Genomic DNA, 241,972 nt, shown 5'->3' on the forward strand with positions numbered 1-241,972 from the left:
TCTGAATTCCTCATTCAGTGCTTTCGACTCTCTCTTGGCACCTGGAAAAACGATGAACGGCTTTAGTTTGGTACCGTCTCCCTTGCAGTCAAACACACTGAAACCTTCGTTTTTTCATGGCCAGTTGTTTTCAATCGAATTGTGCTTTCGCCAATGTTGTCGACCGTGGTATTGGATACCATATCTTGCCATACTGCTGTCTCATCCATTGCAATGATATCCCTGTCTTGGTAAGCGATTTTTACGTTGCCGGCGAATCTGCAAAACATACGCTATGAGTTTGTCTATCACTTTCTCGGGTCCTTTTGTGATTCAGTGGTTTTGCGTCTGATTGCCAAACCATGTCTTGACATGAACCGCTGTAACCAACCGGAACTGGCAAGAAACGATGGTGGCATTTCCTTCTCTTTGCATTTCTCGTTATCGAAAAATTTTGCTTTGCTTGCGATCATTTTCTGGAAACACGAAGGCCATTGGAACGGCGCTCATGTACCCACTGTAATAATGCTTCTTCTAGGTCTTCATCGAATGGCTTTCGTCCGCCTCCTTCAAGCCGCTTTCTCTTGCTGCTAGTATCTTCCAATTTGCTTTTCTTTTGTCGCCATTCTCTTACTCTCTTGCGGTCGACACCAAACTTTGCTGCGGCTTTTCGGTTACTGTTACACTCTTCGGCAAATTGAACAGCCTTAAGTTTAAATTCGTTAGAATAAGAAGAGTTCTTCAATCCTGCGTGCGATGTAGATGCTAGAGTTATACTTTCGTCCATGATGTCAAAGGTAAGCATGCTGTAATGCGAGAAGGCCGGAAAAGACCTCCCATGAGAAGATCACATTGTATCACGTGCTACCAAACACGTGTGTGACATTCATCTGCTGTTTACAACATGGCGCGTTCAAGCTATACCTTTACTTGGCAAATGGTTTACGAAATAGAATTTGCGTCTGTGATAAGAGGACACCATGTTTATAAAGCTGAATGGTCACCACAGCTTGGAGAACGGCTAGTGTGTCGGAAAGACGATCGAAAGGAGGCTAAAGAGCACGATGAATATGCGATTGGAACATTTATTCAAGACAGTGGCAAGCTGGTTGGACATGCGCCCATTGAACTTTCCTTCCTCGTGTTTACATTTTTACGAGCTCATGAGGATAATGCGGTGGAGGTAAAAGTAACTGGAAAAAAAACTTGAAAACGGCCTAGTTGTTCCAGGAACTTTTAAAGCAGTAACACGAAGCCGGCGACTGGGAGCAAAGTTTAACGAGGAACTTGATAAAGTAAAGCTCCTATGTGCCCACATGGATATTGAAATCAAGCAAATGAGAAGCAAACCTCTGAAGAACATTGATTTTGAGTTCTAACGAATGTCCGTTACCGATGTAAAAAATTAAAAATACTGTGTATCGAACTGAGTACCGAAGTTCATCTTTTATCGGGGGAAGGGTGGGGGGCGCTTATTGGAAGGGGGGCGCTTATTTCAAAATTTGAGCCCTAGGGGGGCGCTAATTCGAAGCGGGGCGCTTATTGGAAGCTGGGCGCTTATTCGAGCATTTACGGTAAAAGGTATTTAAAAGACAAATAAAAATCAAAAAATTTTTCGTTAGACAAACTATCGTGTATGCCAAAATTAAGAATTTAAAACTATGAAATTGTGTCATTTGAGAAGTAATTTTCAAATGACACATCTTCTGCTTGTCAACTCACTAAAATAAAATACAAAGAAATATGGACAAATTTAATAATTTTATGTTGAAGAAATTCTCGTGCTTGTTATTGATCTACGAGGCACGTTCACCTGTACCTAAACGGCAGAACATTAAAGTTCTTTCAAATTCTTTTATTTTCATTTCTATTTTTTACTTCCAAACATTGTTTTAAATTAATGAATATTATGCGTTTCTTTCTTAGTATATCAGCAATTGCTGCTTTGTGGTTGCTTATTCTCTCCAGAAAAATTCTATCAACAATTATTAACAATAAAAATTACGTTTGTATGTTTAAAAATTCTCTTATACATTACATCGTATACCGATCTTATGTAATCACTTTATTACATAGAAAATTTTTTATATTTTAAGAAAAAATGGACTAATTATAAGAAAACTTTTCTTAAGAAACATTAAGATCTTTTTTCTTAATATAAGAACTGCTTTTCCTATGTATGTTTCTTATTTTGAGGCATTTTTCTTAATTAAAGTCAAAAATTTTTAAATTTTTTTCAAAATAAGATGTGTTAGTTATAATATTTGGATTGGGGCACTGAAAAATATTCATAAATGTGACATTGCATGCCTAATTATATTTATATGCTGTAATGACGTAGGTAATTCCTTATTTAATATGCATGTGTAATGTATATAAGAACCTGTACTTATGTAAGTTTGGGCATTAAATACAAGACTTATTACATGGTGGTAGCGATTAGGAAGAGTAGGTTCTTATCGAATGGCAGAAGGATTTTCTAGGCCAACACGACTCTCGTTTGAAGGCAACTTTGCTGAGAATTGGCGTCGCTTCAAACAGAACTATGAAATATACATTGTTGCTGCAGGACATAGTCGGAAATCAAAGAAAGAAAAGTCATGCATCCTCTTAAATCTAGCTGGTGAAGATGCGGTTGAAAAATGTAATTCTTTTACCTACAACGAAGAGGAAGACAAAGACGATCCAGAAATTCTAGTAAAGAAATTTGAAGAAATTTGTATGCCGCTTAAGAATTTATCATTCGAAAGACATTTATTTCATACAAGGAAGCAAAGTCCGTCAGAGTCGATTAGTTCCTTTGTTACAGATTTGAAAAACATTGCTCGAAAGTGCGAGTTTGGTGACCTCGAGAGCGAACTTATTAAAGATCGTATTGTGTGTGGGATTAACAGTGATGCAGTAAGAAAGATTCTCCTTCGCGAAACAAGTTTAACTTTAGACAAGGCTCTAAACATATGCAGTGCAAACGAATTGTCGGAACAACAAGTAAAAGATCTTACTAATTATCAAGATGTCGATGAACTGAAGGCTAGGAAAAATTTAAAAACCTCAAAAGGAAGTTACACAAACTTAAGTTAAACAAAAGAAGATAAACATCGAGGACAAAGATTCGTATTAAAGAACATTTGCAGAAACTGTGGAGGAAAACATCTTCCAAAGCAATGCCCAGCTTTTGGAAAAATTTGTCACAAATGTCATAAGAAAAACCACTTTGCTCGGGTGTGTCTAACGTCTACCCAAAAGTCACAAAGAACAGTTCATGAAGTTAGTGATGAAGAAGTGTTTATTGGTGCTGTTAATGCAATCACACCTACGCAAGAACGCACAAGCTCGAAAGTCGACAATCGAATGAATATTGAAGCTGTAGAAAAAAGCAATGGCGAGTGGTATTCTGAACTCAAATTTGGCAGACATTTGGTGAACGTGAAGGTGGACACAGGCGCGAAATGTAATGTGCTTTCTAAAAAATTGTTCGACAAAGTCGCAGAAGCTGAGCAACAAGTTACCAAAACAAATACAAAGCTAATGTCGTATAATGGAGATTCAGTTCAAACCTTGGGACAAGCAGTGATGACGTGTTCTTACAAAGACAAACGATACAATCTTCTTTTCTATATAGTGACACACGATGTAAAGCCTATTCTTGTTTTACCTGATTTCGCGTTTGGGTATGGTGAAAAGAATTCTAGATGTCAAACCTATTTTCACTAGCGACGATATTCTCAATGAATATGCAGATCTCTTCGATGGCAAACTAGGATGTTTACCCATTAAACATCATATCAGTGTCAATCCAAATGTAAAACCTACAATTCATCCTCCTCGACGCGTTCCAGTAGCTATGAGAACGAAAATTAAAGAATAGTTAGAACGAATGCAACAGATGGGTGTCATTGATCCTGTAGAAAAACCAACGGAATGGGTTTCGTCAATGGTAACAGTGAAAAAACCAAACAAGTTACGAATATGTATTGATCTTAGACATCTTAATGAAGCCATTCAGCGAGAACATTACCCTCTCTTAACAATAGAAGAAGTCGTATCAAGACTACCTGGAGCTAAAATTTTCTCCGTATTCGATGCAGCCTCTGGATTTTGGCAGATACCTCTAGATGAAGATTCCAGTTATCTCACAACATTCAATACGCCTTTTGGCAGATACAAATTCAATCGTCTCCCATTTGGTATATCCTCAGCACCTGAAGTGTTCCAAAAAGCCATGCACCAGCTCTTTGACAGAATAGACGGTTGTGAAATTATAATGGATGATATCTTAGTATGGGGAACAACAGAGAAAGAGCATGATGAAAGAATTATCAATGTGCTGAATAGAACTCGTGAAATCAATCTCAAATAAAAGAAAGAAAAAACAAAAGTTAAAGTAACAAATGTAGATTACATGGGACACAAAATAACGTCAGATGGTCTTCAATCCGATCCTGAAAAGATTAAAGCAATATTAAACATGCCAACTCCTAAGGATAAGAACGATCTTCAAAGATTTCTTGTAATGGTTCAATATTTGGCCAAGTTTATTCCTTATCTTTCAGAAATGGCAAGTCCCCTCAGAGATATGTTAAAGAAGGAAAATGATTGGTGCTGGTTAGATCAACATCAAATAGTGTGACAGAATCAAGAAATCCTGTGGAGAGCATCCTGTATTGTATTTCTACGATGCATCAAAAGATGCGACATTGTCCGTAGATGTAAGTATGTCAGGTTTAGGAGCAGTTTATCTTCAAAATGGCAAACCAGTTGCTTATGCATCGAGAGCTTTAACTGAATGCCAAAAGAAATATGCCCAAATTGAAAAAGAGTTACTTGCAATTGTATTTGGATGTGAAAATTTTCATGATTACATCTATGGCAGAGATGTCAATGTTGAAACAGATCATAAGCCCTTAGAGCAGATTTTCAAGAAGCCCCTTCATCAATCTCCATTGAGACTCCAGAAAATGTTGCTAAAACTTCAAAAGTACAGTTTAAAAGTCTCGTTTAAGAAAGGAGCAGAACTTTATCTCGCGGATCAATTAAATCGAGCGTATATCCAAGAAGAATCAGATGATCACTTAGAAGATTTTGAGATAAATGTTGTCTTGCCAGTAAGTGAAGAGAAAAATGAACCAAATGAAGGAAGAGACAAGGAAAGATAAAGTAATGAAAATGCTACGACAGTACGTAGAAAATGGATGGCCAGATCTACGCAGTAAAGTCGATTTGGATGTTTTGAATTACTGGGACTTTAAAGAGACTCTTTCAGTACAAGATGACCTACTGTTTAAAGGAGATCGAGTAATAATTCCTGAGTCATTAAGAACTGATATGTTGAAAGCTATACATCAAGGACATTTTGGATCTGAATCATTCAAACGTAGGGCTCAAGAGTGTTTATATTGGCCAAAGATGAGCTTAGAAATAGAAGCGGAAGTTAGAAAGTGTGAAATCTGCAATGCCCATAAGAGTCATCAACAAAAGGAGCCTCTACAATCACATATTGTACCACATCGACCGTGGAGTAAAGTTGGAGCAGACCTGTTTGAATTGAATGGTAGAAGCAATCTTCTTATGGTAGATTACTACAGTGGATTCTTTGAAATTGATTACTTGTTAAATACAACATCAAAGACAGTTATCACAAAGATGAAATCTCAAATTGTGAGATACGGAATTTTTGAAGATCTTATAACAGATAATGGTCCACAATTCAGGAGTAAAGAATTTCGTGCATTCTCGTTACAGTATGGATTTAAACATACAACAAGTTCACCTGGATATCCAAAAAGTAATGGCATGTCAGAACGTGCTGTACAGACAGCAAAAGCAATCATAAAGAAAGCAAAATATGATAACACCGATCCTTATTTAGGACTCCTTACTTATAGAAATACACCTAGAGATGAAATTGTTGGCAGTCCAGCTCAACGACTAATGGACGAAGAACTAGGACATTACTAACAATATCAGAGAAGTTACTTGAATTTCAACCATTAAACCCTGTTAATGTTCAAGAAAAATTGGAAATGTATCACAAGAAACAAAGAGAGTTTTATGATCGCAATGCAAAAACACTTCCACCATTAAAAGAAGGAGTTAAGGTACGTATAAAAACAGAAAAAGGCTTCCAAAAGAAAGGAATCGTGGAAAAATCGTTACTTGAACCAAGATCTTATTTGGTTACGTCTGATGGTACCCACTATAGAAGGAATAGAAATCATTTATTAAAGTTTAACGAAGAATTGAGAAGTCAAAATACAGATAAGTCTTATAGTGAGAACAATAGATCTTATAAAAATTGTAATGAAAGTACTAACAACAGTAATATAAGAACTCGGTATGGACGCCTAATCAAAAAACCTAATAGATATTCTTATTAGATAAAAATAAGTTAAAAAAAACATTTATAGTGTGAAATTATTTAAAAAGACCGAAGAAAAAGAGATGTGCCTAATTATATTTATATGCTGTAATGACGTAGGTAATTCCTTATTTAATATGCATGTGTAATGTATATAAGAACCTGTACTTATGTAAGTTTGCGCATTAAATACAAGACTTATTACAATAAAGGAAAGAAAAACAGACTTAAATTTTGACTTAAATGGCTTTGATACAACAGGTCCAGCTTATGAAAAAAAATATATTACTACTTAAAATTTAAAGTTAACTTATCAAGTTCCGTTTTCATGTTTCTTCTACAAGCCATCTTTTGATGTTTTATCTTATATTTCCAGTATATTGCATTCCTTATTATATCTTTCACAGCTCTGAAATGAAATAATATAAAAGAATGATGGAAAATGATAGTAAATATATTATTCACGGGCTTGTCAAGTAAATTCAAAGCCCCATGTTTATTTTATCAAGGAGAAATTCTTTCTTTTGTTTGATTTAAGTTTTACTTAGGTTTTGCTATCGAGCAACTTTTGCTGTTTATGCGCAGTATCAAAACAACCAACGCTATAAGACGGTTTTTTGTTTTACGTAGCTAAAAACGTATGTGCTCATGGTTTGTATTTGAAGAGTAAACACACATAACTTTTTCAAATTTTATTTCGTTTTTGGGTTCAGTTACTGTGTAATAATAGATTTCTAAAGAAATTAATAATGATAATTTTTCAAGCGCGTGGATGGAAAGCTGCAGGTTGACTATGCTACTGCGTGTAATGTGACATAGGTGTCACTCTTTATCATGCATAACTCTAATAATAGGATAACAATTTGCTAAGTCACGTTTTTCCCACACAGTGCTTGTTCAAAATCGACGTCCTTAATATCAACAATCTCACGGCCGTAGCTAGAACGTCAAATATGGGGGTGGGGTGTTTATTCCGTTTTGCTCGACAGACTTCTTTTGAATGTGATTTGGCTTTCTAAAGAAACTAATCAGGCCCTACTGAATGTACAGCCTCCCAGAAAGCCCTCTAGCTACGTATGATACTAAAAACTCTTACCACCAGTGGCGTAGCCAGCCCGCAAGTTAGCTTATGCTATGTAAACTTTACATCATCATTATTTATTTTTTTAGAAGACTATTATTTTTACTGTGAGTAAACACAAAAAATTAGCATCGCAGGACCAAATTTTTGGCTCGATACGCCACTGATTGCCAATTAATATGTGTTTCTCACACAACACTTGTTTAACGCATAATAGATCTCATAAACTTGCATGGCATGTATGCATTTCATTACTGATGAGGCTCTTATCCTTAATTGACAGCTAATACTTTGACCAACTCAAAAATTATTACATTTTACCCTTCCGTTTTCTCTGCCATTTAATCAAGATAAGATAAATAGCATGTTCAAAGTTCCTTAAGCATCTTGAGGAGCAGTCTAGAAACTCTATATAAAGCTTGGCAAACTGAATTGCCTCGTTTTTGAATTGCCTCTTTTTGTAAAAGGATACAGAATTGAGAAATCCTGTAATTTGTGTTTATTGTGGGTATAACGCTATTTAATGGCTACCATGTATCATATGGTGATTTGAAACAGTTATTGTCTAGTTATTTCTGCTTTTGAATTTTTTACAATTGATTTCTTAATCTTAAGCTAACAGTTCAATTTTCTTTTTCAAAATACTTAGATGAAAAAATTTGTAATTACCAGATACCAAAATTGTTGAGGATGATTTCAGTGAAGAATGCCTCACAATGTTAAATGAGTAGAGTCCATTAACGTTGTTTTATTGATTTAGTCGTGGAAAATCTAAAAATTCAAACTTTTGGAGTGGTAGTTGATTGACTAATGACATCATATAGTTAAGTGATATTTATCTTAAGCTAATAGAAGATAGCTCGATAAGAATTGGATCAGAGAACTTTCTCGCTGAATTTTAGAATAGCTCAGTTTTAATAAAGGCTAAAATCACGCAGACGCGTTTGCTGATCGTTCGTTTGATTGCTCGTTTGTTTATTTTTCTCAATGCTTCTTATCAAGAAATGTTTTCTATGTCCCCTTAAACTTACAGTTATCGATCACAGTGTTATGTGGAATTGCTCTACCAGATCGCTTATCTGGTTTATTTAGAGTCACATTTTTACTTATATGTTTGCCAAAAACGATTAGAACTTCTCTAGCTATCGAAAATTCCCTTTAGTCATCTAGACCAATGTGTGTATGTTCAACATAAAAAATTTCTGCTTTGCAAGCTGCCACTGCCTCTTTCATTATTGAAATTTGTTCATGACACCTAATCTATATTTATTAGTTTATTTGTAGCTTTGTTATGTCAAGTCTTTCCAAAATAAGGACTGCGTAACGCTGTGTCATTGGCCCACATTATGCCACTTATTCTCGAGTAATTGAAAGTTTATTCTTTTTTTGCTATAAGTAGACCTGTATCGCCATACAAATTCAATTAATCAAAGATTAATGGAATATTAAATTTAAATATTTTATTAAAAATATATTTTATAAAAGCGAGCATTGTTTACCCTTGCATGTATGAAATATGTAAGTTGTTTATTTGACTATTAGCGTTTTTTAAATATAGCGTCTTTCCAAATTGCCCTCATGGGTAACGCTGCGTGGATAGCATTTATTGGACCGCTTGTTTTAAAATATTTAATAATTTATTTCTTCTGCTTGTATAAATAGACCTAAACTGCAAGATAAATTCCATTATTAAATCTTGTCGACTGAGAAGAATTTTGGAGTACTAATTATCTTTTGCTGATGAAAACTATGAGACCTTCTTCAAAAGCTGTAATTTTTGTCTTGCTGATTTGCGCATTTTATTCCTGCTTGGCCAAACCAAAGTGGTTCTTGCTGAATGATGCTGTTATGAATGAAGCAATGGAAAGAAAAATTGATAAGATGCAAAAGGTTGCTGAAGAAGAGTCAAAAACGAAAAAGTGCATTGAGTGTCCATTTTCAAATGCCATTTTTTGCAAGGACGAAAAGTACTGTAAACAGTAATACATCCTATTTACAGACTGAACTTTTCCCTAGAGTAAATGAATGCCCTTAATGACAAAAAAATGTTTGCTAAATAACTTATTAGTTATTATGTATTCACCATAAACTAGAAATAAAAGAAATATTGACATGTTATACTTCTGTGTGTTTTAAAGACGTTTTCTGGTTGACATATCGAATAAAAGACTTTCGTCTTTGATGGTAAAACAAAAAAATTTCTCCAGTGTCTGTCACTTGCATCTGCTTTATAATGTTAAGCTATTACTGTTAAGCAAGAGCTTGGGTCGTATAAATCAGGCAATCAGCCAAAAGCAACACAGCAAATCTACATACATGCATACAGTTTTGTTCTGTTGAGTTATGAAGAAAATTTACAATACACTGTAGATATGCACTTGGGTCTATTGCTTTAAAGTCAATATTTTGAGTAATTTTTACATGTCTGAGGCAACCTGCTAAAATTGATTGTATGAAAGATATAAAGTCGAACTCAATAATTTTTGACTCGTTTTATCCAGCAACAGATATTTATATTTTGCATTAAGTTGTAAAAAACACTGCAGTTTCTGAAGATAAATTGTCCTCTCTTAAATTGTCCATGTCATCGACATATAGGATAATATTGCCAAAGAAAACTAGCACGAACAGCTGATTTCTCTGCGGGAAAAGTAAACGTTAGTTTCAGAAACAGAAGTTTCCTCAGCAGGTAATCTAAGTCTTAGAAAAAAATTCTTATTTCGGTATGACTTTAGGCTGAAAACTAATTTAGAATAATAAACACTACTTGTTCTAATGTTCTAACAATATGTCATGCTAAATTTCTCAATTAGGTTTACCTTTCTTCTCCTTTATACTGACCGACATATGCAAATTTATTTTTCGATAGTATAAAACTTCAGTGAAGAGTCAGGCAATACACATGACCATTACCAAACTGTTGTATGTTTTTACTCAGAAGAAAATTAACAGAAAATATATTATTCAGAAAAAGGATAAGGATAGCTGTACACAAAAGTGTAAGTCGCAAATATGTGAGCCACAATTGCCTTGTAATACTGTTTATCAAGATACAATATCTTCCTCTGAGTATAATAGGCTACATGTCAAAAAGATGGCCATTTGTTTTTCTGAACTCAAAAAATATTGATAGGACTATAAAGATAGCTGAAAGATCTGCCTATCTCATTTTAATATAGGCATGGTTGTTATAGGGATAAGTAAAGAGTTGAAACGACGGTTAATTTTACATTAAAAACCGTTTTGTTAATCTGTTTGCTGAATTTCTCTCAAAATAAAATTTCTCTTTTGTTATTTCCTTAAAGTATTATATGTAGATGTCTAAAAGGGGTAGATCGAAGTGCTAATGAAGCTGCAATGCAAAAACGTTAACTATAACCTCATATTTTAAGGCCACTCATGATTGTACTGGTAATACCAATAAAATCACAGGTAATATCTCTTCCAACGTGCCAACCTACAGCAACGTCACTTCCACAATAGAACCAATTAAACAGTCCTGATGATGATCGTTAAACTGCTGTTGATATCTTCTCTTAATATCTCTTCTGAGCGAGCACCATTGTAACTGGTTCATGATCCTTTTATGGGAGAACAAGAACACAGCAGTCTTATTGATGCAGTAAATACAAAACTACTGCATTGATAAAGTAACATTAAAATATTTAAAAAGGGAATCAAACAATAGATACGAGAAAACGAAAAGAATTTATCGTACACCAGATTGTCAAGAACTTTAGAGATTCCTTCCAGTTCTTAACAAATACCATGTAGCACTTGCAGACAGGATAAATGCTTATGACCTACTTGACCACAGAATTAGTTTCTTAGCAACCTTAAACAGTGAAAGTTTATCACAAAACTGTAAAACTTTATCGAGGCATATCCGGATGATTTTTCGGTTGGGGAGGAGTTGTATTTGGAAATTTGGAAAATTTCAGATTTCTTTGACAGCTGCATTCTTTGCTCACAAAGAACAAGGAATAAAGTAAGGCTCTTGGGGACAATGATTTCTGTACGAGTTGGACTCTTGAATGCTTTTCCTAATGTGGAAGTGTTCTTCGCATTTACATTTACCAACTTTTACGAACTTAAAAAGGACGTTAGCCGTAAGTAATCATCATCAAATTAATAAAGGATAGCGAAGGTATTTTTGTACTATTTGGCCGGCCTTCTTTCCAAGTAGTTAGTAACTTTTAGAATGAAAAATCCTGACCTAACTATTACAAAGCATTCATGTCATTGAAATACAATTAAGCCTGTGAAGTCAGCTTTAGACAACTAGACTGCAAAACGGAACAATTTTCAATCTCTATGTTAGGTAATATTTGCTATTTAAACTTGCATTTTTAATGGATTCCTAGTAAGTTATAGCTATTAAAAGGACAGATTACTTCACAGAGAAATACGATCATATCGTACTTTTTTGGTTGTAGAACAGGCAACTAAATATCATTGTTTCAATTTCTGCATGGTTTGGAAACGCATAAAAAATATTGTTTTGTTTAGGCTTCAGCAGTTTTGACTGGATAACTGGGCAGCTACTTTGATGAACAACTCCGAATAGTCATTTAAGGGTTTATGGGTATTGTTAAGCCAAGGTTTTCAAGCTATACATTAATTTACTTCGATTTGTTTGTTGCAGTTATCATGTTTCTTAGCTTTATGCTTGGCATATTATTTGCATATTTTCAATCAATCAGCAAACATATGTTTGAAGATATGAAGACATTCATTTCGTCGAGCTAATCTATCAAATATTTTGGGGAGTTCTGGATGATACGATCTTTGCAACGACTGCCTTATGAAATATCAAACTGCCGGCTCCAAAAGATATAAGATAAATTTTAATGAGCCTGTAAAATGTGAACTTGCTTCAAACATCTATTGTATGAATGAAGTTTTATATTTCTGCTAACAATAATGTTTGTTTTTTTGCAATATATCATTTCAAATTAAAATTCCCTATATCAATTTGTAAAACAACAGCATATACATTACAAAACGTTTTCTTCAGTTATTTGCATCCAAATTATACTTTGTTGAAGACAAAATATTACCTAAAGTCATTAACTTAACGTATGTTTTTAATTAGTGCATAACGCTTAAAAGGTCTGCCATTTTACAAACGGACATAATTACATTTAGTGATAACAAAGGCAAAGTTAATTAAAAGTAAATGTTTGTGATAAACATTTAAAACAAAGGCACGCCATTTTTTATTTTCAGTCTTAAAGGAAATTTGCGGAAGATGATTTCTTTGTCAGGAGGAAAAACTTACATATAAATTCAAAGTTGTATCACTAAACTATACAACTACAACGGTAAAGTGTTATTATTGCCGTCCTATATTATATATATATATTTTTTAGCTACAATGCTTCATATAATTAGCCTGTTGTCTGCCAGCTGTTGATACTTTGCTTTATAGACATAAATGATAGTTTTACCCTAACATATGCATAAATTGGATATGTTTCTTTCTCGTCCATCAAGTTTAAAAAATATCACGTTACTTCAGTGTACTAAGCAAAGAAATTAAACAGAATATAAAATTTATAAATACTGCGGTGCCCTTCTACTCAAGCATGCATAATTCTTCAGCTTGAACAGAACAAACAATTGAATAACTTTTACTCAAAGAAAAACTTAGGACAACACAAAGTGACAAAGAAAAAATGGCCAGCGGTAAAAAAGAGCCATGTCTAAAATTTGTAAAAATTTTGTCACACCAACATTCAAATGCTTCAAAATATTGAATGTGTTATTAAAATCTGATATTTTAGCCAACAAAGGTTTCAATTTTGCTAGCAACCCAAAATGCTTTAAAAATCTCAAAAAGAGCATCATACATATTGGAAACATTTTCCTGAGTATAGTGTTACTAAACAATGCTTCGTTGAACACAAAATATTACGTAAAAGTCATAAAGTTTGCCTATGCTTCCAAATATGGTAATGACTCTTATAACGTTTGTCTTTTCTCTAACGGATAGAAATTAAGTTAAATTTTAACAACAACAAAGTTAAGTAATAGTAAATATTTGTGATATAAATTTAAAAGAAATCCAAGCCATGTTTCAATTTTGTTTTTATAAAAATGTACGATAAACGACTTCTTTGGCTGGAAGAAGAACATAAATATACAAATTTAACGTTCTATCAGTGAATCATGTTTATAAGCAATTTGCGCTTACATTACAATTCACTAATATGGCATATTATAATTATTTTTAAACTATCTGTCACGCTCATTGGCTACATTACTTTGTATAGTTAGCCCAGCTGTGTCGGCTGTTCACGCATATTTTGACTTTTTTAACCTAAATGAAAGCTTCAAACAAACGTATAGGCATAAGATATATAACACATTTTTCTTCTCATTCTTAAAGCTCAAATATATAAAGATATATATCAACTACACACGTCAAATTTCATATATACTTAAATGGAAGCAGATAAATATATATTTTTAAGGGAAAACATTAAGAGTCTTCCAAAATGGTGTCTTTTTACCAAAGCATTCCTTATTTCTTTGAACTCAAACAAAACAAAAATTGCATAACACTCATTCAAATAGAATATATTAAAAGACATTAATTAAAAAGCAGAAAAACGTTGAGCTATAAAGTGTCTCGTTTCTAAAATTTGCCGAAAATAATTGGTTGCACTAACTGTCAAATCGCTTCTTGGTAAGCACAATATCATATTTTAAAAACACAAGCCTCATAAAAAAGATCAGACAAATTGTTGATTTTAAAATAAGAAGTCATGTGAAAAATGTATATAAACATGTATAATCTTTTAAAATATTCTTTAATCGTCAATTACAATTTACGCATTATTGTCGACAGAGCAAAACGATGATAGTAAAAATAGAGCTACAGTATTTTAATAAGGCAATGGCGAAACTGAAAAGGATTTGAGGTTAACAATCATAATAGAGATCACATTTCCTTTAAATTTCATGTGAAATAATAAATATGAATTTTACAAATCATACAAGAACGCATAATGAATTTATTCAAGTATATATAGTTTTAACAATAATTTAAAACGTTTCGGTAAGAATAACACATAACTGTTCTACACCGAATATTTTCTCAGCTGTCTTTAGTTCATTAGCGCTTCTATTTGCTCAAGTCCTTCAAAAGAAAAACTACTCTTACTAAGTGGTGACGCTAAGTTCTTAGCACACCCTACGTCATTTTGTTTTAAAGTATCGATTATTTCTTACTGTTGATAGTATAAATAGACCCGAGCTGCACCATAAACGGAATTGTCAACGCTCGTCATATAAGTAGATAAATTGGCGTCTGGAAACACGAAGAACACGTTTCTCTTCTTTTGGTTGAAAATATGAAAGTTATTTCAAAAAGTGTCACACTTTTGCTTTTGTTTTCTGTATTTTCGTCTTGCTGTGGCAAACCAAAGTGGTTGTGGATGGATGATGAATTTGTGGAAGAAAAAAACATGTCCGAAATGGAAAAGAAAGAGCAAGACACTAAAGATCTTCTTCAGGCAAGAGGATGTATCTATTCAGACTCTCGTGCATGCATGTACTGAAACTTACTCAAGTAAAACTATGACCAAAACAATTCTTAAATGATCTAAATTCTGTATGAAAACTCATTAAAATAAAATAACAAGATCGAATTAATGAAGGTTTCTTAATATGGTAATGACTCTTATAACTTTTGTTTTTTTTTCTAACGGATAGAAATTAAGTTAAATTTTAACAACAACAAAGTTAAGTAAAAGTAAAAATTTGTGATACAAATTTAATAGAAAGCCATGTTTCAATTTTGTTTTAATAAAAATGTACGATAAACGACTTCTTAGGCTGGAAGAAGAACATACCGATGCAAATTTAACGTTTTGTCACTGAACCATTTTATAAGCAACTTGCGTTTACATTGAACTGCACTAATATAGCATATTATAATTATTGTTAAACTATCTGTCACGCTCATTGGCTACATTACTTTGTATAGTTAGCCCAGCTGTGTCGGCTGTTCACGCTTATAGTTTGACTTTTTTAACTTAAATGAAAGCTTTAAACAAACGTATAGGCATAAGATATGTATCACATTTTTCTTCTCATTCTTAAAGTTCAAAAATATAAAGATATACATCAACTACACACTTCAAGCTTCATATATACTTATTGCAATCAGATAAATATAATTTTTTAAGGGAAAACATTAAGAGTCTTTCAAGATGGTGTCTTTTTACCAAAGCATTCCTTATTTCTTTGAACTCAAACAAAACAAAAATTGCATAACACCCACCTAAATAGAATATATTAAAAGACATTAATGAAAAAGCAGAAAAACGCTGAGCTATAAAGTATCTCGTTTCTAAAATTCGCCGAAAATAATTGGTTGCACTAACTGTCAAATCATTTCTTGGTAAGCACAATATCATATTTTAAAAACACAAGCCTCATAAACAAGATCAGACAAAGTGTGATTTTAAAATAAAAACTTATGTGAAAAATGTATAGGAACATGTATAATCTTTTGCAATACATTGATGCCGTTCAGCATAAACAACTTGTTTATATGTTTTGTGGTGGAAATGGTGGGGCTGTGAAATGGAATGCATGAAAATATTTTCTCAAACCATCCCAGACTCTCTTCTGATTCTCTAATTCTTTTCTGTGTGTTTTCATCTTGCTGGGTAAAACCAAATTGGTCGAGGGTTGATGATGAATTTGTAGAAGAAGAAAACAGAAGCAATGAGAACTAGTAGCTACTGCGGATTGGTTGTATTTATGAAGTGGATAAGTAACCACACAAGCGCAATTCGATTGCCAAGTTTTAAAAGTTAAAAGCAAGTAAAGTCGGTGGATTCTTTTCATTTCGTAGGAAGTTTATTTTCAATAATACTTTTGACTATTCTGACTTTACCCTATTTTTGGTTGTAAGTTGGCATTTTTCGAAAATATGAGTTGTATGAATTGCAAAACTCTATGCATGAAGCTATTTTCGACGCAATAACGAATGTAAACAAACTTTAACTTACTACAACTATATGACAAATATAACTTGTATACATATGTGTCATTTTATTTAACTTGAAGGCTACTCTCTGCCAAAATTTGCTGCCAGCAATCAAACTAGTCCAAGTCTTTCCACGCGCGGCTAAAAAAGTTCATTTACGACAATAAACACAATAAATGTTTGCTAACAAGACATACATGTGTTTCCTGCGTGGGTCACACGATTGTTCACGAGCCCTGATCTATATACTTCTGAACAACAACAAAGTACGAAGAACAAAGGCATCTCGTTGTAAGATCCGTACTATAACGGAAATTGAGGATAGGGTGGTTATTTAATTGTGCTCGACTGATTTCATATGAAAGTGAAGATAAACATCCCAAATTAACGTTCTAGCATCTTTTTTCTCATTTTATGAACTACCAAACCCGCCATTCATACACTATTGAGTAGAGTTTTCAAAAAATTAAGGGAATGTTTGAAAAGAAAAGCCAATTTTTGAAGTTATCAGTTCGACTAAAACATGTTGTCTCAAACAACAATAATTGGTAAACCAGAGCGCTTTACAATTGAATGGCAAGAAAAATTCAGCAAAACTTTGAGCTCATAGTATTCTTGTGGATTCTTTAAACTGGATTAAATATAGCAAGTGCCAAGCGTCACTTTCAGCAAAATGATGCGCTTTGATTAACTCATAAACGTTTTTGGCGACAAACATTTCCCCGTAGCTAATTGATAGGCGTTCCAAACATTTGCAGTAACAGTGTAAGCAAACTCGTGAAGAAAAATGAAAAAAAACAAAGAACCATGTTCTTGACTTGACATTCAGCCATGTTTGTGGTATGATACAAAAGAATATTTTATCAGCGCTATTGTCGGCACCAGCCGGCGTGTGCGATCAAAACTTTTTGATAAATCGCAAGAGAATGGTTGCAAGTCAAGAATACGAATGTGAGACGAAGGAAAACACTAGGAAAGTGTTTTAAATTATTCAGACAACACAATTTATGACGATGTATTTTTTATTGACGAAAACTAAAGAAGCGAAAGCCATCCCCTATACAAAAAAGCAAGGATGAAAAGGAAAGGAAATCTTGTTTCAAATTAAGTTATGCCGCATAATAAAATTAAATTTATTCGCGTCTCTTTTTCCGAGTCTTTAATGAAAAATCTCGGGCCTCTGTTATTTTCACAGATCGAGAACGTTCTCGTAAAGACCTCACGCTCGGTTATTAAGAGCTTATAATACATTTATCAAAAAGTCAAAATTACGTATTTAAGATACTCTTGTACATATTATCAGAACAGATTTTAAGATAACTTTCACTCATATTTCTACTAGTTACGATTAAATTCCTCATTTTAATCCGTATATTATGATCGAAGTTTTGTTATTCAATTCTCAACAAATCAAATTGAATTATTCATTTTATTTACAACATTGTCGTCTTACAAGAATTACCTGTGTGCATATTACCTTTAGAAATTGGAACGCATTTAAACAATGATTTAAGAGAGTTACGATAATTCGTAAGCCTAAGTGCGTATAAGATTGGATTGAGAGCAAAATTCAACAAGGCAACTGGTTCATAATGCTCTGCAAAGTGTCTAGCATAGCTGCTCTGTATTTTCCCTAATCTCTCGATGAATTCCACTTGTTTGGCGACAAAATATGGAAAGGCAGTTACAAATAAAACTATATTCAGAATGACGATTGTCTTTGCAATTTCAATGTGTTTACTGTTCTGTTGTTGTCCATTCATATTTGCATTTCGTCGACTTAGCATTACTTCCTTTATGATAAAACACTTCATGATAATTTGGAGGAAAACAGCAAATTCTAAGACGGCATATTCGGTTATATAGATATGCATCACCTGATCGAACGAAATATCGAAAATTTCATGTGAAATTTCTCCTAAAGCAAGGCAACCAGCCACAAACCATATTGTAACGCACAATATGGTAATTTTCTTAGTAGATAATATCTGTCGACTGTGCATAGGATGTTTGGCAGTGGTGTATGTCTGCCATGTAAGTGATGTCAAAAGAAAAAATGATCCTGCCGCTCCAAGCATCCACAAGTAAAAACAGGAAAACATTATTTCATTTGGCACTGTGATTTTAAAGGCAAATCCCAAACCAAGAATTAAGAACTTTGAAAGAGAAGCAATAAAATCGGCTATGGCTAAATTAAAAATGGTTATCCATGGTCCACGTCTTATAATAAGCAGAGGATCCAAAACAATAACAACGATAAGAAGACTGTTGCTAAGAACGCCAATCACGGACACTGCCATTGATGTGTATGTTGCCGCCTGACATCCTTTATCACATAACATCCCCTATGATAAAATGTTCAATTATCTAAGCAAAACTTATATATTAATAACAACATTTTAAAGGAAAATGCTCGTCTTTGAATATAGATTTATGAACTAGAAGTTACTATCACAAGGGGAATTTCTGCCCAGTCCCCCTTGTCGGCAAAATATTGCACGGTACATTCGCACCCCTTAGAACACCTCTTCGTATACAGCAATCAAGGTGCTTTCATACGTACGTTATGATTAGGTGATTTTAATGATAGAAAAATAATTTTAACTTTTTACATTGAGTTTGCTAGATATATTTCGCCATGTTTAGAGCTTTCTTTCTATTTTAAGGCCAGCTCACACGTTCCGATTTGTCGGATCCGATTGTTTTGGTTCCGTCTTCGATTGCTTGGTCAGACAGTCCAAAAATTTTGATGATTTTTATATTCATTTAGATACTTATAGTCGTTTATAACAGCCGTTTGTGTCATCCAGTACATTTATTGACATATTTTTCGTATTTTCGTTCTTGTTTCTAAGTCTTATGTAGATCTATGTAATTTGACTGGTCGACTTCCTTTGAGTATGTCGAATGAAAGAGAGCAAGTTTTATTTCCATACGATTTTTTAGATTGACGGATTCAACAGTCGGAGACTAACTTTATATATGTTCACACAAGCCGTTTTAGGACGCAACAAAATCGGATCGTGTGAATGGGTCTTAATCAACGTGCCACACGCAATGCACTGCTGACTTTATATGGAGAAAGTGCAAACAAAGCACGCGTTATGAAAGCCAAGGCCAAAGCCACGAAAGCAAAATATCTTCCGTGCTTTAAATCTTATTTCATTTCATATTTCAAAATAATTTTAAAGGTAAATTCATCAAAATTTTAAATTAAAAAAATTTTTTGATAAGATGTTCATATCTCCAACATATTGTCTATTGAGTATGATACTTTGTTCACTCAACCGATAAATCAATGGCATGTTCACATACGTAGAAACAGACAACATTATACAACTGTAGTTTTGCTTCCACTAGTTCTTTTAGAACATTTCTGAATTCACAATACTTTTTGCTGGATATCTGTAAGCGACAAAGTTTAGTCTAGTAAGCGACAAAGTTTAGTTTATTTTCGTTATGCACCTTGAAATACTGCCATTGCATCAAAAATTAGTGCATTATTATCAGCAATGTTTGCAAAATTTACAATTGGAATGTTGGCTGCTTCCTCTAACATGTGCAACATTTTGGCTTTCGTTGTCTTCACAAGTCCCCCTGTCAGAAAAGCGATGGAAAATGGATAGTCACTTAGACTGTAAGATAATAACTCTTTTATATTAATCTCTGAAGATTTCGAAATTACCCAGAAATCGAGCAAAAAGATTCCTATTTGTCTTAACAATGCTTTGTCTGCTCTTGCCGTTTTGTTATCGTCACTTTGTGAGACGAAAATGTTCTCAATTTGTTCTTCTTAATACTTCTAAATATATCAGGGTTGTCGGTGAAAAGATGATCGTGACTAAAACACCACACGAGTACATACGAGTATATACGAGTGACATACGAGTACATACGAGTACACACGACTGACATACGAGTACATACGACTGACATACGATTACATACGAGTACATAAGTGTGACATACGATTATATCCTGGTCACAAATGAGAAATAGCACAATTTCTTCAATAATACATTGTATTTGCATTCACATTTGCTTGTATTTGTCTGGACTCTGGGGCAACTATTTGATGAATTTAAATGCTAAAAAGGTATTTTATATGCATACTACATTCATTTGTATGTTTCAGTTAAATTTGGTGTCTGTTGTGTGTATTAAACGGTTTAAATGTATCAACAACAATAGTCTTGTGGATCGTGACTAAAACACCACAGGAGTACATACAAGTACATACGAGTACATACGAGTGACATACGACTATATAGGGTTAGGGTTAGGGTCAGGGTTAGGGTTAGGGTCAGGGTTAGGGTTAGGGTTAGGGTTAGGGTTAGGGTTAGGGTTAGTGTTAGGTTTAGGGTTATATATATATATATATTTGAAAATTGGTAACCCAGGCATATTATGATAATATTAAGGATTCTCTGGATTTTTATTTTGAAATTTTTATTAAGCTTTCAACTTGGTGCTTCGAGCCTTCGACAGAATGTAAGAATATATTATTTGCAAAGATTTTGTAGGCGTTTGGAGCGTCTGATTGGTTGGTTAGATTTTGAGTTGATATTATTGGATGGTATAAGATGCGTTGTCATAGTTTCGGGTGTATGGATTGCGTTAATGAAATTCGAGTGTTTTATTTTAGTCGTTGTGTTATAAGTTTGTTGTTTTGCTTTTGTCTTTAGTTGTGAATAGATGGTGGGGATGTCAATATGTCTGTTTATTGTGTTGTTGTCTTTGCTGTACCATGCCTCTTTGAATTCTCGTGCGTGTTTTGTCTGTGCGCGTCCAAGAAGTTGTGTTTTTGTCCAGTCAATTGTGTGTGTCTTGTTTCAATTTTTTTGGATGTTTGTCCTATGTACTGTTTGGGGCAGTCTTTACATGGTATCATGAGGATCGCGTTTGTTGTGTCAAATGTCGTTGTTCGGTCTTTATGTTTAGTGAAGTATGATTTGAGTCTGTATATTGGTTTATGTGCGATGTTTATTTTGAATGGTCGGAGTAGTCTTGATGTCATTTCTGATGTTCCGTTTATATATGTTAATGTCACTATTTTTACTAGTTCGTCTGTATCTTTGTTAGGTTTCTCAGTTTGTGGTTTGTTGTGTATTTTCTTTAATACTTTGTTGATAAAGTTTCGTAGGTAATTGTTGTTTATGAATGTAGACTATAAGTAGTTGCGTTCATTCTTCTTGGCTTCTTCTGTATTGCAGTGTGTTTTAATCCTGTTAAAGAGAGTTCGTATGCAACTAATTTTGTGTTTTTTTTTGTGATTGCTATTAAAGTTGAGTATTTGGTCTGTGTGTGTATTTTTGCGGAATACTTGTGTGTTTAATGTGCCGTCATGTGATTTGGTAAGTAAAATATCAAGGAAGGTAAGTTGTTTGTTATGTTCTTTGTCCATGGTGAAGGTTGTGTTCTGTTTGGTGTTGTTTATTGTGTGCAGAATGTGTTATGTTTTGTCTTTTTTGACGATAGCAAAGATGTCGTCAACAAATCTTCTCCATTGTCTGATGTGTGTGTTGTTGGTGACTGACTGCTTTTCAAGGTGTTGCATAACAGCTTCTGCAAGGAAGGTGGATAAAGGAGAACCCATTGGTGTTCCTGAGATTTGTCGGTAATATAAATTTTGGAAGGAGATATCAGTGGAGAGGCAGAGCTCGAGCAGGTCGATGATATCGTCTTGGTCTAGTTCGGTTGTGATTTTCCACGAGTTGATGTTAGTAAGTAGTTCGTTTGTGACTTCTTTGGCTATGTTTAGTAGTATGGTTTTGAAAAGTGACACTACATTATAAGATATCATGATTTCGTTTGTCTTTAGTTTAACATTTTTAATATTGGTGAGGAAAGTGGTGGCATTTTTGACAGTATGATGTGATGATTTGACTAGTGGGTGCAGAATATTAGAAAGATATTTGATAGTCATACGTAGGTGATCTTGGAAGAGATACATTTGTTCGTAGCGGGTTGTTTTCTTTGTGAATTTTGGTAGTCCATAGAATTTGGCGGTGGAGGAGTCGTTGGGTCGAATTCTTTTGTTGACGGTTTCGTTAAGTTTCTTTTGGTCTTTTAGTTGTTTTAATTTCTTGTTGATGCGGTTGGTAGTGGTTTTGTTGGGGTCAGTTTGTAGAGGTTCATACGTGTTGGTGTCTTGTAAGAGGGTGTTCGCTTTGTTGATGTAGTCGGATTTGTCCATAATTACAGTTTGCGTCCTTTGTCGGCTGGTAGTATGACTATGTCTACGTCGTTTCGTAAGTTTCTGATAGCTTTTTGTTCTTCGTTTGTTAAGTGTGACTGGCCTTTTGAGGCAGAGGTTTGTCGTTACTTTGTGGCGAATGTCTTCTTTGGTTTCACCACTTAAGTTGGTGAATTTCAGTGTGGATTCTAGATCGGCAACGAAGTCTAGTTTGTTACAGCATCAAAGACGCCGTCTTGTTACAACATCAAAGAAGTCTTTGCTTAAAATTTTAGTCTGCTGTACGGTGAGTGGTTTGCTTGATATGTTCTTGACCCATGAATGTGTTGGTGTTAATTTCCTTAATGATCTCGATTTTTGTAGTTTTCGTTGGAGTTCGTTGTGTCGTTTTGTTCGATACGCGTTTGTTGTTTCTTTGATGGTTTCGTCAATGGATTTGGCATCCGTTTGTTTAATGTGATTCGTAACAGTTTCTCGATGTTGGTTTAGTTTTCGTATGTAGATTCGTAAGCGGTTGTGAGCGTCAGATATGAGGATGTTCAGCATACGTCGGCCGTTTGATTGTGCTATTTGTTGGGCATAATTCGTTTTTATTGGTGGTTGGTAGTTGATACTGTTCGGTATTTGATACTGTTCGGTAGGATTCATATAGTTTTTATTGGTGGTTGGTAGTTGTTACTGTTCGGTAGGATTCATATAGTTGATACTGTTCGGTAGTTGATACTGTTAGGTAGTTGATACTGTTCGGTAGGATTGCATACGAACTCTCTTTAACAGGATTAAAAGACACTGCAATACGGAAGAAGCCAAGAAGAATGGACGCAACTACTTATACTCTACATTCATAAACAACAATTACCCACGAAACTTTATCGACAAAGTTTTAAACAAAATACACAACAAACCACAAACTGAAAAACATAACGAAGATACAGACGAACCAGTAAAAATAGTGACATTACCATATATAAACGGAACGTCAGAAATGACATCAAGACTACTCCGACCATTCAAAATGAACATCGCACATAAACCAACACACAAACTCAAATCATACTTCACTAAACATAAAGACCGAACAACGACATTTGACACAACCAACACGATCTACATGATACCATGTAAAGATCGCCCCAAACAGTACATAGCAGAAACATCCAAGAAAATTGAAACAAGAGTCACTGAGCACAAGAATGCCATCAAACGATGAAACCCAAAATCACTACCAGCAGAACATACCTACGATACCAACCACACATATGACTGGACAAAAACACAACTTCTTGGACGCACACAGACAAAACACGCACGAGAATTCAAAGAGGCATGGTACAGTAAAGACAACAACACAACAAACAGACAGATTGACATCCCCACCATCTATTCACAACTAAAGACAAGACCAAAACAACAAATTAATAACACAACGACTAAACTAAAACACTCGAATTTCATTAACGCAATCCATACACACGAAACCATGACAATGCATCTTACACCATCCAATAATATCAACTCAACTACTAACCAACCAATTAGACGCTCCAAACGCCTACAAAATCTTTGTAAATAATATATTCTTACATTCTGACGAAGGCTCGAAGCACCGAGTTAAAAGCTTAATAAAAACTTCAAAAAAAAAATCCAGAGAATCCTTAATATTATCATTCATAATATGCCTGGATTACCAATTTTCAAATATATATATATATATATATATATATATAACCCTAGCCCTAACCCTAACCCTGACCCTAACCCTAACCCTATATAGTCCTATGTCAGTCGTATGTACTCGTATGTCAGTCGTATGTACTTGTATGTACTCGTATGTACTCGTGTGGTGTTTTAGTCACGATCTACTCTTGCGCTGGAGTTGCCATAAAGGTAACTCTCGATACACCCAGTTGGTCAAATCGTACAATAATAGGCAGCAAGTTTGGATTAGCACTTACTGTCAGAATTAAGATATTAGATCAAGTTATGGGTATTTTTATTGAGTAAAGTAATCCGCCAGTATCGTTGAAATTATAATATTCGACTGTTATCATAAATGAAAGAAATATGATGTTAATATAACGAATTATTATTAGCTTAGAGGGCATAAAATTTTCAAGCCCTAGAAAATGTAAAGATCCAGTTTATAAATTACAAGACATGCATGGTAAGATAATATACGTAACTTACACTTTCCAACGATCGTAAAGTTGCTTTTCTCCAGTAACTAAGTGTCATAGATACACAGTCTCGTACAATGTGCGTACATATATTCACAGACATAACAAATATTCACCATTCAAGATTTCTTTGGACACAACTAATGTATATTTGAATTAAACTATATGTTTTATTTCCACAAATATAATATTAAAATACCTATAACTTGATCGAATATCTTAATTTTGACAGTGAGCGCTGATTCAACAAGAATCAACCTTGCAGTTGCTGCCTATTATTTTAGGAACTGACCAACTATGTACATCATATAGTATAACTTACATGTTCTTACTATTGGAAATGTAAGTATTTCATTTTCAAATGCTTTGGGTAATTTTTACAATAGACAAAGCTCTTCAATCTAATCATATCTTGTTAGTGTCAAATTAACAACATCTCTGGTTGTGTCCAAATATTTATTGAATGGTTAATTGAGCTTGCTTGATAACTGTAAGGGTTGGTAAGTATAAAAATATAGGGTTGATGACTATAAAACTAAAGGTTTAGGTTGTATGAGAATAAAACTATACCGTGAAACCTGTTAAGCGGTCACCTTTGGGGATTTCCCGTGTGACCGCTTAATACCAGAGCCCTCTATTAGTAAGAGTTGGGACCTCTATTGTTATCCGTTTAGCTTACGTTGATTGGGCAATATTGATCACCTGATCCATTTCCGCCATTTTGGTTCCTAGTTTTGAAATTTCAGCTAGTGTTTATATAGCAATTGCTGCTAGTAATACAGTATTTTGAGATAATATTGCGTTTTTTTATGGATAAGTGTGTAATAACTGATTGTTGAAGACTACTAAATGTCATTACATATCGCAAGAATCGAGGATTACGAAAAAAATTAAAGAAATGCCTTTTCGTCGAACTTACGAAATTTGATTGCGTATGGTGATTGTTGTGCTGAACTGCTTATGATATAAGGTTCAATTAACTGACTCAAGTAGAGAAACATTTTTGGGCCAAATAACATTGAAAAGTTCGTGCTGATGCAGTTTCAATAGTTTTCTTACTCCAAAGCTTGTTTTTTAATCGAAGATGATTTCTCATTATGTTCTGAAATTGATCAATCTACAAACCTCTCAATTCTCAGCCACTTCCATACTAAAACAACTACACCAAATCACAGAAACTCTTATGATTTTCCATGTTGTATTTTGTATTTTTAGTTCATCATTTAAAAATGAAGTAATTATAATTAGGATATTCAATGAAACAGCTGAGTACAATATATTTTTGGTATTGAATTGTACAAATGTACCCTACTACTGTAGCTCAAAGTAGAACATTACTTCTCTTCTAGACTTGTTGATGATATTTTAATTGTAGGTTTTGGTTTATAAGATCACAGAGGCATATCTCCATAATTTCAGCTATTTGGGCTTTTTAATGTATATTACAACTGTTGCTGCCTTTCTCATATATATTAAAATATTGCCGGCTTTCTGATATATATGGTGCTGCTAGCTTTTTGATATATATATTTCACTGGCAATAAAGGGCATAGAATTTGAACAAACGGGGCTGAGCTCCCTCCAACACACCCCTGTTTGATCATTAAACACATATAGAAGTTTTGTCATTCCTCAACCAATAAATTTAACTCTTTGCTAAATTAAAGATTGGATCAGACTCATATGCTGTATAAAAGACTACAAACAGTAGCATTTATAGCAAACAGACTGTTCTTCAACAACAGAAATGTTTCATATTATTGAAATAATATATTCATTTTAAAGAAATGCTTCACCAAAATCTTCAGCAGAATCCCTAACAAACTTTATTAGAAATAAACTTTAATACTTTATAAAGTGATAAAGGCGAAATAACTTCATATACAGGAATAAAACGTTTAAGGTCAAATGCATCTTGGTCAAATCATTGCATATTTCAATAACTAAAAAGTAAAAAAGTCTGTCATTTTCTGCTGAGCAAGAAAATTTTGTGATTTTTCAGAATAAAAAATATCATGCTTGGATTAAATTGGGGGGGCATAAATCACTCACTACCATTAAATTGTTACAAATCTTGAACACAAATCTCTCCGGACCAAATCTGCATGATTACTATGATTCAAAGTTTCGAACAAAGTCTTGTCCAAGTATTTGATAACACTGATTGCCAGGATAAAATTGCCGCTTGCCACCAAGCTTAAAGATCTTGAAAACTTGTTACAGAGTCGGAACATAAGCCGAGAAAACACGTTCACGTGCGAAAAATAATTCTTACAATGGGTCACGATCAATTTGAAGCACGAACTAGTAAACCGCAAACGAAACTCAAACCAATGAAATTAAATCAGGTCTGCCGCAAATCGTTAAAGAAACGCAAAGAGCTTGCTATTATTCCTAATATATTTGATACTACCATGGAATAAGCTTAAATTGCTTTCTTCTTTTGCATATAAACCCAATTTCCAATAGTATTATTATAGTTTCACTTTGCAAGTAGGAACCAAAATGGCGGCTCCGCGCTCGCCCCAGACCGTTTGTCCCAACTCTTATACTATAGAGGGCTCTGCTTAATACAGGTTAACCGTATAATACAGGTCTTTAGCACTGATCTGATAATAGACTGGATATAGCTTCTACAGGTAGCAAAAGTGAAGTCTAATTATATATGCAAAATTCACTTCCGTTTAACACGGCGAGATACAAATTACTATAGAAATGTATGGCGGATAACGTTTACAAACATGGATTTTCGAATATTTAAGACCTTTCGCGACTCCTTACTAACCTCAAGTATTAGTCATGGATAAAACAGGTTAGGCAAATCGATTTGACATCAAAATGATTCCGATAGCTGTAAAATATCGACGTTAGTGGTGATTTAAAAGTTGTACATGCGAGAATGTATTTTGTCCCATCGTTGCCAATGCAAGATAGTTCACTGCTCGCTTTCCAATTTCTGAGGCAGTTATGATCTAGTATACGTTTCAGTTCTTTAGAAATGAGGTTAGTTACTTTTTTTATCATTCTTTCTTTATGTTGAGAGATTGTTGACATTTTACTTTTGCTGTAACTTCATTTTTTCATGAGCAAAGTACTACCGATGCTTAAACAAGACAAGTCTATTTAATTTCTTTCGCACTTTATCTTTGGTTTCCATTTCTGTGGTTGTTTTTCCCAAATGGTATAGATCGTCCAGTTAACGATAAAGAAAGAATGATAAAAAAAGTAACTCACCTTATTTCTAAAGAACTGAAACGTATACTAGATCATAACTGCCTCAGAAATTGGAAAGCGAGCAGTGAACTATCTTGCATTGGCAACGATGCTACAAAATACATTCTCGCATGTACAACTTTTAAATCATCACTAACGTCGATATTTTACAGCTATCTGAATCATTTTGATGTCAAATCGATTCGCCTAACCTGTTTTATCCATGACTAATACTTGAGGTTAGTAAGGAGTCGCGAAAGGTCTTAAATATTCGAAAATCCATGTTTGTAAACGTTATCCGCCATACATTTCTATAGTAATTTGTATCTCGCCGTGGTAACCGGAAGTGAATTTTGCATATATAATTAGGCTTCACTTTTGCTACCATTGAGCTCTATAATAACTGGAGGGGAAACGTGAACAAAATTAGTATAAATTATTAGCGCGCGGCTGCGTGGTCAAAAACATGGCGAATTTTGGTGGTCAAAGTCAGCGGAGAGACGCGGGCTCATGAAATAAAATTTTTGTCGCCCACCCTGATTTGACCACCACGGTTGCGAGTTTAGAAAATATCAAAACTATTTATTTTCCTAACATAAACACTTTTTTAAAACTTTATTTATTAAACTGCCAACTTTTGTGGTTTGCGGATGCTGAAATAGCGACAGAAAAGGGAACATTTCTTGACTCCGGTAAGTAGCACAGTATTAGTTTTACTATTTTGTTTTTAACACGATACTTGAAGAGTGTTTCTACTACTAAGTTTTAATTTAAAGTTATTTTGGTCCAGTCTTGTTTGTTCTTCACTTAATCGCTCGCCAGACGTGGCGAAGCTGTCAATTTTTATCGAGTTTTGCATCCATCTTGTATCATGATCAAGGCATCAAGCTAAACTCTCCTGATTTGAATTGAGTTTACCTCCCAAAAATGGGGCAGAATTTGTTCATGTTTTTTTTTGAAAAGATGAAGGGAAAGTTTACAACAGAGTTGTGTTGAAATTGAATGCAGTGACATGCAAAATTAATGAGAACTATGGTATATGTTGTATAATAAAAATAACTATTAAACTGTTTGCCTGCTCAATTTGACTGACTGTATAGTGTAGACAATTATAATGGATTGGAAAGTTGTATTTATGCAAACAGTTTTAAAGTACTACTTAGCGTTTCTGTAAATGAAGTATTTATTGTTATAGTAAACAGGTTACTACTTTAATCTCATTAAATCCATACTTGTTATGATTCCAGGTGATCCACAAATTCACATCGGATGCATTGGTTACAATGAAGTTGAATGTAGAAGAAGCAAAAATAGATGGCAAAGAAATTCTTTGTGTCTTTTGAAGAATTAGTAGAAATCAATAAAAAGAATTCTTTAAACAAATTGTAAACAAATTTAAATTTGCTCATGGTCAAGCAACCTAGTCAAAGAAGCAAAGTCTGCCTTCAACATGTGACCTTTCCACTTATTTAGTTTCTTTGTACAAAGTACTATTTTTGAGAAACTTGATTTGTAAGTCTTTCATTAATATTTTTTTACCAAGAGATAAAAGGAACTAATTCAAAGGCTTGATGTAAAATACAAAGATTTAACAAGTTGTTTATCATTTAATTCCCAAATGTCAGTTTGTACATATAAATAATTAGTATTGGTAGCTGTAAGTTGTTTAAGCAAAACAGAAGAGTAGTGGTGTTCGAAGGGGTTAGCATTTTTGAAAAATTATATCTTGTTCATGACATATATTACACAATTCTAAAAAACTGTAAGTAATGCACAATAATATCTATAGAACTTGATAAATTTCTTCATCTACACTGTCAAATAACTATTTTGCCTTAATGCAGCAATAGACAGAGTGTTTTTGTCAGAGAAACCAATGCACTTTAGTTTCCAAGTTTGTAATTTCAATGGAAAATTAATGTAGTTCTGTTTAGTAATAGATCCAAGATTCTGCCAAGCTGTTTACAAAATACAAATTACCAAGCAACAGTGTCATGGTGTTTTGAATTTTTTTCTTTTTTGTAGCTCTTCTAGTTCAACATACTTTATGAGTTTTCAATAGATTTATCAGGCAATGACAATACACTTATGATACTTATCCATGGTAAGCTTTCAGCTGACTTATGTCGTAGGACTGAAGCAAACATTTTCTCGCTTCCTTAGGAGCATTTTTACACAGATTTATCCATTTGAAGCAAGAAAAATAGGTGCACCAAACTGTTTACAAACAGTCAAACACACAAAAGCATGAAATAATGTATAAGTTTTACGAGATTGACAGGTCTAGTAAAGAATGCTGTTTGATTTTCACTTTTAAAAGTCTAAAATGTCATAAAATAACTTAAATGTTACATCCAAAATATGCGTTTCTCTACCGTCGATCTTCTCTATTTTGATGTGTGTCTGTACTGTGTTTTTCACGCAATGCTGAAGCATTATTTTCACATGATATGCTGTCGGTATCGTAATTGTTTTTTTTTCTCACTTGTTTTCGTTCATACAAACAGTATTAGAAATCAGGAGGGAGTGAATATTGAAAAAAATTTTTAAAGTGGAAGTTTTGACCACCAAAATACGCCATTACCGCCATGTTTTTGACCACGGGGTCCAGGCCCCTTTGCCCCTCCAGGTTTTATAGAGCTCAATGTTTGCTACCTGTGGAAGCTATATCCACTCTATTATCAGATCAGTGGTCTTTAGTGTGTTTAGGTAAATCACCGGACGGACTACGTGTAATTATTTAATACAACTAAAGTTGAACCAATCAGTATTGTTCCTCAACATACATACCAAATAACCCAAAACAACACTATCTAAAGCATTTTTTTTATTAGCATAAACTAGAAAATAAAAGATAGCATACATAATAGTAACACGGCTCAAACTGCTGAAAATTAATCAATAGCAAGCGTGTCAACTGAGAAGGTGGTTATAACTTATAAATTCCGTGCGTTTATCCTTTCTTGGAGATACGTTTTCTTGTCAATGGCTTAAAGAACGTAAGAAAAATTCAAATTTCTAAGTTCACACAAAGAGAAAATATTGTCGACACTTTCGAGTGATTACGGAAGATATATACAATATGAAGACATGTATAAAATATATTTGACATGTTCCAGAATAAATATTTAAGTACATATTTTATTATGTGGTGTATTTATACTACCTGACCGCTTACTACAGTTTTAAAACAATGAAAAATTAGGTTTGGGACATTCAAAAAGGTGACAGCGTCCGCTTAAAAGAGGTGACCGATTAATAAAATCACTTTTATAGTATTTATACAATGAAATTTTTGGGATTTGCCATATGACCGCTTAACACAGGATGACCTGCTTAATACTGTGCCGCTTAATGCAGGTCTTATAAAAATATATTTTAGTATGAACAGTTGATTCCAAGAGCATATTCAAATGTGCCTATACGGAAATAAATGAATACTCAAGAATTCAGCACAAGTGAACTTTTTTTCTACTTTTAAAAACGCGAATCTACTTCACTTTACCCTGCACGTTTAACCTGCAACTTGCGACGTTATATAGACACGTTTCTGGGTGATATTTCAAAAATATTTAGGTTTTACTTTCTTATAATTTGTCACTTGAAACAATTTAAACAAAAGCACACAATGTTGATGCAAAATGTTTTCGTGTTAATTTTGGTAAAACCGCCACTTGAAAAGAAATAAAATTTTAAGAAGATCCGTGTTTTATCCCCACATCCGTGTTTTATCCTCTCATCCGTGTTTTATACCCTCATCCGTACCTGTGCCATCCGTATCCGCGTTTTATCCCAACCCAAACGTTAGGACGCGGTGCACACTTAAGTGGCCTTTGTGTATAATTTCTATTCTGTGAGGAATGTCAAATTTGAAAGTGTATGTACAAATAAATTGGCTATAGAAAGCAAATAAATTCAAACAAAAAAATTTTCAGCATCTCTAACATGCTAAATATTCAATTTTTAGGTCTTACATTGTTAAATACGTATGTTGATACATTGTCGTCACAACAGATTATCATGCATAGAAAGTGCGAAAATAAAGAGTGCTTTGAAATATTAGATTAGTTTGTAAACTTACCTTTGTTTTATTTATCACTTGCATGAGGAATTAAATAATAAATAATCGGTCAATTTGAAGACCTGAAATATCATAAAGCCAGTTAAACTTATCAAAAATACCGAGTTTGAATTATCAGGGCAGGTTGCAAGGCCAAATAATGCTGAACACTTTAAACGTCTCTCAAAATGGAAGAATCTGCGACTTGAACCGGGCGATCAATGAAATATAAAATTGATTCTATAGATTAAAAAAATTTATCATCGTAAAGAATATATAACTACCTTTTGACAAGTTTGAAAAATTTACTATTCAATCGATAACCACGCTACGTGTAACCGTTCCTAGTTCTTTAATGGATGTTTGCTGGCTGCCAAAGCGTTAAATTTTTCCCAAGGAACAGCAGCAGCAGACGTAATTTTGAAGTTCCAGCATTCAACGATGTCTCAAAAGCGTGCTAAGTCATATCAGCTATAGTGGAAACATTGCTCAATAATTGTAGCTTCTTAAAAATTCATCTTATGAATATATTTATACAAGGTGGATCAGAATAAACTGAGCAGGTAAGAGAACGTGATTAAAGTCATCGAAGTGCAAGACAGCCAAGGCTTGCAAAATTTCAGGTGGAAATAGACATCCAATGAGTTATATGACTGAAAAACTGTTGCAAATAATAATCATTCTTGGAATAAAAATTTTTATCTACCGAGACTTTTGAAATAACTCGTACGCCCGCCATCGCTTACCTTTTCCAATTGCACGTATTTGAATCTTCGGTATTCCATTTTATATAAATAGTATAAATCAAGCATAAACATGAACTTAAATTAGTGCAATTATGAATAATTAATAAAGGTTTTAAGTAGATTACATTCAAGCATGTGCGTTTTTTAGAACATGACATACTTTGAAGAAACATTTTGCATGCAGTGGATATCTTCTTGTATTTATAATAAACTGTTAAAAAGAGTAATTTATCTCATTAATGACATATTGTTTATTATTCCAATAAGATTTCTCACGCAAACCACACAACCTTCAATACTTTTGAGAGATTTATAGCAACACGACTTTTTTAACATTCGATCGATCCATAACCGCAGTTTTGAAAGGTTTTAATAAATGTCTTTATGGCATGCATCACAGTTTGCATGCGATTTACTTGTAGTGCTTTAAAGTGTAGAAGTAGCAAAATATAGTTAGTTCTATACTTTTTAACATGGAATACAATAGTTGCAACATCCCAGATGTAAAACACTATTTGTCAAAACTCAAAGGAGCACAAGACCTCTCATTGTGAACAATCAATCGAATTAAATGATCGTTTTGTGAATGGACGTCATAGTATTGCTAGAACTATTATATTTTTAACATCTTTCACTAGCTGATTAACTTATATACTTCTACAGAATGACAAACACAGTTCGCCATGGATTAATTAATCGTTGTTGTTAGGACAAAGTGAAACGTCAATTTTTTATCTACATAAAAAGACAAAGATGACAAAGATGATATAAGATGACATAAGAGGACAAAGATCTCCAATTATCACAAAGTGAAACGTCAAATTTTTTTATCATTTTAGCAATAAAATATTGCGTTGAAGCTTCTACGCAATACTTCTAGTTTTTATGCGAGGAATAAATTGAGTTATATGTTGCTAAATGTACATCGTCCAGGTCTGTGATGTTTTTAGCTGTAATGTGTAGGTGTCAACTGTGTATTGTCATTGTGAATTAGTGTGAATTATTGTCATTGTGATTTAGTTTAATAAATTGAGTCAGGTCACGTACCACAACAATTGATATTTTTGTGGAAGCATATACTTCTAATTTTTATAGGGGAGTTCCTTTCTTTCTACATGTATTCTCTACTTTTAAATACTTAACAAGTAGATATCGTGCAGCTTTGTCACACAAGTTTATAAATGTTGAATGAAGAATCAATTGGCAATTATTGCAGTTTACCGAAAAAGTCGTCACCATTGGACATCTTGCATTTTATCTACACATCTGCTGCGTTTTTTCTAGAAACAGATATATAGTTCCGACTATTGAGATTATATCTCGAATTTCGAAAACATCTAAAAAACAATTTAAGACTATTGCGATAATTCTCAAGCCTAAGTGCGTATACGATTGGATTGAGAGCAAAATTCAACAAAGCAACTGGTTCATAGTGCTCTGCAAAATGTCGAGCATAGCTGCTCTGTATTTTCCCTAATCTCTCGATGAATTCCACTTGTTTGGCGACAAAATATGGAAAGGCTGTTACAAATAAAACTATATTCAGAATGACGATTGTCTTTGCAATTTCGAGGTGTTTACTGTTCTGTTGTTGCCCATTCATATTTGCATTTCGTCGACTTAGCATTACTTCCTTTATGATAAAACACTTCATGATAATTTGGAGGAAAACAGCAAATTCTAAAACGGCATATTCCGTTATATAGATATGCATCACCTGCTCGAATGAAATATCAAAAATTTCATGTGAAATTTCTCCTAAAGCAAGGCAACTGGCCACAAACCACATTGTTATGCATAGGATGATAACTTTCTTCGTAGATAACATCTGTCGACTACGTATAGGATATTTGGCAGTGGCAAGGGTTTGCCATGTAAGTGATGTCAAGTGAAAAAATGAGCCTGCCGCTCCAAGCATCCACATGTATAAACAAGCAGACTTGATTTCATTTGACACTTCGATACCAAACTCCGCTGCAAATCCAAGTGTCAAGAACTTTGAAAGAGAAGCAATAAAATCGGCTGAGGCTAAGCTAAGAACAGTTATCCATGGTCCTCGTCTTATAATATGAAGAGGATCCACCAGAATAACAATGATAAGAAGACTGTTGTTTACGACACCCATCATTGACATTGCCATTGATGCGATTGTTTCCTCCTGACCATATGACTAAAAGCATTTTAAAGGAATGATTATGCAGCGCTTGCCAAATAGATTGACTACATCATTTGCACTAATGGTTCAAACAACCATTGTCTAACTTTAATATCCGCTTAGGCGAACAAAATCGAGAGAAATTGTTTAAACAATTTGACTGCAGACTGCCCATGAAATTGACGAGTATTGCAGTATCAGCATTAACAATCATATATTATTTCTAAAACTGAAAGCAGTCTTTGAAGTTTAAGACCAATATCAGAAACTTACCTCTGTTTTGTTTACTGTGACGTTCATTTCTGCCACGTTCTGGCTAACTTGACCAAACGAAATTAATTGCTAGCAAATAATGTAATGAGTAATGTAAGAAAAGATCCAAAGAAATAACTTGACCATCATAATGTTATGTCTTATCGTCTTACCCACAAGATTTTAGCGATCGAGTTGTCAAAACATCTCTGGCCTTATAGCGTATGTTTTATTACCCCATAAAGCAGCATAACAATGCATAAAGAACATTATTAAAATTCCTGAATATATTTAAGATAAATTTTTAAGTGACTACCTAGTAACAAAAAAAAATATTATAATAAACTTGTATGTATCTAAGGATTATGTACGTGTTAGCGTGTTTCAAACTTTTCGCGTGCGTGGCCAACCTTAAAATTGTTTCATGTACCTTTATTAGTTTTTAGCTTTTAGCTATAATCAGTGAACACAACAATTATTTAGTTTTTAATTCTGACATTGCTTTGTTCACACTAGGGCAATAGATTACGGATTCGTTACGAAACTGGGCAATGATTTTATATTGGATTCGTGTTGCCATTTATAATATGTAACTTGCATGGATCGCTCGTGCCTTACACAATGATAAAATTTGAAAATAACTAATGATTTCCTACGTAATATTGAAAAGTCACGCCTAAAGGAAATGACTCAAGATTCCAATCAGCACAATCTATAAATAATAGGTTAAAATACATACGGAAGGTTTGACGCAAACCTTGGCTTTGTGCTTCTTCAAACATACGTATCTATTATACATGTATATATGACATATAAAAACGATAGTATGGGTGCTTCCCTCAATAAATTCCAAATTTTGTGGATCACAACGCACCCATCAAGTTTGAAGTTATATATGAGCCTGTTTTCTGAAATGAATTGTAATCCAACTTTGTTTCCAAAAAAACAAAAAAAAATGTAAAACTTGAAGTTTGACGAAAGTTGGAATGGAAACTTATTACAGGAAAACAAAAAGCTCTGAAATAATTTTGTATGTAAATAGCAATAATTTAGAAACGTCTTCTCTATTATAGAAACACAGCATGCCAATGACATATTTTTGTTTGATAATTAAAACTCTAATGCAAACAGACAGATCAGACCATCGCTTAGTGGCTATTTTGTTCCTATGAGAACAAAAACGTAGTGAGTCCGGATATTGTAGAACAAAGATAGTGATAAGAACACTTTAGAAAACAAAGATTTTTAGGGAAGATGCATTTTTGAAAATCCTTACTCTAATTGATCGTTTCAAATGAACATAAAAAATTCATCAAATTTACAGACATCTGGCAACAGCTCACGGATTTTTTAAATAAACATTTGTAGGTACACATGAAACTCGAATCGTCTGTCGAAAGAGACGGACTGGCATATAAAGTCGCTGCAAAGTTTCCTGGTGACCCCATCACCTATATGCTCATTTCTGCCCTTTTCGAACAAAGAATAAAGAAAACACTGGTAACACTCGAAATAAACAGAGAAAACACGATAATGCTGAAATGACCAAATTCAAAATGCAATTTGCATCCCTATTTTGCAAACTTCCGATTTCAATATAGAGGCAGCTTTAAACTGTCAACGACATTTAAAGTTATTTACATTTTGCTTGCCAATGGTAGTGTTTGCTACTTTCAGCACAGTACAATATTTTACGCCAAACTATTTCATACAACGGCGAAAGCTAGGAAATAGGACTAACCTATAGTGCTTGGAAGATGATGCAGCAGCTCTCAAATAATGGAATGTTCAGAATCATATTTCTCGTTTTGTTAATCATGAAGTTTATTTGGGATTTTCACTGTAACTTGGCAGCACTGTAACTAAAACACTTCTATTCAAAAGCAGACATGTACTTTCAACCTCCAACCTCCTCTTCAGATAGTCACTTGCTGGTTGTAAAAAAAAACGCCCCCCTTTCACTAATTTAAGTATAGGTGCTTGTTGCAATTCAAATAGAAACTAGATGCGGGGAGCCACACCCCTATAATTCAGGGCCATAAAATCTTGCTATAACCTACTGCGGTGACTACATCGTTTCCTGATTGGTAAACGGATTGTGATCTTTTCTCGAATGTATATTGTCAATAATGACTGCCAGTGTGTATAACTAGAATGCGATATAAGTGTAAAACGATGCTTGCGCACTACCTCTTTGATATAAACTAAAGTTACTGTGTAACTTAATTTGAAACCAGAGGTGGATTAACCAGTAGACTGAGTAGACTTAAGAATACAGGCCCAGGCTTTTGAGAGGTCCATTGTATCTGGACATAATTAGGATTTGAACGTTTTTGATATTCCAGCCGTGCCAGCTAAATGTGCTTGACTAAGATTATTCAAGCTTTTGAAAACCTTACATGCAATTGAATGCAGAGGAAAAATGGCTTTCGTACTATCTACTGATCAAATACAAAATACTCAGAACTCATGAAGTATTGGCTTTTCCTATTTCCCTGATCATGTCAGTAATTTTCGAAATTTGTTTTAACTTTAAGATGAACTATTTTTCATTTCTTATCCTATGGGGTTACAAGCAGAGCAAATGCAAAAGCAAAGAAAAACTGAATTTAATGAGAGGAATAGACAGGCCCTGTAATTATTAATCCGCCACCAATGATTTAGAACCCAATCCTCTAGATGTCTAACAACCATGTCAAGGTGAGGAAAATCAGGGGCGGATCAAGGGTTTTTCAAAAATTTATTACATCATATAAGGCGTAAAATATGACGTCATCGATGACATCCTACCTTTTTATTATATGAAGCGAATTATAAACTTTTTGTAATTAAAAAATGGCAATAGCTAAGATGAATTCCCTTTCAAAAGATGATGACAGACTGTTTCGCCCAGTCTCAGGGCTCATCAGTATGCCTAGGATAATGTCCCAAATTTTAAAACATCATCCGACATGGACAGCCCTTAAAGGAGCAAAAGTCAGCAATCTGGTTATGGCGCCAGAAAATAACCTTCACACCTTTTGCACGAGCAACAGGAGTTTGGTTGGACGACGGGTGAACTATATGGAATATTTCGTGGATGTGAAGTTGTCGAAGTTTTCACACCCTTCCAGTAATTCCTAACCCTTTACTTTCCTAACTGATTCACCCCCACTAATTATCTACTTTATCCTATCCTGACTGTCCACTTTTAATACAACGTGTTGCAAAAATAGTAAATTCTTTTCAATTCACTATTAAAGTGAAGCTATTATTGCACTATTAGAAATAAATGAATCCCCGAGAATTCAGCGTAAGTAAACATTTTTTTCTACGAACATCTACTTTTAAAAGGTCGAATCTACTTCACTTTACCCTGCACATTTAACTTGCAACTTAAGACATTATATAGACACGTTTCTGGGTGATGTTTTAAAAATATTTAGGTTTTACTTTCTTATAATTTGGCACATGGAACAATTTAAACAAAAGCACACAATGTTGATGCAAAATGTTTTCGTGTTAATTTTGGTAAAGCCGCCACTTGAAAAGAAATAAAATTTTAAGAAGATCCGTGTTTTATCCCGTCATCCATGTTTTATCCCCTCCTCCGTATCCGTATCCGCGTTTTATACCAACCCGAACGTGAGGACGCGGTGCACGCTTAAGTGGCCCTTCTGTATAATTTTTATTCTGTGAGGAATGTCAAATTTGAAAGAGTATGTACATATAAATTGGCTATAGACAGCAAATAAATTCAAACAAAAGATTTTTCAGCAGCTCTAACATGCTAAATATTCAATTTTAAAGTCTTACATTGTCAAATACGTATGTTGATGCATTGTCGTCACAACAGATTATCATGCATAGAAAGTGCGGAAACAAAAGGTGTTTTGAAATATAAAAAATATTAGATTTGTTTGTAAACTTACCTTTGTTTGATTCATCACTTGCATGAGGAATTAAATAATAAATAATCGGTCTATTTGAATACCTGAAATATCATAAAGCCAGTTAAACTTATCCAGAATCCGGAGTTTGAATTATCAGGACATGTTGCAAGGCCAAATAATGCTGAACACTTCAAACGTCTCTCAAAATGGAAGATTCTGCGACTTGAACCGGGCGATCAATGAAATATAAAATTGATTCTATAGATTAAAAAAATTTATCATCGTAAAGAATATATAACTACCTTTTTGACAAGTTTGAAAAATTTACTATTCAATCGATAACCACGCTACGTGTAACCGTTCCTAGTTCTTTAATGGATGTTTGCTGTCTGCCAAAGCGTTAAATTTTTCCCAAGGAACAGCAGCAGCAGACGTAATTTGGAATTTTCAGCATTCACAAGGCCCCTCATTGTGGAACAATCAATCGAATTAAATGATCGTTCTGTGAATGGACATCATAGCATTTCTAGAACTACTATATTTTTCACATCTTTCATTAGTTGATTAACTAATATACTTATGCAGAGTGACAAACACAGTTCGCCATGCATCAATTAATCGTTGTTGTTACGACAAAGTGAAAAGTCAATTTTTTTATCTACATAAGATGACAAAGATGACAAAAGATGACATAAGAGGACAAAGAGCTCCAATGTGGTAATTGACGTTTCATTTTGACAGAACTACCCTATAGTTCTGTCAAACGAAACGTCATTTTTTCTTATCACTTTAGCAATAAAATATTGCGTGGAAGCTTTTATTTCTAGATTTTATGCGAGGAATAAGTTGAGTTACATGTTTGTAATTGTAGATCGTCCAGGTTCGTGATGTTTTTAGCTGTAATGATTGGGTGTCTATTGTGTATTGTCATTGTAAATTAGTGTAAAGTGTAATGTTTTTAGTTGATTGTGTTGTTGATTTAGTTGAATAAATTGAGTCCAGTTACGTGCCACAACAATTTATATCTTTGTGGAAGCATCTTTGAGGAATTTCTTTTTATCTACATGTATTCTCTACTGTTAAATACTTAACAAGTAGATATCGTGCAGCTTTGTCACACTAGTTTATAAATGTTGAATGAAGAATCAATGGCCAATTATTGCAGTTTACCAAAAAAGTCGCTACCATGGGCCATCTTGCATTGTATTTACACATCTGCTGCGTTTTTTCTAGAAACAGATGTATAGTTCCGAGAATTGAGATTAGATTTCGAATTTCGAAAACATCTAAAAAAGGATTTAAGACTATCGTGATAATGCTCAAGCCTAAGTGCGTATAAGATTGGATTGAGAGCAAAATTCAACAAAGCAACTGGTTCATAGTGCTCTGCAAAATGTCGAGCATAGCTGCTCTGTATTTTCCCTAATCTCTCGATGAATTCCACTTGTTTGGCGACAAAATATGGAAAGGCAGTTACAAATAAAACTATATTCAGAATGACGATTGTCTTTGCAATTTCGAGGTGTTTACTGTTCTGTTGTTTCCCATTAATATTTGCATTTCGTCGACTTAGCATTACTTCCTTGATGATAAAACACTTCATGATAATTTGGAGGAAAACAGCAAATTCTAAAACGGCATATTCCTTTATATAGATATGCATCGCCCGCTCGAACGAAATATCGAAAATTTCATGTGAAATTTCTCCTAAAGCAATGCAACTGGCCACAAACCACATTGTTATGCATAGGATGATAACTTTCTTCGTAGATAACATCTGTCGACTACGTATAGAATATTTACCAGTGGCAAGGGTTTGCCATGTAAGTGATGTCAAGTGAAAAAATGAGCCTGCCGCTCCAAGCATCCACATGTATGAACAAGCAAACTTGATTTCACTTGACACTTCCATACCAAACTCCACTGCTAATCCAAGTGTCAAGAACTTTGAAAGAGAAGCAATAAAATCGGCTGAGGCTAAGCTAAGAATAGTTATCCATGGTCCTCGTCTTATAATATGAAGAGGATCCACCAGAATAACAATGATAAGAAGACTGTTGCTTACCACACCCATCATTGACATTGCCATTGATGCGATTGTTTCCTCATGACCATATGACCATATGACTAAATGCATTTTAAAGGAATGATTATGCAGCGCTTGCCAAATAGATTGACTACATCATTTACACTAATGGCTCAAATAACCATAGTCCAACTTTAACTTACGCTTAGGAGAACAAAATCGAGAGAAATTGTTTAAGGAATTTGACTGCAGACTGCCCATAAAATTGACGAGTTTCGCGGTATCAGCATTAAAAATCATATATATCTAAAACTGAAACAGTCGTTGAAATTTAAGACGAATGACAAAAACTTACATTTGTTTTGTTTACTGTGACGTTCATTACTGCCACGTTCTGGCTAACTTGACCAAACGAAGACTTGCCGGTGGAATTAATTGCTAGCAAAAAATGTAATGAGTAATGTAAGAAAAGATCCAAAGAAATAACTTGACCATCATAATGTTATGTCTTATCGTCTTACCCATAAGATCTTAGCGATCGAGCTGTCAAAACATCTCTGGCGTTATAGCGTATGTTTTGTTACCACATAAAGCAACTATACATAAAATAACATTGTTAAAATTCCTGATAAGATTTAAGATAAATTTTACGTGACTACTTGTATGTATCTAACGATTATGTACGTATTAGCGTGTTTCAAACTTTTTCGCGTGCGTTGGCAACCTTAAAATTTTTTCACGTACCTTTATTAGTTTCTAGCCTTTTAGATATAATCAGTGAACACAACAATTATTTAGTTTTTAATTCTGACGTTGTTTTGTTTACACTAGAGCAATAGATTACGGATTTGTTACGAAGCTGGGCAATGATTTTATATTGGATTCGTGTTTCCATTTATAAAATGTAAATTGCATGGATCGCACGTGCCTAACACAGTGCTAAAATTTGAAGATAACTATTATTTTCTACGTCATATTAAACCATCACGCTTAAAGAAAATGACTTAAGATTCAAGTCAGCACAATCTATAAAGAATACGCTAAAATACACAGAGAAGGTTTGATCCAAACCTTGGCTTTGTGCTTGTTCAGACATACGTGGCTATTATATATGTATATATAACATATAAAAAACGATAGTATGGGTGCTTCCCTCAAAATCTTCCAAATTTTGTGGATCACAGCGCACCCATCATGTTTGAAGTTGTATATGAGTCAGTTTTCTGAAATGAGTTATAATCCAACTTTGCTTCCAAAAAAAACCAAAAAAAAACAAGGTAAATTTTGAACTTTGACGAAAGTTGGAATGGAAACTTATTACAAGAAAACAAAAGACTCTGAAATAATTTTGTATGTAAATAGCAATAGTTTAGAAACGTCTTCTCTATTATAGTAGCACAGCTTGCCAATGACATATTTTTGTTTGATTACTAAAACTCTAATGCAAAGAAACAGATCAGACCATCGCTTAAATGCTGTTTTGTTCCTTTGAGAACAAAAACGTAGCGACTTCGGATATTATAGAAACAAAGAATCTGCTAAGAACACTTTAGAAAACAAAGATTTGTAGGGAAGATGCATTTTTAAAAATGCCTACTCTAATTGATCGTTTCAAATAAACATAAAAATTCATCAAATTTGGGCATGACTTTTGACAGCTCACGGATTTTTTAAATTAACATTTGCATGTACACTCGTGTCACAGCATGCACATTTAATTTTCACGCTAGGAAGGGAATTCTTTCAATGATCGCTCACGATTAAATTGTTTCTAAAAAATTTACGAAGATATCCTGTTCTCAAAATCTTGTGTTCGAAAAATGAAAAAAAGGTCGAATAGAGATTATTGCTTGACATGGATAAGAAGTAAATTTTCATCAAATGTGATGAAACAGCGTAGTTCTTTAATGCAATATAATTTTAGCGCAGCTTATAACATGTAATGAGAAAGGCGTTTCTCTCATTTAGAAAGTGGTATTGTTTATTCACTGTTATTGTAAATCTAAATTATATTCACGCTAAGAATATGACTTGGAAGATTTAAGTGCAGAATTAAGAATCTTATTTTGGTATTAATTTTGTCCGTATGATGTGAAAACGACAAAACTAAATGAAAATTTTTAAAATGTCTGAATTAGTATATTTAAAACCCGTATATAATTAATACTTTTTATATTATGGCATTTCACATAATACAACCATTGACCCGAAATATTTTTACGTGTTGATTTTCAAAAAACTCACAGTGAAATGAAGAGTTTGAAACTACATTGTATACACGTCTGAGGAGTTTTTACCTCGCGCTCTTTTATATTTTTTCTTACACAATACCAATATGCATAGACTATTGAATATCCTTTTACCAGAAAAATGACAAAAAGGTGGAAATCGTCCTAGAACTGCTCTACATTAATTGCCAGCACATTATACCACAGCATATTTTGCGGATGAACGAAGATAAGCTTTTTACAGAATTTAATCCTTGCATTTGTGAATTAATTATTATAAAGCATTATAATTATCCAATTCAATTTACATGGAATCAAAAATTTCCGAGAGTTCTTTCCGTGATGGAGTCGATGGAGTACTTTGCTGCATTTAAACAAAACTACAATGTTGTAAGTCACCAATACTGTTAATCTTTAAACTGCGAATAAACAAAAGCATCGCCACTAACACTCGAATCGTCTGTTGAAATAGGCGGACTGGCATAGAAAGTCGCCGCAAAGTTTCCTGGTACCGCCATCACATGTATGCTCATTTCCGCATTCCTTTTCGAACAAAGAATAAAGAAAACACTGGTAACACTTGAAATAAAACAGAGAAAACATGATAATGCTGAAATGACCAAATTCAAAAGCAATTTGCATCCCTATTTTGCAAACTTCCAATTTCAATTTAGAGGCAGCTTTAAAGCTGTCAACGACATTTAAAACTATTTACAGTTTGCTTGCCAATGGAACTGTTTGCTACTTTCAGCACAGTACAATATTTTACGCCAAAGCATTTCATACAACGGTGAAAGCTAGTGAATAGGACTAACCTATAGTGCTTGGAAGATGATGCAGCAGCTCTCAAATAATGGAATGTTCAAAATCATATTTCTCGCTTTGTTAATCATCAAGTTTATTTGCGTTTTTCACTGTAACTTGGCAGCCGTAAAAAATTTCTACTCAAAAGCAGACATATACTTTTACCCTCTTCAGATAGCACTTTCTGATTGCTAAAACCGCCCCCTTTTTACAAATTTAAGTATAGGTGCTTGTTGCAATTCAAATAGAAACTAGGAGCGGGGAGCCACACCCCTTTCTCCATAAACAAGTGCAATAATTCAGAGTCCTGCTTATAGTTTAAAATCTTGTTATACCCTACTGCGGTGACTATATCGTTTCCCGATTGATAAACGGATTGTGATCTTTTCTCGAATGTATCTTGTCAATAATGACCGCCAGTGTGTATAAGTAAAATGCGATATAAGCGTGAAACGTATGCTTGCGCACCACCTCTTTGATATAAACAAAAGTTACTGTGTAACTTAATTCGAAACCAGAGGTGGATTAACCAGTAGACTAAGTAGACTTAAGCATACAGGCCCGGGCTTTTGAGAGGTCCATTGTATCTGGACATAATTAGGATTTGAACGTTTTTGATATTCCAGCCGTGCTAGCTAAATGTGCTTGACTTAGACTATTCACGCTGTTGAAAACCTTACATGCAATTGAATGCAGAGGAAAAATGGCTTTCGTACTATCTACTGTTCAAATGCGCAATACTCAGAACTCATGAAGTATTGGCTTTTCCTATTTCCCTGACCATGTCGATGTTTTTCGAAATTTCGTTTTAACTTTAAAATGAACTATTTTTCATTTCTTACCCTATGGGGTTACAAACAGAGCAAATGCAAAAGCAAAGGGAAACTGAACTTAATGAGAGGAATAGACAGGGCCCTGTAATTAGTAATCCGCCCACAATGATTTAGAACCCAATCCTCAAGATGTCTAACTACCATGTCAAGGTGAGGCCAGAAAATAGCCTTCACACCTTTTCCACGAGCAACAGTAGTTTGGTTGGACGATGGGTGAACTATATGGAATATTTCGTGGATGTGAAGTTGTTGATGTTTTCACACCATTCCAGTAATTTCTAACCCTTTACTTCCCTTCCTGATTCACCCCCACCAATTATCTATTTTATTTTATTCTGACTATCCAAGTTTAATAGAACGTGTTGCAAAAATAGTAAATTCTTTTCAATACACTATTAAAGTGAAGTTATTATTGCACTATTAGATTTTAAAACGCAAACCTTAAAGTATGATTTAAATTAATTTTAATCTAGTGTTCTCAACAGAAAATTTATCAATCACGCGTTGCACTGCAAGAATTTCCTGATGGATTTTTATTAAAGCAAGACCATTTAATCTTTCTTCAATCATAGTACTCCGCTTATAATCCTTAAGAATTCGCAGCGCTGAAATAGACCGTTCACATTCCCATGAAGTTATGGGAAGGGTTGCTAATATTTCAAGTATGACCTTTATGTTTTGAAAACCATCAAAATTTATAGCTTTTAATGCTGTAGCTACATTTCTTGTATAAGGACCTTTACGATGTTCCCAGAAGGATTGCCATAATAACAACTCTGCATTCAAATATAACAGATTGGGTAAATCATCAATGTAAAATTTGGAAACAATCTTGAATTTCTGCTTCCAGTTAACCCCATTTTTTATAAGAGAAAACATTTTTCTTGAAACAATACTCAGTACCTGACAGATATTTCCACTTTCCGTGTCAAATCTTGCATATAAAGAAGAGAGAGGATAGTCAATTAATGGAATCGTATAGATTCGTTTGTAATACTCCTAGACAGAACGATAAGGAGGATTGGGCCTTGTAGTTTGCTTTCCAATTGTCCTTCGCTTACATTCTTCTACCCCAACCTTTGCCGCTAACGTTAATGCAATGTCATGCAATGCATGTATTTTTCCTCAACATACATACCAAATAACCCAAAACAACACTATAAAACATCACGTTTCTGGGTGATGTTTTAAAAATATTTAGGTTTTACTTTCTTATAATTTGCAAATGAAACAATTTAAATAAAAGCACACAATGTTGATGCAAAACGTTTTCGTGTTAATTTTGGTAAAACTACCAATTGAAAGAAATAAAATTTTAAGAATATCCGTGTTTTATCCCCTCCTCCGTATCCTTATCCGTGCCATCCGTATCCGCGTTTTATCCCAACCCGAACGTGAGGACGCGGTGCACATTTGAGTGGTCCTTCTGTATAATTTTTATTCTGTGAGGAATGTAAAATTTGAAAGAGTATGTACATATGAATTGGCTATAGACAACAAATCTATTCAAACAAAAAATTTTCAGCAGCTCTAACATGCTAAATATTCAATTTTAAGGTCTTACATTGTCAAATACGTGTTTTGTTGGACTTGATGCCATGTCGTCACAGCAGATTATCATGCATAGAAAGTGCGGAAACAAAGAGTGTGTTGAAATATAGAAAAATATTAGATTAGTTTGTAAACTTACCTTTGATGTATCACTTGCATGAGGATTTAAATAATAAATAATCGGTCTATTTGAAGACCTTAAAAAGTCCGATTATTCACAAGACCCCACATTGTGAAACAATCAATCGAATTAAATGATCGTTTTGTGAATTGATATCATAGTATTGCTAGAACTACTATATTTTTCACATCTTTCACTAGCTGATTAACTAAAATACCTCTGCAGAATAACAAACACAGTTCGCCATGCGTTAATTAATCGTTGTTGTTACGACAAAGTGAAACGTCAATTTTTTATCTACATAAAAAGACAAAGATGAGAAAGATGACATAAGAGTACAAAGAGCTCCAACTATCACAAAGTGAAACGTCCAATTTTTTTTATCATTTTAGCAAAAAAATATTGCGTTGCAGCTCTTATTTCTAGTTGTTATGCGAGGAATAAATTGAGTTATATGTTTCTAAATGTAGATCGTCCAGTTTGGTGATGTTTTTAACTGTAATGTGTGGGTGTCAATTGTGCATTGTAATTGTGTATTAGTGTAAAGTGTAATGATTTTAGTTGATTGTGTTGTTGATTTAGTTGAATAAATCGAGTCCGGTCACGTACCACAACAATTGATATCTTTGTGGAAGCATATACATGTAATTTTTATGGGGGAATTCCTTTCTATCTAAATGTATTCTCTACTTTTAAATACTTAACAAGTAGATATCGTGCAGCTTTGTGACACAAGTTTATAAATGTTGAATGAAGAATCAATGGGCAATTATTGCAGTTTATCGAATATGTCGTCACCATGGGCCATCTTGCATTTTATCTACACATCTGCTGCGTTTCTTCTAGAAACAGATGTATAGTTCAGAAAATTGAGATTAGATCTCGAATTTCGAAAATATCTAAAAAACGATTTAAGACTATTGCGATAATTCTTAAGCCTAAGTGCGTATACGATTGGATTGAGAGCAAAATTCAACAAAGCAACTGGTTCATAGTGCAATGCAAAGTGTCGAGCATAGCTGCTCTGTATTTTCCCTAATCTCTCGATGAATTCCACTTGTTTGGCGACAAAATATGGAAAGGCAGTTACAAATAAAACTATATTCAGAATGACGATTGTCTTTGCAATTTCGAGGTGTTTACTGTTCTGTTGTTTCCCATTCATATTTGCATTTCGTCGACTTAGCATTACTTCCTTGATGATAAAACACTTCATGATAATTTGGAGGAAAACAGCAAATTCTAAAACGGCATATTCGGTTATATAGATATGCATCACCTGCTCGAACGAAATATCGAAAATTTCATGTGAAATTTCTCCTGAAGCAATGCAACTGGCCACAAACCACATTGTTATGCATAGGATGATAACTTTTCTCGTAGATAACATCTGTCGACTACGTATAGGATATTTAGCAGTGGCAAGGGTTTGCCATGTAAGTGATGTCAAGTGAAAAAATGAGCCTGCCGCTCCAAGCATCCACATGTATAAACAAGCAACTATGATTTCATTTGACACTTCGATACCAAACTCCGCTGTTAATCCAAGTGTCAAGAACTTTGAAAGAGAAGCAATAAAATCGGCTGAGGCTAAGCTAAGAATAGTTATCCATGGTCCTCGTCTTATAATATGAAGAGGATCCACCAGAATAACAATGATAAGAAGACTGTTGTTTACGACACCCATCATTGACATTGCCATTGATGCGATTGTTTCCTCATGACCATATGACTAAAAGCATTTTAAAGGAATGATTATGCAGCGCTTGCCAAATAGATTGACTACATCATTTACACTAATGGCTCAAATAACCATAGTCCAACTTTAACTTACGCTTAGGAGAACAAAATCGAGAGAAATTGTTTAAACAATTTGACTGCAGACTGCCCATAAAATTGACGAGTATCGCGGTATCAGCATTAACAATCATGTATTATTTCTACAACTGAAAGCAGTCATTAAAATTTAAGACCAATTTCAGAAACTTACCTCTGTTTTGTTTACTGTAACGTTCATTTCTGCCACAATCTGGCTAACTTGACCAAACGAAAACTTGCCGGTGGAATTAATTGCTAGCAAAAAATGTAATGAGTAATGTAAGAAAAGATCCAAAGAAATAACTTGACCATCATAATGTTATGTCTTATCGTCTTACCCACAAGATTTTAGTGATCGAGCTGTCAAAACATCTCTGGCGTTATAGCGTATGTTTTGTTACCACAAAAAGCAGAATAACTATACATAAAAGAACATTACTAAAATTACTGATAAGATTTAAGATAATTTTTTACGTGACTACTTTTTTGTATCTAACGATTATGTACGTATTAGCGTGTTTCAAACTTGTCAAATCAATGGAATTGTCTAGAGCGTTGACGTGCGTGGCAAACCTTAAAATTTTTTCATGTACCATTATTAGTTTCTAGCTTTTTACCTATACAATATAACAATTATTTAGTTTTTCATTCTGACGTTGTTTTATTCACACTAGGGCAATAGATTACGGATTCGTTACGAAACTGGGCAATGTTTTTATATTGGATTCGTGTTGCCATTTATAACATGTAAATACCCTAGAAACTTCATAAACAAAACTATAAACAAAATACAAAGCAAAACACAAACTGACAAAAGCAACAAGAAACCGAACGAAGCAGTAAAAATCATCACATTACCATACATAAACGGAACATCAGAAATGAGTGCCAGATGTCTTCGATTATTTAATATTAACCTCGCCCACAAACCTACACAAAAACTCAAATCATGTTTTACCAAACATAAAGACAAAACAACAATTCATGATACAACTGACGCGATCTACATGATACCATGTAAAGACTGTTCAAAGCAATACATAGAACAAACATCAAAGGAAATCGAAACAAGACTCACGGAACACAAAAACGCCATAAAACGACGAGATCCGAATTCACTACCGGCAAAACTTACCCACGGAGATAACCACACATTCCACTAAAGTAGTAGTACGCGCACAGACTAAACACGCACGCGAATTTAAAGAAGCTTGGTACAGTAAAGACAACGACACAATAAACAGACATATCGACATACCCATCATATACTCACAACTAAAAAATAAGGACAAAAAAACTACAAACAACAACAAAACTACAACATTACACTCTAATAATATAAACACTGATCATGTTTAACAATACACCAAAACTCATGGCAACGCATTCCACCCCATCCGATCACATCAATCCACCCGCTAATCCAATTAGACGCTCTAAGCGTCTACAAGCTAAAAACACGTGTAAATAATAATTTCCTCATTCTGATGAAGGCTCGAAGCAACGAGTCGAAATTACAATAAAATAATTTTCAAACAATGCAGAGAAACTTTCATTTTTTATGTAATATGTAAATTGCATGGATCGCACATGCCTAACACAGTGCTAAAGTTTGAAGATAACTAATTATTTTCTACGTCATATTTTAACGTATTATTTATACATTGTGCTGATTTGAATCTTGAGTCATTTCCTTTAAGCGTGACTGTTCAATATTACGGTGGCTAACAAGGGATACCACACAAAATAATAAGAATTATACACAAACAAAATAAAAGTATTTTTATTTTGTTTGTGTATAATTCTTATTGTACACAAAATACATTATACACATACAAAATAAAAATATACACAGAATATAAAAACACACACGCAAAATATGATCGCGGGCGCTTACAGTGTTGGATTGCTGACTACTATCAGTTTAATATAAAACAAATTGCGAAGAAGCAAGATATCTTGAGATTGCAAAATATGAATCAAATCAAGACGAGAAGTAAACGAGTCGAAAGCTCAATAAAATAATTTTTAAAACAATCTAGAGAAACTTTCATTTTTTTATGTAATATGTAAATTGCATGGATCGCACATGCCTAACACAATGCTAAAATTTGAAGATAACTAATCATTTCATACGTCATATTTTAACGTATTATTTATAGATTGTGCTGATTTGAGTCTTGAGTCATTTCCTTTAAGCGTGACTGTTTAATATGACGTAGAAAATAATAGTTATCTTCAAATTTTAGCACTGTGTTAGGCATGTGCGATCCATGCAATTTACATATTATAAATGGAAACACGAATCCAATATAAAATCATTGCCCAGCTTCGTAACAAATCCGTAATCTATTGCCCTAGTGTAAAACAACGTCAGAATTAAAAATAGTGTCATAAATGGTAACAAATTTCACCGGTTGAGAAAGATGTCTTTGTATTTTCTTAAAACAGGACTTTAAGAGGAAAAGGATGAGGTTAAGCATGATATCAAGAATTATTCAGAGCGAGGTCAATGTAACAATGTTATCTGCCGAAGCGAAGCTGAGGCAAAAAACATTGACCTCGGTCAATAATTGCTTATTATTTCTCTCATTAATTTTTCGTTTCAGTATCGCAAGGGCTTGCTTTAGATTCCTTTCCAAATGTCATTTAAAATATTTCGCAGTTAAAACTGTTAAATGCAACAAGTACTAGTCGACCACATGTTAAAATCACAATCACACATATCTGATACAACCTTATAATAAACTCAAGGTTAAATAGTTGGAATGTTATTAAACAAAAAGAATGATAGCATAATCATATAACCAACAACTACAAACAATAACGACCTTGAAATAAAGACTATGAAATAATTTTGTATGTAAATAGCAATAATTTAGAAACGTCTTCTCTGTTATAGTAGCACAAAATGCCAATGACATATTTTTGTTTGATTATTAAAACTCTAATGCAAACAGACAGTCAGACCATCGCTTAATTACTGTTTTGTTCCTATGAGGACAAAAACGTAGCGAGTCCGGATATTGTAGAAACAAAGAATCTTCTAAGAACGCTTTAGAAAACAAAGATTTTGTTTTCTAAAGAGTCGATGGAGTACTTTGCTGCATTTAAACAAAACTACAATGTTGTAAGTCACCAATACTGTTAATCTTTAAACTGCGAATAAACAAAAGCATCACCAATATGCACATTTCCGCATGCCTTTTCGAACAAAGAATAAAGAAAACACTGGTAACACTTGAAATAAAACAGAGAACCCATGATAATGCTGAAATGACCAAATTCAAAAACAATTTGCATCCCTATTTTCCAAACTTCCAATTTCAATTTTTAGGCAGCCTTAAAGCTATCAGAGACATTTAAAATTGTTTACAGTTTGCTTGCCAATGGTAGTGTTTGCTACTTTCAGCACAGTACAATATTTTACGCCAAAGCATTTCATACAACGGTGAAAGCTGGTGAATAGGACAAACCTATAGTGCTTGGAAGATGATGCAGCAGCTCTCAAACAATAGAATGTTCAAAATCATATTTCTCGTTTTGTTAATCATCAAGTTTATTTGGGTTTTTCACTGTAACTTGGCAGCCGTAAAACATTTCTACTCAAAAGCAGACATATATTTTCAACCCTCACCACCCAATTCAGATAGTCACTTGCTGGGTTCTAAAACCACCCCTTTTTACAAATTTAAGTATAGGTGCTTGTTGCAATTCAAATAGAAACTAGGAGCGGGGGGCCACACCCCTTTCTCCATAAACAAGGGCTATAATTCAGAGTCCTGCTTATAGTTTAAAATCTTGTTATACCCTACGGCGGTGACTATATCGTTTCCCGATTGATAAACGGATTGTGATCTTTTCTCGAATGTATCTTGTCAATAATGACCGCCAGTGTGTATAAGTAAAATGCGATATAAGCGTAAAACGTATGCTTGCGCACCACCACTTTGGTATAAATTAAAGTTACTGTGTAACTTAATTCGAAACCAGAGATGGATTAACCAGTAGACTAAGTAGACTTAAGCATAAAGGCCCGGGCTTTTGAGAGGTCCATTGTATCTGGACAAAATTAGGATTTGAACGTTTTTGATATTCCAGCCGTGCTAGCTAAATGTGCTTGATTTAGACTATTCACGCTGTTGAAAACCTTACATGCAATTGAATGCAGAGGAAAAATGGCTTTCGTACTATCTACTGATCAAATACGCAATACTCAGAACTCATGAAGTAACCCTAACCCTAACCCTAACCCTAACCCTAACCCTAACCTATAGACAGCAAATAAATTCAAACAAAAATTTTTCAGCAGCTCTAACATGCTAAATATTCAATTTTAAGGTCTTACATTGTTAAATACGTGTTTTGATGCCATGTCGTCACAACAGATTATCATGCATAGAAAGTGCGGAAACAAAGAGTGTGTTGAAATATAAAAAATATTTGATTAATTTGTAAACTTACCTTTGTTTGATTTATCACTTGCATGAGGAATTAAATAATAAATAATCGGTCTATTTGAAGACCTGAAAAAGACCGATTATTCATAAGACCCCTCATTGTGAAACAATCAATCGAATTAAATGATCGTTTTGTGAATTGATATCATAGTATTGCTAGAACTATTATATTTTTCACTTCTTTCACTAGCTGATTAACTAAAATACCTCTGCAGAATAACAAACACTGTTCGCCATGCCTTAATTAATCGTTGTTGTTACGATAAAGTGAAACGTCAATTTTTTATCTACATAAGATGACAAAGATGACATAAGATGACATAAGAGTACAAAGAGCTCCAACTACCACAAAGTGAAACGTCAAATTTTTTTATCATTTTAGCCATAAAATATTGCGTTGAAGCTTCTATTTCTAGTTTTTATGCGAGGAATAAATTGAGTTACATATTTCTAAATGTATATCGTCCAGGTTGGTGATAATGTTAGCTGTAATGTGTGGGTGTCAATTGTGTATTGTAATTGTGTATTAGTGTAAAGTGTAATGATTTAGTTGATTGTGTTGTTGATTTAGTTGAATGAATTGAGTCCGGTCCACGTACCACAACAATTTATATCTTTGTGGATATGTAATTTTTATAAGGGAATTCCTTTCTATCTACATGTATTCTCTACTTTAAATACTTAACAAGTTGATATCGTGCAGCTTTGTCACACAAGTTTATAAATGTTGAATGAAGAATCAATGGGCAATTATTGCAGTTTACCGAATATGTCGTCACCATGGGCCATCTTGCATTTTATCTACACATCTGCTGCGTTTCTTCTAGAAACAGATGCATAGTTCAGAAAATTGAGATTAGATCTCGAATTTCGAAAATATCTCAAAAACGATTTAAGACTATTGCGATAATTCTTAAGTCTAAGTGCGTATACGATTGGATTGAGAGCAAAATTCAACAAAGCAACTGGTTCATAGTGCACTGCAAAGTGTCGAGCATAGCTGCTCTGTATTTTCCCTAATCTCTTCATGAATTCCACTTGTTTGGCGACAAAATATGGAAAGGCAGTTACAAATAAAACTATATTCAGAATGACGATTGTCTTTGCAATTTCGAGCTCTTTACTGTTCTGTTGTTGCCCATTCATATTTGCATTTGGTCGACTTAGCATTACTTCCTTGATGATAAAACACTTCATGATAATCTGGAGGAAAACAGCAAATTCTAAAACGGCATATTCCGTTGTATAGATATGCATCACCTGCTCGAACGAAATATCGAAAATTTCATGTGAAATTTCTCCTAAAGCAATGCAACTGGCCACAAACCACATTGTTATGCATAGGATGATAACTTTCCTCGTAGATAACATTTGTCGACTACGTATAGGATATTTGGCAGTGGCAAGGGTTTGCCATGTAAGTGATGTCAAGTGAAAAAATGAGCCTGCCGCTCCAAGCATCCACACGTATAAACAAGCAGACTTGATTTCATTTGACACTTCGATACCAAACTCCGCTGTTAATCCAAGTGTCAAGAACTTTGAAAGAGAAGCAATAAAATTGGCTGAGGCTAAGCTAAGAATAGTTATCCATGGTCCTCGTCTTATAATACGAAGAGGATCCACCAGAATAACAATGATAAGAAGACTGTTGTTTACGACACCCATCATTGACATGGCCATTGATGCGATTGTTTCCTCATGACCATATGACTAAATGCATTTTAAAAGAATGATTATGCAGCGCTTGCCAAATAGATTGACTACATCATTTACACTAATGGCTCAAATAACCATAGTCGAACTTTAATGTCCGCTTAGGAGAACAAAATCGAGAGAAATTGTTTAAAGAATTTGACTGCAGACTGCCCATAAAATTGACGAGTATTGCGGTATCAGCATTAACAATCATATATTATTTCTACAACTGAAAGCAGTCATTAAAATTTAAGACCAATTTCAGAAACTTACCTCTGTTTTGTTTACTGTGACGTTCATTTCTGCCACAATCTGGCTAACTTGACCAAACGAAAACTTGCCGGTGGAATTAATTGCTAGCAAAAAATGTAATGAATAATGTAAGAAAAGATCGAAAGAAATAACTTGACCATCATAATGTTATGTCTTATCGTCTTACCCACAAGATTTTAGCGATCGAGCTGTCAAAACATCTCTGGCGTTATAGCATATGTTTCGTTACCACAAAAAGCAGAATAACTATATATAAAAGAACATTACTAAAATTCCTGAATAGATTTAAGATAAATTTTTACGTGACTACTTGTATGTATCTAACGATTATGTACGTATTAGCGTGTTTCAAACTTGTCAAATCAATGGAATTGTCTAGAGCGTTGACGTGCGTGGCAAACCTTAAAATTTTTTCATGTACCATTATTAGTTTCTAGCTTTTTACCTATACAATATAACAATTATTTAGTTTTTCATTCTGACGTTGTTTTATTCACACTAGGGCAATAGATTACGGATTCGTTACGAAACTGGGCAATGTTTTTATATTGGATTCGTGTTGCCATTTATAACATGTAAACAGGGGCGGATCCAGCTTCGTATATGAACTTAGGCACAATGTCGCACCGTTAGCGCGACTTTTCTAGGGGGGGGTCCAGGAACATGTCCCCCCCGGTAAAATTTTAAAATTGTATTGCGAAAAACGCTATTTCCTGCGTTTTGCAGTTGGTCTTCTAAAATATTTATTTCTGGAATGAGCTAACATTCTTGCTCATAAATTATCGATTTTTGACCGTTTCGCTCAATATCAGAGCTCATCAGCATGCCTAGGAAACTCGCAAAAAAATGCTTTGAGGGCTTCCGACATGGACGGCCTGGTTCATTACAAACTTAGCCTAAAAAAATTCTTTACGCTTCATCAATATGGAATTTCATTTTATAATGGTCTAGTCATACCTATATGCTGATTATTATGCAAACGATTTTATGTCAATTTATCAAATGAAGTTGTCAACAAAAAAAGCAAAAAATGTTTGTAGATGTCGATCGTCCAGGTAAGTAAAGTCCTGAGAACGATTGTTTGTGTTTATATTGACTGAGGTTAGCGGCAGTCATCTTTACAGTCAAGAGTTTAAAAAAGGCATGAAAAACTTTCACTCCTTACTAGAAAGCTAGTTCAATTCTTCTTTGTCTTTTGCAAAAGATCTATAATTTTTCTATATCTAGATTAATGTCCTGATGAATATACAATAAAGCAAGACCATTTAACCTGTCAGCAGCCATAGTACTTCTTGTATAGTTCTTTAGTCTTCGCAAAGCAGAGAACGACCTCTCACACTCACAAGAAGTGACTGGAATAGTACCTAAGATCTTTAACAATACTTTTATGTTCTCAAAACCTGGAAAATTTACCGACTTTAAAGTAGAAGAGACATTTTCAGGAAGACAAGTTGTAGAAGACGATTCCCAGTATTTCTGCCAGAGATCAAGTTCACCATCTAAAGCCTTTGGATTTGGAAGATCATCCAAGAACAAAGAAGAAAATGAATAAAATTTTTCCTTCCAAGAAACGCCACAAGAAAGACACAAAAGTAACTTGGATGGAATTAAAACAAGCCATAATATATGCTAGTTGCTGATGAATCAAACCGTTTTTCTAACTCAGAACACAAGTGATCAGCTAAAGGAATGGTTATTGTTTTCTTAAAGTAATCAGATACAGATTCAGACGGAACATTACTTCTAATTGCCTGACGACCACAAGTTCTAGGTTTTTTCTCTTCAACACCCACCTTTTCTGCCATCGTCAATGCAATACTGTACCAGTTAGCATGATAAACATCGACTTCATTTCTTACAGTTCTCGACAATTTTTTTAATGCCTCAATCAAGTTCAAACCGTCAGCAATATCATTACTAGAAGACTGAAGTAACTGAGTAACTGGAAGAGTAAGATCAAAAATACATCTAGTTATTACGAGTGCTGCAATAAAATCAAAAGATGTCAAAAGATGTAACAGAGGGGAAGCTTTACTAGAGGTCTCACGATTACACTTGCCTTCGACGTTAAAACTCATTTCTTCCAAGGAAAAAACAATAGCAACATACAGTTCTTCAAAAGTATCTAAGCTAGTAATACGCTCGACCCATCTTGTCTTACAAGCACTTTTCAATCTCTTTTTTGCAGAATCTGGACAGCGTTCTCCAATGCATTTCTCCAAAATTAGTTGTCTGCATTGGGAAGAGTTGAAAAGTTAGCAACTTCCTTCACATGTTCCAAAACATTTCTTACATACTGAACAGCACAAGTCCCACAAATACTAAGATTTAATCTGTGACTGAAACAATGTGTGTAAATGGCTTTCTCATTCAAATTCTTAATCCTTGCAGCAAGACCATTAATGCATCCAGCAACAGCACCTGCGCCATCATACCCTGCCCACGACAGTCCTGAATGTTCAAATTCAACTCTTCGTTTAAACATTTCAAAATCACAGATGCAAGGTCCTTCCCAGACATACCCTCACTACAATGAATGAAACGAAAAAATTCTTCTCTTATGTTGAACTCCTCGTCAACAAAACGCAAAACCAAAGACATCTGTTCTTTATTAGAAATATCACATGTTTCGTCTGCAATCAATGCATAAAACTTGCTCTTTTTTACTTCAACTAGAAGCTGTTCAGTGATGAATTGACCACAACACCTAATTAACTCATTCTGAGTAGTTTTAGAGATGTAGGAGGCATTTTATCATGATGCTTAAGATGGGATTCCAAAATGGTGTCCCCTGCACGAACACGGAAGTTTAATAATTCAATAAAATTACCAACATGCTTTTCAGAATATTCACCAACTTCAGGATGATACTGAGAATCATCCCGATGACCTCTAAGTGGTAATTGAAGGCGACCTGCAAGAATGATGGTATCAACTACTGGAACTAATTTTTTCCTATTCTCTGAAATCTTTTTCTTTAAGTTACTGTCAATCATGACATTTATTGGCTGGCTTTTACCGGAACTCTGATCCAAGATATCCTTAAGAAGAGCCGAAGTGTGAACATGAAGACCTGATGATGTACTTATATGCCTTTTTATTGCACTTTTAGCATCAGGCCAATGTGTTAATGGGAAACCTATCACCAAACAAAACACATGGTAAGCAAAAAGCACCATTAAGACTTGGAGAATACGAAAGCCAAAGATAATCCTTCAGCCAATCATGTCGAAAGGACCTACTGCGACCATTTGCATCAACAGTTTTAGGAAATTCATAGCATTCATCAGGTACGAATACATTCTTCACAAGTTTTTCAATTTCATGAATTTCCATACCTCTCACCTTTTCTCTATAAAAACCAACATCATATGGATTTCTAGGCAAATCAGCATTTGCAGTTTTATTATCTGGTAATTGCAAGGTAGAAGATGAAATAAAAGAAGCATCACAAGAACCCAAAGCGCTACTGTGAGATATACCATATGGATGAGCCTTAGTTTTCATGGTTGTCTCAGTAGGACCAGAAGGTGTAAACCTCAACTTTGTTTGTATACTGGTCTTTTTAGCTTGTGACGAGTGACTACTTCCCTTTCTTTTAGTTCCCTTCCCTCCAAGTATCAAAGGCACATAGTGATTGTGTTTGAATGCAGTTGCTTGAGGAGCTGAACCTTCAAAGCAAAACAAAACTAGCAAATAATTACTAGTGGAAGCACAAGCTCTAGATCGAATTCGAGGTTCAATTCTTTGGTTAAATAATAAATTCCACCTATAAGCACTAGAGTATATGTCAAGATAATAAGAAAAAATGCTACAGGATGTAACTGAAGAGAGTGCCAACAAACAAACAAACCCAGTCCATGCCATATCTTTTGCATTTAACACAGCTACTGCACTGACAAAATCAGCAATAGAACCACCACTTCCAGCACTATCAAAAGCTTCAAAAGAGACTGACATGGCCACCATGCTTGAGATGGAATCAAAGTGTTTGTTATGCTGAGTTTCAAAAAGATTTGAAAAACATGGATGTTTTGCATAATAATCAGCATATAAAAATAATTCTATAGAGGTCATGAGCCTCAAAATAGTCACCACAGAGTTGTCACCAACAAGCAGAATTGACAATGAACTATAGAGGCAGTTGCCATTTGTAGCAGATCTGAAATAATGTTATGTAAATTTCAAATATTATGCTTCAGTTCATTTTTGTATATCTTATCTTAAGTATACTATTAAACACATCAAGAAATAAATCAATAGAAACGTTTTAAATATGATCGAAATTCGAAAATTTGTTTTGTTTTGAATCACATAAATAAACCACAAATGACAAATCCATCGGGCATCACATCAAGTCAATTTATATTTGCTTATATATTCTTGTGTAAGCATGCATGCATAACATGTCATAAGTTTTCTAACCTTAAGGCAACCAAATTTGTGTTCTTTGTCTTGGCACTCTGCGGTATGTAAAATTCGGCATTGATATTTCGGAAAATATCAACACCGAGACGATCCAACAAATTATCGTTGGTAACAATGCTGTTGACTTTCAGGCAATCCAACATCTCTCCGTAGAGTTGAGCCATAAAAGTCTCATCTTTCCTCGTAAAAGCATCTTCGACTCGATCAGTGAAAGATGCCATGCTTCTCATTAAATCGTTGGTTTTGAAGCTCAAAGATAAAACCTCAGCTATCAACAATCTCAATCTGTGCTGAATTTCGCACAACACCGCTGGAATATTTCAGCAAAAACGGCGGCTCGTTAGTCAGCACAACGGCAATAAACCAATCAAGAGACAGATTTTAGTCTCCAAATTCAGCACAATTTAAGGCGTGCTGACTCTGTGCGGGTTAGCTATGGGTATTTCTCCCGCAAGTGAAATATAATTTATTTTAGCCACTTGATCCCTTAATCCCAATCTTAATCCAGGTCTTGGAAACAATAACATTGCTCAGTGAATGCACGTTGTTGCACAATTTTCTCATAATACTATCCTTAACCCTGACAATATGCTTATTTTTCTAATGCTTTCGTTGTGAGGACAGAAAAAATTTAATTAATTTTCGGATAAAGAATTCATGATCATTATTCACACAACGAAACAAACTACACCATACCGAGACGAGACTCGAACCTGCAAAAGACGAATAGAAAAATGCTCTTAGTCCTTTCGACAAAACGGACTTCGTTCCCCACGCGGCAAATTGTTTTTATTTTCAACTAGGGGCATTTAAAATTTGATTAATTTTTTCCGCTGCTGTGAAGAATTTAACTACGTCGCGTGCTGAATGTGACGTAGTTTCAATCCGCCCCTGCATGTAAATACCCTAGAAACTTCATAAACAAAACTATAAACAAAATACAAAGCAAAACACAAACTGACAAAAGCAACAAGAAACCGAACGAAGCAGTAAAAATCATCACATTACCATACATAAACGGAACATCAGAAATGAGTGCCAGATGTCTTCGATTATTTAATATTAACCTCGCCCACAAACCTACACAAAAACTCAAATCATGTTTTACCAAACATAAAGACAAAACAGCAATTCATGATACAACTGACGCGATCTACATGATACCATGTAAAGACTATTCAAAGCAATACATAGAACAAACATCAAAGGAAATCGAAACAAGACTCACGGAACACAAAAACGCCATAAAACGACGAGATCCGAATTCACTACACGCAAAACTTACCCACGGAGATAACCACACATTCCACTAAAGTAGTAGTACGCGCACAGACTAAACACGCACGCGAATTTAAAGAAGCTTGGTACAGTAAAGACAACGACACAATAAACAGACATATCGACATACCCATCATATACTCACAACTAGAAAATAAGGACAAAAAAACTACAAACAACAACAAAACTACAACATTACACTCTAATAATATAAACACTGATCATATTAACAATACACCAAAACTCATGGCAACGCATTCCACCCCATCCGATCACATCAATCCACCCACTAATCCAATTAGACAATCTAAGCGTCTACAAGCTAAAAACAACTGTAAATAATAATTTCCTCATTCTGATGAAGGCTCGAAGCAACGAGTCGAAATTACAATAAAATAATTTTTAAAACATTGCAGAGAAACTTTCATTTTTTATGTAATATGTAAATCGCATGGATCGCACATGCCTAACACAGTGCTAAAGTTTGAAGATAACTAATTATTTTCTACGTCATATTTTAACTTATTATTTATAGATTGTGCTGATTTGAATCTTGAGTCATTTCCTTTAAGCGTGACTGTTCAATATTACGGTGGCTCACAAGGGAAACCACACAAAATAATAAGAACTATACACAAACAAAATAAAAATACACACACAAAATACATTATACACATACAAAATAAAAATACACACACAAAATACATTATACACATACAAAATAAAAGTATACACAGAAAATAAAAACACACACACAAAATATGATCGCGGGCGCTTGCAGTAACGGATAGCTGACTACTATCAGTTTAATATAAAACAAATTCCGAAGAAGCAAGACATCTTGAGATTGCAAAATATGAATCAAAACAAGACGAGAAGTAAACGAGTCGAAAGCTCCATAAAATAATTTTTAAAACAATGCAGAGAAACTTTCATTTTTTATGTAATATGTAAATTGCATGGATCGCACATGCCCAACACAATGCTAAAATTTGAAGATAACTAATTATTTCCTACGTCATATTTTAACGTATTATTTATAGATTGAGTTGATTTGAATCTTGCGTCATTTCCTTTAAGCGTGACTGTTCAATATTACGGTGGCTCACACGGGACACCAAAAAAAATAATAAGAATTGTACACAAACAAAATAAAAATACACACACAAAATACATTATACAAATACAAAATAAAAATATACACAAAAAATAAAAACACACACACAAAATATGATCGCGGGCGCTTGCAGTTACGGATAGCTGACTACTATCAGTTTAATATAAAACAAATTCCGAAGAAGCAAGACATCTTGAGATTCAATCTCATCCGATCCGATCGTACTATCTGATGATTCGACACAAAGGAACTACACTAATAATTATGTCTACAAAAATTTATAGACCCTTTAAGGATTTCCATTTTATTTATCGTGAGATATACGAGAAAAATCGTAAGACCGTGAGATTTACATCAAAATCGTGAGTCTCACGATAAAATCGTGAGACTTGGCATGTCTGAGATTGCAAAATATGAATCAAAACAAGACGAGAAGTAAACGAGTCGAAAGCTCAATAAAATAATTTTTAAAACAATGCAGAGAAACTTTTTACTTGTTACGATGTAAATTTCTTATAACTCTCTCGTGATGAACGAGAACCTCCTCATACAATAGCTATAATTCCCTCATCATGAACGAAAGCATCCATGAGCTGTAAATGGGTTTGAATTTCAAAACAGTTTTAATCAACTTATTGCGGATGTTGAGAGGCTAATCCAAATCTTTAAATAGCGAGTTTGGTTTAATTAAACTCAAAATTTGCAGTTAGTGAGAAGTTTCGTAGCAACAGTGAGCCGTTCCATGCTTTTCGCAACAAAGTCGGGCTCTCAAACTTCAGCCCGACCATACAATATATCTTATAGAAAAAATATTCCTAATCGATATGGCTAATGACATCTGAGCATGCTAAAACTCGCAGATTTGGAGCAACTAGTCACGCCATTGATCTCAAATACATGGAACGCTATCTGTAGCAAATAATTGATACCAAATCTTTGACATAAGACACGCGAGACTTTAACCCAGACACGCGTGTGTTGTGTTTCGAGATTCTCTCGCGGAGTAATAATTGATTGACTTGGAAACAACCCGCGTGTCTGGGGTAAAATCACGGCCTCAAAAAATTATTTGGGTTTTGTATTAAAGGTAGCGTTCCATGTATTTTAGTTCAATGTTGCTATACAATTTTGGCGGAATCAGATATCTAGTAGCATTGGTTCTAGGCACTGACCTGGTTCTAGGTCATTATCCGCCACTGTTTGTTACCGGTCATCCTTTTTAATTTTACTAGTTGATATCTTTTTAAATGGAAGAACTGACACTCTTGCGAAAGAGCAGGTAAAGATAAGAGAAGATAAGCAGGTAAAAATACTGTTTACGTGGTACAGAGTCACCTTTCGTTGCAAGGCTAGCTCTTACCCTACTGTTCCTTTGTCTGTGCACGATTAAAGACTGGAGTTTCAAGTTTGAATAAGTACAATTCTGCTTTGGTTTCTACGATTTTCGATGTATATTTAGTTTAATTCAAATTTCGATATTAGCATCAGAAAATCGTTTTTGCCAGAATCTTTCAGTTTAAAGTTTCAAGGGCTTGAAATGCTTCTTTGAATAAGTACAATTCTGCTTTGGTTTCTACGATTTTCGATCTTTATTTAGTTTAATTCAAATTTCGATATTAGCATTAGAAAATCGTTTTTGTCAGAATCTTTCAGTTTAAAGTTTCAAACTTCATGGCTGCCAGCCAAAAGAACTGATCACGAAAAAAATTCTCGCAAGTGGATGTATCAGCAAAAAGCGCAAAAAAATTGATAAGTCGTCTTTCCCGCATGTTGCTTTAAATACAGCTGATTATAGATTGTTTATATTTTTTATCACTTCGCCTTGTACATGCGCGCTGCGGCACACAGTTCTTTGAGAATAGTGAAATGTTTTCCTTATGCAACATGCTGACATCTTGTATCTCATCACTTGAGTGCGTGTTTTAGTGAAATTGTGAGCTGATATCGATCTGATGTGTCGCACAAAGACGTGATTTCTTTCTTTGCCTGCAGACCTGTAGACGATAAGACTTACTTTTGAAAATTTGACTCTCTCAGGTTAACGCTCGCCAGCTACCCCACTGTCGGAGACCGTCTTCATCCATGTGTAGGGAATTCCTGGCGCTCTCCTCCCCTCACCATATAAGAGCACGTCGCCATACAAATGTATAAACAAGTGTATAAACTTTAATGAAGAAACAAATGTAATTTACTAACAATCTACATGAACGTCTGATTTTTGATGATCGCTAAAATCACAATTACAAGTTCATACATTCAAAATTGAAACAAAAGTTCATATCACATAACAAACTGAGATTAGGGTTCGAGTTAATAACTTCTTTAGATAGTAAGATTGATTTTAAGTATATTTGCACTTTAATTGTTATAGGTCGAAAATTTTTTTAAATGGGCTTTTCGCGCTAGGAATTAACGAAGTGAAACAGCGCTGGAAGTGACGTGTTAGAACACGCTTGCTTCGTAAAGTATAAACATCTTACAATAATATAGAATTTGAGTGGTAGAGTCCAAACAGTTCTACTTTTTTAAGGTTCATTGTTTACTATAATCCTGCATAATGAAAACTATGTCGTCCATGTATGTGTTCTCTAATGTACGTCATCTAATGTGCGTCACTTCCGGCGCTGAGTCATCGACCTCGAGGCCCAATTAGCCCACGAAAATAAGACTTTCGTCCTACAAAATATAATGCAAAAGTTCTGAAAATCTAAGCTATTAACACACAAAATTTCTTATCAGCATGAAATTTCTAAATAAAAAAATAATTCTTAAGAAATTTTGGTTTACTGGGGTGAAGTGTTGACTAAGTAATGGAGGGGGGTGGGGTGGAGAGACAACGATTGTTGTTTGTAAACTTGTATTAGAATAATAGAAAAAATATTTAGGTCAAACATGTAAGTAGTGAACTCCTCCTTTATTAGTGCCAAAGGCAATTAGGCCATACTTGATCATTGGATGCCATGATACAGCATTAACATTTGCACCAGAAAAAAATTCTTGATTCAGAAATACTTTTGACATCAAATTGAAGTTTCAATGTCATCACTCTGGACAGATTTTTTTTAGAACCAAGCTTGAAAATATGCCCTACTACTTTTGCAGCAACATCCTCACTCAATGAAATCCCATGGGATACACCAACAATAAGATGAGAATGCAAAGGCGAGAAGCATATTGTCATTACACTTTGTTTAACACCTTTAGAGTACAAGCATTCGCCTAGTTTCATTTGCTCCAGCGAAAACACACATATATAACAGGATTCTGCATCATTCGCTGAAGGAAAGACAGCTGCACACAGGAAACGACCATCTGAAGATATATCAACTCCTAAATTATTCAAAAATTTGCAGTTTGATGTGATAATGTTATTGCTGGTCTTTTGCAAACTGGGAATTGTAAAGTGTGTAAAATCCCAATATTGTAGACGATGCAACTCGGGTCGGTTTAAGATTGAAATTGACAGTTGATCTTCTGGTGACCTATCTTCAACATGTTCTACACACGTCTCCATGTTGTGTGTATTGACATGTATCACAGATGTACGACAAGTTAAAGATTGTGCTTGATTCTGGTGGCATATGGCCTCATAAGTTTCTTTACAAAATTCCTCATGCTCAGCTTGGAGTATTCCTGTTATTATGAAATTGCCATGTGGACCAAATTTCGCAAGTCTAACCCTTTCATAAAAAGACGTTACGTTGCTTTTAGCAAACGGTTTTGACTCGTTGCATGACCAAAATAGCAGTTGATTTCCTGCTGCGATTAACAACACTCTCTCGGATGGATGAAATGCCAACGAGGTCACATTAGAATCGCAGGAGGTTTTACTCACAAGCTTACAGTCTTTGTTTAAATCCCACACTTTTACAACACCGTTAAGGCAACCAGTTGCAATCAAACATGAGTCAGAAGGATGAAAAGCTGCAGACCACACTGTACGCGGATGTCCGCTTAACACGTGTAGGCAAAGATTTGAATTAACATCACTTACGCGCACTGTATGATCTGCGTGGCTTGATGCTAATTTCTCTCCATCAGCACTGAAAACGAGAAAATATGTGCTTCCTACTGAACTTGAAAACTTGTAGGAGAAGGCTCGCCGAGCGTGAGCGATTTGTCGTACACCATATTGTTGAATTGTGTTGTAGGCTGTTTTTGAAAGACGACTGTATTGTCGCCTTGACAAGCACCAGGTAACATTTGAGGAATATAAGTCCATCATTTCACGCTAACAAATACGTCGACAGCAGTTTTAGAATTTTTGTAAAATAAACATTTGTGCAATAGATTGTAAATGAAGAGTTGGAAGACTTAGTTTTTGTAGGTGTACATTTAGAATGCAGGCTACCTTCAATGAACTTCACATACAGATTATAGGCTGTTATACTAACATTTAATATCAACGAAATAACTTTTTTCCCAACAAAAATAAATGAAGAAGTAAGCAAAATAAAGAAAAATTATATTGTGTGAGTCGCGATTTAGTGAATTTTTGCAACTTATGTGTTAGGCAAATATAAAAATACGACCCCGGCAGGATTCGAACCTGCAATCTTCTGATCCGAAGTCAGACGCCTTATCCATTAGGCCACGAGGCCGGTTGAATATATGTGTCTAGTAAACGTATTTTAACTAATTACATAAATGTTTACATTGACTAATGCATATTCAAATGCAAATGATTGACAGAATTATTACGAATTTATTAACTTACTTATATAATAATGGCTCCGTCGATTTCGACATATGAGGGTTCCACGAAGTGGAACATCCTGGTTACTTAAATTATAGTGAAGGCAGCTGACCAGACTACAATCACTCGTACCTTTCACGCAACTACAACGCTGATATCAGCGTGACACATTTGTGACAAGGCTGCAACATTGCAGATGCAGATACAACTTACTTATATAGGTATTAAAGCATTCGACAAATTTTTTTATAGTATAAAATTTTGAAGTATTTAACATGGAAAAACAGTTTGGTGGTTTGAAATTGCTTAAGATTTTCAAAAACGTAATTTTCGTTAGTTTTTGCCTGTATTTGAACTTTCTTTAATCCATCATGGTCAATTTTATTCTTGTCATATATTGAATGGACTTCTCAATGGGGAGTTTAAATTTACTCGTTAACGCTCCAAATATAACTCAGTTCAGTGGCGTTTGTCTTATATCAAGTGCGCATGTGCAAGACTAATATTTTATTCAATATGGCGGACGCAATCGAAGGTGATGGGTAGGGCATTAAAATATGTCTCGTTTGGCAGATTATTTTGCCGTTATTGGCATTCCTAAAACAAGTTCGCCAGGTATATGTGATTTTTATTATTTATCTGGTCGGGTTGAGTGTGAAACATCTTAAATTATCTTGTTCAAGAATCTTTATTGATTCAAGTAAATTGTCGTATAATTTCACAAATTGGAAAAACAACGTATTTGTGTTTTATGGAAAAAAAATTGTTTTTATTATTTTGTCGAAATAGATAGTCTGGCTGGAAAAGTGCTTCAACGATTTCCATCCCAAGACAGAAAAGATGATGCCTTTCCGAAGCAATCGAAATGGTAATGCCGTAAAATATATTACTTAAAAAATTGTTTTAAAATTTGTTTGCATGTATTATTACTTTCTTGTTACTTTATGTAATGTAATTAAACTTTGCCAAAAGTTTTCTCTGCGTCATGTCAATGTGTTTCCTATTCATCATAACCTTCATTTGATGATAATATTACGTACTATAATTCTTCGCATCACTGGTTTTCCAGCGGCCAAAAACCGCTCACAAGTTGGAAATTTTAAAAATTGCGCGGGATTGATTATACAAACTTTATGATGTACGTTTCGTAAGAATGATAAAATTTTTATTCCAAATTTTCGTTATACTGTGGCAAGGTGATTTTCTCAAATGTTTAACGTAGATAAACTTAAAACTTTCATATGATTGGTTCATTTTTTGTATTTCTCTGTTTATGTATTTGTGGTATTGCCATTGCTAAACATTGGCAATGCCACCTTAACAGTCCAGTTATACATGACAGTCATTTGAACTTTATGGCCTTTTATAAATTACATATAATGTCATTACAGTGGTCAGAAAAGTTGCTTCATTATGTGCTAAAGGGCTGAGCGTGAAATAGCAATGATGAAAATCATAAACAGTCTGTTAGTACATAACTAAAACTCAAAGTCAAAGTCCTGACTAGAATTTTTAACTTATGCTTTAATTTTGATTGTACTTAAAAACCATGACCACCGACAATTTGAAGAAGTATAATATAAAACAAATTCCGAAGAATCAAGACAAGACGAGAAGTAAACTGTAAATTTTCGACTTTATTTCAAAGTCATCCTCAGACAGAATGTAATATTTCTGTAAAATCTGTCTGGATTCATATTTTGCAATCTCAAGATGTCTTGCTTCTTCGGAATTTGTTTTATATAATACTTCTTTGATTGTACTTGAATACTTATTTTTGTATCCACATGTACTAATCGTAATCCACATGTACTAATAGAACATTTTTGAAGTTGAAAATCAATAATCTTTGCAATTTTACTCAGTGGCATAGGTAGACAGCCAACTTTTTCCTTCTGCTATCCCAATATATTTGTGTTTACTGACTGTGACAACCATAGATTTCTAAAGAAATGTATAATGATAATCCTTCAATCTGCTGGCTGGCTCTGCTAATGGCTGTACGCGCAACCAAAGAATGTTGAAATAAATATGTTTGTGTTTCATACATATTTGTTAATATAAAAACAATAAAACACATGTGGTAATTGGTCTATTTTTTTACTTGCATTAGCCTGTGCTGACCAATCTGAGCTCAGCAAATCAAATCAATGAACCAATCAAAGAGAGTTTGTATATCAATCATGAATACATGTTAGAGGAAATATAAAAACTTTTGTTCTTAATTTGTCTGTTTTGCATTATTGTTATTTGCTTGAAGAAATAACATTTGTGAAAACTATCAAGTTCATTTGTGAAAACTCTTGTGCTATATGCTCCCGTGCAAACCACCAACCTTTGGTCTCAGGCTTGCACAGTTTTCTTTTAGTTGCTGACAAATAATTTTTACTCTTCAGTTTTATTCAATACAGTTATTCATCTTTTCTCGTAGTTTTGCCAGCCTGCTGGATGGGAGATGTCATATTACAAAAAGGAATCAACATTTTTTGTATCCGTTCTAACTGATGTGGTCGGCAATAGAAGCTATGTAGCATGCCTTTCGTTTCATGAACCATTCACTCTTGTAAAAAACAAAGAAGATCTCAACTCTGGTATAGAAACTGTTGACATCACCATTGAGTCAAGTGATGGTACCCAAAGTTCTTCCAAGGATGTTGAAATGGAAGTATACTATCCCAAGTGTCTTTGTTTGATATCAAAGCTCTCATACTTCAACATTTTGAAGGTAATCATGTTAAAGTTGGTAATCATACTCCGTATAGAAGACTCTTGTTTAACTCAATATTTGAGAAAGAAACAAGAAATTTTTTATTTGAAAAGTTATATTTCGACTTTGTTACAAATTCACCATCAGACTATATTTATAAGCTAACTGGCTCTACTTATATGTGCATTACATCATTTCAATGGAAGTGGATGGGTGGGATTGGTTGATTGTGGCGTGAAATCAAATAGTGACAGTTCTTTGCTGGCTTTAAGCCCAATATTAAGTTCTGGATGGTGTGATTTAATAAAGAGTGCTTCCATTTAGTAAAAGTTAGTGTTTGAGTAAAATATTTTTTAGCTGTTAAGTACAAGCTCGTAATGTTTGAATTACATTTGTCCAAAAGAGTTTTGTGATGAAGTGTGTTCTTATTTTGAGATATTATGTCCTGTGCTTTTGGCATTGCAAGAATTGTTGTGTAATAGCTTGTTTCATGTTTTGTGGTTTCATTAAAGATAAATTGCTTCAGGTTTTTGGGAAGGGATATGGTCTGATTTATTGTAGATGGCTCATTTACAACCTGTTTACACTACACTTGATTGATTTTAACCCTGGATTAATTTTCCCCCAGATGCAAAAAAAATGGACTTTACATTGTACCATTAGCTTTGTGGCAAGTTCAGCAATTTTTCTTGTTGCTATGTAAGCAGTTTGTTGCTAAGTAAAACCAGTTGAATACCAGATTAACCTGTTGAAGTGGGTATAGTGTAAACATGTCAATAATATTTATGTCAATGAAGATGATTTTCGTTTCTAGAGTTGCCTTGCTGCAATTTATACATCATGGAAAAATGAAAATGGAATGCTACTTGAGAAAATAGTTTCCTCGATTCTTGGCTTCATACGTGCTCCTTCAGTAGGTTCTGATTCAATAACATTCTCCATTGGTCTTGGAGATAAGACAACACTAAGTCCACCAATATGGGATGAAGTACCGTCACTGGAAAGTCTGTGGCTAACTTATTTCGTTTACTTGGTAAGCAAAGTTGAAATGTCTAGAGTTCATTTTGAGACAAATTTAGGAAACAATATTTTTACAGTAGTTTGCCTTGTTATTACAGAGGTTTACATGTTTGTGATAGAGGATTGCCCTGTTGTTACAGAGGTTTACACATTTGTTACAAAGGTTTACATAGTTGTTACAAAAGTTTGCCTTGTTGTTACAAAGATTTCCATGTTTGTTATAGATGTTTGCCCTGTTGTTACAGAGGTTTATACATTTATTACAAAGGTTTACACAGTTGTTACAAGAGTTTGCCCTGTTGTTACAGAGACTTACATGTTTGTTATAGAGGTTTGCCCAGTTGTTACAGAGGTTTACACATTTGTTACAAAGGTTTATGCAGTTGTTACAAAAGTTTGCCCTGTTGTTACAGAGACTTACATGTTTGTTATAGAGGTTTGCCCAGTTGTTACAGAGGTTTATGCAGTTGTTACAAAAGTTTGCCCTGCTGTTACAGAGATTTACATGTTTGTTACAAAGGTTTACACATTTATTACAAAGGCTTACACAGTTGTTACATAGGTTTACACATTTCTTACAAAGGTTTACACAGTTGTTACATAGGTTTACACATTTCTTTTAAAGGTTTACACAGTTGTTACATAGGTTTACACATTTCTTATAAAGGTTTACACAGTTGTTACATAGGTTTACACATTTCTTACAAAGGCTTACACAGTTGTTACATAGGCTTACACATTTCTTATAAAGGTTTACACAGTTGTTACATAGGTTTACACATTTCTTATAAAGGTTTACACATTTCTTATAAAGGTTTACACAGTTGTTACATAGGTTTACACATTTCTTACAAAGGTTTACACAGTTGTTACATAGGTTTACACATTTCTTATAAGGGTTTACACAGTTGTTACATAGGTTTACACATTTCTTATAAAGGTTTACACAGTTGTTACATAGGTTTACACATTTCTTACAAAGGTTTACACAGTTGTTACATAGGTTTACACATTTCTTACAAAGGTTTACACAGTTGTTACAAAAGTTTTCCCTATTGTTACAGAGATTTACAAAGGTTTACTCATTTTTTCAAAGGTCTACACGGTGGTTACGAAAGTTTGCCCTGTTGTCGAGAGGTTTACACGTTTGTTACAAAGGTTTACACGTTTCTTACAAAGGTCTACACGGTTGTTACAAAAGTTTACACGGTCATTTTACTGTTGTTACAGATTTTTTCATAAATCATTGTTAAAGATTTTTAACGCGAAGATTAGCCTTGATTAATGCGTTTGAGTGGTTTTCGTAAAGATTAGCTTTAAGAAGGCTACCAACGGTTCCCAACGCGGCCAGGCGTTTATGTAAAAATCCACTCGACATCAGCACAATATGCGGACGCGAATTGTAACCAGTCCCCTTGTGTTTGAGTAGTTTACGTTTGTGTGCAAACTAGAGCGTTAAACATGTTTGTCACGTTAGTTGTGGCCGCTGAAAGTGACGTTTCCCTGCTCATAAAGATACGTTCCTTAAGTTTCAGATCTTTCAGATACGTTTCCCGCGCTAACAGCCTTTTATTCAAATGTCTTTCATACAATTATTACTGTGCTAGAAATCACGTGATACAGTCTGTATATCGCTGGAAAATCTGTAGAATGCTGTATTTGACGAGTTTGAAAGTAAAACATTTAATAATGTTCCGACATGATAGAAACATATTCCTTTATCTGTAAGAGCACGAAGTTTTTTCTCCTGATACACTTTGATTTGATTTCCTGGTTGTGTGTGCCACATATGGTGTATTGCATCATATGTGCCACATAACTCGTTGCGTGCATTCCCGCTAGCGGGATGCAACTTTTACCAAATCCACTGCGTGACACATTTGGTGTATTACATCCTTCGTCATCTAGTTTGTTTAGTCCATAACTCGTTGCGTGCATTCCCGCTAGCGGGATGCAACTTTTACCAATTCCACTGCGTGCCACAAACGATGTTGCATCATCATTGAATAAACATTACGCACTACAACGAACGTTAAGTGTGTCCGTTTTCATTTCCTGTGTTTTTCAAAATAAGTTCTAAAATTATATTCTTTATTTTCGATAGGAATGCACAATGTACTGTCTTTGTTTTGCGCGTTGGTCACGGAGAACAAAGTACTAATGTATTCCAGCAGTTATTCCTTACTAACGAGTGCATCACTGGGTCTCTTGGCTTTATTGTATCCTTTGAAATTTAGGTAATGTATGTATACGAAATTTAGACATTGCATGTGTAGTCAAACCTAGCTGCTTAGCGAGAATTTTTGGGTGAACGGACTTGCGTCCGCTTAATTAAGGAGTTCGCCTGATAGAGGTTTCGTTATTGAGAATTAGCTGTTTGAGACTAAATTTGGGACTTTACGAAAAATAGTACAAGGCCGCCTAATAAAGGTTTGAGTCCGTTCCTTACTTGTGTATTTGTGGTGAATGTATAGTGTATGCACTTGTTGTATTTTGTATCGACCTAATTATAAATCGTTAGAAAACATGAAAGTAATTGTGAGCTATCTGAGACAACAGCTTGAATTCAACTGGTGTATAACTCAGGATTGTATCGCTTCGTGTATTTTATCTTTCTGCGTGTTTTTGAAAAACAATTCTTTTGGTTGTATTTCCATGTTGAACAGTGCTTGAAGAAATCTCAGACGTCATGAAAAGGGCGTAAAATTACGAGGACTGTCCTCATATGGGCACATTACGCAATTTTTTCCTCCATTTTTTACGGCGTCTTTGACGATACTTTGTGTTAGCTTAATTTCTTTAATATACTGTCTGTGCTTGCGTAAATAACAAACATGCGACCATTTTTTTTTCATTTCAGTTACGTGTACATACCAATATTACCATCTCGACTGCTGGATTTTATCAGTGCCCCAACACCTTTTGTCATAGGTGTTCATACGAGCTATAAATTGAACATTCCCGAAGTGGTGAGTATATTCTTGAAAGTTGTGTAATTATCTTTAGGCAATATGTATTATTTAGGAAATGAAAGATGCTAACTGTGTTTGCTCAGGCTTATGCAAACCTAGGAGACCTTTAGGAGAACTCGAGACCAGATCAGTGCCAGCCTAAGACTGAAGGTCGAGGGTTGCACCTGTTCGAGGTTTCTCACAAACGTCTCTGAGGTTTGCATAAGCCAGTGAAAACACGAAAAACATCTTTTATTTCTTTTATAGAATAACAATATTGCGAAAAGATAATCATTTAAATTTTTCCTGTAAAATGAATTCATAATTGATTTCCAATAGGTTGCATTTCCTTACTCGAGCTCAAATCGATTTTTTACAGGCTATTGAAAAAAAGCTTTAGACCAATCACTGCACGTGTTTTATTATGTTAATTTATAAAACACAAGATTGTATTCACTGGAGTGTGAGGAGATATACATCCCTCCAACAAACCTTGGCTAGACGAGTATTCGTAGTTGGAAAGCAAATTTCATTATAAAATATTAATGTACCAGACGACTAAGCTAAAGTAATTGTGATTAAAAATTATGTCCCAATCATGATATAAGGGTAACAAAATTCACAGAAAATGTCTGACGTGGCTTGTCAACGCACACCAAGTAGAGCATTAGAGCACTCTCTAGCCATATGTTGTAGACAATACTGCGTAGGCTGTTATGTAGGCTAAGCAGCCCCATCCCTCCATCATAAAAATCATCTGGATCCATACCTGTTGTAGCAGTTTCAATTAAAGTATCATCAAGAAGACTGGGTACTAAACTGATTATCGTATAGCAACGCCATAAATTACTTTGTTTTGCATTAACACGTTTAGAGCGATGTTATTTTTGTCGATCTTGATGGTGGTCATGTCAGTATTCCAGAATCTGTCAATCTATCAACCATACCCGAACCTTATTTATCAAGAACAAGACATGCTCTTACTCTGGTGAGTTTTTTATTTTTCATAGCGTAATATATTTTTAATTCGAAAGGAAGGATTCTTTAAAACAACATCGGTATGTTCTGGTGTGATCGAGGCTTGTAATTGGTGCGGAAATCCTAAATCTACAAACCGAATAATTAGCAGCATTTACCTTATGAACAAGATCGGTTTTGATTTGTCAACTACCTACAAACAACTCCTGATCTTTATGATTATGGCGTCTTACGTTTCTACAAATTATAGTTTCTATAATTATTGACGCCATTTAAAGCCGGTTTTGAAAAAAGTCGAATGATAGTAAGATTTGCCACAGTTTTTTAAAAACGATATGCTAAAGCTTTTGAACAAAAATGATGCGGAAAACATAAAAAAAGCGACGAAGCTGCCTTTAAACATATATACAACACATTTAAAGGAGAAGAACTTGAATAAACCGTCTGAAAAGGACAAATTAGAGAAGGTTTTGAAAATGTTTTACATCGATATGTTTCAATAGTACGTATTTCAGTTGGTTAAAGTGAGAAATAAAACAATTATCGAATTCGGCTTTCGCTTGATATCGAGAATTGTTCAGACCTCGGTCAATGTTATTCGCTTCGGAAGATAACATTGACCTCTGTCTGAAAAATTCTTGATATCATGGTCAACCTCATGCAATAATTGTTTCGTCATCATTGTCTGATTCACCCAATCGGAAAACCTCCTTATACGTATGTATTGGGTTTACTTGTTATGAAAACATGGAACGCAATGGACCTTTTAAATGTCGGTTTCCAAAAATCACTTATTCACCAACGTTGGATTATTGAAAGCAGCGCTATTTGACAGGATTGAATAGTTTCCACATCTTTCCGTATAATTCCATTTTATTGTATTGAATTTTTTTCTTCAAGGTTCTCAATCCATATCTTGTCGTATCTGATCTAACATTTCCACCTCACGTCAACCCATCACCTTTAAATCTTCAGGTAATCGTCGATTATGATGTAAAATACGGTGATTTAGCTAACACGACGTTTCTTCTAAAACGTTGTCAAATTTTCGCGAGGGATCTGGGTCTAGGACGCCACCACGTTGTAAAGTATTTACGATTTGGTAAACCTTTTGTAGGACTTCGTCAAATGATAGTATGAAACAAGTTTCATCCATTTCGGCATTTTTCCTGCTGAATCGTGTTTTCCTATAATTTTTAACTAATTCCTTGATATCAAAAATATACTGCAGTATACCATTTCAATAAAATTATAAATAAAAGCAAAATCATCGACATGCTGCTTTGTGACTAAAATTGTTTTGACACCGAGGAAACCCCCGAAATTAGAGCAGACTCCGCGTTGTTTATTTGTTTGTTTTTTTCGCTTTAGGAAACAGAATATTCGCAGTTTTTTCTTAAATGAATAAATGTAGGCCTATGTAATCTTTTAACATGCAAATATCAAAGCTATTTCCTTATTTTTGTCCAAAAATTAAGTTTGTTTCAGCCGTCGTCGATACGACGTCAAATTGTATGTTTTCACGTCTTCGTCGTCAACACAACTGCCGTCGTAGATTGAACCGGAAGTAAAAGGCGCATGCCACGCCATTTTCACGGCGTCTTAGACGAAACGTCGTGTTTGCTAAATCACTCTAATATATCACTTTAACGTTTGTATATGACGTTCTGGCGGTTCTGCACTACGACTTAAATATACATACGGTTTTGTTCACTTTTCCTAAAAAACATCACAAAACTTGAAAAAAGGGTGACTTTTACCCTGCAGACTTCATAATATGTTTATCGAAACATCGGGGACTCCATGATCAAAATAAAATGATTTACATGTTTTACATTATCAACTCTGGTCTCTGGAACGAAACTGAGACGAAAATCACCCCATCGCATCGTTTTGTTTTTTTTTACCAAGGGCTGAGTTATTTGAGCATGCGTAGTCTGATTGTTGTCAACTAGACATGATTTTTATGTTTTATATTTCGCGTGTTTTTTTAGATTAGAATCCCGGTAATTTCATCCATGGAGATGAGATTTTCCTTGTAAACGCAATAAATTATACATCTCACTTAACGGCCCTCAGTTCAGCCAATGTTTGAAAATGAATCATGTATTCAGCCCATCGAAATAAAATACATGGAACGCTACCTGTAATACAAAACCCTAATAATTTTTTGAAGCCGTGATTTTACCCCAGACACGCGAGATTTCACCCCAGACACGCGTGTGTAGTCAATGAATTATTACTCCGCGAGAGAATCTCGAAGCACTACACACGCGTGTCTGGGGTAAAATCTCGCGTGTCTGATGTAAGATTTGGCTTCAATTATTTGCTTCAGGTAGCGTTCCATGTATTTTAGTTCAATGATCCAGCCCCTAAGTTTAGCGACGTCGTATGCGTTCCCGCTATTTAAGTTATTTAGTTATTTGGATATTGGCGCACGTTTCGTCGGCGTTGGCCGATTCAGACCACGTTCACACTGTGCCGTTAGATGTTCGTTCTTTTTTGCTGTTTTGTCGACACTACGCCGGCTTTCAGTTTGTTTCAGTTGTATTTATTTGAAGTCTACCTGTTTTTGCTGACCTTATATATCCCTGTGACAGCTGTGTTCAAATATTTTATCGCGTCATTATTGGCAGAGAAAAAATTTCGCTGAACCGTAATAAAATTCTTACGTCAATGCGTTCACACGCAACGGAAACGGCAAAATTTTTTGTATCGTTTTCAAACTGTTACCAATAGCCGTACCGCTTTCAAATTAGTACAGTGCTTTCATACTATTTCAATCGGTATCGTTTGTAAATCCTACCCCCAAACTGTAAGAGATTTGCATCGTTTTCAAACTCTACGGGTATCGTGTGAACGGGGTCTTAGACGATATTTAGAACAAGTGTGAGGTAGGCGTGGACTGGCACGAGTTTTGTCGTCAGCGTTGGAAACAAGCTCTTATACACGAACTGTACGTTTCTTAAAAATTTATTTTTTCAGGATAAAGAAGTTCGTGCGATATTCATGCGCTTGTTTGCTCAATTATTTTCTGGATACAGATCATGTTTAAAAGTAATAAGAATTCATCCTAAACCAGTCATCACATTTCATAAGGTAAATGAAAACGAAAATTCGCAACCCTTCTATCAATCATTTAAAATAGACGACAAATTTCTTTATGTCAAACATCCAATGTTCGGAAAACAGCTAAGGAAACCTTTCCTTCATATTTCTGTGCCAAGTCGTAAATAACGTTTCCTTAATTTCACGAGAGCGCAATGGTTATAAGACATTTAAAATAGACGACAAATTTGTTTATAGCAAACATGTTTCGGCATACTTTATGATTTCCGAACATTGGATTCACTTCGCACTGCAGATGGGATAAAGTACGCCGAAACATGTTTGCTTTAAAGAAATTTGTCGTCTATTTTAAATGTCTTATAACCATTGTGCTCTCACGAAATTATGGAAACTTCTATCAATACAATTAAGGGAGGGGGGATTGTGTTCCTAAAGCTTTATTTTTCTTCGTCTAAAGGCACCATTATTTGTTATAACCACATTGACAGTGTATTTAAAAAGACAATGCGGTGATCACGTGTTTATCCACGTGTTTAGTGTGTTTAGTGCCAGTATACTTTTCCTTTACTCGTTGTTTTCTGTGTTTGCTCCAATAATTTTCTGTAATTGCCTTATAAAGTAAATAATCAAGTTTATCGTGAGAAACCTGATTAAAACAAGAGACGGCAGCCATGTTTTTTTGCTACTCGCTATATGTGAAAAATTATGTAGCGAGTATCGTAGCCAATCAAATTAACGCATTTACAACTGAATACTTGTATGATTCTGCTATAATCATTACTAATGTGATCTCTATAATTGTAGGCATCTTTTACTGAGAAGCGGGGTGTTTTGGGCGATGATTTTTTTAATAAGGTTTGTTTCCATGTTTCCATGTCTCTAATATATTAAAGTTTCTAATTGCTGCACATGCTTTTTTTATCAATTTTCTGTTCATACATGTACATATCCACTTAATATACATTTGGGATGTATCAGAGAAGTGTATCCATAGATCTACAACTGCACATACACTTCTTAAAATCATTCTTTCACCCAAATATAGTTGGGGTGTATCAAAGAAGTGTATCCATGTATGTGCAGCTGAGTACATCCATGTACATTTCTTGTTAGAATCATTACATTCACCCATATATAGTTGGGGTGTATCAGAGAAGTGTATCATGTATGTGCAACTGAGTAAACACATGTACATTTCTACATAGAATCATTGCTTTTATTTGTATACAGTTGCGGTGTATCAAAGAAATAAAATACAATACAACTTTATTTATACACGGGAAAAAATAATGTTAAAACTCTACTTTTGTACATCTGTATTTGTTCTTTGTGTCATTCTTTTCTTTGAATGCACACAGTTCTTTTGTTGTTGCAAAATATTAGTCTATACTCTGACAAGTTGCTTGTTTTTTTTCCCTATAGGTTTTAGATAGTATAAGTTTTAACCAATTTATTACGGAACGTGGTCCTCCACATAGAACATGTGATCTATTTGATGACGTAAGTTTAATTTTATGGAGAAGTTTTGATTATATACGAATTACATGAATTATTTGTTTAGAATGAAATGTCGGAAATGATTGTACGAAGCTATTTTTTATGTTTTATTGATCAAAATATTTGCAATATTTCCTTATCGAAAGATCAAGGACTTTCAATTCTGTGAATCGCTACGATTTTTGTTATTTAACATCACGACCAAAATTTCATTTCATTAAGTAATCATGAACAAACAAATAAACAAATTGAAAAATTACGAAAACGAAAATTTCAAATTACAGATTTTCAAGTGGAAACAACTCAAACTAATGTCTTCAAGCTAAATAAAATACACTCGCCATTTCAAAATATTGCAACTAATTTTTTTGTCGATATTTAAAGCTCGTGGCCAACATCGACGAGGTATTGACGAACGAAATGAATCTTGATGCAGAGATCTGCGGAAATATTAAACAAATCGCCAAGAAACTTTACGATAATGTATGTCCACGTCTGTACGCTTTTCGTAATTTGATCAAGAAACACATACCTTGTTTATTTTTATCTTTGTTGATAGTTTTAACATGTCTTTTTAACTCCGGACTTTTGTTCGGTATTTGCAGGAATCAAGTAATTGCGCCGAAGATGATATTCACAATTTCCTTGCGCCACTCAAAGAAAATCAGCCCACCGTTTTCCCGTTACTCGACTCGTCTATCATCAATAAACAACTTGCTGATTACGATGCCAGCGCAGGGGATCCGACAGCGAATCGTGTTCAGTCATTTGGCAAGGTCCCGTATGGATCAGGAGAATTTAGTTTTCAAACAAAGCACTATATTAACGTTCGCAAGCTGGACGTTCTTCGTGACTGCGTCGCTTACATATTTGAGAATAAGATTTCGGAAGCCAGAAAGGTTTGAAATTGTTTGGGCCCGTAGCTTTCTTCTTTTCCGTAGAATTTTTTTCTCACACATTGACGAAACTCGCGATTGTGTTGCTCTTTGAAAAACAGATGAATTCATCGTCGGTTAGATCGATTTTTTGTACTGGGGCCTGTTGCACGAAGCCTGGATAGCGTTATCCACTGGACAGCAAATTTTTCTGAACTTTCATAAAATCTCTTAAAACAAAAAAATGTACAATTTGAACTGTGCAATCGCTGAATTAAAATATTGTTTCGAAGATTACAAAATTTCTTTGTCGTGAGAAAAACATAAACGCCCTTTTTACAAGTTTCAAAATTTTCGCTATTCAGTGGATAGCGCTATCCAGCCGTCCCCTGACCTCTTAAGTTATTTTGTTCCAAGTTTAAAGCGAATGCTTTGAACTCAGAAGCATCTTAACATGTGTAGGTGTTGAATGTCGAAGTTAGTGCAGTTCAATCTTGAGGACTTTTTGTGTTTGTATTGACTTGACTTCCGTTTTAGAGTTTTGATACGTCATTGAGCAATTCTCTAGGGGCAGTTTACATGAGCCCATTAACCGGGATTCAGCGAGGGGTGAAATAATTTTGAGTCATTGAAAGGAGTAAAAACTTTAAGCGCAAAACTTACAACCTTTTCTAAAGCGTCATAAATCATTTTAGTTGTAATTTTCAAATCAGGCTAAATTACTTGTTTTCATTTTAAAGGTTTTGTGAATTTGCAAAGTCAGAGCTTAGAGGAATTGCTCAAATAAGTTTTTTGTTGTGAAGTATTTAATCTTTTCCATTTGCCAAAATGACTTAACGCTCCGCTGACTCCCGGCTACACGGGCTTATGTAATCAGCCCGTTAGCAATGCAATGGTCGACACCTACTAACATTCTGACAAATATATTGCTCTGAAGAGCAGTTTTTCTTCCACGTTTTCATGTCTTCACATCAGTAGCTGGTACATTGGCATAATCAAGCTTTCCAGACCATTACTGCTTGTGTTTTTTCAGGCATTACCCTCCGTTCAAAGGGCGTTGAAGTCACGTGGAGCACAACTGGCGTTATGTCAAGAGCTTGCTGCACGTTCTGAACAACATAGAGCTGTTCTTGAACATGATCAGTTTGTTTTGGTTATCACATTAATGAACTGTGCATTACAGGTATGTTTTAAATGCTTGAGAAATTTTCAAGGTATGTTATAAATGCTTGATAAATTTTGAATTACAGATACTTTTACTTATGTGTACTTACTGGGATAGATTTACTTGGGCTGCGAAGAGAGAGAGAGGGGGGGGGGGTGTATCCGAAATTTAACAAAAAATATTCTTGATTTTCCACGGCGACAATTTCTACTTTCTCGTCTTTAAAAGCAGGCATTGAACAATCATCGTAAATTCAAGCAACATTTGTATCTTGTTAAAACCATCTACTGCTTTTATACAGGATGATGCGAGTTTGAGCGATGGTGCTGTTGCATCAGCCTTACTTCCTTTGACGTCAGAGTTTTGCAGGGTAAGTATGTACACAGAATGATATTTTAAGTCATTACGTATTTAAGATTATTACGTATCTGTATGGGAGTTGTCGATGGATGATCGCGGACAACCATCCTTTGTTCATGTTAGGACACCTTTGCACTTTAGGTACACTACATAATGTTAAAAGGCATGTAAAAGGAAAAAATTAAATTTTGGTGATTTAAATTATGTTTTCATTGAACCCTAAAACTTTGTTCATGTTAGGGACACCTTTGTACTTTAGGTACACTACATGATGTCAAAGGGCATGTAAAAGGAAAAAATTAAATTTGGTGATTTTAACCCTAAAGCAGTTTAGTCTTACGTATCTCTGTCCATTCTGAAAATGTGGAGGTTTGCTAATGTCGAGGTTTGCTAATGTCGAGGTTTGCTAATGTCGACGTTTTCTAATGTCGACGTTTGCTAATGTCGACGTTTGCTAATGTCGAGGTTTGTTAATGTCGAGGTTTGCTAATGTCGAGGTTTGCTAATGTCGAGGTTTGCTAATGTCGAGGTTTGCTAATGTCGAGGTTTGCTAATGTCGAGGTTTGCTAATGTCAAGGTTTGCTAATGTCGAGGTTTGCTAATGTCGAGGTTTGCTAATGTCGAGGTTTGTTAATGTCGAGTTTTGCTAATGTCGAGGTTTGCTAGTATCCGATTTTCAAAACCACCTGTGTCATAATGAAAAATGTACAAACCAGAATAACCTGTTATGTTACTTTAACCGTATGGAGTCCGTTGTTTTGAAATGTTAAGGCTGTAGAATTGTACATGGTATTTTATCCAACAGTTGCCAAGAAACTAAAGGAATTTTTAAATTTGCAACGATCATTATGACGTCAATATGACGTCACAGGTGGTGTAAATCGGATATTACCAAAATTTCAGTATTTCGATGATAAAAAAGATATGAATGCACAGTTTTAGAAGTATACTGTCCTTTTTAGAGTAGTCTTTAATAACAATTTAAATCAAATAGCAAGATTTTCGTTTCACTGTCCCCTTAAAGTGGTGAATTCGACATCTGCGTGTAACAAATTTGCATTTTTTTATTGAAATATCTCTGAATAAAAATTACATATTTGTTTATGGCAATCGCTTTCGTTAAACTGTAACTAAACAAATATCTAAACCAGTTTCATGGCTAGAAATCACGGACAACATAACGACAGATTAGCTAAATTATGCGCACAAGTCATTAGTTTTTAGAAAACAAGATGGCTGAAGTACTAAACCGTTCAACTGTGAAATTACAAAACTGATGCGCACAACTAGAGACGAAATGATTTGCAAGGTGCACAAGTCCAAAAATAACATACAATAGCAGATGTTTTTCGCTGTAAGTTCGTTACCCTTGAAGAGTTGCCATCATGTGACGCGAGCTCACCCAAGTGGAGACATTTCCTCACAATACAAACCTGTATTAAAGTCCACGAAGCTCCTTACTTCTTACGTTTAGCTAAATATGGCTTTGTCCGAACTGTTTGCTAGCAAGTTGCACACGTCTAATCTTGTAGTACGATGTTTAAACTGTCGTTCTGTATAGGTTGTAAAAACTGTAGTTCTGTATAGGTTGTAAAAACTGCCGTTCTTTATAGGTTGTAAAAACTGTCGTTCTGTATAGGTTGTAAAAACTGTCGTTCTGTATAGGTTGTAAAAACTGTCGTTCTGTATAGGTTGTAAAAACTGTCTTTCTGTATAGGTTGTAAAAACTGTCGTTCTGTATAGGTTGTAAAAACTGTCTTTCTGTATAGGTTGTAAAAACTGTCGTTCTGTATAGGTTGTAAAAACTGCCGTTCTTTATAGGTTGTAAAAACTGTCGTTCTGTATAGGTTGTAAAAACTGTCGTTCTGTATAGGTTGTAAAAACTGCCGTTCTATATAGGTTGTAAAAACTGTCGTTCGTTATAGGTTGTAAAAACTGTCTTTCTGTATAGGTTGTAAAAACTGTCGTTCTGTATAGGTTGTAAAAACTGTCGTTCATTATAGGTTGTAAAAACTGCCGTTCTGTATAGGTTGTAAAAACTGTCGTTCTGTATAGGTTGTAAAAACTGTCGTTCTGTATAGGTTGTAAAAACTGCCGTTCTGTATAGGTTGTAAAAACTGTCGTTCTGTATAGGTTGTAAAAACTGCCGTTCTTTATAGGTTGTAAAAACTGTCGTTCTGTATAGGTTGTAAAAACTGCCGTTCTTTATAGGTTGTAAAAACTGTCGTTCTGTATAGGTTGTAAAAACTGTCGTTCTGTTTAGGCTGTAAAAACTGTCATTCTGTATAGGTTGTAAAAACTGTCGTTCTGTATATGTTGTAAAAACTGTCGTTCTGTATAGGTTGTAAAAACTGTCGTTCTGTATAGGTTGTAAAAACTGCCGTTCTGTATAGGTTGTAAAAACTGTCGTTCTGTATAGGTTGTAAAACTGTCGTTCTGTTTAGGCTGTAAAAACTGCCGTTCTGTATAGGTTGTAAAAACTGTCGTTCTGTATAGGTTGTAAAAACTGTCGTTCGTTATAGGTTGTAAAAACTGTCTTTCTGTATAGGTTGTAAAAACTGTCGTTCGTTATAGGTTGTAAAAACTGTCTTTCTGTATAGGTTGTAAAAACTGTCGTTCTGTATAGGTTGTAAAAACTGTCGTTCATTATAGGTTGTAAAAACTGCCGTTCTGTATAGGTTGTAAAACTGTCGTTCTGTATAGGTTGTAAAAACTGTCGTTCTGTATAGGTTGTAAAAACTGTCGTTCGTTATAGGTTGTAAAAACTGTCTTTCTGTATAGGTTGTAAAAACTGCCGTTCTGTATAGGTTGTAAAAACTGTCGTTCTGTATAGGTTGTAAAAACTGCCGTTCTATATAGGTTGTAAAAACTGTCGTTCGTTATAGGTTGTAAAAACTGTCTTTCTGTATAGGTTGTAAAAACTGTCGTTCTGTATAGGTTGTAAAAACTGTCGTTCATTATAGGTTGTAAAAACTGCCGTTCTGTATAGGTTGTAAAAACTGTCGTTCTGTATAGGTTGTAAAAACTGTCGTTCTGTATAGGTTGTAAAACTGCCGTTCTGTATAGGTTGTAAAAACTGTCGTTCTGTATAGGTTGTAAAAACTGCCGTTCTTTATAGGTTGTAAAAACTGTCGTTCTGTATAGGTTGTAAAAACTGCCGTTCTTTATAGGTTGTAAAAACTGTCGTTCTGTATAGGTTGTAAAAACTGTCGTTCTGTTTAGGCTGTAAAAACTGTCATTCTGTATAGGTTGTAAAAACTGTCGTTCTGTATATGTTGTAAAAACTGTCGTTCTGTATAGGTTGTAAAAACTGTCGTTCTGTATAGGTTGTAAAAACTGCCGTTCTGTATAGGTTGTAAAAACTGTCGTTCTGTATAGGTTGTAAAAACTGTCGTTCTGTTTAGGCTGTAAAAACTGCCGTTCTGTATAGGTTGTAAAAACTGTCGTTCTGTATAGGTTGTAAAAACTGTCGTTCGTTATAGGTTGTAAAACTGTCGTTCTGTATAGGTTGTAAAAACTGTCGTTCGTTATAGGTTGTAAAAACTGTCTTTCTGTATAGGTTGTAAAAACTGTCGTTCTGTATAGGTTGTAAAACTGTCGTTCATTATAGGTTGTAAAAACTGCCGTTCTGTATAGGTTGTAAAAACTGTCGTTCTGTATAGGTTGTAAAAACTGTCGTTCTGTATAGGTTGTAAAAACTGTCGTTCGTTATAGGTTGTAAAAACTGTCTTTCTGTATAGGTTGTAAAAACTGTCGTTCGTTATAGGTTGTAAAAACTGTCTTTCTGTATAGGTTGTAAAAACTGTCGTTCTGTATAGGTTGTAAAACTGTCGTTCATTATAGGTTGTAAAAACTGTCGTTCTGTATAGGTTGTAAAAACTGCCGTTCTGTATAGGTTGTAAAAACTGTCGTTCTGTATAGGTTGTAAAACTGCCGTTCTGTATAGGTTGTAAAAACTGCCGTTCTGTATAGGTTGTAAAAACTGTCGTTCATTATAGGTTGTAAAAACTGTCGTTCTGTATAGGTTGTAAAAACTGTCGTTCTGTATAGGTTGTAAAACTGTCATTCTGTATAAGTTGTAAAACTGTCGTTCTGTATAGGTTGTAAAAACTGTCGTTCTGTATAGGTTGTAAAAACTGCCGTTCTTTATAGGTTGTAAAAACTGTCGTTCTGTATAGGTTGTAAAAACTGTCATTCTGTATAAGTTGTAAAAACTGTCGTTCTGTATAGGTTGTAAAAACTGTCGTTCTTTATAGGTTGTAAAAACTGTTGTTCTTTATAGGTTGTAAAAACTGTCGTTCTGTATAGGTTGTAAAAACTGCCGTTCTTTATAGGTTGTAAAAACTGTTGTTCTTTATAGGTTGTAAAAACTGTCGTTCTGTATAGGTTGTAAAAACTGCCGTTCTGTATAGGTTGTAAAAACTGTCGTTCTTTATAGGTTGTAAAACACCAGTGTTTTGCCTCGTGCGGCGATATTGCTTTAAACACTGAGATACTCACGGAAGTTTAAATCAAACGCTTTATCCATTGCAAGCCATCGCTCCAAACATTTTGCCCAAATACAACTCTTGAAATTGTTCTATCGCGTTCGCCATTTTACAAATATTTGAAAAGCAAGCCACCAACAAATAACTGCTAGGAAAACAGTTTACATACTAAACAACGAACGTCCAGGTGCGAGGATGACATTTAGCGCCAGTCATCGCCTACTCTGACAGTCTATGATTTCTACCCACGTAATAAATACGCATAAAAACGGTCTGAATGGTTTGTCAGAAAACACATCAGTTCAATTACTGTTATTCTGTTTCAGAACCTAAAACCAGGAGTGATGCAATTTGCATACACTTGCGTTCAAGAACATCCCATTTGGCAAAATCCGCAGTTTTGGGAAGAAACGTTCTTTAGCGATGTTCAAACGGATATAAAGCATTTATACGATGGAACAAGCACTAAAAAGAGGCTATCCACCGATAAACGTAAGCAAATTACTAATTCTCGTCCATGAATTACCACGTTATTAAGTTCTGTTAAGAAATAATATGTTTTTCGTGTTTGCTCAGGTTAACTCTCGTGCAGATCAATTGAATAACAATTTATTTTCAAATTTTCTTTGATCGATTTAATTGATTGAGCTCGTATCTGTTTGCAAAGACTAATGCAAACTCAGCCATAGACCAGTCAGATGCAAACTCAGCCATAGACCAATCAGATGCAAACTCAGCCATAGACCAATCAGATGCAAACTCAGCCATAGACCAATCAGATGCAAACTCAGCCATAGACCAATCAGATGCAAACTCAGCCATAGACCAATCAGATGCAAACTCAGCCATAGACCAATCAGATGCAAACCCAGCCATAGACATTTCAGTGCACGGGTTTTGTTGTGTTTTTTTTAATCAATTATAACACCCATTAGTGCACTAACTGACATCGAGTTATTGTTTTAAGCTTGTAACAAACATATAATTTCTTAGTCCCTCTACACAAAGAGTTCAAGGTATATTGAACGTACTTCGTCTGTCCTTTGTTATAATAGTTTTTCGAATGCAAGCAGTATTGGCGACAGTTTGTCTTACCACATATTTTTCACTCTTCGTTGACATTTTTGTTGTGGCTTATGGGATTTACGTAGAAAACTGTTCCAATATGTGAAGATTCATTTCATGAAAAGTTTAATCGCTAAGTTTTGAATAAAACTCTTAGGTAACAATGTTCTATAAGTGTTTTCGTGTCCCCATTTCAACCCACTCTTTTCCCTGTCAATGGCAAGTTCAGGCATTTCCACACTGGCATTATAGACCTTATAAGGGAAAAAAAGTTGAACATTTTTTGTTGCAGTGTTAGCCCATAGTTCTGGCATTTTTGAACGCCTATCCACTCCACGAAACTCACGGAACAGCCTCACGCAAGCATCGCCTCCGTCATTAGTACCAAAACAAGACCTCATTGTTATCACGAAATCTGGTATCTACCCGCAGGATGTATCTGATTCTGATTTGATAGTGAATGATGAAGCGTTAGATATTGCTGCTAAGCAGGTGAGGCTTACTTTTCACTCGAATGTGTCTTTACATGAAGATTATTTGTCTTCTTATCTTAATGGCGAGAGAAACCATTTTGTCGAGGCCTTACTTAAATAGGCTAAATGCATTTGGATGAAACGTGCTGCGTGAGTTAGCAATGAAGAATTGTGCGTGTCTTGTTGAACATGTTTGTTCCTGATGCTTTGCCTTAAGACACAAGTTCGGTTGTCATGATTCATTCTTTTTTTCTTTTGCAATTTTCGTATCGGTTTCTTTTAGCAAATACAGAGTTCTTTCCTTTTTCTTTTTTAAACCACACTTTTTTATCCTCTTGTTATCAAAATGATACCTATATGTTTTGTTACATGTTTGTAAATGTAGATCGTCCAGGTTGGTATAGTCCTGAGAAGGACAGTTTTTGTAGTTGTTGACTGACGTTTCGACAACCTTAGCAGTAGTCATCTTCAGAGTCATGAAGATGACTACCGCTGAATGACTACCGATGACTCTGAAAATGACTACCGCTAAGGTTGTCGAAACGTCAGTCAACAACATCAATACCAACAGTCCTTCTCGGGACTATACCAACCCTGACGATCTACATCCACAAACATGTAACGATACTCCCGGGTTCAAACCATTTTATTACGATTTGTCTCCAGTTTTCAAATCAAGTTTTAATGTTTTCTTGGTTTCATTCAGCTTGGCATGTGGGAAACATTTTCAAAAGATTCACAAAAGACATACGTAACAAACGAGGAAAGCATCGTGTTCAGCCAAGCCATCCACTTCGTCAATCGTATGGTGTATCTCATGATACCCCTCAGTGTCTCTCAAATGGTTAAACCAAAGAAGAGACGTCAAAACGATGTCATTCTAGAAAATACTGGTGAGCGTCTTTCTACTTTAAATTGATATTAATATATTATTGTTTAAAGTATATTCCTCGGGTCCAGGACTTTGGATGTTTTGTCTTCTTTTGTACTTATTACAATCAGATAGAATCAATCAAAATCCACTAGTCGATCTAGAGCACTTTAAAGGCGCTTTTATTATTTTTACGCTGTTATCGAATATCTTTGATTATAATTTGGTATTTTTAGGGGTGAAAGAGAACGTAGATGGATCCATTGCAAACACTAGTATTGGATCAGATGGTCGTGCTAATCCCGGTAAAATTGTTCCTCGAAGTACAAATGGATCTGTCAGTGATGTCAATGATACCACCACGGGTAAGAATAAACAATTTCCGTGTTTTGATGGCCGGACCCAAACATACGGGAACTAAGCGATATTAAAGAAAAGCGCGAAACACGTCCTAAAACGAGTGTTTGCACTGTTTTTCTTGACTCGAGCAACATTCCAAAATGTTTGGATTATGACATCCAAACACTTGAAAGCGTTAAATTATTTTTACATAAAATAACTTTAGTGTAGTGTGTTGTTAACTTTAAGCGGAAATACGAAAATTAAACTATATCTAGCGAGCAAAGCTGTAAAGGTTAGTAAAACGTAGAATTACAGCGAGGCTTTTGAATTTAAAAGCTTAGAAAAAACACCAATGCTGATTTAAGTTTACATTTCAAATGCCAGAAATGAACTCCAAGTCAATTTAGGCAAAAAATCGGCTTTGCTTTCAGGCATGTTCAAAATTCTCACGACAACAATTCAATTTCCATGTTTGGATGGCCTAATGCAAACACGATCATCGACCAATCAGAGCACGCGTTTTGCACATTTTAATTGATAAATTTCTTCATTCATTCTTAGGGAAAATAATTACCGAAAAAAATTCCCATGTCTAAAGAGTTCAACACAACACAATTACGGTTTTACCACATTGTTTTCCGAAAATCTGAAAGGACCTAAATTCTAAAAACAAGAAATTTGTACGTGGTCAACCCAAAGAATGGATAATGTAAACAAAGTTTGCCATGGGATATGTTTTATGTTTTAGGGGTGGGTAGTGTGTATGGGGACGTCCATGCTGGTGACCACTGGGAAGATGATGAAACGGACACAATTATTGATGAAGTGACGAGATTTGTTATTCGCTTTGTGGATAGAGTTGGAACAGTTGCAGGAATTTCAACCGACCATTTGAAGTCTCTTTACAGCTTGGTGCCAAGTAGGGATATTTTTTTGTGTGTGTTTTGAACACATTTACAATAGAAATTTGTTATCTTACGAAGTACTGCATCTTTTTGATTTTCCACTTGGGTATTCCTAAAAAATTTTACGATCCCAAGATCAATTCGGGAAGCATGTGAAACCTTGATTGAAATTTATGTTTAAGGCTGTCCAGTAAGCAGCCAAAGTCTTTCTTTCGAAGTGAAACCTTGAATGAAATTTATGTTTGAGGCTGTCCAGTAAGCAGCCAAAGTCTTTCTTTCTAAGTGAAACCTTGATTGAAATTTATGTTTGAGGCTGTCCAGTAAGCAGCCAAAGTCTTTCTTTCGAAGTGAAACCTTGATTGAAATTTATGTTTAAGGCTGTCCAGTAAGCAGCCAAGGTCTTTCTTTCGAAGTGAAACCTTGATTAAAATTTATGTTTGAGGCTGTCCAGTAAGCAGCCAAGGTCTTTCTTTCGAAGTGAAACCTTGATTAAAATTTATGTTTGAGGCTGTCCAGTAAGCAGCCAAAGTCTTTCTTTCGAAGTGAAAGCTTGATTGAAATTTATGTTTGAGGCTGTCCAGTAAGCAGCCAAAGTCTTTCTTTCGAAGTGAAACCTTGATTGAAATTTATGTTTGAGGCTGCCCAGTAAGCAGCCAAAGTCCTTCTTTCGAAGTGAAACCTTGATCGACTGATTCAAAGTCTGCTATGGGGCTGAAATCGAAAAAAAATGACATTGTATTGAATTTTTATGCCCATATTATAGTTTCTATAATGTCTACTACAATTTTTCCGTTAATATTTTTGAATTACGTTAAAAGTGTAAGACGGGTTATAAACGACAGGACTGCTATCTTGTGATGCCGTAGATTTTATTATTGTATTTCAGGTGTGGTGACTATGCACACAGAATCACTGGAACCAGTTTACAGAGAATATAAACAACTTGCTCCTATTCGAAAGGTACAACTACGATACAGAAATGTATTTATACGTAATTTTCAAAACATTCTTGAGGACTGTGAAAGAGCAATAATCTTAGAGTATTTACGTAACAAAACCCATCTATATCGTTTCTCGTTGAAAATTGTCGGCAAGTTATATCCATATTGTAAAATCACATTTGCAAAATCAATGCACAAAATTTCGTTGCATCGATGGCAAACTTGTCTGGTTTTGTTTGATGTAGATAAGGATGTATAAATATCATAGAAAATGTAATTTCTCATCCTTTGCTATATCAATAGGCTAAAATAATCCGACCCGCCATGTTGCCTCTTGAAGAAATGCAAATGGATGGACTTCGCTGTTATTTAATTCCGGATGGTCGGGAGACTGGCACTGGTGTGCATTATGGCGGTCCTGTTATGTTCCCTGCGGAAGGCGCTGTATTTGTTACTAATTATCGGATTATATTTAAAGGAACTCCTCTTGATGAATTTGGTGAGTTTAAACGTTATCAAAACTAATTTCGGTTAGTGGATGTTGTGCATACGTAGATTGTATTGGTGTTTTGTTTTTGTTTTATTGGTGGAGGCTCGCAGTTTTTACAATATAATTTTATCTATGTCAAGACTTCATGTTATCATACCTTTTTTCATACTTGGTATTTGTTGTTTGTTTTTTAAAGTTTGTTCTTTCGAGTTTGGTGTGCTAAGATATTTTACCAGTGGTTGCTATAGGACTATGAGTATATGACATGAGCAAATAACTATTTTTGTCCAAAGTATTCTTTCTTTGTTTCTAAATAAATACCGACAGTTCCAATTGGCTTGTGTCATTTAAGCCAAGATACCAAGATCTGAAGAACGGGCATTGTTTTTTACTTTAGAAGGAGCCCAGTTCGCCGAGGAAAATTGTGCCGGTCGAGTGTAAACGGAAAACACTGTTTTTCGAGATTTCAGTCAATAAGTTTTTTTTGTTATATACCCATGAGAAAACAGAGAACAACGTACATAAACGAAATACTTACTTTCGCAAAGGAATGTTTAAATAAAATAGTAAAAAAAATTCCCGCTCTTTTTTAATCGAGATAAGACACTAACCAATGTCGGGCAAAGGTCGCGCTTTTACGATATGACAAACGTGACTTTTCATCATCTAACAGTAGATAATGTATTATCTATCTTAGGTACGCTTGAGTTACTTGTATGAAAACAATGGGAAAAATGAACTTTGAAAATGCGTATTTAACAATGTAATTTAAATTTCAGCTTCAGAAATGATCGTGACGAGAAGTTTTCCAATTGGATCCTTAGTGAGAGATAAGAAACTCCCAGCTCAGTATTTGCGACATCTTAGATCTTGGTTGCAAGAATGTGTTCAATTGCGATCTGCGACGTTTCAGGTTTTTGACTCCATGCATTGATAACGTAGAGCTGATTGAATTCTCCCAGGCGTTAATAGGATTCTGACTGTCGTCAGTAAAGTTTTCAAAACCTAAAAATTTGCGGGTAGAGACGGGTACCACCCGTGAGGAAGGCTTCTTTAAATATAGTTTTTGAGGATGTTTCAAATTTCAATACTCCCAGTAAGCACATGCATGTACCCATGCTGCACGAATCACATGGCTAACGAGAAAAACTTGATTTTACTTTGAGGAATGTGTTTAAGGGAATCCTACCCGGGGAGGAAGGTTGAACTTTTTTACAACTCTGTCAAAGCCATTTACACTCTCCAGTCAGTTGACAAAGTCTCCCATAGAAGTGGTCGGTATTATTCACTAGCTGCTTTGCATATGATGAATTATCCCCGTGTTCTAGAAGCTCACACTCTCTGACTGCTATATAAAAGTGGTTTTCAACGACAAGGTCATGTCTCCATCAATTGGGAGATTTTTTGCTTAACTATTGCAAATCAAGCCATCAGATTAATCAGATTACCGTTTTAGCTTATTAAAACAAGTTATGTGGTAGTAGTAAATCTGTTAAATTGTTCACCACGATGATTTCGTGCCACATTTGGTAGTAGTAAATCTGTTAAATTGTTCACCACAATAATTTCATGCCATATTTGGTAGTAGTAAATCTGTTAAATTGTTCACCACAATGATTTCATGCCACATTTGGTAGTAGTAAATCTGTTCAATTGTTCACCATAATGATTTCATGCCACATTTGGTAGTAGTAAATCTGTTGAATTGTTCACCACAATGATTTCATGCCACATTTGGTAGTAGTAAATCTGTTAAATTGTTCACCACAATGATTTCATGCCACATTTGGTAGTAGTAAATCTGTTAAATTGTTCACCACGATGATTTCATGCCACATTTGGTAGTAGTAAATCTGTTAAATTGTTCACCACGATGATTTTATGCCACATTTGGTAGTAGTAAATCTGTTAAATTGTTCACCACAATGATTTCATGCCACATTTGGTAGAAGTAAATCTGTTAAATTGTTCACCACAATGATTTCATAGCACATTTGGTAGAAGTAAATCTGTTAAATTGTTCACCACAATGATTTCATGCCACATTTGGTAGTAGTAAATCTGTTAAATTGTTCACCACAATGATTTCATGCCACATTTGGTAGTAGTATATCTGTTAAATTGTTTACCACAATGATTTCATGCCAAATTTGGTAGTAGTAAATCTGTTGAATTGTTCACCACAATGATTTCATGCCACATTTTTTAAAGGTAAATCTGTTAAATTTTTCACCACAATGATTTCATGCCACATTTGGTAGTAGTAAATCTGTTGAATTGTTCACCACGATGATTTCATGCCACATTTGGTAGTAGTAAATCTGTTGAATTGTTCACCACAATGATTTCATAACACATTTGGTAGAAGTAAATCTGTTAAATTGTTCACCACAATGATTTCATGCCACATTTGGTAGTAGTAAATCTGTTAAATTGTTTACCACAATGATTTCATGCCACATTTGGTAGATGTAAATCTGTTAAATTTTTCACCACAATGATTTCATGCCACATTTGGTAGTAGTAAATCTGTTGAATTGTTCACCACAATGATTTCATGCCACATTTGGTAGTAGTAAATCTGTTGAATTGTTCACCACGATGATTTCATGCCACATTTGGTAGTAGTAAATCTGTTGAATTGTTCACCACAATGATTTCATAACACACATTTGGTAGAAGTAAATCTGTTAAATTGTTCACCACAATGATTTCATGCCACATTTGGTAGTAGTATATCTGTTAAATTGTTTACCACAATGATTTCATGCCACATTTGGTAGTAGTAAATCTGTTAAATTGTTCACCACAATGATTTCATGCCACATTTGGTAGTAGTAAATCTGTTGAATTGTTCACCACAATGATTTCATGCCACATTTGGTAGTAGTAAATCTGTTAAATTTTTCACCACAATGATTTCATGCCACATTTGGTAGTAGTAAATCTGTTAAATTGTTCACCACGATGATTTCATGCCACATTTGGTAGTAGTAAATCTGTTAAATTGTTCACCACAATGATTTCATGCCACATTTGGTAGTAGTAAATCTGTTAAATTGTTCACCACAATGATTTCATGCCACATTTGGTAGTAGTAAATCTGTTAAATTGTTCACCACGATGATTTCATGCCACATTTGGTAGTAGTAAATCTGTTAAATTGTTCACCACAATGATTTCATGCCACATTTGGTAGTAGTAAATCTGTTAAATTGTTCACCACAATGATTTCATGCCACATTTGGTAGTAGTAAATCTGTTGAATTGTTCACCACGATGATTTCATGCCACATTTGGTAGTAGTAAATCTGTTAAATTGTTCACCACAATGATTTCATGCCACATTTGGTAGTAGTAAATCTGTTAAATTGTTACCACAATGATTTCATGCCACATTTGGTAGTAGTAAATCTGTTAAATTGTTCACCACAATGATTTCATGCCACATTTGGTAGTAGTAAATCTGTTAAATTGTTCACCACAATGATTTCATGCCACATTTGGTAGTAGTAAATCTGTTAAATTGTTCATCACGATGATTTCATGCCACATTTGGTAGTAGTAAATCTGTTAAATTGTTCACCACAATGATTTCATGCCACATTTGGTAGTAGTAAATCAGTTAAATTGTTCACCACGATCATTTAATGCCACATTCATTATTTTATCGCCCTCTTTCGGTAAAAATGATTTATTTGTTGTAGATGTTAAAGCTTTGTTTTGATGAGGAGGTCGGTGCCGAGAAAATTGAACTGTTTCGTAAAACGTTGACGCGATTACGATATCCTTCATCGGTCTTAGACACATTCTCGTTTAAAGAAGCGGACAAGAAACCACCTGCAAAAGTTGTTCGCCTGCAAATCCCACCCGCAGAAAGTCAACCGCGCAATACTGGCGCTAGAATACCTCGGGCTGTTAGTGATATTCGAAAGGAAGCAAAGCAAGCGAGAGGATCGATGAAACGAGGCCAAACTCGAAATGGCATATCATCCCCTAGATTACCTAGGAATAATTTTTCATCTGATGGTTCTGTAGAAAGTATGAGCGGCGAACAGGTGAGTGGTTAGTAAGTGTTGATAGTAAATATACCTGGGTGAAGGTGACAATAGACGACTCGTTGTTTGAACGAATAATTTCCGTGGTTTGTTCTATTTTTTACTTCGAGCCGATAACAAATCTTGTTCATATAAGTAGACAATGACCCACTATTGAAGAAAAGGGAAGAAAAATATCTTCATAAAGCCGAACGGTGTTTTTTTACATGCATTTATAAAATAAAATCAAACGCGCGCGTTGATTGGTTGGTAGCTGAGCTTGCATTGGCCTTCGCAATCTAATCTGAGGTCAACCAGTTAAATAAATCAAAGAGAATTCGCAAATCAATCATGAATGAGGATTCGCAAAGAGAATTCGCAAATTAATCATGTTGAAGGAAATATTAAAGCGTTGTTTTAAATTTATTTTCCTGTTTGTACATGCTGAATGCAAAATGCGGAGTTTGTCAAGTTTTTCAAACTTATGAGCACATTACTTACCATTAGTTACCATTACTTACCATTACCTACCATTAGTTACCATTAGTTACCATTAGTTACCATTACTTACAATTACTTACCATTACCTACCATTACTTACCATTACCTACCATTAGTTACCATTACTAATCATTACTTACAATTACTTACAATTACTTACCATTACCTACCATTAGTTACTATTACCTACCATTAGTTACCATTAGTTACCATTACTTACCATTACTTACCACCATTACCATTCCATTATTCCATTCCATTACCATTATTACCATTCCATTACCATTCCTTCCATTCCATTCTTACACCATTACCATTATTCCATTCCATTACATTCCATTCCATTCCATTCCCTATTACCACCATACTAACCATTACCACCTACCATTACCTACCATTACCTGCCATTACTAAGCTCTTTAACCATTACCTACCATTACTAACCATTACCTACCATAAACTATCATTACTTGCCATTACCTACAATTACCTACTATTACTTACCATACGTAACCATTACCTACCATACCTACCATTACCTACCATTACCTGCCATTACTAAGCCCTTAATAACCATTACCTACCATTACCTACCATTAGTTACTTTATGGTTAGCTTTTCTGCAATGTTATTGGTTATATATATTCTGTTAGGTTGATGGATCTTTTGTGGTACGAAATGCGCCGGTTATTGAAAACTTGAATTTAACCCCGTATTGTGAGGAGTATAAAAGACTTGGCTTTGGCTCTGTACTTGACGAACGTATAGGGAGTAAAAGTGGATCTTGGAGGCTTTCTATGGTCAATCTTTCGTACGCAGCCTGCCGAAGGTAAAGTTATGAGAAAAATGGTGGAGATAATTTTCAATTACAGAATTGTTATGTTCAAAATTTCTGAATAAGACTTAGGAGCATTTAACCCTTTCATTATTGCCATAAGTGTTTTAAAACTCATATTTACTCGTATAATACATTTATTTTGCGAAAGGGTAAGCTTTACAAGTCTTTGAAAAATAAACATGTTTTGACAAAATAGTCATCATATTGTGGATTTTTCTTTCAGTTACCCGGCTGTTTTAGTGGTGCCACAACACGTGACCGATGACTCTTTGTTGCGAGTGTCTAAAAACCATCGCCATATGCGTTTTCCTGTTGCGACGTGGAGACATAAAGTCAATAAATTCGCCGTTTTATTGCGATCTTCTGCCATTGAACGAAGCTCTGTGGCATCCATCATTCGCTCTGGTGTAGCTGCAAGTGGTGGAAGCACTGACGCAATACGTTCATCCAACGTGGAGCAAGATAAATATTTATCTGCCGTTGGTTAGTTGTTTATATTTATCGTTTCAACGCTCGTCCCCTACCCTCACATGTAAGTGCCCCAGCGCAACGCCCCTCTCCCACAAACACACAGATCTATCGCCACGCTTGGTATCACAACAATATATATTACTTTACTATATATTACTTAAGTATGCATATATATTACTTAAGTATACGTACGTTGTGGATTCTCGTTTTTTTTAAAAATCACATTTTGAAATAAAGTATCCTCAAACAATAAACGAGAACTGATGAAAATGAATTGTATAATTGTTTTTCTAACACTGAGTGATTTAGATATAGCTTGATTTTCTACGCTATTAATTTATGGATACTGTTGATTTTTGTAAGATATGTATCACAATATAAGTATGTAGGGACTATTTGCCATTCTTTAAGTTTTATTAACATTAGCAAATGTATCTGCATTTATCATTTTTTTCTTATGGATCCTAAAGTTTTGCTTTAAGCATTATTATGTGATTATGCAACCGTGATTTTCTATGCTTTTAATTTTAAGTGTCTTCAAATTCTGTATCGTGGAATAAAGCGGAGGCGAAACATCGTTCACTGGCAGCCAACGTCAGCATGTCTAAAGCAACGATGAATCTACGATCAAATGACAAGGCATCTAAACGTGTTTCTGTTGTGGATTCCGTTGACAAAGCAATAACTGAGCAAGGATGGGAGCCTGCTGCACTATACGTTTTTGGAGACAAAAGCAATTTAAAGGTGAGATTTTTTCCTGAAGCTTTGGTGAAAATAGGACTTGACATTTTCTTGCCGCTCGCCCTACGGGCTCGTCTTTACAACAATACTTCGGTCCGTTATTTCTCCGTAAAGACCTCGAGCTCGGTTATTAAGGGCTTAATATAAAGCATACGTATAGTCGTTCACTAACCAAAAAATAATTTATTGAAACGAGCTTTTGCAAATATATAATAATGATAAATTATTTTTGATTATTGAACGATTGCTTTATATTTATAGCAAATTGCTTGTAAAATAAAATTCTTTTTCAGATTAATTAATTGAATATCTTACCTTACCGTTTATCTTTCACAGAATTTAAAGAAAGATTCGTATACCAATATTGATTTTGTTCCTATTGAGGTATGTCATTTTGACTATCGTACAATATGTAGTGTGTAACCTCTTCACCTTAAAACAGCCTGGGAGTGAGGAAACAATGAAACGTTCGCCATGTTGGTTGAAATTTGCGTTGTAAATAAAGAAAATACACTGTCAAAGTCATTCAACATGGAGACCATTACGTAATGTGATAACACCAAGAAAATAGTTGCAACTATACTAAGATTTTACAATAGCAGCTTCAAAATGGACAATGAAATAAAAATGTCATGTTTTTTATTGCTGTGTGTCCACAATTCTTTCGTTCAAAACAACTTAATTAAAAGCAATCAAGCAAATTTTCAAATGCACATCTTCAATGTACGATCTATTGATCTGTTTAATCAGAGGTCTTTTATTCCTGTCGTACTAGATACCGGATGTACGTGATCTCAAAACCAGCTTACGTAAGTTGTTCAAAGTTTGCTGTCCCAGCAATCCCCCTAAAGATTCCACTCAAGGTGATCCATTTTTCAAGTCGTTGCAAGATACTGATTGGTTGAAGCAGGTATCAGCTGGTTTACGCTGTTTTATATAATATATGTATATTGATGGTTTCAATTGTATTATGATAATCTAACTCATATTTAACAACAGGTTCTCTACTGTGACGTTTCTCAACATGCTGTAGTGTGATTTTTCTAAATTCTAAACTGTTGTTGCTAGACAATTCATTATTTCCGATTCTTGTGTCGTCAAAAAAGGATGGAATCGTATTCCAATGTCAAATTTCTTATGTATATTCGGCTGTGTATAGTTTCAGCATGGTAATTCACAGTCTACTCTTATACTATACTCATTTTTGGATATTTGATTTGGATATTACGGGGTGGTGGGGTGGGGTGTGTATCTAATTTTGATTAGGAATTGGTAGCTGCTTGTTGCCGAAAGTCAGGCTATTTTCGTTAAATTGTTCAAACTCTGTTCCATTGAACGCTACAATCGCAATTTCTTTTCCTTAATTGTTTGGTATACTTAGTATTTTGTTGGGAAATTTCCACCCCTCCTGTATTCCATCTGGCCAAAGCTAGAAGTTTTGCATCCTTAGTTGTTATGTATACTTTGTATTTTGTAAGGAAATCGGCACCCCTCCTGCATTCCATCTGGCCAAGGCTAGAAGGGATGCACAACTCTCGTAACATCTCGATCCTAAATTCGTTCTTGTTCTACTGTGAACCATTGGATTGTTTAAGAAATATATTAAATCTCAACTAGCTACGATCCTAAGTCATCAGTCAATAGAAAGGAACATTAGTTTGCGTTTTTCCCATAAAGATAAAACAGCAACCTATGAATAACTCTATCCAACGAAGTATATTTTTATGCCACGAGAACGTTCTTGAAAGATATGCAGAAGAAAGTATTGTAACATAGACTTTTTCGGGAGTTTTTGGTGTATCTCATGCCTATTTTTATTTGTAGTTATCGCTTGTACTTCGGATATCCGGTGCTGTCGTAGATCTTTTGGACATTCAGGGATCATCTGTTCTTGTCTCGTTTGAAGATGGATGGGACATTACTACACAAGTAAGCTTCATTTAAGCACGTAGCTTATGTTATTTATTAACAAAAGTTACTTGTTACGTATGCTCCTATAAAACATTGAGGTCTTGCAAAACACTTTTATATTGGGTCATACTTCATGTAAGATCTCCTTTTAGTAGCGTGGAGTTTGATCTTTGGTTATACATTGAGTTCTATTAGACCTGGTGGGGAAGGGTGCCTGGACCCGGTTGTCAAAAACATGGCGGTAATGGCGGATTTGGTAGTCGAAACTTCCACTTTAAAAATTGTTTTCAATATTCACTCCCTCCTGATTTCTAATACTGTTTATATGAACGACAACAAGTGAAAAAATACTATTACCATACCGTCAGCATATCATGTGAAAATAATGCTTCAGCATGGCGGGAAAAACACAGTAAACACACGCATCTAAATAAAGAAAATCGACGGCAGAGAAACGCATATTTTGGCTGTAGCATTTAAGTTATTTTATGATATTTTAACCTTTTAAAAGTGAAAATCAAACGGCATTCTTTAGTGGACCTGTAAGTCTCGTCAAACTTATACATTATTTCATGCTTCTGTGTGTTTGACTGTAAACAGTTTGGTGCAACTATTTTTCTTGCTGAAATGGATAAATCTGTGTTAAAATGCTCCTAAGGAAGCGAGAAAATGTTTGCTTCAGTCCTTCGACATAAGTCAACTGAAAATTTACCATGGATAAGTATAAGTGTTATTGTCATTGCCTGATAAATCTGCTGAAAACTCATAAAGAAAGTATGTTGAACTAGAAGAGCTGCAAAAAGAAAAAAATTCAAAACACCAAGATGATATTGTTGGTTGGAAATTTGTATTTTGTTAACTGCTTGGCAGAACCTTGGGTCTATTACTGAACAGAACTACAATAATTTTCCATTGAAATAACAAACTTGGAAACTAGTTTGGAAACTAGGAAAGTGCATTGGCTTCTCTGACAAAAACACTCTGTCTATTGCTGCATGAAGGCAAAATAGTTAATTGACAGTGTAGGTGAAGAAATTTAGCAAGTTCTATAGATATTATTGTGCCTTACTTAGAGTCTTTCGGAATTGTGTAATGTATGTCAAGAAGAAGATACAATTTTTCAAAAATGATAACCTTTTCGAGCACTACTACTTTTCTGTTCTGCTTGAACAACTTATAGCTATCAATACTAATTATTTATATGTACAAATTTACAATTGGGAATTAAATGATAAACAACTTGATAAATCTTTGTATTTTACATCAAGCCTTTGAATTTGTTCCTTTTATCTCTTGGTAAAAAATATTAAAAAGACATACAAATCAATTTTCTCGAAATTAGTATTTTGTACCAAGAAACTAAACGTAATTGAAAAGGTCACATGTTGAAGACAGACTTTGCTTCTTTGACTAGGTTGCTTGACCATGAGCAATTTCAATTTGTTTACAATTTGTCTAAAGAATTCTTTTTATTGATTTCTACTAATTCATAATAAGACACAGATAAGTTCTTTGCCATCTATTTTTTCTTCTTCTACATTTAACTTCATTGTAACCAATGCATCCGATGTGAATTTGTGGATCACCTTGAATCATACCAAGTATGGATTTGGTGAAATGAGACAATATTATGTTTAATTTTCATGCATATTAATGATATAATCACAAGCTACTGTTGAACAAAAATTTCAAGGTAGGAGCAAATTTTAGAACATTGTTAAACACACTCCTTCTATCTTGGTTTTGAAGTAGTAACCTGTTTACTATAACAATAAATACTTCACTTACAGAAACATTAAATAGTACTTTAAAACTGTTTGCATAAATCCAACTTTCCAAACCCATTATAATTACACTATACAGTCAGTCTACACTATACAGTCAGTCAAATTGAGCAGACAAGCAGTTTAATAGTTTTTTTTATTATACAACATATACCATAGTTCTCATTAATTTTGCATGGCACTGCATTCAATTTTAACACAACTCCGTTGTAAACTTTCCCTTCATCTTTTAAAAAAAATATGAACAAATTCTGCCCCATTTTTGGGAGGTAAACTCAATTCAAATAAGTAGAGTTTAGCTTGATCATGATACAAGATGGATGCAAAACTCGATAAAAATTGGCTGCTTCGCCTCGTCTGGCGAGCGATAAAGTGAAGAACAAACAAGACTGGACCAAAATAACTTTAAATTAAAACTTAGTAGTTGAAACACTCTTCAAGTATCGTGTTACAAAGAAAATAGTAAAACTACTACTGTGCTACTTACCGGAGTCATGAAATGTTTCCTTTTCTGTCGCTATTTCATCATCCGCAAACCACGGAAGTTTGCAGATTGTTTAATAAATAAAATTTTAAAAAAGTATTTATGTTAGGAAAAGAGTTTTGATATTTTCTTTACTCCCAATCGTGGTGGTAAAATCAGGGTAGGCGACAAAATTTTTATTTCATGAGCCCGCGTCTTCCCACTGACTTTGACCACCAAAATCCGCCATGATTTTGACCGCGTGTTGTGCGCTAATAATTTATAGTAATTTTGTTGACGTGCTCCCTCCAGGTCTTATAGAATTCAATGTGGTTATACATAAGTGGTAAAAATTCACACATCAGATTATTATAGTGTAATCTTTCTTGGTGTGTTTGTTATCTGTATTATTTTACGATAGTCTATGGCGATAATAGTGCAAGCCCTCAATACCCAAGGGCAAGATCTTACGTTTTGTCATATCCAGTTCCTTTGAAATCGAATGTGTTTTTTTCAGTCCATTTTAATATGCATATATAAATATTCTCCACTGCCCTCCCAATGATCGAACTGGCAATGTCTCTGCTTCACGTCATTGAGTTCTATAATAACTGGAGCGCCTATCTCTAACACGGCTTTAATTAGCGGCTGACGCCAAAAAATGGAGGATTTGTTCCATTACCGCTGATATTTACCGAAATTGACTGCTTTTCTGAAAATGTCACAATTTCTCTCCTTAAGAAAGAGTGAGGAAAAGACATGACAATTCATCAGCATCAAAACACACATAACCTTGTTATCTTTATTTGGTACTTGACCTTTACTTTCAAAGCATTCAAGGCATCTTTATTAAATCCATTACATCCATCCATAGAATTAGTCCAAGTTCAAATAACTGTTGTACAGGAAGTCGGTAAATCATTTACCTTTTTTCGTATTCAGCCTTAGCATTTTGCAGTTAGACTCTGTCTGGTCAATAGCATTTTCCAATTGTCTTAATATAGTGATCTATGAAATAGTGGTACTGCAGCATATTCCAGAAACATTTCGCTATCCGATCATCTCTTCATGTTGTGAGCAAATTGACAGGAACAAACTCTTCTCTACTTTATGGGTTCTCTTTAGGGTGATCGTTTCTTCATAGTATCTGCCCACTGGGTAAAAAGAGCAGAATCTTTTTTCGCGTCAGGGAAACTATTTTGCAAACAGATTTACGGTTTCACACATTAACAAATAAGTGGAAAAGTATGTTGATGTTTAAAAACATAAATAGGAAAACATCAGTCGGATTTTATCGCTCAGGCTTCAAGTTCAATTGCATTTCAATTTTTGATGAACAAACCAAAGAAATATCTCACCTGTGAAAGCGACATGTTCCTTTTTTGTGGACACTACCATATCCAACGATTGTATGATTGAAGTGCTGGCATTTTAAAATAAATGCCAAAAAAGATATCGTGTTTGTTTTTGAATAATGCTGTATAATTAGCTATAGACATCAGGGGGAGGTCGAGAATATAATTTTTCTGCAAAGCGATCATTTCAGCGGAAATAGGTCCATTGACCGCCATTTTTTGCGTCAGGTCCCAGTCCACTTAGCCGCTCCAGTTATTATAGAACTCAATGCTTCACGTACGAACAACTACAGTTAATACTTTATGTTGTTTTTTTGTAGGTGACGTCATTTGCTCAAGTAATGTTAGATCCATACTACCGAACGATTAATGGTTTTAAAATTTTAGTTGAAAAAGAATGGTTGTCCTTTGGACATCGTTTCTCACATCGCTGTAATCATACACATTCAACTCAATCAAGTGGATTCACGCCTGTTTTCTTGCAATTTCTTGATGGCGTCCATCAGGTTATCATTGTTTCTTAAAGTTGTCTTAAAAAATTGGAGTTAAGATGGTCTGGTGTCCGTCGTCTGAGTATTATGCGAAATGTTTTTTTTTTTTTATATATTACACAAGAAAAAAACGTTTGACAAAAGCTTGTGTTAAGCATATTGTTGGGTTTTTTTTGAAAACTTTATTCGATCAAAAATTTTAGTCATGAAGTTAAGGTGCTTTTCTCGCTATAAATTCCACATTTACCATTAACTCTTAAAAGCAACTCTTTCGTGGTCATTATCTTCAAAGTTTTCTTGCATTGTACGACTCAATAAACATCTCAATGATGCATAGTTAAGGTTCAAAAATAACTTCTCTAGATAGTTAAATTCATTTTAAGAACATGTGCACAATATTTTTCAATGGTCTTTTCGGGCCCAGAAATAAGTTACTCATCGCCATCAGTGACGCACTTAGGAGAACACGCTCGTTTCATAAAGTAAAACACCGTATATTATTAAAGAATTTTGGTGGGAAATGTTTAGAAATCAATTGTCTCCCATCTTTTTATTTGCTATAGTTCAAAATTAATGATAAAGTGACTTAGCTATTTGTTCATATTGTTTGTGTTCTCAGTTATTTATTTTATTTGAAAGTTTGGAAAAATTACTCATTTCTACATATTTTTTATGTTCTCAGATATTACGTCAGTATCCACTATCCTTCGAATTCAACGAGTATTATTTACATTTTCTCGCCTATCATCATGTCTCCATGCGTTTTCGTACGTTTTTACTGGATTCAGAGCACGAACGTGTGCAGATGGGTTGGCTATCAGATGCTGAAAAGAAAGATGCAAAGACTTCTAAATCTCACATAAAAAGTCTTTGGGATTACATCGACATGCTACACAAAAAATCATCATTATTTTATAATTTCAAGTTTTCGAAAGAACATTCTGAAAAGGTGAGTTGTTGATTTGCAGCCATATTTTAGCAAATCTTTGCAGCAACAGTTCGCATGCAATACAATGAAATTACCTGCATGCTTTTCGGTCATGTAGTTGTGTAATCACTGTCAAATTGATTAAAACAAGATCAAAGAAAACAGGCATTTAACTCAGTTTATTTTTCAATGGACGCTTTGTATATCTTTTATCTAACACGTTTATTGGTTAAACTTGTAAACTTCATTTAGTAAATCCTAGAATATCCTTGATTTGTTGTGTGGTACTTAAAGTGACATTATTGGACTGTAAAACCCATTGAACTAAATAGAACTGGAATGTTACTTCCCGCCAAAATTTTAAAGCCACCAATTCAACTAGTCCCAATCCTTCCACGCACGGCCTATAAAGTCCATTTACAGTGATAAGCTAGCGGGATTTCACCCACAGACACGCGTGTCTGAGAGTAAAATTTGGTAGTGTCAATGGTTAAACCTGAATATTTTTCTTCTCTAGACAAATACGAAGAGAAATACTTATGTCTGTGTATAATTATATTGTGCTATGTTTTTAATGAGATAGAACAAAATTTAAATAAAATTTGTTTGGGTAAATAGGAAAGGTTTGATTATAAATTGGAACGAAAATATATTTTTGTTGCTAGAATTTCGCTCACAAACACAATAATTAAAATTTATTGAGCATCTAAAATACATTTACTAAGTCACAACGACTCGTTTCCTTTATTTTCTGTAGAAGATTTTCTTCTCTTAAACCAGATTTATACATTATCTCTAAATTCCCAGGTGCTTCGTCCTCATTGCAACGTTTCCAATCTAAAATTATGGAGTTATTTTGTTTCGGAGAATGTCTCCACTGGTCCAGAGTTTGATCAAGAAGTTATAAATGAGACAGAAACTGCTGCCGAGGAAGGACAACAGAAGTTAGAAGACAAGTACGATGCCAACAGGTATGAATAAGTTATTGCGTTAAGAAGTAAGCGTTCCATTTAAAACGTAGCAAAGTACCTCTACGATTTGCGTGTTTCCATTAAAAATTAGTGAAGTACTACTATACTTAGCGTGTTTCCATTTGAAAATTATTGAGTACTTTAATAGTTAGGATGTTTCCATTTAAACATTATTTAGTACTTCCATTGTTTGCATGTTTCTATTAAAAAATAAGTTCAATGCCATTCGTACCTTGCATGCTTAATTTTTTGTTGCAAACTTTACTATATGTTTAAAAAAGTGACTTATAATATTCAAACGTGCGTAAATTATTGAATAAAATAGCTAACGCTTCACATTGTTTACTAGACGCTGTCGAAGTGGTATGTTTGGTGGATCGGTTCATTACGACAATAGTAGCTGTGCATATCATTTGTACGAATATAATCGCATCGAAGAAGAGGCTGACAAACACGCAACTCGTTGGAAAAATATATGGCAGCGTTTGGAACAGCCTAAAATAACGAAAACGGTATTTATAGCAAATATACTTTCATTGTGACGTGTTGTTTTACTTTTACTTTGTAGACATTAAGTAAAGGTCATCCACTGGATCTTTTGTAAATGGCTTGTGAATATCATATTTTAGGTCTCATTTAGGCAGCATAACTACTTTTTGCTTACTGGAGTGTGTGTATGGTGTGAATACCATTACAGATTGTAGTGTATGCATTGTATGTATGAATACCGTAGCAGATTGTGGTGTGTGCATTGTATGTATGAATACCATCACAAACTGGAGTGTATGCATTGTATGAATACCAGACTGAAGTTTGTGCATTGTATAAATACCATTACAGACTGAAGTGTGTGCATGGTATGAATACCATTACAGACTGAAGTGTGTGCATGGTATGAATACCATTACAGACTGAAGTGTGTGCATGGTATGAATACCATTACAGAGTGAAGTGTGTGCATGGTATGAATAACATTACAGACTGAAGTGTGTGCATGGTATGAATACCATTACAGACTGGAGTGTATGCATTGTATGAATACCAGACTGAAGTGTGTGCATGGTATAAATACCATTACAGACTGAAGTGCGTGTGTGGTATGAATACCATTACAGACTGGAGTATGTGCATTGTATGAATACCATCACAGACTGAAGTGTGTGCATGGTATGAACACCATTACAGACTGAAGCGTGTGCATGGTATGAATACCATTACATACTGGAGTGTATGCATTGTATGAATACCAGACTGAAGTGTGTGCATGGTATAAATACCATTACAGACTGAAGTGTGTGCATGGTATGAATACCATTACAGACTGGAGTATGTGCATGGTATGAATACCATCACAGACTGTGGTGTTTGCCTGGTACGAATGAACACCATAACTGACTGGCATTTTTTCTTTACAGTTTTTAACATACAATGAAGAACTTTCCAGAGTCCGTAGTGGTGTACTACACAAACGAGATACAATGGACATAATACTTGAGGTAGTATTTATGATTCTTTTCTTTATGATTAATTTTATATTGATTGTAGATAATTTATAACTTCAATGACCATTTTATGATTACCTGATCTTAAATTAATATTCTCGTTCAAGCAATATACTCGTTCTATTTTGTGATTTTTGGTAAAATAATTTCTATATACAAAAGGATTTTTGTATCAGTTTGGTAACTTTTAAAAATGAACTTTTTTAACATTTAGTTTTGCTGTGCTGGTAGCACTAAACCATGAAATTGTATTCATGTTGTCTTGGAATATGTTGTATTCTTTAAGAACTAGAAAACACTTTCTGAGTTTCTAGAGAGTTTTAGAAACACGTGATTGGTAGAAACAATAAATTACATGGTAAAGAGTAACACGAAGTGCGTGTGTTTGCCAAAAATTTCGAGTTTCTTTAAAAATTTCACGAGTGTTTCTATATAAATCTATAGGATTAGGCAAATATTTTTTTGTATTTTCTTTATGAAATAACGTTTTAAGAAGAATATAAAGACAATGAATTCTTGAATTTTAATAACATGTTTATATTTTGCCTTAAAACTTTCCGCAATAACCACGCAAGTTTTTCAATAATTTTGAGAAACTGAAGCTCTCGTGCAATAAAGGGTTTTATAGACACGGTATTTTCAAGCATTGCACTAATCAGCACCCGTGTTTTTAAAAGGTTTTTTTTCACACAATATGAGATTGGTATCATGCCGCCATTTTGAAAGATTCTCGAACACAGTTTGTACAAAATTTTAATGTCTCTGAATTCTGATTTTTTGATAAAATCTTGAAAAGTAGTCAGTTAACGCATTAGTTTAATCTTCATTTAATTTCTTTTTACTGAAATGGAGGTAAAATTGACATCTTAATGTTGGAACTTTTGTAAGTGACCTACCTTGTGGCGGCTCACTTCACATGACAACACACCTTTGTACTGTTTTCAGTAAATAATTTGTTTTGTTAAGTGACCTACCTTGTGGTGGCTCACTTCACATGACAACACACCTTTTACTGGTTTCAGTAAATAATTTGTTTTGTTAAGTGACCTATCATGTGGCGGCTCACTTCACATGACAACACACCATTTGTACTGGTTTCAGTAAATAATTTGTTTTGTTTAAATTTTCATAATACGTTGATTCCTTTGTTACGTTTGTTAGGCTTTCCATGCCTGTTTGATCTTAGCTTTAAAAATGTCAACATTGTTGTGTTTTGCGAAGAATAGACAGCAATTGCTTAAATTTGTAGTTCAAAATTATTTCTACAACTTTTGCTGCGTATTTATACCTTTGAAGTAGAGAGTATTTTGTTACTTTTATAAGATGACCTTGTAGAAACTGATTTCACTTAGTTTCTTTTAAAGCTACATACTATGTGACAGATGTTACTTTTATATTTCAGGGGAAACTTCAAATCGAAGACTACAGTAACCAAGGTTTTTCACGACCTCATTCATTTGAACCTCACAGTTTCTTTACGCCAACCAACTGCGATTTCTGTCTACAAGTGATATGGAATATTGGAAAAGGAGGTATGGTTTGCTTGTGTATCTATCTATCTATGATGGCCATACAGTTGACTTTCCGTTGCATCTATAAACACGCTTCTTTATCTTGTCTACTGTGCAAAGTTTCTATGGAAATTTTGCTAATAAAATTTTACAACTAGCCAAGCTTTATAGCAGAATGCACGCGCGTTCATGTTAGTTAAATATACCCCTAGTATAAATTTAATTCTGAAATCAAAGTAAAACAATCGCAGCCAGACAATATTTTTTGCTAGATTTATGATAATTGTTATGTCATACAACTGATAATTTATTTCATGATGATTGTGACGCCGCTTTTGTCCATCATGAATTTCAATGAGTGTGTACCGTTGATAATTTAATAATTTAAGAAATTTATTCAAGCAAGTCTATCCAAAATGAATTAAAATGACTTGGCTCGGTCCTGGCATCTTGATACCCAAAAACTGTTCACCACGCGTTGTAGTTACGATATATTTTGTGGAGAGATTTTGTCTCCTACCACCAAAAATTCTTTTGTATTTTAATATGTGTTTTTTATAGGATTCAGATGCACAGAATGTGGATACAACTGTCACGAGAAATGCTTATCACGTGTTCCTAAAACGTGTCCTAATTACAAGAATCTAAAAGACCAGAATGATAGAATGCCATCAACTAGTAACAAAAGCTTACACGAGGTACAATATAGTACACTAGTGAACTTCCATTGATGTTTGTTAACTGCAAACATTTTTCTTCACTTTTAAATTTATAATTATATAATATGTAAACAAAGAAGATATTGTTAAGTTTCACTTTATATTACTCATTTATACCGGATTAAGCTTTAGTTACACTAGACAAACTGATTTATCATGAATTAGTCATTTGAATAATCTTTATCATTCCATAGTCTCCAAGTATAAACAAATCTTCGAAATTTTTGTGTGGGTATCTATGGAAACGAGGTGCTTTATTCAAACAATGGAAGCAACGGTATTTTGTATTGGATACGGAAAGACATCAGGTATTGTTCTTTATTGGCAATTTTAGCGAACGATATTTTGATGGAATGTGATAATGAAAGATGGAAAACGGTGTAAAATAAAGCTTCAGATTGTCAATGTCTACTGGTTTCTGTTAAAAATTACTATAGAAAGGTTAACTTTGTTGTTTCTTACCATAGCTTTGTGCCTATTTGATTTAGTCCAAATCATACTTTGCGATACCTTATTTTTGTGATTTCACGTTAAATTTTCATTGTTCTATTTGTGACATCACGTTAAAAGCAAGAGTAACAAAAAGTGCATTTTAAAAATCGTTACATTACTGACAGAGCATGGAATTGTTAAAAGAACTTCTGAGAACGGGAGGTCCATGATTTAAAGCTTCCGACTTTTTTGATGGTGAAAATCGCAAAGTTTAAGCTGTGCAAATTATTCGATGCACTTATTTCTAGTTCATTGCAATTTGCTGTCCTTAGCTTTAACATTTTACGATGTCTATGTTTTCACAAATTAATTGGTTTTGTAGCTTCGTTACTATGATGAAGTAAGCGATGTTCATTGTCAAGGTGTTGTCAACTTATCTGAAATTATTTCATGTGAAATGTCACAGTTGAATTGTAAGTTTTATTTCAATATTTTGCTCTATAGTCTTATTTCTTCCATGGTTTTGATGAGCTTTTAAAACAATGCTCTATTGACTTTGGTTGCATAACTGAGAAAAACGACTTTTCTGTTAACTTTGGATTTTTGCGGAGGGTGTTGTGTGTTCCAAATTAAAACTTCTCCTGGGATATTACCTTAAGAGCAAATGTCTTTGTGCACCAGCTTGAATGAATTGCAAATTTTTAAGCTTTTTTGGTATCTGTGGAAAGGATATTTATTTCTGTATATAAAAATTAATAATATATTTAAGTATGGAACAAGTTGCAATTACGTATTTAATTGTACGATAAAACTGTAAACATGATTACATGATTGTAAAAGTGCTGTTATTGTATTGTCGTGTTTTTTTTTATAAAAATTGCGAATTTCATTGATATTTTTAGCAAACGAGAAGCAAGTTTTTTTCGACGTAAGTAAATATATTTGTGTATCTTTCATCGCTGTGTTGCTTGTTTGAAGCTTTAAAGTGCTCTAAATCATCACGAATTTTGATTGGTTTAAATTATTGTGTGAAAAACCATTTGGTTAATCGTGCTTGCTATTTTCTGTAAACTATGTAAGGGTGGCTAGTATTAAATAATGGGAATAAGCTCTTTTATGAACTTTTAAATTTTCCCCGAAGCTTAAAGATGATCCTTTCTTTACCACTTTTAGTTGATTTAGATTGACATTGAAAAAGCAATTAAATATTTTACGCTGATAACATTGAACCCTGTTTTTAAAACTTTGAAATAAAACCGATATAAACTATCATGCATGTAAAATACTTTTTCTTCTTAAAGACTATTTTCACTGCCTTATATGCTTCTATAGCTTCGTACAGAGAAACGATTGTATAATTTGTATGCTGCGACGGAGGAAGAAGCCAAGAAATGGATATCTAAATTACAAAGCTTGGATACGTAGAGCTTCCACGATCCAATCAGGAATTTCATTATAATCAAAAGAAATGTTGTGCATATGTGAAATATTTTAACATTTTAGAACGCATATTTAGGGTAATTTATGTATGTATTTTAATTTTTTTAAATAATAGTATCATTTTGAGACACGCACAGGTTTCAAATAAACATGACTGAAATAACCAATACGAATTTTCGTTGTATTTCCACATGTTATAAAAATAGTGTGACACCAGATATAATCAGTGAAGCTATTTATTTTTCATCAATTACGTATTTTAACAATAAGAGTCTCACTACTATCAAACGGTAGGCTAACGAGTTTAACTTATCTGCTCAGTCTGAACCGTACCCCGAGTCTAGTGTACGTGATTCCAACAATGATTCACAATAGGTTTTCCAAACAGATTAAAGGTACAGAAGTCAAAAGGCTTAGTTGATGTCTCCAAGACTTGTAGGGTGTTCTTTTGTCAACGTACACCGCCGTATAAGTTATCTTCAATTTGCTGTGCCTCGTAAATTGTCCTCAATAAGTTGTACCCTGTAAGTTGTTCTCATGCAATATAGTTAAATTACTTACATATATATATATATAATAATGCCACAATAAAAACCAGAATAAAAACTTCTGTGCAGTTCTATAAAATATGCTCACTCATGCAAGAAAGCTTCTAGATTTCCTTCTAATAATGACTATAGATTTCTATTGAATTACCTGGATGAGGAAAATGGCTTGTGTGCAGCTGGTCGAAATATAATGGAGGACGTGAAGACTCTCGTTTACATTGTGTTAGTAGAACATATTAGCGAATCTTAATAATATGAAAAGTCGCTGGAGGAGGTTGCGTTCTGACCTTTTAGCAAAGTTTTAGGAAAATTGTATCAGCCGGCATTTCAATATTATGCTAAAAATATATCAGCATTTACACTCTTTCTGTGCAATTTATTTATAAATAACATTTAATTATAAGTACTAGATAAATGATCAAAGTATTAAAGCGTGCATATGCACTACGATAAAAACATCGCAAAGTTATAATTCAAATATACACCTAATGTTTTGCTCAATCAATGTTCACTATATTATTTTAAAATGTTATGATTAACAACAATAAAAATCATATGGTGTAATACCCTTGTTTTACATAACAATATACACCTACGAAGGTTCAAATTCCTTTGCATAAAAACATTTATTATACACGGAATTGAAGGATGCGTATGATGTTTTTATGAGATGAGTTTAAGAAATTTGAAGTCGCTATCAGTTCAAGGTATGTTAACAAAAAATAAATAAAGTTGTAATTACTATACGTCATAGATGATCGGTTATTTTATCTGTACTATTAATGATTTCGTACTTTGAATATATTCAAGGCTTGCTTTAATTCTCAAGCGTTAAAATTTTTACAAAACCAATCGTACTCAATAAACATTTAAAAACTATTTGTCGTGCGTTCCTTTAAAGCAGTGAGTTATGATTAAAGGGAAACATGATTGGACGATTTTAAGTTTTGAATGCAGACAGGGAGTCGGACGATTCGACGATTTAAAAATCAATAAAAATTATTCTTAACATGAATTTATAGATATAACAAAATAAGGCCAAATTAAGCGTTGTATTTATTTGTCTTCTGATATAAATTTGAATCCACCACTGAATGACTAGTATATAGCGTAGACACACTATAGATTAATTTTGACTGAATTTTATGTATTTCAAAAATATAATATTTTGTTTGAGCTTTTACACTGAGCCTTTTCAATGTCTTATTTGCATACGACGACATGTGAATTATATATAATTTAGATAAACTACTTCATGGTATGTGAGCGCGTACGATTTAAAACTCAACGTAGACAATTCCGTTCTTACGAAGGAACTTAATTGCTTTGTATTTTCCGTTGTTCCTTTTCTTTTGGACCGAAATGTAATGTATTTCCCGAGATATTCACGAAGTTGATTGTCGGAATTGGAATTTTATTTATTTCAGCAATAAAAATTCTTGAAGAAGTCTATACCCGTATACTAAAAGCTCACTCACATTCATATATATTGAGAGCGACATAAAAATCACACTCTATCTAATCATCAGCAAAGTCATTTCTCCATCTATGGCAAGATTTTCTCCTAGATATTTCAAATCAAGCAATCAGTTGAGAGAAATTGAGCTTTGAATATGCATGAAGTGCTTTCGAAGCCCCACTCATTGACTGTGCAATGTTTGGCATATTTTCCGTGTGCATGCGTTGAATTCACCGTTTTTCTGGCTAGTAACTTGACGACTGTGTACTATATTGTAATAAAAAAAAAGATTTTTGAATATTTGTCATCTCATATTGGTAAGATGGCGAAAGGTTGTAAGAAAACAGGAAAGATATATAAGATATATATATAGCGAGAGCTCATAATTTCATTGCTAACAAGTACGTAAATGCTTGTTCTTTGGTAAATTCGAACGTTTCAACGTAGGGTATAGGTTTGTAAATATTGTTATGTTAACGAAAGTCGAAAATAGAATCTCTTATGTTTTCGTTTCTTCTAAATTATATAAATTCAAATTAATTGAGGTGTACGTATGAGGTATTATTTACTACAAAGACTAACGAGTGCCGGAGTGCAAAACGTACTTGTACAAACGTCGTAATATTACATGTTGCAACATGCATGTCAACTTTCTAAACTTACGATAAAGTAACCATTCACTGAATCTAATAATGATTCATGAGGCGTTTTTGTGAAGAGACCGTTCATTTTAAGTAAAATACAAGTTTACGCCAATAAGAGTGTATTCATTTTAACGTACCGAGAAAATAACAGAAGTAATGACTCTTATTCGAGACTGACTTTATGAATTTATTAGCAATATTTGAAATGTAACAGATGTTCGCCACACATTAATTAAGCACCAGTTAACATTTAAATGCGTAATAACAGAGTTGCGTTGGGATCTTTTGTTATCACAGGAACGTTTACAGACGTACTTCCCTCAATATCAAGGAGAATGATATTTGGTTCTAAATATCCATCATCAATATAATTATTGGAGACGTTTAAACTAAATAGTCCTCATGAATTTAAAGTGTGCTTTCTTTCCACATTTGATTTTCGTTGCCTGAAGAAATTGCATCAGCTTGAATCGTTACTTTTCCAAGGCTGAATCATTTTTTAATTCTAGTGAACGGAATATGTTCATAGCAATATGTGTTTACCAAGTTTAAAATTCCTCTTGTATATCTTTTATACTTTCATGCATCTCAAATGCAAATGGAATGTAAAGAAACAGTAAAATACTACAAATATATAAAACATAAAATGTAAATTAGTAAACATTTTTCTGTCTATAAAGAGTCCTACATTTTTGCAAAATCATTATTACCGATTCGTTGATATAATTATTAACAAATAAAGCCGCAGCTAAAGCTATATGCTTCACAAAACGCGGTGGTTTTCCAAGTAAAAAAACTCGGTCTTTTTTTAAAACTAAAATAAAATTTTGACAAAGCAACAACGACGACAAACATCTTCGTGCAAATCCAGTACACGGTCAAACTTCGAACTCGTACTTGAATTAAGTCGCACAGTATAATAGTACACACTTACTAAAGCTCACTATTGACGCTAGAACATCACATTAAACACTACTTAAAAGTGTATTATTAACACATAGAACATGCTGAGCTAACTGCGTCAAAATAGCAGAGTGGGAATAAACAAAGTTGTACCAGATTATTATTTTCTTTTCCACCAGTACAAGATTAAAAGACCAAATAGGAATGACGGCGGATAACGTTTACCAACGTAGATTTTCCAATATTTTGGTTTCGCGACTTTTTTAATAATCAAAAATATACGTCATGGTTAGAACAAGTTTGTAAATATCGATCGTCCAGGTTGGTATAGTCCTGAGAAGGACTGTTTTTGTTGTTGTTGACTGACGTTTCGACAACCTTTGTGGTAGTAAACTTCAGAGTCAAATGGATATTTGACTCTTGGATACTATAAATGGATATTTGACTTCATTTGACTCTGAAGATGACTACCGCTAAGGTTGTCGAAACGTCAGTCAACAACAACAAAAACAGTCCTTCTCAGGACTATACCAACCTGGACGATCGACATTTACAAACATGTAGCGATACTCCTGGGTTCAAACCATTTACTTTATTATGGGCAGAACAAGTTATTCAATTCAATTTGAAATCAAAATGTTTCCTATGGCCATGAAATGTTGGCGTTTGTCTCCATTTAAAAACTGTCCGTGCAAGAATCTAATTTGTCGTATCGTCGCATGTGTTATCGGGTTTCTTTTTTGTGATACCTACAGAAACTATATAACCAGTCTTTTATCAGATCAGAGAGTTAACTGTTATTTGGCTTTATAAATGTTTCAGAATTGTCAAGGCAGGCCATAGATGGTAAACATTAAAAATTAAAATAATAATAAATAAAAACGAAGTAAACCTATATTGCCTATTTGTTAATAATGAAAAGTACATGAACTTTAATAAATTTTTCTAGCGGTGGAAATGTCAGAAAGATAATGAATTTCAAATACAATTATTTTAAATTCAAAAAAGAATCACAACAGCAAAATGACGCTAAGATATCAAGCAAACATGGCATGGAGTATTACAAAATCGGAAAATACGAAAAAGCTAAGAAATGTTTTAAGAAATGTCTCGAAAGTCAGAAGACCTTACTAGGTGATGAACATGTTGATGTAGCTACGACTTTAAACTATCTTGGTAATGTGTATTATGAGACCAACAAATATGCCAAAGCCAAAGAGTTTTACGAAAAAGCGTTGGAAATTCGAAAGAAATCACTTGGTCCAGAACATGTTGATGTGGCTGCGACTTTAAACAATCTTGGCAATGTTCATTATGATGCCAACAATTATGCCAAAGCCAAAGAGTGTTATGAAATAGCGTTGGAAATTCGACAAAAATCACTTGGTCCTGAACATGTTGATGTAGCTACGACTTCAAACTATCTTGGTAATGTGTATTATGAGACCAAGAAATATGCCAAAGCCAAAGAGTGTTATGAAAAAGCGTTGGAAATTCGAGAAAAATCACTTGGTCCAGAACACGTTGATGTAGCTGTGACTTTAAAAAATCTTGGCATTGTTTATTATGATATCAACAAATATGCCAAAGCCAAAGAGTGTTATGAAAAAGCGTTGCAAATTCAACAAAAATCACTTGGTCCTAAACATGTTCATGTGGCTAAGACTTTAAGCGATCTTGGTAGTATGTATCTTTGTACTAAAGAATATGACAAAGCAAAAGAATCATTTGATAAAGCGCTAGAAATTCAACAGAAATCACTTGGTCTTGAATATGTTGATGTAGCTACGACTTTAAACAATCTTGGCAATGTGTACCATCGTACTAAAGAATATGACTTAGCAGAAGAATTATTTAAAGAAGCGTTGAAAATTCAACAAAAATTACTAGGTTCTGAACATGTTGACGTAGCTAAGACCTTAAACGATCTCGGTAATGTGTATGATGAGACCAACAAATTTACCAATGCCAAAGAATGTTACAAAAAAGCGTTGCAAATTCGAAAAAAATCACTAGGTCTTGATCATGTTGATGTGGCTACGACTTTAGATAATATTCGTATGGTGCTCAAAAAGCCTGAAGACTATACCAAATCAAAAGAAGTTTATGAAAAAGCCCTGGAAATTCGAAAAAATTTTCTAAGTCCAGAATATGTTGATATGGCTAAGATTTCACACGATCTTGGTAATGTGTATCTTTGTACTAAAGAATATGACAAAGCAAAAGAATCATTTGAAATAGCGCTGGAAATTCGACAAAAATCACTTGGTCTTGAACATGTTGATGTGGCTGCGACTTTAAATAATCTTGGCAATGTATACCATCGTAGTAAAGAATATGACAAAGCAAAAAAATTATTGAAAAAAGCGTTGGAAATTCAACAAAAATCACTAGGTCCTGACGATATTGATAAAGCAAAAACTTTAAACAATCTTGGTAATGTGTACCATTGTACTAAAGAATATGACAAAGCAAAAGAATTTCATGAAAAGGCGTTGGAAATTCAACAAAAATCACTAGGTCCTGAACATGTTGATGTAGCTACGACTTTAAACAATATTGGTAATGTGTACCATCGTACTAAAGAATATACCAAAGCCAAAGAGTGTTATGAAAACGCGTTAGAAATTCGAAAAAAATCACTTGGTCCTAAACATATTGATGTAGCTACGACTTTAAACAATCTTGGCAATGTTTACTATCGTACTAAAGATTATGACAAAGCAAGAAAGTTATTTAACAAAGCGTTGGAAATTCAACAAAAATCACTAGTTCCTGAAAATGTCGATATAGCTACGACTTTAAACATTCTTGGTAATGTGTATTATGAGACCAAAAAATATGCCAAAGCCAAAGAGTGTTATGAAAAAGCGTTGGAAATTCGAAAAAAATCACTTGGTCCTAAACATGTTGATGTGGCTACGACCTTAAACAATCTTGGTAATGTGTATTATGAGACCAAGCAATATGCCAAAGCCAAAGAGTGTTATGAAAAAGCGTTGGAAATTCGAAAAAAATCACTTTCTCCTAAACATGTTGATGTGGCTACGACTTTAAACAATCTTGGTAATGTGTATTATGAGACCAAGCAATATGCCGAAGTCAAAGAGTGCTATGAAAAAGCGTTGGAAATTCGAAAAAAATCACTAGGTCCTGAACATGTTGATGTAGCTACGACTTTAAACAATTTTGGTAATGTGTATTATGAGACGAACAAATATGCCGAAGCCAAAGAGTGTTATGAAAAAGCGTTGGAAATTCGAAAGAAATCGCTTGGTCCAGAACATGTTGATGTGGCTGCGACTTTAAACAATCTTGGCAATGTGTACCATCGTACTAAAGAGTATGACAATTTTGGCAATGCGATTCGTCCCACTAAGCTATGTGACAATGCAAAAGAATTTAACGAAAAAGTGTTGGAAATTCGACAAAAATCTGTTGCTTCGGATCATGGTGTTTTTACTGAATCTTCGAACAGTATTGGTATGTTATTCTTTATTTTTGTATATTTTAGCATATATAAGCGTTTCTAAGTGTAACCTTTGAGGTTTTTGAAATTTTTAGACAAAATTTTTTAAGCCTTGTGTGTTTACAAATCATGAGTTCTTCTCGCTGTAAATTTTGGGGGGTAAAAACTACCCTTAAAGTTAGGGGTGAAATGAGTGCCACAGAATGCCCCGGTTTTGATGGGTAACATTTTATGGGGGTAATATTTATTTAAAGGTGAAATTTATGGTGGTAATATATAGTTAGGTGTAAATTCTATTAAGGGGTGAAATTTGTCAAGGGGTAAAATTTATGGGGGTAAATTTTAAAGGGGTGATTATGATGGACATGCAATTCCCCCATAAATTGGGGAAAAAAAGAAATTACATAGAATGCTGCATTTATTAGGGCACATGTGCAAATACAGGAGGTAATGCTTTAATGGGGTTAAAACGAACTCTAAAACTATAATAAGAATAAATTAAAATAGATCAAAAAAACAATCTCTTTATTTCAACAGAAAAGGAATGAGCGTAGCTATCTCGAGAATGGAGTGAAGGGTGGCAAATATTAAAAATGCGCGTTATTATCAATAAAAAAGATTAGATTCAAGGAAAAGTATCGAGGTTCAACATGCAAACATAACTACTCAACCATTGACAGAGTATTGGCAAACATAAACACCCTACCAACGGCAGAACATTGATAATTGGGAGGGGGGGGGGAATTCATATATTCATATGTTATAATTCCTAAAACTAATAAATTTCAATGTAAAGTAGAACGGGCACAAATTAATAATAGCGCCCCCCAATTTTTAATAATCCGCCGCCCTTGAGTATTCCCCTCAACAATTAAGCTGGCTACGCCAACATAAAACATGAGTACACCGTAACAGAAAAAATGGTCTAAATGTCCAGTGTAATGGTTTAAATGTTCACTTAATGCTTACTTTAAACTGGCAAGACCTTTAATAACTTTTTGCAAGCTAATTCTATTGATAGCATTGTGCTGCAACCCAACAAAAACGGAATCAATAAAAAGAAATACATCCTTATGATCTTGTGGATAAGCTATAGAAAATACATAGTATGTTGCATAGAACGTAAAAAGGACTGTGTCTAAAGGAAATGAAGTTACGTCAACGAGTTGTCGTCCTTCGACGCACAATAGTAGCCTGTCAGTCCTCAGTATGTTTTCACCAATAACCAAAACTCGTGGATAGGTGGTGCGGGTTATTTTGTTCGGTAAATCATCATCTTCCTAAAACATACATAAAAAGAAAATGCTTCATTGTTTGAAAGTTGCCTCGATGAATGCACTGTATGGAAAACGTAAATATTACCCTTTAGTCAATTACCCATCTGAAGGTAGTAAATATTACCCTGAACAAAGATAACTTTTACCCCCTAAAATTTACAGTGCTTGCATTATGTTTGGCTAGATCTAAACAGAAAAGACAATTTTAGGAATATTTATAAAATTAGTTAAAGCTGTTTCTTGTGAATTTCGGATTCATTTAAAGTATTAATCTTATTTTAGGTCGTTTAACCAACTTAAGCATTTATCTATTCTAGTTATAGTCAATTTGTAGAGCTATCTTAAAATAGATAAAAACTATTTTTTTCTTAAAGTTTGATGCAAATCGAGAACAATGTAATGCACTTCAATATATATTTGGGAGCAAAAATATTTTAAATCTCTTTTAACATATGAATAAAACTAAACTAAAACTATACTAGTAAGAAGCAACGACATATGCAACTGAATTTTGTTTTTGGTAAATTTTTCATTGTTTTCTTTCCATCTTATGTTTTGTTATGTGGTTTGCAATTTAGGGCTAGAAACTAGTTAGAGCCTTTTCATTCTAATTCTTTCTAAGCTGATATGCCTAATTACAATTTTTTTGACTTTTCACTGGTTCATATATTTTTCTTTTTTAAGTATCTGCTTTTTACTTACTTATTATAAACGTATGCTTTAAAAAAATCTCAAGTTATCTATTTAAATTATTTTTGCTTTTTCCATAGCTACAAGGCTGGGGAAAGTTATTTTTAGTACAAATATATTTTGTTTGTTTTATATATGACAAGTTAAAAAATTTTCTAATAAATGCTATTGACTTTTGCTCGTAAAATCTAGAGAAAGTATACAACTTAAGTAAAAATCAGGACATAAATAAAGTTTTACATTTTTTAAGATTTTTTATTTTTAATATTTTAGAAAAATACTAGATTTACAATACTTGATTTTAAAAAACTTCTTTATTACTACAAAAACCTAGATTGATATATATCTTTGTTCTTAGAAAGAACGTGTAGCTAAATTCTAATAATTTACTTGAAGAATTAATTCTTGGTTTTTTCTTTTTTATTTAATCCAGTAAACTTTATAAACACCTCTTAACTCGGTCTTTCCCTAGAAACATATTCATTATAAAAAGCACTCTTCTATTTTACCTATGGTTCACTTGCTCTATTTTTATATCTTTTTCAAAGAAATAAGGCCTGATGATACTGCTGATGCTAAATCCCCTTCAAATTTACACGTTCATATGGAGAAAATAGAAGGTATGCTTATTATATTAGAATGTAAATATACAAAATTTAGAGCTTTATTAGATGAACTCTTTAATAGTCAAAAAGAGGGGAAATCGTGATACTACCTGGAATCTAGATCAAGTTGTTTCCATTGATTCCTTAAATTATCTTTAACTTTTGCTTATAAATATTGTTCAATGTTATAACACTAAGCGGTTAGAACATTTTGCAATCTCAGATAACGCGAAACGTTGCAAATTTTAGTGTTATTTTTAGGTAAACATATGCTACTTTTGTGACATTAAGATACTTTAAAAAACCAGCATTGATTATAACAAATTTTATATGCAAAACCTCACACGTAAAACTCATCCAGGTATCTCACTTTTCCCTATTCCTTCCCAAGTGTCGACGCTGCAACACGTCGCATGTTGGTCAAACCACACGCTATCTTCAAACCAGAAACTCAGAGCACCAGGGAATTTCGCTCCTGACAGTAAAACAGTCATTATGCCCTACAAAATGCAGCATCCTGTCTCACATCAACATGTCAGGTCACACAGCTTCCTTTGACGACTTCACTATCATCTCATCCTCACCTTAAACTCCTGACTTAATAATCCATGAAAGTCTCCTGATCTCATATCTAACACTTACACTGAATGTCCAAAGCAGTTCCATCCCACTCGAACTTTTCTAAATAACCCACTACGTTTTGCGTCCATTTCACACTCCATATCATTATCTTCACTCATGCTTTATATAATATTTTTATACAGATATATTATGTTCATCACACCTCACTGTATTTCTACACTCATAATTACATTCTTATATGTAAACATAAACGCACACTTGATCATTTACTTACTTGTCTGATGATGTTTTGTGTAAAGACGATACTTTCAAACAATAATCAATTTCTTAAAAAAATGGCTTCATTTCGAATTTTGAGTTGGGAAATCATCAGCATTGCCTGAAAATTTATAGCTACGTACCGTATGCAGTTTAAATGATGCAAAAAATTACGAATCAATTTTACTGTAGCAAAACGCACTGTGATAAAACTTCCAAAGTAGATCACATAAATTTGGTGTTAGCATTTTGACACATTACTGCTGAAACACTATTATATTGTTAACCATAGTTGTACTAAAATCAACATGACAAACATTTGAGGTTATTTTAATAAGTCTAATGCTATGTATATCTATATAGTTGATGTAGAATGTCCAAAATTTTCTTCCAAAGTAAAAAATGCTATTAACTTGCTTCTAAATGTGCGTTTTTTTTGCAGAAATTAAACAAATTCTGCTAGAGTTTGCCAAAGAAATTCCTGATAAATGGAAGGATTTGGCAAGATTGCTGAATGTCAGCGATGCGAAAATAAAAGAAATTGAACTAGATCATCGTAAAGTGGCCTGGCAAGGGTTTGAAATGCTAAAGTTTTGGTGGGATAATCGAGAAAAGAATCAGTTGTGGTACGAAGAACTTGCTGTTGCTTTTAGCAAGATCGAGAAAAAAAATTTGGCTAAAGACCTTGTTAATAAAGGTGCAAATGTTGCTAAATACTGTTAAACTGAAATTAAAAGGTCATTTGTTCATTTTTTATAATCGCCATTTTCATGTAAAACTCAGAAGCCAACATTGGATTGGTTATATTGATTTACATTTTAATAATATACATGAAAAAATTTCTCAGTTCACATTGGTTAATTAAGAGCAGTGCAATTTATTGTAAATACCAGTGGAAAAAAATAAGAAACACAATGCAGAAAAAAGGAAATACAGTGCAATTTTTTTAAAAAAATTTGCTCCTGATTAGTTAATCAAGCAAAGAAGTGATCTAAGAGCCAATCAAAATAAAACATTTCAAAGGCGTGAAAGTTAAATTAATGTAAGCAAAGTAATAGCAATGTCTGGTGCAAGTTTACGTAAATTTTCCTTAGTGAACGAGCTTACACTTCACCGTTTGCAAGACGTGCTTGGAAAAAAATACGAACACTGCCAAAAGTAGTTAGCTTGTTCTAGCTGCGTGTGTGAAAGCTTTAGTGTTATAAAAAGTAATATCCAATGGAATTGTAATATACGAGCCAGCTAGAATTAAGAAATGTTTTCATGTATATTAAATCCTTCATAACTGAGCTCGAGGTCTTTTGGAGAAATATCGGACCGTGGTCTTTTTGCACCAACCGACCCCGTAGTAAAGTAAAGATCGTGAAAGCGAGGTTATTAAAATGTTTATTATATACGGCATTATTTGACCTGAAACAAAGCTTGCTTTCTTTCTGGTCCTTGCTGTTTTGTAAGATTTGGCTTTCACTTTTCTAGTTTTTGTTAGTAAAAATATATCATTTCTAATTTTGTATCGTCTGCATAATTAAAATCTTTTTATGAGTTTTTCCTTTTACTCATATTCATAAATCTTTTTTTCGTTTTGCTTTTTTCAAGTTTGTTTACATTTTACATTTGACTATAAAATTACGCATTTTGGACTGTGGTCCATTCATTGAATTAAATAACCCTCGAACGCTAACTGCCATACTTTATTCATGATTGGTTAAAGCCAGCTTGAGCACAGTAACATTTACACTCCCCCCTGATAACGTGCTTATTCGACGGCAATAAGTATTCCACGTACAAGGAGTTATTTGGCTCTTTTTTTTGTGTTTTTATTATTATTTATTTATTTCTATGAGCTGTTAAATATTAAAAGGATATAGGAAAAGAAACAAAAGAAGAATCGCAAGGAAATGACAATTAACGATCGATGCTATTTCAAGCGATATAATTCAAACTAACACAAAACCATAAAGACGTCTTCGGAAACAGTTTACACACTGTACAGTTCACGGTCGATAAGTAATGTTTATCAATAGCTCATAAAATTTCGTTGGTTTGTAAACAAAATCAATTTAGTTAACTGGAATCTGTAACTTCGTTGTCCATTTTGAATATAACGGTTTCATTAAAACGTTTGCTGTACTTGAAAAGCCTAAGGGTGAAGTATTTGTCGGCAGTGTACGTAATCAATTTCATCTTGTGGTCTTCATCAGGGTCATTGGTCAACTCAGGAGTATGATCATCAAAGATGTTTAAATGACTTGATTTAGCGCTAATGATGACAGACTTCCATGATTATTATACTGCGCAGGTTTTTGCTTGAGTTTATGTCATGTCGTTTCTTGATTTTAGGTTCTCTTCTCGTCACACCCATGTGTCCTCAGATTTTCTTTTCAGAAGTTGCTTGTATCTCTTTGCCTGAGGAGATTTGGAATTAAGAATGTCAAATACCCTGTCGATGATTCTTGTAAATTTCACTGTAGTCTCACTATTTTTGGCTTTCTAAAGTTTCACTGAAACATTCAAGAATTTAATTGTATTTGCCATAGATGAGCTAAGAATTTGGGCTCTGTCGTGCTCTACTGATTTCTTTTAAAATTCAATTCACTTTCATAAGAAATTAGTAGGGCACAACAGAATATATGGGTATGCACCTCCCCAATTGAATTTCTAGTTTAGACTCTGGGCTCAGGTATATGTCCTATTGCGTGTCGCAAGATCAATAAAAGATCAGCAAACAGGAGTGCCACAGGCAGCCTTGAAACCTTATTTAAGTGCAATCGATTTGCGTAAATATTAATTACTTTCTTTGATTCATGTGCAATGCTTGTCACGCGCGCAATTTAGTTTAACACCATGCACGTATGTTTGTTTACGCATGTATTCAGACTGCATGGCTAGTACAGTTTTTGAATTAAATGCTGCCAATCTGCGATGCCTTTGAACATTCAAAAATATGAAGGATGACAAGGTAAGTGGCCTTAAATTATATACGTTTTGAAAAATTTTTGCTACAAGCCCTAAAAACATTGATGTTTTTCATACAATATAAACAAATTTTAATGTTGAAAATACTGCAAAAATATAGTAAAAACAAACGGTAATTTTGTGTTGAAAGTTTCCTACCTTGTCAAAGTATAAGACTGCTAAGACCATAAAAAATTGAAGTTAAACAAACATATTGCACAAGAATAAGAATTGGTGTTCAATACATAAATCGATTGTATAAAAAACTCAAATGGATTTCTAGGACGCCTATTGGGATGCCGTAAAAGGTTGTTGACTTAATGGAAACACTTAAAGTTGCCTGGATAATTAACGGCTTAAAAACAATGTTAGCCATTTTTGTTATGTTGAAGCAGGTCATTGAAAGAATCTAAAAAAAAATTAAAGACAGCGAAACAGGAGGAAGGCGGGTTGTCTCAAAAGTCAAATTTAGCATACGTCAACATCAACGAATGAAGTGAATCCAAACTCATCCAATAATAGATACTGACATGATTATTTTTCTATGTTAAATTAAAAGTGTAATTAAAAATAACTTGCTCCCAAAAACGGCAAAGCTAAAAAGCATTTGAAACATATAGGGGGTAAAATATCGTGCATGTTGTTTAAGCCTTTGTCAATCTTTTTGTTAGTCTGAACACATACGCTCAGCTTTTAAATCGTGGGTTGTTCAAGTGTTTTTTTTCATATGTCTTTTTTATAATCTTCACCTATTAAAGATTGATTTGAGTTTATATTAATCTTAACACCTATTATTAACGATAGTTCTTTGTGAATAAGCGCAGTGTTTGTCACTAATTATAGAATTCTATCAAATGGATTTCCTCTTAATGAATTTGTTGAATTTAAAGGAGGGAATTTAAACTATAAGTTCTGTAGATGGCTGTATATATTACATTGTGTAAACTTGATATTTGATTTAAATAAACTATTTTGTGGTAGGTAAGTGCGTTTATAACTCAACGTAAATGATTTCTTCCTTACGAAGGAACTCATTGTTTTTTATATTCCGTTTTTTCTTTTCTTTCGGACAGAAGTGTAACATATTTCTTGTAATAAATAAGAAATGTCGTCGATGCTTTGGGATTAATACTATTATTCGGCAATAAAAATTCTTGAAGAAGTCATATGTCCGTATTCTAAAAGCTCACTTACACTCACACTGATTAAGTGCAAAAAAATGTTATTTTAGAATGTCAGTCACCTCATACGCAGAAGTTTTGGAAGATGCTGAATGTTGTGAGTAAACAAGAAAGATATATAAGATATATATATAGTGAAAGCTCATAATAATTCAATTCCTAACAAGTTGTTAGTAATGGAATTATGAGCTTAACAAGTACTTGGATGTTTACAGCAATAAAAATGTATACCGCCCTCAAAGCTCTTATTCTAAAAAGGCTTTGCAACGGACGATGCAAAAAAAAACCATATGAAAAACCTTGTTAATCAACAACATCTTGTCCATTAATATCTTCGTAAGCAACGCCGCCATATTTAACTGTGTTTTGTAAAGTTAGCGATGCTAAGTAGCTAACTCTAACTACCTTTTAACTACAGCTAGCAATAATTACTTTTTTATACAACTGACATTACTCAGGCTAACTGCATGAACGTGCTGTAATCATTTTAACCCTTCAATATATAAAGGTTTCTCTTACGATAATTGTATTACGAAATTTTCGAAGCAATAGCAGGTGACGGCTTAACACAAAGGGACTGTTTAATACAGAACCTGTATCATTTTGTCAACTGTACATATAACATGTTGTAATAGCAAAATATTCAAAACCGCTGAATATTTGTTTATATTACCAGTATAAATAAATTATGTTTTAGATAGGTATAAATTGGGTAGATTTAGAGCAATAAAGAGCATTTTGAAGTTCACTTCTCATGGTATCAAGTTATAAGGTATGAAACACACCATTTAAACTGAAATAAGGGTAGGGCTATCCACATGAACGCACTCGTACCTATGTTTTCTTAAAAGTGCTTACGCAATTATGTCTTTCAAAAACTACGGCGCGAAATGAATCACTCAGAAAATATCAAAAAATACCTCATTGACATTATCCAAAATGCAGACTGCAAAAAAGGCTTGATTTTTTTATCCAGATAAGGTTTGAAAATATTTATTTAAAGAGTAGGTTCACAATCAAAACTTAGACTATGGCATTGAAGAAAAAAAAACTTACCCCTGATGCAACTATGAAGTCTTATTACATAAAAATTTTAGTTTGACAACAATGTTGTCAATACACAAAAACTTTACTCGTATTTATAGATATGGGTAAATATCGTGCTGATTCACGTTGACTACCACAATTTGTGTTTTAACAGATAGGAAAACTTTTATTTCAAAATATGTTGTCTTAAACAGTTCTAAACTATACAACAAGGTTCTAAAGTGTTTTTACCAAAAAATACATAAGTTTAAGATGATTTAATCTACCTCTTTCGAGTGATAATGACATATCCGTCTCCTTTGTCATTAAAGGCTGACTTGTTCACTTGATTTTTTCCTGCATTATAAGATCCACCTCCACCACCACAAGATCCGTACACATTTTCTCCGGATGCTCCACCTGAGTAACCACCTCCACCACCTGGTCCTCCACCAGAACCATATGCCCCACCACCACCTCCAAATCCACCAACGGCATTGTTAAGCTTGGCACGTCCTCCTGCTCCTCCATTTATAAAAGCAAAACCTCCTTCTCCTCCATTTCCATACTTTCCACCAAACTGTTTACTACTTCTTCCATTGCTGTAAAATCCACCTCCACCACCACCTAGTAAACATCATAAAATTATATATAAATTTTATATTGTTTTACTTCTGATTTGATTGCAAACAAAAAATGCATCACAGGGCTAATATGATTTATATGAGAAAGTTTGTTATCGATAATAATAAATCTTGGTGTAATGGTTAGAGCTCATACATAGTAATTTCAGTATCCCTTAACAACAAATTTTTCTCGTAATGATTTCAAGTTATCAAAAATGTGAGCCTAAATACCGTAAATTCAAAATCTGCTACAACCTGAATTTCCTGAATCAGCCTGCTTTGCTCCTTGCCCATTTACTCCTCCAGCCCAGTTTCCACAAGGTGTGACACATTTGTTATTTTTTCCAGATGTTTTAGTGCTCGCATCACAGTTATCTAAACGTTTGCTCAGAGATTCTATACCACCACCACCTCCAGCAACCAGTAGGGGTACATTATTGATCCTAGCAACAAAAGAACCACCGCCACCTCCTGATGTATAGGCACGGGTATTGACGGGTGCCTTTTGCCCAACCAGAATTTTAATAATTTCTCCTTTGTTTATTTCAAAGTTCCTTTCATATAAGCTCCACGACCTAAAAACGATAGATTATCCTATTATAAGTTTAAGCAAATCAAAATTATTGCTTTTGTATAGGAAATAATTCTTTTAATTGGAACTGCATGGCCTCGCATAAAAGCACAAGCTTCTGAAACGGAAACACAGGTACTTTGATTTACAGGAAAAATATTGGAATGAAAATATATAATCTTTGTTTGTATTTTCTTTACAAAATAGGCTTTTCAAAAATATATTGAAAAGAAAAATTCATCATTAAATTTATCATTTAAACGAAGTTTTGTTTATGTTTTCACCATTCAAAATTCTTGCGCAAACCATGCAGTCTGTTAGATTTTTTAGAGACGTTTCCGCGCATTATAAAGCTATAGAGTGTTTTCATCAGTCGCTATGTTGGGGGAAAATCGCTGATAATGAAAAGAATTTATGTTGATTTAATGTTATTTTGAGCATCGGCACTTTGATGTTCTCTCCCCAACACATTGAACTAAAATGAGCAAAGAAGAAGCAACTGTCAAATTGATCAAATGTCAATACAAACATGCAACGACAAACAAAAAAATGTCTTTTTCGATTTTGTTTATTTTCTCTTCGAGTTGCGAGTTCAATCAATCAATTTTTACTCCGTGAGAATTTCGAAACATTACACGCGCGTGTCTGGGGTAAAGTCACGGCTTCAATTATTTCAGGTAGCGTTGCACGTATTTACTTCAATGCCCCAACATGGCCACTTTGAAGTCACGCGCAAAAATGGCGACGCATGAAAACACTATATTCGATTTTCCGAATAATTAGTTCAAATTTTTTTTGTAATAAATTGTTACGTCACGTTACAATTTGTGTCGTAAAGTATTCAACTGTCATTATCATTGACGCCTGCGCAAAAGAAAGGGTTTCTTTAGTGCCAAATAACAGACTAAACACTCTGGCTTATGTAAAAGAAATCATATTTTTATTTGCTTTCCCATAATATAAATTTAAGTAGTTGAATATTTTCATACGAACACAATAACAGTTTATGTTCAGTCGCATTTTTCATACATTATGAAAACAATCACTTGCGAAAGTTTGATAAATTTTGAAAAATTGTATGTTCAAGATACGAAAAAAACAAAGTAAGCGATGTTAAATCCATTTACTTTCTTATAGGTTGGTGAATTTTGCTATTCGCAAGAAAAATTAGCGCAGTTTTGAGCATTTGCTAAATATACAGCTGCAAAAGTTATAAAATTTGAAAATTTCATCGCCATGTTAATTGCTGCCGAGCATGAACGAGGCAGCACACTATTCATGACTCCTATTTCACTCGACCCAGTCTTTTCACAATCTATGTACTTTTCAACACTCGGATTTGGCGTCTGTCCGGCAAGATTTTTAGGGCACGACGTCACAATTTAGAACATTTTTGAATTGAGGTGGATGATAAAATATTAAGTAGAGCACGTATGTTTTTTCGATTGATAAACATTAAAAAACATTTTAAGATTTAAGTCTTTTATATTTTTGATTTGTCGAACGAACAGAAAGCAAAGTTTCCTGGAATACTTGATACCAGCAGTAGTATGGCTTCATTAACAGCTGCTGATTTGCACCAAGGCGATCCACTCGGATAAAAAAGCAATGTGCTTTCATGATATTATCGACGCTTTTTACAGCAAGAACATTTTGTTGACTGCATCACATATGGTAGAAAAAAGTACACTTTTATCGGCACAAATATTCCATTAACCGCATATTGGGCAAAAGTACATTTAGCTAATTTGCTATAACATTAGATAATAAATATGTAAAAAATCTCAATATTGACCTTACAGTTTTAGAGTCAATGTTTCATGTAGTATAACTGTTTCAGCATGCTAAATGATTTTTGTTTTAAATTATGTACGTACGTGTAATGGGATGGTAAAAAAATACTTGACACGTGTGAAGCCTCTCCATTCACAAATTAATTATATAACAATAAGCAATATAGTCCTACCATAATGAGAAAATACTAATAAAACTACACGGCCTGTTGGCCCAAAATTAAAGATTCATTCAGTTGTATATTATCTTGTAAACATTGTTTATTCTTTTCATATACGGAGTAAACTTTGCTCCATTTATTTGTGAACGACAATGTTACTCTTCACAAAGCCTTAGGACGACAAATGAAGATATGGTATAATCTAATAAAAACGGTTTTCATTCATAATAGCAATGAATTTAATGTTAAATTTTTCGAGGATGTTTCTATAATCGTCGCAAGTAAAACACGGGAAGCGGATATACTTATGCTCGCTCGAGCTTGCCGTCGGCTTTCCGTACGCTTGATTTCATTTCTTCTAAGCACTCGTCCCATGGGTGAAAAGGGAAGCCCGAGCAGCATTTTCCTTGCGATAGTAACTTCTAGTTTAATAATATTGTTTTTAAATATTGAGTTTCCAATTAAGTGATAGGAAACTACAATAATAGCAAACTTTAAAAACTTTACCTCTGCATGTAGAGCCATATTTGTCGTAACCTCCTTGTGCGCCGACAGCAGTAATTTCATAAGTTCCAGTGTAAGGCACTGTCCAATACTGGATACCTTTTGATACGGTTACCATATTTACGTGATCCTGACCATTGTAAAATTGACCAATTGATGTTGGACCGTGGCGACCAGTGGCTCCAAGATGTGTAAAATTTGCATTGAATTGACGGAACTCAACTATATTACAATACAACTATGGAATTGAATTATCTAAATTGCATAGAAACCTTACGTGTTTTTACACTATTCAATATACGTGATATCAAATGCCATATTCCAAAATTTTTCTGTAATCAGACAAATAGTTTGCTCGGTTTTACCGCTATGGGACTGGGCTTGCGAGTACAGCTGATGTCATGTGAGTAACACAGGTCTGAACTGTCGTTAGAGATATGTGAAAAGTATAGCAAGATTTTGTCATATAAGTCCAACTTAGTCGACTATAACCGGTAGGTTTAACGTTTTCTGTCCATAAGTCAAAGGCCTTCACTCATTCGTTTTAAACGGCCAATTCTGTTGAAATAAGTGGCTCGACTTTGTTGCGCTAAAGCGAGTAAAATGTCCAATATCAGCTATGTATAGTATTTGCATTTTACATTTAAGCCCAAGAACTTGACTAGGCGGTATATATTAATTTGCAAGAGAAGCAAGCTTGTGTAGAATATTTCTTCCCAGTCATTGCTGGCCCAATCTTCTCCTATGTATTAGGGGCACAAAAAGCACTTGTTTATATGAGATCCAGGATGGATTGACTCCCAAAACGGGAGATGAATGAGACCTCGGTTTTATACATTTTCTATATGTAATTGTCCTTTGTTTGTATGGAGTTGGGATGTCTTTTTGTCTCGCGCCGGTTAGTCTTTAGACAAAGGCTTTGGCAAATGAAGGCTGAGGAGATGTGATATGATGGTTTTTTAATCTCAATTACTTTTTGTCTCGTTGTAAAAACTAGTATAAACGCGGGATGTATAATACCCGTCTTAGAAACATCCCGTCATACCTCCCGATGTAAAAAATAAATATTATACCACATGTGTTTTTTTCACTCTAGCCTAGTGTTGCTGCTAAAACTACTGTCGAAGTCTATGTCAAAAATTTCATCTTCTGATGAATCTAATGATAAAAATGCCGACCTAAATAAAGCCAATTTTTTAAAAAAAGGATGCTATGGATAATTTACAGCAGACAGTTTGTCTTGAATTAAATAGAGCCGTGCGAACTGTGTTCCTTACATGACGTCACGACACGAACTTGATACCAGACCCCTTAGTGAAAAATATATATGGTAAATTTGGATTTTTAACAGTAATTTCTTAAGGTAGGTTTAATGTAAAACAATATACTTTTTTGAATTTGTTAATTTCACTAGTTGTTCCTTCAAACAATACTAAAATCCTGTAAGGTTTATATGCACTTTAAGCAATGGAATACAAATATGTTTTATATGAAGCGCAAGCTAGCTTGAGACAAGAAGTAATCAATCAAATGTTAAATATCGAAGCACAATCTATTTTCAAATTAATTACAAGCATAAATAAGTAGAAATATTTTTCTGTCGACGTACCGTCAGTTCTGTTTAAGCATAATGATGCATACGACCTTTCATATGATTTAACTTCTGGTTTGATGTCATCACAGCAATCAGGAGAAAGTGACGAATTTTTCTTACACAGTACCTGATAAGCATCCATATTTAAATCAGCCAATCTTTTGATTTTATCACAGCACAAAGAGTGACTCCTGGTGATAAAAATATAATTTTTCAAACAGCTAATTAAACTTGAATAGATATCTTTAATTATTTAAGTTTGAATAGAATTTTTTCTGACGCAAATGACTCTTGAATGACTGTCTTGGAGTTTATGTCATATGAGCAACAACAAATGCCTGGTGGATAAGTAATTATAACAATCTGAGTGTCATTGAACGCAATTGAAAGGAATTGCGACAGGAAAAGCATCTTTCGTAGCTACAAAAAGTCAAATTTCCTGACCCAATAGGATCGCACGATAACAATGTCTGTTATCATTGCCTTCAACATAAAAATTGCTGGTGGACATGCTAATTCAAAAACTACGAGAAGAAGAAGAAGTAAAATGAAAAAGGAAATAAAACAGACAGAAAGTTGAAAAGAGAAGTGAAAAAACAAATCTTCGGAGTGAACACATAATAGGTAATATGTTGGAGAAAAAAGAGAAGTGATATATATGATGGGGAAAAGTCAGATTAAGGTTTCTTGTTTTAAGGAAACAAGATTTAGGGAAGCAAAAACAAGATACTTAGGATAAAGCTTAAAAAATTGTGGCACAATAATGCTAAAAAAAGAACAACAAGCATTGGTACAAAAATCATTTACTGGATGTAGTTGGGAATTTTGAAGAATAAAAGATAGTTTGTTATGTCTAAGGATTAAGAAAAGTAGAATAGTGGTTGATATATATAGAGTGTATGTACAGCTGAATAAATGAGTGGCATTAATCTGAGTAAAAGATTCTGACAGGTCCTAGATGATACATATAAAAAGATACTTAAGGTGGAAAGAATTGTGATCTAAGCTGATTTGAAAGGGCATGTTGGAAAAATGAACAGAAGAAATGAGGTCTTGGGGAGCTATGGAACTGTGAGGAGAAATGTTGAAAGACCGTTTATCGTAAAATTTTTGTAGAGAATGGACCTATAGCTGTGTGAAGCTGTTCTAAGTGTGTGCTGTGAAATAAGAAACTATCGGCTAAATTAAAGGAAGAGATTTATAAGAGTGTTATCAGATCGGCGATAATCTATGGTGTGGAAACTATAACAGTAGCAGTTGAAAAAAGGGTCGACTGGAAGTAGCCGAGCTGAGAATAGTCAAGTGAGCACTTGGAGTCACTAGAAAGACAGAAACAGTAATTAGAACGTGCAAATCGAAGCAAAATTCATAAGGACTGGTTGAAAATTAAAAAAGGATGGGCAGCAATGTTTGCACATGTAATCAATGATGTAGTCAGCCTGCAAATTTGGTCCTGCTATGTTAATTTTTCTGTAATCACTCACTGCAAAACAACCGATTTCTAAAGAAATGAATAATGTTAATAATCTAAAATTTACATAGCAGGACCAAAACTTGCGGGCTGGTTACGCCACTCTATGTAATAATAAGAAAAGAGGATTTTAGTGGAGACAGTTACCAAAGATGATAGTGTCTTTCTAGAAAAAAAGAAAAATGCCGTGTAAAAATGCATAGATTTTGCGAGGAATATTTTATATATGAGAAAGGTGGGTGTCAAATGTCAAGATCGGAATAAATGAACAGCTGAAAGAGTTAAAAACACAAGCAAAAACTTATTATATTCAATCAACATAAAATCTGACGAAAAACATGAATCAAACAAACACGAGCACACGAAACTTACATTTGTATAGATCCATAGATAACTACAAGTAGGAGCGAAAATCCAAAACTAAAATTTGTCATCCTTGTTATAGTTCGTGGTGTCGAAAGATGAAAATGAGGCAAAAATCTACATAATTGCAAATATGTGGTTATTTGGTTTACTGATTTACACATATGCATATGAGAGAACGAATAAAGAGTATGTGCAAATATACATATTTTGTAGCAATTGCACAAGTAATTTTTTTGTTAATTATATTAATGTGAACGCTTTTGTTTTGTTTTCGTGAGAGGTTAGTCGCCGTTTTTTCGTTTCATCTAGTTTTAGAATTATTGCTAATTTCTCAAAATTTTATAGAACTTAAGTATGAAAATAGGTTTAAAACTGCATGCCAATATGTTTGCCTCAATTATGTTGCTGTTTGGTGAGATAACTATAAGTAATAATTAATTTCTTGCCAAATTTTTGTCTAATCTAGTAGTCCGTTTTCAGTAAGGACTTAAATAAATCGTTCAATCTTCAATTTTATACGTCAAAAAAAAATACAAAAGGTTGCTTTGAAGAGTTTATTTGTTACTAATATCAGTAGAAAATCTAAAAAATTTAATTAAAAACTTTATTGTCTTGAAGGCAAAAAAATTTATAATTTAAATGTACAGCTTGATATCAAAATGACAATAAGAATTAAAATAATCTTCAAATAGAAAATGAAGTGCTTTTTGCTTTACATGGTTGATTCTAATCAAAGAAAAATCTATAAATTTGCTTCTTTTTTATATATCAAAAGTTTTCATAGTTATATTTGTGAATGAATTATACATATAAATATATGCAAAATTCGACTTTTATACGACATCCAAAAAAACCTTTACATGCGAGCAAAATTTTGTGGGTAACCCCTGGTTAATTGTCGTAAGAGACAATTCAAGTATGATGCAACTATTTATTATAATTAGCTTTTAAAGTAAAACCAAATGGGACACATTAGATTACATACAGAAAAATATTATGAATAGTTGAATTTAAAAAAGAGTATAAATATCTGTAGATTTTGCAATTTTAGACTTATAGCTAGTTGTTATATAAAGCTGTGTAGAGCGAGGAATGGCAATAAATATTTTAAAAAGATCACAACACTTGTGATTTAGCTTTTAACTGTTAAATTGCAATCTCATATCCAAATTAAAATGTTCATGTTTTCGCATGGCCAACAGGATTCTTACAATTAGCTACAACAAACTTTTTATGTGATCATTTCTTAAATTATCGTAGAAAGAAATTAATTTTCTGTTATTATATGAGAAAATGACTGACAACGTTTATAAAATTACCAGGATATAAATGAGTGAATAGAGATTAAAATCACTTAACTATATTAAAGTACAATTTTAATATTCTTCTTATAAAACCTGATTTTCTCCTGATTGTTTCAATAGTCAATGCGTAATAAAAAATGTAAAAGAATAAAAATAAAAAAGAGTAATTTTGTGTCTTTCTTCTACGGATAGGTACCAATGACATTTACGTTCTGCTCTCAATTTATACTTGGATACGTAATGCCCCATTATATACATATCAATGGTTTTCTTGACTATATTATGAAAAGATGTAGTTGTCATTCTAAGGTAATCATTTAGCCTAATTGTTTTCTTAGTTTGAGAAAATGGACAGATGAGAGCAGTTGCATGGGCAGCAAAAGCTTATAAATTTTTCTTCTTTATGTTTTTTCTTGCGTTTTGCTGTTTGCTTTACGAAGTTTGTTTATACTTGAGTGTAAAGTTATGCATTTTGTATCGTGGTTGATTACGAGAGAATAATGGACCGGATTCAATCACAGCGCGCCATTTTGAAGAAGTGGCGCTTGCCATATAATAAAAAGAAATAATCTGCATCTTTTCTTTCATATCATGAATCTTAAGTTTTTCTCTTTTTTATAGTTGATGTAATTGGCTCAAAACTACTGTCGTAAACATTTTGTGCAAATATTTTGTATAGCGATACTTTGATGGGGGATCAGTACGATCCACTTCCGTATTTTGTCTTTTTACGCTTTACATGTCATCTCTCATGCTTTTAAAAGTAATGTGTATCTGTAATATATTGCATATAAGCACCTGCATTGCGTAAGAGTTCATACTGCAACAAAGAACAGGCTTACCAAGCTTTAAAGAGAGTAACTTCTTAAAGAAAAGCGCCAATTTAAAATAGCATAATATTTACATACGAGCACATTTCAATAAAAATGTAATATAAATTTGATAAATACAATTGATAAATACACGTACTTGTTTTAATTTATCCGCAGTTTTCTTAAGGAACTTTTTCCAGGGAGCTCTGTTCTTATTCGATTTCTGCAAGAAGTGCAAGCGTCTCAAACAAGAAATGAATTTATAAATTTAAAATGCAGAAAATTGAAAGTGCTTCAATCTTTGTGTTCTTAAGCAGATTGCTTAAACGGAAGTCTTCCTATATTTGTATAGGGTTTGTTTATTCAATTGCACGAGTTTCTTTTCTATTTCTTGAAGTACGAAAATTTCGCATGATTTGGTTCACGCAGTGACTTAGCTACTTTATCTTGGCAAAATACAAAATTTGTGACTCTCTAAGAATTGTTAAAAATCACGAATCAATCTTTAAATGCATGTACATGCTAATTAATATTGAAATATTCAGAAAATATTTGATGAAACAGTTAAAAATAGTTAATTGTCATTGTTTCAGGAGCTCCACATTTTATTAGCTATACACGATGAATTAATTATGTTAAAAAGAAATTATTGTTTTGAGAATCGCATTGTTTTTTGTAAGAATTATTAACTTTTTAAAATTTTAAGTTGGTAATTGTCGACATATTGATATATTATAGCATATTCAAGAATAAACATTGTTATTGTTGTAACATGTAAATATCACGTGATCGAAAACGTATATCGAACGATTATATCATCATAGTTATTATTGTATCTTCCACCGCCAAGTTATATGTATTGTCACTTACCTAAACGAACTTTCTTTCTTCAATAAACGCAACTATTCCATTAGAAGTTAACAGTTATAAGAAATCATAAAGCCAAACATAGACATCAGTTTTTTATCTTTTACGAGTATTTGTTTTTCTAATTGTATGAAAGTCGGCACGAATTGCTTTTGGTTGATTAAAATTGCTTGACGTGTATGGCGCGCCGAGATGGACAATATCACCAAAATCGAAAATATTTACAACGAAACACATTATCGTATGTCGAAAATAATATACTGGCAACTTTTTCAATATTTGTAAAACGAAACGCAAAAGCAGCAGATAAAGCCCTTCGCAAAATGGTCAACAAGTGGAGTCAGTTGTCAGAAAAAACAATCCAAGTTATGCAACGAGATGTCCTGCAAGAAACTAAGCCAAATGTATTTCAATCGCTATTGCAGCATTCTAAGGAAACTCATGCACTAGATGAGAGCTTTTGCGATGACCATATCACCATCCTCATCAGAAAAATAGCATACATGTACAGTAAAATATTTGTACACCAGTTTTCCAAAGTGTACTCCGAGAGAATCGTTCGTAAAGGAGCTCCATCTAAGCGGCAAAAGATGACAAAACTCATCCTTTTTGGAAACGATTAAGACTCTGTCTGTTAAGTGTCAACACATATTTGAAGATTGAAAGAACGAATAGCATCTTAAAGTGAAATTTATGTAAAAAATATGAAGAATAATTTTCCCATCTTTTTGTATGTATTCAATATGATGTATTTCAACGTGGACGAACCAGTATGGGAGCTAAAGCAGACGAAATCCGTTTACTTTGGTAGACAAACGCCTCGAGACAACCAAACGACCAATTTACACAACACTTCGCAAGCGATATTTTCGCACGTATTCCAATAATAATTGTCCAATATGGCTTCAAAACATTATTAATAACGCTTTGTTTCCAATAAAACTTGATTGGAGGAGTTTGAAAACACTGAAACGAAGTAAACTGCAAAAAACAACAATTGCCTAATAGTAGCCCCAAGTTTTTTGCCAGGGTTCCCTCGCCATCTTGGATTTATCATGAATGTCACGCTGCCGTCTTAATAAGTCTTATATGACGTCACACTCGTTAGCAATCTAGTTCTATTATATCTATGTGGATGGCTATTTGCAGGTTACGAAATAATGGCCGCAAAAAAGCGGTAAAAAATGTCGTTTGTTCGAAGAAAATGTCGTTTTATGAATGTCAATTTCGTTTTATATAAATGAGTTTCGTTTTATAAAAATAATTTTCATAACTTGAAAAATAAATTTCGTTGTGTATATATAAATTATGGTAAACGAATTTTTGTTTTCTTTTATATTTTTGCGTTTCGTTTTACAAAAATTGAAAAAGTTGCCAGTATATTATTTTCGACATACGATAATGTGTTTCGTTGTAAATATTTTCGATTTTGGTAATATTGTCCATCTTGGCACGCCATAGACGTGGCAGTTAAATTCAAATAAAGATCAACAATTTAAATCTTTAAGTGTGTCCAACAAACGCTGACATATTTACTATACATCGATAAAGAATAGATGTTATTTCGACATTCATACACATTAACACATTTCCAAAAGAAACTCATTTTAAAATGTATAAATTTTTGTGACATGCATGCAAACCAAGCTTTATACATTCAATAGCTTTAATGAAGAGATTCGTCGGTATTAGAATTTATTTAGTTTCAAATTTGACAATTTTTTTTCACTTACTATCTTTTATTTGATTATTTGCTATAAAGCTTTCCTTTACAGTCGTACAATAGTTTACAAACAACTGCTTAGCTTGCACAACATTATATTTATTTTTGTGGAGTCATAGCCATGTCGTCATAGCCATCTCATAGCATGTTGTTATAGCCATTTTGTGGTGTCAAAGACATACATTGTTGTGGTGTCATAGACATACATTACTGTCAAAGCCATATATTTTGCATACCGTGAGTTTGATGGGGATCAAAGTAAGCTTCTTTTCTTCAGTATCGCCTTCCAGTGAGTTCTAATTCTATCGAAACTTTACAATAAGTGCGTGCGTGTCACACAGGACATGCATTCGAAATTTAGAATTACCTGAAAATGTAATCTCTTCTGTTTATTTTCTTGGGCATAATGCTTAGAGGGAACCTTCGTATTTATATAAAAGTTTTTTGAATTAAGTAGGGTTCATACACAATGTTTATTTTAGCCACTTAGTCTTTACCAATGCAAAATATGTGACTTTTTAAGAACAATTAATGTCCAACTGTATGTATCCATGCAATTTAATTTTCATATACGTGTGAAAATTATACACGAAAATTTAACAACAATGGGAAAACTGAGAAATATAACCTTGTTTAAGCAGCTGCACGTTTCATATATGATGAATTAATTAACTATATTTTTATTCTTAAGTATCTCATTGTAGTTAGTAAAATTTGTCAACTTATGATCAAGATAAAATATCAAAATCACTCAAAAACATTAATCTCCCTTTCGTATGACTTTTTCCTTTTTTATGTCGAGGTCAGTAGCTACAGATTGCTTTTGGTTGAATAAAATTTGCTTGACGGGGCATTTAAATTTCAGCGTTAAAAATAAATATGCATTAACATTTTACATCTTTAGGTGTGCCTAACAAACCTTGAGATATTTACTATTACATCGATAAAGAATCGATAATATTACTTAAAATCTTTGCACATTTCAGAACGAGAGGCAACTTATGGCGTGTACATGTATATTACACAGATTTAACGGACCTCCAACGACTATCTTGAGGAAAATTAATAATTTATTTTCATTTGGTCAACGTAACTAGCTGCCTTGAATTAGGGCCTGTTCATATGAGACCGGTTAGCGAGACATCTCATCTATCTATGATCTTGTTTTGCAATACAATTACTATTGATATTCACGTCGTGTTCATGGCCGAGATCATAGGTAGGCGGGATGAAAATGGATCCTGTAAATGTCCAAGCTCAATTTTTTGAGCGTTCATACTTAACTGACGCTGCACGTAAGAAGAGCTAGTTTCCTTGACAACAAAGTGTAATATAATATAAATCATATTCCGAAGAAACAAGACATCTTGAGATTGCAAAATATGAACCAAAACAAGACGAGAAGTAAACTGTAAATTTTCGACTTTATTTCAAAGTCATCCTCAGACAGAGTGTAATATTAGTATTATTGCAATCCCAATATGGCGGACGAAGCGATCGCAACCATTTTCAATATTACATCTGAATACAACAAAAAGATGCGAATGCGTCGTGAAAGGAAAAAGAAATATATTTTGAAACTGTGAAAACAGCGAAGTAAAATAAGGGACGGCCAGTTTCTTTTTTGGTTTAATAACGTTCTAGGAAATAAATTAATGTGTGAAGGACGTTTCTGGGTAGATGCAAGCAAAGGCACGATTTGTTCTGGGAAAAAACTATCGATATGTGGAAAGATGATGGGTTTTGACTAGAAAATTTTCGTATGTCTAAGGGAACATTCCATTTCATTTGCGACAAGATCAATGGCACTCTTTTGCGAGAAGATGCAAATTTCAGAAAGGCTATCCCTGTGCCAAAAAGAGTAGGAATTTGTCTTTGGCATTTGGCTACCAATGAAGATTTGCGTTCTTTAATCTGCCGTTTTTGGTATAGGAAAAAGTACAGCCTGTGAAATCGTGAACGAGGTTTGCCAAGCTATTGTTGACGTGTTATTGCGTCTTGTTATCAAATGGCCAACGGGCGATAGACTGCAGTGTATCGTTGATGTCTTTCTAACGACATTAGGCTTCCCTCAATGCGCTGGAGCCATTGATGGCACTCATATTCAAATTGTTGCACCTTCAAATTCTGCATAAGATTACTACAATTGAAAAGGATTCCACTCTATTGTTCTCCAAGATGTTGTTGATCATCAATACAGGTAGCAAAATGTACTGCTTTTGTTAGGGTTGACTTAATAAATTTTTGCCTCCCTGTTATGCAACTGACATTTTTCACCTTCTAACAATTTTAGATCCCATGGGAAGTTTAACAGTGACTGGTGTAAAACAGGTTTCTTATTAATTTAGACATGTGTTTCAACTAGTTGAATCAGTAAGTTACACAAAGTGAATTAAATTACACACACTTAAAAAATAAAAAAATGTTAATTTAAAAGATTTTGAAGATTCACTGACATTTTCATAAAGGGCCAGGTCGAGTCCATGAGGCAAGAGTTTTGTCAAACTCGGGAGTGTTTGCAAAAGCTGAAGCAGGAAAACTTTTCCCGAATGTAAGTTTTCTGTTCTTATAATAAAAAGCTTATCTTAGGTCAGAGGCAAATTTTACTGCATTTTTGATAATAGTCACTAGAAAATTCATGGTCTTAATATACTCTAGGGAGGAAAAGAGATATGTGGTTGCAATGTACCATTCATGCTTATTGGTGATCCAGCATATCCACTGTTACCATGGTTGATGAAGAGGCATCCTAATGATGGCAATTTCAGTCCTGCTCAAAAGAAATTTAATTACTACATAAGTCGAGAAAGGCAAGTCGTGGAGTGTGCATTTGGCCGTTTAAAAAACAGATTCCGATGCCTACTTAACAAGAATTATACAAATTTAGATCATTTGCCTATGAAAATTGCAGCATGTTGTGTTGTACACAATATTTGTGAGAGTAGAGCTGACAAACTTTTTGCAGATTATGTTGAACTTATTCCTGATGATGAAATTTGTTTTACAGAACACAGACGCAAGTGCACAGCAAATTAGAAATTCTTTAACTGAGTTTTTGATAACACAATAAGCTGATGATAGCTAAATTACTCATGTTCTTAAACTAAATCAAAGTTTTTTATATGTTTGTTGACTTTCAGCATCATGGTGAACATTTTAGAATGGTTGTTGCACACGCTGAGACCTCACTGTTATTGCTTTTGCAGGAAGTGACATTACTCCTTATAAACATTAAGCTCTTCCTTTCGCAACTCTCGCTCTTTTTCTGCTTCTTTTTTCATTTCTGACAAAAACATTTCATCGGACTCCTTTAGATATTTGTTGTGCTCTTTCATTGCATTCTCGAATGCCACTTGCATGCTGGAGGGCTTTGCCTTTCCATTGGTATTCTTTTCCTTGGCACTGATTTGTTTTCATATTGAGATGGTTGGGATTCTTCATTTGCTTTACTAGGTAACTTCTCATCTGCGTTACTGACATCTACATAACTTATTTCATGAATGTTAAAACGTAATAAAACAAAATAAAGTACACACATGCTTCACCTGCTTCAATATAATCGCAAAATGGGCAAACAAGTCTGTCATCATCAGCGTATACTGCAGTGCTGTTTCCAACATGGGCTCCAGCTGTCTTAAGCTCCACAAACTCATCGCGCTGAGGACATTTTTTTCAATGATCGTCCCGTGTCCATATTTTCTTGTAAGCTCGTCTGCTATTAAAAGCATTAACGGGCATGATGATGATGGTAAGTTATCGTGGATGAGTTGATATCGAGTGGTCTTTTTTTGCAAAAGAAAAGTGTGATGTCTTTTCGTTTGATGTGTGATGTCTTTTCGTTTGATATGTGATGTCTTTTCGTTTGATGTTCATATGTTGACACAAATATATTTACAAAATTTGTCTTATTTTAACCAACCCCCTTTTAGTGAAGAAAAACTGAGTTTACATGCAAAAACATGTATTATGTACTAGTTCAACGATGTTTTTGCGATTGAAAGAGAGTTGATTTAATATGTACAAAATTTGTCTTATTTTAACCAACGCCCTTTTAGTGAAGAAAAACTGAGTTTAAGATGCAAAAACATGTATTATGTACTATTTTTTGCGATGTTTTTGCCATTAAAAAGAGAGTTGGTTGAGCATGTTTTAGTATAACAATCACAGTGCTGTAGAAAAACATCGTTTTTTACCGGCCATTATAAATAAATTTCCATCAAATCAGAGCCATAGAAATAGATATATCTGTGTGTAAATGATACCAACATTATTTTATAGACGACGTGACTTGTTTACGTTTTGCTAGGAGGCAGGTTTAATCGAGTGCTTTTAGACAACACTGAAAACAATGGTTAATCTCCATTGGGATAAATCTGTCTGCCAGCAAACTGCAAACAAGCTTAGTTTGAGTATTAAAGTCATTTATAAACTCAGCTCAGTGAGCTAACGAGTCACCCAGATCACCCCCACCCTAACTGCTTGCTTTTTCTTTGTCTTCTACACAAGAATATCTGCATTTCCATGCTTCAATTTTAATAAATTGTTTTGAAATAATATTGCACTTCAAACTGTACAACAATTTCTTTTTTGTCTGTGTTTTTCCATAGTTTTCCCTTTTGGATAAGATTTATTGTGTGGCATAGCGGCCAGACCTTGCCAGATCAGCTAAGCTTAGTCGCCGCGCCTTGGTTATTGTACAAATTTTGTCTGAAATAATATCTGCGTTATCAACGGTTGGAATATGGTGCAATTTGCTATCTTTTGACACCGTTGAAAGGGTGTCAAGTGTCAAGCCAATCACAGCGCAAGCATTTTGTGCAAGTGACACCATGAGACTTGAATCGACACACTAGCCATGATTTTGTTGCGCAATGACTGTGACATCGTTGCAGATGGGAAATAGTAGTAAAACAGCTTGCCAAAATCAATGATATTGATACCAGTGATTGATACATATTATATCTACCATGGTCTCTTACACTGCGAGTATTGATATTCTGCGCTACACTAAGTCGAAGTTTCAAATGTTTGAATATTCAAGAAGATATTTCCATCGAGTTTTTTAAGCTGAAGAAGCTTTTGAACGCTTTTTGGTCTAAGACAGAGCTTGAAAAAGCAAAATTGGAATAACGACGAAGAGTATGATTTTGTGAATTTTATGAATTGCTTTTTCCGCAGAGTCAGAATGAGATATAATGCTTTGTGCATCAGTAAGGTTAGATTCTGACGTAGTTACTTGCTATAGATGATAAAAATCACTTAATTATGCTTATGACCCTTAATGATGTATGTATCAAATGGAATTAATATGGTGGTCAGTCACTCAAAGTTCATTAAAATGACTCGTATTTTCATTGAAAATAAGCCATCTCCTTAATTATTAAAGCTTGCTATAAAACTACAGCTGTGTTGTTGAAGCTGTTTGCTTTATACCCTAGTGATATATATGTATATAAAATAGTGCTACTCCTCAATTTTTAATGCGTGCTATAACACTGCAACTGTATTCTTGAAACTCACTGGTTGCTTTGTACCATATAGATCATATAAATAATAAGCCTCTTTCTCAATACTTAAGTTTGCTATAAAAAGGCAAAGTTCTTTATTCCTAAAAGATAGTTACTTTGTAACACTACCATATAGATATATGTACAAATAAGCCACCTCCTCAATTGTTAAAGCTTACTATAAGAATGCGGCTGTATCCCTGACAATGTTTGCTTTGTACCGAAAGATGTCTATAAATAATTATCCTACTTCTCAAATTTGAATGCTTACCATAACACTGGAACTGCATTCCTGAAATTGGGTTGCTTTGAGCATATAGTTATAGAAATAAGCCACCTCCTCAGTTCTTAGAACTTTCTATAACATTGCAACTTTGTTCTCTAAGTTGTTTGCTTTGTACCCTATTGTTATATAAACAATAATTATCCTTCTCAATTTTTAAAGTTTGCTGTAAAATTGCAACTAATTCTTTCAAGCTGGTTGCTTTGTACTCTATAGATAAATAAATAATGAGCCTCTTCCTCGATACATAACATTAAGCTTGCTAATTTGTTGTATAGCTGAAGCTCATTGCTTTGGACATGATCATTCTCTAACATTAAAAAAAGAATTTATGTACCTCAACTATATAACTATATAGTAATATTTTCTACTCAACTTGTTTTAGTACATTAGCTGATGGAATTTGTCTTTACAATGCTTGTTCTATTGTCTTGATTGCAAATGAAAATCTTTCCACCATACTGTGGTGCCTCACCAGCATTGAGTTATATGAAAATGCTTCATACTTTGGTAAGCACTCCCTTTATTTCTCAGAAAAGACCAAGAAAGCGAGGTTATTGAGAGGATTATTATATGGCATTATTTGACGTGAAACGAAGCTTGCTTTCTTTCTCGTCCTTGATGTTTTTTACTGGTTGGCTTCAATTTTCTAGTTTTCGTCCATAAAAAATAAATCGTTCCAACCTACATTGTCTGGATAGTTAAACTGTTTTACAAGTGTTTTTCTTTCGAATCACATTCGTATATAGTTTTTTGTTTCGTTTATTTAGCGTTTTGCTGTTTGCTTTACGAAGTTTGTTTACATTGAATGTAAAATTAAGCGTTTTGGACCGTGGTCGATTGCGGGAAAGTAATAAACCGGCTAAAATGTTTCTGAGCCAATCAAAGCACGCCACTTAGCCGGAAGTGACGCTTGCCATATAATAATTACCATTATTTACGATTATAGTTATCATTACTTACCATTGTCTACCCTTACTTACCATTACTAACAATTACTTACCATTAGTTTCCATTAGTTACCATTACTTACTTTATTGTTAGCTTTTCTGCAATGTTATTGGTTATATATATTCTGTTAGGTTGATGGATCTTTTGTGGTACGAAATGCGCCGGTTATGGAAAACTTGAATTTAACCCTGTATTGTGAAGAGTATAAAAGACTTTGCTTTGGAAGTGTACTTGAGGAACGTATAGGGAGTAAAAGTGGATCTTGGAGGCTTTCTATGGTCAATCTTTCGTACGCAGCCTGTTGAAAGTTAAGTTATAAGAAAAATGGTGGAGATAATTTTCAATTACTTAGGAGCATTTAACCCTTTTTTATTACCATAAGTGTTTTAAAACTCATATTTACTATCGTTTAATACATTTATTTTGCGAAAGCGTAAGCTTTACAAGTCTTTGAAAAATAAATATGTCGCGAGAAAATAGTCATCATATTGTGGATTTTTCTTTCAGTTACTCGGCTGTTTTAGTGGTGCCACAACACGTGACCGATGACTCTTTGTTGCGCGTGTCTAAAAACCATCGCCATATGCGTTCTCCTGTTGCGACGTGGAGACATTAAGTCAATAAATTCGCCGTTTTATTGCGATCTCTGCCATTGAACGAAGCTCTGTGGCATTCATCATTTGCTCTGGTTTAGCTGCAAGTTGTGGAAGCACTGACGCAATACTTCATCCAACGTGGAGCAAGATAAATATTTATCTGCCGTAGGTTAGTTGTTTATATTTATCGTTTCAACGCTCGTCCCCTACCCTCACATGTAAATGCCCTCCCGACCCAGTGCAATGCCCCCTCTCCCACATACACACAGATCTATTGCCACCCTTGGTATCACAGCAATATATATTACTTTACTATAATTATGGGTACGTTGTGGATTCTCGTTTTTTTGAAAATCACATTTCGAATTAAAGTATCCTCGAAAAATAAACGAGAACTAATAAAAATGAATTGTATAATTGTTTTTCTAAAACTGAGTGATTTAGATATAGCTTGATTTTCTACACTATTAATTTATGGATACTGTTGATTTTTGTAACATATTTATATATGAAATAAGTATTTAGGGACTGTTTGCTATTCTTTAAATTTTATTAACATTAGCAAATGTACCTGCATTTATCACTTTTTTCGTATCAATCCTAACGTTTTGCTTTAAGTATTATTATGTGATTATGTAACCGTGATTTTCTATGCTTTTAATTTTAAGTGTCTTCAAATCCTGTATCGTGGAATAAAGTGGAGGCGAAACATCGTTCACTGGAAGCCAACGTCAGCATGTCTAAAGCAACGATGAATCTACGATCAAATGACAATGCATCTAAACGTGTTTCTGTTGTGGATTCCGTTGACAAAGCAATATCTAAGCAAGGATGGGAGCCTGCCGCACTGTACGTTTTTTAATCTTTCTTGATGTGTTTATTATCTGTATTATTATTTTAGCGATAGTCAATGGCGATAGTGATGTAAGCCCTCAATACCCAAGTGCAAGATCTTACGTTTTGTCATATCCAGTTCCTTTGAAATCGAATGTGTTTTTTTTCAGTTCCATTTTAATATGCATATATAAATATTATCCACTCTCCCCTTCCTCCCAATGATCGAACTGTCAATGTCTCTGCTTCACGTACGAACAACTGCAGTTAATACTTCATGTTGTTTTTTTGTAGGTGACGTCATTTGCTCAAGTAATGTTAGATCCATACTACCGAACGATTAATGGTTTTAAAGTTTTAGTTGAAAAAAATGGTTGTTCTTTGGACATTGTTTCTCACATCGCTGTAATCATACACATTCAACGCAATCAAGTGGATTCACGCCTGTTTTCTTGCAATTTCTTGATGGCGTCCATCAGGTTGTCCTTGTTTCTTAAAGTTATCTTAAAAATTGGGGTTAAGATAGTCTGGTGTCTGTCGTCTGAGTATTGTGCGAAATGTTTTTTTTTTATATTACACAAAAAAACGTTTGACCAAAGCTTGAGTAAAGCATAATTTTTTTTAAAACTTTATTCGATCAAAAATTTTAGTCACAAAGTTAAGGCGCTTTTCTCGCCATAAATTTGAAATATACATTTAACGTATAAAAGCAACTCTTTCGTGGTCATTATCTTCAAAGTTTTCTTGCATTGTAAGACTCAATAAACCTCTCAATGATTATTTCAATACCTTGTTAAATATCAAACTTTTTAAAGTGCATAGTTTAGGTTCAAAAAATAACTTTTCTGGATAGTTAAATTCATTTTAAGAACATGTGCACAATATTTTTTCAATGGTCTTTTCGGGCCCAGAAATAAGTTACTCATCACCATCAGTGACGCACTTAGGAGAACACGCTCGTTTCGTAAAGTAAAAACACCGTATATTATTAAAGAATTTTGGTGGGAAATGTTTAGACATCAATTGTCTCCCATCTTTTTTATTGCTATAATTCAAAATTAATGATAAAGTGACTTAGCTATTTGTTCATATTGTTTGTGTTCTCAGTTATTTATTTTTATATGCAAGTTTGGAAAAATTACTCATTTCTACATATTTTTTATGTTCTCAGATATTACGTCAGTATCCACTATCCTTCGAATTCAACGAGTATTATTTACATTTCCTCGCCTATCATCATCTCCATGCGTTTTCGTACGTTTTTACTGGATTCAGAGCACGAACGTGTGCAGATGGGTTGGCTATCAGATGCTGAAAAGAAAGATGCAAAGACTTCTAAATCTCACATAAAAAGTCTTTGGGAGTACATCGACATGCTACACAGAAAAATCATCATTACTTTATAATTTCAAATTTTCGAAAGAACATTCTGAAAAGGTGAGTTGTTGATTTGCAGCCATATTTTAGCAAATCTTTCCAGCAACCGTTGGCATGCAATACAATGAAATTACCTGAATGCTTTTCGGTCATGTAGTTGTGTAATCACTGTCAAATTGATTTAAAACAAGATTAAAGAAGAACAGGCATTTAACAATGGACGCCTTGTTTATCTTTTATCGAACACGTGTATTTGTTAAACTTATAAACTTCATTTAGTAAATCCCAGAATATCCTCGATTTGTTGTGTTGTATTTAAAGTGACTTTATTAGACTGTAAAACCCATTGAACTAAATAGAGCTGGATCATTGTGTTGTATCTAAAGCCAGCAATTCAACTAGTCACAAAAAAGTCCATTTACAGTGATAAGCTATCTGGATTTCACCCACAGACACGCGTGTCTGAGAGTAAAATTTGGTAGTGTCAATGGTTAAACCTGAATAGTTTTCTTCTCTAGACAAATACGAGGGCAAATACGTATGTCTGTGTATAATTATATTGTGCGATGTTTTTAATGAGATACAACAAAATTTGAACAAAATTTGTTAGTGTAAATAAAAAATTCTTGATTATAAATTGGAACTATAAAAATATTTTTGTTGTTAGAATTTTGCTCACAAACACAAGAATTATAATTTATTGGGCACCTAAAATATATTTACTAGCTTACAAGGACTCGTTTACTTTATTTTCTCTAGAAGATTTTCTTCTCGTAAACCAGATTTAATACATTATTTCTAAATTCCCAGGTGCTTCGTCCTCATTGCAACGTTTCCAATCTAAAATTATGGAGTTATTTTGTTTCGGAGAATGTCTCCACTGGTCCAGAGTTTGATCAAAAAGTCGTAAATGAGACAGAAACTGCTGCCGAGGAAGGACAACAGAAGTTAGAAGACAAGTACGATGCCAACAGGTATGAATAAGATATTGCGTTAAGAAGTAAGCGCGTTTCCATTAAAACTTAGCAAAGTACCTCTACGATTTGCGTGTTTCCATTAAAAATTAGTGAAGTACTTCGATACTTAGCGTGTTTCCATTTGAAAATTATTGAGTACTTTAATAGTTAGGATGTTTCCATTTAAATATTATGTAGTGCTTTCATTGTTAGCTTGTTTCTATTAAAAAATAAGTTTAATGCCATTCGTAGCTTGCGTGCTTAATTTTTTTGTTGCAAACTTTATTATAAGTTTAAAAAAGTGATTTACACTATTCAACCATGCTTGATTATTGAATAAAAATAGCTAACGCTTCATATTGTTTACTAGACGCTGTCGAAGTGGTATGTTTGGTGGATCAGTTCATTACGACAGTAGTAGCTGTGCATAACATTTGTACGAATATAATCGCATCGAAGAAGAGGCTGACAAACACACAACTCGTTGGAAAAAAATATGGGAGCGTTTGGAACAGCCTAAAATAACGAAAACGGTAGGTATAGCAAATATACTTTCTTTGTGACGTGTTGTTTTCTTTTACTTTGTAGTCATTAAGCAAAGGTCATCCACTGGATTTTTTGTAAATGGCTTGTGAATATCATATTTTAGGTTTCGTTTAAGCATCTTAACTAATTTTTGCTTACTGGAGTATGTGCATGGTGTGAATACCATTACAGACTGAAAAGTGTGCATTGTGCGTATGAATACCATCACAGACTGGAGTGTATGCATTGTATAAATACATGACTGGAGTATGTGCATGGTGTGAATACCATTACAGACTGAAATGTGTGCATTGTACATACGAATACCATCACAGACTGGAGTGTATGCATTGTATAAATACATGACTGGAGTATGTGCATGGTGTGAATACCATTACAGACTGAAACGTGTGCATTGTACATATGAATACCATCACAGACTGGAGTGTATGCATTGTATAAATATCAGACTGGAGTATGTGCATAGTATGAATACCATCCCAGACTGTGGTGTTTGCATGGTACGATAGAACACCATCACTAACTGGCATTTTTTCTTTATAGTTTTTAACATACAACGAAGAACTTTCCAGAGTCCGTAGTGGTGTACTACACAAACGAGATACGATGGACATAATACTTGAGGTAGTATTTATGATTCTTTTCTTTATGATCAATTTTATATTGATTGTAGATCATTTATAACTTCAGTGACCATTTTGTGATTACGTGATTTTGAATAACTATTCTCGTTCATGCAATATACTCGTTCTATTGTGTGATTTTTGGTAAAATAATTTCTCTTTATACAAAAGGATTTTTGTATTAGTTTGGCAATATATAAAAATGCACTTTTTTAACATTTTGTTTTGCTGTACTGGTAGCACTAAGCCGTGAAATTGTATTCATGGTTTCTTGGAATATGTTGTATTCTTTAAGAACTAGAAAACACTTTCGGACTTTCTAGAGAGTTTAGAAACACGTGATTGGGAGAAACAATAAACTACATGGCAAAGAGGAGCACGAAGTGCGTGTGTTTGCAAAAAATTTCGAGTTTCTTTAAAAATCTCACGAGTGTTTCTATATAAATCAATAGGAATAGGAAAATATTTTTTGTATTTTCTTTGTGAAATAACGTTTTAAGAAGAGCATAAAGACAATGAATTCTTGAATTTTAATCACAAGTTGTTTATATTTTTGCCTTGAAACTTTCCGCCATAACCACGGAAGTTTTTCAATAATTTTGGGAGACTGAAGCTCTCGTGCAATAAAGGGTTTTATAGACACGGTTCTTTCGAGCATTGCACTAATCAGCACCCGTGTTTTAAAAGGGTTTTTTTCACACAATATGAGATTGGTGTCATGCCGCCATTTTGAAAGATTCTCGAACACAGTTTGTACAAAATTTTAATGTCTCTGAATTCTGATTTTTTGATAAAATCTTGAAAAGTAGTCAGTTAACGCATTAGTTTAATCTTCATTTAATTTCTTTTTACTGAAATGGAGGTAAAATGTAACCTACCTTGTGGTGGCTCACTTCACATGACAACACACTTTTGTACTGGTTTCAGTAAATAATTTGTTTTGTTTAAATTTTCATAATACGTCGATTCCTTTGTTGCGTTAGTTAGGCTTTCCATGCCTGTTAAGATCTTAGCTTTAAAAAAATGTCAACATTGTTGTGTTTTGCGAAGAATAGACAGCAATTGCTTAAATTTGTAATTCAAAATTATTTCTACAACTTTTGCTGCGTATTTATACCTTTGAAGTAGAGAGTAACTTTGTTACTTTTATAAGATGACCTTGTAGAAACTGATTTCACTTAGTTTCTTTTAAAGCTACGTACTATGTGACGCATGCTGCTTTTATATTTCAGGGGAAACTTCAAATCGAAGACTACAGTAACCAAGGTTTTTCACGACCTCATTCATTTGAACCTCACAGTTTCTTTACGCCAACCAACTGCGATTTCTGTCTACAAGTGATATGGAATATTGGAAAAGGAGGTATGGTTTGCTTGTGTATCTATCTATCTATGATGGCCATACAGTTGACTTTCCGTTGCATCTATAAACACACTTCTTTATCTTGTCTACTGTGCAAAGTTTCTATGGAAATTTTGCTAATAAAATTTTACAACTAGCAAAGCTTTATAGCAGAATGCACGCGCGTTCATGTTAGTTAAATATACCCCTAGTATAAATTTAATTTTAAATTCAAAGTAAAACAATCGCAGCCAGACAATATTTTTTGCTAGATTTATGATAATTGTTATGTCATACAACTGATAATTTATTTTATGATGATTGTGACGCCGCTTTTGTCCATCATGAATTTCAATGAGTGTGTACCGTTGATAATTTAATAATTTAAGAAATTTATTCGAGCAAGTCTATCCAAAATGAATTAAAATGACTTGACTCGGTCCTGGCATCTTGATACCCCAAAATTGTTCACCACGCGTTGTAGTTACGATACATTTTGTGGAGAGATTTTGTCTCCTACCATGAAAAATTCTTTTCTATTTTAATATGTGTTTTTTGTAGGATTCAGATGCACAGAATGTGGATACAACTGCCACGAGAAATGCTTATCACGTGTTCCTAAAACGTGTCCTAATTACAAGAATCTAAAAGACCAGAATGATAGCATGCCATCAACTAGTAACAAAAGCTTACATGAGGTACAATATAGTACATTAATGAACTTCCATTGATGTTTCTTAACTGCAAACATTTTCCTTCACTTTTAAATTTATAATTATATAATATGTAAACAAAGAAGATATTGTTAAGTTTCACTTTATATTACTCAGTTATACCAGATTAAGCTTTAGTTACACTGGCCAAAGTGATTTATCATGAATTAGTCATTTCAATAATCTTTATCATTCCATAGTCATCAAGTATAAACAAATCTTCGAAATTTTTGTGTGGGTATCTATGGAAACGAGGTGCTTTATTCAAACAATGGAAGCAACGGTATTTTGTATTGGATACGGAAAGACATCAGGTAATGTTCTTTATTGGCTGTTTTAGTGAACGATATTTTGATGGAATGTGATAAGGAAAGATGGAAAACGGTGTAAAATAAAGCTTCAGATTGTCAATGTCTACTGGTTTCTGTTAAAAATTACTATAGAAAGGTTAACTTTGTTGTTTCTTACAATAGCTTTGTGCCTATTTGATTTAGTCCAAATCATACTTTGCGATACTTTCTTTTTGTGATTTCACGTTAAATTTTCATTGTTCTATTTGTGACATCACGTTAAAAGCAAGAGTAACAAAAAGTGCATTTTAAAAATCGTTACATTACTGACAGAGCATGGAATTGTTAACAAGAAGTTCTGAGAACGGGAGGTCCATGATTTCAAGCTTCCGACTTTTTTGATTGTGAAAATCGCAAAGTTTAAGCTGTGCAAATTATTCGATGCACTTATTTCTAGTTCATTGCAATTTGCTGTCCTTAGCTTTTACATTTTACGATGTCTATGTTTTCACAAATTAATTGGTTTTGTAGCTTCGTTATTATGATGAAGTAAGCGATGTTCATTGTCAAGCTGTTGTCAACTTATCTGAAATTATTTCATGTGAAATGTCACAGTTGAATTGTAAGTTTTATTTCAATATTTTGCTCTATAGTCTTATTCTTCCATTGTTTTGATGAGCTTTTAAAACAATGCTCTATTGACTTTGTTGCATAACTGAGAAAAACGACTTTTCTGTTAACTTTGGATTTTTTGCGGAGGGTGTTGTGTGTTCCAAATTAAAATTTCTCCTGGGATATTACCTTAAGAGCAAATGTCTTTGTGCACCAGCTTGAATGAATTGCAAAGTTTTAAGCTTTTTTGGTATCTGTTAGGAGAGGAAATTTATTTCTGTATATAAAAATTAATAATATATTTAAGTATGGAACAAGTTGCAACTACGTATTTAATTGTACGATAAAACTGTAAACATGATTACATGATTGTAAAAGTGCTGTTATTTTATAAAAATTGCGAATTTCATTGATATTTTTAGCAAACGAGAAGCAAGTTTTTTTCGACGTAAGTAAATATATTTGTGTATCTTTCATCGCTGTGTTGTTTGTTTGAAGCTTCAAGGTGCACTAAATCATCACGAATTTTGATTGGTTTAAATTGTTGTATGCAAAACCATTTGGTTAATCGTGCTTGCTATTTTCTGTAAACTATGTAATCGTGGCTAGCATTAAATAATGGTAACAAGCTCTTTTATGAACTTTTAAATTTTCCCCGAAGCTTAAAGATGATCCTTTCTTTACCACTTTTAGTTGATTTAGATTGACATTGAAAAAGCAATTAAATATTTTACGCTGATAACATTGAACCCTGTTTTTAAAACTTTGAAATAAAACCGATGGAAACAATCATGCATGTAAAATACTTATTCTTCTTAAAGACTATTTTCACTGCCTTATATGCTTCTATAGCTTCGTACAGAGAAACGATTGTATAATTTGTATGCTGCGACGGAGGAAGAAGCCAAGAAATGGATATCTAAATTACAAAGCTTGGATACGTAGAGCTTCGACGGTCCAATCAGGAATTACATTATAATCAAAAGAAATGTTGTGCATATGTGAAATATTTTAACATTTTAGAACGCATATTTAGGGTAATTTATGTATGTATTTTAATTTTTTTAAATAATAGTATCATTTTGAGACACGCACAGGTTTCAAATAATCATGACTGAAATAACCAATACGAATTTTCGTTGTATTTCCACATGTTATAAAAATAGTGTGACACCAGTTATAATCAGTGAAGCTATTTATTTTTTATCAATTACGTATTTTAACAATAAGAGTCTCACTACTATCAAACGGTAGGCTAACAAGTTTAACTTATCTGCTCAGTCTGAACCCTACCCAAAGTCTAGTGTACGTGATTCCAACAATGATTCACAATAGGTTTTCCAAACAGATTAAAGTTACAGAAGTCAAAAAGGCTTAGTTGATGTCTCCAAGACTTGTAGGGTGTTGTTTTGTCAACGTACACCGCCGTATAAGTTATCTTCAATTTGCTGTGCCTCGTAAATTGTCCTCAATAAGTTGTACCCTGTAAGTTGTTCTCATGCAATATAGTTAAATTACTTACATATATATATATATATAATAATGCCACAATAGAAACCAGAATAAAAACTTCTGTATAGTTCTATAAAATATGCTCACGCATGCAAGAAAGCTTCTAGATTTCCTTCTAATAATGACCATGGATTTCTATTGAATTACCTGGATGAGGAAAATGGCTTGGATGCAGCAGGTCGAAATATAATTGAGGACGTGAAGACTCTCGTTTGCATTGTGGTTGTAGAACATACTTCGTATTAGCGAATCTTAATAATATGAAAAGTCGATGGGGGGAAGTTGCGTTTTGACCTTTAGCAAAGTTTTAGGAAAATTGTATCTTGTTCATTCATAGTCAGTATATCTGTTTGCCAGTATTTGAAAAACATTTGTATTTTAGGCTGTTGAATTAAAACCGTCAGTGAGTGTTTTGCTTGTTTTTTTCATGTTCATATATAATAAAACGAAGACATATTTTTGTTTTGTTTATGTTTCTTTCAAATTTCTTGAATAATTAAACAAGTTTGTGTGTTGCAATTTTCAACCGGTATTTCAATATTATGCTAAAAATATATCAGCATTTACACTCTTTCTGTGCAATTTAATTTATAAATAACATTTAGTTATAATTACTAGATAAATGGTCAAAGTATTAAAGCAAGCATATGCACTACGATAAAAACATCCCAAAGTTATGAGATGTATATTAGTTCAAATATACATGTAATGTTTTGCTCAATCAATGTTCACTATATTATTTAAAAATGTTATGATTAACAACAATAAAAATCATATGGTGTAATACCCTTGTTTTACATAACAATATATTCCTACGATGGTTCAAATTCCTTTGCATAAAAACATTTATTATACACGGAATTGAAGGATGTGTATGATGTTTTTATGAGATGAGTTTAAGAAATTTGAAGTCCCTATCAGTTCAAGGTATGTTAACAAAAGTAAATAAAGTTGTAATTACTATACGTCATAGATGATCGGTTATTTTATCTGTACTATTAATGGTTTTGTACTTTGAATATATTCTTGGCTTGCTTTAATTCTCAAGCGTTAAAATTCTTACAAAGCCAATAGTACTCAATAAACATTTAACAATTATTTGTCGTGCGTTCCTTTAAAACAGCGAGTTTTTATTAAAGGGAAACATGATTGGACGATTTTAAGTTTGAATGCAGACAGGGAGTCGGACGATTCGACGATTTAAAAATCAACAAAAATTATTCTTAACATGAATTTATAGTTATAACAAAATAAAGCCAAATTAAGCGTTGTATTTATTAGTTTTCTGATATAACTTTGAATCCACCACTGAATGACTAGTATATAGCGTAGACACACTATACATAAATTTTGACTGAATTTTATGTATTTTAAAAATATATTATTTTGTTTGAGCTTTTACACTGAGCCTTTTCAATGTCTTATTTGCGTCTAAGTCATCTATACGACGACATGTGAATTATATATAATTTAAATAAACTACTTCATGGTAGGTGAGTGTTACAGTTTAAAACTCAACGTAGACAATTCCGTTCTTACGAAGGAACTTAATTGTTTTGTATTTTCCGTTGTTCCTTTTCTTTTGGACAGAAATGTATTGTATTTCCCGAGATATTCACGAAGTTGCTTGACGGAATTGGGATTTATATTTATTTCGGCAATAAAAAATCTTGAAGAAGTCTATACCCGTATACTAAAAGCTCACTCACATTCACATATATTGAGAGCGACATCACACTCTATCTAATTATGAGCAAAGTCATTTCTCTATCTATGGCAAGATTTTCTCCTAAATATTTCAAATCAAGCAAATCAGTTGAGAGAAATTGAGCTTTGAATGTGTATGAAGTGCTTTCGAAGCCTCACTCATTGACTGTGCAATGTTTGCCATATTTTCTGTGCGCATGCGTTGAATTCACCGTTTTTCTGGCTAGTAACTTGACGACTGTGTACTATGATATTGTATTAAAAAAATGATTTTTGAATATTAGTCATCTCATATTGGCTAGATGGCGATAGGTTGTAAGAAAACAGGAAAGATATATAAGATATATTTACAGCGAGAGCTCATAATTGCATTGCTAACAAGTACGTAAATGCTTGTTCTTTGGTAAATTCGTACGTTTCAACGTAGGGTAAGAAAAGAAAGAAGTCAACGCAATCAACTTTCGTTTCGCGAAAACGATCATTATCCACATCCATATATGCAAGAAGAAGAAACAAATAAAGTGGTCAAATCATAGACTCTGATATATAATCATCATTGGTATAACCATCAAAAATTTACAATGTGTGACATACCAGCTTCTATAAATTCTTTTACATACGTTTGTGTACAAATAGAAGATTGGATTAATTGGTTTTGGGACGTTAAAGTTGGTGAAATAACTGAGTCCTATTTGCGATTCTTTCTTGTCGATAATGTCTTAAAGCGAAACAATTTGTATCATCAGTAAATTGGACTTTGGACTTTCATTTTTGAAAAAATGTTATGTATTGTATAGTAAATATATCTTTTTTATGAAATATATCTTTTGTTATGTTATATTTGTTTTTATATATTTTCTATTACACTTTATGAACTAATATATATATGTATATCATCACAGGCTCACCCTCTCTATTTTTTGTTTACTACCGCTGACTGCCTCCAAAACGATCCCCCCTGTTTTTTTTATTATAAAATGTATTATGACTATTTTTAGACATAATACATTTTATAACAAAAAAACTTGAGCCTGCGATGATATATATATATATATATATATATATTTGAAAATTGGTAACCCAGGCATATTATGATAATGATAAGGATTCTCTGGATTTGTTTTAAATTTTTATTAAGCTTTCAACTCGGTGCTTCGAGCCTTCGTCAGAATGTGACAATATATTATTTACAAAGATTTTTGTAGGCGTTTGGAGCGTCTGATTGGTTGGTTGGTAGTTCAGTTGATATTATTGGATGGTATAAGATGCATTGTCATGGTTTCGGGTGTATCGATTACGTTAATGAAATTCGAGTGTTTTATTTTAGTCGTTGTGTTATTAGTTTGCTGTTTTGGTTTTGTCTTTAGTTGTGAATAGATGATGGGGATGTCAATATGTCTGTTAATTGTGTTGTTGTCTTTGCTGTACCATGCCTCTTTGAATTCTCGTGCGTGTTTTGTCTGTGCGCGTCCAAGAAGTTGTGTTTTTGTCCAGTCAAATGTGTGGTTGGTATCGTAGGTATGTTCTGCTGGTAGTGATTTTGGGTCGCGTCGTTTAATGGCATTCTTGTGTTCAATGAGTCTTGTTTCAATTTTCTTGGACGTTTGTCCTATGTACTGTTTGGGGCAATCTTTACATGGTATCATGTAGACCGCGTTGGTTGTGTCGAATGTCGTTGTTCGGTTTTTATGTTTAGTGAAGTATGATTTGAGTTTGTGTGTTGGTTTATGTGCGATGTTTATTTTGAATGGTCGGAGTAGTCTTGATGTCATTTCTGATGTTCCGTTTATATATGGTAATGTTACTATTTTTAATGGTTCGTCTGTATCTTCGTTAGGTTTTTCAGTTTGTGGTTTGTTGTGTATTTTGTTTAATACTTTGTTGATAAAGTTTCGTGGGTAATTGTTGTTTATGAATGTAGAGTATAAGTAGTTGCGTTCATTCTTCTTGGCTTCTTCTGTATTGCAGTGTGTTTTAATCCTGTTAAAGAGAGTTCGTATGCAACTAATTTTGTGTTGTGTTGGGTGATTGCTATTAAAGTTGAGTATTTGGTCTGTGTGTGCGTTTTTGCGGTATACTTGTGTGTTTAGTGTACCGTCATCTGTTCTCGTTAGTAGGATGTCGAGGAAGGTAAGTTGTTTGTCGTGTTCTTCGTCTTTAGTAAAGGTAATGTTCTTAGTGGTATTGTTTATGGTGTGTAGGATTTGTTCAGTTTTGTCTTTCTTGACTATGGCAAAGATGTCGTCGACATATCTTTTCCATAGTTTGATGTTTGTGTTGTTTGTGACTGATTGTGTTTCGAGGTGTTGCATGACAGCTTCTGCGACGAAGGTGGATAGTGGTGATCCCATTGGTGTGCCTGAAATTTGTCTGTAGTATGTGTTTTGGAAGGTGAATTCAGTGGAGAGGCAAAGGTTGAGTAAGTCTAGGATGTCATTTTTGTCTAGGTGTGTTGTAGCTTGCCAAGTTTTGTCGTTTGTGAGTAGTTCGTTTGTAATTTGTTTGGCAATGTCCAGTGGTATGGATGTGAAGAGTGATGTCACGTCGTAGGATATCATGATTTCGTCTGGTCGTAGTTTAATGTTTTCAATACTGGCGAGGAAAGTGGTGGCATTTCGGATGGTGTGAGGTGAATTTTTGAACACAAGAATGCCATCAAACGACGCGACCCAAAATCACTACCAGCAGAACATACCTACGATACCAACCACACATTTGACTGGACAAAAACGCAACTTCTTGGACGCGCACAGACAAAACACGCACGAGAATTCAAAGAGGCATGGTACAGCAAAGACAACAACACAATTAACAGACATATTGACATCCCCATCATCTATTCACAACTAAAGACAAAACCAAAACAACAAACTAATAACACAACGACTAAAATAAAACACTCGAATTTCATTAACGTAATCGATACACCCGAAACCATGACAATGCATCTTATACCATCCAATAATATCAACTGAACTACCAACCAACCAATCAGACGCTCCAAACGCCTACAAAAATCTTTGTAAATAATATATTGTCACATTCTGACGAAGGCTCGAAGCACCGAGTTGAAAGCTTAATGAAAATTTAAAACAAATCCAGAGAATCCTTATCATTATCATATATATATATATATATATATTAGTTAACTACTGGGTCACAAGATTAAACATGTTTTAGCATAACAATCAAAGTGCTGTAGAAGAACATCCTTTTTAACTGGCCATTATAAATAACTTTCTAGCAAATCAGGGTCATAAAAATAGATATATCTGTGTGTTAATAATACCAACATAATTTTATAGATGACGTGACTTGTTTACGTTTTGCTAAAAGGCAGGTTTAATCGAGTGCTTTTAGACAACACTGGAAACAATGTTTAACCTCCCTTGGGATAAATCTGTCTGTCAGTAAGCTGTAAACAAGCTTACTCTGAGTATTAAAGTCATCTATAAGCTCAGCTCAGTGAGCTAACGTGTCACCATGTTCACTCCCCAACTGCTTGCTTTTTCTTGGTCTTCTATACAAGAATATCTGCCTTTTCCGTGCTCCATTTTAATGAATTGTTTTGAATTCATGTTGCACTTTAAACTGTACCACAATTTCTTTTTTATGTGTGTTTTCCCATAGTTTTTCCTGTTGGATAAGATTTATTGTGTGGCATAGCGGCCAGGTCCTGCCAGACTAGCTAAGCTTATTCCCCACGCCTTGGTTTTTCTTGTTGGTTATTGTACAAATTTTGTCTGAAATAATATCTGAATAGTCGGCGTTTGGAATGTTGCGCAATTTGCTATCTTTTAACACCTTAAAAAGAGTGTCTAGTGTCAAGCCAATCACAGCAAAAGCATTTTGTGTGAGTGACACCATGAAATCTGGATCGACACCTTAGCCATAATTTTGTTGCGCAAATGACTGTGACATCGTCGCAGATGGGAAATAGTAGTAAAACAACTTGCCAAAACAGGGTTGCCAGTTTGGCCTTTTATCGGCCAAATAACTGAAATTTGGCCTTTTTGAAACCTGTTTGGCCGGGAAAATTAAAGCTAGCCGGCCAAATCGATTTTGGCCTATTTTGGCCTTTTCAAATTTTGATGTCATGAAATTTTATTATTAATTATATTACTCGTAATTGACTGACAATGACGTATCAGATGAGTACTGTTGTGGTTGTACCCAGTACTTATGCTCTTCCTCGGCCTGATTTGTTTTCTTCATGGCATTAAAATCAGCTCCCCAGTTGCAGAAGACATTGGAACAATTTCAAGTAAGCAGTCGGTTACTTTGCACTGTTTCTCACTGAAGTAACGAATAATAATTGCCAGATCCTTAGCATGATACACTCATAGTTTTCTGATGAATGTTTAATGTCATTCTTGCACAAAATAACTTGTTTCCTATTTCACGAAACACGCCAGAATAAAGCAAGAGTTAAGAATTCATATCAGCCTTTTCGCGTTATATTCTTTCGCGGACCGTTGGGCTCTAGGGGAAATTAGCTCAAATACAACCTTTTCCCAGCAATTAATATCATAACTTTAATTAACAGAAAATTTGCATCTCTACTCTAGGGCAGCTCTTGGTTTTTCTGTTCACAAAGTTCTTACACTTCTGTCTCTAATATATGTTTCCTTCTTATTATCGTAATTCTCAATCGGTAGTTCTGCTGTTCAATAGTTCAATGTTCGATTCTAGTTAATGGCGTATCACGTGCTAATTCAGGTGCAGTATTCGTGAAACATATCAATATATCATATTTCATGTCCTATTTGTGCTTTGTTTGTATAACAAACATTTACTTAGTATTAACAGATGTGAAAATCAGGCTGTGATTAGAGGTGTAGAGTTGTTTGTTTGGGAACGTTCTTTTTTTCGTTATAAAATTTTCAAAATGCCAAAATGGAAATCAAGTTACGATAGCGGCCGCAAGTACAATTCCAAATGTGAAATAGATTTTAGCTGGGTATCTGAAGCACCTAATAATAAAGACAAAACATATTGTAAGCTTTGCCGTCGCTTGTTACAGGCTAAGCGAGATGCTCTGGCGACCCACGAAAAAAGTGATATTCATCGCTCTTTTGTATCTAGAAGTTCTTTTTCACGGCCATTGACAACTTGCTTTCCATCAACCAGTTCAACATCAAAACGTGCCATACAGGAGTCCGAGATTATGATCGCTGTTCAGACAGCCTGCCATGGATCCATCCAGACAGTAGATCATTTTGGTGAGATATTGGCAAAATATGGCAAAAAAAGTTATTTGGAACATATTAGATTGCACCGCACCAAATGCACGAAGATCATCACGGAAGTCGTAGGTCCAGCTTTAAAGGAAGATCTCAAAAAAGATGTTGAAGGAAAGCATTTTTCTTTAATTGTGGACGAAACGACGGATATATCAGTCGCTAAGGATCTGGCAATTATTATTCGTTACTTCAGTGAGAAACAGTGCAAAGTAACCGACTGCTTACTTGAAATTGTTCCAATGTCTTCTGCAACTGGGGAGCTGATTTTAATGCCATGAAGAAAACACTGGTCTGGTACTGTTTAGATTTGAAGAATTGTGTGGGATTTGGTTGCGATGGTGCCAGTGTAATGGTTGGGCAGCATAACTCAGTGTGGTCCAGAATCAAAGAAATTAATCCAAGTTGTATACTTATGAAGTGCATTTGGCATTCGTTGGCCTTATGTGTTCAGCATGGTTTTAACAAGCTGCCCAGTAACCTTTCATATCTTTTAGAGAAAATTCCTGCTTGGTTTTCGCACAGCACAATTCACCATGATGAGTATAAAGCGTTGCACGATGAATTGAATGATAGCACAGGACTTATAAGTTTTTCAGGAACTACGATGCCATTTGTGAAGTTCTGTAGTACGCGTTGGCTTTCAAGAGGCAAAGTTATTTCAGCAATTTACAAGAATTGGGACGTTCTGCAAAAAGATTATGAAAACATCACCACTGAGAGTTAAAAATTGACGCCATCCCAAAGGTACAAGGCAAGAGAGCTCCTCCGCATGGTACAAGATAATGTTAACCACTTGTATCTTACATTTGCGCTTCCAGTGGTTACTGAGTTTGAACAAATAAATGCCCTTTTCCAGTCGAGCAAGTCCAGTCCTGACAAAGTGTTGAGAGAGCCTGATCTTCACCATCGCACAATGAAATCAAGAGTGTATGATAACCGCGGTAATAAGAAAACTCTGCACCAAATTGATTTTGGAAGTAAATTTATGGCGGAGTTCAATGCTCTGCAAAAGAACGACAGCAACAACGAGAACACCCTGCTGGCTGTAAAACAATGCTGTCTCGAAATGCTGATGACTTGTATTTCTCAGGTAGAGGCACGTCTTCCTGATCAAAAAAATGTGTTTTCAGAGCTTGTTGCACTCACCCCAGATGTAGTACTCAACCAAGTTCGACGAGTGGATTTTGGAAAGCTACCGTACCAGCACCTGATGGGAGAGGACAGTGGCAAAATTGAAGAAGAACACCGGCAAATGATTCACATTAACTGGAAGGAAGAGTTTCCTGGGGGTATCATTCAAACTGATACCGAATCTTTTTGGCTTGTGGTCCGACAAATGCAAAGATGTGATCTTGAAGATGCAAAGTTTGCAACTTTAGCAAACTATGCACTGTCTTGTTTGTCAGTGCCAATTAGTAATGCTATCGTTGAGCGTTTATTTAGTACTGTGACATTTATTAAGAATAAGCTTCGCAACCGAATGTCTTTTAAGACGCTGGATGCGTTGACACGAATCCGAACAACTCTCTATTTCCAGTCCAAATGTTGCAAAGATTTTACAGTGACAGAAAGAATGTTTCAACTGTTCACAACGGAAAACATGTACCAGCTTGATGAAGAACGGAACCAAAACACAAACCGGGAGGGCAAAGAAGAGCAGGATGTTGACTGTGAACTGTTACCGTTGTTTGATGATGTATGAATTTTATAACTTTTCAACATTCCAAGAGTTGCAAGTCATTATCAACAAAAATGTAAACTGACTTATTAGACAAAAATATTTGTTAATCTTTTTTGTTATATCTTTTTAATGATATACATACTTTCATCTTTTATTTTTTTGTTTAACTGTTTGGAACGGTTGTTGAAATATAGGCTGAACTGACTTAATAGTCACTTTACAAAGTCATTGTTTTCAATATGCATTGTACATAATTTCCAAGGTTTTGTCATGAAATACAACACAGTACTCAAGCGCGCATATGTTTCGAAATGGTTTCGGTATATTTAAAAACTTAACATATATAGTTCAGTGGCAATGAGCAATTTGGCCTTTTATAATCCAGTTTGGCCGATTTTGGCGATCAGTTTGGCCGATTACGTCAAATACGACCCTGGCAACCCTGTGCCAAAATCAATGATATTGACAACAGTGATTGTACATATTATATCTACCATGATCTCTTACACTGCGAGTATTGATATTCTGCCGTATACTAAGTCGAAGTTTCAGTTTTTTTAATATTGAAGAAGGTATTTCCATCGAGATTCTTAAGCTAAAGAAGCTTGTGAACGCTTTTTGGTGCAAGAGAGAGCTTGAACAAGCAAAATTGGAATAACGACGACTTGTATGATCTTGTGAATTTTCAGAATTGCCTTTTCTGCAGAGTCGGAATGACATATAATGCTTTGTGCACCAGTAAGGTAAGATTCTGACGTAGTTACTTTCTATAGATGATAAAAATCACTCAATTATGCTTATGGCCCTAAATGATGTATGTATCAAATGGAATTAATATGGTGGTCAGTCACTCAAAGTTCATTAAAATGACCTCGTATTTTCATTGAAAATAAGCCATCTCCTTAATTACTAAAGCTTGCTATAACACTACAGCTGTGTCCTTGAAGCTGTTTGATTTGTACCCTATTGATATATATGTATATAAAATAATGCTACTTCTCAATTTTTGATGCCTGCTATAACACTGCAATTGTATTCTCAAAACTCACTGGTTGCTTTGTACCATATAGATCGTATAAATAATAAGCCTCTTCCTCAATACTTAAGCTTGCTATAAAAAAGCAAAGTTCTTTATTCCCAGAAGCTGGTTACTTTGTAACCCTACCATATAGATATATGTAGAAATAAGCCACCTCCTCAATTATTAAAGCTTGCTATAAGAATGCAGCTGTGTCCCTGACAATGTTTGCTTTGTACCGAAAGATGTATAAATAATTATCCTACTTCTCAATTTTTAATGCTTGCCATAACACTTGAACTGCATTCCTGAAATTGGGTTGCTTTGACCATATAGTTATAGAAACAAGCCACCTCCTCAGTTCTTAGAATTTTCTATAACACTGCAACTTTGTTCTCTAAGATGTTTACTTTGTACCCTATTGTTATATAAATAATAATTATCCTTGTCAATTTATAAAGTTTGCTGTAAACTTGCAACTAATTCTCCAAGCTGGCTGCTCTGTACCCTATAGATAAATAAATAATGAGCCTCTTCCTTGATACATAACATTAAGCTTGCTAATTTGTTGTATAGCTGAAGCTGATTGCTTTAGACATGATCATTCCCTAACATTAAAAAAATAATTTATGTACCTCAACTATATAACTATATAGTAATATTTTCTACTCAACTTGTTTTAGTACTTTGGGTGATGGAAATTGTCTTTACAATGTTTGTTCTATTATCTTGATCGTAAATGAAAATCTTTCCACTATACTGCGGTGCCTCACCAGCATTGAGTTATAAAAAAATGATTCATACTATGCTAAACACCCCCTTTATTTCTTAGTAAAGACCGAAAAAGCGAGGTTATTAAAAGGATTATTATATGGCATTATTTGACCTGAAACGAAGCTTGATTCCTTTCTCATCTTTGATGTTTTTACGGGTTGATTTTAACTTTTCTAGTTTTCGTCCATAAAAAATAAATCGTTTCAAATTGTATCGTTTGGATAGTTTAACTGTTTTCCGAGTGTTTTTTGCGTTTTGCTGTTTGCTTTACGAAGTTTGTTTACATTTGACTGTAAAATTACACGTTTTGGACCGTGGTCGATTACGGGAAAATAATAAACCGGCAAAAGTGTTTCTGAGCCAATCGAAGCGCGCCACTTAGCCGGAAGTGACGCGAGCCATATAATAATAATTACCATTTTTTACCATTATAGTTACCATTACTTACCATTGTCTTCCCGTACTTACCATTACTGACAACTACTTACCATTAGTTACCATTACCTACCATTACTTTATTGTTAGCTTTTCTGCAATTTTATTGGTTATACATATTCTGTTAGGTTGATGGATCTTTTGTGGTACAAAATGTGCCAGTTATTGAAAACTTGAATTTAACCCCGTATTATGAAGAGTATAAAAGACTTGGCTTTGGCTCTGTACTTGAAGAACGTATAGGGAGTAAAAGTGGATCTTGGAGGCTTTCTATGGTCAATCTTTCGTACGCAGCCTGTCGAAGGTAAAGTTATAAGAAAAATGGAGGAGATGATTTTCAATTACAGAATTGTTATATGAAAGGATGTTGTATGCAGTGCGGTGTTTGAAATTGAATGAAGATATGATCTTCGCACTTTTGCTGGACAATTTAAGCAATTGTCTCATGAACATGAAAAATTCAGGTGACTCAATTTACAGAATTGTTATGCTCAAAATTTACGAATAAGACTTTGGAGCATTTAACCCTTTCATTATTACCATAAGTGTTTTAAAACTCATATTTACTATCGTATAATACATTTATTTTGCGAAAGGGTAAGCTTTACAAGTCTTTGAAAAATAACATGTTTCGACAAAATAGTCATGATATTGTGGATTTTTCTTTCAGTTACCCGGCTGTTTTAGTGGTGCCATAACACGTGACCGATGACTCTTTGTTTCGCTTGTCTAAAAACCATCGCCATATGCGTTTTCCTGTTGCGACGTGGAGACATAAAGTCAATAAATTCGCCGTTTTATTGCGATCTTCTGCCATTGAACGAAGCTCTGTGGCATCCATCATTCGCTCTGGTGAGGCTGCAAGTGGTGGAAGCACTGACGCAATACGTTCATCCAACGTGGAGCAAGATAAATATTTATCTGCCGTTGGTTAGTTGTTTACATTTATCGTTTCAACGCTCGTCCCCTACCCTCACATGTTAGTGCCCCCCCCAGCGCAATGCCTCCTCCCACATACACACAGATCTATTGCCACCCTTGGTATCACAGCAATATATATTACTTTACTATAACTATTGGTATGGTTTGTGGATTCTCGTTTTTTTGAAAATCCCATTTTGAATTAATGTATCCTCGAAAAATAAACAAGAACTAATGAAAATGAATTGTATAATTGTTTTTCTAACACTGAGTGATTTAGATATAGCTTGATTTTCTACGCTATTAATTTATGGATGCTGTTAATTTTTGTAAAATATTTTTATTTGAAATAAGTATTTAGGGACTGTTCGCCATTCTTTAAGTTTTATTAACATTAACAAATGTACCTGCATTTATAACTTTTTCGTGTCAATCCTAAAGTTTTGCTTTAAGCATTATTATGTGATTATGTAACCGTGATTTTCTATGCTTTTAATTTTAAGTGTCTTCAAATCCTGTATCGTGGAATAAAGCAGAGGCGAAACATCGTTCACTGGCAGCCAACGTCAGCATGTCTAAAGCAACGATGAATCTACGATCAAATGACAAAGCATCTAAACGTGTTTCTGTTGTGGATTCCGTTGACAAAGCAATAACTGAGCAAGGATGGGAGCCTGCCGCATTGTACGTTTTTTAATCTTTCTTGGTGTTTTTATTATCTGTTTTATTATTTTAGCGATAGTCAATGGCGATAGTAGTGTAAGCTCTCAATACCCAAGCACAAGATCTTACGTTTTGTCATATCCAGTTCCTTTGAAATGGATTGTTTTTTTTTCATTTCCATTTTAATATGCATAAATAAATATTCTCCACTCCCCCCTCCTCCCAATGATCGAACTGGCTATGTCTCTGTTTCACGTACGAACAACTACAGTTAATACTTCATGTTGTTTTTTTGTAGGTGAGATGTCATTTGCTCAAGTACTGTTAGATCCATACTACCGAACGATTAATGGTTTTAAAGTTTTTGTTGAAAAAGTATGGTTGTCCTTTGAACTTTGTTTCTCACATCGCTGTAATCATACACATTCAACGCAATCAAGTGGATTCACGCCTGTTTTCTTGCAATTTCTTCATGGCGTCCAGCAGGTTATCATTATTTCTTAAAGTTATCTTAAAAAATTGGGGTTAAGATAGTATGGTGTCTGTCGTCTGAGTATTTTGCGAAATTTTTTTTTATATTACACAAAAAATACCTTTGACCAAAGCTTGAGTTAAGCATAAATTTTTTTAAAAAAAACTTTATTCGATCAAAAATTTTAGTCATAAAGTTAAGGCGCTTTTCTCGCCATAAATTTGAAATATACATTTAACTCTTAAAAGCAACTCCGTCGTGGTCATTCTCGACTTATCGCCGAGTCCTAGTCAATGTTGTGCTTTGTGATTCGGTGATTTTCGGCAATGTGATCAGTTTTGTCTTGTTTCTTAGTAGCTCGTTTGTGTTCAGTAAGTCTTATGTTTAAGTTACTGCCAGTTTCCCCGATATAGCAGGCGTGGCAGTCGGAGCTGTTTATTTTGTAAACTGCACCTTGTCGTTCGTTGGGTTGTTCTTTGTCCTTTATGTTTGTTAGTACTTGTCGTAACGTTGTGATTGGTTTATGTGCGACACGTATGTTGTATGGTCGTAAGATACGCGAGATAGTCTCAGACGTACCTTTGATGTAAGGTATCGTTGCTGTTGTCACTGAGTTGTTCGTTTCGTTGGGTTCGTTGGGTTTGTAAGTGTTGCGTTTGATAAAGTCAGAGTTATAGTTGTTTTTTTCAAAAACACGTTTGAGATAGTGTTGCATGTTTGTAAGTCGTGAGCGCTCGTTCCTCTATGGATCACAATGACAATTGTGAGCGCTCGTTCCTCTATGGATCATAATTGACACCCACACATTACAATTAAAAACACCACACCTAAATCACACATCACAACTAAAAATAAAATATTTCACTTCATACTAGTTCACAATGACAATACACATTTCCTGTACACACAATGCAAGGACGTAAGAACCAGATGACAAATACGGCTAACTTGACGTTTACTCCTCATTTGACTCCGTCTGCATGTAGTGCTGTGATTATGTCATCTACGTAGCGAAACCAAAAAGGTAGTGCATGTTTGTAAGTCGTGAGCGCCCTTTCCTCTATAGATCACAATGACAATACATAATTGACACCCACACATTACAATTAAAAACGTCACACCTAAATCACACATCACAACTAAAAATAAAATGTTTCACTTCACACTAATTTACAATTACAATACACATTTCCTGTACACACAATACAAGGACGTAAGAACCAGATAACAAATAAGGCTAACCTGACTTTTACTCCTCATTTGACTCCGAAGATGACTACCGCTAAGGTTGTCGAAACGTCAGTTAACAACAACAAAAACAGTCCTTCTCAGGACTATACCAACCTAGACGATCTACATTTACAAACATCTAATGTTTGTTGTATGTTTGCTTTTTCTTAAAAACACACCCATTTTATAATGCCTATTTTTGAAGGGCATGCGAGGACAAGTTTTATATTAGTATAAATTTACATGACTTCTGTATGGAGTTGTGCACTTTGAAATAATGTTAATAGAATGGTTGATAGTTTTAACATTTCTGTACATTTCAAGACGTTTTTAATGTAATTTTTCGTGTTATGTATATTTTTAAACAGCTGTATAAATTTCATAATTATTCAAGTACAGCGTTTAAATAATTGTGATATTCACCTTATATAAAGATCTTAGATGTTTTGTTATTTTCACATAACGCAAACAAAATCTTCCAAAGGATAATTAGCCTTCATTATAAGTGTTGGGTAGCTTTCGCCACAAATAAAAATAATTCTTGTATGTTGCCTAATGGTGATATAAATTAGTTGCATAATGAGAAAGGACATATCAAAACATAAACTTCCGCACGAAAATAAGCTGAAAATAATAGCTCATGCAAATTAACCAGAGTTCCTTTCGGTTATAGCTTCATTGATGGTGACAACAACAAAGCCAATATCACATTTTAATTAACGTCACAAACGATGGGTGGTCACACTTTTCAAGTTTGGTATAGACAAAAGAAAGGTCAAAACCATTTTAGGCTTGGACTACTGGGATCTCTATCAAAACATTTATCCTTTCTGTAACAAAGTAAAGAATACAAGAAGCTAACTTTTGGTAAAGGATTTCATACATTACAGATCTCTAACTGAAAATAGGAAAAGATATATCCCCAAGGCTCAAAGGTTGGTGAAAGTTTTTCTTATTCTCTCGATAATACACGTGTCATGTATGGCATAAGAAAGTAGAATCGGCATTCAATTATTTAAGTTGAAAGCTTACTGCCATATTAACATACTCAAGATCATCTAACACCAAATAAAAAAAGGCAGAATGTTGTCTACAAAAAAAAAAAACAGCAAAAGGTAGCTAATTTGGTTAACATTTTAACAGGAAGTTGTCTTCGATTTGACTAAGCCTGAATGCTTCTACTGATTTCGTCAGGGTGAATTCTCATTTATCATTGATGCATTTGTACGCAATCATCTCTTTTTATAATAATTCCAAATGTGAATTGTATATTTTATTCCTTATTTCATGTTTGCTCAATCTTTCTCCAAAAAGAAATGAAATAACATATCTAACGTTTTCATCATAAGATGTTTCCAAAGTAGCTGTAACCTTCTCAAATTCGACTTTTATATCACAAATTATTCTTTCCACAAGCGATCGAAGCGTTGGCGTTTGTATTTGTGCATTTTGCGTCGCTGTAAGGCAGGCATTATTTCGAGGATGAGAATCATTTAGTGAAAGTAAAAACGCAGGAGCAATCGGTATACAACGCTCAATTTTACTTTTACAGTGCTCTGAGACAAGATGGTCGTTTGATAACAACGATTGTTGTGTTTGCATAACAGATTTTGAAGCGTATGTAGAAATTCTGTGAGTTCTTCATGAGATTCATAGCCAAAGGATGCCTATGAGGCGCCAAATTGGACTTTATTCTAAACTTACAATACTACATAACATACTAAAATTATACGTGGCAAACTTTAAATACTTCGAGACAAATCTAAAAAATATGTCCGAAACTTGCTGTAGGACATTCTAAACTTTTCATATAAGTTCGAAACTTCTTGCATCGTATCGTCAAAATTTATAGCCTATTTTGAAGTTTCATGCAGCGTTCCAATCCTTTTTATAACATGACAATCGTCGTATTTTTTATATAGTCTGTGAGAAATTTATATATACGGTATGGCGAACTTTTTACATCGTGTTGCATAATTTTTTGCGATCCCACTTCGTTTACAGGTTTACGCCCTTTTTTCTCAAATTCAAATAGCGGGTTTAGGAGGCACTGGAGGCTCGGTACAAAGTCTTTATTCATTCTTTCAGAGAACTAAAGCAATTATTGCTGAAGCAGAGCATTTTATCATTTCAGAACACCCATTTTTTGACAATATCGACGGTTTAGAGCACATACACGAGCGGCTTTCAGAAGCTGGGGCCTGTGGACACTGTTTTCACGTTAAAACAGAGAGCAGTAAATCTTAGGGATGATTTTGATATGGCGAGTTTTCATAATGACATGAAACAGTTATGCTTCTATTTAAGTCGACTTCAGAGTTTCTTTCAGAACCTTTTTATTTTATATATTTTTGTTTTGTTTATGTTTCTTTCAAATTTCTTGAATAATTAAACAAGTTTGTGTGTTGCAATTTTCAGCCGGTATTTCAATATTATGCTAAAAATATATCAGCATTTACACTCTTTCTGTGCAATTTAATTTATAAATAACATTTAATTATAAGTACTAGAGAAATGATCAAAGTATTAAAGCGAGAATATGCACTACGATAAAAATGACGCAAAGTTATAATTCAAATATACATGTAATGTTTTGCTCAATCAATGTTCACTATATTATTTAAAAAATGTTATGATTAACAACAATAAAAATCATATGGTGTAATACCCTTGTTTTACATAACAATATATTCCTACCATGGTTCAAATTCCTTTGCATAAAAACATTTATTATACACGGAATTAAAGGATGCGTATGATGTTTTTATGAGATGAGTTCAAGAAAGTTGAAGTCGTTATCAGTTCAAGGTATGATACACAAAAAATAAATAAAGTTGTAATTACTACACGTCATAGATGACATTTATTTTATGTGTAATGTTAATGACTTCGTACTTTGAATTTAGTTATGGCTTGCTTTAATTCGCAAGTGTTGAAATTTGTACAAAACCAATAGTACTCAATAAGCATTTAACAATTATTTGTCGTGCGTTCCTTTAAAGCAGCGAGTTATGATTAAACGGAAACATGATTGGACGATTTTAAGTTTTGAATGCAGACCGGGAGTCGGACGACTCGACGATTTAAAAATCAATAAAAATTATTCATAACACGAATTTATAGTTATAACAAAATAAAGCCAAATTAAGCGTTGTATTTATTAGTCTTCTAATATAAATTTGAATCCACCACTGAATGACTAGTATATAACGTAGACACACTATAGATGAATTTTGACTGAATTTTATGTGATTTAAAAATAAAATATTTTGTTTTTGCTTGTGCACTAAACCTTTTCAATGTCTTATTTGCGTCTAAGGCCCGGTTCAAACGTCGCATTTTACATGCGCCGAATCAAATCTGAGTTTTAGTCGACTAAAATAGTTTTATGCGTAGTTTGATTCAGACGTCGAATTTAATAGTCGCATTTATTATAGTTATGCTTCCACTTTTTCATAGTTTATTCATTTTCTTGTACTAATTTCCTAAAATGGCGAACAGGAAAATGTTGAGTTTATGCATTTCAAATACAATTCGTGTTAATAGGAAAAGACGAATATTGATGCATGCTACAGCAAATAAACTATTAGAAACGAGACGGCAGCTTCTGCAAATTTCCCATGTTTTTCTACGATTAATTGGTCAAAAAAATAGCGTAGCCCTCCTTATCGATCATGTCGAAGACAAGATAGAAATTCCGGCTGGTGGAAGAAAGTTTAGAGTATTTATTCTGATCTTCGATTCAAAAAAAGATTTCGTGTATCTCGAGGAAACTTTCTTTTTATTTTAAGTCGTATTCGACCTATACTTCAAAAGCAAACTGTCACAGAGGAACCCATTTCTCCGGAAGAAAGACTTGGTATATGCCTTTACAGATTGGGACGAGGAGATTACTTTTACACCATCGCTGAAATGGCAGGAAGAGGAGTATCAATGGTGAGCACCATTGTGCAGCAGGTATGTCAACTTCTCGTTGAATACTTATGGAATGAAACAATTTCAAAAAACATGCCGAAATGTCAGACTGATTTCAAGAAAAAAATCGTGGACATGGAAGAATTATGGCAATTTTCCTGTATCTGGGCTGCTTTGGATGGTTGCCATATTCCTATAAAATGCCCCCCTTGGTGGTCTTCAAGCGTGCAAAGAATATCATAACTACAAGAATTTTTATTCAATTGTTTTAATGGCCTTGGTCGATTCTACTTCGCCTTCTGTGCTCTCACAAAAGGACAGTCGAAATGAACGCATGCTCGCCCGAGAAGATGTACTCCTACCAATTTACTGATCGACTTCCTCAATCCCAATCTTTTCACGAAAACATGCATCGCAACGAGAAACCGCTCGTTCTGCTTTCCAACCAACACTCCCTTCATCGTCTTCAAAAATAGAGCACCTTGTACATATAAATTTTTTGCACTTTAAACAAGTGTATTATGTTAAACTTGTGCACGAAATTCAAGGGCCATTACCATCACTCGCCGCCGCCATGTTTTTACAACTTTGCGCATGGCATTTAGCATGGAAGTAATTGATTTTTGCTTAGAATATCTTAAAATAAATTATGCATTAAATTCGGCTCATGTAAAATGCGACGTTTGAATCAACATCGAATTTTCGTCGCATATTCGACTAACTCAGTCGAATATGCAACTAAAGTCGCATTAAATTAAAATCCGTCGAATTTAATTGATTCAAACGTCGCATTTTACATGCACATAATTTTCGCATTTGATTCGGCGCATGTAAAATGCGACGTTTGAACTGGGCCTAAGCCCACTATACGACAACACGTGAACTATATATAATTTAAATAAACTACTTCATGGTATGTGACTGCGTACGATTTAAAACTCAACGTAGAAAATTCCTTTCTTACGAAGGAACTTGATTGTTTTGTATGTTCCGTTGTTCCTTTTCTTTCCGAGAAAAATGTATTGTATTTCTTGAGATATTCACCAAGTTGCTTGACGGAAATGTCGTCGATGCTCTGGGATTTATATTTATTTCGGCAATAAATATTCTTGAAGAAGTCTTTGCCCGTATTCTAAAAGCTAACTCACATTCACATATACTGATAGCAGCATAAAAATCACACTCTATCTAATCTTCAGCAAAGTCATTTCTCCATCAATGGCAAGATTTTCCTTAGATATTTCAAATCGTAGAATCAGTTGAGAGAAACTGAGGATTTGAATATGTATAAAGTGATTTCGAAGCCCCACTCATTGACTGTGTAATGCTTGGCATATTTTTTGTGCGCATGCGTTAAGTCCACCGTTTTTCTGGCTAGTAACTTGACAACAGTGTACTATGAAGTTGTATTGAAAAAATATGACTTTGGAACATTAGTCATCTCATACGCAGAGCAGAAGATTTTGAAAGATGACAAAAGGTAGTAAGAAAACAGGAAAGATATATAAGATATATATATAGTGAGAGCTCATAATTTCATTAGTAACAAGTACGTAAATGCTTGTTCATTGGTAAATTTGAACGTTTCAGTTTAGGTTATAGGGTTGTAAATATGATTATGTTTACGAAAGTCTAAAACAGAATTAGAAAATAGAACGAGACTTAGCTGAAGTCGAAGTTTTATTGAAATTCTGTGAGTTCAGGAACTAGGAAGTCATCTGAGATATAGCGCGCGATATCAAGATCAGTTTTTATACATATTGGAAGGCAAGTAGTATTTAACATCATTTGAAAAGAAGTAATTTGTAGTTGGGTGGGTGACTTCTTACTTACTGAACAGTAACTCATAGAATTTCAATCAAACTTCGACTTCAGATAAGTCTCGTTTAATTTTCTAATTCTATTTCGTCACTGTTCTACGTCACTAGGTAGTCATGTGAGATTGTAAAGCAATTTTTGACATGAGCAATAACTAATAACAAAATTATGTAATTGAAATTACACATTTCATGACTCACAAATAGCAGAAAATAGATCATTGCCAAAGTTTTTCCGCCTCAATTGGTTTATTATAAAATGTTTGAAAAATTTTTTCATTAGGCCATGTAGCTGCGTTCATAATAGTGTCCATACAAATATTCAATGCGTTTGCCGCAGAAGTTGATGCAGTTCTAGTACTGTATGGACTGTAAACCTTATTATTTAAACTATCATCCTTTAACACGTATTTTAACCATCGGGAAATGATCGCTTAAGTGACCGAATGATAAGGTTTTATAAAAGCTCAATAGGAGTTGTCTTGTACCATTTCGTATGGGTGCAGTGGCATTTAGATAATGGGACAAGTAATTGAATACACACAACCCAAGCTCTGGTAGATAAGCCCGAAATTCTACAGGAGCAGCATGTTTACCAGGTTTAGGTGTTTTGAGCAGTTGGTGCACATGAAAATCTATTCGATCTTCTTTCTTCTCCATATGAGAAATATCCAATCCATAAAGTGTTTGGCATCGCTGACCAGATAACAAAACTAAAAGCATTACTGTTTTTAGTGTTAATGATTTCAAATTGGGATCTTTTGGAGTGTGGAGATTTTGAAGAAGTTTGAATACCACTGAAACGTCCCAGACCATGGCATATCTAGGAAGAAATTGTCCAGCAACAAATACAACTTTAACAAACCTACCAACGAGTGGATGTGTACCAAACGAGATGCCACTAGGATAGTAGATAAGGCGCTCCTTGCGGTATTAATACCGTCGAGATGCGAGGCTTTCCAGCCGTCGATCTTTTTGCACCACACTTCGTCCCCTTGCGGGATGGCACATATTCCACGCGGTAGTCGTCGGAGGGGTGAGACATGTTGCCGTTAAGAATACCCGCGCCGAAGATACTGTCAACGATGTTGTCCCCCAGCGAGCTGAGCACACCGAGGGCGAAGGGTATAGCGGCACTCTTCGCGTAAGGGGTCATCCTGGTGGCGGCTCCTAACAGACTTAGGGGTATAGCCAACCCCCCGTGGATCATGGTTGCGGTTTGCCGTTCAGGTGGGTGTGCCTTCATTTGGTTGGCGATCCGGTCTCCCGTCCCCTTTCCCATCAGCATGGAGAGCAGGCTCAACCCCGCCAACGCACCCAAGGAAAGCCTCCACGCTGCATGAGCATTTGGGACTTGATCGGGTCGCTCATCGCTTTTTGCAGTTCCGACGGCGACACACAGGCCCCGAAGCCAAACATGCGTAGAAGCGGAAGAAACCCGCCATATTGACGGTTGGTCGTCGTGATGTCACCCCCGCGATAACGGTGGTTTGTCGTCCGAGGTCACCCCCACGATAACGGCGTTGCGTGTTTTCAGATCGCCACCTTCCAGGTTGCATTGCAGCTACAATAGGGACCTTACGATGCGACAACGGCAACTGCGACGGCAACCTCAATCTACTCTGAAGGGACTGGATCGAGTAGTTGCCGTTGCCGTTCTCGTTGTAGCTAATTTGTCCTTACGATAAGGCGACGTTCGTAAAAAGCGCGGGAAATCTTTATGTTGATAAAAAGTTTTTCGCTAAACAGCTAGCGTCCATATTTATATATTTTCCATGATGCCGTGCATCAGAGACACTCTGTTACTTTCTCATGGTGATGGTTTTCTTGGTGTAGATGACTGCATGTTGCTATACGAAATATATAAACCAAAAAACCCGAATATGTGTTACAGAAAGTACGACAAGTTTTCCATTCACAAGTTTTCTGACGATGAGTGCAAAAACAATTTTCGATTTTATCGCAACGATATATACCACCTACGCGACGTAATGCAGCTATCTCTAGAGGTAACTTGTTATAATGGTGTTCAAGTCGACGGCATTGAGGCGCTTTGTATATTTTTGATGAGGTTTGCTTATCCTTGCCGCTTTGCAGATCTGGTGCCAACATTTGGAAGACCCATTCCACAGCTATGCATGATAACAAACGAAGTTATCAACTTCACATATGAGCTATGGGGACATTTGTTGTCTTTTTAAATCAACCCTGGCTTTCTCCCTCCAACTTACAAATATTTGCTGATGCAGTACACAGCCAAGGTGCTCCATTGGCAAACTGCTGGGGGTTCATAGATGGTACAGTCAGACCTGTGACTAGACCAGGAAAAAATCAATGTGTACTTTACAACGGTCATAAACGAGTACACGCCATAAAGTTTCAGTCTATAGCAGCCCCTAATGGACTAATTGCTAATTTGTATGGCCCAGTCGAAGGAAAACGACATGACAGTGCCATGCTGGCAATGTCTGGTATCTTGAATCAAATGCAGCAATACTCAATGAATCCTGAAGGAGATATACTTTGTGTGTATGGGGATCCAGCTTACCCTCTTAGACCACATCTTCAAGCTCCATACAAAGGGGCTGGGCTAACAGCAGACCAACTTGCATGGAACAAATCTATGAGCTCTGTCAGGGTGGCAGTAGAGTGGGTGTTTGGTGATGTTGTTAACTATTTTAAATTTGTAGACTTTAAGAAAAATCTTAAAGTTCACTTGAGTGAAGTGGGGAAAATGTATGTTTGTTCTGCCTTAATTCATAATGCACGCACTTGCCTATAACAGTCAACAACCTCCACTTATTTTCAGCTTGATCCACCTGCTTTAGATGAATATTTTTTTGACAATGAATGAAAAGAGGTATTATAAATGCTGTATTGTGCAGCAATGTTTACATAAACGTTTGACATATTTTAACAGAGTACAGAATGAATAGACCAAAACAATAACTAAAAACAACAATATTTAATACAAACAATACAAATAACAATGTAAGTTAGACCAAAAAATTAGTCCTAATCCTTCATTATTCTTATTTATGTTTATGTTTAGAAATATTAAATGTCTTATAAACACTGTCTTTCAACAGAACAATGATATGCAAACAAAAACTCAAATAAAACACAATGATTGTTACGGTTTTTAGTTGAATTTTGTTGCAAACTTTTCAAATATAGCTACAAAAGAAGCACTTTGCTGCTGCTGCTGTAACATCATACCTTGAGTCACTTCAAATAGCTGTTTCATCTGTTGTTGTTGCATCATTTGGGAATTAGTTAACTGCATAACTTGTTGCTCATTCTGCTCTTTTTGGCGTTCAGCTTCAAGCCTTCTAATGCGTAGTTCTTCCAGCATAAGTTCGTAATGTCGTTCACTTTCCGTTCTTCTCAGCTCGACTTCATCAGCTTTCATTTTTATATCAATTTCGCCTTTTTCTCGCAGGTATCGCATGACATCCGATCCACCGGTCCTTTTCTTCTTTTTAGCAGATGGCTCGTTATTTTCTTCCTCGCCATTCCTCTTTTTCGTTTCTTTGAACGTTTCCATTGAGCAGCGACGCATTTCTACAGCCTTTTCAACTTCTGCATGAGCTCTCTGTTTTTTCTCGAACGTGAGTTGTTCATTTAAATGATCAGCTTCCTCAAACTGAGCTATGATGTCCTCCATAGCCTCGTCAAGTTCACTCTCTTCGGGTGAAATACCACTGGCTCTTTATTCTTCTGATTGTTTTCTTTTGTATTTCTTTTCGAGCAGTTGATATCGATCGCGAACAGATCTCTGAGATACATGGAATTTTGGCATTTCCAAAGCATTGAGCGATTTAGCAATGTTTTCCCAAATTTGGCCTCTTTCAGTTGATCCTCTTCTGTGAATCCATGGTCTAAATAGCAAGATTTCTCGTGATAAAGCTATATCATGACCATTTCATAGATGCACGTGAAGCAACAGTAGTGCTACAAAGAGATATTCAGAAAAATATGTAAGCATTTTAAGCCATAAGTAGCCATTTAAGCATAAAGGCTGAGTCAACCATAACCTCATTTACATATATTAAGCCAAAGATAACAAAACTCACCTCGCCATTTGACAATCGAATGATTTTTGCAAGATTTTTGATTTTTTTTCTCTGCCGTTCTGAAGCGACGCCAAAGTTGTTGTTTTCACGTCGGTTCCGTCTTTTCAAAACGTGTAAACAACGTACAGATGTTGCGTGCGCATGCTCAGTTAAAAAAGGGATCAAACTCCGGTGCCGTCGCAGTTGCCGTTGTCGCATCGTAAGGTTCCTAATAATGACAAAAAACTCCACACTTCAAATTGACTAGGCTCTTGCCACCATAACTCAGACGACACTCCAGCTGATGCCTTTCTATATCGACATCGTGTACATATACTGATCGAGTCACAGAAGTTTCACTCTGATTGACGTGGTGGCGTCGGAGGGGAGTGAAATAGGACTGTCCGTCACTGACGTGAACTTATAATGGGTTGTGAGATTGCCTCGCGCTTTTGCGTTGTCTGTGACAGGATACCGATTGAGATTGATAGGGATCATGAACCAGTTGTTACAGTACGTAGTCCTCGGCCGTGATGGGCACTTCCGTGCTGTAAGTCTTTTCGAAGAACTCTTGGACCAAGTTGTAGCCTCTCAGGTAGGAACTTTTATTTGGGTCGTAGAAATGAGTGACTGCCACGAGATTTTCAGGGGGTGGTCAAAGAGGTTCTGTTCGTGCACGATGATGCGGAGCTGGCTTAAGTTGGCGTGGATCATAGGCAATCGGTTACTGTAGTCGACGGCGCCACCTGGGACAAGTCCTGGTGCATCTCCCAGCCTGGTTTCGGTGAAGATGAGAATCATCTTCCTGGTGATTAGGGCATTGTGTAGGAGCTCGAGAGTGCCAGCGTCATTGTTTAACGACTCTGAACTACCCTGGGGCAGCAGGTGTGGAAATACAGCTCTTAGCGATGGAGACCTGGTGGCTGTAGTCTTTATTCATGCAATAGTTGGGGTAGACAAAGTCGAGCTCTAACAGCTCTATACGTAGTCTGCTGATAGCGTCTGCGTTATCCACACCACCCCCCTTGTTAGAAATGATCATGTAGCGATTGAGATCGCCCTCTGGGATGTCGACGCGAATCTTTACCTGTGTGCCCGGAGGCAGCCAACCATCCCCACTGGAGAAGAGGAGGAGGAATGGGCGAAACTTATACTGAAAGTTCCCGATGAGAACACAGACGATATTTTCTTGCACCGTCTTCGAGAAGGCTCTGGTTGAAGAGAGCTGGAGCCCAAGCACCCTTTTAGGATTATGATTGCCAGCAAAGTTAGGGTTTCCGGCTCCACCTGCAGTGTTTGTTGCAAAGGCATAACCAGTGGTCCACTCCATAGGCGCAGGTCTGCAAGGGGAGAGCTTTCAAAGCCTTCTTGGGATCCAGCTTCTGTAAGCCGAATAAGTCACTATCCGCGTATTGCAACTTCCTGATTGAGCTCTCCATAAGACCCAGGATGTGCTGAACCGGCTGCATATCAGCCACGACGCCACTCTGTGTGACCTCTTGTCCGTTGAGCTCCACACGGATGTGTTCTACCCAACTAAAGGCTGGGCTCGTAGGAGTGATCCAATTGGGATAATCGCACGTCTTTGTGTGGTTGCGATTTCTTTTACCGTGTACCGCATCTTGACGATGAAATATGATTCCAAAAGCGCCATAAAGCTCTTTGCCGAGCTGATGTCTATCCCAATCAAGAGACTTGGACTGTCCGGATAGTGAGTGTCGAAGCCGTCGTCCCGACAAAGCATGGTCGCGTTTCAACGGACGAATACGTTGAGGAACGCCTCGGAGACGCGTACTACAGTCCTGCGTGGTACTGGCGCGGCCGTGCTGCTATCCCAAATCTGGCTAAAGAGGCTGGCGTCTAACAAAACAGGACATCTGGTAGATCTAATTGCCCACACCAGCGCGAAGTGCTATCCCCCGACCTAAATTTGACATCAGCACCCCGAATGAGGTCCACCATGCCGACTTCTTGTTTCTGTCTGACGATCGAGTCGGAAGACACATATTCAAATTTGCATTGACGGTCGTCGACGTAGCAAGTCGGTATAAGGAGGCCCAGGCAATCACAGACAAGACAGCGACCCAGGTTGGGAAGGCGTTACAGTCTATTTATGCCCGTGGGCCTCTTCGATGGCCTAAAGTTTTACAAGTCGACACTGGCTCAGAGTTTCGCTGGGCTGTGCAAAAAGCATGTGATAAAAATGGGACCACGAATCGACGGGTAAGGTTGGGGTTCATAGAGATCAGGGGATCGTAGAAAAATTTAATCTTACTTTGGCGAAGCGATTATTTGGCTACCAGTATCATCACGAGCTGGGAGAGCCCAAAACTGGGAACAAAGAATGGGTATCAAAATTACCTGAGGTGGTTAAAGCGCTCAATATTGAAACTACTCGTTTGACGGGTGAAAAGCCTTCCCTTGCTATTCGGAAGAAAAATGTTAAGGCCAAACCCGCTACGCCGGCGCTTCGTCCAGTTGGTTTCAAAGATCAACGCTTGCCATTGGATGTTATGGTGCGGTATTTGTATGCACTTGGCGAGCTCGAGTGTGGCAAACGGCGTAGGGCGACCGATCCTATCTGGAGTGTGACCTCCCACCAGGTGGAGCAGGCTGTAGTTTAGGGCTGGAAGCATGTGTTGTATTATTTGTGCGATGGGCCCAAGCGCGGGTTTTGCGCGACGAGCTCCAAGTGATGCCCTTTGTAACCGAAACACCGCCGGCTTAATCGATGGGGTCCTGTCACGCTGTTATTCGCCGTCGCGTTTTTTATCTGCTGTCAAGTTTTTTATGAAATAAAAGCTTTCACTGTATCGCTCACTCCTGGTACTACACGCACAGAGCCTTGCACTTAGAGGTGGAGCAGCCTTTCTACGAAGGCATCAAATTCTTCGCCTGTGTTACCGGCTTCCCTATGCCCGTATGCTAGGGTAGACATCCCATCGGTCGCGATCCAGCGCTTCGTGTCCAGCGGACTCAACGATGTCTTGTTGACATAATCGCCGAAGATCTGATGCCCGCGACTGCGCAGCATATCCATACCGTGGAGGAAGCGCTTTCCTTCAAAGAGTGCTTCTTTGTTTTGGATATGACGTATATGCTTTTTCACGACAGCCATTTTAACGCCCTTGGCTTTGCGCTCCTCGAGACCACCGGCTTTCGGGATAGAGTACATCATGGGCCTGAGTCTTACAAACTCGGTGATAGGCGCCCAGCGCACTCCTCCTTCATTTTCTCCAGCACCTTCTTGTTGGTCGTGGTGAAGAGCGGATGGTCTTTGGTGTAGTTGTGCTTGTGTCGTACTGACTGGCGTTGCGCCTCATGTCGGCGTACACGTCCTCAGTCTGGATCTCCAGCACAAGGTTGTCGGTGTCGGTGTAGAGGATCTCTGCTGTCGGCCCGTTCTGCGCCTTGACATGGTTGTAGTACCAGTCGTACATCCGATGCTTCGAGAGGTCGAGAATGCTTATGCCCACGAAGACCGGCCGATTGAGCAGCAGACTGTTTTTATTCATGTGAACGGCAGCGAGGTCTCCTACATCACCAAAGATGAGATGCCGATTTTATGTCGGCTTGGCGATAAGTTTGCGGAGTCTCTCGTCCTCGCTTGGCCGGAGCAGCTTCACATCGACACGCTTTCTTAGATTCTCCATCGTCTTGCAAAAGACGCTGTTGTTCAGCAGCTTGTAAAGGTTGACCTCGAAGTCGCTTCTTCGTCTTCTTCCGGAGTTCGTTGTTTTTCCGGATGTAGAGCTCCATCCATGGGCTCTGGTCGAAGCTTATGATGCACCCTATTTGCACCGCAGGCTTGACAAAGGATAGTATCGGCCTGTATTACGACAAAACACTTACGACATGGTTGTGGAAGTCGCCCACCTTCCCTTAATCGCCTCATATGACGTCCGCAGTATTCACCTATAGAGCTTCGCCCACATGGGGTGAGCTTTCCGGGTAATAACCAAGCACACTTGTTCTTGCCCTTCCTCATGGCTGTCGAACGTTAGGATATACTCTATGCGAGAATATCTCTCTAACTAATAGACCCCCGATGGACGGCTGCCCAGGGCGCTGGGATGGGCTGCCGGTCTTTGGCTCTGCCGTTGTCTAGGGTTTGGCCTTTGCAATCCGGTGCGATTTTTTGTACTAGACTTATGTATAAGGGCTACCAGTCCGGGATGTGTCAGAACTGCAGTCTCTATACTACTCCATCAATATTTGTCATCGTTTAAATCAATAAAATTGAACTTTGTCCATGTAGCTAGTGTAATTATTTACTTAGCAACATAAAAGTTTTACTTTGTGGATATTTTTTGCAACTTAGAAATGCCTTAATAGAACAGCTTCAAAATGTCATTCAATTACGAAAAAACTTTGTATATCATTTATACTTCTATGCATCTCAAAAGCAAAGTCAAGTGTAAAGAAACAGTAAAATACTATAACTATATAAAACATAAAATGTAAATTAGTAAAGATTTATCTGGGTATAAAGAGTCCTATATTCTTGCAAAATCATTATTACCGATTCGTTGAAAATAGTATTAACAAATTAAGCCGTAGCTAGAGCTATATGTTTCACAAAACTTGGTGGTTTTCCAAGTAAAAAACCTCGGTCTTTTTTTATAACTATAATAAAGTTTTGACGAAGCAACAACGACAACAAACTTCCTCGTGCCAAGCCAGTACATGGTCAAACTTCGAACTTGTACTTGAATTAAGTCGCACTCTATATTAGTACACACTTACTAAAGCTCACTATTGACGCTAGAACATCACATTAAACACTTATTTTAAAATGTATTATTAACACATAGAGCATGCTGAGCTAACTCCGTCAGAATAGCGGAGTGAGAATAAACAAAGTTGTAACAGATTATCATTTTCTTTTCCACCAGTACAAGATTCAAAGACCAAATAGGAATGATGGCGTATAACGTTTACCAACGTATATTTTTGAATATTTTAGTTTCGCTACTTTTTTAAGAATCAAAAATAAACGTCATGGGTAAAACAAGTAATTCAATTCAATTTGACATTAAAATGCTTCTTATGGCCATAAAATATTAGCGATTGTGTCCTATTTAAAACTAGACGTGCAAGAATCTAATTTGTCGCATCCTCGAACATATTATCGGGCTTTACTTTTATGATACTTACAGAAACTATTTAACCAGTCTATTATCAGACAAGAAAGTTAACTGTTATTTGGCTTTATAAATGTTTCAGAATTGTCAAGGCTGGCAATAGACGGTAAACATTAAAAATTAAAATAACATGAATAAAAACGAAGTAAAACTAAAAATTGTGTATTTGTTTATAATTAAAAGTACGTGACCTTTAATAGTTTTTTTCTAGCGGTGGTAAAGTCAGAAGGATAATGAATTTCATTTTCAAACATTTTAAAGACTCACAAAAGCAAAATGATGCTAAGGAATCAAACAAACATGGCATGGAGTATTACAAAATTGGAAAATACGATAAAGCTATGAAATGTTTTGAGAAATGTCTCAAAATTCAAAAGACTTTTTTAGGTCCTGAACATGTTGATGTCGCTTCAACTTTAAACAAACTTGGTAATGTGTATCATTGTACTAAAGAATATGCCAAAGCCAAAGAGTGTTATGAAAAAGCTTTGGAAATTAGACAAAAATCACTTGGTCCTGAACATGTTGATGTAGCTTCAACTTTAAACAATCTTGGTGATGTGTATTATATGACTAGCAAATATGCCAAGGCCAAAGAGTGTTATGAAAAAGCGTTGGAAATTCGACAAAAATCACTTGGTCCTGAACATGTTGATGTAGCTATGACTTTAAACATTCTTGGTAATATGTATTATATGAGTAACAAATATGCCAAAGCCAAAGAGTGTTATGAAAAAGCGTTGGAAATTCGACAAAAATCACTTGGACCTGAACATGTTGATGTAGCTACAACTTTAAACAATCTTGGTAATGTGTATAGTGAGACCAACAAATTGGACAAAGCCAAAGAGTGTTATGAAAAAGCGTTGGAACTTCGACAAAAATCACTTGGTCCTGAACATGTTGATGTAGCTTCAACGTTAAACAATCTTGGTCATGTTCATTATGATACCAACAAATATGCCAAAGCCAAAGTGTGTTATGAAAAAGCGTTGGAAATTCGACAAAATCACTTGGTCCTGAACATGTTGATGTAGCTTCAACTTTAAACAATCTTGGTAATGTGTATTATATGACTAGCAAATATGCCAAGGCCAAAGAGTGTTATGAAAAGCGTTGGAAATTCGACAAAAATCACTTGGTCCTGAACATGTTGATGTAGCTATGACTTTAAACATTCTTGGTAATGTGTATTATGATAACAACAAATATGCCAAAGCCAAAGAATGTTATGAAAAAGCGTTGGAAATTCGACAAAAATCACTTGGTCTTGAACATGTTGATGTAGCTTCAACTTTAAACCATCTTGGTGATGTGTATTATATGACTAACAAATATGCCAAAGCCAAAGAGTGTTATGAAAAAGCGTTGGAAATTCGACAAAAATCACTTGGACCTGAACATGTTGATGTAGCTACAACTTTAAAGAATCTTGGTAATATGTATTATATGACTAACAAATATGCCAAAGCCAAAGAGTGTTATGAAAAAGCGTTGGAAATTCGACAAAAATCACTTGGACCTGAACATGTTGATGTAGCTACAACTTTAAACAATCTTGGTAATGTGTATAGTGAGACCAACAAATTGGACAAAGCCAAAGAGTGTTATGAAAAAGCGTTGGAACTTCGACAAAAATCACTTGGTCCTGAACATGTTGATGTAGCTTCAACGTTAAACAATCTTGGTCATGTTCATTATGATACCAACAAATATGCCAAAGCCAAAGTGTGTTATGAAAAAGCGTTGGAAATTCGACAAAAATCACTTGGTCCTGAACATGTTGATGTAGCTTCAACTTTAAACAATCTTGGTGATGTGTATTATATGACTAGCAAATATGCCAAGGCCAAAGAGTGTTATGAAAAAGCGTTGGAAATTCGACAAAAATCACTTGGTCCTGAACATGTTGATGTAGCTATGACTTTAAACATTCTTGGTAATGTGTATTATGATAACAACAAATATGCCAAAGCCAAAGAATGTTATGAAAAAGCGTTGGAAATTCGACAAAAATCACTTGGTCTTGAACATGTTGATGTAGCTTCAACTTTAAACCATCTTGGTGATGTGTATTATATGACTAACAAATATGCCAAAGCCAAAGAGTGTTATGAAAAAGCGTTGGAACTTCGACAAAAATCACTTGGACCTAAACATGGTGATGTAGCTACAACTTTAAACAATCTTGGTAATATGTATTATATGACTAACAAATATGCCAAAGCCAAAGAGTGTTATGAGAAAGCGTTGGAAATTCGACAAAAATCACTTGGACTAGAACATGTTGATGTAGCTACAACTTTCAACAATCTTGGTAATGTGTATTACATTACCAACAAATATGCCAAAGCCAAAGAGTGTTATGAAAAGGCGTTGGAAATTGGACAAAAATTATTTGTTCCTGAACATGATGAAGTATCTTCAACTTTAAACAATCTTGGTATTGTTTATAATCGTACTATGGAATATGACAAAGCTAAAGAGTGTCATGAAAAAGCATTGGAAATTCGACAAAAATCACGTGGTCCCGAACATGTTGATGTAGCTGCGACTTTAAACAATCTTGGTAATGTGTATAGTGAGATCAACAATTTTGACAAAGCCAAAGAGTGTTATGAAAAAGCGTTGGAATTTCGGCAAAAATCACTTGGACCTGAACATGTTGATGTAGCTACAACTTTAAACAATCTTGGTAATGTGTGTTATGATACCAAGAAATATGCCAAAGCCAAAGAGTGTTATGAAAAAGCGTTGGAAATTCGACAAAAATCACTGGGTCTAGAGCATGTTGATGTAGCTTCAACTTTAAACAATCTTGGTCATGTTCATTATGATACCAACAAATATGCCAAAGCCAAAGAGTGTTATGAAAAAGCGTTGGAAATTCGACAAAAATCACTTGGTCGTGAACATGTTGATGTAGCTTCAACTTTAAACTCTCTGGGTAATGTGTATTATGAAACCAACAAACATGCCAAAGCCAAAGAGTGTTATGAAAAAGCGTTGGAAATTCGACAAAAATCACTTGGAGCTGAACATGTTGATGTAGCTACAACTTTAAACAATCTTGGTAATGTGTTTTATGATACCAACAAATATGCCAAAGCCAAAGAGTGTTATGAAAAAGCGTTGGAAATTCGACAAAAATCACTTGGACCTGAACATGTTGATGTAGCTACAACTTTAAACAATCTTGGTAATGTGTATTATAAGACTAGCAAGTATGCCAAAGCAAAAGAATTTTATGAAAGAGCGGAGGCAATTCAAAAAAAATCAGTTTCTTCGGATCATGTTGATGTTACTGAATCGTTGAACAGTATTGGTATGTTATTTTTTATTTTTGTATGGTATAGCATATAAAAGCGTTTTTTAGTGTAACTTATAAGGTGTTTGAAATTTCAGACTAAATTTTTTAGGTCTTCTTGTATCATATTTTGCTAGATCTGAACAGAAATAACAATTTGAGGATTACTTATAAAATTAGTTAAAGCTGTTTTTAGTGAAATTAGGATTTATTTGGAGTATTGATCCTATTTATAGGCCTTTTTACCATCCTGAGTATAAATTTAGTCAAGTTCTCTTATATATAGTCCATTTGTAGCGCTATCTTTAAATGGATAAAAAAGATTTGTTACTTAAAGTTTGATACAAATCGAGAATAATGTAATGCACTTCAATATATATTTGGGAGCAAAAATACTTTAAATCTCATTGAACATAAAAATAGAACTAAACTTAATAAAACTTATAAGAAACAACGAAACGTGCAACTAAAATTTGTTTATATGAACTTTTCCTTGTTTTCTTTCCATCTTATGCTTTATTTTGTGGTTTGCAATTTAGACCAAGAAACTACTGAGAACCTTTTCCTCCTAAATCTTTCTAAACTGATAAGCCTAAATACAATTTGTTTGACTTTGCCTAGGCTCAACAATTTTTCTTTTTTGAAGTATCTACTTTTTACTTACTATAAACGTATGCTTTAAAAAACTTAAGTGATGTATTTAAAATTGTATCTTGCTATTTATCATACCTAAAAGTCTGGGGCTAGTTATTTTTTTTACAAATATATTTTGTTTGTTCCATATATGACGAGTTAAAAAAATTTTCTACTAATTGCTTTTAATTATTGTTTGTAAAAATTGGAAAAATTAAAAAAACTTAAGTAAAAATTAAGACATAAATAAAGTTCTACATTTTTTCAGTTTTTATTTTGAATAATTTAGGAAAAATACCAGATTTACAATACTTGGATTTTAAAAAAGTTCTCTATTACTTTAAAATCCTAGATTGATATATATCTTTGTTCTTGGAAGGAACGTGTAGATAAACTCTTATAATTTACTTGAAGAATTGATTCTTGGTTTGTTTCTTTTTATTTCATTCAGTAAACCTTATAAACTCCAGTTAACTCAGTGAAATCTAGATCAAGTTGATTCCATTGATTCTTCAGATATTCTTTAATTTTTGGTAATAAATATGGTTAATTGTTATAAAACTAAGCGGTCAGAACATTTTGCAATTACAGATAACGCAAAACCTTGCAAATTTTGGTGTTATTTTTAGATTGTACTATTTTAAATAACACATGTTACTTTTGTGACATTAAGATACTTTAAAAAACCAGCATTGATTATAACAAATTTTATAGACAAAACCTCAAATGTAAAGCACATCCAGGTTTCTCACTTTTCCTTATTCCTTCCCAAAAGAGATACAAGTCTAAAGGGAAAAATATGGAAAAAAACCCGAAAATTAATCAATTTGTATTCTTCATTGACAATTTTAATATCACAACTATTTTAAATCAAATTTAAAAATAATCATTTTGACTACATAAATTATCTATCTCACAAATAACTCTTCGCTGAAACCAAGTAGTTTCCCGTATGTAGTGCGACTCAATTCTTAGAATATATTTGCGTTACATTTTTTATGCTGCAATTTTTTGTTAACGCACAATATTAAACGTATAACAAATTAAAAAAAAATATAAAAATTTAGAAGACATAAAGCTTTGGAGAAAAATACTTCCGTGCATAATTTTGATCTTAAGACAATAAACACTGGCATGACATCATTTACGCTTGAAACAATTTAGTTTAATCAACTTTTTCATATCTGCATCAGGTTGCAGTATTTTTATATGTGAAATATGTGAATCCCCTTGCATGCAGTTGATTTAAAAACTGAACAAATTTTTCTTAAAGCAAAATTTTATTAAACTTCTTTCTTGCCATAAGTAGCATGAAAAGAATACCATATTAACATGCAGTATTTAACGCAAACCATATACAAAGATGCACGTGTGTTATTGTTGTAGTATTACATAGATATATGAAAAGGCATTTTATGCCTTCGCTAATCATGATGAAGAGTAGAATTGAAATCTATAACTTCCATTTAAGGTATGTCTTGCTCAATTTTTTAACTCCAACTCTTTATCAGCTACGTCACTACGTACATACATTATATTTTTAAAGTTTGCAGAAATTGTTATAGTATGAAACCTATTGGAAAAAGCATAGTATTACATTATTTAGTAAACACGTAAATAAAAACTTACCCAAATCAACAAATAATTTCTTGTGAAGATACACGCACCAACCAAGTTTTTTTTACTTTGTTTTCAGCAGTGAATATTTTTTTCCTGATTTGGTATCAATTCTATATAAAACTTATAAGTGGTTTAGCATCGTTGTCCCCATATTAAGAAACAGAAACATAACCAGTTTATGTGTATGTTGTTTCAGTTACAGTTATGACGTTAGGGTTACTAAATTCGGGCAGTCAATACCTCTCTAACATCGCATATTAGTTTACATTTGGCAAAGCTGGCTCAATTTCTGTCTTTTTACGTAGATTCTTTTCCACTTAGCAAAATATATCCAGTATAAAATTCCCTCTAATAAGAGGCGTAACTAGAACGTTAATTGGGGATGCATATTCATATATTCCGTTTTTCCCTACTGTTTTCTTTTAAAAGGGAATTGAATTTTAAAAGAAATCAGTATGGTACTACTGAATATATGATTATAAGCCCTCCATACCTTAATTAACGTTCTAGTTACGCTTCTGCCTCTAAGATTCCATAATGATATTATTTGATATCGTTGAGATGTTGTAACGTACTATATTTGCCTTGAAATTAGACACACAAGTAATCCTTATTTTTTTACGGGCTGTGATACTTTGGGTTAGATTTGTAAAACAAGACATTCCTTTAATGGATAAATGATATCAAACAGCCAATGCACATCTTCACAGCCTTGGTGATTCTAAATATTTATGTTGTCCATTAGATCCATTTTCAAAACTTGCACTCAGTCTAGTGAGTAAGACACTGTAGTAATCACTTCATTTGAGTTTCTATGTGAAATCAGGTATAAAACTGAACGTTCTGTAACAACGACACAACTGTAATTTAGAATCATGACCAGGCAGTGTTATATAAGCATTAAATTTCCAATCCATTTCTTAAACTTGTTGTTTTTCAATTTTTAAATATTATATAGTAAAATTGACAATAAATGACACCTGGGATGCTAGGTATAATTTTCCTAATAATCTTTGAACGTCCGGTTTGAAGATCTTATTTAATGCTATTAGGTTTTTGGAATACTTTGCAAAAATAGTGACTTTTATAAAATAGTGAAATTGCCTTGAATGATCAGTTTTCCATTGGGTTAATTCTAAATACTGGTTGCTGAGAAATCAGATTGCTGTACGATAATTTTTATATAGTCAAATGGTTCTAAAAAATAGAAAAAGGAAACAGCAAATATTTTGCAACGAGTTCATATCTTGTTCCAAAAGATTTTATTGTTTAAACGACTATAGAGTCAAATCTTAGAGCATGTGCGCCTTGCCTTTTTTTTGTTAAAATATTTTTTATCAACTCGCAATCATTATTAAAAATGCAAAGATTAAACAGTTTGTAAAAACTCAAGAAATATAAATCTTGGGGACGAAATATTTGGTGCGTAAGTTTGATCCTAAAATCTTAAAAAAAAGGGATGACAACATTGCCGTGTGAAGCAATTTATCTTACCAACTTTCTCATCTATGTTTTAGCTTGCACTTTATGTTTTATATGCGTTAAATGTGTAAAGGCTATTGATGTTAATTTGAAAACTGAAAGAGTATTCTATCTTAAATCATAAGTTAATTTTAATTCTTTCTTGTTATGAGTCAGAAACGAAACGGCCATAAGCCAACTTCGAAAATTGTGATTTTTTCATGCGTCCATCAAAGAACCAAAATATATTTAACCATCATGTTGCTCTAGTAGTACTTATCAACCTGATGATGTATGTCATTTGTTTAACTTTCGCATAAAAGAGAAAAATCGATTATTTTATCTTGATTATATGATCAGATCAAGGAAAGGTGAAATCAATGTTATGTTTTTACGTTTTCAACGCAAATAGAGTCTTCCTCTCAACCAATTACGTAGCGTTTGGGCGAAAAGTCTTTAACTACACTTGAGAAACAAAGATGAGCAACAAAGCTTGCTAAGGTTGCTCACTCGGATGACGAGTTTTTTGCGCTATGCATATCAAAAAAAGTGCTAACTATAATTAACATCATTTGACTTTGCTCCTAGGTCTATATTTACTTTTTATACTTTTAAATGAAGAAACTTCCATATATAATGAAACTGAAATTTGTTTTTGGTAAAGTGTTCATCGTTTTCTTTCCATCTTATGCTTTATTTACGTATGCTTTAAAGAAAATCTCCAGTACTCTATTTAAAATTGTTCTTGCTTTTTGTCATAGCTAAAAGGCTGCAACAAGAAGACTTAAGCAAAAATTAAAACATAAATAAAGTTTAACATTTTTTCAGTTTTTTTATTTTGAATATTTCAGAAAAATACCAGATTTACAATACTTGGATTTTAAAAAGTTATTTATTACTTTAAAAACCTAGATTGATATATATCTTTGTTCATGGAAGAAACATATAACTAAATTCAAATAATTTACTTGAAGAATTGATTCTTGCGTTTTTTTTATTTAATCCAGTAAACTTTATAAACTCCAGTTAACTCAGTTTTCATCTAGAAAAATATTTATCATAAAAAACACCCTTCTATTTTACGCTATAGTTCACCAGCTCTACTTTTATATCTTTTTTAAAGAAATCAAGTCTGGTGATACTGCTAATGCTGCATCCCCTTCAAATTTAGACGTTCATATGGAGAAAATAAAAGGTATGCTTATTTTATTAGAAGGTAAATATACAAATTTGGGGCTTCATTACATGAACTCTTTAATGTCAAAAAGACGGTAAATCGTGAAAACACTTTGAATCTAGATCAAATTGATTCCATTGATTCTTCAAACATTCTTTAACTTTTGTTAATAAATATTGTTCAATGTTATAAAACTAAGCTGTTAGAACATTTTGCAATCACAGATGATGCGAAACGTTGCAAATTTTGGTGTTGTTTTTAGGTTGTAGTATTTCAAATAACACATGTTACAATTGTGACATTAAGATAATTTAAAAAATAAGCAATGATTATAATAAAATTTATACAAGAAACCTAAAACGTAAAGCACATCCAGAGTGTCACTTTTCCTCATTCCTTCCCAAAAAAAGATACAGTTCTATAGGTAAAAATATGGAACAAAAAAAAGTAATTCAATTGTATTCTTTCTTGATGCTGAATCCCCAGGGTGTATATCAATTTTATGAACTCTTTAATGTCAAAAAGACGGTAAATCGTGAAAATACTTTGAATCTGGATCAAATTTATTCCATTGATTCTTCAAACATTCTTTAACTTTTGTTTATAAATATTGTTCAATGTTATAAATCTAAGCTGTTAGAACATTTTGCAATCACAGATGACGCGAAACATTGTAAATTTCGGTGTTATTTTTAGGTTGTAATATTTCAAATAACACATGTTACAATTGTAACATTAAGATAATTTAAAAAACAGGCAATGATTATAATAAAGTTTATACACGAAACCTGAAACGTCAAGCACATCCAGAGTGTCACTTTTCCTCATTCCTTCCCAAAAAAGATACAGTTCTATACGTAAAATATGGAACAAAAAATTAATTCAATTGCATTCTTTATTGACAATTTTAATATACACAAAGAGAGTCTTCTCTCAATCAATTAAATTGCATAAGGGTGAAATTTTCACTACACTTGATAAAAAATGGTAAACAACAAAGCTTGCTAAATTTGCTTACTTGGATAACAAGTTGTTTGCGTTATGTATATCAAAAATTGTGCTAACTAAAAATTAATATCATTTGACCTTGGCTCCTTGGTCTATATTTACTTTTCATACTTCTAAATGGAGAAACATCAATATATAATGCAACTGAAATTTGTTTTTGGTAAACTGTTCATTGTTTTCTTTCCATCTTATGCTTTATTTACGTATGCTTTAAAGAAAATCTCCAGTACTCTATTTAAAATTGTTTTTGCTTTTTGTCATAGCTAGAAGGCTGGATAGAAGACTTAAGCAAAAATTAAAACATAAATAAAGTTTAACATTTTTTTTAATTTTTTTATTTTGAATATTTTAAGAAAAATACCAGATTCACAATCCTTGGATTATATAAAGTTATTTATTACTTTAAAAACCTAGATTGATATATATCTTTGTTCATGGAAGGAACGTATAACTAAATTCAAATAATTTACTTGAAGAATTGATTCTTGGGTTTTTTTTTATTTAATCCAGTAAACTTTATAAACTCCAGTTAACTCAGTTTTCATCTAGAAAAATATTTATCATAAAAAACACCCTTCTATTTTACGCTATAGTTCACCAGCTCTACTTTTATATCTTTTTTAAAGAAATCAAGTCTGGTGATACTGCTAATGCTGCATCCCTTCAAATTTAGACGTTCATATGGAGAAAATAAAAGGTATGCTTATTTTATTAGAAGGTAAATATACAAATTTGGGGCTTCATTACATGAACTCTTTAATGTCAAAAAAGACGGTAAATCGTGAAAACACTTTGAATCTGGATCAAATTTATTCCATTGATTCTTCAAACATTCTTTAACTTTTGTTTATAAATATTGTTCAATGTTATAAATCTAAGCTGTTAGAACATTTTGCAATCACAGATGACGCGAAACATTGTAAATTTCGGTGTTATTTTTAGGTTGTAATATTTCAAATAACACATGTTACAATTGTAACATTAAGATAATTTAAAAAACAGGCAATGATTATAATAAAGTTTATACACGAAACCTGAAACGTCAAGCACATCCAGAGTGTCACTTTTCCTCATTCCTTCCCAAAAAAGATACAGTTCTATACGTAAAAATATGGAACAAAAAAATTAATTCAATTGCATTCTTTATTGACAATTTTAATATACACAAAGAGAGTCTTCTCTCAATCAATTAAATTGCATAAGGGTGAAATTTTCACTACACTTGATAAAAAATGGTAAACAACAAAGCTTGCTAAATTTGCTTACTTGGATAACAAGTTGTTTGCGTTATGTATATCAAAAATTGTGCTAACTAAAAATTAATATCATTTGACCTTGGCTCCTTGGTCTATATTTACTTTTCATACTTCTAAATGGAGAAACATCAATATATAATGCAACTGAAATTTGTTTTTGGTAAACTGTTCATTGTTTTCTTTCCATCTTATGCTTTATTTACGTATGCTTTAAAGAAAATCTCCAGTACTCTATTTAAAATTGTTTTGCTTTTTGTCATAGCTAGAAGGCTGGATAGAAGACTTAAGCAAAAATTAAAACATAAATAAAGTTTAACATTTTTTTTAAATTTTTTATTTTGAATATTTTAAGAAAAATACCAGATTCACAATCCTTGGATTATATAAAGTTATTTATTACTTTAAAAACCTAGATTGATATATATCTTTGTTCATGGAAGGAACGTATAACTAAATTCAAATAATTTACTTGAAGAATTGATTCTTGGGTTTTTTTTTATTTAATCCAGTAAACTTTATAAACTCCAGTTAACTCAGTTTTCATCTAGAAAAATATTTATCATAAAAAACACCCTTCTATTTTACGCTATAGTTCACCAGCTCTACTTTTATATCTTTTTTAAAGAAATCAAGTCTGGTGATACTGCTAATGCTGCATCCCCTTCAAATTTAGACGTTCATATGGAGAAAATAAAAGGTATGCTTATTTTATTAGAAGGTAAATATACAAATTTGGGGCTTCATTACATGAACTCTTTAATGTCAAAAAAGACGGTAAATCGTGAAAACACTTTGAATCTGGATCAAATTTATTCCATTGATTCTTCAAACATTCTTTAACTTTTGTTTATAAATATTGTTCAATGTTATAAATCTAAGCTGTTAGAACATTTTGCAATCACAGATGACGCGAAACATTGTAAATTTCGGTGTTATTTTTAGGTTGTAATATTTCAAATAACACATGTTACAATTGTAACATTAAGATAATTTAAAAAACAGGCAATGATTATAATAAAGTTTATACACGAAACCTGAAACGTCAAGCACATCCAGAGTGTCACTTTTCCTCATTCCTTCCCAAAAAAAAAGATACAGTTCTATACGTAAAAATATGGAACAAAAAAATTAATTCAATTGCATTCTTTATTGACAATTTTAATATACACAAAGAGAGTCTTCTCTCAATCAATTAAATTGCATAAGGGTGAAATTTTCACTACACTTGATAAAAAATGGTAAACAACAAAGCTTGCTAAATTTGCTTACTTGGATAACAAGTTGTTTGCGTTATGTATATCAAAAATTGTGCTAACTAAAAATTAATATCATTTGACCTTGGCTCCTTGGTCTATATTTACTTTTCATACTTCTAAATGGAGAAACATCAATATATAATGCAACTGAAATTTGTTTTTGGTAAACTGTTCATTGTTTTCTTTCCATCTTATGCTTTATTTACGTATGCTTTAAAGAAAATCTCCAGTACTCTATTTAAAATTGTTTTGCTTTTTGTCATAGCTAGAAGGCTGGATAGAAGACTTAAGCAAAAATTAAAACATAAATAAAGTTTAACATTTTTTAATTTTTTATTTTGAATATTTTAAGAAAAATACCAGATTCACAATCCTTGGATTATATAAAGTTATTTATTACTTTAAAAACCTAGATTGATATATATCTTTGTTCATGGAAGGAACGTATAACTAAATTCAAATAATTTACTTGAAGAATTGATTCTTGGGTTTTTATTTAATCCAGTAAACTTTATAAACTCCAGTTAACTCAGTTTTCATCTAGAAAAATATTTATCATAAAAAACACCCTTCTATTTTACGCTATAGTTCACCAGCTCTACTTTTATATCTTTTTTAAAGAAATCAAGTCTGGTGATACTGCTAATGCTGCATCCCTTCAAATTTAGACGTTCATATGGAGAAAATAAAAGGTATGCTTATTTTATTAGAAGGTAAATATACAAATTTGGGGCTTCATTACATGAACTCTTTAATGTCAAAAAAGACGGTAAATCGTGAAAACACTTTGAATCTGGATCAAATTTATTCCATTGATTCTTCAAACATTCTTTAACTTTTGTTTATAAATATTGTTCAATGTTATAAATCTAAGCTGTTAGAACATTTTGCAATCACAGATGACGCGAAACATTGTAAATTTCGGTGTTATTTTTAGGTTGTAATATTTCAAATAACACATGTTACAATTGTAACATTAAGATAATTTAAAAAACAGGCAATGATTATAATAAAGTTTATACACGAAACCTGAAACGTCAAGCACATCCAGAGTGTCACTTTTCCTCATTCCTTCCCAAAAAAAAAGATACAGTTCTATACGTAAAAATATGGAACAAAAAAATTAATTCAATTGCATTCTTTATTGACAATTTTAATATACACAAAGAGAGTCTTCTCTCAATCAATTAAATTGCATAAGGGTGAAATTTTCACTACACTTGATAAAAAATGGTAAACAACAAAGCTTGCTAAATTTGCTTACTTGGATAACAAGTTGTTTGCGTTATGTATATCAAAAATTGTGCTAACTAAAAATTAATATCATTTGACCTTGGCTCCTTGGTCTATATTTACTTTTCATACTTCTAAATGGAGAAACATCAATATATAATGCAACTGAAATTTGTTTTTGGTAAACTGTTCATTGTTTTCTTTCCATCTTATGCTTTATTTACGTATGCTTTAAAGAAAATCTCCAGTACTCTATTTAAAATTGTTTTTGCTTTTGTCATAGCTAGAAGGCTGGATAGAAGACTTAAGCAAAAATTAAAACATAAATAAAGTTTAACATTTTTTTTAATTTTTTTATTTTGAATATTTTAAGAAAAATACCAGATTCACAATCCTTGGATTATATAAAGTTATTTATTACTTTAAAAACCTAGATTGATATATATCTTTGTTCATGGAAGGAACGTATAACTAAATTCAAATAATTTACTTGAAGAATTGATTCTTGGGTTTTTTTTTATTTAATCCAGTAAACTTTATAAACTCCAGTTAACTCAGTTTTCATCTAGAAAAATATTTATCATAAAAAACACCCTTCTATTTTACGCTATAGTTCACCAGCTCTACTTTTATATCTTTTTTAAAGAAATCAAGTCTGGTGATACTGCTAATGCTGCATCCCCTTCAAATTTAGACGTTCATATGGAGAAAATAAAAGGTATGCTTATTTTATTAGAAGGTAAATATACAAATTTGGGGCTTCATTACATGAACTCTTTAATGTCAAAAAAGACGGTAAATCGTGAAAACACTTTGAATCTAGATCAAATTGATTCCATTGATTATTTAAACATTCTTTAACTTTTGTTAATAAATATTGTTCAATGTTATAAAACTAAGCTCTTACAACATTTTGCAATCACAGATGACGCGAAAGGTTTTAAATTTTGGTGTTATTTTTAGGTTGTAGTATTTCAAATAACACATGTTTCAATTGTGACATTAAGATAATTTAAAAAACTAGCAATGATTATAATAAATTTTATATTCGAAACCTGAAACGTAAAGCACATCCAAAGCCTCATTTTTCCTCATTTCTTCCAAAAAAAAAAGGATACAGATCCATAGGTAAAAATATGGAACAAAAAATCTTATTTAAATTACATTCTTTATTGACAACTTTAATACATGCAAAGAGAGTCTTTCTCTTCATCAATTATATAGCGTAAGGGTAAAAAGTCTTTTACTTCACGTGATAATTAATGGTGAACAACAAAGCTTGCTGAAGTTGCTCACTCGGATGACAAATTTTTTGCATTATGCCTATCAAAAATAGTGCTAACTAAAAATTAATATTATTTGTCCTTGGCTCCTTGATCTATATTTACTTTTCATACTTCTAAACGGAGAAACTTCCATATATAATGCAACTGAAATTTTTTTTTGGTAAACTGGTCATCGTTTTCTTTCCATTTTATGTTTTATTTACATATGCTTTAAAGAAAATCTCAAATACTCTATTTAAAATTGTTCTTGCTTTTTGTCATAGCTAAAAGGCTGGATAGAAGACTTAAGCAAAAATTAAAACATAATTAAAGTTTAACATTTTTTCGGTTTTTTTATTTTGAATATTTCAAGAAAAATACCAGATTTACAATACTTGGATTTTAAAAAGTCATTTATTACTTTAAAAACCTAGATTGATATATATCTTTGTTCTTGGAAGGAACGTAAAACTAAATTCAAATAATTTACTTGAGGAATTGATTCTTGAGTTTTTATTTAATCCAGTAAACTTTATAAACTCTAGTTAACTCAGTCTTCACCTATAAACATATTTATCATAAAAAACACCCTTCTATTTTACGCTATGGTTTACCAGCTCTACTGTTATATCTTTTTTAAAGAAACAAAGTCTGGTGATACTGCTGATGCCGAATTCCCTTCAAATTTACACGTTTATAAGGGGAAAATAAAAGGTATGCTTATTTTATTAGAAGGTAAATATACAAATTTGAGGCTTTATTACATGAACTCTTTAATGTCAAAAAGAGGGTAAATCGTGAAAATACTTTGAATCTAGATGAAAATGATTCCATTGATTCTTTAAACATTCTTTAACTTTTCTTTATAAATATTATTCAATGTTATAAAACTAAGCTGTTAGAACATTTTGCAATCACAGATAAGGCGAAACGTTGCAAATTTTGTTGTTCTTTTTTAGGTTGTAGTATTTTAAAAAACACATGTTACAATTGTGACATTAAGATAATTTAAAAAACAAGCAATGATTATAATAACTTTTATACACGAAACCTGAAACGTAAAGCACATCCAGAGCCTCACTTTTCTTCATTCCTTCCAAAAAAGAAGATACAGTACTATAGGTAAAAATATGGAACAAAAAAATTAATTAAATTGTATTCTTTATTGACAATTTTCATATCACAACTATTTTAAACCAAATTTAAAAATAATCATTTTGACTACATAAATAATCTATCCCACAAATAACTCTTCGCCGAAACCAAGTAGTTTCCCGTATGTAGTGCGATTCAAGTCTTAGAATATATTTGCGTTACATTCTTTATGCTGCAATTTTTTGTTAACGCACAATATTAAACGTATAACAAATTAAAAAACAATATAAAAATTTAGAAGACATAAAGCTTTGGAGAAAAATACTTCCGTGCATAATTTTGATCTTAAGACAGTAAATACTGGCATGACAACATTTACGCTTGAAACAATTTAGTTTAACCAACTTATAATTATTTAACGCAAACCATATACGAAGATGCACGGGTGTTATCAGGGGCAGATCTAGCATTTTTTAAACATCAGTCATAAAACGTCGGAAGCGCTCCGCACCTGGGGGGGGGGGCTCTAACGCATTCTCCCCTGAGAAATTTTTAATTTCACAGACTTGAAAATGCCAGTTTCATCGTTTTAGAGCAATACAAAATGTATTTTGTGGGCATCGATTTTGCGTAAATACAACACATTTTGCTTACGTTATTTTCAAAAAAAAAATGAAGTGAACAATACTTGAATGTTTTGCCAAATATTTAGGCTTATTATCATGGCAAATATATGGCTCATTAGCATGTCTAGGAACGTAAAATTTATTTTACAAAAATGCTATTCAAAAACAGAGTGAAAATTTGCAGTTAAGGACAGCTTAATGCCATAAATGTTTATCAGGCATTTCACTAGACTATTATCTCCTGTAAGTAACCCTTTACCCATCTCCACATCAGTGCCAGCAAATTCACTTTTTGACAAAAAACTCAAAATTTTTTTCTCCATAAGATTAAGCAAAAATTTTCAAAGTATAATTATGCAATTAAGGACAGCTTATTGATATTAATGTTTATTAGGCATTTCACTACACTATTATCTTCTGCAAGGTGTGCTATATAGCAATCACTAGTAGCATTGTATTTGCAAATACAAACAGAATGTAACCAACATGTCTTTAATTATATAATTACATGAATGTTAAACTTGGTTCATGTGTCATGCTTACTGGTTATGATAAATATCTTTTCATATGATCAAAGCTCATTTAAATGTAAATCTGAAATAATTTAGTTTAGAAATTTTAATGATCATCAGAAAAATTACCAAGTGATCATAAAAAATACTTTGCTGTTTTGCCAAATTTCAAGGTTTATTTAAATACATAGAAAAATATTGTTAATTTATAGAAAATGCTTTTCATAGATCAATAGCCCTTTGGAACTTATGGCTAACAATCTGGTATAAGCGGTAGATTAACACACCTTTACATCTCTACATGAGGTGTTTAGTTAGAAAAGGGAGACAATATGTGACATGGGACATTATTTCATGTATGTGAAATACTCAGGTTTAATACCATTCCAGTCAAATTGTCAAAATAAAAAGCTTCATGGATCAGAAGACTCAAAATCACAGGTTATAGTAAACAGCTTCTCATGTAATCAATGTTAGTTTTCTCAAATCTTAAACAATATGTAGTATAACTGTCCAATGATTGAATGATCAATGATCATAAACTGACCCAAACATTTGTTTATGATAAAATAAATAATAGTATAGCGCCTTATTGCTACAGATTTTTTGTCCATTGAAATATAATTGCAGGAATGTAGGATTTCGCTGCCATATAACGGCTACGATTCCCCAAGCACTAAAGAAATCATAGCTAAAAGTCCTTTAGCAACAACAATTTTAGAAGCATCAATCTGCTTACCATACGCCATATTGACATAAATCGCATCACACACTCGCATAAATTGACTTTGCTATATTACATTCATGCATACACTTCACTTGTCCTTTACTTACGATTTTGGATGTAAATTTCTGCTGATAAAACTCAAAACAATGTTGGCTTTCTTTTGTACATCAATGACTGAAATGTCTCTCGCGAGATCGTCTTTGCCAAGCATTTACAATTTTTCACCCTCTTGAAAAAATTCACAGTTTGGACAGCAGCATTCATGTCAATATATGAATTTGTAAAAGATTTCCATAAATTCCATCTGATTGTAGTTTAGTTTCTATCATGCTTATAAAAATTACTATGAAACGATTAAACATTCAATTCAGACACCACGCTTGACTATGTTAGCTCAGTTGGCTATCAGTCGAAATCCGTCTAACCAATCACAATAAAACAAAAATTCAAATAAACCAATTGTAAGATAGCAATTGGACTCTCTTATACGACAGGCCACTCCTATTATCAGTCGAGACCATTCCAGACTGTCTACTGATCTGGCCATTGACCAATAAAATAAGCGTTTTTGGCGTTCATAGACTCCTTTATCCGTCGAACCAGTCAAGCCACCCCGCTTATCAGTCGGTTATTCCAGGTCAATTAATATTCAACTGATCTGATTACAACGAGATATTCATTGCATTAGTCATTAGTTTTCAATAATAAATAAAGCTGGATTTTTATCACGAAGTAAATGCGATAGTAAAGTAAGAATAATTAAGGAATTTTTAATTAATATGAATAGGTAATTTTTGAATTTCAAACATCAGTCGCGCGACGGATTTGACATACTCTAGATCCGCCCCTGGGTGTTATTGTTGTTGTATTACATAGATGTATGAAAAAGCATGTCATATCATGATGACGAGTAGAATTAAAATCTATAACTTCAATTTAAGGTATGTCTGTTATGTTTATTAAACTTATGTTAATTTAATAGGATTTACGTTATTAGTTATGTTAATTGTTATAAAGCTAAATATATAAAAGGAGTTAACTTGTACTATCTAGGCAGTGGTAAAATACACATAAATGAAATATAAAACACTACAGTTGGCGACAAAGATGGGATTCTGATGGACGAAGAAGCCCAAAGTACACAGACAAATGTTGGTTTTAATGTGCCCTTTATGGGACATATGGAAGAATATTCAACGAGTACAGATTGGAAGCAGTACGTTGAGCGGCTTGAAATATTCTTCGAAGTAAATAATGTACCAATAGAAAAGCAAGCCTCGAGCATACTTACCTTTATGGGTAGTAAGATGTATGCGTTGTTAAGATCAATTACAGCACCAAGAAGACCAAAAGAACTTACATATAACCAAATTGTAGAAACTTTAACACAACCTCTTGAGCCAAAACCAATAGTTATTGCTGAACGATATAAGTTCCACAAGGCTGAGCAAGGACAAGCGGAATCGATTAGGGAATATCTTGCCAAATTGCAGAGATTAGCAGAAACATGTGAATTTGGGAGTTATCGAGACGAAGCAATTCGAGATCGATTTGTTTGTGGATTGCAAGATCGATCGATTCAACGTAAGCTACTAGGCGAAGTTGATTTGACTTTAAAGTCTGCGGTAGAAAAAGCTTGTGCGGCTGAATTAACGAAGAGAGAAACATCAGCGTTACACGGAGAATTACTGAACCGAGTGCAAACAGCATCCCTCGAGTGTTTTCGCTGTGGTAAGAAAAATCATTCTCCCGATAAGTGTTATTTTCGGAAGTCCAAATGTCACGGTTGTCAAAATTATGGAGATATAGTAAAGAAGTGTCCCAGGAGAGATGGCAACAACATGAAGAATACAAAAAGTGAAAAGTCGAGAAGGGAAGATGCTAAGAAAAGAAAAAAAAAAATCCAGCGAAATTCACAACTTTAAAACACATAGCAACGTTGACAGTGACAGCGAAAGCCAAGAAGAAGATATGAAAACATGGCCGGTGTTTACATTAACTGATTCGAGAAAGAAATGTAAAGAGATGGAAGTATTAGTCCTAATGGATGGAAAGTCAGTAAAGATGGAAGTGGACACGGGAGCTGCGGTATCAATTATGCCAGAAAATGTGTGGAGAAATGTATTGTCTGCAAAATGCATACGCAAGTCCAACGTTAGACTGCAAAGTTATTCTGGGCATGAAGTTCCAGTGATGGGAGAAGTAGACGTTTGCGTGGAACATGGAAAACAAAAAGCTAAGTTACCAATTGTAATAACTCAAAATAAAGGTCCTGTGTTGTTGGGACGAAATTGGCTGGCAATTTTAAAGCTTAACTGGAGTCAAATAAAACAAGTAGTGGCAAAACCTGTCAAAAATGTGGAGCAATTAATAATTCAATATGCGTCCTTATTTGACAATTCGTTGGGGACAGTAAAAGGAGTTAAGGCACATATATACATGAAACGAAACTCAAATCCAAAGTTTTTAAACCTAGATCAGTCCCGTTTGCGCTGAAAGACAAGGTAAAGGAAGAAATCTACCGTTTAGAGAAACTTGGGGTCCTGGAAAAGGTAGAGTTTTCAGATTGGGCGACGCCAATCGTGCCAGTGTTGAAACCTGATGGTAGTGTACGGATTTGTGGCGATTATAAAGTGACCATTAACCAAAGTCTAGACGCTCAAGAATATCCAATGCCGACAGCTGAAGAACTGTTTACAAAGCTACGAGGAGGCGAGAAATTTTCAAAGATAGATCTGTCGGCAGCATATCAGCAAGTCGTTTTGGACGAAGAATCACAACGTTATGTTACAATTAACACACATTTGGGTTTGTATAGGTATACAAGACTGCCATTTGGAGTTGCAGCTAGCCCAGCTATTTTTCAAAGAACGATGGATATGGTTTTGAATGGTTTACAGGGAGTAGATGGTATACTTGATGATTTGATAATTACGGGTAAAAATGATGAAGAACATTTGCGGAATCTTGAGAGAGCACTGAAACGTCTTCAAAATATGGGAATAAATTGAAGAAATCAAAGTGCGTTTTTATGCAACCTTCAGTGGAATATTCCGCATTTGTCGTGGATCGACAAGGAATCCATCCATCGCCTCGTAAAGTTCAAGCTATAAGGGAGATACCAACTCCTGAAAATCCAACAGAATTGAAGTCATTTCTGGGGCTAGTGAACTATTATCGTAAGTTTATTCCAAATATGGCAAAGTTGGTTAATCCTCTGAATTGTTTACTGTCACAAGAAGTTACTTGGAAATGGTCGGAAGAATGTCAGAAATGCTTTGAGACTTTAAAAGTCCTATTGGAAACGGCACCAGTATTAACACATTACGACCCCAAGAAACACGTGAGATTAGCGACAGATGCCTCATCGTGTGGAATAGGTGCTGTTCTATCAAATGTATCGTACGAAGGAGAAGAACAACCAATAGCTTATGCCTCGACAACACTTTCTTCTAGTGAGCAAAACTATTCTATGATCGAGAAAGAGGCCCTTGCAATTATTTTTGGATTGAAGAAGTTTCATCAGTATGTGTATGGAAGACGTTTTTCTTTAATCACAGATCATAAGCCGCTTACTATGATACTGGGACCTAAACGGGGTGTTCCTGTCTTGGCAGTCTCCCGCTTGCAGAGATGGGCGATTCAACTGGGTGCATATCAGTATGATATTGAATACCGAACTTCAAAGAACAATGCGAATGTTGATGCGCTGTCCCGGTTACCTAGGAAAAGTGTTGAAGAACCGGACGAATGGGAGGAAGAGGCAGCGGCAGTAAACAGCGTTCAACTGAAGCGGTCACCTGTTTCAGTAAGTATGATTAGAGAAGCTACGCAAAAAGATTCAATATTGTCTCGTGTAGTATACTATCTGTTACATGGTTGGCCAGAAGGAAAGTTACCAGAGGAACTACAATATTTCTTTACAAAGCAAGACGAGTTTACTGTAGAAGAAGTATGCCTATTGAGAGGAACCCGAGTGGTAATTCCAACCAAATATCAAGGAGTGGTGTTGTCGGAGTTGCATATAAATCATCCAGGAATGGTGCGGATGAAATCTTTAGCACGTTTACATGTGTGGTGGTCAACATTAGACCAAAACATTGAACAGACTGTGAGAGATTGCACCAGTTGTCAATTTAATCGCTGTAAATCTCCACTTAAAGTAAATAATCCATGGATTTGGCCTGTACGTCCATGGCAAAGAAATCATGTCGACTTTGCAGGTCCAGTCGAGGGTGGCATGTATTTAATAGTGGTAGATGCTAAGTCTAAATGGATGGAGGTTATATCTATGTCAACAACCACCGCTGCGGCAACAATACAAGCATTAAGATCTTTATTTTCAGTTCATGGTCGACCGGAAGAGATGGTGTCGGACAATGGTCCACAATTTGTTGCGCAGGAAATGAAAGATTTTCTAAAAGGCAATGGAATTCAAATGCACTTATCTTCACCGTACCACCCTGCTTCAAATGGGGAAGCGGAAAGAGCAGTGAGAACATTTAAAGACTCCATGAAGATTCGTAAGAATGAAGAAGGATCTACTGGAGAGAAATTAGCAAAATTTTTGTTAGGATATCGTACCACGTATGGTAAAAGATTATAGAGCAAGAAGAGATCGTTGGATACAGGGAGTAATTCAAATGAAGTTAAGCCCAGTTACGTATCGAGTGTTAGTGGACGATGTATTGTGGAAACGACATATTGATCAATTGCGAAGTCTGGCGGGATCAACAGTTCCAGATGGTAAGACTCTAATCCATGATGCTGAGAAATATCCCTCCAATTTGGAGAAAAAAAAATTTTGGTGCTCGATGAAAATACAGTGTCTAAACATATCAACCAAGAGATATTCAAAGAACCAACTGTAAGTACCACCATGACCTTGAAAACCACGCCTCTACCACAGGTACAGACCTTACCTGACAAGATAACCAAAGAGCCCGGTAGTTGTAATGACAGTGAACAGGTATCAAACAATTGCCGGTATCCTCTGCGTAATCGCACGAAACCAAAAACGTTTAATTGATGAAATATAGTTTCTTTTGATAGATCGTAATCAATCCCGAACTTTTAGGAAAATAACACTACAAGTTAGCTAAAGAACTATTAGAATTGTGCCGGAGGGAATGTTATGTTTATTAATTTATGTTAATTTAATAGGATTTACGTTATTAGTTATGTTAATTGTTATAAAGCTAAATATATAAAAGGAGTTAACTTGTACTATCTAGGCAGTGGTAAGATACACATAAATGAAATATAAAACACTACAATGTCTTGCTCAATTTTTTAACTCCAACTCTTCATCAGCTACGTCACTACGTAGATGCATGATAATTTTAAAGTGCATATCTCACAATTTTTTTTAAAGCGCTTTCATATTGGTTCTTTAAAAGTAATCTGAAAATTATATTACAATTTTTCATGCGCTGCGTTGTTTTCGAATTATTATTGAACAAATATGAAATTTGACAATAAAAGTTGATGATTGGCATAGGGCCTGGATCAAGTCTCTGTGACGTAACATAAGGAACAAGTCAAGCGCTTGTTATCAACAATTAGATGGCGGAGTTGAATTCTGATTCGGAAAGCTCTCATAGTTTGCAATGTGATTCGGAGTATGATTATATTCCCGGTTATGTCATCGAAGATGAAACAAGGAACATTAATGACCAGGTATATAATACAATAGATGAAAATCACGGAGAGTCCGAGTCCGATCTTTACGCTGATGAACCAATGGCCGAACAAGCATGGTACGAAGACTACGTTGAAGTGTCAAATGAACATAAAAAGCAACTTGAATTGCTACAAGAAAGACTTGATCACACAGTTGAGTTGATGTCTTGGTGAGTAAAAAAATTTGTAATTTTAATTCAACTTATGAAATGAATTTCAATTCTGAGTTCAAGTTATGAAATATATACATAAGCGTTCAAGATTCTAGGCATGCACCTATTCAAGATTGCCCTCGCTTTTTTAGTTGATTTTGAGGAAAAAATTGTTAAAAGATGCTCGATTACAATTTTTTAATGTGATTTTCTTTATTGATCAGGTGCAAGTGTGGTTTGTGTCAAGTTTCACTTCTCCAGAATCTTCTATAGGCCTGGTGCTGCCAAGAACTTAAGTCTGTAGCTGAAATCTTAACACAACAGTCAGTTCTGGCAGATCTGCCAGCTGTTGCATGTTGTGTCACTCTACACCCAGATTTCAGACCAGTTTGTTTGGAAAAGTGGTTGCTAAAAATAGATGCTAAGAAATACAAAAACAGAGAACAAAGACGATACAGCGAAACAGGATCTGAAAACATGTATGATAGCATATTATGTTATTTCGCAGTATTTAAGTATAATTTATTGTAACAATTAGGCTTTATATTCAGGTTTTTACGATGTGTTGCGTACAGAAAATTCATATCTATGATTTATGGATGCTTAGGAGAAGAAAGAAGACCATTACCAGCATCTGCATACCATGCAATAAGATCAAAACTTAATGATAAAAAGTCGGAATTTAGAGGTACGAAGAAAATGAAATAAATGAGTGATGTGAAAATTAAGTTTTCCTATTTTTCGGGCAATCTGGCACATGTTTATGACCTTTTATTTGCTTTTTCCAAATAAAACATTTCGGCTGACTTTTTCTTTTGAAACTGCCACTTTTGACTTTGACTTTCGGCTGAATGGCACACTGCTAGCTGCTGGCTTCATTGACTACAATGCCTTTTCGACGGACCTGTTTTAGTAACACCTTAGCTCTGGGTTCATTTTGCAGAATGACATCCAATGGTGGCGGGGACATTACTTTCAAAGATTTTGTGAATTTGATAATGCCCACCTGCAATACATTCCAACATACGAATAATGAATATTTTTTGTAGCAAAATGTTTCAGGACAGAATGGAATCCTTCCAAACAACTTGTTTGAGCAACTGGTGAAGCCTGGTGAATTGACTTCATCAGTTGTGGGTTTAACAATTTAGCACAAAGCTTTTCATGAGCAACTGCACCTTAAACATTACAACAAAGAATGATGATAAACTGTTAGGAAAGTTATCTTTAAATAATGCCTTCACAAACCTTCAAACAAATATTCCGTTTGTTTAATATCAGGTCCATGAAAACAACTTAAAAACAGTGGATTATCCAAATTGGTGTGCTTGTCTACTATGTGCCTCAGGAAAGATTTGAACTTTGCCCAAATTACTTTGCCATCACCATCAAAAGTAAAACAAACAAACAGCCGAATACTTAGTCGGTGTCCACTAAGCACGTTTTCTTGCAACAAAGTCAACCAGATTTTATGTCTTTGCTTCGCATCAGGACGCTCATCACCGAAAAATGGTATACGATAAAGACAAACTCCTTCCGCAGAATTTGCTTGGTTTGAACAGCCGAAAACTGCACATCTATCAGGCATTTTAATGCAGAGCCATGGTAGATTAAGTAGAAATTATAGCATTAATCACACTTCACAAAACTTCCTGTCCTTATGTTACGTCACATACTTCTCGATTCAAGCTCTCATCAAGGAAATTGAACGCGCAGCAATTTTTCTCCATTATGGCCCATTTTGAGAAAAGAAACGGATTTATCTCATAAACGAAGCCATCAATCAGAAAATTGTAAAATTATATTATTTAGTTAACACGTAAATAAGAACTTACCCAAATAAACAAATAATTTCTTGTGCTGATACACGCAACGACCAAGTGTGTTTTACTTTGTTTCCAGCAGTGAATACATTTTTCCTGATCTGACACTAGTTCTCTATAAAACTTATAAGTGGTTAAGCATCTTTGCTCCCATATAAAGAAAAAGAAGCATAACCAGTTTATGTGTATGTTGTTTCAGTTACAGTTCTGACGTTAGGGTTACTAAATTCTGGCAGTCAGTACCTCTCTAACATTGCATATTACTTTACATTTGGCAAAGCTGGCTTAATTTCTGTTTTTTTACGTAGATTCTTTTCTACTTAGCGAAATATATAAAGTATAAGATTCCCTTTAAGAAGAGGCGTAACTTGAACGTTAATTGGGGGTGCATATTCTTATATTCCAATGTGCCCTACTGATTTATTTCAAAAGGGAATTGAATTTTAAAAGAAATCAGTATGGATCAACTGAATATATGTTTATACACCCTCCCCACTTTAGATAACGTTCTAGTTACACCTCTGCCTTTAAGATTCCAAAACGATGTCTTTTGATATTGTTAAGATGTTGTAACGTTCTATATTTGCCTTGAAAATAGACAAACAAGTAGTCCTTATTTTTTTATGGGCTGTGTTATTTTCGGTTATATTTGTAGAACGAGACATTCCTTTGTTGGATAAATGATATCAAACAGCCCATGCACATCTTCACAGTCTTTGTAATTCTAAATATTTATATTGTTCGAAGATTAGATTCATTTTCAAACTCCCACTCACTCCAGTGAGTAAGACACTGTAGTAATCACTGCATTTGAGTTTCTATGTGAAATCAGGTGTAAAACTCAACATTCTGTAACAAAGACTCAACTGTAATTTCGAATCATGACTAGGCAGTGTTATTTAAGCATTACATTTCCAAGTCATTTCTTAATGTTGTTGTTTTTCAATTTTAAAACACTATATAGTAAAATTGACAATAAATGACACCTGGGATGCTAGGTTTAATTTTCCTAATATTCCTTCAACCTCCGGTTTGCAGACATTATTTAATGCTATTAGGTTTTTGGAATGCTTTGCAAAAATAGTGGCTTTTATAAAATAGGGAGATTGCCATGGATGATCAGTTTTTCATTGGGTTGATTCTAAATACAGGTTGCTGACAAACCAGGTTGCTGCACAATAATTCTTACTTAGTCAAATGGTTCTAAGAAATAGAAAAAGGAAACAGCAAATATTTTGCAAGGGGCTTATATCTTGTTCCGAAAACATTTTATTGTTTAAACGACCATAGCACTATAGCACACCAAGTTTAGTGTAGTAAATTTGTAGTATGTAGTATGATTAGAATATGTTTAGTTGTTGGATAAAATTATCAATACGAAGAGTTAAGAGACTCTACAGAGAACAGACAGGAGTAAAGGCCTGTTCTTTAAAGAACTAAGGAGTTTTCTCGCTGTAAAGTCCATAATGACACTTTATGCAAACATGAATAATTAATTACATCATGAAAGCTATAGAGTCAAATCTTAGAGCATGTGCACCTTACCTTCTTTATGTTAAAATATTTTTTATTAACTCGCTAGCATTATTAAAGATGCAAAAATTAAACAATATGTAAAAACTCAAGAGATATAAATCTTGGGGACGAAATATTTCAGTGCATAATTTTGATCCTAAAATCATAAACAACAGGGATGACAACATTGACGTGTGATGCAATTTATTTTACCAACTTTCCCATTTATGCACTAGGTTGCACTTTATGTTTTATATGCGTGAAATGTGTAAAGGTTTTTGATGCTGATTTGAAAACTGAACGAGAAGTCTATTTTAAGTCATAAGTTAATTTTAATTCTTTCTTGTTATGAGTCAGAAACGAAACGGCCATGGGCCAACTTCGAAAATTGTGCTTTTCTCATGCGTCCATCGAAGAACCAAAAATTATTTAACCATCTGGTCGCTCTAGTAGTATTTAGCAACTTGAGGATGTATGTCAATTGTTTAACTTGCGCACAAAAGAGGAAAATCGATTATTTTATCTTGAATATATGATCAGATCAGAAAAAGGTGAAATGAATGTTATGTTTTTACGTCTTCAACGTAAAGAGAGTCTTTTTCTCAATCAATTACATAGTGCAAGGGTGAAAAGTCTTTCATTACACGTGATAAACAATGGTGAACAACAAAGCTTGCTGAAGTTGCTCACTCGGATGAAAAGTTTTTTTGCGTTATGCATATCAAAAATAGTGCTAGCTAAAAATTAATATCATTTGACGTTGGCTCCTTGGTCTATATTTACTTTTCATACTTCTAAATGGAAAAACTTCCATACATAATATAGCGAAATGACATTGGAATCCGTGTTAAATTCTGGGGATAATTTACGACCTTTACGTTGACAATTTGTCTTTCTCTGAAAATATTTCTTCTTCAGAGTTCTTGTTTTGTACTCATACCGGTGCTCTGCAAATTCCATTACGATTGTTGAATCGATTTTGCAATGTCCAAATGCTGAGAAGAGAACAAAACAGGCAAATAGGCAAAAGAGTGAGAAATACAAGTCGATCGACATATTTTAATTTTTACTTTTACTGACTTGTAATTCAGTATACGTGAGATTTTTTTGAAACCATGCAGATGAATTTCAAAGCTACATTTCCTTTCAATTTGAGTTTATTCCTCGAAATTTACTTCAAATACTACGCAGAAAAGAGTGATTCGTCGTTGCTTTTTTCGTTTTTATAAGATAAGAAATGAATATTGAATGATTTTTTTTTATCAATGTTGCTTCAACCTAACTAGACAAATTGTCATTTCAATATTAAACTATAAATTTGATAGATGGTATCTGAGATTTCATATTTGCTTTGTTATGTTATGACATTTGTTGAGCTATGAGTGAATTGTTTTATTTTTGAGCTTTGCTGTTTTTTAACTTTTGGAATTTTAATTGGGCTGTCATATCCAAAATTCACAACCGTTTGCAGTGCACATGACATCTTTGTTGTAGTTGTGAAATATCGTTATAGTTGAGCGTTGTGCTATAACTATTTTAGTATACTGTACATGCAGTATGACAAGGCTCCAAATCTATATTCGTATTGCAAGTAATGACGCAGACAAGAAGGCTTGTGGACAGAACTATAGACGACTATAAGACTCTCAAAGTCATAACTTTACACAGTAGATCAAGATCACACGACTGACTTAGCATTTTTATTAGCAAACCGAAATAGAAAAATAGACTTGGAACATTGTATTGATGATTTTTGGTTCATTCAAGAAGAGAAAAATGCCATTTTTCGTTTGTTTGGTGAAATAATAGTCTAATAATATTGAAATAATACTCGCCCTGGTGGCTCGTGGCAACTTTTTTAGTTTTTATCACAAATGACGTCATACCCGTGTATCTAAATCTGTATAGACAACGGTTAAATGTTGTCTATTTGTTAAATATAAACTTTCTATGTTGCAAAATTCAGCTGGTTCTTCAGTGGACGCATGCCGATGTTATTGAAAAGCGACTTTTTTCAATTCGGCCCATAGCCTAAAAGCAATAAGATAAAAAGCATACACATTCAACAGTATTTTACGCAAACGATAGCCTAAGATGCACAAGACTTAATGTAAGTCTTGTTTGATTTTTAAACTTCAACTTTTGAAGTTTGCATTGAACTTTTTGACAAACGTATTGTAATAAGCATGTTATCACAAAATTTAATATTTTCTTCAATAAAAATTAGTGAAAATCAACAGAAAATTTTTCTTTAAAATACGCATACTGACCCTTGAGTTTTAGCTTGTTTCTATAGTGATAAATATGTTTTTTAGGTTTTTGCAACAGTTGGAAATCAATTTATGATTGTTATGACTCATTTATCACAATATATGTGACAGGCTGACAACAGCATAACTAGTTTATGTTTGTGTTTTTTAAGTGCGAGTTCTTGCGTCAGAGTTACTAAATTCTGACATATCAATACTTTTCAAACATCTTATATTTCTTTACGTTTTGGAAAAACTGGTTTTATTTCAAATATCACTTTTTCCAATTCTCACATCAGTCTGCTTTCTTTGAAAGATCTCAAATGTTGCAATTATTGCAGTTAATGATAATTTAGCCGTATTAATTGCACGGTAGCCGAGACCTTTAAATAGATTGGCAAGGAGGTTGAAGGCCTGTTATGTCGTCGCATTGAAAGAGTTAGTTTGTCTTTCTACAAAGATTTTTTCCACTTAGCGAAATGTGTACAATGGATTTTTGGTACCTCCATTAGAAGATTCCAAAACGACGTCCTTTGCTGTCGTTGAGATTTGATGTTCTATCGTTGCCCTAAAATTTTATGGGCGGTGTTCCTTTATTTTCATATACTGCACCCAGTCCAATGAGTGAGATATTGTAGTAATTGCTGCATTAGGCTTCTATGTAAAATCAGGTAAAAGATTTTAACGTTAGCTTTTAAAATAACATTCTGTAGCTACAACTTAACTGTGTTTTATAATCATGACCATGCAGTGTTATGTTATCATAAAAGTGATAATCACTCTACAGTAGAATAGACAATGCATGACCCCTGGGAGGCTTGGTATAATTTCCCTGGTATTCCTGTAACCTCCCGCTTGTTGACCTAATTTAATGCTATTAGGTTATTACAATGCTTTGCAAAAGTAATGGATTTATCATAAGTTGGGGAGATTGTAATGCCTGATCAGTTTTTATTGGAATAAATCTAAATACAGGTTGCTGATAAATCAAATTGCTGCACGTTAAAACCTGCTTCGACAAATTGTTCTAAGAAATGGAAAAATCAAACGGCAAATATTTGGCATTGGGTTCATAACTTATTTCAAAACACTTTATTGCTTAAACGACTGTAGCATTATAGCACATCAAGTCAAATATAGTAAATATGTGAAGAGCATAAGTTTCCCTGTAACACTCGTGCTTTCATGCTAACACTCTGCATTCTTGTTTTCTTATATCATTCCAATAATTTTACAAAACACAACATCGTTATTTGCTTTACATTTACACACCAGCAATAGTAGTAAGTAGACTTTACGCTCATTGGTATGCTTAACACTGCAGGGGCATGTATAGCTCAATGTAGTATGATTAGAATAGGTTAGTTGTGGTGTAAAATTGACAATACGGAGAATAAAAAGACTCTACAGAGGACTGATACAAGTAATAATCTATACTTGAAAAATCTAAGGAATTTATCTTGCTGCAAAGTCCATAATAACACATTCTTTATGCAAAAATAAATTATTGTTTACATCATCAGTGTTGCAACGGATTCGTGTTAAGAAGAGAATTGCCAAACATAAAATTGGAAATAAAGCCATTTGTTTTTAAAGAAATTATTTATTATTTGTAACGTGTCGTCTTTATCCAAGACATTATCAGACAGGTAATTAAAATGATTAAATGTACGTTTTTATTTATATATTAGAAGTGTACTTATAAGTGTTAGATTACAGTAAGGTGTGATGAACATGATAAATACGTATGTAAAAATATTATATAAAGTATGAGTGAAGATATTAATATGGAGTGTCAAATGGACGCAAAACGTAGTGGGATATTTAGAAAAGTTCGAGTGGGATGGAACTGCCTTGGAAATTCAGTGTAGGTGTTAGATGTGAGATCAGGAGGCTTCACGGATCATTAAGTCCGGGGTGTAAGTTTAGGATGAGATGATAGTGAATTTGTCAAAGGTAGCTGTGTGACCTGATATGTTGATGTGAGATAAGATACCGGATTTGGTAGGGCATGATGACTGTTTTCCTATCAAGGGCAAAATGCCCAGGTGCTCTAAGATTTTGGTTTGAAGATAGCGTGTGTTTTGCCAAACATGCGACGCGTTGCAGCGTTGGCACTTAAAGAGATAAACAACACCAGATTTCAGAAACTTGGGAATCTTATCCTTGAAAGGAAAGAAAGAGTAAATGCGTGTAAATAAACGGATAAAAAATCTAATGTTAACGGAAGGAGAGCAGCGCTGCAGAGGCGGTTAAGTTGGTCGCGTATTTGGAGAGAGTGTGAGCCTGTGTAGGGAAGGCAGAAATAGAGGAGTTTCTTGGGCACTGTGACAATAGGTGGTTTGAGAGAAAAGACGTTGTCAAGAAGAAGTTGAACACTGTTGTCAAAAAGTTGAGAGGGGGAACCATTTGAATCAAAGAGTTTTCGAACCATTTCTAGTTGATTGTGACGTTTTCGTAGCTGGAGCAGATGTTGAAAGTAATGTGAGCAATGGTAGAGATAAGGCAGTGTTTATAAGTGAGGGGGGTGAAGCTATGGAAGTGGATGAAGAGTTCAGAGAATGTGGGTTTCCCGTCAACGGATGTTACGTATTTTCAATCGGAACGTGTAATATCAATGTCTAGAAAGAGGAGATTGTTATTTTCTTCGATTTCAGAAGTGAAAGTTACGTTAGGATGTTGTTGGTTTAGAAAATTGAGGAACAGATGTATGTGGTCAGAGGAATGAAAAAGAAGAAAGCAGGCATGAACGTATCGTGTGTACAAGAAGGGTTTGAATAATAAAGGGCAATTATTTAACCATTTTTGTTTGTGATGTGACATAAAGATCTAGATGTTGGCAAAAGTGGTCCTAACGGGCTACCCATTGCAAAACCGTCAACTTGTTGGTAGACTTGACCGTCAAAGACGAAATGACAGTTTTTTACAGCTAATTTAAGTAGGTTATGTAGTTAGGAACGTGAAAAATTGTTAAATGAGGACGTGTTAGACAATGAGATGTTAAGAATGATATCAATTGTTTTGTCCACAGGTATGTTAGTAAAGAGTGACTTTACGTCAAACCTTACCATAACAACATTACTTGAGTTGATGTTACTGTTTAAGAGCTCTTGAACGAAAAAGAGTCTTTGATGAAAAAGAGTCTGTGATGATTAGAGTGTGGTTGAGAGTGGAGAGAGCATTGGGACAAAGAATATAGCGATGTTATAAGAATAATGGTTGATGGATGAGAGTATGTGTTTGAGGGGTATGGACAATTTATGAATTTTTGGCAGTCCATATAGAATACCTATTGGGGATCCAGTGGTGTCTACTTCCTCATACGTGTTTGTGTTGATAGCGTTTGACGCTAACAGTGTTTTTAATAGCGATCTCACTTTGCCTTCGCGTTGTAGGGTGATTTTAATAGGATCTTCGTAAAGTAGTTCGAATTTAATTATGTCCGAAAGAATATCATCAATTTTCTTGTCGTTGTCTTCTTTATTAAGTATTACTATGCCATTGCCTTTGTTGGGTTTCATGATGGTGATGGTGGTGTCATCTTTCATGTCGTTGAGACAGTAAATTTCATGTTGTGTATATAGGAAGTTTGGTCAGTTGTAGCTACGATGGCCAGACATAGCTACGATGGCCAGACAGAGCGATGTCTTCAATTTTCTCAACCAACAACGACCTAACATAACTTTCACTTCTGAAACCGAACAAAATAACAATCTTCTCTTTCTAGACATTGATATCACACGTTCTGACGGAAAATTTGTAACATCCATTTACCGGAAACCCACATTCACTGGAATCTTCACCCACTTCCATAGCTTCATCTCCCTCACTTATAAACACTGCCTCATCTCTACCGTTATTCACCGTATTTTCAACATCTGCTCAAGCTACGGAAACTTCCACAATTAACTAGAGATGGCTTGAAAATTTCTTGATTCAAATGGTTTCCCCTCTCAATTTTTTGACAACACTGTTCGCCTCTTCTTTGACGTCTTTTCTTCCAAACCACCTATCATCACCGTGCCCAAGAACCTCGTCTATTTCTGCCTTCCCTACAAAAGCTCACACTCTCTCCAAATACGCACCCAACTTAACCACACCTGCAACGCTGCCTTTCATCACGTTAACATTAGATTTGTTATCCGTCCTTCTTCACGCATTTCCTCTTTCTTTCCTTTCAAGTTTAAGATTCCCAAGTTCCTGAAATTTGGTGTTCTTTATCTCTTTAAGTGTCTACGCTGCAACACGTCATGTGTTGATCAAAGCACACGCTATATTCAAACGAGAATATCTGAGCACCTGAGAATTTTGCCCTTGAGAGGAAAACAGTCATCGTGCCCTACTAAATCCAGCATCTTATCTCCCAACAACATATCAGGACACACAGCTTCCTTTGATGACTTCACTACCATCTCATCCTCACCTTACACTCCTGACTAAATGATCAATGAAAGCCTCCTCTTCTCGAATCTAACACCAACACTTAATGTCCAAGGCAGTTCCATCCCACTCGAACTTTTCTAAATATCCCACTACCTTTTGCGTCCATTTCACACTCCATATCAATATCTTCACTAATATTATATAGTATTTTACTATAGATATATATCATGTTCATCACACCTCACTGTAATCAAAAACTTATAGCTACACTTCTAAAATGTAAATATAAACGCACAATTGATCATTTTAGTTACCGGTCTGATGTCTTTTATGAAGACGATACGTTATAAATAATAAATAATTTCTTTAAAAAAATGGCTTTATTTCTATTTTGAGTTGGGCAATCATTATTGTTGGCTGAAAATTTATAGCTACGTACCGTATGGAGTTTAAGTGCTGCGAAAAATTACGAATCAATTTCATTGTAGAAAAACTCACTTTGATAAAACTTCCAAAGTAGATCACACAAATTTGGTGCTTGCATTATGACACATTACTAATGAAGCACTATTATATTGTTATCCATAGTTGTACTGAAATCAACATGACATACCTTTGATGTATTTTAAAAAGTGTCATGCTATGTATATCTATATTATTGTGTAAGATGTCCAACATTTTCTTCCAAAGTAAAAAGTGCTATTAACTTGCTTTTAAATGTGCATTTTTTTGCAGAAATTAACAAAATTCTGCTAGAGATTGTCAAAGAAATTCCTGATAAATGGAAAATATTGGCAATATATCTGAATGTCAAAGATTCGAAAATAAAAGAAATTGAATTAAATCATCGTAACGTGATCTGGCAAGGGTTTGAAATGCTAAAGTTTTGGTTTGAATCACGAGAAAACAAGCAGTTGTGGTACGAAGAACTTGCCGCTGCTCTTCGCAAGATCGGGAAAAAAAATTTGGCTGAAGACGTTCTTCATAAAGGTAAAAATGTTGCTAATTATTGTTAAACTGAAATTAAAAGGTCATTTGTCAATTTTTTAAAATCGCCATTTTCATGTAATAGTCAGAAGCCAGCGCTGGAATGTTTTTATTGATTTACATGAATAATATACATGAAAAAATTATATCAACGTATTGGGATATTTTGAAAAGTTCGAGTGGAATGGAACTGTCTTGGACATTCAGTGTAGGTGTTGGATTTCAGAACAGAAGGCTTTCATGGATCATTAAGAGTCAGGAGTTTAAGGTGAGGATTACATGATAGTGGAGTCGTCAAAGGAAGCTGCGTGACCTAATATGTTGATGTGAGATAGGATGCCGGATCAAATAGGGTTTGATGACTTTTTTCTCTGGGGCGAAATTCCCAGGTGCTCTGAGATTCTGGTTTGAAAATAGAGTGTGGTTTGACCAACATACGACGCGTTGCAGCATCGACACTTAAATATATAAAAAACATCAGATTTTAGGCACTTGGGAATCTTATCTTAGAAAGGAAAGAAAGAGGAAATGCGTGTAGAAGGACGGATAACATATATAATGTTAACGTGAAGGAAGGCAGCGTTGCAGAGGCAGTTGAGTTGGGTGCGTATTTGGAGAGAGTGTGAGCCTGTGATAATAGGTGGTTTGGGAGAAAAGACGTTGTCAAGAAAGAGGCGAACACTGTTGTCAAAAAGTTGAGAGGGGAAACTATTTGAATCAAAGAGTTTTTGAACCATCTCTAGTTGATTGTGGACGTTTTCGTAGCTTGAGCAGATGTTTAAAGTACGGTGCATAATGGTTGAGATAAGGCAGCGTTTATATGTGAAGGGAATAAAGCTTTGGAAGTGGGTGAAGAGTTCCGGGAGTGTGGGTTTCCCGTAAACGGATGTTACGTATTTTCAATCAGAACGTGTAATATCAATGTCTAGAAAGGAGAGATGGTTATTTTGTTCGGTTTCAGAAGTAAAATTTATGTTAGGATGTTCTTGGTTGAAAAAACTGAGGAACTGAGGTATGTGATCTGGGGAATGAAAAAGAAGAAAGCAGTCATCAACGTATCGTGTGTACAGGAAGGGTTTGAATAATAAAGGGCAAATATTTAACCATTTTTGTTTGTGATGTGACATAAAGTTCTAGATGTTGGCAAAAAGTGGTCCTAACGGGCTACCCATTGCGAAACCGTCAACTTGTTGGTAGACTTGACCGTTAAAGATGAAATGACAGTTTTTACAGCTAATTTAAGTAGGTTATGTAGTTAGGAACATGAAAAATTGTTAAATGAGGAAGTGTTAAAGAATAAGATGTTGAGATTGATATCTCTAGCTTCGTCCACAGGTATGTTAGGAAAGAGTGAATTTACGTCAAACCTTACCATAACAACATTACTTGAGTTGATGTTACTGTTTAAGAGTTCTTGAACGAAAAGTGTCTTTGATGAAAAAGAGTCTTTGATGATTAGAGTGTGGTTGTGAGTGGAGAGAACATTGGGACAAAGAATATAGCGATGTTATAAGAATAATGGTTGATGGATGAGAGTATGTGTTTGAGGGGTATGGACAATTTATGAATTTTTGGCAGTCCATACAGAATACCTGTTGGGGATCCAGTTGTGTATACTTCCTCATACGTGTTTCTGTTGATAGCGTTTGACGCTAACAGCGTTTTTAACAGCGATTTCACTTTACCTTCGCGTTGTAGGGTGATTTTAATAGGATCTTCGTAAAATCGTTCGAACTTAATTATGTCGGAAAGAATATCATCCATTTTCTTGTCGTTGTCTTCTTTATTAAGTATTACTATGCCATTGCCTTTGTCGGGTTTCATGATGGTGATGGTGGTGTCATCTTTCAGGTCGTTGAGACAGTCAATTTCATGTTGTGTATATAAGAAGTTTGGTCGGTTGTAGCTACGATGGCCAGTCAGGGCTATGTCTTCTATTTTCTCAACCAACAACATCTTAACACAACTTTCACATCTGAAACCGAACAAAATAACAATCTTCTCTTTCTAGACATTGATATCACACGTTCTGACGGAAAATTCGTAAAATCCGTTTACCGGAAACCCACATTCACTGGACTCTTCACCCATTTGCATAGCTTCATCCCCTTCACTTACAAACGCTGCCTTATTTCTACCAATATTCACCGTACTTTCAACACTGCTCAAGCTACGAAAACTTCCACAACCAAATGGAGATGGTTCGAAAACACTTTGATTCAAATTGCTTCCCCTCTCAACTTTTTGACAACACTGTTCAACTCTTCCTCAACAATGTCCTTTTTCAAAACCGCCTATTTTCACCGTGCCAAAGAAGCTCGTCTATTTCTGCCTTCCCTACACAGGTTCACACTCTCTCCAAATACGCAGCCAACTTAACCGCTTCTGCAACGCTGCCTTCCCTCACGTTAAAATTACATTAGTTTATTATAAAATTACATTAGGACGCTTCATCCTTCTACATACATTTCCTCTTTCTTTCCTTTCAAGTATAAGATTCTCAAGTTCATGAAATCTGGTGCTGTCTATCTTTTTGAGTGTCGACGCTGTAACGCGTCGTATATTGGTCAAACCACACGCTTTCTTCAAATCAGAATCTCAGAGCACCTGGCAATTTGCCCCTGACAGGAAAAAAGTCATCATGCACTACCAAATCTAGCATCCTATCTCCCAACAACATATCAGGTCACACAGCTTCATTTGACGACTTCAATATCATCTCATTCTCACCTTAAACTTCTGACTTAATGATCCATGAAAGCCTCCTATTCTCAAATCTAACACCTACACTTAATGTCCAAGGCAGTTCCATCCAACTTGAACTTTTCTAAATATCCCATTACGTTTTGCGTCCATTTCACACTCCATATCAATATCTTCACTCATATTTTATATAATATTTTTATATACATATATATCATGTTCATTACACTTCACTGCAATCTAACACTCATAACTACTTTTCCAATATGTAAATATAAACGCACAATTGATCATTTTAGTTACCTGTCTGATCATGTCCTTTATAAAGACGATACGTTATAAATAATAAATAATTTCTTTAAAAAAATGGCTTTATTTCTATTTTGAGTTGTGCAATCATTAGTGTTGGCTGAGAGTTTATAGCTGCGTACCGTATGCAGTTTAAGTGCTGCAAAAAGTTACGAATCAATTTCACTGTAACAAAACTCACTTTGTTAAAACTTCCAAAGTAGATCACATAAATTTGGTGCTAGCATTTTGACACATTACTAGTGAAGCACTAATATATTGTTATCCATAGTTGTACTAAAAACAACATGACATACCTTTGATGTATTTCAATAAGTCTCATGCTATGTATATCTATATAATTGATGTAAGATGTCCAACATTTTCTACCATAGTGAAAAGTGCTATTAACTTGCTTTGAAATGTGCGTTTATTTGCAGAAATTAACAAAATTCTGCTGGAGATTGTCGAAGAAATTCCTGATAAATGGAAAAATTTGGCAATATATCTTAATGTCAAAGATTCGAAAATAAAAGAAATTGAATTAAATCATCGTAACGTGATCTGGCAAGGGTTTGAAATGCTAAAGTTTTGGTTTGAATCACGAGAAAATAAGCAGTTGTGGTACGAAGAACTTGCCGCTGCTCTTCGTAAGATCGAGAAAAATAATTTGGCTGAAGACGTTCTTCATAAAGGTAAAAATGTTGCTAAATATTGTTAAACTGAAATTAATATGTCATTTGTCAATTTTTTAAAATCGCCATTGTCATGTAAAAGTCAGAAGCCAATATTGGATTGGTTTTATTGATTTACGCTTAAATAATATACATGAAAAAATTTCTAAGTTCTCATTGGTTAATTAAGAGCAGTGCAATTTATTGTAAATACCAGTGGAAAAAAATAAGAAACACGATGCAGGAAAAAGGAAATAAAGTGCAATTTTTTAAAAAAAATTTGCTCCTGATTGCTTAATCAAACGAAGAAGTGATCTTAGAGCCAATCATAGTAAAACGTTTCAGAGGCGTGAAAGTTAAACTAAAGTAAGCAAAGCAAATGCAATTGATTGCGCAAGCTCAAGTAAATTTTCTTTAGTGAACGAACTTACAATTCACCGTTTGCAAGACGTGTTTGGAAAAAAATATGAACACTTCTAAAAGTAGTTACCTTGTTCTTGCTGCGTGTGTGAAAGCCATGGTCAGTAGCGTAACTAGAACGTAAATTGGGGGGGGGTGGTGGTGCATATTCATATATTCCGTTGTGCTCTACTGATTTCTTTTGAAAGTGATTTTAATTTCATCTTATGAAAAGTAACATTGAATGGAATTGTAATATACGAGCGAAACAGAATTGAGAAATTTTTTCATGTATATGAAGCCCAACGTCGGGGACCAACGTTGGGTGAACGTCTTTTTGTGAACTCGTAGCAACGTGGTGGCGACGTTAGGACGAACGTTGGGATGTAACGTATTTCAACTTAAAGCCGACGTTTATACAACGTTCATACAACGTTTATCCGACGTTCATACAACGTTTACCTGACGTTTATTCGAACTTCATTTAACATACAATTAATGATGTATTGTTTGTGAAATCATAAAACAGCCTTTCCAATGATACGAACTAAAGTTTAATTTCCATATAATCAACTTTTAATTCACCTATTTTGCTGTTCGTGTTTTAATATACATATTTACAAAAATGCTGATTAAGCCGATTCCAATAAGTTTCCTTTTCGGACCTGCAAGAAAATAACATATATGATTATTTGAAAATGGTAGTCTATATATCATTTTTATATGTCTTACCACCTACAACAACATTGATATATTTGTCTGTAAGAGATGCCACTTAAATGGAAAACTGAATCGTCTGCTATATGCATATCTTCTTAATTTAATTTATATAAACATATGGATCAAAGTATTTTTTAGTTTTATTTACTTAAAAGCAATCGAATAAATCCACTTATATGAATGCCACTACGTACGTACGTCGGATATAAAAAATTATCTCGCACTACAACGTCATCTCTTACGCACCAGAAATAAAACAAGTGAACAAAACTTTAATTGTTACGGCACCTTTTTCACATTTAATCTACACTTGCTTTTTTTATATAAATAAAAATACAGTTATTGAATTGGCTTTTCAAGTAATATAAAGAATTATCAAGGCATTAATGTGTTATATTTGCCTTAGCGTTGGTTGATTGAACAAACCTTGGCCTTCATAAGTCTTAATTCGTATACTATTTCATTCAACAATTCTTTAATATCACGCTAAGCAAATTGTATATAATAAATCTAATCATGCAGTTTAAGTTAACAAAATTAAAAACTTGCAAAAATCTAATAACTTCACTAAAATAAACGTTTTTAAAGGTACGCATTATGTATATGTGTCCATTCCATTTCTCTTTACTTATAATTGAAGGACAATAACAGACACATGCTCACTTTCTTTAAGTGCACATGCCAATAATGTTATTGTGTATTTTTCTCAACTTACACAGACAAGAAAATACAACTATTTTAACGATAACATTACGGAGTAAAATAAATTGAGTTCTCCCTATCCAAGTTGAGGAAATCAAACAAAGAAAAAATTGCATCTATATACTTTAACCAGCAATCTATGATAATGACATGTTACCTTAAGTCTGAAACCACCTTGCTTGCCTGAAGCATATTTTAAAAATTCGGCAATTTGCTCTTCAACGTTGGCCTCGCTGCATCCTTTATAAGCTCTGAGGCAGGCTTCTAACAAGTGAAACGAAACAGAAAGACAAACTTTAAAGAAATTGCACACATAAAACACTAAATCCTTTTCGTAAGCTGAATTATAAACAACAATTCATTTTAGGGACATATGCAAATCAGTTTAATGATTAGCTTTTAAAACTTGCAACCACATTCCTTATGACAAGGAGCAAAATATCTATTTATATTAATATCTACTTATACTCTACATTCAAAAACAACAATTACCCACGAAACTTTAACAACAAAGTACTAAACAAAATACACAACAAACCACAAACTGAAAAACCTAACGAAGATACAGACGAACCAGTAAAATAGTGACATTACCATATATAAACGGAACATCAGAAATAACATCAAGACTACTCCGACCATTCAAAATAAACATCGCACATAAACCAACACACAAACTCAAATCATACTTCACTAAACATAAAGATCGAACAACGACATTTGACACAACCAACGCGGTCTACATGATACCATGTAAAGATTGCCCCAAACAGTACATAGGACAAACATCCAAGAAAATTGAAACAAGACTCACTGAACACAAGAATGCCATCAAACGACGCGACCCAAAATCACTACCAGCAGACTGGACAAAAACGCAACTTCTTGGACGCGCACAGACAAAACACGCACGAGAATTCAAAGAGACATGGTACAGCAAAGACAACAACACAATAAACAGACATATTGACATCCCCATCATCTATTCACCACTAAAGACAAAACCAAAACAACAAACTAATAACACAACGACTAAAATAAAACACTCAAATTTCATTAACGCAATCCATACACCCGAAACCATGACAACGCATCTTATACCATCCAATAATATCAACTCAACTACTAACCAACGAATTAGACGCTCCAAACGCCTACAAAATCTTTGTAAATAATATATTCTTACATTCTGACGAAGGCTCGAAGCACCGGGTTGAAAGCTTAATAAAAAATTTCAAAATAATATATATATAGATTATTTGATATATATGTATGTATATATATATATATATATATATATATAAATGAACTAAATGAAATGGACAATTGTTTGCTGTCGCTACTCAGAGTTTCACGCCGTAGGGCGATCTTCAGGCCCTACGGCGTGAAACTTACTTCTTTTATCTTACGCTCTTCTAATATATAGAATATTGAGCGCTCTTTTATCCAGGAATATTATCCATAATAATATATATATATATATATATATATATATATATATATATATATACAAAGTGTATAACAATGTGCCCTCCCGGCACATTGTTATACACTTTGATATGTTATACATATATATATATATAGATTATACACTTTGATATGTTATACACTACATATATATATAGATTATTTGATATATATGTATTGGTCTTGATTAATGGATGGATAAAAGTCTACGATGTCGAAGGATATGAAAGCTTTTATCCATCCATTAATCAAGACCTACTAAACAAAGCACTGGATTTCGCCTCAACCTACGACAACATCACAAACGCCGAAAAAAACATCATTATACACGCTAAGAATTCATTCCTTATACACAACAAACAACCCTGGCAAAAAAAACATAACTCTACATTCGACGTCACAATGGGTAGCTTCGACGGAGCTGAGACATGCGAACTCGTAGGAAGCTACCTCCTTTCTCAACTACAAAACATCACAACAGACATAGGACTTTATCGAGACGACGGACTTGCCATTTCAAACACCACACCACGAGAAACAGAGAACATTAAAAAGGAAATATGCCGGATATTCAACAACAATGGACTACGCATAACTATTGAAGCAAACAAAAAAATCATCAACTTCCTCGACATCACCTTCAATCTTAACAATTTTTCATATCGCCCTTACACAAAACCCAACTCTTCTCTGCAATACGTACACAGCGAAAGCAACCATCCACCAACCATAACGGAGAACATACCCGACGCCATCAACAAACGTCTATCTTCACTATCATCCGACAAAGCATCATTTGACCAAATAACTGCACCATACCAAAAAGCACTCGACGAAAACGGATACCGATACACACTAAAATTCGACTCAGACGCTACTACCAAACGGAAAACAGACTTCGACAAAATATACTTTGGTACAACCCTCCATTCAGCAAAACGTCTACACGAACATTGGCCACAAATTCCTTTCATTAATCGACAAACACTTCCCCATGGACCATAAACTCAGGAAAATATTCAACCGTAACACCATCAAACTCAGCTACAGCTGCATGAACAATATGGAACAAATAATCAACAACCATAGAACATCATAACGACAACACCGCGAACAAAAGACACTTACAAAACATGCAACTGCCGACAAAACAAAACTGCCCACTTAACGGAAATTGCCTGCAGTCATCCGTTGTTTACCAAGCTACTGTAAAACGCAAAGACAATAACACAACTGAGACGTACATTGGACTTACAGAAAACGAATTTAAGACTAGACATAGAAATCACACTGCCTCTTTCCGCCACAAAAAACTACGAAACTCGACCGAGCTCAGTAAGCACATTTGGACCCTTAAAGACAGCAATATCGACCACGACATCTCATGGAACATCATTACACACAGCAAACCATACAACAGCACCAGTAAAAGATGCAACCTTTGCCTTAAAGAAAAATTCTTCATCATGTATCAACCATCCAAATCATCCCTCAATAAACGCAACGAACTTATTTCCTCTTGTCGCCATAGATCCAAAACACTCCTATGTAATTTGTAACCATACACCGTAATTAATACTCTAACTTCCGTCATCTAACTTGAAACTATACACCTTGATTAATACACTAGCTTCCGTCATCATCTTGTATATATATTTAAGCATTTAAGTATTTTATTCATTAAATCCCTGAAGAGTGAGCAATCACGAAACAGGCTTGTCGGGATGAAATTGTAGTTTTGTGTATTTTCTTCTCCTTACCAATATTTACGCTCTGCTCTCGGGCATCGAGCACTGTTTTATACGGAAAATCATAAATTATAAACTTCCTATATATATATATATATATAATATATATATATATATATAAAACTCACTATGTTGTGAATATATATATATATATATGTATATATATATATATATATATAGTGGTTTTTCAACACCACTACACACATATATATATATATATATATATTGTAGAACGGGACATTCCTTTGTTGGATAAATGCTATGAAATAGCCCATGCACATATTCACAGCCTTGGTGATTCTAAATATTTATATTGTGCGATTATCTTCAAATATAAATTTGAATCCACCACTGAATGACTAGTATATAGCGTGGGAACACTATAGGTGAATTTTGACTGAATGTTATGTGATTTAAAAGAAAATATTTTGTTTGAGCTTTTGCACTAAGCCTTTTCAATGACTTATTTGCGTCTAAGCCATCTATACGACGACATATGAACTATATATGATTTAAATAAACTACTTCATGGTAGGTGAGAGCGTACGATTTAAAACTCAATGTAGACAATTCCTTTCTTACAAAGGAACTTAATTGTCTTGTATTTTCCGTTGTTCCTTTTCTTTCGGACAGAAATGTAATATATTTCCTGAGATATTCACGAAGTTGCTTGATGAAAATGTCGTCGATCCTCTGGGATTTATATTTATTTCAGCAATAAAAATTCTTGAAGAAGTCTATGCCCGTATTCTAAAAGGTCACTCACATTCACATATATTGAGAGCGACATAAAAATCACACTCTATGTAATCATCAGCAAAGTCATTTCTCCATCTATGGCAAGATTTTCTTCTAGATATTTCAAATCAAGTAATCAGTTGAGAGAAACTGAGCTTTGAATATGTATGAAGTGATTTCGAAGCCCCACTCATTGACTGTGTAATGCTTGGCATATATTCTGTGCGCCTGCGTTAAGTCCACCGTTTTTCTGGCTAGTAACTTGACAATTGTGTACTATGGAGTTGTATAGAAAAAAAGTGATTTTGGAATATTAGTCATCTCATATTGCTAAGATGGTGAAAGGTTGTAAGAAAACAGGAAAGATATATAAGATATACAAATAAAGTGAGAGCTCATAATTTCATTGCCAACAAGTACGTAAATGCTTGTTCATTAACGTACGGGGTTGTAAATATGGCTATGTTAACGAAAGTCTAAAATAGAATCTCTTACGTTTTCGTTTCTTCTAAGTTATATAAATTCAAATTAATGAGGTATAATTATAAGGTATTATTTACTAAAAAGAATAACGAGTGCCGGAGTGCAAAACGTATTTGTACAAACGTCGTAATATTTCATGTTACAACATGCATGCCAACTTTCCAAACTTACGATAAAGTAACCATTCAATGAATCCAGTAATGATTCATGAGGCATTTTTGTTCATTATAAAAAACATCCAAGTTTGCGCCAATAAGAGTGTATTCATACCGAGAAAACAAGAGAATTAATGATGCCAGTTCGAGGTTGACTTTATTAACGTTATTAGCAATATTTGTAATGCAACAGATGTTCGCCACACATTATTTAAGCACCAGTTAACATTTAATTACGTAATAATAGAGTTGCGTCGGGATCTTTTGTTATCACAGGAACGTTTACGGATGTATTTCCCTCAATATCAAGGAGAATGATATTAGGTTCTAAATATACATCATCAATATATTTATTGGAGACGTTTAAACTAAATATTCCTCATGAATTTTAAGTGTGCTTTATTTCCACATTTAATTTTCGTTGCCTGAAGAAATTGCGTCATTTTCAATTGTTACTTTTCCAAGGCTGAATCATTTTTCATTCTACTGAATGGAAATTGTTAATAGCAATATGTGTTTACCAAGTTTAAAAGTCCTCTTGTTCCACTGTTACATTGTCAATACTTGATACCCATTTACCAAACTCGTTTTTCAAACCTGTTAAACTTTTACGACTTTGTTAATAAATTAATCAAATCTTTGCTTGCAAAGCAAATTCATACACAGGTTTACTGAACCAATTCAACAATAGAATTTACAAGTAAAATAGTTTTTATCAATTTCTTCATCCCCTTGTTGTCCATGAACAATATACGCTACAGCACCATCAATATTTGGCAACATTGAAACCAGTAAAGTCGAGCTTTCTCTATGTAGCTAGTGTAATAATTCATTTTGCAATATAAAAGTTTTACTTTGTGGATATTTTTGCAATTCAGAAATGCCTTGATAGAACAGCTTCAAAATGTCATTCAATTACCAAAAAAACTTTGTATATATTTTATACTTCCATGCATCTCAAATGCAAATAGAATGTAAACAAACAGTAAAATACTACAACTATATAAAATATAAAATGTAAATTAGTAAAGATTTTTCTTTTTATAAAGAGTCCTATATTCTTGCAAAACATTATTACCGATTCGTTTTTATTATTCTTAACAAACAAAGCCGTAGCTAGAGCTATATGCTTCAAAAAACTCGTTAGTTTTCCCAGTAAAAAACCTCCGTCTTTATTTATAACCAAAATAAAATTTTGACGAATCAACAACAACAACAAACTTCCTCGAGCCAATCCAGTACACGGTCAAACTTCGAACTCGTACTTGAATTAAGTCGCAAAGTATATTGGTACACACTTACTAAAGCTCACTACTGACGCTAGAACATCAAATTAAACACTTCTTAAAAAATGTATAATTAACAAATAGAACATGCTGAGCTAACTGTGTCAAAATAGCAGAGTGGTAATAAACAAGTTTGTGCCAGATTATTATTTTCTTTTCCTTCAGTACAAGATTCAAAGACCAAATAGGAATGATGGCGGATAACGTTTACCAACGTAAACTTTCAAATATTTTAGTTTCGCGACTTTTTAAATAATAAAAATGTACGTCATGGGTAGAACAAGTTATTCAATTCAATTCGACATCAAAACGCTTTCTGTGGCCATCAAATATTGCCGTTTGTGTCCTATTGAAAACTGTCCATGCAAAAATCTAATTTGTCGCATCGTTGCAGATTTATCGGGCTTCACTTTTCTGATACATATAGAAGCTATATAACCAGTCTATTATCAGATCAGATGGTTAACTGAGTCAATGGGTCCAGTTTTTCTCAATTAAGCTTATTTGTCTTTATGTCTTAATGTAGCAACGACTTTGAACAATCTTGGTAATGCGTATTATGATACCAACAAATTAGTCAAAGCCAAAGAGTGCGATAAAAAAGCGTTGGAAATTCAACAAAAATCAATTGGTCCTGTACATGTTGATGTAGCCACGACTTTAAACGATCTTGGCAACGTGTACCATCGTACTAAAGAATATGACAACGAAAAAGAATTTAACGAAAAAGCGTTGGAAATTCGACAAAAATCACTACGTCCTAAACATGTTGACGTGGCTACGACTTTAAACATTCTTGGTAATGTGTATTATGATACCAACAAATATGCCAAAGCCAAAGAGTGTTATGAAAAAGCGTTGGAAATTCGACAAAAATTACTTGGTCCTGAACATGTTGAGGTAGCTATGACTATAAACAATCTTGGTAAAATGTATTATCGTACTAAAGAATATGACAAAGCAAGAGAATTTCATGAAAAAGCGTTGGAAATTCAACAAAAAGCACTTGGTCCTGAAAATGTTAATGTAGCTACGACTTTAAAAAATCTTGGTAATGTGTACCATTCTACTAAAGAAAAGGACAAAGCAAACGAATTTTATAAGAAAGCGCAGGCAATTCGAAAAAAATCGTTTGCTTCGAATCATGTTGTTGTTACTGAATCTTCGAACAGTATTGGTATGTTATTTTTTATGTTTGTATATTATTGCACATGCAAGCGTTTTAAAGTGTAACTTTTGAAGTGTTTGAAATTTCAAACAAAATTTTTTTAGTCTTTTGTGTTTACAATTTATGAATTCTTTTTCTATTATGTTTAGCTAGATCTGAACAGAATAAAACAATTTCAGGAATATTGATAAAATTAGTTAAAGCTGTTTCTGGTAAAATTGGATTCATTTGGAGTAATGGTCTTATTTTAGGCTGTTTAACCCTGTAGTTAAATTCTCTTATATATAGTCCGTTTGTAGAGCTATCTTAAAGTAGATAAAAAGGATTTGTTTCTGAAAGTTTGATGCAAACAGAGAACAATGTAATGCACTTTAATATATATTTGGGAGCAAAAATATTTTAAATCTCTTTTCACATATAAATAAACCTAAACTGAATTAAACTACTAAGATACAGCGACATATGCAACTAAAATTTGTTTTTGGTAAACTTTTCCTTGTTCTCTTTCCACTTGTGTTTTACTATGTGGTTTACAATTTATGGCTAGAAACTACTAAGAGCCTTTTCCTCGTAAATCTTTTTAAACTGATATGCCTAAATACAATTTGTTTGACTTTGCCCTGGTTCAACTGTTTTCCTTTTTTGAAGTATCTGCTTTTTACTTAATATAAACGTATGCTTTAAAAAATCTTAAGTACTCTAATTAAAATTGTTCTTGCTTTTTATCATAGCTACAAGGCTGGGGCGAGTTATTTTTATTACAAATACATTTTGTTTGTTCTATATATGACAAGTTAAAAACTTTCTACTAATTGGAAAATTAAAAAAACTTAAGTAAAAATTAGGACATAAAGAAAGTTTTACATTTTTCATTTTTTTTTATTTTGAATATTTTAAGAGAAATGCAAGATTTACAATACTTGGATTATAAAAAATTTCTTTATTAGTTTAAAATCCTAGATTAATGTATATCTTTGTTTATGAAAAGAACGTGTAGCTAAAATTTAATAATTTACTTGAAGAATTGATTCTTGGTTTCGTCTTTTTTATTTAATACAGTAAACTTTATAAACTCAAATTAACTCGGTCTTTCCCTAGAAACATCTTTATTATAAAAAGCAACCTTCTATTTCACGCTATGGTTCACTTGCTCTACTTTTATATATTTTTCAAAAAATAAAGTTTGATGATACTGCTGATGCTAAATTCCCCCTCAAATTTACACGTTTACACGGAGAAAATAAAAGGCGTGCTTATTATATTAGAAAGTAAATACACAAAATTTAGAACTTAATTAGATGAACTCTTTAAGAGTCAAAAAGAGGGGAAATTGTGAAAATACTTGGAGTACAGATCTAGTTGATTTCATTGGTTCTTCAAATATTCTTTAATTTTTGGTTATAAATATTGTTCCTTGTTATAAAACTAAGCGGTTAAAACATTTTGCAATCACAGATAACGCGAAACGTTGCAAATGTTGGTGTCATTTGTAGGTTGTAGTATTTCAAATAACACATGTTACTTTTGTGACATTAAGATACTCTAAAAAACCAGCGTTGATTAAAACAATTTTTATACACAAAACCTTAAAGATAAAGCCTGTTCATGTGTCTCACTTTTCTATATTCCTTCCTAAAAAAAGATACAGTTAGTTAGGGAAAAATATGGAAGTTGTTGTTGTATTACATATATATATGAAAAGGCATGTTATGCCTTTGCTTATCATGATGACGAGCAGAATTAAAATCTATAACTTCAATTTAAGGTATGTCTTGCTCAATTTTTTAACTCCAACTCTTCATTAGCTACGTCACTACATAGAAACATGATATTTTTAAAGTTTCCAGAAGTTTTCATGGTATGAAACCTATTGTAAAAGACATATTTTTTACATTATTTAGTATACACGTAAATAAAAACGAAGCAAATTAACAAATAATTTCTTGTTCAGATACACGCACCGACCAAGTGTGTTTTTGTTTGTTTCCAGCAGTGAATACGTTTTTTTTTTGATTTCGCACCAGCTCTATATGTAAAAGATTTATGGTGTAGCATCTTTGTCCCCATATAAAGAAACAGAATCATAATCAGTTTATGTGTATGTTGTTTCAGTTCGAGTTCTGGCGTCAGGATTACTAAGTTCTGGCAGTCAGTCCTTTCTAACATCGAATATTATTTTAAATTTCGGCAAAGCTGTTTTAATTTCTGTTTTTTTAGGCCATTTCTTTTCCAATAAGCGAAATATGTATAGTATGAGATTCCCTGTAAAAGGAGTCGTAACTAGAACGTTAATTGGGGGGTGCATATTCATATGTTCCGTTGTGCCCTAATGATTTCTTTCAAAAGTTAATTTAATTTAACAGAAATTAGTATGGCACAACTGAATATATGGATATACACCCTACCCCGCGTTTATTAACGTTCTAGTTACGCCTCTGCCTTTAGGATTTCATAATGAAGTCCTTTGATATCGTTGGGATGTTGTAACGTTCTGTATTTGCCTTGAAATTAGACAATCAACTAGTCCTTATTTTTTACGGGCTGTTTTACTTTGGGTTGGAGTTGTAGAACGGGTCATTCCTTTGGATAAATGCTATGAAATAGCCCATGCACAGCTTCACAGGCTTGGTGATTTTAAATATTTATATTGTGCGATTAGATTCATTTTCAAATCTTGCACTCAGTCCAGTGAGTAAGACACTGTAGTAAATACTGTATTTGAGTTTCTATGTGAAATCAGGTATATAACTCAATATTCTGTAACAATGACTCAACTGCGTGCATTTTAGAATCATGACCAGCCAATGTTATGTAAGCATTAAATTTCCAAGCCATTTCTTAATGTTGTTGTTTTTCCATTTTGAAACACTCTATAGTAAAATTGACTATAAAAGACACCTGGGATGCTAGGTATAATTTTCCTAATATTCATGCAACATCCCATTTGAAGACCTTGTTTAATGAAATTAGATTTTTGGAATGCTTTGCAAAAATAGTAGCTTATATAAAATAGGGAGATTGCCATGGATAATCAGTTTTTCATTGGGTTAATTCTAAATACAGTTTGTTGACAAATCAGGTTGCTGCACGATAATTTCTACTTGGTAAAATGGTTCTATAAAATGGGAAAAGGAAACAGCAAATATTTTGCAAGGGGCTCATATCTTGTTCCGAAAACATTTTATTTTTTAAACGACTGTAGCACTATTGCACACCAAGTCAAGTGTAGTAAAAATGCGAAAAGTATAAGTTACCCTGTAACACTTGTGCTTTCATGCAAACACTCTGCATTTTTGTTTACCTATTTTACCTATATCATTCTAATAGTTTCATGAAACATGACATCGTTATGTGCATTATATTTACACACCATCAATTGTAATAAGTATATTTTATACTCATTGGTATGCTTAACACTGCAAGGGCATGTATTTCCCAATGTAGTATGATTACATTATGTTTAGTTGTGGGGTAAAATTATCAATACGAAGAGTTAAAGACTCTACAGAGAACAGACAGGAGTAAAGGCTTGTTTTTTAAAGAATTATTAAAAACGCAAAAATTAAAAAAGATTATAAAAACTCAAGAGTTATAAATCTTGGGGACGAAATATTTAGGTGCATAGTTTTGATCCTAAAATCATAAAAACAAGGATGACAACTTTGACGTGTGAAGCAATTTATTTTCCAACCTTTCCATCTATGTACTAGTTTGCACTTCATGTTTTATATATGTGAAATGTGTAAATATTATTGATGTTTATTTGAAAACTGAACGAGACTTATCTTAAGTCATAAGTAACTTCATATAACATAAATCAAATTGGAATATGCATTATTCAAGAAGCATATCAACTGCCGAACTGACATAGGGAAAGTTTGCACTTAATATAAAACATTACCAAAGTTGACCAATTTTCTAAAGTGTGGTGGGCATAATATAAGATGTATATGACTCAATTATACCTGTAAAGTAACCTAAACTAATTTAGAAGCAAATAACAACAAACAAAATCTTTATCTACTGTTCACAAGATGTTTCGATTTTTCGAGTTTATAATATTTCACTCAGAACAATGCAATTTGTTGACCTTTAGTAGAGTTTTTAGCTGTATGCATGCTAAATAAAGCAACTTTTGGGGCAACTCTTGTTGTCATAAGCAATTATATTGCCATATTTATCTTCTCCATAAAAATAGCATTTAGGTATTTGTGTATTAAACTGCTTTCTTTTTAGAAGCAAGTACCTTCCACAAATAATTTATGTTAAGCTCGGTTTTAAATAAAGATCGTTATTTTAGGATCACTTAGATCATCTCAAGAAATTAATCACAATATTTTGCACATACTTACTACATTTGTTGTGCGGTGGAAATTTTCCAAACAGTTTTTTTAAAAACACGATGGCTTCTTGTACGCAAACTATGCCTAAAATAACTTTCTCGATGTAAGTTTTTACAATATATAGCTCTACAAACAAGACATACTCTTATTTGGATTAAACATTACGCGTTCCGATTCAGGAAGAGCAGGACGGCGAAGCTATCTCTCAAGTTATCTAAGGCCTGTTTTATACGTCGCATTTTACATGAGACGAATGTATTCAAAACAAAAGATAATGAGGAATTTTATCTCATTTTCTTTTCTCTCTAATGCATTCGACGCATGTAAAATGCAACGTATAAAACAGGCCTAACTGAGGAAACGATTGTCTTCAAAAAGGAACATTGTTTTTTCAAATGTTACTGAAGAGTCCAAAGTATATTGTGATGATGAAGATTCTGAAGAAGATGATTTTAATCCAATTTTCAAAAGCGGATTTCTCGACGATTATTACAATATTCACAAAGACGTGATAGAAAAATTAAAGAAGTAAATATAAATCTCTTTGATATCTTTAAATTTAGTTTTTTTTTTGCTGTAGCATAAGATACTCAAATGTATCTTCTTGTCTTTTTTCAAACAAAAAGCATAATTAAAACACAACGAATCTCCTAAATAACTGTTTTTAGCCCTAGTAATTTATAGCAGGGAATGTTATAACGGTTAAACTATATGGAAGAAAGTCTTGTAACTTTTTTTCAGTTTAAAATGATACGTATACATGAACATTTAATAGCAATAGTAAAAAGTTTTATGTCAGTAAAAAATACACAGAAAGTTTTTAAAATACGATTGCCGCAGAATTTAGTAGAGTGCAGTGTGAATGTATATTATTTCATGCAGATTTCCTTGGATAAATGGATGATGTGTGCAAGTTAAGAATTATGCGGTCGGCACTAGATCATGGTCAACTAACGTACGCCCCCCACATATTATTCTTATTATGTCAGCGGTAAGTAACAATTGACGAATATCCATGTTTCATTATACGAATGATTTTACCGCACTATATATGCGTTTACATATGGCAATAAGGCAAATTGGCAATAGAGAAAGCGATAAAAGATTACAAAGATTTCAATTCAATTTTGGTCAGATGTACTTTCTTTAAAATGTCTGCCTTGCAGAAGTAATGGATTGATAGTACTTTACAATATAATAACCGCACTTCAAAAATTGCAGATTTACTGGACCTAAGGAGAACAATGTAATGTTATAAAGTAGAAATGGACTCTATTTGTATTATAGATATGATATTAAATATTTTCCTGTTATTTGTAGTACTAATAAAAATTATTATATATACAACATACATGATAAACACACCCATCTAGATTCGTATCTTCAAATTTTTTTCCAAACTTCCTGAATAATAATATAAAGTTTGTGTGTTTAATTTGTTTGACTGTTTGTCCATACTTGCTTGTAATTTTTTGATTTGAGTTAATGCACAGGTGTGGTAACTTTTTTAACTTTGTTAAAGTTATTGTCAGGAAATTTTGAAAACTCGTTGTCTCCAGCAGTGCCATCCACACAGCGAACCACAATCTAACTTAAGTGCTCATTAAATGAAATAGATGGTTTTCAATGAGCATATTGATTTATCACGAAAAATTGATAGGTGATCATAGTACAGGTGCAGCCATATTGAATGTAAAGTTGTGATATCAATCACAGTAGCTAATTCATATGTTCCTGAAAATACTTTACAACAAGAAATGGTGACAATATATCTTAACATGTAACACTGGGTATTCTCTACATTCATCTCTGGCAAAAATTTTCACATTGAATCTCTGAGCACCAAAATAAATTCTATTATGGAAAAACAGATTGTTCAGAAAAACCTTTGAGCATATAATTCCTTCCATTGTCAAAGGATTTTTCGAACAGTTTAAAAGGCTCCCACCTGCTTTTGTTATGCTTGTGGCATAGATCCAGTGCTGTAGAACATAACTTGCCTTAGATGCAACTCTCTCAAATAGTGAAATGTAATTGTAAAAAGTCATTGCATGATGTCATAGTGTTTTCAAATAATATTACCACTTAACATGAACAATTTTCTTTATCAATTTTGTAAACTAAAAATCTTTGTCAGGTTGGGGTGCTCTGTGCTCTGCAATGACCATCCATAATTTCATGAAGAATGCTCGATTTCCATGCACCCACCTCCCTAACAGCATTGAATGCACCATTTCTTGATTTTATGGTCATATGAGAAGATCATGATGCATTTGGCTAAATGTTTTTCGACCAACAAGAAATGCACATTTTCCTACATTGTAAAATTGCAACTTGCCATACGTATATTCTATGAGAATCTAAACATAAAAAGCGCGGGAAATCATCATGGAATTGTTGCCAAATGCTAGTTTGAAAATGGAGTTTCCAATTGTTGTCACTTGGAAAGTTAATGTTTTAAAGTTTTCCAATTCGCATCTTTTGAGGTATGCACTACCGTTGTTTTTCTTATGTGTCCGATCAAATGTTTGTTACATTGTTGTTGCTGTCTTCACATCCCAAAATTAGGACATGGATTCCATATCAGAAGTACTGAACATCATCAGTCAAGAGAATCCGCTGTGGAAACCTAAAAACATAATGGTTGATTTTTCATTAGCTGAAATTGGAGCAATCAAACAGTGTATTCCAAGTAAGACGAAACAAAGCAATAGCCTTTTTTGAAGAAAATGTTTTTGCGACTTTCATCGAGAGAAGGCGTGGAACGAATGGATTAAGCGCAGTAATGGAACGTATCTTTACAAACATGAGCTATTACAACTGCTGCGAAATATTGCAAATAGCACAAGTCAAATCGCATTACAGAAAAACATTGAATCATTGAAAAACAGCCATCTGTGGAAAGAATCGCTGCAACTGCAGAAATACTTTGATGAATTTTGGGGATTACACTTGCAGGTATTAATCTCTTCTATTTTATGCGTTTTAATATCAGTACGCTAAACTGCTCAAAACTGATACTACCTATCTAACCTATGTGTGTTAATATAAATATATATATTACTTTTCAAGAAATGGGTCCGTTTTTACAGGGATGAATCGTTGCGCGTTGCCATTTATACAAACAACAGAGTGGAAAGGCGAAATAACTGGTTAAAGCATTCATATTTAGAGGACAGACGAAATCATTCGATAAGTGATCTCGTCAATATATTACTAACACAGTTCCTGCCTGATAGCTACAAAAAGTATTGTGCATACTGTTTTTTTCATAAGATGTTCGCAATCAGTGAGCTTTAACGATAATCAAAAAAGTATAAGTGTACTTACAATTTTCTCTTTATAGATATAAGGAACAGAATATCAAATCATCCCATTCGTACAAGTCCAACAGCAAACAAATCCCAAAGTTCCTGCACAATAGACCAAAGTATGTTGTTTCTCATATTATTCAACGAATGGAATCTGACATTCCAAGTAAAAACATCAAGATGGAAACGACAAAACTTTTCACTGTCACAAGCTCATCATCCACATATCAAGTTTTTCTGGGATCAAACGACCAAATGCCTTCCTGCCAATGTCTTGATTACAGGAGTCGGAAGATGCCTTGTTAACACATCTGTGCTGTTTTTCAACAACCAAATGTTGGGTGGGAATCAATTAGAGTGAAGTTTTCCAATCATCCCCTATTTACTTTAGATCCCCATATAATTCAACCAAAAGCCAATATAAGCCCAACTCAGACTGATATCAAACACAAGTCACTGCCAGGAAACTTTGCACAATGTCTTAATTATGAAAAAGCTCATTCTTCTGACTGTTTTCTTAGCACAACAGATTCTTGCTCCAACTCAATCCAAAATGTTAGAAATAAGTGTGTTCAAAAAGTCAAACAAATGCAGGATGAGCTTTACATTTTGGATGATGAGAACGTTTTGGACAAAACCCTGGAGATGTTACAAGAGGTAATACAATAAACAAGAAAAAATCATCCTGAGGAAAATGGAATTTCATTGAAAAACAAGTCTTTATCTCCAAAAAAGAAACAAATTTCAAAGTGTAGGTCACAATCTGCTTTGCCAAAACGAAAATGCAAGAGGTGTCCAGGTAAACGAGTGGGAAGAGCAGCTGATTTAGAAAGTGAAAAGATTGAAGTATTTGAAGAGAAGCTTGAAAAAGAAGAGAAGCATGAGAAATGCAAATTACAAGTAATTGAAGAGCAACTAGCAAAAAAGATGAAAATGAAGAACAATGAGAAAATTGAAAATTCTGAGGAGTGTTGGGTAGATATTCAAGGAATAACGTTGTCATATGCTCAGAAAGATGTGCTTCTAAATCTAAATGGATGGCTTTCAGATGACCATATTGATGCAGCACAGAAATTAATAGGTGATCTTGTTACCGGAGTGGGAGGTCTAAACACAGTCGTAGCAGTCACATACAGTAACAAACTCATAAATATTCCTGAAAATATCACCCAAGCAATTCAATGTCACAATATTGGTCACCACTGGGTGGTTTCTATGTCCATAACTGGTGAAATAGTATTCTTTAAATCTATGAGTACCAACCTGAATTCATCATTAAAAAGGCAACTCCAGAATGTTTACAAAAACCTTCAAGAACAGGATGGTTCTTTAAACGTCAAAGTGATTCTCCAACAACATCAAAAAGGATCATCAGATTGTGGTCTTTTTGCTGTGGCAAATGCTGTTGCTTTGGCTAATGGTGTGAACCCTTGCTCTGTTACCTGGCTGCAGAAGAAGATGCAAGTGCATCTGGTCAAATCCTTTGAAGAACAAAAAATCGAGATGTTTCCCCACATTGAGAATGCAATGCAAACCTGCCATTCAAAAAATTATATTCTGTGAGAATATAGTAATTGTAAGCATCTAACATAAAAATAATCATGTATCGCTTCTCTTTTGCTTGCAAACATCTACACTGTAATTGCTCAAATTGGAGCCCCTTGACAAATCATGTATGTATATATCTGTAAATAGTATTAAACAAAATTAACATTTTCTATTTGTGAATCATGGACATGGTATTTATTTTTACAACTAACTGGGGACATATAACTAATACAGTCTAGAAAATGTAGAAATAATAAATTTACCTTATAAATTTTACACAGTTGTGTAGCGAGCCCGGAAGATAATTTGGTCGTGGTATGTAAATTTGATATTAAATGAAGATATGATCTTCGCACTTTGCTGGACAATTTAAGCAATCGTCTCAGGAGCCTTAAAAATCAGGTGACTCAACGGGATCTGGTGACTCAAGGTGAGTCACCTGATTTTTAAGGCTCCTGAGACGATTGCTTAAATTGTCCAGCAAAGTGCGAAGATCATATCTTCATTTAATTTCAAACACCGCACTGCATAAAACATTCATAAATTTGATATTATTATCATTAAACATTTCTTTAGAAATCTGTTGTTTTTACAGTTAGTGAACAAAGAAATAATTGTATAGCAGAGCTAAATAAAACGGGCTGGATACGCCACTGTTAAGTTTATTGTATATTGTTCATTGCTTCATCGAGTATCGTTATGATGATTTAAAATCGTTGAGCATATGACAATATATGTAAAATACAAAGCATACAAAACAATAAATGTGTAAAAAAGTAAAACTGTCCAAACCTGAAATCGAAAAAAAGAATTCTTCTCGTCATTTAGCCGCATATCGGTTAAATACGCATATGAAACTTGTTATTCTCAATGGTTATTCTATATTTTAGTGGTTTGTCACAGCTTATAGGTAATTACCAATGGTAATTACATATACATGAATATTCGTCAATTGTTACTTACCGCTGACATATTAAGAATAATATGTGGGCGCGTACGTTAGTTGACCATGATCTAGTGCCGACCGAATTATGCACGTTGGTGGCACGCTGATTATATTTTCATTTAGCAGACGTTGACAACAGGGGCGGATCTAGAGTATGTCAAATCCGTCGCGCGACTGATGTTTGAAATTCAAAAATTACCTATTCATATTAATTAAAAATTCATTAATTATTCTTACTTTATTATCGCATTTACTTTGTGATAAAAATCCAGCTTTATTTATTATTGAAAACTAATGACTAATGCAACGAATATCTCCTTGGTAACCAGTTCAGTTGAATTTTAATTGACATGTAATAACCGACTGATAAGCGGGGTGGCTTGACTGGTTCGACTTATAAAGGAGTCTATGAACGCCAGAAACGCTATTTTATTGGTCAATGGCCAGATCAGTGGACAGTCTGGAATAATCTCGACCGATAATAGGGGTGGCCGGACCTATAAGGGAGTCCAATTGCTATCTTACAATTGGTTCATTTGAATTTTTGTCTTACTTTGATTGGTTTGACCCATTTCGATTGATAGCCAACTGAACTAACATAGTCAAGCTCACTGTCTGAATTGAATGTTTGATCGTTTCATAGTAATTTTCTAAAACATGATAGAAACTAAACTACAATCAGATGGAATTTATGGAAATCTTTTACAAATTCATATGTTGACATGAATGCTGCTTTCCAAACTGGGAATTTTTTCAAGAGGGTGAAAAATTTATGGATGAATTGTAAATGCTTGGCAAAGACGATCTCGCGAGCGACATTTCAGTCATTGATGTTCAAAAGCAAGCCAACATTGTTTTTAGTTTTATCAGCAGAAATTTACATCGAAAATCGTAAGTAAAGGACAAGTGAAGTGTATGCATGAATGCAATATAACATAGTCAATTTATGCGAGTGTGTGATGCGATTTATGTTAATATGGCGTATGGTAAGCAGATTGATGCTTCTAAAATTGTTGTTGCCGAAGGACTTTTAGCTATGATTTCTTTAATGCTTAGGGAATCGTGGCCGTTATATGGCAGCGAAATCCTACATTTCTGCAAATATATTTCAATGAACAAAAAATCTGTAGCCATAAGGTGCCATACTATTATTTACTTTATCATAAACAAATGTTTGGGGCTTTTCAGTTTATGATCATTGATCATTCAATCATTGGACAGTTATACTACATATTGTTTAAGATTTGAGAAAACTAACATTGATTACATGAGAAGCTGTTTACTATAACCTGTGATTTTGAGTCTTATGATCCACGAAGCTTTTTATTTTGACAATTTGACTGGAATGGTTTTAAACCTGAGTTTTTCACATACATGAAATGTTGTCCCATGTCACATATTGTCCCCTTTTCTAACTGAACACCTCATGTAGAGATGTAAAGGTATGTTAATCTACGGCTCATACCAGATTGTTTGCAATAAATTCCAAAGGGCTATTGATGTATGAATAGCATTTTCTATAAAGTAAAAATGTCTTCCAATGTATGCAGATAAACCTTGAAATTTGGCAAAACAGCAAAGTATTTTTCATGATCACTAGGTAATTTTTCTGATGATCAGTATAATTTCTAAACTAAATTATTTCAGATTTACATTTAAACGAGCTTTGATCATATGAAAAGATATTTATCATAACCAGTAAGCATGACACATAAACCAATTTTAACATTCATGTAATTATATAATTAAAGACATGTTGGTTACATTCTGTTTGTATTTGCAAATACAATGCTACTAGTAATTGCTATATAGCACACCTTGCATATACTTACAGAATATAATAGTCAGTGAAATGCCTAAGAAACATTCATGGCATTAAGCTGTCCTTAACTGCAATTTTTCACTTTGATAATTTTCTTAATCTTTGACAAAAAATTTTGAGTTTTTCTCAAAAGTGAATTTGCTGGCTCTGATGTGGAGATGGGTAAAGGTTACAATAAACTTGC

At 34.1% G+C, this 241,972-nt stretch overlaps 14 protein-coding genes, 7 long non-coding RNA genes, 1 other non-coding gene and 1 pseudogene across 26 annotated transcripts; 13 read left to right on the top strand and 10 right to left on the bottom strand.

The window, feature by feature from the left end:
- The first annotated feature begins 5,145 nt into the window (after window positions 1–5,145).
- LOC124455849 (uncharacterized protein K02A2.6-like) lies at window positions 5,146–5,937 on the top strand. Its single transcript, XM_047006467.1, has one exon. It carries the CDS (start codon window positions 5,146–5,148, stop codon window positions 5,935–5,937), a length of 792 nt encoding a protein of 263 aa, XP_046862423.1.
- Window positions 5,938–17,426: 11,489 nt separating this feature from the next.
- LOC124455649 (type-1 angiotensin II receptor A-like) lies at window positions 17,427–18,756 on the bottom strand. Its single transcript, XM_047006293.1, has one exon. It carries the CDS (start codon window positions 18,720–18,722, stop codon window positions 17,856–17,858), a length of 867 nt encoding a protein of 288 aa, XP_046862249.1. The 5' UTR covers window positions 18,723–18,756; the 3' UTR covers window positions 17,427–17,855.
- A 2,213-nt stretch (window positions 18,757–20,969) lies between these two features.
- Window positions 20,970–30,151, top strand: LOC124455645. The gene is made up of 3 exons (XR_006951956.1): window positions 20,970–21,055; window positions 22,437–22,438; window positions 30,141–30,151. It is a non-coding gene; the product is annotated as an uncharacterized LOC124455645 (long non-coding RNA).
- Window positions 30,152–32,890: 2,739 nt separating this feature from the next.
- Window positions 32,891–35,528, bottom strand: LOC124455759 (galanin receptor type 1-like). Of its 2 annotated transcripts, XM_047006389.1 has the most exons (4): window positions 35,395–35,528; window positions 35,243–35,311; window positions 34,532–34,984; window positions 32,891–33,549 (listed from the first exon to the last, which is right to left on the bottom strand). In XM_047006389.1, exons 2-4 carry the CDS (start codon window positions 35,267–35,269, stop codon window positions 33,538–33,540), a joined length of 492 nt encoding a protein of 163 aa, XP_046862345.1. In that variant the 5' UTR covers window positions 35,270–35,311; window positions 35,395–35,528; the 3' UTR covers window positions 32,891–33,537. The 2 variants fall into 2 exon arrangements, with proteins under 2 accessions (XP_046862345.1, XP_046862344.1); XM_047006388.1 differs by lacking the exon at window positions 32,891–33,549 and having other exon boundaries at window positions 33,874–34,984; window positions 35,395–35,484.
- A 4,567-nt stretch (window positions 35,529–40,095) lies between these two features.
- LOC124455748 (sphingosine 1-phosphate receptor 3-like) lies at window positions 40,096–41,925 on the bottom strand. Of its 2 annotated transcripts, XR_006952013.1 has the most exons (5): window positions 41,864–41,925; window positions 41,641–41,715; window positions 41,475–41,557; window positions 41,159–41,220; window positions 40,096–41,038 (listed from the first exon to the last, which is right to left on the bottom strand). XR_006952013.1 is itself a non-coding variant. In XM_047006376.1 (2 exons), exon 2 carries the CDS (start codon window positions 41,180–41,182, stop codon window positions 40,301–40,303), a length of 882 nt encoding a protein of 293 aa, XP_046862332.1. In that variant the 5' UTR covers window positions 41,183–41,220; window positions 41,475–41,636; the 3' UTR covers window positions 40,096–40,300. The 2 variants fall into 2 exon arrangements, 1 of the variants encoding a protein (XP_046862332.1); XM_047006376.1 differs by lacking the exons at window positions 41,641–41,715; window positions 41,864–41,925 and having other exon boundaries at window positions 40,096–41,220; window positions 41,475–41,636.
- Window positions 41,926–47,262: 5,337 nt separating this feature from the next.
- Window positions 47,263–49,374, bottom strand: LOC124455747 (cannabinoid receptor 1-like). The gene is made up of 3 exons (XM_047006375.1): window positions 48,813–49,374; window positions 48,647–48,729; window positions 47,263–48,388 (listed from the first exon to the last, which is right to left on the bottom strand). The coding sequence occupies exons 2-3, from the start codon at window positions 48,671–48,673 to the stop codon at window positions 47,477–47,479; spliced, it is 939 nt and encodes a 312-aa protein (XP_046862331.1). The 5' UTR covers window positions 48,674–48,729; window positions 48,813–49,374; the 3' UTR covers window positions 47,263–47,476.
- A 5,598-nt stretch (window positions 49,375–54,972) lies between these two features.
- On the bottom strand, window positions 54,973–55,477 carry LOC124455912. The gene is made up of 3 exons (XR_006952044.1): window positions 55,307–55,477; window positions 55,072–55,151; window positions 54,973–54,988 (listed from the first exon to the last, which is right to left on the bottom strand). It is a non-coding gene; the product is annotated as an uncharacterized LOC124455912 (long non-coding RNA).
- Window positions 55,478–57,875: 2,398 nt separating this feature from the next.
- On the bottom strand, window positions 57,876–59,776 carry LOC124455908. The gene is made up of 2 exons (XM_047006513.1): window positions 59,331–59,776; window positions 57,876–59,067 (listed from the first exon to the last, which is right to left on the bottom strand). The coding sequence occupies exons 1-2, from the start codon at window positions 59,561–59,563 to the stop codon at window positions 58,020–58,022; spliced, it is 1,281 nt and encodes a 426-aa protein (XP_046862469.1). The 5' UTR covers window positions 59,564–59,776; the 3' UTR covers window positions 57,876–58,019.
- Window positions 59,777–64,699: 4,923 nt separating this feature from the next.
- LOC124455850 (activating molecule in BECN1-regulated autophagy protein 1-like) lies at window positions 64,700–66,156 on the bottom strand. The gene has a single exon (XM_047006468.1). The coding sequence runs from the start codon at window positions 65,951–65,953 to the stop codon at window positions 64,700–64,702; it is 1,254 nt and encodes a 417-aa protein (XP_046862424.1). The 5' UTR covers window positions 65,954–66,156.
- A 100-nt stretch (window positions 66,157–66,256) lies between these two features.
- Window positions 66,257–66,329, bottom strand: Trnar-ucg. The gene has a single exon. It is a non-coding gene; the product is annotated as a tRNA-Arg (tRNA).
- Window positions 66,330–67,283: 954 nt separating this feature from the next.
- Window positions 67,284–110,882, top strand: LOC124455907 (myotubularin-related protein 13-like). Its single transcript, XM_047006512.1, is given in 41 exon segments — window positions 67,284–67,292; window positions 68,856–69,149; window positions 69,946–70,123; window positions 70,126–70,164; window positions 72,256–72,388; window positions 73,012–73,120; window positions 73,977–74,090; window positions 74,981–75,055; window positions 77,066–77,179; window positions 77,954–78,004; window positions 78,572–78,649; window positions 79,031–79,129; window positions 79,252–79,545; window positions 80,555–80,704; window positions 80,988–81,056; window positions 85,860–86,025; window positions 86,891–87,090; window positions 87,778–87,964; window positions 88,179–88,307; window positions 89,033–89,203; window positions 90,076–90,149; window positions 90,434–90,629; window positions 91,400–91,533; window positions 94,328–94,678; window positions 95,812–95,987; window positions 96,220–96,479; window positions 97,000–97,211; window positions 97,545–97,592; window positions 97,984–98,118; window positions 99,033–99,137; window positions 103,042–103,227; window positions 103,895–104,161; window positions 104,948–105,111; window positions 105,461–105,623; window positions 106,527–106,607; window positions 108,016–108,145; window positions 108,686–108,822; window positions 109,038–109,151; window positions 109,658–109,748; window positions 110,178–110,203; window positions 110,608–110,882. Coding segments are annotated over 41 exon segments (5,796 nt in total). The 5' UTR covers window positions 67,284–67,289; the 3' UTR covers window positions 110,701–110,882.
- Window positions 110,883–115,598: 4,716 nt separating this feature from the next.
- Window positions 115,599–121,873, top strand: LOC124455851 (nephrocystin-3-like). Its single transcript, XM_047006469.1, has 5 exons — window positions 115,599–115,614; window positions 115,734–116,752; window positions 117,479–117,752; window positions 120,254–120,325; window positions 121,593–121,873. Exons 1-5 carry the CDS (start codon window positions 115,599–115,601, stop codon window positions 121,871–121,873), a joined length of 1,662 nt encoding a protein of 553 aa, XP_046862425.1.
- A 1,347-nt stretch (window positions 121,874–123,220) lies between these two features.
- On the bottom strand, window positions 123,221–131,703 carry LOC124455852 (loricrin-like). Its single transcript, XM_047006470.1, is given in 6 exon segments — window positions 123,221–123,556; window positions 126,600–126,939; window positions 127,194–127,490; window positions 127,493–127,513; window positions 129,971–130,189; window positions 131,577–131,703. Coding segments are annotated over 6 exon segments (1,029 nt in total). The 3' UTR covers window positions 123,221–123,531.
- Window positions 131,704–143,017: 11,314 nt separating this feature from the next.
- Window positions 143,018–146,276, top strand: LOC124455910. The gene is made up of 4 exons (XR_006952043.1): window positions 143,018–143,319; window positions 144,280–144,404; window positions 144,977–145,610; window positions 146,110–146,276. It is a non-coding gene; the product is annotated as an uncharacterized LOC124455910 (long non-coding RNA).
- A 2,189-nt stretch (window positions 146,277–148,465) lies between these two features.
- LOC124455909 (myotubularin-related protein 13-like) lies at window positions 148,466–153,916 on the top strand. Its single transcript, XM_047006514.1, has 9 exons — window positions 148,466–148,626; window positions 148,979–149,141; window positions 149,698–149,778; window positions 151,010–151,139; window positions 151,680–151,816; window positions 152,032–152,145; window positions 152,653–152,743; window positions 153,156–153,181; window positions 153,586–153,916. Exons 3-9 carry the CDS (start codon window positions 149,761–149,763, stop codon window positions 153,676–153,678), a joined length of 609 nt encoding a protein of 202 aa, XP_046862470.1. The 5' UTR covers window positions 148,466–148,626; window positions 148,979–149,141; window positions 149,698–149,760; the 3' UTR covers window positions 153,679–153,916.
- A 1,158-nt stretch (window positions 153,917–155,074) lies between these two features.
- Window positions 155,075–156,732, top strand: LOC124455666. Its single transcript, XR_006951977.1, has 2 exons — window positions 155,075–155,172; window positions 156,380–156,732. It is a non-coding gene; the product is annotated as an uncharacterized LOC124455666 (long non-coding RNA).
- A 6,794-nt stretch (window positions 156,733–163,526) lies between these two features.
- LOC124455789 lies at window positions 163,527–166,902 on the top strand. Of its 2 annotated transcripts, XR_006952027.1 has the most exons (4): window positions 163,527–163,619; window positions 165,232–165,407; window positions 165,774–166,033; window positions 166,528–166,902. XR_006952027.1 is itself a non-coding variant. In XM_047006413.1 (3 exons), exons 2-3 carry the CDS (start codon window positions 165,850–165,852, stop codon window positions 166,719–166,721), a joined length of 378 nt encoding a protein of 125 aa, XP_046862369.1. In that variant the 5' UTR covers window positions 165,152–165,407; window positions 165,774–165,849; the 3' UTR covers window positions 166,722–166,902. The 2 variants fall into 2 exon arrangements, 1 of the variants encoding a protein (XP_046862369.1); XM_047006413.1 differs by lacking the exon at window positions 163,527–163,619 and having other exon boundaries at window positions 165,152–165,407.
- A 1,601-nt stretch (window positions 166,903–168,503) lies between these two features.
- LOC124455790 lies at window positions 168,504–169,458 on the top strand. Its single transcript, XR_006952028.1, has 2 exons — window positions 168,504–168,947; window positions 168,978–169,458. It is a non-coding gene; the product is annotated as an uncharacterized LOC124455790 (long non-coding RNA).
- Window positions 169,459–177,071: 7,613 nt separating this feature from the next.
- Window positions 177,072–178,402, bottom strand: LOC124455683 (annotated as a pseudogene).
- Window positions 178,403–201,331: 22,929 nt separating this feature from the next.
- LOC124455535 lies at window positions 201,332–202,500 on the top strand. The gene is made up of 2 exons (XM_047006169.1): window positions 201,332–201,437; window positions 201,550–202,500. Exon 2 carries the CDS (start codon window positions 201,615–201,617, stop codon window positions 202,419–202,421), a length of 807 nt encoding a protein of 268 aa, XP_046862125.1. The 5' UTR covers window positions 201,332–201,437; window positions 201,550–201,614; the 3' UTR covers window positions 202,422–202,500.
- Window positions 202,501–205,986: 3,486 nt separating this feature from the next.
- Window positions 205,987–206,762, top strand: LOC124455536. Its single transcript, XM_047006171.1, has 2 exons — window positions 205,987–206,348; window positions 206,555–206,762. The coding sequence occupies exons 1-2, from the start codon at window positions 206,062–206,064 to the stop codon at window positions 206,601–206,603; spliced, it is 336 nt and encodes a 111-aa protein (XP_046862127.1). The 5' UTR covers window positions 205,987–206,061; the 3' UTR covers window positions 206,604–206,762.
- Window positions 206,763–229,593: 22,831 nt separating this feature from the next.
- LOC124455537 lies at window positions 229,594–235,474 on the top strand. Its single transcript, XR_006951897.1, has 3 exons — window positions 229,594–229,827; window positions 235,044–235,152; window positions 235,383–235,474. It is a non-coding gene; the product is annotated as an uncharacterized LOC124455537 (long non-coding RNA).
- Window positions 235,475–236,929: 1,455 nt separating this feature from the next.
- LOC124455618 lies at window positions 236,930–238,297 on the top strand. 2 transcript variants are annotated; one of them, XR_006951945.1, is made up of 4 exons: window positions 236,930–237,119; window positions 237,234–237,409; window positions 237,508–237,591; window positions 237,994–238,297. It is a non-coding gene; the product is annotated as an uncharacterized LOC124455618 (long non-coding RNA). The 2 variants fall into 2 exon arrangements; XR_006951944.1 differs by having other exon boundaries at window positions 237,234–237,591.
- The last annotated feature ends 3,675 nt before the right edge of the window (window positions 238,298–241,972 follow it).

This window comes from Xenia sp. Carnegie-2017, unplaced genomic scaffold, assembly GCF_021976095.1.
Source record: "Xenia sp. Carnegie-2017 unplaced genomic scaffold, XeniaSp_v1 HiC_scaffold_4, whole genome shotgun sequence".
Taxonomy (NCBI): Eukaryota; Metazoa; Cnidaria; class Anthozoa; order Malacalcyonacea; family Xeniidae; genus Xenia; species Xenia sp. Carnegie-2017.

Bases quoted from the DNA above. Each gene is read 5' to 3' on its own strand.
- LOC124455849 (XM_047006467.1), top strand. From the start codon at position 5,146: ATGCTACGACAGTACGTAGAAAATGGATGGCCAGATCTACGCAGTAAA.
- LOC124455649 (XM_047006293.1), bottom strand. From the start codon at position 18,722: ATGGCAGTGTCCGTGATTGGCGTTCTTAGCAACAGTCTTCTTATCGTT.
- LOC124455759 (XM_047006388.1), bottom strand. From the start codon at position 35,269: ATGAACGTCACAGTAAACAAAACAGAG. The intron at 34,985-35,242 runs GTAAGTTTCTGA...AAATGCTTTTAG, and splicing joins TCACAGTAAACAAAACAGAG to TCATATGGTCAGGAGGAAAC.
- LOC124455748 (XM_047006376.1), bottom strand. From the start codon at position 41,182: ATGGCAATGTCAATGATGGGTGTGGTAAGCAACAGTCTTCTTATCATT.
- LOC124455747 (XM_047006375.1), bottom strand. From the start codon at position 48,673: ATGAACGTTACAGTAAACAAAACAGAG. The intron at 48,389-48,646 runs GTAAGTTTCTGA...AAATGCTTTTAG, and splicing joins TTACAGTAAACAAAACAGAG to TCATATGGTCATGAGGAAAC.
- LOC124455908 (XM_047006513.1), bottom strand. From the start codon at position 59,563: ATGAGAAGCATGGCATCTTTCACTGATCGAGTCGAAGATGCTTTTACG. The intron at 59,068-59,330 runs GTTAGAAAACTT...ACATTATTTCAG, and splicing joins ACAAATTTGGTTGCCTTAAG to ATCTGCTACAAATGGCAACT.
- LOC124455850 (XM_047006468.1), bottom strand. From the start codon at position 65,953: ATGATGGACTTATATTCCTCAAATGTTACCTGGTGCTTGTCAAGGCGA.
- LOC124455851 (XM_047006469.1), top strand. The intron at 117,753-120,253 runs GTATGTTATTCT...TCTTTTTCAAAG, and splicing joins TGAATCTTCGAACAGTATTG to AAATAAGGCCTGATGATACT. The intron at 120,326-121,592 runs GTATGCTTATTA...TTTTTTTTGCAG, and splicing joins TCATATGGAGAAAATAGAAG to AAATTAAACAAATTCTGCTA.
- LOC124455909 (XM_047006514.1), top strand. The intron at 152,744-153,155 runs GTAAGTTTTATT...TGATATTTTTAG, and splicing joins TGAAATGTCACAGTTGAATT to CAAACGAGAAGCAAGTTTTT. The intron at 153,182-153,585 runs GTAAGTAAATAT...ATGCTTCTATAG, and splicing joins AGAAGCAAGTTTTTTTCGAC to CTTCGTACAGAGAAACGATT.
- LOC124455789 (XM_047006413.1), top strand. From the start codon at position 165,850: ATGCGTTTTCCTGTTGCGACGTGGAGACATAAAGTCAATAAATTCGCC. The intron at 166,034-166,527 runs GTTAGTTGTTTA...TTTAATTTTAAG, and splicing joins TAAATATTTATCTGCCGTTG to TGTCTTCAAATCCTGTATCG.
- LOC124455535 (XM_047006169.1), top strand. From the start codon at position 201,615: ATGGACGAAGAAGCCCAAAGTACACAGACAAATGTTGGTTTTAATGTG.
- LOC124455536 (XM_047006171.1), top strand. From the start codon at position 206,062: ATGGCGGAGTTGAATTCTGATTCGGAAAGCTCTCATAGTTTGCAATGT. The intron at 206,349-206,554 runs GTGAGTAAAAAA...TTTATTGATCAG, and splicing joins ACAGTTGAGTTGATGTCTTG to GTGCAAGTGTGGTTTGTGTC.